The 235,923-nt window shown below is 33.3% G+C and overlaps 5 protein-coding genes across 5 annotated transcripts; 3 read left to right on the top strand and 2 right to left on the bottom strand.

Annotated features, from left to right (window-relative positions):
• The first annotated feature begins 19 nt into the window (after nt 1-19).
• Nucleotides 20-1,481, top strand: LOC129222366 (uroporphyrinogen decarboxylase-like). Its single transcript, XM_054856862.1, has one exon. It carries the CDS (start codon nt 162-164, stop codon nt 1,248-1,250), a length of 1,089 nt encoding a protein of 362 aa, XP_054712837.1. The 5' UTR covers nt 20-161; the 3' UTR covers nt 1,251-1,481.
• An 11,059-nt stretch (nt 1,482-12,540) lies between these two features.
• Nucleotides 12,541-44,604, bottom strand: LOC129222622 (ragulator complex protein LAMTOR4-like). The gene is made up of 4 exons (XM_054857147.1): nt 44,486-44,604; nt 19,485-19,563; nt 16,391-16,511; nt 12,541-12,735 (listed from the first exon to the last, which is right to left on the bottom strand). The coding sequence occupies exons 2-4, from the start codon at nt 19,560-19,562 to the stop codon at nt 12,638-12,640; spliced, it is 297 nt and encodes a 98-aa protein (XP_054713122.1). The 5' UTR covers nt 19,563; nt 44,486-44,604; the 3' UTR covers nt 12,541-12,637.
• Nucleotides 44,605-49,391: 4,787 nt separating this feature from the next.
• On the top strand, nt 49,392-129,640 carry LOC129221988 (calcium-activated chloride channel regulator 4A-like). Its single transcript, XM_054856397.1, has 14 exons — nt 49,392-49,674; nt 92,580-92,856; nt 93,165-93,309; nt 95,810-95,915; nt 98,079-98,209; nt 99,436-99,553; nt 101,019-101,273; nt 105,182-105,490; nt 107,516-107,719; nt 109,557-109,697; nt 114,143-114,281; nt 114,965-115,090; nt 116,766-116,951; nt 128,469-129,640. The coding sequence occupies exons 1-14, from the start codon at nt 49,525-49,527 to the stop codon at nt 129,404-129,406; spliced, it is 3,225 nt and encodes a 1,074-aa protein (XP_054712372.1). The 5' UTR covers nt 49,392-49,524; the 3' UTR covers nt 129,407-129,640.
• An 11,490-nt stretch (nt 129,641-141,130) lies between these two features.
• On the bottom strand, nt 141,131-184,447 carry LOC129221868 (transmembrane protein 256 homolog). Its single transcript, XM_054856226.1, is given in 5 exon segments — nt 141,131-142,701; nt 142,703-142,783; nt 175,987-176,108; nt 184,199-184,220; nt 184,222-184,447. Coding segments are annotated over 5 exon segments (360 nt in total). The 5' UTR covers nt 184,294-184,447; the 3' UTR covers nt 141,131-142,638.
• A 9,936-nt stretch (nt 184,448-194,383) lies between these two features.
• Nucleotides 194,384-227,967, top strand: LOC129221915 (angiomotin-like). The gene is given in 16 exon segments (XM_054856292.1): nt 194,384-194,603; nt 194,927-195,040; nt 199,330-200,215; nt 202,246-202,396; nt 206,838-206,982; nt 208,956-209,002; nt 209,656-209,734; nt 210,665-210,810; nt 212,758-212,817; nt 212,819-212,908; nt 213,021-213,137; nt 213,986-214,053; nt 214,810-214,944; nt 216,632-216,921; nt 222,559-222,696; nt 227,348-227,967. Coding segments are annotated over 15 exon segments (2,505 nt in total). The 5' UTR covers nt 194,384-194,603; nt 194,927-194,973; the 3' UTR covers nt 227,434-227,967.
• The last annotated feature ends 7,956 nt before the right edge of the window (nt 227,968-235,923 follow it).

Raw genomic sequence — 235,923 nt, 5'->3', positions numbered from 1 at the left:
CAAGATTAGGGTTGTTCACGTTTACCGATGGTACAAAGTTCAATGTTGTGTTGATTGATACAACCGTAAATTAATAGTCAGTTGCACTTCTAGTTGAAACTAATTAATTCTTTTTTTCGCCGATTTCGTGATTCTCCTTTTTTTTTTTGACTAAAGTGAGAATGTCGAAGCATAGTTTTCCCGTATTAAAAAACGATTGTTTACTACGTGCTGCTAGGGGTTTGCGAACCGAGAGAGTGCCGGTATGGATCATGCGTCAAGCTGGGCGGTATCTGCCAGAATTTCGAAAAGTACGCGAAGAACATTCATTTTTTGAAATATGCCGGACACCTGCTTTAGCATGTGAAATTACTTTGCAACCAATTCGACGTTATGCTCTTGATGCTGCAATTATATTTTCCGATATATTAGTAATTCCTCAGGCATTGGGTATGCAAGTGGAGATGAAACCTAGTATTGGCCCTCATTTTCCTGAACCACTTTCTGAGCCTAAAGATGTGGAGAAGCTAAAGAAGGGATGCATTGATGAAGAATTAAGCTATGTTTATGAAGCAATCACATTAACAAGACATGAGTTAGATGGTCTTGTGCCACTAATTGGATTCACAGGTGCACCATGGACTTTGATGTGTTACATGATCGAAGGGGGATCATCTAAGACTTTGAGCAAAGCAAAATCCTGGCTTTATAAATGGCCAGAAGAGAGTCATAATTTGTTGCATTTGCTGAAAGATGCAGTTATTTCGCATTTAGTTAACCAAATCAAAGCCGGGGCCCAGCTAGTGCAAATATTTGAATCAAATGCTGAATATCTTACTCCAGATTTGCTAAAGAAGTTTTCATTACCTTATTTAAAAGAAATTCAACGAAGCGTTTCTTCCACTATTACTAATCTTGGGCTTGAAATGGTGCCTATGATTTTGTATGCCAAAGGTTCTGCAATGGTATTGGATTTCATAGCAGATATGGGCTATGATGTTCTTGGTGTAGACTGGACTGTTGCTCCTTCTGTTGCCAGGAGTAAATTTTCTGAAGGCATTTGTCTACAGGGTAATTTAGATCCACCTGCTCTGAAAGCAGACCATGAAACAATAAAACGGTTGGTGATAGACATGTTGCAAGGTTTTGGCACTCAAAGCTATATTGCTAATTTAGGTCATGGTATCTATCCAGATATACCCCCTGATAATGTAGCCTTTTTTGTAAATACTATACATGAAGAATCGGAAAAAATGATTAAAGCTTTGTGATTTCCCTAAATTTAAAAAAGAAAAGAAATGATACAAGATCAAAGTGAACTTGAGGCATTGCTACATTTTGGTAACAATTTTAACATCAATCGGCAAAATGTTATTCTCTTTTGAAAGACTTTCGTAATATCATAGATCACATTAAAACTTTTTAATATCGACTTCAAATAACTAGTTATCGAGTCCCAACTTCATTTGGTTTCGTACAACATCCAGGGTTATAGAAATGAAAAAATGTTGAATTATGTATTGTTGATTATTAAATTTATCTATTTTCTTAATTACGTATGTGCAGCTTTTATTTAGGTACCCAGCAAAACATAAGCTGATTTGTGAGGAAAAAAGTTTTAGAGAGAATGTTGGCTTGGTACTCATTCACAAAGTATGTTATCTTGCTAACTGTATCTTACTTGTAATTTTATTTTCATTCAGTTCTTTTACTTAAGAAATCCTTCTCTTGTTTTGAAAGAAAGTTTTTTTCTAACAAAATTCTCTAAAAATGGATATTCGTCATTTTGTTTTCACATTTAAAAAGGACATCTTGTTTTTTTTTAATTAATTTTATTTTAAACAATTCCAAATTAAAATATTTGGTTTTTTAAGAGCACAACAGCTATAAATTTTTCTTTATAAATCTTTCTGAACTTGACAATAATTTTGAGGGCCCCCGTCAATGATATGGCAAGAATGTCCCATCTCCCATAATAATAAATAAATTCTATTTTTAATTTAAATGCATTGAATTAAGGTGATCAGATAAAAACCTTTCATTTTTAATTCACCAAGAAATGATACTATGTTTGTAATGCAGTATATAAGAGTTTTTTTACTGCACAACATATTTTTCTACTTTTGAGAAGTTGTGTACATTTTATGGATTGGTGGTCCCAAAACGATATATTTAGATGAGTAGTATTGATTCGAGTATATACGAATAGATGATTGTAGTAAAGACATCAGAGGAAAAAATGGTAACTTTGTACACATGTGCATTTCATACAGGGTGTCCGAAAAGTCCTTGACACATTTGAATTTATACTGACGGCTGTATCGCCACAGCAAGAAAAAGAAATGTAATGCAAGATAATTAGCCATTTTATTTGTAAAGCAATACCTTTCATTACCAGAACTCATTGTGTGTACCGTTTGTGACATAAGATGAGCTTGAGAATCGTTTAGATGTGGTTCGATCAAGATACGGGGCACACATTGAACTCTGAAAATGAAGGGCATTGCATTATGTTTAATAACATGATTAAAATCTTGCATGACGTCAGGGCCGGATTTAGGGGAGGGCAGGCGGAACTACTGCCCCAGGGCCTTCACAACAAAGGGGCCCCCACAATAAGATGTTTACAAAATATCCTAACTTTCACGGGTTGAAAATATCGGATATATACATATGTATCAAAATATTCGGATATATATCAAAGTATTGGATATTTTCGAAAATATGGCCTCCACACTTTTAAATCCGGCCCTGCATGAGGTTTCTTTTTCCTACTGTGAAGATACAGTCGTGAATGTTAATTACTTATTACTGTTTTCTTTTTTTACGATGCCATAAAAAGTCTTGAAACTGTGAAGTATCATGGCCCAAACCTCATATTCATACAACAATATGTTGCTTTTCTATAAATTTTTAAAATGTGTCAAGGACTTTTCGGACACCCTGTATATTCAACCAGTGAAGTAGCCAGACCGCCTCCCAATTACAGATCCAAAAAAGTGCATAATCCTACTTGATGAGACTGGTAAGAACCTGAAGTTGAATTTTTAGGCTTTTAACTTCAGAAAAATTCCAGGATCAAGCTCCCGATTCCCAAGCACTTTCCTAATGTCATGAAAGATATCGTTTTCGGCACTTCAATTTCAGGAAATTTTCAGTAGGAAACCTTCTTCTCTCTCCGTCATCTAATTAAACCAAGTGTTACTTTAAAATGTTTTTTGCAGGAAAAGCTCCCAGATATATTGTCATCCCTCAAACATCAAGTTGGCTTAAGACTGTATTTTTAGTGCCTCACTGTTGAAACATTTCTGAGACCCATGGAACAATTTCTGTTTCTTGAATAACATCTCTAAACATAGCCTATAACTATATTTTAGGCTTCACAATTTCAAATATTTCCTTCCTTTTCTACATATAACATGAAATTAAGTTTTTGAAAATTTAATATCAAAGAGTTTCCAGAGACATCCTCCTTTTATGGAGGAAGTCTCCATAAAAGGAGACTTCCAACTAATCCTCCTTAGTTGGAATGGGGGGCATGCTTTATGGAGCAGAATTCGAATAGGTACTAACATTTGGGATTTTGGTAGAAACGGAAATAGGGTGGCTAGTAAGAGAAAAGATTTTAACAGTTGGGATTCAAATAATCGCGCAGCATTAAATAAAGGTAAGATGGGCTTACTTAAGGTTTTTTATACAAATGCTCGTAGTATTAGGAACAAGATGGAAGAATTGAAAAGTATAACAATAGACGAGAGGTTGGATATTATTGGAGTTACCGAGAAATGGGCTACCAAAAGTGATGATGATTTATTATCTATTGCTGGGTATAATTTGTTTAGACAAGATAGAGTAGGTAAAAGAGATGGTGGGGTTTTATTTTATGTCAGAGACACTTTAACTTGCAATGAATTGCTAATTAATGATAAACCTAATGAGATTGATATGATTTGGCTGGAGTTGATGAGCAATAAGGGCAATAAACTACATTTAGGGAACATTTATAGGCCACCCAACTTAAGCCAAGGTCAAGATGAACAGATGTTTAGTATTATTAGTGACATTTCAAGCAGGGGGTCAGTCATTATAATGGGAAATTTTAATTTTCCAGGAATTGATTGGAATAATTTTTACCATAGTAATAGCAGAGAAGAGGAATTTTTGAGAGTAATTGGTGACTGTTTTTTAGATCAAATTGTAACTCAGGGTACTCGACAGGACGTGATTTTGGATCTAGTTTTCTGTGATATGGAAGGTTCTGTTCAGGGGTTATGTGCAGGGGAACACATTGGAGACAGTGACCACAACAGTATTAGGTTTGGGATTAAATTTGATACGCACAAAGTAGAGAATTTTAGGTTTGTGCCCAATTTCAGAAATACTGAATTTGTGGCACTTAGGCAGAGTTTGAAAGCAGTTTTTCTTCCGGATTGGACAATAGCGATGTGAATCTTCAGTGGGTAGAGTTTAAGGAAAAGCTAGCGAAAACGGTTGGGGATCATGTTTCTTTTAGGAGAAAGGGTGTCAACACTAAAACTTGGCCAATGTGGTTCTCCAGGGAAACTAAAGACGCTCGAAATTACAAGCAAGCTGCTTTTCATAGGTTTAGAGAAACTGGTCACAGTCAGTGGCGTAGCTAGTGTTTGCCGCCCGGGGCGGTTCCTCAATTTGCCGTCCTTTTGTTGTAAAATAGCTAATACTTTAAACTGTCAAGAGTGTTGAAATTAAAGCTAGAAATTTAGTAAAAGAAAAAAAAAGACGTAATTATTTTCTACATACTTACAAGAGAAAAAAAGAAGGAAGGGGGCCACTTGAAGGAAATTGCAAAATTTACAAAAAAAGTCCAAAATGTAGGCAGTTTTTGGTAAAGTGAACGGAAAGAGCGGGTTGGTTTGCTTCCAATTTTTTTCAAAACAGAAATCTCTTTTAGTGTTTCGTTGTTGACGTAGTGTTCGTTGCAAGGAAATGTTCAAAAATATTTTTGAGGGGGCTTGGGCCCCCTCAGGCCCCATGGAGTCGGCGCCACTGCTTTCTGTTTTCTAACTGCCAATCTTAGATGTCCAAGTTCAAGGCACTCAAAATTATCACAAATAATCCAATCATCATTAGGCAGTTAATTTTTAAAAGGGTGTGCTTTTAATAAATTACTAAATCAAAATATTTCCACTAACTGATGTTATTGATATAACTCAGGGCATACATGTAAGGGGGACATTTATAGGGTTTAAATCCGTTTTGAAAATTTTCGAAGCCATTTCAAAAATTCGCCTTAGTTACACTTGTTTTTTGCTGAAAAAATGATTATAATTTTTTTCGCTATTTCTTTTTAAAAATCAAATTAGTAGTATAGAAATAATGTACAAGCTTAGTTGCATTTCAAGTGTTTATTTTTATTGTTTGTAGTTTACGAACATAATTTTTTAATATAACATTGACAATTTCCTTTAGATCTGGAATATCTGTAGGTAAGTGGTACAATTTGTTGGATAATAGATTTTCTGTTTTCTATGGGTTCTTGAGAATAAGAGAGTTGTTTGGTAGTTTTTTTTCTTTACAATTTTATATTTCAAACATCACAAAACATCAAATTTCTTTAAATTTGAATGTACCATACTCTGTAGTTAACATATTTTTGTATGTGCAAAAGACATTTTCATTTAAGGATAATTACTTTTAATGAGCGTATTTGAGTGCTAGGACTGGGCAATATCAGAATTTTAGTACTGCACTATATCGCTCTCTAAATATAGATATATTCTTGGGGGGGGGGGTGCAAAGGTTATAGTTCAGAACATATTATGTAGAAAAACAACAACAACAAAAAAAACCGAATATAATAAATACAATTATTTCTCCAATTCAAAACTTTCCTGGAGGGGGGGGGGGGCATGTAAATGGTATAGCTCAATGCATAAAATAATGTGCTTTGCAACGAAAAAGTTTTAAATGTTCAATTCAATATTTTTTTTGAATCTTTCAATTTGAGCAGTCTCAATAATTTGAAGGTACTTAGAAACTATATTTCGTATTGACGTCTTAAATAGTTTATTTTTAATTATTCAATAGCTCTTGCTCTCAGACTTTTTACTTCTTAGTTGAGTAACATTAAGTAAAATACTATTAACAAATATCTTTACAGAATGCAGCTATAAATTTTGGAAACTATCACACCATACACCCAATAAGCACACAGAACTATGAAATATAACTTTAATTTATATATCACTAGCTCCATTACCTGACATTGTACGGTTTACCTGGAAAATAAAAGTTTCGTCTAATGACGCATGTTTAACAATTAGGTTAAAAAAAGGGAAAAAAATAGCACAAACATTTCCCGTCAATGTGTAATAAGCAATTTTATGGCTCAAAATTTATTTAGACATCATTGGAGTTTTTAGTCATCATTCTGGATTTCCTGGCGAAATCCCCCAAGGTGGTCCCTATACACCCCATTTTGATGAAAAAAAACTTTTGTGAATTCCTGAGTATCAAAGGACTGCTGCGCCATGTTTGGAAAAAAATTCGATGAAAACTGGATTTGCATAAGGAAAACCCCTTGTGAGGTGTATTCGCACCCTCCCCCCTTTCCTCATGAGTAAACGAAAACCCCTATGACAATTCCTGACCATCAAAAAATCGCTGTGCTAAATTTGGCAAAGATCCGACGAAAACTGGATTTGTATAAAGAAGTCCCATGTTGGAGGAAGGGTGGCCCCCATTGCGAACAAAAACTACCCTAAGTGAATTCTTGAGCATGAAAGGACCTGTCTGCAGCATTTTTGCAAAAATCTGACGTAAACTGAATTTGTATAAGGAAAACCTCCGTAGGGTGTTTTGGTCCCCCCTCCCTCCCTCACAGGTAGGCGAAAAACTCTAAAATTCCTAAGCATCAAAGAATCGCTGATCCAAATTTGGCAAAGATCCGTTGAAAACTGTAAATGCGTAAAAGAAACTCAGGGTGGGAGGGGGTTTTTGATTACGAACAAAAACTGCCAGCAACTGCCAGCATGAATTCTTGAGCATCAAAGAACCTCTCGACAATACTTGGCAAAAATCTGACGTAAACTGAATGTGCATTAATAAAATCCTTATTTGGTTAATTAAAATTTTAATACATTTAAAACTATTGTTTTTTAAAGATTAGAGATGTAAAATTTCCGGAAATTTTGAAGTGGTGGAAAAAAATTGGAAAAATTAATTTTTTTATGAATAAAAATGGGTTTCTTAATAGCTCTGTGTTTCTTGGAACATATAAAGGGTTTAGCATTAAGAAATGTATGCAATCCAAGTATCTTCTTTTTCTGCTTGACATACGAGGGCAATTCGGAAAGTAACCTCCGAATCGCTGTAAATAAGACAAACCAGCCACAGAGGAAAACATTTATTTACATATCAAAGGTACAACTCTCCTATTTTTCAACCTAGTCGCCGCAATTATTTAGGCACTTGCATTGTTTTACCAAATTATCAATTCCATCCACATAAAAAGCGGCCGCCTGCAATTTTAGCCAATGTGTCACTGCGCTTTTAAGTTCCTTGTCAGCAAAATGCTGTCCTCCAAGCCACTTCTTCATTGCAGTGAACAGATGGTAATCAGAAGGAGCCAAGTCTGGGCTACAGACGGCCTTCCACTCTGTGATTCGTGATGGACGTTTGTTATTCCGTCCTTGAAAAAGCGTACCCACTGACGCACTACACCTTCACTCATAATGTTTGGGCCGGAAACGGAACACAATTCACACACTGAAATTTTTTTGGCCAAAAGAAATCTTATCACTCCTTGCATCTCACATTTCGCGGGACTTTCTATCGCACCACTCATTTTGTCCCACTATAACTAGCAAACACTTGGTCCTACAACATTCTCCCTCTCCCACTGAAAGCTTAGTGAATCAGATTGCTTGTGCATTCGATTGAGGGCGCTCCGAACCGTACTTCCAGCGCCACGCCCACACGGCCGTTACTTTCCGGATTGCCCTCCTAAATACACATAAAGGTGAGTTTAATTAGAAAAAAAAAACTTTTTTGTTCTATAACTGAGAGTTTTCTTGGTCGAACAGCAGATATAAGTCAAGTCATCGTTCAACCAATAATATTAGATCAGATCTGTCTAATCATAACAATTACATTTTCTATTTTAGATTGCCTTTGAAACTTGAAATAACGTTCAAACATGATTATTATTAAAGTCAGACCAAACAACGTAAGTAGAAGCACAAATTTGTTTCTACTTACGTTGTTTGGTCTGACTTTACTATTCAGCACAAAGGTATTTATTTATCTTATGATTATTATTGTTTGAAAGAAAAATAAGTATGATTTCCCTTCCTTACAATGGAACTTTACTGTCTGAAAATGAAAGCTATTGAGTTTTAATTTTTTCCAATCCAGTTTTAGTTCAAATCAAAACTAAAGTAGTTTTTCTTTTTCTTTCCAACAGAAATGATGAACTAAAACTGCTCAATGGTTTCTAAAGCTGAACCAAAACATAAACTAGAGTTTCAGTTTATTCATACGGCCATGCTAAGCAGCACAGTAGTAAAAGTAGTCATACCTGCACTTTTGTACAAAACTGAGTTATTATAACCAGGTTTTTCTGTTTCGTATTTTACTTAATAAATAAAATGTTTCAGGGTCATTTGATCAGGAAATATTTTTTTAAAAAAAATTTGAATCAAATATATGAAAGAACGAAACTTTAAAACACAATATCGCAGCTTGAGTTCAACTGCAGATTCTACTTTTGTGCTTAGCACGGCAGTATACAGGGTGCGGCGAAAAAAAAGAGAAAAAACACTCAAAAATTGTATCATCGAATAGAAGTAAACTAATTTATTTTTAACTAGTGGTACCCGCACGACTTTGCCCGTAATAGAAAAATTAAAAGGTTTTTTTGGTACGCCTGTATATTTACAAATAATGTATGGTGAATTTTCTCGCCAATTGGCTTGTACCCATGTTACAGCTCCACGTTATGATAATTTCGTATCTCGCCAATTGGCTTGTGCCCATGTAACGGTTCCACGTTATGATAATTTCGTAATTTACTCGTCGATCTTATGATAATTTTGTTTTTAAAATTGGAATAGAAAAAGAACAAAATCGAATTTTCGAAAAATCGTTTCGAGGGGCACACCCCCATGCTACAAGCTAACTTTATGCCAAATTTCATGAAAATCGGCCGAACGGTCTAGGCGCGTCACAGACATCCTACAGACATCCAGAGATCCTCCGGACAGAGAGACTTTCAGCTTTATTATTAGTAAAGATTGATGTCATTTCTTTTTGTCTCTTACTTTATTAGAAAATAATATAGCACATATCTCCTAGTTTATGCATTGTTTTTTCGGTTTTCTTACAATTTTAAGCAAAAGACCTGCTATTTTTAAGTTGTTTAACCAAGTAGAACAACAGTTCGTTGGCTTATTGTGCCTCGGCAAACAGTATTTGATGCAGTATGTCGCTTCACGTGGCTTGGAAATGATAGTCGATGGCCAGAAAGTGTACAAAAACGAACAGTGAATATTTCAGTTAATTGTCAAGTCATCCAAAAGTGAGTTCAATGAAATCCTTGGGTTTCCACGAGAGAAGTCGTTCGTTAGATGGGAATTTGTGAGAGACAAGTGCGATTAAGGGCAGAAACAGCTCAAACAGAAGTTTTACGAGTTCCAAAATTTTCAGGCATTCATATAACTCTAAAGATGCCAGAAACGTTTGAGACGGGCCGCACGTTCACGCTGGAAAAGATACCTTTCACTGATTTACCATTCAACCAGCTCATAACCCCCAGAACAATAGGATTTGGTCTGTAGACACTCCAAGCACCTTAGAAAATGTTAAACATTGTCAAAATCCGAAATCAGGATTTGTCTGTGATAGAATCAGCACAAGTGACAAAAAATCTCTGGCTTTTGTGGTTGAGGCCCATTAAATGAATCAAAAAAGTGTATCAGAAGGACATTTTCGATGCTGTTGTACCTCTGTGGACTTAAGAGCACTTCAGCACAGCAATGTAGATTGGACATTTTGATTTCTCCACACTAGTTCATACGGCCAAAAAGACAAGAGTGGTGCGAGGCACATTGTTTTTGACATGTTATCTTTAGAGGGGACGTTCCACTCGCCAGACCTCAATCCCATTTATTACACTGTATGGCCTGTTTTAGAGTCAAAGGTCTACCCTAAACTAAAAATAAGTTTGGACTCTAAATCAATTGCTTTATAGGGAATAGGATTGATTAAGGTAAGACTTGCAGCCTTTGGCTTAAAATTTCAATAAGCCAGGGATGAGAGTGGTCAGAGAGCAAAACGGAGGAAATCCAAAAAAAATCCTAAAAGGGAGGATATCCAAAAACATTTTGTGAAAGGGTTGATATCCCAAAACCGCATCGAAATAGAACCTAGAAGCCATGATATTCAAAAATTCAACTAAAATGGCTTATTTACCAGTTTTAAAGGTAATACGTATTTAATTAAGTATAAGTAACAATTTTGTACAATTTGCTGCATTGTACCATTTCTCGCAAGAGTGTTTATTCCTAAATAAATCTAAATTTTGAAAAAGAGGCAACACTTTCTAACCCCCGAGTCCTTGAACAAAAGGTTGGGGGAGCCAGAGGTTAATCTTGGCTGCATTACTCAATAGTGTCAACTTTTCATATTTCTTAGAGAAAAATACATTTTTTTCATTAAAATCATTTAAGTTTATAGTGTTAAACGAATAAGAACATAAATTTTAAAATTAAGTCTGTTTGTAAAGTAAAAATTTACAACAGAGAAAAGTCAAAAATTTCTTTATGTGGTAAAACATACTTTTCACAGTGAGAATTGAAAATAAATAAATATATAAATGATTGGTTATCTTTTTCCTTGCATTAGAACCCAAAATTTGTTTTTTAAAACTTCCTAATATGATTTTGGAACCAAAAGAACAACTTGCAGCTGCCTCATTTAATCATGAAATCTCAAAACTTTTAACAGGCTGTAAAACCTAAACCATTTGAGATTCACCATAAATATTTTTTACACTTACTTAAATACACAAAAAAAGTAACCATGCCAAGTTTTAATAAATTCGAGACTGGGTGCTAAGCCACGTTTTTTGATTGACTTCTGATTTTTTTCTAAAATAAAATAAAGAAATAAAAATATTATTGATATGATGAATAAAATAAGCAGATATAAGGTAGCATACAGTAAAAAACCATCTAACATTAAAAATAATTGAAATACTTGCAGGATGCAAAAAGATTGAAATCTCAAACAAGGCATGCAACTTTCGGCGCAGCACGTGTTTGACGTCGTTGGCATGATTCCAAAACATACATTTTTGGCAGATATCGCAGAGGATGAAGGTTCGAGAAGAAAAAATTGAAAGAATAAGAAATCAAGTACCAAAAATTTTTAAAAATCGTATTTTTTTCCGATTTTTGAGAAAACCAAGGCCTGAAAGAGGCAAAAAAAGGAGGAAAGATTTTAAAAGCCAGCAGAAAAAGACGGCATTCCGGCAAAAGCTCATCCCTGATAAGCAGTTGCACCTCTGTATCACTGAAAAAGGCGGCCAGTTTGAAACCAATTAATTTATTGATTGCTAAAGGTCTTCTCATATTATTATTATTTTTTGTGATTTGTTAATTTATTTATTTTTAATAAAGTAACACAGCAAATTGCTTGCCGCACCCTGTACATTTGGTTCGCACCGTCAACAGAAAGATAGTTCTGTGATTAAAGTTGTTTGTTTATTTTATGAAGAAGGAATATAAATTCTTCTACTTCTTCTTATCATACCTGCACGTTTGAACATAACTGATTTATTATAATCAAGTTTTTCTCCATTGCATTTTCAAAGTTAGACAGTATTTTAACATACGAGGAGGGGGTGGGGGAGGAAATTGCATCAGATTTTAAGTTTGAGAAATTTCTAATCACTTTTTGCTGAAACTTTCAATTAAAACTTCCTGAAAAGTTGAAAAATTTGTCAATTTTTTCGTAGTGGAAATAAACTCTCCCGGAAAAAAAGTTTTTTTCCCCCGTTTTTTTTATCTGTAGTCTGGGTAAACTTTTATGGTTAAAAATGTTTTCCCATGCAGAACTTTTTTTTAAAGTTTCAAACGTGCTTTTTTTGACAATTTCTTACTAAAAATTGTTTTTTATTTCATTTATGTAGTTCCTTTATTATGAAAGAAAACATCTTGAATTATGTAATACAATAAAAAAATACTAAAATACACATCTTCTAAGTATTTTTTTAAAAATCATACAAAGCACCAAAAAACCCCAATCTGGAGGGAGATATGCGGTCGAAATAGCTCAGACCTGAAAGTGCTAATGAGAAAAGTTTCTCAAGTCATGCAGCTGGATAAAACTTAACCCACCCGGTTTTTCCGGCATGCCCACTTTGGTGAATCATGTCGTTTATAGAATTTGAAATTGTACATATGTCAAAACTTATTCAAATTTACAAGCATTTTAAGTTGTTTTCTCATGAATTCCAACTAACCCCCATTAATATACGTGACTTCCTTTTTTGAATTAAAGAATTCATATTTCATACGAAATATTCCCATAAAACTCATATAAAATTTTTGTTTATTTACATCACAAGTAAACAATTCATGAAATCTTATTTACAAACACATAAATTTCTTTAAATTTACTATGCCAAAGCTGGATCTTCCGGGTAGTACTTTCTTTTTACTACATGAATTTTCTTATTGGATACTGCTACAACATAAAAGTGGTCATCATAAGTAACTGTAAGAAAGAAAATGTACAATGTCAAAATTGTAAAATAGCTTGAAACATTCAGTCTTTCAAATATAATTTGTTAAAACATTGTTGACCAGTCGGCTCTTTCACATATGTTCATCACTTACAATTAGCCAAGGCTATGAATCTTTGTGAAAGGACCATGCTCACTCAATGCTAAATTCCATAGACTAGGCCATAGGTTCTCAAAATGAGTGTCGCGGCACCCTTGGGAGCCGCAAGAATTGTCGAGGGGTGCCACGAAGTGTCCAGGTTTTGTGGCAATTATCCCCAGAGTTTGGCAGACTTATGAAAGAGACACATTACAAATACAGCTACAATGTTGACTTGACTGGAGAAAGAAGCTACAAGTTTTGTTTTCAAATGTTCGATAGGTAAACCTTTCGTAATGAGGTACGTATTAAGTTTTAAGTACAACTTGCTGTTCTTGTTCCACTCGCTGCAACATGTCACAATCAATGTGGTCGTTTACTTTCCAACAAGATGGGACATTCCATTATCTGACAGACGTTCTACATTTCCTCAATACTGAGCTTCCTATTAGCTGGATTTGACGAGCTTCCAACGGAAATCACCTTCTTCCATAGCCACCGTACTCTCCCGACCTAATTCCAAGCGATTTTTTTTTTAAATGGCATACTTGCCAACCTTTGAAGAAAAAAAAACAGGAGATTCCATTAGAGGTATATAGGTGATTCACCAGCGACATATCTTCACAACATAATTATTAATTGTGCTTTTAAATAACATGAATACTAAATTTAAAGTGAAATGGGGATTTTTCGCAGATGTAAGCTAATTGGTAGCAGCAAGAAAAACATACTGCAAAGGAAAAACCTAACAATAAGTAGTGAACTTGCTTAAAGTTCTGTACATTCCTCAGTCTCTTCCAGAAAAGTAGCAACCAAAATTTAATTCCTAAAATCCGAAAAAAAAAAAAATCAATATACAATGAAAATAAAACATATAATAAGTTGGTATAGAGCAGCACATGCTAAAATAACTTCAAACTTTCAAAATAATTGAAATATTTTCAAGATGCAAAAAGATTGAAATCTGATGCCATTTTCGGCAGAGCACGTGCTTCGCTGAACATGCAATGTAGAAAGCTTCCAAAAAATTAATTTTTACTAACGGAGTTATTAGTAGGAAAAATTCTTATTTCCAGACATTGGTGGACTAGAAAGGGGCGCCATCTATTGAGAAGAAAGTGAAACTTTTTGATGATTGACTGAAAAAACGGGAGAAAATCGTAAAAAACGGGAAATCGGGAGATGGAAGCTAAAAACGGGAGTCTCCCGTTAAAAACAGTAGAGTTGGCAAGTATGAAATGGTGTTGCATTAAAGATGAGCTACATGATTTGCAAGATCTACACTAAAAGACCCCAACCATATTTTCTACGACTGATCGTGACATGTTACTGCAAGTGAAACAAGAATTAGACTTCAGACTTGAAATATGGCACAAAATGAACTGTCCATATATTGAACATTTCGGAAGCAAAACTTGTTTCATTCCCCAATAAGTTCAGCATTGTTGCTGTATTGGTAAACTTTTGTTTCAATAAGGCTTCCAAACCCCGGATGAAATTTCCATATGTATATAATAGAGATTGACTAGGGCAGTGTGAAGAAATTAATTCTTTAAAGGGTGCCGCAAGTCAGAAAAGTTAGAGAATCTCTGGACTAGCCCAAGTATACTTGATCTTGCTGCCAGGAGGGTTAGCATTGAAGGGAAGTACATGAGACCATGAACTGTGCGAGAACCAGTGATTCTTATGAACAGTCATTTTACAAAAATGAGGAAATCTTAAGGGTTCTGGTCACCCGTTCACAATGTGTTTAACAAAATATTTATCATTTATATTAATATTCAAAGAAAACAAAAGTCAAATTTTCCTTTTTAACCCTTAATGACAATTTGTGGACAGTCGTCTCACTCAAATCTACAATGTCTAAGATCTGTGTAAGTTTGGAGATGTAAAAATTGAAATGCACAGTTAAGTGTTAAGTAGAAATTTAAGATGAAAGTAACAGTACAAATGTTATTTCATTTTAAAACTTAATTTGGTTTTATTTGTAAAAAATAAATGTGGCATATATTCAGTGGCATATCTGGCATGGGTGACACCTGGGGCGTTAATTTGAGGTGTACAAACGAAAAAAAAAAGTTTTTATAATCTACAGTAAACTCCCGATTATCGCCGGTTGGATTATCTGCTGGTCATTTCTCTATTATTTTTTTAACATCATTAAATGTATTTTTTAAACTTATGATTGTGTTATTATTTGTTTTTCGCTTATATATATATATATATATATTTTTTTTTTTTCCCTTCAGTGTTAGTAAACGCAATGTTTTTAGCTATAATTTAAATGTATGTGCGAGTGTTATTCATATTTTTTAGCTGTTATACACAGTAGTATCGTTTTTTACCTATTATTCCCATTACCTGCGGTTTTCGCTTATCTGCAGTTACCCTGCCACCACATTTCAAGGATAATGGGGAGTTAACTGTATATAAACATGAAATTTATACAATTTTCAGAAACATTTGTGAGTAAAACGACACAACGTGTATAAAGTACAAATAAAGTATTAAAAATAGAGTTAAAAACTCAGCAAACAGCTGTTTCGGGGCTGTCAAATGTAAGCCCCTTCATCAGTGCATAGAAGAAGAATGAAAAGCCCACACAATGTAGACCGAACGACCAAGTAGACCGAGTGAGTCGTTTTTTTCTTTTCTTTTGTTCTAATATTTGCATATATTCTGCTGATTTTTTGCTGCCATTTTCTCTAAGTTTACCTGCCATTCTTGCTCTACTTCAACTCTTTTTTTTTTCTTTAGCTGCCATTTTTTCCATAAAATGCAACCCAAGAAAATTCCACAAATATGTGTTACAAGATACAGTGTTTGTTTCAAGCGATTACGTTCGTGACAATTAATTTGTTACATTCGTCACGCTGAAAGCTAATTTTTTAAGTAATTTAATAAAAATTCAATCGTTTAAATATATTCTACGTAACTCTCGGGAAGAGAAGAGAAAATTTTTTCTTTCTATAATCCTATAAAAAGAAAAAATTTTTTTATAGTCCCATAAAAAGTGTGGAAGGGAAAATACGACGTTTCGTGACGAACGCAACAGGCCATTCAACACAAAATTCAAAATAGGCTCAACAAGGAAAAAATTTAAGTTTAGTGAAAGAAATTACAGAAACTGAAATCTCAAAATATAAGCAATAACTGAAAAAAATATTTACATCAAATGTATGCTTAAAAAATTACAGGTCGCATTTCTTGAATGCCTTAGTTAAAATTTACATGTTGTTGTTAAAGATCTTCAAGCAGTAATTATTTTATGCACGGCATCCATAGAGAAAAAACTTTTACGAGATTCGAAAATTAAGAATGTTATCTCTGAAATTATGTATAACACATTAACATTGATTGAGTTTGAAATTTTGGCCTACAGGTTGACATTTTCGTGGAATGACCCACAGATAGTATTACTTTATGAACTACTTTCATATAAAATTGCTGAAAATAAATAAGTAGTTTAAAGAATAACATTTCTGCTTGTCTTAAAAGTTCATTCATCATTAGACTGTTATATAATAAAGCAATAAGGAAGAACATACTAGAAAGTTTCTTGAAACCATTTTCATTATCAGAAAGTGACAAAATTCCTTTGTCTGCTCCTTTTACCATTTGGTAAAAAATACTAGCCATTGCCTCATTGTATTCCAATTCACCACCAGACTGAAAACAGAAAAGAAGCATATTATTATTATTTCTAAAATAATTCAACAGAAAAAATTGAGATAAAGCACTTTCCCAGTATCTTTCCTAACTCACAGAAATAATTCTGATGTACTGGGCATAGAATTTAAAAAAAACAAAAACAAAACTTCTACAATTAATTCATATGAAATTTGAGTGCAGTGCGAGTGTATGCAGTCCTTTTATTTCGTTGAGTCGGATAGTCATCAGATAGGAATACTGATAGTGTTAGAAATCATAATAAAAATATCATTTCTCCCTGATGAACAATTCTGGTGGAATATAAATTAATTATCAAATATTGATGAACTAATTAGTTAATTAAAATAATTATTTGACACTAATTTTTTAATTACATTTTAATTTTAAGTCTTACAACCTAATAAACATTATTTTTAAGCGTTATTCCCCTTTAGATTACATGTCCGGAACCACCTTTGCGTCTAACCATGTCCCTCCCTGAAAAAATATCCTGGCTATGGCCTTGTCTCTATTCTAAGGAAGGTGAAATGTAGGGATGAAATTCAGATTTGACTTGAAAAGAATTTCCTTATTTTGCACCAAGGTTGTTGCACCCTCTCCTAATTTAAAAGTAGCGTATATACTCGCATAGAAATTGACCCCCCTCTCCCTACTTAATTACCTTTTCAAGCATTTAGAAAGTTAACAAAACTGAATTTTCACAGCTTTCATCAACCACAAGCAATGCTACACCTTTTATTGAAAATCAGATTACTTAATTAGGAAACTTCATGTCTACATTATTTAAATTGTTGATTCATTTAAATAAAATTTAAGTAGAGAAGTTTCATAAACAAATTAAATGAGAGAGAGAGAGAGAGATTTTGAAATCTCATAACTTTTTAACCCCCTAACACATAAAAGGAAATTGGTTTATAAATTTGACATGAGTATCTATATTTGTATCTGAGGCATTGTAGCTCCTAAACGGATAAACAAATTCTATTAATTTCTTTTCCTTTGTTTGAAATGTGGGTAAGTCACGAGAAGTCCCATGGTTGAAGGATATGAATTACTGAAGATATCAATTCAAAATAGAATTAATATCAATGAAACCAATTCACTACCAAAATTACATTCTTATGCAGTTTTGGCAGGGTAAACTTACTCACACATTTAAAACATAGGTACTAATTGAAAGAGCAAATTTTTCTTTGTATATATTGGAATTTGTTTGCAATTTTCATGTTCTATAGAATGGAAATTTCAAACCAGGCATAGAAAGCGTAACTTACCATACTAAATTTTAAATACAATTTAAAGCTTTTCCCTTAATTGGTAATGATTGCGTTGTTTGCACATGTAGAAAAATTGCTGATTTAAAATTTTTATCTACTATCATTTTCTATTTGCTAACAAATACAAAACTTGTATCTAATAAGTAAGCTAGGCTTTGAAAATAATTTTCAATTTTCACTCGATTCTGCTTTTGAAATCAGCTAAACTAAGTAGGTTTTGAATATTGTTCCTTTTCTGAGTTTTTCAGGTTGTCTAGATAAAATTTAAAATAAGTTTAAATTTCCTTTGTATTCTGACCAGCAAGATTCATTTTAATATGAAGTTGATTCTATCTTTGGGGTTTTTTTAATTTATTATTTTTTAATTTAATATTCTTGTACATGATTAATTACTTTATTCAAAAAAGAAATTATAAATAAAGCAAAAACAAAAGTTTAACTTTAAAATTAATTTAATGTATTTACACAAAGCCATTCCCAAACTTTCTTTCATAAGAATAAACTAGTATGTTGTGGCCATCACGAAACTTTCTTCTATATTTTTCCTTTTTCTGATCCCTTTCCATGCTTGAGGAGGAAGCAATATTCCTAACAGAAACAAAATTACACATGCAAAAACTTGACGACCATCCCAATGTCTGAATTATTGTAAAAACAAAACAAAGAGCGAAAATTGAAAGTCACTTTAAAAGCCTTACTTGAATCAATTACAAATATTTTATTTATTAACAAACATAAGATGGCAACAGTTAAAAATTTTAAATAATTGAGATAATATTTCCGATCATTTCCATACAATTAAAATCACGAGAAATACGCAGACGACAATCTATTACGATTTATTTTTCTTATTGTTGCATTAATAAAACTATTTTTATTCGCAAAAAAAAAAAAAAAAAAAAAAAAAAATCAACACCTCTTTGAGCGATTGGAGTCAAAATTGAACCAAAGCCTGTTTACGTATGGATTCACATATATTCCAAATTTCAACCAGAACCTAGCATTACTTCTTGAGATAGGGCACTCACAATGGAAAAAAAGAACGGGCGATTGCGCTACCCCCTTTTTAGCTGTTGACACCAAAATAAAATTAGCTCTTATACCCACTAAGGGCTACTTGTCAAAAATTTTTTGTTTGATTCCGTTCGTTATTTCTTGAGATACAGCAGTCACAATTGACGACAAAAAACGTTCTATAGCTCAACCCCCCTTTGAGTTATTGACACCAAAATTGAATCAGCACCTGCTCCTGTTAATGGCAACATATGGACCAAATTTTGTTTGATTCCGCCAGTTACTTCCTGAGGAATAGCAAGCACGCGTAACTCAAAAAATGTCCCATTGCTCCACCCCCCTTGGAGGAATTCGCGCCAAAAACCAATGGGCACAAGTTCACATAGGAGCACATATGTGTACCAAATTTCGTTCGATTTCATGCGGTAGTTTTTGCTGTAGAGCGGCCACAAAAAACTGGTCACACACAGACGTGATACACACACATACACACACACACACATACACACACACACACATACACACACACAGACAGACAGACATTTTCCAAAAATAGTCGAAATGAACTCAGCACACCTCAAAACGTTCGAATCAGTCAAAATTCGAAATTCGAAAATTTGCACGAATCCAATACTTTTTTCTATATATTAGATATAGAAGAAAGTAAAAAACAACTTACTGCAATAACTCCACCAGCTTCATTCATTATAAGGTACCCAACTTGATGATGTACTTTGTCTATTGAAAAAGAAGACATACTAAAAGAAAAACAGATTTTAAAGAGGCTTCAGAATAATAAGTACATTATAATATTTAAAAACAAAAATGTTTAGAAACGAAGTTGCATGCCAAATGTACATAAAAGTACAAAAAATGTTTATGCAAATTAATTCAGGATTTTAATGCATAAATTTTTAGAAACATGTTTCCAGGTCAAAAGGATTTTTCCAACGTAATCGTGTTTTGTTTGCATTAACTATAAAAATAGAAAGAAAGTTTGGTGAATAAGCTAAACATATGTCCCCCCCCCCCTGCCAAGCACATGCTCAAGGAAAATTATAGCAAAGAAAATAATATACAGTTGAACTCTGTTAATACGACCACTACCACTTAACACAAAATCACGGCTAAAACAAACATTTTGTTAATTCAGTTTGGTTTGCTATTGAACTACATCAAAAATTTCATGGATATTAAGTAGAACAAAAAGAAAGTTTTGGATAAGACAAACAAAACTTCTGACCTCTCCACGGAAAAATTTCCCCATTGAATACTTTTTTTGCTGATATTTTGTGCTATTGCAGAAAGCTCAACATGCATTCCTAATTCTTTGAGTAACTTCCTACCCATTTTTAGTTATCAAGTGGTGACAGCTATTCTACCTTTTTTACATGACACTGAAAATTTTAACTAACAATGACTGCGGTCAATGCAGTCCTCTACTGCACATTTCTTTCTGATTCTCTCAGAGTTGAAACTTGTTAGCTCTCATTCAATGGTCTAAGAGCTCTTACGGGGGTGGGAGGTGCTCTGGACAGCATTAGGCTGGGCTATTGTTAGAACCAAGGCCCCCCTATTGCTATTCTGAGAATGAAAGGGTTGAAATTCATACTGTTGCTGTTCACCTTTGAACAGGTAGGTCTACTTTGGAATAAAACAGTGTATCTTTTCATTTGGGTATTGTCATCTGTCCCTTTCACTCGCTCCAATATCACCTTTCTTTAAATAGGTACTCCAGTTATTGCTAATACAGATTAACACAATAAAAATGCCTGCCCCACATATTATATTCTCCCGTACAACATCAATAGGGCTGGTTATTTCATGTTCTAGCTTAGCTTATATTTTCTGGTTCATGAAAGAAAAGAATCCGTAGAATTAATCTTGACAGTCTATGTTTCTTATAATTTAATGCGCTTTTTCTGGTAATTCTTTACAAACTAATGGTGGGTGGCATAAAAAGAAAAGCCCTATATCAGCTCGTGAAACACTAGAAATGACAGGCAAAGGCAATGTATTACGCTATATAACAAATGCATAGTAAATTATACACATGCACTTTTCTTCCCCATTTTCCATATTCACGACTATTACGAATAATGGCTAATACAAATAAATTCGTGGATTTTTGACATTTTGTATTAATCAAGTTCAATTGTAGATGTATATGCAGTGGCATACCTAGCATACACAACATCCAAGGTGGTAATTTGTGGCGCCGCCCTCCTCCCCCTGTGCAAAAAAAGTTTTTGTTTTTTTTGTTTGCATAAAAACATGAAATACATACAATTTTCAGAAAGAACTACTTGTGTTATAACAAGGGTTGGCACGTTTCTGCCGAGGCAGTTAAAACCACTGGAAAAAAATGGTACTTGACAAAAACCACTTTCTGCCATATTTGCAGCAGAAACTGGCAAAAACACACACCAATGACAGAAAAATTAATTATTGGCACACAATAGAAAATGCATGGGAAAAAAAGTTAACCAAAGCACAATTTAAATGCAATATTATCACAATTCAAAATCAAATGTTACATTGTTTGGACCCTGCAGTTACTACTTAGAAAAGGTGGTTTCTAAAATCTAAATAATTTAATATGCACAAATGCAACACTTCAGAATATTCTTGAAACATAAAGCTAGGAGACAATGCATCAAGGAACAAGCAATGTTTGTGAAAAATTAGTTTCGAGAAATGGGGCCAATTTGTTTTGCAAAGCTGTGACATTAGGTACAAAACAGAGTTGGCAAGGTTTTGGTCACAACGATAAAAACCACTGTAAAAATCCTGGCTTTTACCGTCCTGTCCAAAATACTTGTGTCCAAAACTGTCCAAAAATGTTCAAAACTATATTTTTAGAGAACTTGTATTTTTTGAGAAATCAAAAACAGAATACAATGTATCAAAGTAATGTTGTGTATTGAACATTTATTCAATGTGAACATTCAAGTATAATCTTACTACTATTATATATGCGAAAGTTTGTCTGTATGGATGTATGGATGTTTGTTACTCTTTCACGCAAAAACTACTGAATGGATTTTGATGAAACTTTACAATAATATAGCTTATGCATCAGAATAACACATAGGGTAGTTTACGTCCCATTATGGGGTGCAAAACCCCCTTAGGGGGGCAATAAAACACAATTTTCGTATAAATTCTCTAATATGGGGATGAAAAAATACTTGCACATATTAACATTATATGTCCATCGAAAGCTCTGATTTTTCTGCTAAAGATGGCACCTGTTCGAAATTTCTAAGTAGAATAAAAAAACGAGTTATGAGCTTTTTAGTTCCATGTTCAAAGGCTTTCCTCAACTCAATACAATATTTAGTGTATCATCTCAACTCCCTGTCAGTAACGACTATTGTTGTATTGTTGATTTGCTTTTCGTGACTGTTCAAGGCTTTTCTCAAGGCAAATCTTGAAGTAAGATTTTTTGCACAAGATTGGCAAATAATACATGGATTTGGCAGATTATTTTCCATTTTAATGCAACTTTGAGGCAATTAATGGTTTTTTTTTTAATTTATTTATTTGTATTGACTGGGTATTTAATCGATCAGCTGGAATCTAGCCAAACTTTTTTTGTGGAATCATTTCAATAGTTAAGGCATTTGGCATTTTTTTCAACTGTCGCTGTTTTTGAAGCTAAAGACTACGCAATACTGTTTCCCGGTTTTCACTATGTAACCAAATATCGCCATTTCTTTAATATTTCTTTCTTTAAATTTGTTAACACGTAAAATAATTCGCCAACTAATTCGCAAATTCATAAACAGCGCAAAAACTTCCATTACTTTGTCTTAGCACACAATTTCAAACAATTGCCAAATTTTTACTGTTTATTGGAAACATTTCGGGTAGCATCCTTGTTGACCCTATTTTGGGACGATTTCTACGGTAAGAAGTTACACAGTATACAATAATTTAAATTGTCGGTGTAGCGCTGGATATTGTGTATTTGATGGAGATCGGGATTATAAGGAAACTGTTTCAGTTTATTTAAGAATAGTTGACCTCACTCGAATTGGATTTTTTGGAAATTACCCCAAACTGACTTCTTTACAACTCCTGAACGTTTTCGTGATTTATTTTTTGTGATTTTTGGGTTTCTTCTCAGTTTTGCCAACATTTCATTTACTCCCTTTCCCCCTAATTTTCAGTTTTAATCATACCTTTTGATACATTTAAGTGGGCAGGCAATTTGAAATGTCGGCGAAACTAGAGACAAACAATGTTTTGGTAACTATTTGACCTCTGCCGGTAATGACCATTAACTTGAATCAATAGAAAAAAAACTACATCAACGTGCGCGAAGCCGTGGGCAAAAGCTAGTTATATATGTAACTTATTTATACAACTGATTTTAATCTTGTTACGTAGAAGTTAAATACTTTATTATAAATTTCAATTTGTACCTATGAGTTTTTTTTTTTCCCATAATAGTAACAAAATTTTTCACCATTTATGCATGTGTGCAAAAGAAAGTGTTCAAAATATAGTGCAATAATCAACTTAAATGGGTCATTCTCCCGAAATTAACTTTTGAACACAAATATTTTTCAATTTCGAAACCATTTGCTTTTTTTTTCACTCTTATATGAAAGTGTTACCTACTAGAACTAACCATAAACAATGGCCCACCTAAGCTCCAATCATTTTACTCATAAATAAAAATAAAATAATGCCTTGTTCACGGGAGGGGGGGGGGGGGGGAGAGAAAAAAACTTTTAATGTCTAAAAATTGAGGTTAATTTAATATCAAAGTAGTTATTTTGTTAATTAAGCAAAAAATGAGCTATTTTAATGATTAGTGGGAATCTAATATTAAGCTTTCTTAATTAAAGTACGGCTAAATTTTTAGTTATCCTTTTAGTTCAAATGTGTGTTAAAAAATAGTATTTAGTAAATTTGCGAGTATACTGGCAATTTACAATTTTGGTAGAATTGCCTAATTTGATGTACTTCCCCTCCATCATTTATTTTCACCTCAGAAGTAATAACATTGATAAGATCTGTCATGGAGGTGAGATTCACAGAAGTGAGGAATTTTCCATTAATATAGGCCTAATGGATATATTTTTCATGGAAATATTTTTTTTCTTTGTTGCTACAATCTGCATATGTTAAACATATGAGAACATGTTCTTTTCTTTATTTACATCAATTTACATCCCTGAAATTCAAGTTCACAGAGATGAGAATGCCCAATAACCACACTTGGTTTTTAAAACAAAATCTATATCATCTTGTTTTTCAACAAAAATTTCACAACTTCTTTATGGCTGAAAATAAACAAGGGGGCACTCTTGTATCATGGAAAATAAAATGTGATGTCATTACTGCCACATGTTAATGAGAAATGGCGTTTTGTGTTTAGGTAATGGAGGTGAAAATTTATTGTGTGACATAACTTATCCTACTAAAATGAACTAAAATACAATAATCAAATATACTTAAACAATTAGTATTTGAGATACTTTTGAAAGGAATAATAAATAAGTATATCAGACCCTGAAGAGTTCCTATTTTTCCTACTTTTTAGAGCGCTCTCCTTATTTTCCTACTTTTTCCTTTCTTTTCCTACTTTAGTATAGCTTCTTTCTTTAGAAGAGCACTTCTAATTGTGCATTGATTTTTATTTTTACAATGCTGCACCGATAATTTTCTGCATGTTTTAATTTTGAAAAGCAAAAGAAACAAGCAAATCCTGCGCTTTTCATTGACTGACTACAGTAATTTATGGAAGGAACGCCGCTGCGTCTGCGTGTTTAAAAGTTAAATTTTCGTAAGTGACTTTTTTGTTGTTGTAGCGTTTATGATCGACATTTCTTTTTATCGGCCCGATCAGTCCTACTGTTTTAACGAAACAATAAAGACATAGATACTGGCACAATCTGATGCAATTATATATTATTTACCCGTCAATTAGAAGCTTTAATTAAAGTAAATGGCCGACTGTTCAAAAAGTGCGGGAAAAGCCCAATTTCTTATTCGCCAATTTTTCGTACATATGATTACAAGTGAAATGGAACTCTATTTAAACAGAAAGGCAATGTAAAACCTTAAAAGGAACATAAGGAAGCCAAAAAATGAAAATCCTGTACACTGTACATATTTTATTGATGTTAGTACAAAATGAAAGCGACAGATAAAAGAAATTTGCAAAAACGGACCACTTCAAAAACGATCACAGCAACTTTTTTTTCATACATAAATATGATTATTGTTCATTCTAAATAGGAAACATGATTATAAGTTTATAAAATTTCATTTTCTTTCCTTGCAAAGAGTGTATTTGTAAAAAAAAAAGGGCAAATCTAGATGGGCAAAACATTCCCGATTTTTGGAGAAAAATCGGAAATCAGTTTAAATGTGAGATTCCGTTTTTATTTCTTCACGTTTTTAAAAGTTGGGGAAAGGAGCCACAAGCAACTATGTAGTTTTTTTAATGGGTATTTTCTACTCTGATTAGCAATATCGAGGAGTTGATCATCATTTTTATGAGCTGCGTTTATGGTAATGCAGCATTCTGAACATTTTAAATTTTTTTGACAGACTCTTCCTCTTTTAGGGGTGCGGCAATTATACCGATGTGGCATATCTACTGTAAGTTATTGTATTCAGGGTGCCTGGGCAAAGGGAGGGGGGAGAACGATATATATACGGGCATTTGATGCCAGGTGCCCCCCCCCCCCCCCCCCCCGCACTTTCAACTTCGTGAACAATTTCCGAATGAATATTTTTGTTGTTTGGTGAGGATGGAGAGAAACTTCATGCCTTCCCTTTTATGCACAGAGAAACATTAGTAACTTTGTCTTTGATAAAAATGTTATGTTTATCAATACATGAATTTTTCCTTTTCTTCCATGACAAAAATTTTGGAACAAGAAGGAGGTAAAAAATCATCAAACTAATAAAACAATATTCCTTTTTATTGCTTGATTAAAATTAAAACTGGCCCGTCATTTTGATTTTTCCCTCGGGGGTGGCTAGCGAAGGATGTATACTGAATGCAAATTTTATCTGAAAACAACAAAAAAACCGCACAAACGTATAGTTAAGCACTAATTTGCCAAATCCAGGGAGGGGAGAAATTGACCCCACTGACCCCCATAAATGATGTGGCTGAAACAAAAATTTATGTTGAATGCTAAAGATATATAACAAACCCTTTAGTTTACTTACTTCGTTATTTATTTAGTTTAATTATTTTATTATAAACTAGTGGTACCCGCACGGCTTTGCCCGCAGTAGAAAATTAAAAGCTCTTCTAGTTCGCCTGTACATTTACAAAAAATGTATGGTGCATTTCTCGCCGATTGGCTTGCCGATGTTACGGTTCCACATTATAACTTGAAAATTTACTCGTTCATCGTATGATAATTTTGCTTGGGAAAATGTTCTTAAAATTGGAATAGAAGAACAAAATCGAATTTTCGAAAAATCACTTCGAGGTGCACATCCCCCATGCTACAAACTAATTTTGTGCCAAATTTCATAAAAATCGGCAGAATGGTCTGGCCGCTATGTGCGTCACAGAGATCCAGATATCCAGATAGAGATCCAGATATCCAGGACAGAGATACAGATATCCAAGCAGAGAGACTTTCAGCTTTCTTATTAGTAAAGATTTTATGGCCCATATTTAAGAACAAATTTATGTTAGTTCTGCATTTTCAGTCTTTTTTTTTCTTTTTTTCAAAATTTGAATGTCTGTCTCTGTTTATACATTTCGATCGCTATATTGCATTTTATTCTTCTACACTAAAAATTTTTATTACTGTATTGTTGAAAGGTGTTTCTTTGTTTGGATTTTATTTTCATATTTTTGTAGTTAATATATTTATTTCCACCAATTTAATTCCCATACTGATGATTTTCGGCTTGTTTCTTTCATTTTGTTTTTGTGACTCGGTCTTTCGTTAAATCCCTTTGCTACTTCAAAAATACTGTTAGTTTATTTTACATTAGAAATGAAATTTACGCTAAATTTGTTTCCTCTTGACGTGTGTGTAGTCCTACCTCTTCCTATTTTTCCTACTTTTTAAATTCTTGATTCCTTATTTCCTACTTTTTTCCACTAAAAAACAGGGTTGGCCGGATTGGACCCAATTGGGTTGGACCCAATGGCTTTTTTTGAAAAAACCCATTTAAGGCTGTTCTTCAGTGGGGAAGAAAAACGATCTCGCTTGAAAATGGGCCTTTTCTTTAAACGAAAGCAGTGTACATCAGTGAAATGATTGACACTTCAACAGCCAATAGAACGAACGGTGACCGATGAAAGTGTGGATCATGTGACCTGTCACATTTTGCAGGGGGACAGACCGGACGCTCCCCCTGCTGTGCAAGTCAAGGGAGGTATAGCTGTCGGCGAAATGAAACCGCAGCTTTTTACAGACCCTTCCAAGGAAAATTCTAGTTCTTTCCCTCTTGATTCTTGACTACATAAGTAAAAGAAAAATAACTCAATGTAAAAGGCGCGAAATTTTACATTGCCGCGCATTTTGCAATCCTACTTGTGATATTAATTTATTTGTATTCGCGCTAAAATTAATTTTGAAACAAAGATCTTTTCCCCCATTAATACGGTTTCAGATCTCATCTAGGAAAAATTAACGAATGAATGAATATTTGCAATAAATAAATTCATAAATTCGTTTTATTTTTAGAAAAATGTTCGTTATTGAAAATTGATGATTTCAAAAAAGGAAGGAAAAAAAAGATAGCCTGCATGACCACACTGAATTTTAACGAAATGAACTCCAAATTCTAACCAAAAAATATTCTTTAAAAATGGATGATCCTACTTAATATATTTGAAAAATCGAGTGCCGAATAAAACTGGGGACTAACTAGTTATCGGTTGGCGAAATTTTTTCGCTTCCTCTGCCTGTTTGCCACTCTCCCCAACCCCATCCGAGTTGCCAGAAAACATTCTTCTTAAAAATGAAACTAGATCCTCTTTTCATAGTTAATACTTGATTGTACAATAAACATTAATGCCACTAATTAGTTACATTAACCTTTATTTGAACTAATAATATTTATATTTTAGTGCTAAATTAAATACTACTTTGTTGGTTAGTTACCTGTTTTACAAATGCAGTGGCGAATAGAAAAAAATGTGGCTACTATAATTGCCTTTTCTCACCACTGGTGACCAGAAAATTCCCCTAATCTTTATCTTTGAATCCTTTTCTTTTTGAAAAAATATTTATTTATTTATCTAATTTTATATGTAGATGAGAAGGCTACAATAGCATTTCTCAAGGGGTTGTTATGGTGAAAGTTCTTTCAAATTGAGCATAACAACGGCAAAGTCGCGGACGGCTACGGATAAGGATTTCCTGAATTTGAAAAATTAAAGATTTTTCTGTGATCTTTGTTTGTATGCAGGGGTGCTCACCCTGCTCCAAGCTCAAAGGCAAAAATCACTCCTTCCCCCACTCTCAATGTTTGTAAACTATCTTGCGTTGAAATTTTGGAATAAAACTAAACCTCGCACTTTTAGAGTTTCAGATTCCCAGTTACTAAATTCGGCAAAATACATGAGGTATTACATACACTATATGACCAAAAGTATTGGGACACTTTCAAAAATTTGCAATTTTACGGATTTCTCGAGAAATAAAAGACCAATTGCTCTCTGCTCTGTAATTTTTTTTCTCATGAAAACGTTATTGGATTTCTCCAGACGTCAAGTCCAATAACAATTAAGTCTGCTATTCATTTAGGGGACCAGCAACAAATAATCCGTTCTTATCATGAATCACTCTGTAACGATGGCAGGAAAGTGTTGCCAGTTTGCTAACAATCCCTTACCATTCGTCGCCTATCCTAGAATTATAGAAATTCGGCTCATTAGATCGCTGATAACTTTTTTAAATTTAAAGAAATTGCGGTGGAATTTTTTTCATGGATTGTAGGATGTATCTGAGCTTTGAATTATGAACGTTATAAATTGCTATCTTTCGTGCAAGCGCAGTGAAAATTTAATAGCTTTAATTGTTCATATTTCATCAAATTTTCAATATTTTAACTTCAAATTTTATTATTATGTTTCTCTAAAATGCTGTCAAATATTCTAAAAGTTTAGTAACGTTTGACGAAATACTCTGCGTAATATGAGGCGAAAACCTTCAAAAATTTTTTGCATTTTCGGAAGAAATGCTTATATTTCCATGGGTATAAGAGATATTTTCACAAAAATATAAAAATAAGTTTTTGATAGATTTTTAACTCATTTCTGAAAATTACAGCTTATTCCCAGCAATCTGCAATGAAAAATGATCAAAAAACGTTTTTCCTCAATTTGTTGTCGGTCCCCTAAATGAATGGCAGACTTAATTTGTATTGGAAAATGACAACTAGAGTATACATTTTATGCGAAACAAATTATAGAGCAATTGGTCTATTATTTCTCGAGAAATCCCTAAAAATGTGAATTTTTGAAAGTGTCCCAATGCTTTTGGTCATATAGTGTATATAGTGCTTCTACTTCAACACATTGAGTTTTTATTAAAATTTCCTAATAAGTCTTGTGAGTGTCTGATCCTCGTTAGTTGTCATAATAAATATTAAGGGTTGTCCTTTTTCTCAGGAGGCACGAAAATATTACCTACATGTATATCTGCCTGAAAAAAAAAAAAAAAAAAAACCTCGAAATACTTAGGTGAAAAAAAATCTCAACGCCTCGCTCTGGCAGATTTTAAAGTTTTTATCGCTCTGCCTCGTTTTCATGCATCTTGCATTTAATGAATCAATAATAAAAAATAAAAAAAGGGCAAGAAACAGATTTGCAGGAAATACATAAAGTTAAAACAAAAATGAAAATGAACAGCTTACATTTAGGAAAGCAATTATAAGTACAAGTAATTATACAAGTAAGGGTTCACAATTTAAAAAGAAAAAAAAAAATCAAGACAAACTTTTTCTTTTTAAGTTCTGTGTTACGCACTTCTGTGCCGAAAAATTATCGTATCGTGTCTTCAGTCACAGAATAAAATGAATGTTCTAATCAAATGATTATCAAGTAATTTTCATTCGTATAGAACAAAAATCTTTTTTGAGATCCCACATTTTCTATTCTATTGACTCCTAATTCCTAATAATATGTAAATACAGCGAGAGAAAGGATTTAGCTTCTTGTTTAGGAGAGGGAACCATTTCTATATTTAATTAACATGATCTTTATCGTAAGCATACTATTTACTCAGAAATACTCCCTATTTTCCCAAGCACTCTGTTTGGGGGCTATGCCTTTCAATTTTCACGAAAATAAAACTTTCAAAATGCACTTTTAGACGAACTCTGGTAGTATTTGGAAGTAAGTAAGAGGTCCTGTGATCTTCCACCAGCAAATTTTTGAACTTGAAACGCCAAAAACACAATTTCAGGTTCTTCAATTATGTTTGGAAACGGGGAGTTCGGAAGCTTTCCCCGGAATTTTTCGAAATAGTCTAAAAACGCAGTCTTAGTGTGATGTTGGGGGGAGGCAAAATTTTCAAAGTGTTATAAACATGATTGTAGGCCATTTTTAGTAACGTTGGGGACATTCAGGTTTTTGAAATCAAAGTTCCAAAAATGCAATTTTAGACGACTTTTTTTTTTTTTATGGTCAAAGAAGGACTTTTCAGAAACTCCCTTCCCGAAATTTTTTGAAATTAAAGCCATAAAAACGAAATTTAAGACGATCTTTAATGATGTTTTTTGAAGGGAGGGGGTGGGGGGGGTGCTTATGTGACCTGAAAACCTTTATGCCTGTAATTAATTTTTTCTACATTGTATTAAAATGCTGATCTAGCTTCTGAGAATGAAAATAGAAAACTGAAAACTTGTAACCTTCATTCTATATTGTTCACATCTTAGTTAGCTTTGTCAGCAACATAAGGCTGAAAACATCATTAAAACTAATACATACAATGCTTAGTAATTCTACCACGGTGTGTTTTTTATATTAACCGAATCATATTAAATTGCTAATATGTTTTTCATGATTTTCTATGTATTTAATGAGTATGTTGGTGTACGGAATGTTTTCCGCAACTGAATAAATGTTTTTGAAAAGTATTTTTATTCTCCAAAAATACAGCTTCCAAATTCTTATAAAGATTAAAAAAAAAACTATTTCTATTGTGAAAACTTTCTGAAGATATCAGAAAGCCTTCTGTATTTTTGTTTTCTTGTCAGTCTTGAATGTCGGTATTAGTAATCTGGAAATTTTGTATTTGGATGAAATTTTGCTTTTTAATTTCATCCACATTGATGTTTTTTTCCTGAAATGTAATTTTACACCCCCCCTTTTAAAAGTAAAATCTACTTAAGTTAAACATTGAATGAACACAAACGATTAGTAACCATGGCGACGAAAATTTGACTTCTTAGTAAATATTAAAACAACGAGCTAGAGTTATTCTTGTCATCATGACAATCTGAAAAATCAGAGCAACATCAGCTTATAATAAGCATTCGCAATTGCTCAAAAAAAAAAAAAAAAAAAAAAACTTATTTTTTTCTGGAAGAATAAATATTGTCCTGAATTTTAGTAGTTTTCCAAAAATGATAGCACTGTTGGAGAAATAATATTTAAGCAACGTACTTCAAAAAATATAAAACATGTTTTTAAATTGTAAATACTATTTGTACAAGCTTGATTCGCTCTGAAAAGTATGGAATAACACAAGTACATGATTGCTTGATTAAAACATTCGAAACCTGCAGTTAATCACAATATCTATATATTTTAGCTATTTCCAAAACAGCTAATTAAAAATAAGTGTTTTAACTTTTTTTTTCATTGTTTCTGGCAATAAATAAAAACTTGGGGTAAAACGCAGGAATTATGACACAAAATGTAAGCTAGGAAATAGTCTTTAATAAAAATAAAATTAACCACGGTTCGCATTGATGCGCTGGAAAATAAAAATTATCCTATTTTGTTTCTCACGTAATGTTTTAAAAACGGTATAATATCGTACATGTCTTAAAAGAAGGAGTAATATTGCGACCCCATAAGAAACGTTTCACGATTCTATTTGGGGTCAAATTATGCATCAGTTTCCTCCTTAAGAATTTTCTAAAGAGAAATACAGTAAAATCCTATTGCAACGCATACTAATGCAAAGAAATACTTGTTTCAACCAAATAAATTTCCAATCCCGATTCCGAAATTCGATGGATTTTACTGTATATTATGAATTACATGTTCAATGTGTATCTACCTTCTAAAGAAATTTGACGAGTCTGGCTTTTAAAGACACAAATAATTTTCAAAAACGTTTGTTGAGCTGTGGAAAGCACTTTATGTGTGTACCATTTGTAGTAACATAAAACACATGTAAAAACGATGCAAAATACCTAGTATCTGGAATACGATTTAATCTATATATAAAAATATTTTTCTACTGGAAGGGAAAAATGTCAACTTTTCGCATTCGACAGCATTGTAACAATGTTCATTATATTGTAAATAAACAATTTGACTCAGAAATATTCCTTTCAAATCTATTTCTTTTCAAACCACAAATTTGAAAAAAAGCAAATGTTGCTAATTTAACAGCTAATAGCACGCATCTACATGGATTCACTTTCAAAAGCACTTGATTCTTCACGAAAGCCTTAGGAAAAGAGGAAAGAAGAAAGGACGTCCAGCGAAGGTCATTGAGGGGAACTAATGAGAGGGTAATAAATCTTACACCCCATTAGCGTTTACCCCTCAAAAAGGGGAGGTACTATTCTAGGGCGGGGCAAATGCAAAAAGTGAACGTATTTTGAAATTTTTTTCAATAGTTAGAACATGATATTTGTTTAAAAAATGGTCGCATTATTTCAAACAAGATCTCAAAAGAGAGCTGGAAATATTTTGCGTGTCAGGGCGTTCTTAAAATTTCGATAGCACGAGTTGCAGATGTTTTACAGAGCGAAATGTCCAACAGTACCTCATTTTCGAAGAAATTCATTTTTTCTCGAATTTTAAAAAATCGGAGAATGGACACATCAAAAAAGTAAAAACTAAAAGAAACAGACATGGTCTTGAAAAATACTCAGAAAAAAAAACGGATCCGAAAACTTTACAGGAATTTGTAAAACAAGCTCCAACTTTCCCCGTAGGTTAACATTAGATCCGAATCTTTCAGACTTTCAGTGAAGAGCACCCTTAAAAAAACCCCATTATTTAGCCCACTTTTGGGTTTTTTAAAATTTTCTGAGAAGTTTTTAAAAAAACTAAATAATTTAAACACTTTCACAATTTAAACTTCTTTTTTATTTGTTCTTACCACAGACAATGGACATAAAAAATGAATTTTGAACTTTAATAGTATTTCTTAACTCTTAACGGCATTAAAAAAATACTTCAAAGGTTTTAAATAAATATATTTAACTTTTTTCTTTAACTGGTCAATAAATAACTCAAATTATCTTGACTAAGTCCTGTCACGTCTGATTTCCTCAATATTTGTAGATTGTACAGATTAAACTACTCTAGCTAAAAGGCTTTCATGTGAATTATTTTCTGCAAACCAAAACGTCACAAATCTCGAATAAACAAGGTATTTTTTTAAGAAATTAACAGGTTTTACAAACGGTCGGACAGAAAACAGAATAGGATGTACAGTATTTTCATTATCTTACGAAAAAAAATTTAACATTTCTCACTCTATACACAGAAATAGAAAAACAGGCAACATAAAATTCAAAGAAATGTCTTGATTAAGCTGGAATTCAGTAAAAAAGGGATTTAAACTACTTGAGGTTCTACAATAGCTTTGCATGACAAAATAAAATCCAATAAAGTAAAATGCAAAAAAAAAAAATGTAATTTAAAACAAACAAACAAACAATAGATTTTCTCTCTCGAGAAGTAACTTTGCCCTAACTGTTGGTAATATGGAAACTAAAAAATCTGAAACTCCACCATTCTTGGGTTGGCAAAGTTGTCCTTTTTACTTTCCTTCAGAAAACGCTGAAGTTCCCAGCTTTTTTTACCTCAAGACGATTTTCGTGCTTTGTCCATATACATATGCTACAATATACTACAATCACCCCACGTTTTCCCTAAAAAAGGACAAAAAAAAACCCACATTTCTTTTAAAAACCCCAGCTTTAGTTGTTTTTTTTTGGGTTTTATTTAAAAAACCCAAAAAACCCTGGGTCCATGGGCTTTTAAAAAAAAACCTGGGTTTTTGCCAACCCTGCTAAAAAACCATTTCGGGGTCTGGTATATACTTTTAATTAAACAAGTTATTAAGCAACATAAACAGTCCGCCAGGAGTGCGACATGCCACGGAGGTGAGAATTCACATGTTGTAAAACAAAAAATATTAAAGTACAAATTATAATAAAAAAATTGTTAGCAGGTTTAAATAGATATATTTTTGATGAAATTAAAAAGCATTGTTAAATGAATTGTTCCTTAAAAGTTTTACAGTAGAAGGCGTGTGACAGAAAAGTTAGGGTCAGGTGGGGTAAAATGGGTATAAAATAGCCTACTTTTGGATTTTGACTCAAATATTTCTGTCAAAATATTTTTGTTTCTAATTTTTTTTGTTTTATGTATACATTACATATGTTGAGAGTAGAATTAAATGATTTTCACACATAATTGGATACAAATTTATTTTTGAAAGGAGTGTTTATGACTATATGTTTTCTATACCCATTTTACCCCATGCAAGTGAAAATGGGTAGCCTGTGGGGTAAAATGGGCATTGAAGTTTAAGAAGTGATAAAAAAGCATACTATTTGTTCAATGCAGTGTGATAATATAGACTTAAGAGTCAGTTAACAAAATTTAACTACTTAATTTTTAAAAAGTAGTGCATGCAGTAAATTTGACAAAATATTAATAAGGTTTTTTTCAATGCATGATATCCATACTTGTCATTGTTTAAAAAAATAATGGCCTCTATTGTTAAATTGTGGCTTATTACATTTTTTTATTATTTGATGTTTTTCAATGAAATCCATGCTGTCTATATCAGGAAAAATTAAAAAACATCCCTCATCTCGGATTTTTAAAAATATTTCCCTCAACAGCCACATATTTGCCAATAAATTCTTTCTTGCTTGTTTCCTCTAAGTATAATATTTATACCCAGGCACCTGTGGTTAAACTTTGCTTTATAAGCATATTTTTAGCAGTTTCTATTCCAGATACTTCCTCTGAATGGAAAATTTCTCTTTCAACTATTTTTTTTTCTTGTTTTTTAATTCATTACTTTTTTTACTTTCAACTCTTAGCCTTTCTAAAAAATTTTGTCAATACTTCCTGTATTCATCAGCATACATTTAATTTGTTTTAAATTACTCATGCAGGTAGTTGTCAAATCTGAAGCTCTTGTTGAAATTGCAGACAATATTGCACTTTTCAAATCTTTAAAAGGTGTGACGAAATCGTGTTTTGTGACGTATATTTTTCGGATTGAAATGAGGACCTGTTCCGAGAATTTAAAGGTACATTAATGAAATTGGTAGCATCTGATTGCAACCAAATACAAATGTGATGACCAGCAACAGGCTGGGCCCAGCAAATTCTGAGGAAATTGTTATTTTGTGCGCAAGTGCACACAAACTCTAGAATAAGTGTACTGTTGGCTTCTTATTATTTATTATAATGGAGTGAAGTTTATTTTATAAAGTCATGGCATTGCATACTTTTATGTTTCAATCCTTTTAAATTAACCACAAATGAATTAATATTCATTTAAAGGAAAACATGTTGTATCTTTTAAAACAACTTGCTGGAAAGATAAACCTAACCATATACCCATTTTCAAATTATGAAATTAAAAATAGAAAAAAATCTTTTTTTTCTTCCCTGTAAGTTGAAGCAGCAGCAAAAATGTCCAACTAAAGATATTATGACACAGTAATAAAAATTTCTCAAAAATCAGGAGCTGGAGATAGAAGTTTAAGCAGACAACGTGCGGCTTGAATTTATCTACTTCAATTTAAAGTATTACCTCTCACTAAAAAATAATCTATTGAAAAAGTATATTTTCTGAAATAGAATTCAGAATAGTCAAGTATAATGTCCCACTCAAAAAAAAATGCAAATTTAATGTTAAATAATTTGTTTTTAAAACCATATATTTTGACTACCCATTTTACCCCACTACCCATTTTTACCCCATCTGACCCTACACTTTTCGAAGAATGACTCACATATGATTTTTTAGGCAAAAATGTATTGTTCATTACGTTTTTAAACACCACAATTTAAAATATAGAGCTGTCACTTGCTGGATAAAATGTCTAAATTTCTAAATATTGTCCACACTTTTTTTTCCAAAAGTAACACTACAAATAATCAGTAAAAAATTACAACAAAAGGTTTGGAGGCCAAATAATCAGTAAAAAATTAAAACAAAAGGTTTGGAGGCTAGTTTGCTAGAAATAAGTCTAAAACTGATGCCCAAAAGTGTGGCTTGCATGACAGGCATACTTCATTTAAAAAACAACAATTAAAACATATAGAAAAAATAGTCAACAAATGAAGGACTCGGGGCAGAAATGTGACAAGCCACAAGGAATGACTTTTTGATCATATATATTTTTTTTTTTTTGCATAACTAAAACTGAAAGAAATATGACAATGGATTATGTCATTTGGAGAAAAACATATCTGGTTTTAGTACTGCAGATTATAGAATGTATAATACCTTTGAAAAATTCTACAAATATTTTTATAAGTTGAAAATTAACTTACTGAAAAATTCAAATCATGTGGCATATCACATTCTTGCCCTGAGCCCTTCAAATCAAATTTAAAAAATCTTTCACGGGGTCAGCAAAATTATAACTTTTAGCCTCCAAATGATTTTTAGAAACAGAAAAATGTGAAGAAAAAAATTAGCCCAATGTTATTCACATATGCCTCCAAACCCAGTGCTGTTGATGCAATCTTAGAGAAATATACCCAAAAGTTCCAGAGAGAAAGAAGGCACCACAGTACCTGATTACTAAATAGGCCAACTAAATGACTAAAATTGTTTCGGCCAATGACTAAATGTATACAGTTTAAGGTAATTCCACCGTTATGGACGTAACAATCAGACTTTAAACACGCATAATTTCAATTTGGTTTCATAAAAAGCTACAATTTTTTTTCCTGTTGTATAGTTTGGTATTATTAATGCTATCAAAAATTTGGGTGCAGATTGCTTTATTACAAAAAGTAACAAATTTAAAAACTGCCTGTTAGGGATGTAACTCAGAAAAGAGCAAAATGTATACATTGTAATACAATTGCCAATACTCCTGTGAATTATTCATAGATTTCTAAAATTTTCTTTGAAATACTTGTTCTAGAGATTTCAAGCTTTCTAAAAACACAAAGTTTTCATGGATATTGTTTGTAGAATTTATGATAAAAATTTATACATTTGTTACGGACGTAACAAAAAAATGTTACAGACGTAACATGTCTGATATGCTAATTGCACAAAGCAAGTAAAAGCTTATGTGTACTAATAATTTTTGTTAAGAGAGTGCAATGGTCTAGATTAAAACATTATTTTGACCCTTTAAGTTGCACTTTATTCAGTTACAAATAAATTTTGCAAAGTTCTAACATGAACATAGAGGGAGAGGGGGGAGGGGCTTCTACAAACAAGTACAAATACAAAAGTGACGACCAGCAACAGGCTCTGGGCCCAGCAAGACTGGTCCTAGTCAATTTACAATCCCCAGTGAAGATCAATGGCTCTCTTAAAACTATCTACTCCCTTGCTCATTACCACCTCTTCCGGTAAACTGTTCCAATGTTCCACTACCCTGCTAAAATAATAGTTTTTCCTAACATCCATGTTAGCCTGAGATTTAAATAGCTTAAAACAATGACCCCTTGTCCTGTTTTCAGTGCTAAACTTCAGCCCCATAACATCTTTCATTTTAATAAATTTAAACAACTGAATCATGTCCCCTCGGTCTCTTCTTTGCTCAAGACTGTACATTTTTAGCCTTCTAAGCCTGGAATCATAGTCTAAGTGAGAAAGTCCATTTATCAGCCTTGTAGCTCGCCTTTGAATCCTTTCCAATACATTAATGTCTTTCTTAAGATAAAGACAATACTGAACAGCATACTCCAAATGAGGTCTTACCAAACTTCTATACAAGGGCAGAAGAACTTCTTTAGATTTGTTTGAAATAGATCTATTGATAAACCCAAGCATCTTATGGGCCTTGTTACTAGCAATGCTGCACTGTTGGCTAAACTTTAAATCCTGACTTATTAAGAACCCCAGATCAGTAACTTTGTCTGCCTGACTAATGACTGAACCTTGCAAATAATAACTTGTACACTTATTTCCATGCCCTAAATGTAGCACTTGACATTTCCCAACATTAGCCATTTATCAGCCCACTCCGTAATATGATCTAGATCCCCTTGCAGCAGTTTTGCTTGTTCTTCATTTTCTACAGTCCCCATAACTTTGACATCATCAGCAAAACAATTCATGTTCCCAGAAATATTTTTGTGAATATCGTTCATAAAAACAATGAACAAAACAGGCCCTAACACTGATCCTTGAGGAACCCCGCTTAAAACCTCACTCCAATTAGAATAATTTCCCCTTACAACTACCCTTTGTTTCCTTCCGGTCAGCCAGTTTTTTACCCAAACGAAAGTTTTCCCTCCTATTCCTATATCAGCTAATTTGCTAAGTAGAGCAACATGCGGTACCTTATCGAAAGCTTTTTGAAAATCAATGTAAACAAGATCTACAGGCTTCTTATTGTCCAAAGCCATGGTAACTTTGTCATAGAATTGTAATAAATTAGTTGCACAAGATTTACCTTTTCGGAAACCGTACTGAAAACTAGTCAATAGATTATTAGTCTCTAGAAAATTCACTATCTTAATTTTTATCAATGTTTCAAAAATTTTGCAAACCACCGAAGTTAGACTCACAGGTCTATAATTTCCCGCACTCCCTTTAGACCCTTTCTTGAAGAGCGGTGTAATGTTAGCCAGCTTCCAGTCCTCTGGCACTGTCCCCAACTTATAAGAAGCATTGAAAATATTTACGATTACATCTGCTAATTCCTCCGCACATTCAACTAAAATTTTTGGATAAATATTTTCAGGTCCCGGAGCCTTAGTCTCTTTAATTTTTTTCAAATGCAGTAAAACGTCATCCCTGGAAAATACAAAGTCATCAAGCTGTACTATAGCTTGTGTCTTGTTGATGTCAACTGTTGAGATACAGTTATTGTTAAAAACACTCGAAAAAAAGTTATTAAGAACATTAGCAATATCACTATTGTCCTGAATTAAAATTTTGTGCTCATCAACCAGTGGCCCAATATGACTATTTCGAACTTTCCCTGAATTAGCGTATGCAAAAAACCTCTTGGGATTCCTGTTTATGTTATCTGCCAGTCTTTGCTCTAACTCTTTTTTCTGAATCCGTACCAAATACTTAAATTTACGCCTTGCCTTACAATATTGGAGCCTATCTGCACTGTGACCAGTTTCTTTAAACCTATGAAAAGCAGCTTGCTTGTAATTTAGAGCGTCTTTAGTTTCCCTGGAGAACCACATTGGCCAAATTTTGGTGTTGACTCCCTTTCTCCTAAAAGAAACATTATCCCCAACTGTTTTCGCTAGCTTTTCCTTAAACTCTGCCCACTGAAGATTCACATCGCTATTGTCCAATCCAGAAGAAAAAACTGCTTTCAAACTCTGCCTAAGTGCCACAAATTCAGTATTTCTGAAATTGGGCACAAACCTAAAATTCTCTACTTTGTGCGTATCAAATTTAATCCCAAACCTAATACTGTTGTGGTCACTGTCTCCAATGTGTTCCCCTACACATAACCCCTGAACAGAACCTTCCATATCACAGAAAACTAGATCCAAAATCACGTCCTGTCGAGTACCCTGAGTTACAATTTGATCTAAAAAACAGTCACCAATTACTTTCAAAAATTCCTCTTCTCTGCTATTACTATGGTAAAAATTATTTCAATCAATTCCTGGAAAATTGAAATCTCCCATTATAATGACTGACCCCTTGCTTGAAATGTCACTAATAATACTAAACATCTGTTCATCTTGACCCTGGCTTAAGTTGGGTGGCCTATAAATGTTCCCTAAACGTAGTTTATTGCCCTTATTGCTCATCAACTCCAGCCAAATCATATCAATCTCATTAGGTTTATCATTAATTAGCAATTCATTGCAAGTTAAAGTGTCTCTGACATAAAATAAAACCCCACCACCTATTTAACCTACTCTATCTTGTCTAAACGAATTATACCCAGCAATAGATAATAAATCATCATCACTTTCGGTATCCCATGTCTCAGTAACTATAATAATATCCGACCTCTCGTCTATTGTTATGCTTTTCAATTCTTCCATCTTGTTCCTAATACTACAAGCATTTGTATAAAAAACCTTAAGTAAGCCCATCTTACCTTTATTTAATGCTGCGCGATTATTTGAATCCCAACTGTTAAAATCTTTTCTCTTACTAGCCACCCTATTTCCGTTTCTACTAAAATCCCAATAGTTAGTACCCATTCGAATTCTGCTCCTTAAAGCATGCCCCCACAAGGCTCATAGCAAGTAGAAAAAAATATATAGGAGTTTAACAGGAAAAATATAGGAGTTAGATAGCAAAATATATAGGAATTTGGTAGCAAAATATATAGGATTTTAAAAGGAAAAATATAGGAGTTTGACAACAACAATAAAAAAAACAATAGGAATTTCAAAAACGTATAGCATCTAGTATGTTTGGAGCCCTAAAAAAATATAAAAAACAGAGAGCCAGTATCAATACAATTCCAGAATTCATGAAGTCATAGCAATGAAAAGAGTCACAGTGAGAGCAAATGAATGTTTGTACCCATGGTTACTTATATTAATCCTGTTCGTTTAAGACAACTTTGATTCAACTAAGCAAAATTGTGTGTGCGTGTTTTTTTCTTTTTTTTTAAAACGTGGAATTCACCATACAATTTCAGAGAACTTTATTAAATTTTCGGTCAAACGTGATATCATAAGAAGTATACTGCCAAATTATCCATTCTCTGATTATTTAACGAATTTTTAAACAGAATTTCTAAAACAGTATGAAAAAGCAATTAAAAAATTCAGATTTTAGCTTACGTACTTCGGAAAATACATCTTTTATTGATTGCTAAAACCAGGTAATAATTAATTTGGATATTCTTTTTTCAATGTCATAAATCTACCCATAGTTCTCAATATTGGTATGACATTGCTTCAATGCTAACACTAACGATGAAAAGTTAAAAAGTTCGTTCAATTCCATGTTTCTCTCGTTTCACTGGTTTTGTTGGACATATCATGAGAAAATCATTACAAAAAGTGTGCAACACTCTGCCTCCCCATCGTTTTACTATTTACAGAAAAAGAAACTAATTTTTCTAAACAAAGGTAAAGAAAAAAAAACTGTGCTAATGCATCATGTTTTTGAGAAATGGTCAGTCTCATAGGCCTGATTCATTTAAGCGGCAAGTTTGATTCAAATATTCTGCAATTTTTTAATGTTAAAACTGGATTTCATTTAACTTTTGAGGAATTGATTCATTAAAGTAACCGATTCAATTACCCTTTGCGCTCACTGTAACGGCATTATCCATAACATACAGTTAATGTGTGTATTTATATATGCACACATAAATAAAGGGTGAATTTTACCTAATCTGCCAAACGAAAGGGGGTGTTAGAGACGAGAGCCTAAGTGGAGCATAGATCCATCTATTATCCTCTCCAATTTAACTATAACGTAGTAGATAGAAAAAAATGAGCCAAAAAAAAAAAAAAAAAATTCTGATAAGAACAAATTCTGAAATCTTTGGAAAATCTAAGCAGAAAATTAGTACAAATTTGAAAAAAGCAGACAAAATCCTATAAAATGACACTTTTTTTCACTGAGATAGTTACATTTTTTAGCAAGCTACAAACTTCGAAACATTTGAAGCACCCAAATCTGAATTGGTACCAAAATCTGTATGTAGCATTTTTAAAAACAATCGTTTGAGCTACAGCCGGTCATTTCAACTACATGTAAGATTATATGTGACAAAATTAAAAGCTTTCAAAACCTTTACTGCAGTACACTTAAGTTAACATGTTATACTATTAAAATTACAAAGTAAACTCACTGAAAAAAAAAGGAATTAATTGAAAACAAGTTTAAAGTTGCCAAGTAAAATCATCTATTTTGTATATTTAATAAAAATAATCAAACAGAAGTTTAGTACAAATGCCAACATTAAAGATGTAAGAATGCACAGTGCAGGGGAGAAAGAAGAAAAAATGATCAAAAGTTTTTGCATTTTTGGGTAGAATTTAACATCTGATGAAGAAAATATAGGAGTTATTGAGAAAATATAGGAAATATAGGAGAATATCTGACAAATTGTGAAAATATAGGAAATATAGGAGATATAGGAGGACTATGAGCCCTGCCCCCATTCCAACTTAGTTTTTGGAATGGAAAGTACTTTTACAGTTTGAGAATTTTCGATGATTTTCTCTATCTCTCAACAAACATATTAACTGCCAAATTTCATTTAAAGTTTAACAGTTGCCTTTGATTTCGATCGCTTTTTAATAGAATTGGCACATTTATGCCAAAGGTGGAAAAACACGGTCGAAACTGACATTGGAAAAATGCATTTTGGCCAACATTTGCCTAAGTAATCTAAATCTTGCTTCAAAACTAAATGTGCTTTAAATAAATTAAATTAAAACTAGATGTAGCTAGTTTAATTTTTAATACTTTTAACTCTAACCTAATTATGCTTTTTAATTTAAGTTTTAAAATTATAAAATATTCAACGCATCAATGTAACAGTAATTTAAATATTTTTTGTAGAGAGTAAATAACAATAAAAAGTAACTTAGTAACTTTGGTTTAAACTATTAAGCAGGACAAATTTTTATCTCTCAGTTAGTTTTTAAATAAGAAGTAATATCAATTTGGCTATACTTTCAGGATGATAGAAGTTTGAAAAGAAAAACTATAATTAATATATGTAATATAATTTTTTTTGAAAAAAAAAAAAAACTTTATTAATGAAAATTATGCACAAAATGCTTTGGATTTCATCGTGTTAAATGATCAAGTAATTTTCACAAAAAACTACTTGGAGAACACTTTTTTTGTGTTATAGTGCATTTATGAAACAAAGTTTGAGAAATTAAGGAACCCTCTAGAATATTCTTATGCACGTTATTAAGCATTAATTGCTAATCTAGAATTATTAATTGAATTTATTACATGATTTGGAGGAAAAAAAATCTTACCTTGAGAAGTAAACCTCAGAGCAACAGTAGGATATCTTAGTGTTATTCCTAGGATTAGATGTCTTAATGTTGCTCTGAGGCGACGATGTGTATTTCAATAATTTTAAAAAATGAAAATTCACTAATATTTATAAAATTTTGAAAATCACAGTATCGGAAGTTTTGATATATCATATTACATGTCATACCCTATATTTTCTGCACATCCTGTATTTTTTTTTTCTTAAATTGGAAATATACATGTGTTACGGACGTAACGTGCTGCTTTTTGTTACGTCCGTAACGAAAAATGTTACGTCTGTAACGCCATTTTTTTAAAATCTAAAGAAATTCTAATGTTTTAAACTATGGTAAACAATTACTCTGACAAATTGCTAAAAGGACAAAAAAGGATTTCTTTTAATTTTGATTTTTTAGGAAGTAACGTCAACTTTTCCTAAATTTTTGTTACGGACATAACATTGAACTTCATTTTTTTACAATTTAAATTGCCTAATTTTATTTTGTAAAAAAATTAAAATAAATGCATGTTATTATAGTATCATGTTAATAGTTTCAGCTGTACTGCAATTAATTTTGCTTATTTTTATTTTGCTATTAGAAATAAGCGTTTGAAAATGGGGTATTTTTTTTCTGATTATTTTGTAGACCCGACTATCATACTTCCATCGAGGAAAAAAATTTATTATTTAATTTTTATTAAGAAAGCAATGCAATATTCTGAAAATACACATTTTAAGCTTTACAATGATGTATAATATAGCAAAATAACTGCAATATGAAATTTTGACCTACTGGTTTCACTTTTCATGGAATTGCCCTTTGAATAAAGGGGCCCTAAAAATAGAATTTGGTCTAGGGCCCTCGGCACTACAACAAGTTTTTTGAACATGTGTGAGCAAGCCATTCCTCTTTAATAGACCTAGCTGAGAAGGAGCTCTTGCCTCTTTTCAAAAATTATGGATTATTTCTCATAAGGTATATGAATTAAAACTATTTTTAGTGAGTAACCTTTCAAAAAAACACATAAATAATGAAATGGGCTTTTATAACTTGAGAGGTAAGTATGAAAGCGTTTTAAGAAATGAAACTATGGAACCTCGGTAACAACATAACGCCCGCCTAACTCAAAATGTTTGTGCTTTGTGGCCCCTTAGGGTGTCAGATAATATGAAAATGAATTTTATTTAAATCGTTCAGTTTAGTTTAACAAAAGTCGTCGTATTTAAAGAAATAATAAGTTTTTGAAGAGGTTTCGCTAATTTTTTTAATTTTTCTAAAATGACTATATTTTACGGAAACAGAAAATGATGAAGAACTAACTTCAGAAAACTAAAAGAACAGTAAGTTGATTGTAGGAAAACCTTCAAACTTACTTTTCGGTAAGTAAATTTTTTTTTATCTGACAGATTAAATGTTCAATTTCTTTCCTGACAATCAAGATTTTCCAACTTTTTTCATTGTTTTCATCATCATCATCACATGATCCCGCTACTTTCGGTCACAGCTATGCCTATGCATTCTTAATGCAACACAAGAAAAATCTGGAGTAGTAAACTCCTAAGCCGTCTGCGGGTAATTTGACCTAGAGTCCCTATTTGTAGAGTCCCTACCTATTTGCTCCAATGGTTTGCACTCCGGAGCGTTTTTTTTTCTTCTTTTTTTTTGTAAATTTCAATGCATCAAATAAAGCTTGTTTCAATTTTAACAGCTTACATAAGGCATAGGATAATGCTCAGGAACCTCTTAACACCTTCTGTGCAAGTTAGTAAAAGTTAATTTGAAACTCAGGAGGTGCTTTTCAAAGCGGTATTTAAAAAAAAATATCTCGGTCAGGGCCATTCGAAGAGACGAGCTAGCGGGGCAAACGCCCCGGGCGCTACGAAATGAGGGGGTTCCCCTCATTTCGTAGTGGCGTGACTACGTGCCGCAAGACCCCGCAACGCGGGGGGGGGGGGGGTGCGGAGTCGAAAGGGACTCCGAAGACTTTTGAGCTTTGATTTCATTAAATTTTTTCCGAAAGTCAAACTTAGTTTAAAAATCTTATAATGGTTCTGGGGACCCCTAAAACCCAAGACCTAGGGCCCCCGATTCAGATAATGGAGGCCCTTGGCCAAACTCTTTTTTCGGACCCTCATGTAACCTAACATTACAATTTTTGTCATTTGCTAAAACAGTTTCAGCCATTTGGGGTCCCCAAATAGCAGGGGCTCTAACGACCTAGTAGGCCTATTCAGTAAACAGGCCTTGAGTAGAGAGAAGGGACCCACGGCCCAACTTCCCTACGCGAAAACCAAACTTTGGCTCGGTGCAAAAAGTATCATCTTGCCCTCTTTGGGCCACCTGCCACAGAAAGAAGGGAAAATTCCTGAACGAAAAGAAAAAGAAGGAAAAAGTGCTGACCGTACCGGAGTCATGAAAATGACTGCCAAGAGAACTTTTTGGGTAAGATCTGGATTGGTAGGGCGAAGTGGGGAGGGGGGGGGGGCGAAAGGATCCCAAAAATTTTTGAGCTTTGTTTTTATTCAAATTTTGTTAAATTTTTCCGTTAATCAGACTTAGTTTTTAATGCTTATATTGTTTCTGGACTTACATTGTTCCTCTATAGGGCCCCAGAAACAATTGGCCTAGGTCCCGCGATTAAGATATCAGAGATCGTAGGTCAAGTACTTTTTCGGGGTCTTCTTGTAGCCAAACATGACAATTTTTGCCATTTGCTAAGACAGTTTTCGCAGTTTCGAGGCCCTCCAATACGAGGGGCTCTAGGCCACGACCAAGTTGGTCTATTCAATAAACAGGTCCTGACGTGGGGAATAGCCCCCAACTCCTGACCTCCCAAATGTAAAGAAAATAAATGCAAGCTACTTTGTTTTAAGATTTAAATTTTTTGGGCAGCAATTGTTAATATATTACCTGCTAAGTTTTCTTACATTTTTTTTTTCTTCAAAATAAATAAAAGGTAGAGACAACCAAGAAAGTGGGGAAAAGGGGGTCCCATAATCAAATAATTTCCTTTTACTTCCACCAAAGATTGCCTATTGCGTTTTTAAACATCAATTTCAGAAACATTCTGGGAGAGAGTCCAAAAAACCTCCTTCACCCTAATATGTCCAAAAATTGCTTAAAATTGCCGGTTTGAAACTTCGATTTTGAGAAATTCTGGGACAAAGTTCTGAACCCTATCTCTTCCCAAATTTGTTGTTTTAAAACTTTGATTTTCAAAAAAAAAAAAAAAAAGCCGGGAGAGCCCCGGAAACCCATCTCTTCTCTTCAGGTCATCAAAGGTGACCTACAATTGTGTTTCAGGAGTTCAATTTTGAAAATTTTCCGGGGGGAGGACCTCCGAACCCTCGTTCCTTTAAAATTACCGAAGATCGTCTAAAATTGCGTTTCGGGAAGCTCGAGAATACCATTTAAGAGACGAAACAATTTCTGTTGCTGAAAGCAATCTAAGACACATCGAATGCGTCAATAAATACTCATAACAAACTGCCTAATGTTTACCAACAGACAAACGTGGAACGCAATGTTTTACCTTTTTCTTTGATTTTGTAAATCACCGCAAGGTACGCGTATTCGAGCGCTGGAGTTGCAAATAAGAAAAAAAAAAAAAAAAAAAACTGAGCTTTTCTATAAGAATAAAGTTCGTCTGAGCAACAACAACAAAACAAAACGTAAAATAAAATAAATAGAATGGGGTTGTTTTCTTCAGTCAAAACTAGTACTTTTAGTCACTAAAATTGATAGAATAAGCAAAAAATTAAAAATTAATTTGAATTTTGACATCTTGAATTCAAATTATGTTTTTCGCAATCACGAGTGTGTGTATGTAGGCGTGTGTGTTTGTGTGTGTGGGGGGGGTATGTTTGTATTTGGGGGGTATGTGTATGTGTGTGTAGGCATGTGTGTTTGTGTGTGTGTGTGTGTGTGTGAGTAGTTATGTGCTTGTGTGCTTGTGTGAGGGGGGATGTTTATGTGGGCAGTTGTGTGTATGTGTAAAGGTAGGCAAGTAAGTGACGTAACCTGGGGACGGCTTTCGCTTGATGAGCAGCATCGTGGACGGCCGTCCGACGGTGGTGCTGGCGGGGGGGGGGAGGAATAAAATCATAGCACATCAAAACGGTCAAGTGAGAACAAAAAGCAATCGTGATTGCTCAAAAGAAAAAAAAAAAAACATGGACTCCGAAAATTCTTTAATTTTTCCAACAGATATTTTTTAATTAATTTTTTTAAATGTCTGATTTTGCAAAAAAAGGCGTGGTCTCGATGACGTCACAAATGATGCTCTATGGCGCATTTTGTACCGCGTTTCCACGTTATAATAATCAAGAACCGAATTAAAATTGCGCTCTACGCTTGCTATCAATCATATCGCTGCCAATACACGTGAGTAAAGATGCGAATTCAATATTTTGCTCTGTGAATGGCAGCACAGAATGGCGTTTCATCATTTTGTGATGTCACTGGCAAGGAATGTAAACAATGAAAGCGCACCGATTTAGGTATTTTTTTTAACATTAAACTTTAACAAATTATTTAAAAAAATTGTTAGATCCTATGTTTTTAAGCATGTTCTTTCAGGAAAAAATACTTTTAAAATTTTGGAAACGACCCCATTATTTTTATTTATTTTATTTCATATTTTGTTTCGACTAGATTTTTCATTTATCGTTTGCAAAATTTAGCTTATGTTTAATCCTGATTCGCATCTCCAGCAAACTATAGGGGTCGCTGCAGCCACTGTCTAATGGCGGATGTAAAAGGTAAAACAAACGCACGCCGTTACGTATAAATTGCTTTGATGCTTAGTGAATGACCGTAATTTTTCATCGTGTTTGTGAGAAGCTTTCTTTTCTATTCTTCTGAAATTACATTGCACCAAAAACTGCATGAAGCCTGTATTTTTCCCCAAAGAAAACGAGTGGAATGGAATGTTTTACCTTTTTCTTTAGTATTGTTAATCACCGCCATGCAGCGTATTCGAGCTCTGGAGTTGCGAATGTCATTTTCTTGCAATGCATTGGAAACAAAATAATATTCATCTTTTTGTTTTTAGAACACTGATAAGAAAAATAAAGTGTGTATTTAAAAGTTAAAAATTATTGATACGCGGAGAAACCGAACTTTTGAGCCGAAGAGAGACAATTTTTCGTAAAAGTTTAATAAAACAAAGTAAAAACTTATTCGCAACTCCAGAGCTCGAATACGCTGCCTTGCGGTGATTATAAAATACTAAAGAAAAAGGTAAAACATTCCATTCCACGTGTTTTCTTTGGATTAAATTACAGGCTTCAAACAGTTTGTGATGTAATGTAACTTCAAAGGAATAGAAAAGAAAGCTTTCCACAAACACGAAGAAAAATTACTGTCATTCACTAAGCGTCGAAGCAAGTTATAAGTTACGGCATTTGTTTGTTTTACCTTTTTCATCCACCATTAGACAGTGACTGCAGCGCCCCCTATTGTTTATTGGAGTTGCGAATTACAATTATTATCATACATTTTTTAACAATGTATTGAACGAAAAGGAAATTCCTTCTTTTAAAATTCGTCTTACATCAACACCATGTAGTGTTTAAAAACAAGTTGTGTTGTATAAGTACCGTGTTATACGAGGGACGCCTATATAATGTAATAGGCATTGCATTTTGTTTATCTTTGCAGTCTCCCCCCCCCCCACCATAAAATGGTGAATTTAACGACCTAAATATATCGATATATCGAAAATACCGATATTTGGAGAGCGATCTATTGTGGTACTAAAATTCTGATATCGTCCAACATTATGGTGAGCTGCGCGGGGAAGGGGGGGGGGGAGGCAAAAAAAAAAAAAGGTGGCCAGACTTGAGGGCGCATTGATCCGATGGGGCGGCTGGCCAGTCCGCCCCTGCCGAAGAATTATAATGACTCAAATATTATAGACTGGTGCCAAAATCAACTTTTCGTTCGAAGTACATAACCGCCCTACAAAAGAGCGTTTATTCAAGACATTCAAAACATAGAACTTCTTTTAAAAACAAAAAATTAAAAAAATCCAAGGAAACACTTGCAGTATTTACGACCTCAATTCATTTTAAACTCTCAAACACAGGAAATGACAGATAAGGATGAAAATATAAAACATTTGCTGAAAATTGGGGACTTGAATTCACAGAAAGTATAAACATGGTATTTTCACAGATATGGGAGCTTATCCATTGCCATGACAACAAATCCATGCTTATCTCTTTTACAACCTGTCTTTTATAGAAAGCGCTAATTGAGGCTTTTGGAAGGAGACATCACAATATCTCTGACTGTATACACTTATTTTTCTGTCGCAGTATGTTTTTTTTTTTTCGATTCAGGCGGTAATTTTCACTTTTAATGCAGTTTTAAATGCTCCTGTGTCATCAAGATGACTTAGCTCGTAATCATGAACCATTACTTACCATTTATCATCTTCACTGTTTCTGTGATAACGTGTGTGAAGTGTGCTTACATCCAAAACAATGCCTATAAAGGAATATCAATATCATTTTCCCCAAAGGTTCAGCTACCTCGTCTTGACTTTGAAAAGCTGAAGGTAAGTCAACAATCATTTATAAAGAAATTAATGTCAAAAAGCAGTTTTTAATGAAGCGTTTGAATATGGGTCATTTTCAAAAGAGTAGTACAAATCATGCCCAAACACACACGCACACATACACAAAAAAATAAATTAAAAAATCATAGTTTCTTGACTGTCGAATTCAATATAGCAAAGCACAATACCAGATTCAACGTTCATTTTCGAATATGGCTGAAAGAGAGTAGACACAATGAACCATAAAAAATGTTGAGACATAAAAAAAAGAAAGAAAAACAAGCTCTCTTGGCGCTTTTTTTTTTTTCAAAATGATTTATTTCTATAATTATTTTTAGGTGACAGATATAATTTAACTGATATTTTATATTGTTGTTGCACCTCAGCCCGATTTTAGGGGGGGGGGGAGAGGATTGCAGTTTTAAAATAGTTATTTTTTTTTCCTTTTTGTTTCCTCTTGTGGTAAGAAATTTCAAAAACATATTCCCAAAATTTCAAGTCGTTTCGAGCAAAACTCCCAAAGTTATGAAGTATTCAGTCTCCGCTCCTTCAAACTGTAGCTCCGACAGCTGCCGAAGAATGCAGCAGTTCTGACAGCTGCGGAAGCTTAGAATGTTAGTGTTGCTTGCTTGGGGTTAGTAAAATATAATATAAATAAATAATAATAAAAATAAGAGGCTTAGGAGATCGAAGCAGCTACAGGGACTGTCTTCTCTGGAGCTGGAATTGATGCTTTATGGCTTCTAAAACTTTAAATGCGTTCATTCATTTTAAATTTAGTACACACATTCTGCATTTAAAAAAACCTCCCCATTACGCTGAGTTTGAGTTTTTTTTATGGGTTTTTTACTAAAAAAATAGCGGAATTTTTCATGTAAAATAGCACCTTTAACTTCAAATGGCCGTCAACAATTTGAGAGTCAAAGAAAAAAAAATCTGAGAACGTAGAGAGGAGGATTAATTAATACTTTTACTAAATTCAAATGAAATTTGATTTCAGATAAATGTCAGCTGAGATACAGTGAACACGGCAAATCATCTTTCTCCAAGGGTGCTCTCGGAAAAGCTCTGTTACCGGCTTGTCTAAGGATATTTTTTTATCAAAAATTTGTAGAATATTCTTAAAAATGCACAAAATAGTGCACGAAAGGTTTTAATAAATTTAATAAAACCGTTAAAAAAATAAATAAATAAATAAAAAATAAAAAAAATCGTAAAATAAGAGAATTTTTTGACGTTAACCCCGCCCCCCTTAAGGCACATGTTGTCGCCTAATAATTGGAACACTAAATATTTGCCTTGTTTCAAATTAAAACAATTTAAAATCATTCTTAAATTCCGTATGTACAAACCACTGATACTTGATTATACACAATGTAATGAAGAATCAATTGAAGAAATGATTAATTGATGGTAATTTTTAAGACTGGTGAAAAAACATATTTCATAAGAATAACCTATAACAGCATCTTTCAAATGTGGTGCAAGTTTAATGAAAGTTTAAATAATAAATCAGTAATCTTTTTTTTTTCTATTACTAGAGGACTACGCCCCTGCTCCCTGACGCTCACGAACATCCGAAGATTGCTTCGCAATCTTATTTGATTTCGTAAAGATTTAAATCGTTAATTAAAAAGAAACAGATTAGAAACGCATTACGAGTAGTTTCCTTTGGAACAAAAAGCACCCCTTCTCTGGGTTTCAAAATAACTTGTAACAACTTGCAGAGCCGTAAGGGCTAAAGGGCTCCTCAGCATTGCAAAACTGCAGTTTTGTATATTCATGGTCTCGGTAATATATTATGCTCTTTAGCTCGGGGCTTGAATTGAGTTGAGCCTAAGATTTTCCGTTAAAATCGAATCCTTTAAAGTTTGAGAATAAAAAAGAAGAAACAAGCGAATCTAAAAGACGTAACAATATATGGCAAAGTTAAATAAAACATCAATAATTTGAATGGAGATGAGTTTTTTCGAACTTGATCGGCTTGTAACTTTTTTTCCTTTGGAGACAGAAGCTTAGTTTTTCGACCATGGGTCGAGTTTTATCTGGAGTAAAAAAAGCCACTCTTTCCAGTGGTGCAAAAAGAAAACTGTGGGACAATTCCTTCCCTTTTTACTGTTAGATTTAATGAAGAAAGTAGTGCCTAAATTTCAGCTAAGCCTAAAAAAATCCGAGTTAAAACCGCAAATAACTCCCGCCGTAATTAAGTTAGAGCAACGAAACAAAGTGCGTAGAACGCGGAAAATTCCACCCTTTACAATGATATATAATATAATTATGTGCAAGTAATTTTCACCTTCTTAACAGGCAATTTACGAGAAATTTGAGCTTGAAAAATTAATACAGAAAAAGAAAAAGAGAAAAAAAAAATCGAAAATTGAAAAACAAAACCCTAATTGGAAACCATCGGGGCTCGAAGTAATTTTGTTCAAAATTTCAAGGTTGTAGGTGCGATGAGGCAGTACGCAGGCCCGCCACAAACTTCCTTTCAGAATTGTCTATGACCTTACTTTTTTTAAATATCAAGAGATAAGAAATGTTAAATCGGTGGATGAAGAGCAGCAATTTTCTGACTTAGCAATCACACGGAATGTTTCGAATTATAAATTTTTTTTCAGGGAACATGTCTCACCTTAAAAAAATTACAATATGTTCTTGTGTATTCGGCCACCGTTTATCCGGATCAAATAGAGTTTAAAAAATGTATTCACTCAAATAGTAACTAAATTTCTATAGCAAGAACGGAACTATAAATAAGCTATAATAATATTCGCTTTTTATTTTGATTAAATGTACAATTCCTGCATAGGTAGTGCAATAAATTATAGTCATCTAACAAACAACGTGGCGCATTTGGTGCGTCAGTCCGACATCACTGCAGCTAAACTGTAATGATGAAGTGTTTGCAAGTGACAATTAAGGTTGGTTGGGGGAAGTGGGTTACCCCCCTAAGACTGAAATATGCATATGGTTTTTATACTTTTTTTTACATTAATCATGTCATAATTCATCACAGTGATTGGTTTTGCATATATTTGGGTTTCGTGGAAATTTTTTCTAGGTCATATAATTTAGTCAAAAAAAAAAAAAAAAAAGAAAAAGAAAAAAAAAAAAAATCTGAAAATTTTTTTTACGAGTTTAATCAACATTTTTCAAAAAAGTGTTCCCCGGTTAGTTTTTATTATTTTTTTTTTTATGATTATTAAGCCTTCATGCACAGTTTGACTTAAAGTGGATACTGTAAAAATAATTTTTGAATAAATATTATTAACCAGTGGTACCCGCAGGGCTTTGCCCGTAGTTGAAAATTAAAAGATCATTCTGTTCGCCTGTATATTTACAAATAATGGATGCCGAATTTCTCGCCAATTGGCTATGCATATTCGCTCTCCCATTCCACGTCATGATAATTTCGTAATTTACTCGTCCATCTTATGATAATTTTGCTCCGGAAAATGTTCTTAAAATTGAAATAGAAAAAGAATAAAATCGAATTTTCGAAAAATCGCTTCGAGGTGCACACCCCCATGCAACAAACTAACTTTGTGCCAAATTTCATGAAAATCGGCCGTACGGTCTATGCGCTATGCGTATGTCACAGACATCCTACAAACATCCTACACACATCCAGACATCCAGCCAGAGATACTTTCCGCTTTATTATTAGTAAAGATAACTGTTTTAGAGAAGGGCTCGCTATAAGGGGTAAGTGGGTCACCTCACTATGGGGTAAGTGGGTTCCCCCACTATAGTGAGGAATTGAAAATCAAAAGCAACTCTCTCTCTGATGAAATATTTGTATTAGTCAAATGCAAGATAACTATGATGACTTATTAGGAATTGATATTTCAGTTACAAAAACTGCTAAAGCTGGTGATTATGCATTGTACAGAAGATGTTGGAATAATTACTAAGGATGAAGTGATAATGGTTCTTCCTTTGCCAACTTTGCATGGACGCAGTCATTTTGTGTTTCAAATTTCTTTTCCAATTTAATAGTTTTGGTTAATTTGCCAAAATTGATCTTAATCAAATGTATTACGTTCATTCAACACACCTTTATACGTAAAAGTAAAATATATACCTATAGGCTTTCAATAAATTTCAAATGAAATAGTTTTGTTTTTTGTTTTAAAATTTTCCGTGATACGGATTTAAAAGACAGTAAATATCTCATTAATGAATGTATTTACAAGAAGATAATTCACACTAAAAATTTACATACTTTATCATGTAAGATCCCCTTACCCCTTTTTTAGATGTAGGCTTCATTTAAGTTTCAATAAAAGGGGGGTGACCCACTTACCTCTTAGTATGGGGTAAGTGGGACAAAAATCCGAATTTTTAAAAAATATAATCGTTAAGAATATGTAAAGCATTATTTCAGAAAATAATGATGAACTTTTGTTTCTAAATAATGTCCAAGATAAAATAAGACAATAAGTTTAAATTGTTTTGTTTCAAAACTTTTGTATAAGGTTTCAAAAACGAACTGTTCTGTTTTCCCACTTACCCCAACCAACCCTATATGTAGTTTTGTTACAAATCATCGTTTTTAGCCGTAATAAAAGAAGTGTGCTTATTTACGAATGTATTTTGTTTATTACCCTTGTTACACAGATTTTCCGAATTGTCGTTTATCTGGAATGCCTTTGGTCCCAGTTAGTGCGGATAAACGAGATTGTACTGTATATCTTAATTTCTTAATATAATGTTTGTATTTGAAGTACAGAGTGATAAAAATAACTTTGATACACGTAATATATTATAATTTTAATGCTGATGAAAATATTGCTACCAAATTTCAAAATAAATATGTATACATTATTCCGTCTAATATATGTATTTACAAATTTTCAAAATGGCTACCTTTAACCACAGCACAGAACACAGAGCTTTAAACGTGTCACAAAATTTTCGGCTATGGGCCGCAACTCACTTACTGATATTTCATTCCATTCCTTGCATAACAATTTCCTTAGGGATGCCAAAGTTTTATGAGGTTTAGCACACACCCTTGTCTCCAAGTTCTTCTTACATTGCTGAACGGCTTCGACGACCCCAATCTGTAATGGTTTGGGGCAGGGACTGATTTACGGCAGGGCATATTCGGGGCCCGGGCCCGGGGCACCTAAGGAAAGGGGTCACCAAATGTCTGTCATCAATTTTTTTTAGGGACCAGTGTTCGGGGCCTCTAACTAAAGGAAACAAAAAAATTTTGTCATTTGACAATTTTTTTTATTAAATGAAAGCATATTAGCTAATTGTTGTGGAGAACGATCATTTTCGCTATTGAAAAGAATTAAGTGTCATTTACGTACTCTCATTTCTGATGGTAAATTATCTTTATTAGCTCTGTTATCAATAGAAGGAAGTTTGACCTAAAACTTGATTATGAGGACATTATAGATGAATTTACAACAAGAAAACAAAGGAGAAAATATGTAAAGAATCATTGATGCGCAGAAAGCACGTCATGATTTACCTTTACAATTTGTATCACAGTTTTTCCATCTGCGACTGTAAAAAATTTTCTAACATGAAAACCATAAAATTATTTTAGATTTATCTTAAATGATTTCTTTGCAAAACATCTTAATTATTAACTTTTTTCGTATGAAATTGATATTTTAAAGTTTTCTTTCTATCAAAATAATATCCAACACTTACCTTCATATTTTTTGTGTGTGTGTGGGGGGGGAGGGCACCATATCTGTCAGTGCCCGGCACCCAGATGTGTAAATCGATCCCTGGTTTAGGGTGGAATATGTGATAGTGGGAAAACACCATTTGTTTTGTTGATCAGAGGATGAAATCAGGGACGTAACTAGGTCTTTTTCGAGCAGGGGCAAGACCTCGCTTCGGCGCCCCCCACCCCCCATAAAAAATAAATATCAAAAAAATTATTTTAAAAACATAAATTTAAATTGGGCAGTGATAAGGAGGCCGCATGTGTTGATAAGCCTATAAATGCTACTTTTACGTAATTATAAGTTTTTATGCAGGTTTATCACTGGATTGCCTTTTTTTTTAAAATTCCGATAGTGGGTAAAAATCATTAAATATTTTATTTATTATTTTACATACGAAGTTTTTCAAGGAAAACTTTTATGTATTTCCACAAAGGAGTAATTAACAACTTGTTGCATTATTTTTTTTATCAGGTGGCTCTGTCCTCTGCTCGCTGACGCATACCAACCCCCGAAGATTACTTCGCAACCTTATTTGATTCGCGAAGATTTAAATCGTCTGTCAGAAAGAATCAGATTGAAAAACACGTTACGAGTTCCGTTTCGAACAAAGTGAAAATTCTCCTTTCCTTCCCATAGAAAATAGAGTTTAAGTGAAGAGCTAATTTTTTGAACACAATCCCACTCCTACCCGAAAATATAAAAATAATTTGATAGAAATATGCATAAATGAGATGATATTTGAAGAAGAAAAAAAAATCGCTTAGAAGAGCATTTTCCCTCGTTCCAAACTAACTTGAACCAACTTGCACAGCTATAGGTGCTGGTGCTAGAGGGGCTCCTGAGCATTGCCAAACGGCAGTTTTGTACGTTTGAAAAACTGCTTTTAAGTTCGTGGTCTGTTGTAATACATTTTGCTGTTTAGCTCCGGACTGAGCATAGGTCTTTTTGCTTAAATAGAAACCCTTATATCTGCTGTTCTAATTTATTGACAAAATTGTTACAAGCTTTATTTGATGCAGAAAAAGTCTTTTTGGAACAACATGAAATATTAAGGTATGTGCAAATTACAAAAAAAAAAAAAAAAAAAACTAATTAGAAATTTCAAGTAAACAACCCCAAGTTTAAATCCTTGGGGCTCGAAGTAATTTTGTACAAAATTTTAATGCTGTAGGTGCTCTGAGGTCTTCTAGACGCAGGCCCGCCACAGGCATCTTTTCACAATTTCTTTGACGTTATTTTTTTTTAAAATGTATCGAGATGCGAATTTAAAATTACCGCTTCAAATGAAAACAATAAAACAGAAATTTTTTCAATTATTTATTTTTAAGTATTTATATTATACTACTATGAAGAAATTTGTAAGAAAAATAACAGTATTCAGCAATATGTCCGAATAACGTGTGAAATAATTTCAACTCCGATGAAAAATTTAGTGGGCTATTTGTTTTTGTTTCTCACGTGAAATTAATTGAATATTGCTAATACTTAGTATATAGACTTTAAACCGACAACTTCAATAGCTCGAATCGAACAGATTGTCTTATTTTAACATTATCCTGAAAATTTTATATTCAACACATTTTAAATTGTCGTAATCTGTATAGTTAAATATTAATTATTAAAAGAGCTATTTTTTTTATTAAGGACGCACGTTCCCCACCTCTGGCATGTAGTATACATCTGAAAAACATTTTTTAGAAAAACAGATACCTAATGTGCTTGATATCAGAACTCTTTCTACTAACCTTTTTTAAAAACACAAATCTTAAACATATTAGCATTACATGTTTTTAGTGAGTTTCTTCTCAGGTTATTTCCATTTACAGTACAACCTTATTTATCTATACTAACTTGAACCGAAGGCAATTTGAATAAACGAAAATCCGGATAGTACGGATAATAAACAGTAATTACTTCGCAAATAAGAAGAAATATCTTTTATTAGCAGCAAAAAACGATTTTTTGCAGCAAAATTACATAGGGTTGTTACTCGCAAATACTTGGTCATTAATAGTTCAGATGCAGTGGTGTCAGACTGACACTCCAAATACGTCACGTTGTTTATAAGATGACTATAATTTATTGCACGACTTATATATAGCAGTTGTGTATTTAATCAAAATAAGCGAATAGTTGGCACATTTTTAGTTTCGTTCTTACTTCAAATAATTTAGAATTATCTTTTCAGTGAATATATTTTTTAACTCTACAAATTTGATCCGGATAAGCCGGAGGTCTGGATAAACGGGGGCCAGATAAATGAGTTTCTACTGTAAATATAAATATGCATCAAAAGTACCAAAGCAAAATTAAGAGAGATGTAAAAAATAGTTGATTTCTAACACATTAATTGAAATAGATGATTTAAGCATATTTAAAATATTGTGTAGGTGGCAAAAATATGTCGAAACTAAGTCTAAAATTTCTCATTTTAGCTGAATTTATCTCTAAATACCGTAGTATTTTCTAAAGAAAAATGGGCAGCCTCTCGCACTTTAAATCGAATCTCTATTATTATAGTGCGAGATTTTTCACCAAGAATGAGAAAAATTGTAAACTAAACTAGACCAATGAACAGTGTAACGATTTTCCCTTAGGCCAGTGGGGTAGACAAGCTCTCGTCACTGTAAATGAGAGGAAGTCATCATGTTGGCAGCTTTATGACGTTTAATTGTAGAAAAATGACATATGAGCATTTCCGCTGTTTTGTACTTCCCATAGCTTTGTTTCTATATTCCTTCTCCGAGAGGCAGGTTATTTAAATAAGTTATAACAAGTACTAGTCATTCTAAGAAAATACTTTCATGCTGTTTACTGCGCCCTCCTCGCTCTCTTTCGGTCTATCTTTACCACTCTTTATCCACATTAAACCATGCAAGCTTTCTGCCTGCGCTCGCACTGAGTTTTTTTTTCTTTTGGACTTCTAATAATTTCTTTCTTTTTCTTTTTTTTTTTACAAAAATTAATTTGAGCATTTACTTTGTCAGTTTAGCGCCCCTAAAATCTGGCGCCCGGGGCACAAGCTCCGTTTGCCCCCCCTCTAGTTACGTCCCTGGATGAAATGACTCAAGAAACATATCTCAAACTCATTTTAGAAGATATTGTCTTACCTTGGTAACAAAAGTTCTTTGGAAACAAAAGGTAGACTTTTCAACAGGAGTCCGCACCTGCACACAGAGCTAAACACTTAAGATTGGTGCAAGACACATTTTCTTGACTTCATTGGAGCTCAAGAAAGACCACCGTACATTCCAGAGATTTGAATCCAATGGATTATTCCGTTTGATCCGTCTTGGAGACAAGGGTGTGTGCTAAACCTCATAAAACTTTGGCATCCCTAAAGAAATCCTAATGCAAGGGATGGGATAAAATATCAGTAAGTGAGTTGTGGCCCATACCCAAAAATTTTTCGACACGTTTAAAGCTCTGTATTAAGTCTAAAGGTAGCCACTTTGAAAATTTGTAAATACATTAGACGAAATAATATATTCATATTGATTTTGAACTTAGAAGTTATTTCTTGCCCCCCCCCCCCGTAAATGTATCTATATCATGATTCCTCTTTAAAGTAAAGTATTGTACTTTTTACAAAAACTTTTACCATACCATTAATGCAGGATCGTGCTTCTTATGCTCACTTACATTAATTTTGCAGTCCAGGTGCCATACATACATTACATATTTTCACTTTCATTTCCACAGAGGAAAGTTAGCCCCATACTCGATGCTCACAGCAAACAAAAAATGCTAATGAAGATTTATTGGTTCAACTTTCATTAAAGAATTTTGGATATCCACTCAGGATTATTTTGAAAGAAGAATAGGGTAAAGATCCCAGTAATTGGCACTTTAAGAGTTTGTCCTTAAACTTACCTCTGTTTTCAGTACTTAGAAAAAAAATACTCTCTTGCAAATATTTATGTCTCAAAGAGTGCACGTCTGTGCATCTCTTTTGTTCACTAAAATCAAAAATATTTGAATCGATGCTTTTATAAAAATATGTATATAAAAAGTTACCAAAATCCCCAGTAATTGGCACCTGATACCCCAGTGTATGACACCTTGTGATCTAGTAATTGGCACATGTTAATAGAACTGGAAAATCACTTTATTTTTTACTTATAAATTACATACAAATTTTATCATCATAAGAAACATGAGTAATGATAATGTAAAGTAGGTAATCTTCACTAATAATAAAGCAGAAAGTCTCTCTGTCTGGATGTCTGTCTGTCAGGATCTCTCTCTATCCGGATCTCTATCTGTCAGGATCACTGTGACGCGCATAGCGCCTAGACCGTTCAGCCGATTTTCATGAAATTTGGCACAAAGTTAGTTTGTAGCATGAGGGTGTGCACCTCGAAGCAATTTTTCAAAAATTCGATTTTGCTCTTTTTCTATTCCAATTTTAAGCCCATTTTTCATATAAATTTGATAATATGAGGAAGAATGTGTTTATCTTTCTTCTTCTTTATCTTTACTAATAATAAACCTGGAAGTTTCTCTGCCTGGATCTCCCTCTGTCCGGATCTCTCTCTGTCCGGATCTCTCTCTGTCCGGATTTCTGTCTGTCTGTCAGTATCTCTGTGACGCGCATAGCGCCTAGACCGTTCAACCGATTTTCATGAAATTTGGCACAAAATGAGTTTGTAGCATGGGGGTGTGCACCTCGAAGCGATTTTTCGAAAATTCGATGTAGTTCTTTTCCTATTCCAATTTTAAGAACAAAACTATCATAAGATGGACGAGTAAATTACGAAATTATTATAACGTGGAACCGTAACATGGGCACAAGCCAATTGGCGAGATACGAAATTATCATAACGTGGAACCGTAACATGGGTACAAGCCAACTGGAGAGAAAATTCGCCACACAGGCGAACCAAAAGACCTTTTAATTTTTCTATTACGGGCAAAGCCGTGCGGGTACCACTAGTTTTATATAAATTAATCCTAAATCACTCTTCTTCACGTTGGAAAAGTATTTTAGAGAAATAAAAACATAAATTTGGAATATTCCATGGAAAAGATATTGAAATTAATGCTGTTTCATCCTTCGGTTTACAGTTTTGATTTTACGAATGCTACCAAGTTAGGTTTGCCCCAAGTATAGTTAAAAACTCATATAGCATACATTTTGCATAAGTTTTCCTCTTTTTTATTTATCAAATGCAACAAGTCGGTTTTCTTTCTCTTGAAAAACCACCCGCTGCAGGCGGCATTGAGATACCGTGGGTGGCGAATGGGGGTTAGCGAGCGAATCGAGCAGAGGACGGAGCCCCCAGCATAAAACTAATTACTCACTAACTTTCATTTGGATTTTTTTCTGGTGAAAGTCACTCCAATTGACAAAAAGCTTCAAAAATTGATGATTTTGATGCTTTTTTTTTGACAATTACTGTACAAAAGCTATCGATTTCAATTTCCGCTTTATCATATTCGTAATCAACGCAAAAAACTGAAGATAATGACACTTCACACAGCTTTATCGCGGAAATGACGCTATTTCCCCAGTACTTGGCACACATGTCAATTACTGGGGACTAGCAAAATTGAAGCACCAGTAAATGGCACCCATCATTATTTTAAAATTGCAAATAGGGACGAAAATATACTTCTACACAATTAAAGTAACACCTTTTAACTAAACAAAACTTTTGACAACGAAAATTTAAAATATAATTTAAGTCAGATTTTAATGGATTTATGTGAATGCTTCCCTTAAGCCAGAGAAGAAGTTTTTGCAACAAAAATGGCTGATTTGACACAAGCCACAATTGTTTCTCTTTCCTATGAACTGCTGTCATTTAGTAATATGAATTGAAGTAATAATCTTTAAAATTAATGTACATTCAGTTGGTATATAGCCTTCTTTTTTAAAAAAATTGGATACGAGTCTTTTTTTAAGACATTTTTGTTGGAAGTGCCAATTACTGGTGCCGTGCCAATTACTGGGGATATTACCCTATGTCCTCCAAAAAATATTTGGCAGAGAAAGAGAAAATGATAGATGGAGATTTTTTTTTAGTTTGAAATCTATGGAAAGTACAAACACACCTAATACTGCCCGAATGATTCAGTCTTATTGTATCAGCTGTGACAGCTCAAACTCTGTTGAAAAGCTAACCTTTTCAAGTGTACAAGGTGCGGCATATCAACCTCCCGTATTTGGAGAAGACTCTGTGTTGACCATGGTGGGGATACGGTGGTGGAAGTGGTATCGATGGGTAGCAGTTACGTGCCATTTGCAGTAGTAGTATTGGCATGGTACGGAGCATTGTTATGTGTTGTGGTGGTGGTACTATACTCAGCAATAATTTCGTGTTTGATTCCAACATGGACAACATGAACCTGTTTGGGAAGAAAAATTATTCATGTAATAAATATCACTTTGTAGGGAACTTTGGGGACCACTGTTGTATCAGACAGATCTGAGGGTGTTAAAAGCTAATTGTTGGTGAACTGCAACGACTGACTGACAAAGATCCGTTGGAAAGTTATTTTCGAGACGGTCTTTGCTTGCTGTAAGCTGAGGAGCATTTAAAGAGAAAGATGATTCAGGATCAATTAGAGCGATTTTTTAAGCACATGTTATTGTTTTTTACTTACAGAGAAAACACAGCTCTTTGATTGTAACCCGAACGGCCGACCATCTTATGCACTTACCTTTTGTTATGCAAGCTGAGCATAAAGTATGGGTACAGCTGGGGAAACCTACAGCTTTATATTGTGATTTGGCTCATACACTGTTAAAAAAAAAACTGAAAATTCAGGTAGTTTTCTGACTGATTTTAACAGAATATTTCTGTAATGCTTCAAAATGTATTTTTTCCTTACAAAAACGTAAACATCCCGACGAAAACGGAATTTTTCCATTTCTAGGGTTGCCGCTGTGCTGTACTTTGCTCCGATTAGTCTTCAAGTCATGATAAACATCACTTATTGATAGTGCTTATTAATCACACTGTTACATTTTGCTAATTAAAAGCATATTTAGAATAACAACTCAGATGCTGTAGACAAAATAGATAGGTTGCTATTTCATGACTGGAGAGTAATATACTCGTATGTCGAAATTGTTTATACGCCTTTGAGCTTTGTAGGTTTGGAAAAAGTTCGCGCCATTTTTAGACTGGCAGATGTGTTTTGATCGCCCTGGTGATTTGATGTGGGTTTTACTGAGTCAGTATTAGAATATTTTTGTGGTTTTAATATTTTGCTCAATACTTTGAACAATTCTATTCGTTAGTCATATTGTGTGCTCGAGCAGTGAGAATAGTTTAAGGATCTCGTGTTATCAATTTAAAATAAAACCTATTGGATTAGCTGTATCCAGATGCATTTAGCACCGCTGGTCATATGTAAGTGTTGTTGAATATCTTTGTACATGTTAATATACAAATGTGTTTTCCTTGTTAATATGCATTTGATAGAATTCCGATGATAGTTTATTTAGAATTTATACAACTATTATAGAGTTATTTTTTATTGCTCTTACGCATTCTTGAAAGTCATTAATACGCTAAATGCCATTTCGTATCTATACCGGAGATTATCGTGGTGTGCGAGCAAGATAGGAAAAATCACTCAGTTTTTTTTTTTGGGGGGGGGGGGGTGATTCGCTTCACAGTTTGGAATACTGAAAGTAACTATTTAAATCTCTAAATAAAGGTGTATTGCTGAGTAACAAATGCAAATAAAAAAAAGTAATAATTTTAGAACAGTTAACTATATTTGTATTATACATCATTTTAAAGAACTAAATTTTTAATGAAACGAAAAGTCAATACTTGACATAACTTTTTAAATATTTTTTGAAAATAAAATCTTTTTACTTAAATACGGGAAAGTGAGAAATGGAAAAAATACCGCAATGAAAAAATAAGGAACGTAAATTCTGTTAAAACACAGAAAGATCGTAAATGAACGGAAAAATAAGAAATGGAATTTTCGTTCAGTCACGAGAAATTTATAAACGGAAAACTACAACTACGGAGAAATAAGAAATGGAACTTCTGTTAAATCACGGAAAGTCATTGAACGTAAACGTAATATTTACGGCAACTTTGCTGCCGGTACTTTCTCCGTTATTTTCAGGAAATTTTTTTAACAGTGAAGAGAAAGATGATTCAGGATCAATTAGAGCGATTTTTTAAGCACATGTTATTGTTTTTTACTTACGGAGAAAGCACAGCTCTTTGATTGTAACCCGAACGGCCGACCATCTTATGCACTTACCTTTTGTTATGCAAGCTGAGCACAAAGTATGGGTACAGCTGGGGAAACCTACAGCTTTAAATACACTGTTAAAAAAATTTCCTGAAAATAACGGAGAAAGTACCGGCAGCAAAGTTGCCGTAAATATTACGTTTAAGTTCAATGACTTTCCGTGATTTAACAGAAGTTCCATTTCTTATTTCTCCGTAGTTGTAGTTTTCCGTTTATAAATTTCCCGTGACTGAACGAAAATTCCGTTTCTTATTTTTCCGTTCATTTACGATCTTTCTGTGTTTTAACAGAATTTACGTTCCTTATTTTTTCATTGTGATATTTTTTCCATTTCTCACTTTCCCGTATTTAAGTAAAAAGATTTTATTTTCAAAAAAATATTTAAAAAGTTATGTCAAGTATTGACTTTTCATTTCATCAAAAATTTAGTTCTTTAAAATGATATATAATACAGATATAGTTAACTGTTCTAAAATTATTACTTTTTTTTATTTGCATTTGTTACTCAAAGATTTTTTAAATTAACAACTGGACAGAGAACTTACCTAACATAATTTCTATTCCGAGCATCCGTGATCAAAACTTTTTATATCAACTTCAGATGAATCAAATTAATCAAATAGTACTAGCAGAAAAATTGATGGATTTTAATATGACACCAATTATCCCTGCTGATACTGTTCGATATTCCCTTCATCGTACAGTGTCTGGGGTGGCATGGAAAAACATATATGAAAAATATGATATTTTTATTTGCAGAATATGTCAAATAAAATACTATTAAAAACAGGTTGACGTTATCATTTAATAATATACCTGATAGAGAGTACAGCATATCTATTGTATTTAAAAACAGAATCATTGACATGCACGTGAAGAATTTTTAATTCAGATGCTGCATGCCTCCCCCCCCCCCAACGATATCCCAATTTTTCACTCATTGGAATCGTAACTTAGATTTTTAGTACATAATCATCATACTTAAGCATATCAATATCAATCAGTTCCTTTTACCTGAACTGTTTTTCCAAGAAACTTGCAATAATCTCAAATAAGTTGTTGGATAAGAGCCTAACAAATTGAATTAAGTACTTATTGTTGCCAAAACTTTCATTGTATTTTCAAAGAACATTAATACACCTTTATTTAGAGATTTAAAATAGTGACTTTCAGTATTCCAAACTGTGAAGCGAAAAAAAAACCCCAGAAAAAAATAAGTAATTTTTCCTATCTTGCCCGCACACCTCTCCGGTAGATACGGCATTTAGCGTTAATGACTTCCAAGAATGCAATGCGTTAGAGCAATAAAAAAATAACTTTATAATAGTTCTATAAATTCTAAATAAGCTAACATCGGAATTCTATCAAATGCATATTAACAAGAAAAATACATTTGTATATTAACATGTACAAAGATATTCAACAATACTTACATGTGACCAGCGGTGCTAAATTTAAGTATCTCCATTGCATCTGGATACAAGTAATCCAATAAATAGCCTTTATTTGAAATGGATAATACGAGATCCTAAAACTATTCTCACCGCTCTAGAACACACAATATGACTAACGAATAGAATTGTTCAAAGTAGTGAGCAAAATATTAAAACCACAAGGATATTCTAATACTGACTCAGTAAAACCCACATCAAATCACCAGGACGATCAAAACACATCTGCCAGTCTAAAAATGGCGCCGACATTTTTCCAAACCTACAAAGCTCAAAGGCGTATAAACAATTTTGACATACGAGTACTATTACTCTCCAGACATGAAATAGCAAGCTATCTATTTTGCCTACAGCATCGGAGTTGTTATTCTAAATATGCTTTTAATTAGCAAAATGTAACAGTGCGAATTATAAGCACTATCAAAAGTGATGTTTATCATGACTTGAAGGCTAATCATAGCGAAGTACAGCACAGGGGCAACCCTAGAGATGGAAAAATTCCGTTTTCGTTACTTCTTTTCGTGATGTTTCTGTTATTGTAAGGAAAAAATACGTTTTGAAGCATTACAGAAATATTCTGTTAAAATCAGTCAGAAAACCACCTGAATTTTCAGTTTTTTTTAACAGTGTATTGTGGTTTGGCTCATACACTGTTAAAAAAAAACCCTGAAAATTCAGGTAGTTTTCTGACTGATTTTAACAGAATATTTCTGTAATGCTTCAAAATGTATTTTTTCCTTACAAAAACGTAAACATCCCGACGAAAACGGAATTTTTCCATTTCTAGGGTTGCCGTTGTGCTGTACTTCGCTCCGATTAGTCTTCAAGTCATGATAAACATCACTTATTGATAGTGCTTATTAATCGCACTGTTACATTTTGCTAATTAAAAGCATATTTAGAATACCAACCAACTCAGATGCTGTAGACAAAATAGAAAGCTTGCTATTTCATGTCTGGAGAGTAATATACTCGTTTGCCGAAATTGTTTATACGCCTTTGAGCTTTGTAGGTTTGGAAAAAGCTCGCGCCATTTTTAGACTGGCAGATGTGTTTTGATCGCCCTGGTGATTTGATGCGGGTTTTACTGAGTCAGTATTAGAAAATTTTTGTGGTTTTAATATTTTGCTCAATACTTTGAACAATTCTATTCGTTAGTCATATTGTGTGCTCTAGCAGTGACAATAGTTTAAGGATCTCGTGTTATCAATTTAAAATAAAACCTATTGGATTAGCTGTATCCAGATGCATTTAGCACAGCTGGTCATATGTAAGTGTTGTTGAATATCTTTGTACATGTTAATATACAAATGTATTTTCCTTTTTAATATGCATTTGATAGAATTCCGATGATAGTTTATTTAGAATTTATACAACTATTATAGAGTTATTTTTTATTGCTCTTACGCATTCTTGAAAGTCATTAATACGCTAAATGCCATTTCGTATCTATACCGGAGATTATCGTGGTGTGCGAGCAAGATAGAAAAAATAACTCAGTTTTTTTTTTGGGGGGGGGGAATTCACTTCACAGTTTTTAATACTGAAAGTAACTATTTTAAATCTCTAAATAAAGGTGTATTGTTGATCTTTGATATATACAATGAAAGTTTTGGCAACAATAAGTACTTATTTTAATTTATTAAGATCTTATCCAATAACTTATTTGAGATTATTGCAAGTTTCGTGGAAAAACAGTTCGGGTAAAACGAAATGATTGATATTGGTATATGCTTAAGTAATAATGATTATGTACTAAAAATCTATGTTGCGATTCCAATGAGTGAAAAATTTGGATATCATTGGGGGGGGGGGGGGATGTAGCATCTGAACCAAAAATTCTTCACGTGCATGTCACAATGATTCTGTTTTTAAACACAATAGATAAGCGGTACTCTCTATCAGGTATATTATTATATGATAACGTCAACCTGTTTTTAATAGCATTTTATTTGACACATTCTGCAAATAAAAATATCATATTTTTCATGTATGTTTTTCCATGCCACCCCAGACATGGTACGACGAAGGGAATATCGAACAGTATCAGCAGGGATAATTGGTGTCCTATTCAAATCCATCAATTTTTCTGCTAGTACTATTTGATTAATTTGACTCATCTGAAGTTGATATAAAAAGTTTTGGTCAGCAAATGGATGCTTGGGGTGTTAGGTAAGTTCTCTCTCCAGATGTTAATTTAAAAAATCTTTGAGTAACAAATGCAAATTAAAAAAAGTAATAATTTTAGAACAGTTAACTATATCTGTATTATATATCATTTTAAAGAACTAAATTTTTAATGAAACGAAAAGTCAATACTTGACATAACTTTTTAAATATTTTTTGAAAATAAAATCTTTTTACTTAAATACGGGAAAGTGAGAAATGGAAAAAATATCGCAATGAAAAAATAAGGAACGTAAATTCTGTTAAAACACAGAAAGATCGTAAATGAACGGAAAAATAAGAAATGGAATTTTCGTTCAGTCACGAGAAATTTATAAACGGAAAACTACAACTACGGAGAAATAAGAAATAGAACTTCTGTTAAATCACGGAAAGTCATTGAACGTAAACGTAATATTTACGGCAACTATAACGGATAAAGTACCGGCAGCAAAGTTGCCGTAAATATTACGTTTCCGTTAAATTATTTCCCGTCACTTAACAGAAGTTCCATTTCTCATTTCTCCGTTTAGTTCTGTTCATCCATTTATAAATTTTCCGTGATTTAACGAAAATTCCATTTCTCTTCTTTCCGTTGATCTATTTTTCCGTTTTTAAATTTTTCGTTCATCTATTTTTCCGTTTTTAAATTTTCTGTATCTTTACAGAACTTTCGGTTCTTGATTTTTCGTTGCGCTATTTTTTCGTTTCTCATTTTTACATATTTTACTGAAATTTCATTCTCGTTTTTCTTATCCTATGTTTAAAATAATATATATTATAAAAATAGTTAACCATTCAAAAACTATTATTTTTTTAATTTGTATTTATTACTTAAATATATTTTAAGTGAAAATTTTGCTTGATAACTTACCTACCATACACCTTCAGATGAATCAAATTAATCAAATAGTACAAGCAGAAAAATTGATGGATTTGATTATGACACCAATTGTCCCTGCTGATACTCTTCGATATTCTCTTCGTCGTACATTGTCTGGGGTGGCATTGAAAAACATATATGAAAAATAGAATATTTTTATTTGAAGAATGAGTCTAATAAAATACCACTAAAAACCTGTTGACTTTATCATGGAATAATATACATGATTGGAGAGTATACCAATTTACTGTGTTTAAAAGCAGAATCATTGACATACACGTGAAGAATTTTTGGCTCCCAGATGATGTATACCCCCCTCCCCCCGGTGATTTCCGCATTTTTCACTCATTGGAATAGCAACATAGATTTTTAGTGCGTAATCATTATACTTAGGCTAGACATATCAATCAGTTTGTTTTACCCGAAATGTTTTTACAAGAAACTTGCAATAATCTCAATTTGTTGGATGAGATCCTAATAAAATAAATTAAGTAATTTATATTTATTATTATTAGAAATGAAATCCCGAAAGGAGTAATGAATGTTTCCAGATTTCTAAGTAGTCAAGAAAACTTATTCTTGTAAAAATTTTAATCGTATTTTCAAAGATTAACAATCTACTATGCCTTTTCGCAAAAAATATAACAGCAAGAAACACTTTTATTTAGAGATTTAAAATGTTTACTTTCAATCAGCCAAAAAAAAAAAAAAAAAAAACTGAGTGATTTTTTCTGTCTTGCTCGCAATCACGATAATCTCCGGTTGATACGAAATGTTGGCATTTAATGTTTTAATGACTTTCAAAAGAATACAATGCGTTAGAGCAAAAACAATAACTTTATAATAGTTCTATAAATTCTAAATCAGCTACCATCGGAATTCTATCAAATGCATATTAACAAGAAAAATACATTTGTATATTAACATATACAAAGATATTCAACAATACTTACATGTGACCAGCGGTGCTAAATTTAAGTATCTCCATTGCATCTGGATACAAGTAATCCAATAAATAGACTTTATTTTATATGGATAACACGAGATCCTAAAACTATTCTCACCGCTAGAACACACAATATGACTAACGAATAGAATTGTTCGAAGTATTGAGCAAAATAATACACCGCAATAATATTCTGATACTAACTCAGTAAAATCCACAACAAATCACCGGGGGGATCAAAGCACATCTGCCTGTCTGAAAATGGCGCGATCATTTTTTCCAAACCTACAAAGCCTAAAGGAGTAAAAACAATTTAGACATACGAGTATTACTCTCCAGACATGAAATAGCAAGCTATCTATTTTGTCTACAACATCTGAGATGTTATCTAAATAAGCTTTTAATTAACAACATGTAACAGTGCGATTTAATAAGCACAATCAAAAAGTGACGTTTATCATAACTTGAAGGCTAATCAGAATACTAACAAAGTACAGCACAGCGGCAACCCTAAAAATGGAAAAATTCCGTTTTCGTTATTTTCTTTCGTGATATTTCTGTTTTTGTAAGGAAAAAATACGTTTTGAAGCTATTACAAAAATATTCTGTTAAAATCAGTCAGAAAACTACCAGAATTTTCAGGTTTTTTTTTAACAGTGTAGGCCCGGAAACCGACTATGCCTATACTTGGTTAGAGTTTCTTAGATTCGTGTAGTTTATATTTGAAAGCACAGGGTGTCCGAAAAGTCCTTGACACATTTTAAAAAAACCGCAGAAAACCAACAAATTGTCGTATGAATTTGCACCATAATACTTCACAGGTTCAAGAGTTTTTATAACATCGGGGGAAAAAAAATGAAAATGGGAAAAAAAGAAGAAGAAAAAAGGCATTTCGCAACCAGGGTGTCAGTATATGCTATGCTTGTAATTCTTCGTTAAGTAATTTTCATTCCTTTTTGCGTTTTCCCATGTCAACAAAAGCGATTTAAAAGTAACTAAGATTTACAAGCATAGCATATACTGACACCCTGGTTGCGAAATGCCTTTTTTCTTCTTCCCCCCCCCCTTTTCATTTTTTTTTTTGGAGCAATCACGATTGCTTATTGTTTTCATTTGAATGTTTTGAATTCCTATCATTTTATTTTCCCACCAGTACCCTCTGCGAGCACCACCGTCGCGTCGATCGTCTCACGATGCTGCTCCTCTTGCGAAAACCTTCTCCAGGTTGCGTCCATATCCTACACACGCATACACACACATACACACACTCATGCCTAACTTGCACTAAACAATTTTGTTTTTGTCAAAAATTTTACAAAAAAATTATTTTTGAAATTAAAAATAAATAAATAAAAGGTATGATTAATCTAGTTGGAATTAAAACGAATTACAGTAAAATCCCTCTAATGGGGACACTAACAGGACAATTTTATTTGTCCGCTATAGAGAGATGTTTGCGGGACGGGTTTAAGAATGTTATTTGCATTGGAACTGGGGAATTAAAAATTGTTCGCATAAGAGGGGTGTCCGCCTTTGAGGGGTGTCCGTTAGGAGGGTTTTCACTGTATACCAATCAATTAATTATAGTTCTAGTCAGCCAAATATAAATAATTTTTAAAAGCAGATAAAACAAAAGTGCAGGAACACTGCAGACACGTGCTTCTGCCCCCTCCCCCCCTATTACAAGGAACGTCTTTTTCAGTGCATAACATGTGAGCTAAAGAATGTAAAGACATTCGACAAACAAATTCGAGTTTTGTCTTTAAATCCACGAGTTCCCATTTTGTGCATTGAAAAAAGAATTCCTTGTAACGCCAAAACATGTATCTGCAGTATTTCTACACTGTATTTTTAACGTTGTTTTATTTCCTTTTATTTTTTAAGCAAAGATATTTTTATATTTTTTAGAACTAATTTTTGGTTGAAGCAAAAATCCATTTTTAATATAAAAATTCCATATTTTCTATACTTACTTTTTTGCATAATTTTTAATAATTAAGTTTTATTAACTTTGGAGACATTAAAATAAAGATTTATTCCATTGAAGCATTACAAACTTCAATATTCTCAAAATTTAAATTTGACTTATAAATTTTAATTGTAAATGATTGCAGAATATAATGCTTGCTCTTTCTTTATAAATTTTAGTATCTGTCTTGGACAATATTCGATTTTTTGCAACTACTCCGTATTGGCCGAGTATCTGATCACAATTTGGCCGAGTACCGAGTACTCGGCAAATTGGCCGAGTACCGAGTAGTTACCGAGTACTCGGTACGTCTCTAACAGAAAGGTTAAGCGTTTCGTCGCAAAATCAATGATAAATAAGCTCAAAACGTTTTGGAATTACATCTTACAGAGAAAAATGAATTCAACATTTTTGGTCAAATTGTTGTATAATTGTAAATGGAAGAAAAAATTAGGAACATAATCAGAAGAACTTAGTTGGACTAGTTAATCAGGACGGTGAAGGTGTTCTTGTGTGAGGGTGCATGGATGTGTGAGGGCAGCATCAGGACTTGGTAGTTTGGAATTTTTTGATGAAATAATGAATCATGCTGTTTATTTGAATATTTTAAAAACCAATTTTAAACTCTTAACCAAAAATTCGGTTATCGGAAACAACTTTGTTTTTTTTTATCAAGACAACGATAAGAATTACACGGTTTTCAGCGTTTGCGTCTAGTGTCTCAAAAATTGTCCTAAACTTTAGAAAATACCTCTTCAATCTCCAGATTTGAACTTAATGTAACATATTTAGAGATATCTGGAGGCTAGATTACGAAAATACAGCTTTGAAACGAAAATAGAGCTAGAAACAGTAAGACTCAAAGTGTGGTTGAACACTTACTCAGAAATTACGCAAAAAGAAGAAAGAAAAACGAATGTAATCTATTCCCAAACGTTTAAAAGGTGTCGTTGATACTTCATGATATTCTACTAAATAATAACTTAATAAAAAGTTAGATTATTCAATAATATATACACATTTTTTAAAGTGTGCGAAGACTTTTGTGAGATAAAATTTCTGGCACTTTTTGGTTTTTGATTTTAAAAAAATTAAGTTTTAATATGTTTTTAAAAATTTTTATGTAGTTTTGTTGAAAATGAATCATAAATCTTATAATTAAATACCTATTCCGAAACAATGGATAGGTCCCTATTTCATCGTAGGCCCTATTTCAAAGTCGTAGGTATACGAAGACTTTTGGGAGCCACTGTAAATACCAAAGATCAAAAATCTGTTTGTGCAAACAACTGCTTTTTCAACGATAATCAGCAACACTTTTGAATTACTCATAAGTACAAATAAATTTCTGAAACCATTTATTTGTTTATCTGATAACAAGCCGTGGAAGTGGTAGAATTTATCAGCTTTTGCGACAGTAACACAGATTTCATTTTCAAAAACTATTAATAAATGAACTATTTTATTTCATGTGTACGTGATATTATATAGTATTGGCTGTTGCTGCTGACAAATATCAGCAAATATATTAATTGATTTAGAACAGAAACATTCCAATTGAAGAACATGTTCTGCATTTTCAGATTCCTTCCGACATAAAATGTCCTCCATTAAATCAGTAAAAGTACTTTACAGGAATATTTTATATGATATTCTTTTTTGGATAAAAGCCAACCTTCATGATAGCCCGCATATAATATTTAATACTTTATTTCTAATAGAAGAGATATCAGTAATAATTAGTAGGGGAATGTGGGGCGAAGTGAAATAGCGGGGCAAAGTGAAATGGTGAAATATTTACTCCGTTTTTAGCGTCACCTTTTCGGTATTATTTTAACTATGTATTAACACATGCAGTCTATTCCAGTCAAGATAAAGTTACCTCTGAAAATCAAAGAATACGATAATAAAAAGCACTTTTCAAAAATCAATACTTATATTAAATATTAATTGAGATCTACTAATTATTCGGCGCAATATTTATTTGTCTAATATTAGGCTTATTTGTATTTTAAATGCTTTGTACAGTTAGTCAAGTGCTTGCGGGGCAAGGCAGGTGGGCATAGTGAAGTAGTTCGTTTGATTTATTAATACAATCCTTTATTAAATCACTTACGTATTCATTCATTAGTTATTTCGATTACTATTCTTCATTTAATATTTCCTTTATTTATTCATTCATTCACTTATTTTCTTATTCGTTCACTAATCTATTCATTTATTCTCGTACATTAACTAATAAATTTATTTTTTATTTGTTTATTTTTTCCTTTCCTTTTTATTTATTCATTAATTATTTTATTTACTCATCCATTCGATCAAAAACATCTGTCATAATTCAATAAGAAAAATTTCATACGAAAAAAATTTAATTTTTTACTTTGCCCCATGGAAAAAAGAAATGAAATTTTTTCAGCTTTTTTTTGGAGGTACAAAGTTACTGGCAAAAATAAAAAATAATGTTTCAGGACAAGTTTATTTATAAATCGAACTCAGTCCTAAATCCACCTGTGTTCAGGAGCTCTCTCTTTTAAGTCGAAATTTTGTCTCGTTTCGGACTCAGTTTATCGTAATCAGTAGCGGATTTTATGGGGGGAGGGGGTACCCCCAGAAGGACAAATTAATTTAACTATTCATTTTTTTTTTAATTGACTTCTCTATATAACATGAAGAAATGTTTTACAGTTATTTAAAAAGAACACAAAAGACACAAATCTTATTTGAATAAATGCATTTTTGTTTGCTAAAGAAGTAATACTAAAGTCAGAGATCACAGCGGCAATTTAACTTGCTGATTTCGAACTCAAAGAACGTAATACACTGCGATTTGTCAATAAATTCTTCTTTGACGGAATCAGTAATTAACATTTTTTAAAAAATTGTGTGAAGCCTCGTGTGCGTCTAGAAAAGTCCCTTTAATCCTGGAAGCTATTTGCGAGATAAAAGATTTTTTTTTTTTGCATGTAATAATACATGAAATACACCGCCAGCTCAGCCATTTCCAGCCGAGGACTGCAGTTTCGTGCTTATTAGCACTCATCAGCCCGGCATAGTGACTGAGCTGGAGATGGAAAACATCTTAAGGAAGCCAAGAGTGCCAAACAAACTAGTATAGCTAATATAAAATTAGCGCAGACTAGACGAGTGACCGAAACAATGGTTCGGTTCAACTCGAATATTGAAGGCAAGGCATGGTATATTTACTGAATACGGCATGTAGTGCTTAAATTTTGAAGAACAAATCAGCAACTGCTTTGAAGTTCTCAAAGAAGTAGCTTCTGAATTCTTCAATAAAACCTAAAGTTATAATTTTCTTATTTACATAATATTTTATGGTTCGATTCATTTAAAAAACTCAATTGATGTATGGATTTGTTTAATAACCCTGTGCATGTTTCATTAATCATTATGAAAATGTTCCTAATTAAAACCGCTCATTTTACAGCATCTCAGTGAAATTATGTATCGTTTAGTGTTTAATTGGCTTGAAATGTTAAGGATAATTTACTTCCACATTCTAAGTAGTAAGTCATAGTATTTATGTATTTAAAATTACATTAATTGGTCTTAAAGGTTCCTAAAGAAAAATTATGTTAAAAAAAAAAAAAAAAAAAATCAAACACTTTTGAGAATAAAGTCACGAAAACTTCACTGTTAGAAACTGTAATGGGGGGGGGGGTGACTTTTCAGTTTCTTTGGCCCCCTTAAAAAAGACTATTTGTGTATCCGCCTCTCAGGGCCGTGCATACACTGTAAAAAAATCCGGAAACGTTTCTGAGTATATCGTGCAGCTGTGGTTCTTGAAAGTTTCAAAAACGTTTCTGAGTATTTCGGAATCCTCTTTCTGTAATGTCCAGAAACGTGTCTGAGTATTTCGGAATCCTCTTTCTGTAATGTCCAGAAACGTGTCTGAGTATTTCGGAATTCTCTTTCCGTAATTTCCAGAAATGTTTCTGAGTATTCTGTGCAGCTGTGGTTCATGAAAGTTTCGAAAACGTTTCCGAGTATTTCGGAATTCTCCAAACAATTTTCAAAAACGTTTCCGGGAATTTCGGAATCCTTTTTCCCGTGATTTTTTCTAAAATATAATTCTTTATTATAGTATTGCATACCATATCAGTTTCAATTCTTTCATATCTAAGAGCAATAATACAAGAAATTTTAGAATCATTCGTGAATTTTTTTTTTTTTTTTTTTTGAATTTCTAATGACAAATAGCATGGTTAACAGCATAACATATGCACAGTTATAAATTTTTGAAAAATTATGAAATAATCTAGTAGTTTCATTCCTAATCACAAAATCGTCGGGGAATTGGAGGGGGAGGGGTACCTTCTGCACTGTAAAAAATCTCGGAAAACTCTCTGAATATATAAAAAAGTTTTCCGTAATACACAGATTCGTACGCCCTCCGCAGTTTTCTGCTATAATCAAAAACGTTTCCCGTATAGCAAGAAAGTATGAGTCGACGCATGCGCAGCTCACAATTTTATAGTCCAGCAGCAAATCTAAACTGAAACTTTCGAAAGCACGCAATGAAAACAAGTGCTGACTCATGTATGCGAAGTAACACTCAAGGGGATTAGTAGAAGTTTTGTTCCTCGCATGAATTCACTGAAGATAATTCTAAAGTCTTATATTTTCTTGCATATGTATCGTCATAAGATTGAATTTGAAGCTATGTCACTTATTTTTAAGTACGAAGTGCAAATTCTCGACGCATGCTCGCGGAAGGAATACAAACTGAAATTGAAAACCAAATAACTACCGAGAGGACGCCATGTAAATTCATTGCGTCGCATAACTTGTGTAGGTAATTTACTTTTTTCTTGGATACTTTTCTTCTTTCTACCAAATGGGTAATTTTTGTTGGCAGAATTTTATTCTGTCATAAAAATCACCTTTTTGGTGACCAAAGCCTGCAAAAGACCACCACCGACGAATAGGTAAGTCGCTTTGCAACTCTATTACTTTAAAGAGATTTAGTTCATATAAATCTCGTTAAAAAAAACTATTTTCTTCAGTATTATTTTTTTGTTGTGAACTATTGCAATTTGAAAATATTTTACATTACATAGAACACATATTTAAAGTGCAAGTGTGTCTAGTTTTATTCTGTAAAATTTATGAATTGAAGATTATAAAAAAATTTAAATATGTGTTATTGTGTACTTTGTTTTTATGTGTCAATCTCAGTTAATATTTGGCTATGTATCAAGCATTATGAATTAAATGTTATAATATGCAAATTGTCAGGTTTGATAGTTCGTCTTTAAGGTTGCATGTTTTCATTCTCTTGTAAACAGTGTAGCTAGATTGTATGAAGTAAAAAAAAAAAAAAAAAACTATCTCTTGTAATTAGGAACATAGTGCTTCAGTATTATTTAAATGACGATATCTCTTTAAATATTTGCATTAGCGAAACGCTTTAAATTAGTTAAATGTGTATTAATTTATTTAACAAATAGATACATATATGTATTTAAAAGTGTCTTCATTTTTTTCGTTTTACGAGCCTCAATTTTACCAAAAGCAAAAAAAAAAAAAAAAAAAAAAAAAAAAAAAAAAAAAAAAAAAAAAAAGACTTAATAAAATAATTTTGTATTTTTACACCATATTAAAGTATTTGACTTATAATTTATATGATACTTTGATTTATAATGTATGTGATACTTTGATTTATAATGTATATGATGTTGCTTTTTCAAGGGGGGGGGGGGCGCTTCATAGCATTTTATGGGTGCACCATCACTTTTATGGTGGGGGAATGGTTATTCTCGTATATGTGAAATGGAATAATCATGTAATAGAGTTCAATGTTTTAATAAATAAAATATATAATGCATTTTGCGCACACTGTAAAAATAAAATCAGTAACCTATTTTGAATAAGTATTTATATTTGTGATGAGCTGGAAAAGGGCAAGAACAGAAGAATCAACCCGAATGATTCCAGCAGGGGGACTTGGTGTCATATTTAAATTCATCAATTTCTCTGTTGGTACTTTTCGGTACACTTTGTTCGTCAGAGAAATTGACTTGAGGTGAACGAATTCCGGAACGCGAAGGGTAGGTAAGTCCTGTCAAATTTTATCCGAAGATAAAAGCTATCAAGTTTGATACAAGATATGTTTTTAAGTTCTGCATTAAAAATACAATATGTTGATAGTTTTGTCTTGAAAATATTGAGAGAAAAACTGAAGTTTAAGATTGTTTAACAAACAATCCCCACTTTTCAGAAGGTACCCCCCCACTCCAATTCCCCGACGATTTTGTGATTAGGAATGAAACTACTAGATTATTTCATAATTTTTCAAAAATTTATAACTGTGCATATGTTATGCTGTTAACCATGCTCTTTGTCATTAGAAATTCCAAAAAAAAAAAAAAAAAAAAAAATCCACGAATAATTCTAAAATTGCTTGTATTATTGCTCTTAGATATGAAAGAATTGAAACTGATATGGTATGCAATACTATAATAAAGAATTATGTTTTAGAAAAAATCACGGAAAAAGGATTCCGAAATTCTCGGAAACGTTTTTGAAAATTGTTTGGAGAATTCCGAAATACTCGGAAACGTTTTCGAAACTTTCATGAACCACAGCTGCACAGAATACTCAGAAACATTTCTGGAAATTACGGAAAGAGGATTCCGAAATACTCAGAAACGTTTTTGAAACTTTCATGAACCACAGCTGCACGATATACTCAGAAACGTTTCCGGATTTTTTTTACAGTGTGAAAAGTGGGGATTGTTCGTTAAACAATCTTAAACTTCAGTTTTTCTCTCAATATTTTCAAGACAAAACTATCAACATATTGTATTTTTAATGCAGAACTTAAAAACATATCTTGTATCAAACTTGATAGCTTTTATCTTCGGATAAAATTTGGCAGGACTTACCTACCCTTCGCGTTCCGGAATTCGTTCACCTCAAGTCAATTTCTCTGACGAACAAAGTGTACCGAAAAGTACCAACAGAGAAATTGATGAATTTAAATATGACACCAAGTCGCCTGCTGGAACCATTCGGGTTGATTCTTCTGTTCTTGCCCTTTTCCAGCTCATCACAAATATAAATACTTATTCAAAATAGGTTACTGATTTTATTTTTACAGTGTGCGCAAAATGCAATATATATTTTATTTATTAAAACATTGAACTCTATTACATGATTATTCCATTTCATATATACGAGAATCCCCCCCCCCCACCATAAGAGTGATGGTGCACCCATAAAATGCTATGAAGCGCCCCCCCCCCCCTTGAAAAAGCAACCCCCTGAAAATGTCAATGGCACAGTCTGCGTGGTGAACGCCCCTCGTCTTCTCCCCACATGTACATTGTATATTAATAACATAGTTTTTTAAAAATAATCACTTTTAAAACAATGACATGAAATAATATTACTTTTTATTTTGGCATGTAAATGCAGCTGTTCCATTTTTGCCACTGACTCATTCCTCCTGACTGTCCTACATTAAACTAGTATGCATGCAGTAGGTACTGTCCTGAGGAAGACAAATTATAGGGACTTGTTTCTTAATTTAGCCGAGGTAAAAAACCTCTACTTTTAATTTTAGGTTTAAGCTCTTGTTTATTGCATATAGTTTAGCATATGGTGCGTTTGGCCCAATGTAATGCATATATTAGAGCTTAAACACTCTCTATTTAGTAAATAGTTTAATATCTTTTGGTCTTTTGACCATATTTATCGAATCTTCCACGGCTGATGAGCTCCGAATTCAACCTTTCAACTTTATTCTAATAATTGCTACTTTTAATTTTCTTTTTCTCATTGCTATTCATTGCTTGTGTATTTCATATATACACTGTAAAAAAAATCCGGAAACGTTTCTGAGTATATCGTGCAGCTGTGGTTCATGAAAGTTTCAAAAACGTTTCTGAGTATTTCGGAATCCTCTTTCTGTAATGTCCAGAAACGTGTCTGAGTATTTCGGAATCCTCTTTCTGTAATTTTCAGAAACGTTTCTAAGTATTTCGGAATCCTCTTTCTGTAATGTCCAGAACGTGTCTGAGTATTTCGGAATCCTCTTTCTGTAATTTTCAGAAACGTTTCTGAGTATTTCGGAATCCTCTTTCCGTAATTTCCAGAAATGTTTCTGAGTATTCTGTGCAGCTGTGGCTCATGAAAGTTTCGAAAACGTTTCCGAGTATTTCGGAATTCTCCAAACAATTTTCAAAAACGTTTCCGAGAATTTCGGAATCCTTTTTCCGTTATTTTTTCTAAAATATAATTCTTTATTATAGTATTGCATACCATATCAGTTTCAATTCTTTCATATCTAAGAGCAATAATACAAGCAATTTTAGAATCATTCGTGGATTTTTTTTTTTTTGGAATTTCTAATGACAAATAGCATGGTTAACAGCATAACATATGCACAGTTATAAATTTTTGAAAAATTATGAAATAATCTAGTAGTTTCATTCCTAATCACAAAATCGTTGGGGAATTGTAGTGGGGGTACCTTCTGAAAAGTGGGGATTGTTTGTTAAACAATCTTAAACTTCAGTTTTTCTCTCAATATTTTCAAGACAACTATCAACATATTGTATTTTTAATGCAGAACTTAAAAACATATCTTGTATAAACTTGATAGCTTTTATCTTCGGATAAAATTTGACAGGACTTACCTACCCTTCGCGTTCCTAAATTCGTTCACCTCAAGTCAATTTCTCTGACGAACAAAGTGTACCGAAAAGTACCAACAGAGAAATTGATGAATTTAAATATGACACCAAGTCCCCCTGCTGGAACCATTCGGGTTGATTCTTCTGTTCTTGCCCTTTTCCATCTCATCACAAATATAAATACTTATTCAAAATAGGTTACTGATTTTATTTTTACAGTGTGCGCAAAATGCATTATATATTTTATTTATTAAAACATTGAACTCTATTACATGATTATTCCATTTCATATATACAAGAATACCCCCCCAACTACCATAAGAGTGATGGTGCACCCATAAAATGCTATGAAGCGCCCACCCCCCCTTGGAAAAGCAACATCATATACATTATAAATCAAAGTATCATATACATTATAAATCAAAGTATCATATACATTATAAATCAAAGTATCATGTACATTATAAATCAAAGTATCATATAAATTATAAGTCAAATACTTTAATATGGTGTAAAAATACAAAATTATTTTATTAAGTCTTTTTTTTTTTGCTTTTGGTAAAATTGAGGCTCGCAAAACGAAAAAAATGAAGACACTTTTAAATACATATATGTATCTATTTGTTAAATAAATTAATACACATTTAACTAATTTAAAGCGTTTCGCTAATGCAAATATTTAAAGAGATATCGTCATTTAGATAATACTGAAGCACTATGTTCCTAATTACAAGAGATAGTTTTTTTTTTACTTCATGGGGCATTCCAAGGTATTTTTGACATTTATATAGAGTCCGTAACGTGACCTTTTTTGCCATAACTTTTTAATTTACTGTTTGATTAGCATATTATTTTATTTTGATGTTTTCCTACCAACACACCAGCTCAAATTAAAATAATTTGCAAATCTAACGGTAAATTAAAAAGTTATGGCAAAAAAAGGTCACGTTACGGACTCTACATAATGTCCAAAATACCGTGGAATGCCCTTCATACAATCTAGCTACACTGTTTACAAGAGAATGAAAACATGCAACCTTAAAGACGAACTATCAAACCTGACAATTTGCATATTATAACATTTAATTCATAATGCTTGATACATAGCCAAATATTAACTGAGATTGACACATAAAAACAAAGTACACAATAACACATATTTAAATTTTTTTATAATCTTCAATTCATAAATTTTACAGAATAAAACTAGACACACTTGCACTTTAAATATGTGTTCTATGTAATGTAAAATATTTTCAAATTGCAATAGTTCACAACAAAAAAATAATACTGAAGAAAATAGTTTTTTTTAACGAGATTTATATGAACTAAATCTCTTTAAAGTAATAGAGTTGCAAAGCGACTTACCTATTCGTCGGTGGTGGTCTTTTGCAGGCTTTGGTCACCAAAAAGGTGATTTTTATGACAGAATAAAATTCTGCCAACAAAAATTACCCATTTGGTGTAGAAAGAAGAAAAGTATCCAAGAAAAAAGTGAATTACCTACACAAGTTATGCGACGCAATGAATTTACATGGCGTCCTCTCGGTAGTTATTTGGTTTTCAATTTCAGTTTGTATTCCTTCCGCGAGCATGCGTCGAGAATTTGCACTTCGTACTTAAAAATAAGTGACATAGCTTCAAATTCAATCTCATGACGATACATATGCAAGAAAATATAAGACTTTAAAATTATCTTCAGTGAATTCATGCGAGGAACAAAACTTCTACTAATCCCCTTGATGAGCGTTACTTCGCATACATGAGTCAGCACTTGTTTTCATTGCGTGCTTTCGAAAGTTTCAAATTAGTTTCGCTGCTGGACTATAAAATTGCCGTGAGAGCTGCGCATGCGTCGACTCTTACTTTCTTGCTAAACGGGAAACGTTTTTGATTATAGCAGAAAACTGCGGAGGGCGTACGAATCTGTGTATTACGGAAAACTTTTTTGTATATTCAGAGAGTTTTCCGAGATTTTTTACAGTGTACAGTGGTGGACAAAATTATAGACTCAATTTTTTTAAATTTTGTTTCAATTACAATATGACTCAGTTTAAATTATTTTCATTGAAGTAAAGATGAATAGTTGAAGAAATAGTTCTAAAATTAGTACATCTTATCAATTAAATTAAAAAATTCATAAAATTAGAAAATTTGCAAATTTAATATTTTATCATTACGTGAAACTTGGACATAAGTATAAACTCAAAGGTAAAAAATCCAGGATTACGAGAAAGTTTCGTTCGAAAATGTTAATTTAACGCCATAGAATGAATAAATATTGCCATCAGTGATTGCTAAAAGTTTTGTTTTTGAAAATTTATGAGAAACATATAAATGCATCGCTGGACAAAATTATAAACTCTTTTTTTTTCATTTTTTCAATCATAATTTAATTCAGTCAAAAAAAATTTTTGTTCCAGTAAAAATAAATAACTCTCTCAGCATGGTAAAGCAGGATTGGCATTTCTTAATGGAAGATAGAACGCTGAAGATTACCAATTAATACTGGAAGATCATCTCTTACCTTTTGCTCATCTGATTCCTGGAGGTAACTGGTTATTTTAGCAAGATAACGCGAGTGTACACACAGTGAAAGGTAGAAAAGAATGGTTCAAGCGCTGGGGTATCAAAGTTACCAAATGGCCAGCTCGTAGTCCGGATCTTAATCCGATTGAAAATCTTTGGGGGACCATGGTTCGCAAAGTTTATCATGATTGGCACCAGTACCAAACCATAGAGGAATTAAAAAGGGCAATATTTTTAGCATGGAACCATATGCCACTGCAGCTGTTGGAAATGCTTGTGAAATCTACATGCCCAATTGCATATTCGAGGTAATTCAGAAAACTGGGAGCCTAACTCGTTTTTAAAAGTTTGTAGTTTACACTAATGGCTAGATTTAATGCAGTGTTAATTTTTAAAACATTTCAAATATTGATCTTTTTTTTTTCAATTTATCCATGTTAATAGCAAAATTACATTTTCCTAAATCTATGCTTTTGTTTTACTGAAGTAATTGCAAATGTAACTTAATTAAACTCAAAAAAATTTAAATTTTGTTAGCTTATAATTGTTTTAATGCAGTATTGTAAGTTTGTAATTTTGTAATTCAGCATTGGTTCATTTTTGGACATAAAATGATTAAGTATTTGAATAAAATTCTACCAAACTTTAGAGTTTCTTACTTTTGTGAGTTGATAATTTTGTCCAGGTTTCATGTATTATAAAGATATTAAAGTTGAGGTTTTTTAATTAAATTATTTATTTCATAAAGTTTATGAGTTATACTGAATTTAGGACTATTTAGTCAGTTATTTATCTTTACTGGAACAAAAAGTTTTTTAACTGAGTTAAATTATGATTGAAAAAAAAGAAAAAGAAAGTGAGTTTATAATTTTGTCCAGCGGTGCATTTATATGTTTCTCCTTAATTTCCAAAAACAAAACTTTTAGCAATCACTGATGGCAATATTTATTCATTCTATGGCGTTAAATTAACATTTTCGAACGAAACTTTCTCGTAATCCTGGATTTTTTACCTTTGAGTTTATACTTATGTCCAGGTTTCACGTAATGATAAAATATTAAATTTGCAAATTTTCTAATTTTATGAATTTTTTAATTTAATTGATAAGATGTACAAATTTTAGAACTATTTCTTCAACTTCATCTTTACTTCAATGAAAGTAATTTAAATTGAGTCATGTTGTAATTGAAACAAAAGGAAAAAAAAATTGAGTCTATAATTTTGTCCACCACTGTATACAAAAATATATTATTGGGAAATAATTCTTGTTTGTTATATTTGCAGCTTCTTTCCCTTAAGGGCAGGTACATTGCAACTAAAATAAATCCTACTAATGAAGCTCTGCTGAGATAAATATTTCATGTATAATATAAATTATAAATCAAAGTATCATACACATTATAAATCAAAGTATCATACACATTATAAATCAAAGTATCATATAAATTATAAGTCAAATACTTTAATATGGTGTAAAAATACAAAATTATTTTATTAAGTCTTTTTTTTTTTTTTTTTTTTTGCTTTTGGTAAAATTGAGGCTCGTAGAACGAAAAAAATGAAGACACTTTTAAATACATATATGTATCTATTTGTTAAAGAAATTAATACACATTTAACTAATTTAAAGCGTTTCGTTAATGCAAATATTTAAAGAGATATCGTCATTTAGATAATACTGAAGCACTATGTTCCTAATTACAAGATATAGTTTTTTTTTTACTTCATACAATCTAGCTACACTGTTTACAAGAGAATGAAAACATGCAACCTTAAAGACGAACTATCAAACCTGACAATTTGCATATTATAACATTTAATTCATAATGCTTGATATATAAACGTTCAGCCAAATATTAAATGAGATTGACACATAAAAACAAAGTACACAATAACACTTATTTAAAGTTTTTTATAATCTTCAATTCATAAATTTTACAGAATAAAACTAGACACACTTGCACTTTAAATATGTGTTCTATGTAATGTAAAATATTTTCAAATTGCAATAGTTCACAACGAAAAAATGATACTGAGGAAAATAGTTTTTTTTAACGAGATTTATATGAACTAAATCTCTTTAAAGTAATAGAGTTGCAAAGCGACTTACCTATTCGTCGGTGGTGGTCTTTTGCAGGCTTTGGTCACCAAAAAGGTGATTTTTATGACAGAATAAAATTCTGCCAACAAAAATTACCCATTTGGTAGAAAGAAGAAAAGTATCCAAGAAAAAAGTAAATTACATACACAAGTTATGCGACGCAACGAATTTACATAGCGTCCTCTCGGCAGCTACTTGGTTTTTAATTTCAGTTTGTATTCCTTCCGCGAGCATGCGTCGAGAAGTTGCACTTCGTACTTAAAAATAAGTGACATAGCATCAAATTCAATCTCATGATGATACATAAGCAAGAAAATATAAGACTTTAAAATTATCTTCAGTGAATTCATGCGAGGAATAAAACTTCTACTAATCCCCTTGATGAATGTTACTTCGCATACATGAGTCAGCACTTGTTTTCATAGCGTGCTTTCGAAAGTTTCAGTTTGGATTTGGTGCTGGTCTATAAAATTGCCGTGTGAGCTGCGCATGCGTCGACTCTTACTTTCTTGCTAAACGGGAAAGGTTTCTGATAAGAGCAGAAAACTGCTGAGGGCGTACGAATCTGTGTATTACAGAAAGCTTTTTTGTATATTCAGAGAGTTTTCCGAGATTTTTTACAGTGTAGGGTGGGGGGGGGGGGTAGAAGGGACACCTGTTGGACCGGGCCCGCGCCTGAAGGGGGCCCAATATTTTTAAAACTAGCCGTGAAATATAAGGGTAAACAATATGTAGGGGGACCCGGAAAAGTCATTTGTGAGGGGCCCCAAAATTTCTGTGTACTCCCGTCACAAATGACTTTTACGGGCCCCCCTCCATCTTATTTACATCTACGTCCCTACATTTATTTCACCCCTCATTTAAAAAATCCCCAAGTTCCCTTCAGGCTCGGAACCGGGCCAACAAGCGTCCCTCCCCCCTGCCCTTGTGCATGCCCCTGCTTGTGTCGTCGCCTCAGTGCAAAAGTAAGATATCTAATCCCAGAAAAAACACTAAGATATCTTATGGTTGCTCTGAAGCGACGAAGTACGATCAACACCCCAAAGCATGACCCATGCATTTATGGAAGGGCCGGGTCGCTTTGACTAATGGTGCAGGCCCCTTCAATTTTCGTTAATAGATGTAAAACGTTTAATTTTTTAACCCTCTTTTTTTCGTCCTGCCCCTTTTTCAGGCCATGTCGGACCCCGTTTTCTCTGGCCTCCTTTCGTTTCTTCAATGTGGGAGTCATGGCCCCCAAAGCTCTAAAAACTAGTGAGAAAGTTGTTAAGAGAAAAAAGCGTTCGCACAAGTGAACTTCTGCTATTTACTTTGGTCCCTGCTTAGGATGGGGGGGGGGGGAGACCTGTGAGCCCCACTTCCCCAAATCAACTCTAATTTGAATTCTGAAACTTTGAAACTTTGAAATTATATTTTTCGCAATCACGAGTTACGACAAGACCCTACTCATTGGAGTTATTGTTTCTAGAAACGGCTCCCCCCCCCCCCCCCAGGCTTATCCCTTCTCCTGGTTGGTTACTGTGTAAATTTGAGTGTGTGTGTGTAGGCTTACGTGTGTGCACGTATGTATGTGTGTGTATGTGTGTAAAGGCCCGCGCGTGTGTGAGTGTGAATGTGTATGAGCATGCGTGTGTTTGACATGGACGCCACCGTCCAGCAGAAGTGGATTCTGGGGGACGGTGCTCAGGACCGGAGGAGCCGCGCCGGTGGGCGGTGGTGCTGCAGAGGCCCCTGGTTCAAGCTGAAAAAGGAACCACAACATCAAGGACGGTCAAGTGAGAACAATAAGCAATCGTGATTGCTCAAAAAAACCTGTTTCTCTCCAAACGCTTTTTTCACATAGAGTAAACAAATTACATGCTTTTTTAAAAATTTTATAACACTTTAAAGAATGTTAGGTGTGAATTTAGTTGTATTCAGTTCAATAAAAAAAATTGCTGGAAGTGGTCCACTCGGGAATCCCCGACTAGCCGACCTGGTCAGTCCGCCCCTGCACGATTGTATAGGGGTAGTGGAGGTACGTTGGTCCGCTTTTCTACTTTTAATTTTTATTCTCATCAAAAAATTTAATTAGCAGTTTCATTTTCTTCCATGAGTTCCCTCACCATCCCATATTTTCTTGAAAATGTTTCATTCATTATTTTTTTTTAATATTAATTTCTGAACAGTTGACAAACATTCCCCGACTCAAAAGTATGTGGTTCGCATTAAGAAAATATCTATTACAATTTTAATGATAAATATTATCCAATATTTTGTAACTTTGCGTTTAGAGTAAAAAAACGTAAAGTTTGAATATTAATATGAAGTATAATCAAGTACTTGGGACAATACCCTAACTTGAGATATTTTGCCGAATTTGGTTTTGTTCTCTCGTGCACCTGTCAGTATTCCATTAGTAAGAAATAAATTGGTATTACAGAATAAATGGATCGAAAATTTGAGGCTCTATGAGTTAAACTTTGATGCATGAGCTTTATGGGTGCGTTTAATTCTTTGGAAAATTTTGACAAAATATGCGGTTTTCAAGAGTGGAAATAACTTTGGTGTTTCGGTTACCTATGCAAACTGGGCAGCATTACTTTGAATTTTCGTCATATTTTTTCTCGGCGATGTACTTCTGCCTTATTTGTGCATAAATTTCAGAAATTGCAAATACGCTCCAAACTTGGCATACTGTTCGAAGTTGCGGTATAAAGGCATAATAAGTGTCAACGAGGAATATTGTGGAAATAAATTGCATAATTGCATTGATAAAGAAATATAGTCAAAAAAATTAAAAACGAAGACTATTATGGTAACAATAAATGCGTCACACACCGTTACAGGACAGAAAATTTGCCATTTGTAAGAAATCGGAATCTATTGATGAACAAAAGACGTTTTGCCAAAGTATTAGGGATGTTAGTTCGACTAATGAAAATTAATCTTAAAGTATAGATGAGACTAATTTATTTGTTTTGAATTTTATGTATTACGAAGGAATGAAAAGAGTTTGACAAGATGTGAAATGAGGAACATAGAAAGCTAAGAATCAGTTGCATGTGGAATTATTTTGGCTCACTAAATAGTATTTTAATGCTTCCAAATGTATAGGAAAAAGGTGGAAACATTGCATTAAAAAGAATTAAGAAGACTAGGGTCACAATCAATATTTCCAGGGCCAAGTATACATTCTGAAATCTGCGAAAGCTTGAAAGACTATATTATTTCTAATATTAATTATAACATTTTTTTTTCTTAAATAAACTTATTTACAATGATAATAGGTGTCCCAAACTATTGTCCATTGCTACATACATATAATGAAAATAAAAATTTTAAGTGTCTAAAGTTAGGGAGGAGGATCCCTAACTTGGGTCAGTGAAATTCTTTTGTTTTATTTTCAAACGGACAGAACAACACATTTATACCTTGTTCTAAATGTGAAGTATTGAGGCTCATCCTAAAAATAGAAACCCTTCGTTCAAATGGAAAACAAATGATTAATATGCTAATAACGGTACAGGCTCAAAACTGTCGCAAGCTTGGCGTGAATAGGGGGCGGGGGGAGAGCAGGGACATCTGTTGGCCCGGACCCAAGCCTGAGATTTTGAAAAAGAGGGGTGAAATCTGTGTAGGATGCAACGGTAAATGATATGGGGGGGGGGGGGATAAAAATCCTTTTGACCCTAAAACTTCCCTGGTCCCAAGTCTAGGCACTTGACTATATTAAATTAAACCAAATCCTAAATTAACCGCCTTCTTCTTTTGCGCTTTTATGGCAGAAGCATCTACAATTTTTCAAGAATAAGCACAACTTGGATCTTCATCGACGTTACTGTTGCCATTACTATAATTTCGCTCTTCTGATTCCCTCCTGAATGAGTACCCCCGTGCCCCACATTTTTGGTCTGAAGAAATGCTGACATAATTTTGTCCTTTATGAAAAAACTAAAGAAACTACAAATAAATGTGAACTAAAAGAACTTAACTTTCTTTAAGAGAGGAATTAAATTTATTGCTCTATTCTTCATGAAAACCATTAAAAAAATATAAAGTTTCAGATTTATGAAAGTTACTCAGCACTACCAAAATAACACTTTCTGAAATAAAGTTTGTTCAATACAACTGCATCAGAAGGGCGTAGTCAGCTCAACATGAAAAGGGGAGAGAGCAGGCCCAGGGGTCCCCTATTGGAGACCAAGAGAGGTAACTGCAACCTTCACGAGAGGTCACCGTGATTTTCCAAAACTTTCCTTATTCGACAAATTGACGATTCGGCAAAAATATCATAATTCGGCGAAAGTAGGAGTTCTATTCGGCAAAATTAGCTTCGTTCGGAGAACATTTTTAGTTCATTCTACAAATTGAGAGTTTCTGCTCTCCCAAAAATTTAAGTTCGAGCGCCCCTGGGCAAGCTCATCATTTGGGCAATTAGGGAACTGGTCTATTGCGCCTGCACCTCCCTTCAAGATTTTGGAAGCAAGTAATTGTAAAATGATAGCAGTATTAACCCAACTAAACACCAGTAACTTTACCTTTTCAATGGGTTCCCAAAGAAGATGTATACACTTTCAAACTCAGTGACAAAGTTATTACAGCCGAACTCACTGATAAATTCAGAAAATTGAAGCAATCGTCAATTTAAAGTTTTTTTTTTTTTTTTGGTTTTATTTAAAAACTTTTTTTTGGAAGAGGGGTGGGGGAGCAGCTGCCCCCCTTCCCTCTGGATACCCCCATGCTGTACCATGTGATTTCTTTCGAGAATATGTAGGACTGACTATATGTAGGGACCGTGCTAAGCCCAAAAGTCGTATCTGCACTTCTAATAAAAATTAAGTTACGCTCACCAAGTGGTTCTTGGTCACACATTTCACCTAAATGCAATATTTTACGGTCATTTATCAGTTAGAAATATTTTTAAAAAATCTGAAAAAACTGCACCTGAATGAAATGCATGGGGGCACAAAACTTTAAACGGGAATTTCTTATTTTGAACTCAGCTGCAAAAACGACTTTTGCGTTTAGCACAGCAGTATTTATGCGCTATTTGTTGGATATAAATTAAAAAATAAAAAATATTAACAGTATTAAAATTATCGAAACAGGTTTAACGTGCGTTGTGGTCCAACGATCCTCGACTACCTCTAAGGTACGGTAGTTCGAATTATATAAAAGTTGAACCAAGGGCGGAATCATTTAGCAAACCTGTGTGGGTTTTTATTTATAAACGCTTACACGCTACATTTTTACAGATATTTCTTGCTTATCAACGAGTTCTGGAAAAGGAACGAAATTTGTTTTCACACATGTTGAAAAGAATGTCTCACGTTCTATAGAAGGGCATGATGATTACAATTACGTTACTGTTGTATTACAGTCATACAGTCTGAGTAAAAACTTTAAGTCCAGTGCACTTTTTTGAGAAACTGGACGCGCCTTAATCTTAGGATCAAAAAGTCATATGAGTGATAATTATTAACCTTAAATACAAGAGACAAAAAAAAATGTAAGTGTTTCATTATTAGAAAATATTACAGATCAATATTTGAACTGAGTAAAATCTTTAAGGCCAACATAGAAAAAAGCATATGAGGACAAAAATTCAAGTATTTATAAGCTTGTGTGGGAGCCATTCCTTCAAATTACTTCAAATATTCTTGTTTTCATGAATGAAACTAGTTTTTGACGAAATTCGGGATGTATTTTTTACCAATTATCTTCGATGGTAGATTTCAGCTCTATTGATGAAGTAAAATGTCTCTCCTTTGCAGACACTCTTTTTGCTAAGTCAACCAATAAGTTCTCTATTGGGTTAAGATCTGGAGACTTAGTTGGTCATTTCAAAGTTTCCACATTGTTTACTTGAAGCCTATTTTTTGCACTGTTACTCGGATGGATAGATGCACTGTTTTGCTGATATTTTCAATTTTCTCCAGCAATAAATTCAGCATTTAGTAAAAGATGACTCAGGAGGACATTTTGATATGCTTGTGGGTTCATTTTACCTGAAACAAACGCAACTGAGCACACAACATTGTAAGCAAAACACTCTCAAGTTCTGACTGAGCCTCCATCTAATTGGCGCTTGCAGAACATTTCTTTTTCTTTTCGTAAACCATGCCAATAGTATTTCCGTCCGTTTGATCCATCCAAACTCTACTTCTTTTGTTAGAAAAATTATTTATATTCATTGGTTATCCCAGGTCATGATTTCCTAGCTAAAGCTGAAACTCTCCATATTGTGCATTTTCAAAAAATGAGGCTTAAGCATTTTTGCAGCATTAATAAATTTTCCACACCTTCTAATTGTGTTATATATCAATTTTGACAAACATTTAAACCTTTCGTCTGAATAAGTTTTCTGGTTGAGTACTTTTCAGATAATGTAATACTATCCAAACTCTTCTTCTATGACGTGAGGACAAAGCTTTAAGTTTTCCCGGGTTTTCTTTTTACCCTAACTGAGTTTAAATCAAACAAAAATGTTGACTTCAGTCTTCGATCTTCCTATTTTTTTCGCAATAGTACGCCTACTTATCCTTGTTGAAGAAAAAGCTTCAATCTGCCCTCTTTCTTGAACAGTTAACTTTTTACCTTACGATATCGTCACAAGTAGGACAGAAACTTTGAAGAAATTAATCACAAAACTGCAAGTTGAAGGGTTTCCACAATCTTGTTAACTGAGGTGACATTTATTACAGTATAAGTACTTGCAGTTTTTTAAAAATATTAGTGGCCTTAAAGTTTTTACTCAAGCTGAAATGCTAACTTTAAATAAACCACTTCTTTTCTAGTTATTACATGCTTTACAAATCCTGTCTGTTGCGTTATTTCTTACAAATGAACATAGATAATCAATAATACAATAATATTAAAATCGATTTAATTTCATTTTCCTTTTTTCAAAGAAAATTATACTGGCCTTAAAGTTTTTACACAGACTGTATTGAGGTTTGCTCTGATAACTACTCTGAAAAATAATACCTGAATTCGAAGGCGGTTACAGTTGCTGGTTTTGGAGGGGGTCATAATTGTATTTTTAGCGCTCAAATAGGGAGTTTCGTCGGAATTTTTCGAAATTAAATCCCAAAAACGCAATTTTAGGCAATCTTTGATCCCTTAAAGGAGAGGAGAGGAGGGGGGCTGATCCCTTTGAATCCGCACCTGCCTGAACTAAGTGTCTTACATAACGAATACATTTATAAATAGTTATATTTTTTAGGTTTTTCGTTAAGTTTCTTTATTAAACTATTTTTTTTTTCTCGATGGCTAACTAAACAAACAACGGAAGAAGAATGGTAGAATAACATGGTAATAAATTACAAAAAAAAAAAAAAAAAAAAAGAGAAGAAGAAGGAAAAAGAATATACCATTGCGATAAAATCTAAAGTAAAATAACAAAAAATGCAAGCAATAAAGGTAGGAAAAACATCACTGGGTGTCTTTTAGTAAAGGTACATCAATATGAACTAGCGAATCAATAAATTGTTCAATCCTTGACAGTTCCTGTGTCGGAGCTCCCTACCTCTTTAGTTTGTGATTGGATGGCCCTGGTGGCTTGATTAGTAAGGTAGACTCGTAACTGAAAGAGTCGTGGGTTCGATGATCGATGCCAACCGGTCGGAGATCCTGCGTGTGAGCCAATGGTGACTGGTTCCTGTTAAATCTATCGTGGGTACAAAGTTCTTCAAGTTCCCATTCCAAACTGATACCTCTCAAAGGACAGAGGATCAAAAAGAGAATGAGTTTATCGGTGCCCAATCTAAATTTTGTGGTAGCAAGGGGTGTGTAGTGTGTAGTCTGTGATTGATTAAGTGAAGAAAAAATATGGAATGAAGATCCGGCTTTCCACCAGACCAGAGATTTTTATGTCTGCTCTTCCCCCCTCCCCTTCGGCCCCATTTTAAGTCTGTAATGGATACTCTTTAAAATGAATTTCGAAGATCAGAATGGATTATTACATTGAGCGGACATGTAATCAATTGCAAGAAATAACGATTTGAATATTTAGAAATTGTTATACATAATGTAAAAAAGGGGAAAAAATCGCTGTTGTAGGTCATAAAATTTTTACCTTTCTAAAACGAACGTATTATGTATGTAATGCTTCGTAAATTGTTCATACTTAGCTTTGCATTGCTATTTAAATCGTTCAATTTCAACCTCACAAAGCAAGAAAACAAGCAAGAACGAACTTGAAAGAAAAAACGCAATCAATAGCAGATGTGTCAGAACATTAATGGACACTTTGAAGTTACATCATACTTTAAAGAATAAAAGCTTCTTTTTCTTCTAGCATGTTTTGAGGAATGCCTCACAAGTACTATACCATGCAACCAGAAGAAGATCCTACTTTGGAGAGTTTGTGTTCTCTGTGCCATCTTCGTGGACTTCAGATGATGTCAATGATATCTGCGAATCATTCACTCAAAAAGCGCCCCAGAGCATTGATATTTACGTGACAGACATTCCAAGCATTCCAGAACTGAAAACACAGCACAGCAAAACATGTGGTAAACCTGGAGACGTTATTTACATGCCTAAATTTTGGTACAGAAGCGGTGACATGAGAGGTAAGGACATTTATTCGTTCGTATTGCAATAAATGAACCATGTAATATTTTATTAAAAACGTTAAACAATGCTGAAGAAGAGAGATTTTTTTTTTGAACTGTGACTTGTTTTTGTTAAATTTATGTCTTCTGAACGCAAAAATGACCTTAGTTTTAATCTGCCATCCTCTACTCACAACGACTTCATATTTTCTGAAAAAGTGATAAAAATCATGTTAATAGTTCTCTCTAAGTAATGTCATTTTCTCAGCAACGCCATTAAAGTTTTTTAACTTTTTAAAATTTTATTGCAGTTTACTTCTTTTCAGATCTTGCTCGCCAATTTGTTCAACAGTGGTCAATTTTTCGGTATGGTGTTTTTGAAGAATATTCCGAAAGATCTGGGGCATGTTTTGCTTCGAGTCAAAGCGCGTGGTCACCAGTCGGATGCTACAATGCAAAATTCAACGCAGAGTAAGTAAATTTATATTCAAAAGTGAATCCTTGGAGAAAAACAAAAATGGCTTGAAAGCTTACATAATAGGGGATACTGGATGCAGTTGATTCCCTTTTTGTTGGAGATTTATAACTTTTATTTCAATCAATGGAACTAAACGATCTCACGTTAAATATTTAGAACAGTTTTATTTATTACGGTAAAATATTTTAAAGAGAAACCAAAATATGGTAAAAATGATGTCCTAAGCAAGTCCCCTTTATATAAGGAGACTTGAGTGTGGTCTGCAAGAGATTTGATCCCGGGGAGGAACTTGTTCTTATAAGTGTTTTAAATGAAAGTCAAACACTTATATATATTATTGTGACTGGGTTGCTATTCATTCATTAAAAAGCTAAAATTATTCATATCAAACTAAAAAATAAAACAAAACAAGATCAATCGTTTTCAAAACTAATGTATTTAACGACAAAACACGGTCAGTTGGTAAAAGAAAAAAGTACATGAGCGCAAAACAAAGCACCAAAAATACCATTAATGCAAATTTCTTAATTAATTAATTAATTAATTTTTATATTACGCTACAAAGTGAAAAGGTTTTAGTGAAAGTATTTATCGTATTTGGGAACGTATCAGAAGAAAGACATCTTAAAATGTAGCGTAATATTTTTTTTTGGAAAATACCAAAACCCTTTTAGCAAAAAGTTTTCATTTATATTACAGTTATTTGTTACTCTTACCTCACTGGACGTCAGTAGTAATTAGATTATGATATTATGAATAAACTGGAAATACGTCTGAATTTGTTTTAATTAAGAAACAATTTCAAGTTATAACATTATACAATCACAAGAATATTATAATAATGATAATAATGTCTATGAAATATGTTCTTTTTAATACAAAGAATACAATAGGTATACTATTAGTATGCAAAAAGTGTTAATAACAATAATATTAACTAAGGTCATGAAAAAGACAAAAGATAATGATTTTTCGGGTAAAAATTCTAAATTGAAGAACACAATTTAGCAATGAACAGACAATACAGGAAGTTTGTTTTTACCCCAACTATGGTACAGCAGTAGAAAAAACGAATTTACAGGCGCTAGTCCTGTATTAAGGATTGGCAAAACATTTGCGAGGAGTAGCCATATGTTTCACCGCGAATAGGTCTCTAGCGATTGGAATAAGATGGCTTTAGGGAAGTTTATTGGATGGGTTAAATAAACGCATTGAATAGTGGTTTTAGGAAATAAAATAAGTAAAATAATGACATTCTCGTAAAAAAAGGAAAAAATTAATAAACAAAAAGAAAAATTATAAAGAGTGAAACAAAAGCTAAACATACTACCGCGGTGTATTCTTGGAAAATGTTATGATTCTTGATTATTTTAACTCCAATTAAAGAAACAATAAGTGCAAAGATAGGTTTTTTTTTTGACTTTGCTTTGAAATGACGTACTATATTATTTTAGAACTTTTCTCTTTCTACTTATTGTGTAAGTAACCTAACCAGAGAATCACACGAATCGAGTAATAATGGGAAAAAAATGGAAATAGGTATGAATAGAAACTGCATTTTGACACATTATCTGCCCCTCTTGCTCCCGTTATCGGGATTTTACGTCTTAAAGGTTGACAAAGTTTAAGAAAAATCGCCGAATTTAAACACTTGATAAGAAATGGAAGATAGCACATAGCACAATACTTTACCGTCTGCATGAGCCAAGACATCCATCTGCAAAGCATATAAAAGATGTCTTCTATTTCTCGCAGAATCTTGCTAAATTTGGCGACTTTTTCTTAAAATTTTTGAAGACTTTAAAATTGCATATCTGTACCTCAAAGCCAGAAGGACGTAAACCACATTAAAATAATTTTACAGGAGAAGAAAACCTTTTTTTCTGGCACATGCAAAGGTTGGTACGTGTGCTCTTTTAACCCAAGCAAGAAATTGAAATGGATTTGTTTATTTTTTTTAAAGAAATACGTTCACATGGCTCGACGAGGAATAGGCTAATAAACGAAAAATCGCAATTTTTGGACAATTAGTTACAGGGAAATCGAATGAAAAAAATTTCAATTTAAAAATTATCCTTCAATGCCACTTAAAAAAATAAATTAATGACTTGAAATTGTGAGAAAGCTACTAAGAAATTGGTAAAATCATTTCCACTCAGTTCCATTTTTCATGAAACTTTCATGAACTGATTTATTAAAAAATATGTTAATTACATTTACGCATCTCCAAGCATTGCATGTTTTCAAGAAATTTTCAACGGTTTTATCCACAACTGAAATTAATTGAAAGTTCAGTTATTTGTACCCCGTGTGACTAAACATTAAATATTAAATGCTTTAACCACTGATCCATACAGAATTCCGAAAGGAAAGTGCAATTACTGTCAGAACATAGAAATACAGTTGAATTTGAAAGATTTATATACCATAGTAAATCTACCTATATATTTAGGTATAGCTTTTAATCTTTAAAAATATCGAATGTCTTAACAGGGTGACATTTGATGAAGGAGGAATTCCTCAGTGCTACTTCTCAGACGATTTCTTCCAACGTGAAGAGTTTAACTCATCAATTATGACATTTCACAATTTATCAGAGGTAAGAAATAATGTTATTAAGTGTAAAATTAGAAAACGACGTTACTGTTGGTTTAACTATCTTTTTCTGCCTAAATCGTTTTGACGAAATACGGTGGCTGTTAGCACTCATAAGCAGTACTTTCTACCGTCTCCGCCCACTTTCAGAGGGTCAGACGGTCAGAAAAGCAAAGTTAGATGTCCAAACTGAACGTTAAGGAAAAACAGGGGTTGGGGGACTAACTAAAGCATTTGATGCAAAATCCAGCATATTCAAACCAGGGAAAAATTATAATGTAAATGTTCAAAACGGCGGAAGTGTTGGAAGCTGCAGGCGGGGATCTAAGGGACGGAATTTCTTAGTTTTATGGACATCGTTGCTTATATGGGAGTCCAAGGGGCATGCGGCCCTTGTCAGGTCTCAACATTAGTTAGAGACTAAACATAGTCTCTAAGGATGACTTTGTATTAAAAAAAACTTTAGAGAACGACTTTAAACAATGGAAAAATAAATGAAAAATAAATAAATAAATGAATGAAATTTAAAAAAAAAGCTGAAAGCTTTCCGCTCCCTCTCCCTTTATCGTTAATTGCCGAAATTCTTTGGAAAATGTGACGATTTTTAAAGGAAGGTTTGAGGTAAATAATGTACCATAAATAGATGTGGAGCGAGACTTTTTTCCGTGGGAGCTGAGCCCGTCTGAAATATTCCAGGGGAGAAACAGTTCCCCTAACTCCCTGATTCCAACGCCCCAAAATGGCGCCCAAGGTCAACATTAAGGAATTCACATCGTCGAATAAAAGATTGACATTCTCAACACTCTTGACACATTCGAGATATTTCATTCTTTTCCTTTTTGAACAGAAAAATTGAGAGAATAAAGTCAGTCTTAAAAAGTCTAATAATTATGTTTTTGAATGGGGTCGTTTCCAAAATTTTAAAAGCATTTTTTTTTTGTGTGTGTGAAAGAACATGCTTAAAAACATAATATCTAACCATCTTTTAAATAATCTGTTTAAGTATAGTATTTTTAAAAAAATACTTAAATCGGTGCGCTTTTATTGTTTACATTTCTTGCAGATGACATCACAAATGATGAAATGCCATTCTGTGTTGCCATTCACAGAGCAAAATATTTAATTCGCATTTTTACTCACGTATATTGGCAACGATATGGTTGATAGCAAGCGTAGAGCGCAATTTTAATTCGCTTCTTGATTATCATAACGAGGAAACGCGGTAGAAAGATAAGCCAAAGTGCATCATTTGTGACGTCATCAAGACCACACCTTGTTTGCAAAATCGGACGTTTTAAAAAATTAATTAAAAAATAACTGTTGGGAAAATGAAAGAATTTTCTGGGTCCATGTTACTTTTTTTTTGCTTATTCTATCAATTTCAGTGACTAAAAGTACTACTTTTGACTGAAGGAAACAACCTCATCGCAGTAGTTTATTATCTACTAGTGATACCCGTACGGCTTTGGCCGTAATAGAAAATTCAAAGATCTTTTGGTTCGCCTGTATATTTACAAACAATGTATGGTGAATTTTCTCTCCAATTGGCTTGTACCCATGTTACGGTTCCACGTTATGATAATTTCGTAATTTACTCGTCCATCTTATGATATTTTTGTTCTTAAAATTGGATTGAAAAAAGAACCACATCGAATTTTCGAAAAATCGCTTCAAGGTGCACACCTCCATGGTACAAACTAACTTTGTGCCAAATTTCATGAAAATCAGCCGAACGGTCTAAGCGATATGCGTGTCACAGAGATCCTGACAGACAGAGATCCTGACAGACAGAGATCCGGACAGACAGAGATCCGGACAGACAGAGGGACATTCAGCTTTATTATTAGTAAAGAAGATAAAGAAGTAAGATTTTCGCAAACAAATTTCACATGAACAAGATTGAACGCTCACTTAATTTCATTGCATTGTAGTTAGATTGAAATAATATATAATTTTCAGTGTTCTACAATGTAAAAAAATAGATATATTTTACAATAAGTATATGAATCAACTATTGCATTAAATGTTGTGATCGTAAAATGAGACTTTTCTAGATATTCGTGTTCTAAGATTCAATTATTATTATTTTTTGTTTTGTCTGAACAATTTTTATGAAGCTAACTTTGTTTATAACATAGTATTTTTATTTTTCTTTGATGACTTTCAGGTTATTCATTTTTGTGACGGAACAAAAAAACATCCTCATAATCCTATCATGCCAACGTTGCATAATAATTTGTGCCAGGGAAGAAATACCTGGAGCATCATACAGAACTCTGAAGATTTTGTTTATGGAAGGCAAGTGACCGCAAAAATTGAAAAACTAAAATATTTATTTCATAAAATTAAACGTGATATTCATTATTTTGCTACAAACTCTTATGTGGATAGTGCAACAAATGGATTTTTTTTTTCCTCTGCGCAGTTTGAAGAGGTTTTGAAAATCACGAGTAGTTACTAAAACTTCCTATCTAAACATTTGTCATTATTTATTTAGGTGGTTTGAAAATAAACAAAAAAATTCAAACTGGGAATATAAGATCGCATAATTTGGCTCTGATAAGTTGGCTTTCTATCCGCTGAGGCTGTAACGAAATAGGGGTAAGGAATGCCGATTTGCGTTGTGATAACGATTATTGCCATACCAATCTAAGGATTTCTTCTCTTTGAACCCAAACGTATATGAGCTCGACCAAGGTCAAGCAACAAGTTACCGGATCCAGTACGAAGCAATAATTTTCTTCTCATTATTTTCCTATGAATCACCATTTAATAAGTGAAAGTATCCTTTTCCTTGAAATCGAAAGACGTAAATAGTTACCTATAAACTAGAAAGTCGCCCGTCAAGGTATGACGGGTGAAAATTCCTTCTACATTTGAACGAAGCCATTGCCTTTTTGGTGATATTTTGATTGTTAAAATTGTAACCCTAACTCCAGTGGATTAACCCTTTACTCCAAGGTAGTGTTCATTGCTGACCATTTTTTCGTTTCTTCATTCCCCTGAAATGACACAGTCTTACCAGTAAAATAGTTTAGTTACCGGATCGAGTACAGCTTTGTCACAATAAAGCCTTTCCCTGCATGTTAAGCATTAGCAAAACATATTATCAAATTATCATGCAGTAGCGCGAGTTTCATTGTTGAAACACGCGGGTTACTCGATCATCGGCTATTATTTATATGAGGATATTGAATGAAGACATTTTCCTAATGCTATACCAACGCAACATTAACTTTTGCACTTCTATATGATACTCCTTAATACTATCAATGGTGCCCACCTACAGGGGGGGGGGAGGGGCATGGTGCAGACTGCGCCATTGGAAATTTTAGCGGACGGTGTTTTGAAACGTACTTTTCTCTTTGGGGGGGGGGGGCTCTTCCTCTTGGGAGGAGTCTTCACAATTTTTAGAGGGTGCGCACTAGCTCTTAGAAAAGCACCCCTGTGATCAGAATGGAACAAAGATAATAGAAGATTTTTACTTTCTGAAATGTCTTTTTTTTTTCTTTTTCCCCCCACAGAAATGCATCTAGATCAGATGAAGAACTACAAGAAAAAACCATATTTCGGTGCTTCAGGGAGCCAGTTTTACACGTGACTTTCGCAATTCAGAACAGCACTTACAAAACCTCTAAAGATGTAAGTTTTTGAAACGTGATATTTTACATCAAGTCTTCGAACGGAACTATATTTGGGGCAAACGTAACTTGGCAGCATTGTGTTGGCTTCGCAGATCCTGATCACAGCATTACAACGCTTCCAGGTTAGATTTGCCCTAACTTTAGATTATTTCTTCAGTTTCGAGTCTCTGAGACGGGTAACTATTTTTTTTTTTTTTTTGAAATTTTCTCATAACTTCGGAATTTACTCTTTACTGTGCAATTGCTAAACTGGTGCAGCTTAAGAAAACAATTAACTGGAGTTGAAAGTTTATATTGGCAGCTGGATACAAACGAGCAAGTTATGTTTTGAATATGCACCTCTATATTCATAATAAACATGCAATAAATAAAACATTTATTAATAATTGTTAAAAAAGCACGCCAAAGTAGGAATTCATCCCCATGTTAAAAAGAAGTGGGGAGCAGGTGTCCTCTATTTACCTCTCCCAATTTACGGTGATGTTGAGACTACTGTGGTTTTATGTTTTTAGCGAATGATACAATGGATCTATAGTCTGACCACTAATGAGATGGAAAAGCAAACATCCGGTTTACAGGCGGAAATGACGCATCCATTAGTTTTCAGGGATGCCAGCTATTGCAGATGTGTGTTAATTTAAGTTAAGCAAATTCACTTTAAATTGACGCAGAACGCGAATCAAATTTTTATTTTCCCTCCTCATCTAAGTATGCTGCTATTAACCGGAAGTTTGCCAATTCCATATCATCCGTGGGCTGACCAAAGATGTAGTATAACTAGATGCACAACTCCGTTGCATAGCGAAAGCTAATGGTTACGATTGAATGCACGAAACTTGAAATAGAAGGGCAAAAGCGTAACCTACGCAGACACAATGCTGTTTGCATCACATCAGGCTACAACAAAAGTTATTGTGTACATGCGCTTTTCGGACATTTGCCAGTCTATACTAGAAGAGCTCGTTGCCCGTGGGACCGGTTTGTAGCTGTGTATTTAGTTAATACTACAAAGTTCAAAATTCAGGAAACTTTTATGGTAAACATTACTGAAAAATGGAGTGTTTACAGTACAGAAGAAAATACAGTAAATTGTACCGAAAAAAAAACCGATTGTTGTGCCAATTAATACACCACGTGACTTACAGTGCGATGCAAATAACACCGTATTTCTCTCCACTCGATGCGCCCCTACTCGTATGGTGGGCAGCAAAGCCGCCGGCCAATCTGAAGATACCGAGATCAAACCAACTGCTAGCATTTTGCCTTTTTTAACTCTCGTTCATTCTACCGTAAAATTTTACAGTAAAATAGGATTTTACGGTAAACGTTACTGGCAACATGGATGCCAGTAACTTTTACCGTAAAATTTCAGAATTTTTTTCAAACAGTGTGCATCTATGGGAAATACTGTACGCTTTTTATGATTGTGTACTTTGAATTCCTTCACTTTATTTTTTGCTCAGAATGAATACAAGGCATTCCTGGAAGCGATTGTTGAGCTAAGATACGCCTTGCTACATTTTTTGTCCAACATGGCGCCGAAGGAATCCATCGTCGATCTCTTGACTTTCTCAGATGCGCCAATTACTGAAGCTGGTAACGCAGTCCAATTAGATCTCTCCAAGAAAGACGAGCTGGAAGATATTTTAGACAACCGTATTGGAATGGAGAATATTACCAAGATTTGTCTCTTGTGTGGATTGCGAAAAGCATTGAACGTTAGTAAACTTTTCTGTGGTATTTAAACAATTATATTTCTTCAAAGCTTATCTTATTACATCTATCTATACCTGTTAGACCTATCTTAATAGGATGTGGTTACAACCGCTGTTGTCTTTTGGACCTTCTTCACCAAAGCGTTCACCAAGATTGGGATGAACAAACCTTTTTTACGCTAAAAGTCTCGTAAACGTAATAACAAGACAAAGGATCACTACGAAAATTCACAAAAGTACATCAAACATTTAACTTAATATCGTGTTAAAATTTTTAGTACACATTTATGAAGCTTATTTTCAAGCATTTTTAACTTCTTTGGGAGGAAATTTTCATCTTTACTGTTCTGTTCCACCAGATACATAAGCTCGTTGTGTTCTAAATTATAAAATTTGTTATTTATTTACACTTGATTTTTTGAGAATTCGCCCATAAGTTAAGAGAAAGTGAGACACATAGCATGCAAAGAACACTAGGTTACTCTCCACCCTCTCATCCCAAAATAAAAAACAAGACAAATTTAATAAAAGGATAAAAAATTGATAAGAAAAAGCACATCTTTATCAAGTTACAACGAAACTATTTCACTTCTATAAGTGTTTTAATTAAATGGAAATAGAAGATTAATCTCCTACTTTAGGAATACAATCCACTATTCGTCTCTAAATCCTATTTTTAAAATTAAAATGTTATTAGCCTCCAGCTGCTGAATTTAAGAACAAATTTCACTCGCTCTTAACTACCGAGTCTCAACCGCCCATTCTATACTATTTTTCTCCAAAGTGGTAAAGTTACAATAGTGTTAGGCCCGTAATTGTTTATTTTTTCCTTTTATCTTCAAAATGAATATTTTTATTAGTTATATTTGACCCTCTTAGCAAATTGTTCAATTATAAAAATGGATTGTGTCCAATTTTAAAACAGGACCTGCACGTACCTGTATTTCAAAAAGTTACTAATGATCATATTTTGCGCTATGAATTGAGGAGTGCTGTATCGAAAGTAAACTTAAACTTTTTTCAGAAAAACTCGTTTTTTGGGCCGTTTTTATATTTTTCAGACGGGCTTAATCGAACACACTAGTCGCCATAAAGTCAAACGGAGTAAATCATAGTTTATTAAAGGGTAAGGTTAAACGTTTTGATCAAAAGTAACATAACATGGTAATGTTCCCTAAAATTTTTATTTCAAACAAAAGGCAACATCCTGACTCAATAAAATGATCGATTTCTTTTCCAAAAGAAAGAGAACAGGTCCAAAATCTCCCATTTTTAATCCACTTGGTATAGGTTTAAGTACTTCAATATAAGGTATGAAATGGTGATATAGTATTAGGATTTTGGTGAAGCAAACGCAGCATTGAGGTTTTTGTTCAAAAGGGTACATTCCCAAAATTAAAATGGCGATATCTGCCTGATTTTTTATATTAAAATTTCTTGTTCTTCCTTCTGTACCCAGAAAATATGATAAAACTATTTTTCTGTTATTTTTCCCCTTTCCGAATATTTTTCAAAAATATTTGATGTTCCCTTTTGATAAATTAGTCTTCAATTATAACCTGCTTACTTTGAGTGGAGTGGAGTGGAGTCTTATCCATCTAGTCTCTAAGTTGTAGTTGAAGCAAATCAGTTTTAAAAGCGAGATTTAATTTAGCTTTAAATTTTCCCTAGAAGTTAAAGGTTAAAAATTTTAGTGAAAAACGCACGAGTATAGTTACAGAAGTAACCAACAGTACCGACAAGGTGATGATCTAGCTAACCATTTCAAAGAAGTCGTTTTGAGCTGACCTTCAAGACTTTAAAAAGCGAATTAAAGTAAAAAACGTTCTGTCTTATTTGTTTAATTAAAATGGCACCTCACCACAGCAAACCATTGAGAAGTAATACTAATGGAGGGAGCCATAGCAAATGTCTCAGTTAAAAGGCTTCCTTTCAGTGATTTAAGCTTGGGACCCTAGTGTTTCCCAGGTCAGGTGACTTGTTTGGCTGGGAAGATGTCGCGTTTTGGCACGCAATCGCTCTTTTGGCATTAAATATTTTTCAGATGACGCGACGGCGCTTATTATGAAGTCGGGGCTACAAATCAGAGCAACTCTGGCTCCAACTCCTTTACCGCATAATAATAAATAAATAACAGATACAAATACAGGCCTATCATTCAAATTCCTTCTCCCCACTTCTTTCCGGATTTTAAAATATAATGTAATTGCATTTTTCATGTATTTTGATGTTTATTCCCTAAAATGACGGGCATGTACAAATAGTTTAAAGTGTTCTGTTATTGACTGAAAATTTATGTATTCATATGTATTGTAATCAATGTTTTGAAATGATTTCATACGCAGGCATACTAGTATTTAAATTGAAGCATAAATATAACAAATCTTTATTCTTGCGCATCTGCTGTTCACAGCAGCTTGGCGAGAAGATACTCGCCAACAATGCAAATGTACACAAAATGCTTAAGAGCCGTTAAAATAATTACTAGTTAAGTAAAAAGTGGTTTTATGGAACTAAAATGTTATTTACACTCAAGATATACAATGTTTTATAACTTTTATAGGTAAAATAAGTACAAAAAATAAAAAATTAGAGTCAACTGCGAAATATGTTCTCGTTGAATGCATATAAATGTTATTTTTTCTTTATTTAGAAGTAAAAAACATTCGTACACGCTAGGGATAAGTTACTGGACCTCCTGGTGCGGCTTTTTCCTCACAGTTCACAATGCTAGAATACTGCACTATTACTATAAATCTAATTTTTCCCTTCTACAGTTAAAGGTTGTTATCATGCATGGCTTCAGCTAATGAAAACTTCTTCAGCGGTTACGGTCAACTCGAAATTGCTCCCCATGTCACATGGTACTGTTGCCGTATCGGGATAGTAGAGTTGCACTCTCTCCATCTATTCCTTCTCAATGCAGCAAACCCTGTGTGGTTCTAAAACACTTGAGATAAGTCTTTATCGGCATAATCAGTTCCCCCTCCCTCTCAAAAAGAAAATTAAAAAAAAAATCTTGTGTTGCATATATACGTAGAAAACGATCGGTTTCAAAAGAGAGTCAATAAATGTGAGTTTCTATTTAATTCAACCACGCAAACATAATTAAAAAAAGCAATAATGATGATAATATGTGTAACTACGTAGAAGTATTAAAAAAGTAAGGTAACAAGAGCTCTGACGGGTGTGCAAATTATCCGTATGAATAAAAATCCCCCTGAAGGTAACAGAAACAATCACAGCATTCAAACGGTGTTGGTAGATGGATCTGGTAGGCCAGTAACATGACGAAATTTGAGTTAAAAGATGGTCGTCTTGACGGAAACACGGCCCGCAATTGAAATAAGAAGTGTGATACGGTTTTTGCGTTTAAAGAAAAATTCTCCAGCTAAAAATCATCGCTAATTGGCGGAAGTGTACGGTACCAGTATTATGTCCGCAATGCCCGATCGCAAACGGACACAACTACGCGCGATTTGTTAGAGCGTTTTCGGTGGTAGATCTTGGACCACCCTCCTTACAGTCCCGACCTCGCACTTAGTGATTTCCATCTCTTCGGACCGTTAAAGAAACACTTGGGAGGTCTGCATTTCAGAACTGAGGCTGAGGTTCTGCAAGTCGTTTTGATGTGGTTGCACAACCTTGACGCTGATTTCTTCCGTGCCGGTTTCGATGGTTTGGTGTACCGATGGAACAAATGCTTCGATAAGCATGGTGCTATGTACAGAAGTAATATGTATCTGTGCCTTCTTACATTGTGTATATTTTTTTAATTCTTGAACGAACCTTTTCTCTGATTGGACTTGTTACTTTACTTTTTGATACCTCCTCGTATCATTATTCATTCAGCAATGTTCTGAACAATTCATTTTTTATTCTAATTGGTCATTTTATTTTTTTCATTTCAGGTATCTCAAACGAATGGTCATCCATTCCCTATTGTAGTGCTCATTGCCTGGGAGAGTGCTCTTGTAGGTGAAAAAATATCAGACTTAACAGAAGAGCTGAAGAAGTATCCTGATGTCGTGTTCCACCTGATTTTGGTGGAAGATACGAACTCTGATGTTCTCCCATCCACTTTCGTGGATGCAGTGAGAAGAACGAGAGGCCAAATCTTTAATTTAGCGAAGGAAATGGTCATAATGTCTACAGAACTAAACCAGGCCTTAGCCAGTGTTTTCAAAAGTCCGTTGCATATAGAAGATAACATCCTTGTGGTAAGATATTAAAGAAAATCCTAATTTCAAACCATTAACACTTTCAATTCATGAATTTCAATTTTTTAAATATTTTTTTACAGTTATTTGATTAAATTTGAGATATATATATATATATATATATATATATATATATATATATATATATATATATATATATATATAAAGTACTAAATTATTTTTAAAAAATTCTCACTTTTTATGATAAGTGATTTTATGATGATGCAGTTGAGTAGACTGTTCCAAAACAGTACAAAATTCCAAAATCAAGTTTCAATCTTTTTACAAAATAAGGATAAAGGTGATATAAAGATATATTTACAAAAACGGTTGTTGAAATTTGTTGATATTGCAACCTTTATCAGGCATCACAATCAAAGCAAGCAGATGTATTTCAAGAAAAAGGTATTAGATCCCATGTGGAACGAAAAACAACAAATAACCCTTACCGTCATTACAAATATTTCAAAGTAACATTACCTATTCCTATGTACTTCTACTGTAGATAACAAAAGTGCTTGCCATAGACAGAGAATAAAACAAAAAATGAAACAAAACTAATTATTGTTATTTATCAGGATTTATAAGTACTTACCTTTTACACGCAATGACATTTAACAGAAAATGATCACTTGCTGAAATACAAGCCATGTAAGGATCTGTTTTGAATTCTACGTCTGATAAGAGATGTTTCAAACGAAGTACATTTGTTGGTATAGTATTTGTAAACTTCAGGGTTTTGGTATCACAATACCATAAATCCTTTAATGTAGTTCAGGGGATAATTATTTCAGCAAATACCAAAACAGGTCGCATTTGATTTGTGATAGAGCACTGTCTATAGCATCTGCTTGGCGTCTAATACAAAAGCTCGCAGTTGCAATTCAGGAATGACGTAATAGGTCAACGTTGCTTCAAATCTCACCTACATTACTGTACACGTTTGTAGATCTACGAAAGATCTGCGTAGAAACCTTTGAAAACAAGCTAGAACCGAAGATGAGACGATGCTTTGTTATACACTACACTTTTACTTTTATTGTACGTCTTGTGTGGAATGGGATCTCATCCGTCGGCAGAACTCACTGAAGACGGTTCAACCATCAGTAGGCGAAATTCATTAGCAAAATAAAATTAACTGGTACCCTCTACTTGTGACATTTGGTCATTAATACGGAAACAAGCAATGGATAAAAAGTAGGGAGTAGAATCTTGAGGCTCATTAAATTCTGCTGAAAAAGCATGAGTGAAACATTACGTTTATTTACAGGGTGATTTTTCAAAAATCATCTGGTGCACTTTTTCAACAACTTCAGCAGAAATCCGCAATTTTAGGGTCTGAATTAGCCACCTCACAGTGATTTTAGAAATTAACCAAAGCGTTAAAACATTTAAATCTTGCGCTGACAAGACAGATGTCTTATCCTACGTAAGTCGGTCGGTCTTGGTTATACTTCTTTCAACTGCCATTAGACAGAGACTGCAGCTTCTCCTATATTCTATTTGAATTGAGAAAAGAAAGTTTTTCAAGCCAATATTGATTTATAATGCACAGTGTTCGCTTAAAACTTCGTATATAGTTCCAGCTTATTAATTTTCTGAAAGATCTTTAGAAAATGTTTTAGTTGTCAATATGTCAGTATATTTTGCTTTTTAAAATATCTCATTCTGCTTGACGAACATTCTAATTAAATCTTCTGTATTTTAAAAAATTATGATTTTTGATCATTAAAAGACAAGCAGCAAAAACAGAAAAAAAAAATTGGCAAAAGTTACAGCAGGAAAATAAATGAATAAACTGAGTATGAGGCTTAAAACTTTGTAATTAAAATGTTCTACTTCAAGTAGTCCCCTTCGCAGTTACCTTACCGGTCGCTATTGTTTATGCTTTATGCTAAAAGCACGTAAAAATTCCTCATGGTTCATCAATTGTGCCCAGTAAGCATTTTTGTTTGCATTGTGATGATAACAATTTTTTTTTCAATCCTAAACAATACATGCTGTTGAAAACCTAACTATTTATAGCTTCATCAGAAAACGTATGTCAACGTCAAGTCCAACATTGTTGATGCCTTCACGACACATAGTGGTGCCATGGGTGAGTTATTGTACATGATGCACTGCAATGACAATGATATGATCTCAAGCATGAATGTTAGCTGTGAAACTTGGGACCAAAAATCTAGTACTTTTAAATGCGGAGAAATTTCAAGCTTAACGGACAACAAGGTAAGTAGTTTTGAATATGCACCGTAGGCGTTTTTCTTTCTTTTTTTTAAAAATAATATTAGTAGTGGAATACGCATGGTGTCCGAAACTCCTTGACACTTTTTAAAAATTCATAGAAAAGCGACTAACTCTCGTTTCAATATACAGTATGCGCCATAATACTTCAAAGGTTCAAGAATTTTTTTATGACATCGTAAAACAAAAAGGAAAAAGGAGAAGTTATAGCTTTAAGTGATCACTGTATTGTCATAGCAAAGATTAGTTTTTTTTACTGTGATACAGCTGTCAGTGTTAGTTACTTAGAATTACTTTTTCTCCCCCACCCCCTTTTTACGAGTGTATAAAAGATGCTTGAACCTGTGGAGTATTATGGCGCAGATCTCATATTGATATTGATATTTTCTATGATTTTTTAAAATGCGTCAAGGACTTCGGGCATTACTGTCTAATAAGTACAAAACATTACGCTTGACCAGAGATATAGTTAGGATTTTTACAAAGTGTCAGGTCCTGATTATAGCACAGGCCAACTAGGCCTGGGCCCCCATCTTCCTAAGGGGCCTCAAATTTCCTAAAGAATTATGCATATTAATTAATAATAATAACAACTTATTAAACGCAAAAAACTTCCTTCAAGGAGATTTTTTATTCATCCTGCTATTAACGAATTTACCATGTCACAATGAGGGGCCCTGAAGGGATTCATAAATGCACATGGTTAATGATTTACGTAAAATTCAGGGATAGACAAAGAGGCCTCAAAAATGAATTCCGACGGGGACCAAACCTGTAACCACCGTATCCCACTATAAAATCTTCAAGGGGCCTCCAAATTATTGTGGGCCTAGGGCCTCACTTTTAGTTAGTCGGGTCTGCAAAGTGTGAAAATATTTATTAGCAGTTTTTAGAGGAGAGAAATTCATTTTGGAAGAGGAAAATATACGAAAACAGTGAAAACAATAATGTGATCAATTTCATTAAAAAAAATAAGTTGCTAAGGATAAAATTGAAGATGTCATGGAAAGAAGAGATGCATAATGTTTTGTATTTTGTTAAGAAAAGAAAAGTTTTGTTATGATTAGCCTTTTCATTATAGACGACTTTGTAATTAAAAAAAAAAAACGACGATCTAATTTTTAAAAAAAAATGATATTTTTGTTTAAAAAAACTAAGACTGTTATTGATAATGTAATTTATTACTCTTTTGCAAAAGATAAACTGTGAAAATACCCATTGACAGTTTTTTAGAGAAGAGAAATTCCTTTCGGAGGAGGAAAATATACGAAAACAGTAAAGACAATAATGTGATCAATTCCATTAAAAAAAAAGGTTGCTAGGGATGAAATTGACGATATCAAGGAAAGAAGAGATGCGTAATATTTGTATTTTGTTGAGAAATGAATAAGTTTTGTTATGATTAGCCCTTAAATTACAGACGACTGTTACTAATTGAAAAAAAATTTTTTTTTATTTAAAAAAAGTAGGACTGTTATTGATAACATAACTTTACTGTTTTGCAAAAGATAAACTGATATTAAGAATTTCCTGTGTAATTTTTTACGAATTAAGCTCTAATCAACGTATACACATTATTTATAAATATCTTTAAAAAAAATTTTTTTAAATCAATAAATGTCTTTCTCTTATTTTAAGTTATTTAGCTATCCTATTTTACCATTTATTGTTTTCTAGACTGCATTCCAGATAATAAAAATGTCTACTATGTGCATCTCTTTAAAATTTACTTGATATTACATGCACTTTTTTGAGACTGTCATAAATCATAAAAATCATAGTATTTAACCATCCACAACTTAGATTTTTTTCTCCTTTTCAGAGTTCACAAAAGGTCTGGGCATACTCCTTCAAATATTCAATACGACCAATTCCACTAATATGTTCATCAATTGCTATGTTGAAGGTTACATCTGCCTCTGACAATTCGTTCACTTTGAGAGGATGGCTAAATGAGGACAAAGTAAGTAGAGACGCCGAAAACTCCCACATATGGAAAGACGGAATGAAATCAGGGCATTTTAGAATAACCGGTACTTACGTATTAACGACAACTCACAAGGAGACCTTACGCTCTTGGAAATTCAAATCAGGATGAAATTCAACAGATCAGTAAGAACCCCTTGAGAGTATCCACACAGTAAAATAATAATACGCACTAGCCAGAACATTCCTAGAAAACAGCCTCTAAGGTTTTACGCTCAGCTTATATACTAGTAGAGATTTTTGCAAACAGCAGCTCGGTGGCTACACTGTTAAAACTACAGAATGCATTCGGCACCTTTCAAGGGAGAAACGCTTGTTCACCAGCGGCACCCAATACGGAGCCGAAATTGCACCTTTAAATAGGGTGAAAAACAGGCACCTTTTAAAAAACAGACAGCAGGAGTGAAAAAAAAGGAACCTTTGGAGAGAGAAATAGCACCCTTACTATAGATCCTAATCCCCCCACCCCCGTATTGTGTGCGTATTTTTAATACAGTTGTGTGTGTGTGTGTGTGTGTGTTTTTTTTTTTTTTTTTTGATTTATGATGTTCTACGTTTTAGACATTTTTCACGTTGAACTCGATACTGGAAATGATTAAAACATGTAATTACAGCATTGATCATATTTCAGAGTTTTCAACATAGTTAAGAAGTGCTCATTGCTCTAACTCAGTGTCTCTCAACCTCTTTTGACCCACGGGCGCGGTAAAAGCAAATGAAAAACTTTGCGGAGCAGTGAAATCTTTATTGTTTTCTTAAAAATTCTAAAATAAATAATATTAATAACTCTGGGTCCGTTAAAAACATGTGAAAAAATTCAGAGTTCTGATGAGTTTTTTTTTTTTTTTTTTACAAAAAGTAATATTGAGAATTAATAAAACAATAAATATCTACCCCTTTACTTGGTATCAAAGATCTGTCACAAATTGTTATAATTTAAAGACGAGTAATTAGTTAAATAATGTGAGAAATTATACATTTACTAAAACATACGCGTTCCGAAAATGAAGCATAGCTGTACTTATGGATTATTTACATGAAGAGCCAAAAATATTCAGGGATATTACAGTTACGGAAAAACAAAATCGTTTCATAAACGTTAATCAAGAGTAACAAAATAAAATGCACATGAAGTTTTTCGACAGTTAAAAAACCAAAAGAAATTTCTAACGCTATCGAGACATTAACCGCTAACAGGAAATGATTCTAACACTTGAATGAAAAAGCAAAAAAAAAAAAAAAGAGCTAGACTGAGAGAGATTTTTTTTTTTTTCGCTAGCTTTCTGTTATAATCTACGAAGCACAAGAATCATTTTTATTAAGATTCTCACTTGTTGATTATTGATAATCTTATAGTAGGTGTTTTTTTTTTTTTTTTTGGTGATTAATAAAAGCTGTTATCGAGTACTCAAGAAAATAATGACAGATATTTTTAGTAGCGCTTTGAATAATGGAAATTTCACTATAGTAACGGTTAACTAACTAAAAGACAGTAACGGTAACTGAAAAGCAATAAATGCACTTTTAAACACTTAATTATGCTTGAAAGCCCTAAAAGCCACAAAGTGATCAAAAGCTGTACTTACTTGTAATTTCGGATAATTAATCCTAGAAAAGTTGTGTTTTAATCCAATAGTGTACTTCATTCAATGTGAAAGACACACAAACGCAATCATCATTTGTCCGCCATATTGAGGTGGTTGAATGTATGTCTAAGGCAAAAGTGCATGCGCAATGAGTCTTTTTGCGATTGCATGCTGTTTCGGCTCCTCTGCTCTATTTTCTAGCCTGCATTGCACCTTCAGGCACTATGCTTTCACCTTAGAGGGAATATTTTCACTCGTCTGGAACCCCTGGTTATAACAGTGCATGTGGTCAGTGTACTGGATTCCCGTGCAATCCATCCCGCGTTCGATTACCTCTCCTCTTGATGAATTCCTTTTTTCCACCAAAATGTACCTCACTTGTTCAAACTTGCGACGTCTATTTTTATAGACAGGTAAATATGGGCACACATAATATGGGCTCATTTTTAAAATGACCGCGTTTGAGTTTGGCTGGAGAGTTCGACGAAGTGCTTCTTTTGTTTTCCCATGTCATGATTTTCGAAAGATCTGCTTCCCCCCCCCCCCAGTCACGATTATATGACAAAATTGAAAATCATGGAGTTCTTCATGCAATACTTCGCAAACCTCCATTCGCCGTTACTACTTAAGTCGGTTTCCTAGGAACTTCTCAACTACATCGCCTATATCCCGACCCGAATTGGATATTGGGTTTAGGTATAGATAAGATACAGGTTGGTAATTGGATTGGTGGTATTTTAGGTAACCACAACTTCTGAAGTCTGAAAAAAGTATAAGTTCTGAAGTTGGGCTCCAGCTCAATAATTTCTTTCAGAACTTCCTTATAGACAACACATGAAAGCCGCAAGCGTGATTTGTCTTCAAGAGTAGCATCCCTTTCCTTTACACAATTAAACTAGTTCTGGGAACTCTATTTACAGGGTTGTCCAAATTAAAGTTCCCCAACTCTGAGGCCTGTGCAGGATGTTCTATGGGTCATAATGTGATGAAATTTTGGAAACAGACAATTCAGATCATGCGCTCGTGATTTATTTAAAAAAAAAATAGTACCTGAAGTTGCTGATAGGTGGCGTTGCAGATCAACAAGACATTCTATAGATCTTCTATATGTCTGCCGTGGTTCTCCACAACTTTTTCCATCCGTAAAGCAGTGTGTTCCACAGCGGAACGCAATAAGTGCACATTAATACCACGCACATTCTGAATAATTGAGTCTTTCAGATCTGCCAAGGTTGCTGGATTTTCTCGGTAGACTTGATCTTTTAAAAATCCCCATAACCAATAGTCGCATGGGGTGAGATCAGGCGAGCGAGGAGGCCAAGCTGTTGAGAAACAGCGGCTGATCACACGTGCATCAGTGAAAGTTGCCCGTAACACCTGTTGAACGCCCAGAAGAATAAGGGGAGGTGCACCATTCTGCATAAATATCGTGTCCTGGAGGTGGCCATGTTGTTGCAGTTCAGGAATCACAAACGTTGTCAGCATGTCCTGATATCGTCTTCCTGTGACAGAGCAGGTTTTGAATCCTCTTGGAGTCACCTCTTCAAAAAAATAAGGCCCAAATGATGAATGTTGCAGTGAAACCGCACCATACCGTAACCTTTGCAGGGTGCAAGGGCACTTGATGAATTGCTCGCGGGTTTTCACTTGCCCAAATGCGGCAGTTGTGCGCATTCACTTGACCATTCAGGTGAAAATGGGCCTCATACGTCCAAAGAATATTCCACGGCCAAGAAGCATCGACTTCCATTCTGGCAAGGAACTGCAGCGCAAATGTTTCCCGAACCACAGGGTCCCCGTCCGACAGCTGATGAAGACTATGGACTTTGTAAGGAAAATAGCGTAGGATTCGACGGATCACACGCCAGACGGTCGTATAGGGCATATCCACAGCACGAGAAACACGTGGCACACTGACAACACCATGTGGCGATTGTCTAGTGGTATCCACGACCGCCAAAGCAACGTCTTCTACGAGTGCAGAATTCACAGCATGGTTCCTCTGCTTGGCAAAATTCCCAGTTGTCCAGATCTTTCGAACTTCCTCATCATCTCTCTTAAAGCGCGTGGTGACATCGGTCCTCGGCGCATGTTCTTCAGCCGATTGGAATGCTCTTAAAGCAGCACATGAGTTCTCGTCATTCTGGTAAAAAAGTTTAACCAATAGAGCTTTGTCTTTCAAAGTCACCATTGTGTACCAGCGAGATTGAAAATAACTGCCTGTGCAGCGCCTGTCTTCCACCTTCCACTTTTGTAGGGCTCATCTTTTGCATACGTTGCGCAGAAGCTTTATTTCTGCAAATCACGTTGTTGAAATATGCAAATTTCCCAATTACTTGTGTTACAGCGCCATCTATCGGCAACTTTTAGTACAATTTTTTTTAATAAATCACGAGCGCATGATCTGAAGTGTCTGTTTGCAAAATTTCATCACATTATGACCCATAGAACATCCTGCACAGGCCTCTGAGTTGGGGAACTTTAATTTGGACAACCCTGTATTTTAATAAGTTACAGGAACTATAAGCATGTGCGTATGTGCGGGAAATCCTTCATATATTCATAACGAGTAAAATTTGAACCTTTCTTTACCAAATTAGGGCTCACGCTTAGTACTGAATACTGATTAAGCAATGCACATGTGGTTCAAATCAAGAACAGCAAAAATATGAAACACTTTTGGCGCAACTTGGCAATTGAGTTTAAACTTCAGTACGTGTCACTTCCACGCTGACTTCAATATCAATCTGGCGGTAAATAGAAGGCCACGTTTGTTATAACCTAAGTGCTATTCAAGTAAAACGAATATTGTGATGCATGCATTTGTTATTTTTAGATTACACCTGGATACAACGTTCTCATCATTTATGCCGAGGTGATAAAACTAATGGATCAAGATTTTCGTGTAGAAGCAAGGATTTCAGGGCCGAAATTAGATTCCATTCCTATGGAGTTGAGAGATAATGGAAATGGTGGTATGCTCCCTTCATTAATAATTTTACACTTAAATTAAAAGTTGGTTTGTCAAACACTTTTTTAAAAAATTAGATTTTTTTTTTAACAAAAGCAATGACATTTTTTTTATTAATTAAAATTGAGACTAGATTCACCAGTACTGAGGCTGAGACCGTTGAGATATCTACGATCTTGGGTGATGGAGATACGATAATGAGCAAGAAGATAAAATTTAATTGCTTTAAACTTGAATCTATGGTGTAGAAAGTATGGAATGCAAGGCAGTGAAGCAGAGTATAATGTTTTGTATAATTTTTTATTAAAGTTAGCATTTTTTAAAAGAAAGATAATTAAAAATAGGCCATCAATGATAACTCAGAATATTGAGATCTAAAAGTCTAAGTGGATGTATTTGACACGAAATAGAATGTCTTTCTAAATCTAATCACACGCCTATTGAAGTCTAAGTGATTTTAAAGTTTTATTTGTTAATCAAAATTGTACCTCAAAATTGTACTGGGGAAAAAAATTTGTTCATCTATTCAATGTTGCCATTTCGTTCTACATAAATAATATGAATTTATATTTTTTTATTACACGCCTACACTAGCGATCAATTTCCAAAACAAAATTACGTTGTTATGTATTATTAGAATAAAGTGAATATTTACTATATTGTCTTGCTAATATTTTATCATTACAGATCCTGACATGAAAAAGGGAGACAATATATACAGTAGATACTTTACGTCTTTTGCTGAAAAAGGAACTTATACAGTTACAATTTATGTAGAGACGCTTCACGGAAAACAGAGTTGGATAGCTGAAGGTAACCGTACGCACTTAAGCATTATTGCTCATACATTTTTAAAATTTCTTATCCACAGATTTAAAGAAGTACACGAGGTTAATACGCCACTGGTAACTGGTAAATGGTACTTTTCCATATAGTCATCTTGCTCTATGTGCATTTCTTTCATCATTGGTAAACCAATTTATCAAAACCGCACAAAAGAAATCAGCATCGAGGTTGTGAAGCGAAGGTGTTGTGCCGGTGAATTTTATCAGTATGATATTAAATTTTTCGAGGGTCGATCAAAAGCATTCAATACGTTTCACAACATTTTTAATTTAAAAGCACAAACTCTTTAACACATGTGATTGATGCTTTTCATTTACTTAATTGTGTGACAGGGCCGGCTGGGACAGGCAACCCGGGCGACCACCCAGGGTCCCGTGGTCCGCATCGCTCATTCTTAGAGACATGCTGTATTGAGAAATAGTTCCCCAAAAAATAACTTTTCGTCATTTAATTTGTACGTCTAAAAGAGAGCAAGTCTAAGCTAGATCAAGATTCCATTGAGCACGGGGCCCTTTTAAAACGGAGGCAGGATTTTTTTTTTTTTTTTTTTTTTTTTCTGGAGAGATACAGTAACTCCCAAAAGTGTTCGTACACTTTGAAATTTTTTAGTAAAACCAAACTAACGCGAAACTGAATTCGAATATGAAGTCTAATATTTTTTCACACCATTCCTATGTCATTCTAAATAAAACCCTGTAGTTTTTTCAAAATATTGACGGATCTGTTTGAAATAGGTCAAAACACGAAGAGACAGAGAAATAACACGCCACAAAAGTCATCGTACCCTCAAATATTTTCGAATAAATTCATGATTAAAATTATCATATATCGTTTTTTTATTATTTTTGCAATGTGTTGATCTTTAAAAGTCGTTTGGCTTTAATTTTTTGTTTATTTATTCCTTAATATTGTGCTTATTACTTTAAAATGGCTGGTATTCGTAAAAAACCACAAACACCATTCGAAATTTGAATTTTTTCCTCACAGTAGCGGTAAATTGGTTTGAAATGTCTCTAAATTAGTTAATTTATTGCATTCTATAGTAAAGTGCTTGATAAAATGCTTTAAAGAAAAGAATCGGACCGAAAACAAGGTAAGAAAAGGTCAACCGGGAAAGTTGACAAAGCGTGATCGGAAAATTATAGTTAAAAATTTTATGAAAAATACACATTTGAGTGCTGTAAAAGTTTCTGCAGAGTTAAATGAAAATTTTTGCATTTAATTTCCACCTAAAATTGTTCGCCTTGACCTTAAACTTCGACCCCTACTCAAGGACAAACAAATCAGTTTTTTAGAAAAAGAAACTTCACTTTTTCTTATCATAGTACCACTAACACATCCTGAAATTTTTACGAAATTTGAAGACATCAACTATCAAAAGTGTCCAGCTTTAAAAAAAAATGACATTTAATCACAGAGCCTGATTAACACACGGTTCAGGGGGTCCGTGGGTCACGGCACCATAATTTTAGGGCCACCAAATATGGCAAATTTCATTCTTTTTTCCGTTTTTTGGAACTATCTCTGAACACAGAATTTCTGCAGAAACTGCAGTTTACCTGCCCATGGCAGAACTGTATTTACTATTGAATGAAACTTAATTTTAGTACTCTTCTACATAAACCTTTCTGTTTATTAATAGGAAATACGGATAAGTTCAGCCAGACAAAAGTTATCGGCTCTTTTACTGTGATGGAATCTGCACCAAACATTGACATTTATCCTCCTAATAAAATTGGTGACCTAAAGTTGCTATCGGTGAATCCTTTGAACAGAACAGTTACGCTTCAATGGACGGCTCCTGGAAATGACTACGATTCAGGGAAAGGTAAAATATTTTACTTCTTATAAGAATACATATTAACGTATAAATGATCAGTTAAATTTGGTAGACAAAATCATGAAAAATAAAACCATGAAAATTGTATGTAATTTATATTATTGGATGTGGTTGGAGTGATTACCTTTGTTATTAACTTCAGGATTGATGATATTTTAATTGAAAAATAAAATAATTTCTAAAACATTATTGAGAGAAGAGAAACTAATAGATTTCGTGACTTAACAGTTTTTAAAATTCATTTTTAAATTAAAAGTTTTTCGGAATTTACATCCCTATATTCATCTCACGTCTTCCATTCTCTTTCTACTATTGCATCTTTACGCAAGGTATTTCTTGTATAAATGTTTTCGGAAATGTATGAAATCCATCATTCTGCGTGATAAATATTATGAGAAGGCAAGGTTCTATAGCTTGTCTGTGAGATGCCGACATTCAATAGAAAGCGTAGTACGAGAAGCATCTGGCATTCTATAGAATGCCAGATTTCATACTATGCTGGCAATCACCCAATTTTATAACATTATTTAACCTACATGCAATATAACAGATAGCTTAGTTATCACATCCTGAGACTGGAGTTTTGTTCTTATTAGAACTCCTCAGTCAGGAATAGTGAATAAACGAGCTGGAGGCAAAATGTCATCTCATTGAAGCTGAGAGTGGTAGATAAAAGGGATTTATCTCACCAGCTAGTATCCACAGCAGGTTGCGGTTTGATTCGTGAATTGAAGGCAAAGCTTGGGTATTTAGCTAAATACTTATACATGTATATCGGCTATTCACTTTCCTGACTGAGGAGTTCTAATAAGAACGAAACTCCAGTCTCAGGATGTGATAACCGGGCTGTCTGGTGTATTGTATGTAGTTGAGGAGTTTACTTTGCAAAACGGATTATATCTACTTTTGAAAAAAAAAAAAACGTTTTTTTTCCGAATCTCTATTATAAGTCCTATTGACCCATGAATTTCTTTCTTCTCGAAGTGGCGTATATCTTCTGTTAAAAATTGCGTAAACATTGGTCTTACCACCTAAACGGTGTATATCCATCCCCTTATTTCTCGCCAGGTCTTCTACAGCGAAATGGAACTTATCCCTTATTTGCCAGTATCCTCTCATTCACTTTCATATCAAAAGGGCACATATCCAAATTTGAATTTCCCACTTTTAATTCAAAAGTAGTTCATAAATAAAATAGCGGAGTGAGGCACTGGCTGAGTATTTCCAATCAAGCATGATACCCGCCCGTATTAAGAGATCGCAGCAACTTGCGCAAGTCTTTTATCAGTTAAGCAAGCGCGACCTCAAATTGTGATTACTAAATTAATCTTAAATAATTTATATTACTATTAAATTGTTACTAATTAATAATTAAATTGTGATTAATTAAAAAATTGTATGATTAATTGTGATAAAAATTGTAGTTCCATTTAATAACTACAACATTGTTATTTGAATCGGCTGGGGTGGTTTCATTGTTCATACTTAATTGTGTTGAAAGTGCTTTTTTTTTTTAAATGTTCAATGAAAATAATAAAGTAAGTAAAAAGGAATAAAGTAGATTAAAAAATATTTTATATTAAAAACCTGAATACTTCGTTTCAATTTTAAAGTTTATATCTCAAGAAAATGATTTTTTTTTTTTTTTTTTTGCAAAAGGGATGATATTCACTGTTTTACACCAAAAAGGAATGTACCCAAAATAAAATTGGCAATTTAGATCTGATAAAATTGTGGAAAAGTTCCTAGACTTATGCCAACAGGCACTTGTTATTCTACCAGAATACTGTGAAAAATTCCAAATTCTAACAGTTAGTGTTAGTGCGTAAAACGATTTTTTCGTTTCGCCAATATATATATATATATATATATATATATATATATATATATATATATATATAACTGGATATAATCCGTTTCGAAAGTAAACAAGAAAATGCATGTTTTTTTGCAAAAGGGAATATATCCAAAATATTGGCAATTTAGTTCTGATAAAATTGAGGAAAAATTCCTAGACTTATGCCAATAGTCACTTTTTATTCTACCAAAACATTGTGAAAAATTCAAAATTCTAACAGTTAGTGTTCGTGCGTAAAACGTTTTTTTTCGTTTTGTCAAAAAAATATAAAACTGGATATAATCCGTTTTGAAAGTAAACTCTTCAGTTCTGCTTTAGCCCTGGCTTAGGGGCGGTAACTTACTGCTAATTATTTAACCTAGTCCATTTGTGATCTCATATACCTAGACTGCTAATCTAAGAAGTTCAAATTTCACGTTCTGAAAAATACAAAAGAAAAAATGTCATTAGCTTGCTTTGGAAAACAGTTATCATTAGGTTGAACAAATATTTTTACACTATAGTTGGGAGAAAGCTAACCTGGTAGCGTACTAATGTTGTGATTAGGATCTGCGTAGTCTTCACAGTACTGCCAGGTTAGGTTTGCCTCAACAGTAGAAATGAACAGTCGGGAAAAAACCGGAAAATTTCCGAATAAAACTGTTTTTTTTTCGAAGGAATAAATTTCCACTTCGGAAAAATTGAAAAAAAAAAGAAGAATCTTTCAACTTTTCAGTTTTTCAATTGAAATTTTCAGCAAAAAGTGATTAGAAATTTCTCACGCTTAAATTCTGATGGAATTTCCTCCCCCCTCCCGTTTTATGTTAAATACTGTCTAACGTTAATGCAAGTTGTTGTACGACAGTATAATTTGCATATTAGGGTGGTCCAAAAAAATGCCTATTTTTTTTTTTTTTTTTAAATCTGCGGATCTTAATCCTAAATACTTGTACACATGACAAAAGAAGCCCCCATATAAAATTTCAGCTCATTTGAAGTACATTTAGAGGTAGCTCAAAAGCTTTGAAGTTTGTGATTTTACATTTAATGTAAATAAATGACAAAAAATCATTGACGCTATGCCTTTATTTATATTCTTCATTGAAAAACTAGGAATTGTCTATAATTTATTCATATTTCTTATTTGTATCATAAAACACAAGGAAAAAAGCCAACACAAGGCTCTAGGTCTAAAGAGTAAGCATATCTGTAAATACTAATTAAAAAGTTATAAATTTCAAGCAAGTGTTGCCTTTTTAGTGTCCTTAAATTTTTTTTCTGTGTGATTCTACAACTTGAAGTAAAAACTGTTTTTGCTCTTCATCTTTAGTGATTAGTTGGTTGTACTCTGAAATGAGAGCCACGCCCCTTTCTGCACAATCATGTACTGTCTTTAAGCATTTCACTTTCTTTTCACCATCACAGTAAGAATCAAATTTCTTCCACTCCAAAGGTGACGAATGTAAAAAATCGTCTTGTATATGCAATGCTTTAAATATTAGCCAAGAGTTTTCGTTAACAAAATTATGCAGTGATTTTTCATGAACTTCTCCAATATCTTTTTCACTTAATCTTTTTGAAGCATCTGTTACATCTTCTATGTTATGTTTATCTATTTTAAACAACTCGTTAGCCATTAAAACCTTATCTTCCGTGCTTACATTACAGCTGAATAGGCTGAGCATTACTAAGTCACCGTTTAAGTACCACAAGTGCTTCTTCAACCCATTGCTTGCAGCTTTTGAGATTTCTTTGCATTCAGTTTTCACCAAATTTAAATGTTTCAAAAATTCTAAGTTGATAAAAGGTGCATCAGCTGCGTTAGAGCAGCAAAACCAGGCTTTCATGTATAAGTGTGTGCTAAAATCATTAAATCGTTTCAACCCATTAGCTTCTTTTGGTGTGAGTTTGAACTGATCACAAAACATGTATATTTTTAAACAGTAAATAACTTTGGCCGTCCACCGTGCATGATGGAATGCTCCTGGTGCTGCAAATTTTACTCCACGTGGAGGCACCTCTCCAAGATAAATCAAAGTCAGTTCTAAAAATTCCCTGTAGTCATTTCTTGCCAATGTTTTTGTTTCAAATGTAAGAAAATGTTTGGCAAATTTAATAGCATTTTCCTTTAGTACTTTCCAATTTTCTGAAGGTACTATTATTTCTTCTTCTGGACATTTGAAAGAAGATTTATCTATAAAATTCCAATGACTTTGGAATCTTTTAAACATGAGCACACAAGGTCCACTAGAATGTCCAAATACAACAGCAAACACATCAGCAATAATGATTTCATAAATATGGTGCCTGCAAGCCAAACTGAGGAGTTGTTTTCCAATCTTCTGTTCTAATAATTTACATGCTCCTGCATGAATACCAGTGATACAAGATGTAGTGTCAAAGCACATGCCTTGAATTTTATCTATGATCTCCCAATCATTAAGTGTATCAAATACTGCATTTGCTATTGCCTTGCCTGTACCAACTGGTAGTTTTGGCACACCAAGTAATTTCTCCACATCATTTCCTGTGACAAGAATAGAAAGGCGGTCGGCTTTCTCTTTTTCTCCAGAAATACTGGCCATAAGTTTCCCATCCCAGTGGACGACAAGCAGACCGTCAGGTTTGAAGTTATGCTTTAAATCCTTTGCTAACTGGGCTCGGAATTTTTCTCGGTGCTTGTGAAGAGTACTGCGTGAAAGCGTGCTTTCTCTAACATTTATGCCAACTGTTTGGGCTGTTGCTGCAATTACAAATGTAGCACTTCGATCTGAGATTTTTGACCGATCCAATGCAGACATCAAATTAGGTGAAAGAAGCTTAATTTTTTTCCTCTCTGCTGTATTTTCTGTAGTACTGGGATATTGAAAAGTGTCATCATCAGTTGTCACTTTCTACGGATGTGATAATTGAGCCACAGTCTTCTTCAATTCCAGCACTTGATGAAAGATAATATTCATTTTTGTTTTTATCTGTGTCCCCACTATTCGATTGTAGTGTCTCATATCTCCTTCTTTTACATGAGCGTTTCTCTTTGTTTTCAAGTTTTCTGTCGGCTGATAACATACAACCTTCAAGTCCTTCTCGCTGTTTAAGCAGAAACTTCTCATCTTCTTCAATTTTTATCATCTGTAAAGCATCTTCATGAGCGATATCCAACAACATCTTGCACTCTCTGATAAACTTCTGTTCATTAGCTTCTTGAATGTTTGTACGCCGATTTCTATTCTTTTTTAGTTTTTGGTACCGCTCGACTAATTTTTCCAACCTCTTTACGGCATTCTGCTTTTCTGTTGTGGGAATTCTAGCCTTATTCCAGAAGGTCAACACACTATCAACAGTTTGTCTTGCACTTTCATGTATTGTTTCTGTCTCATGGTGAAAGAAGAAGTTTCTTAGTACTGGATTGATGGAAGGTAATTTACAACCTTTTATTTCACTTATGGGAAAACCAAGTAACCAAATTTCAGAGTCTTTACGAATTATGATTCTGTTCGTAGACATTGTTTAGTTTTTACAAGTTTCTAAACTCTTTATTTATATTAAAGAAAAAACAATTTTAGCATGATTTCAAATGAAAACTCACCAGGACACACATGTAAACAAACAATGTGCTGTTTCCAAACGTAAATAAAGTAATTTGGTGTTGCCAAAATGAGAAGCAAAATGTTAACTGTATGATAATTATGTTTATAATTATTATATTTTATTATAATATAACCATTGTTTGTAAAAATAAGTAAATAAATAATAAATTCGGAACTCCAGCGCTCGAATACGCTACCTTGCGGTGATTTACAAAACTGCAAATGAAACTAAAACATTGCCACGTTGCGTTCCACGTGTGTCTGTTGACGTAAACACAGGCAGTTTGTTCTGAGTATTTATTAACGCAATCGATGTGTCTTAGTTTGCTTTCAGCTACAGAAATTAATTCGTCCCTTTGTAGTATTCTCGAGCTTCTCAAAATAATGTTAGTTTTCATTATTTCCTTAATAATTGGTGAAAGCGAAAATTCTGGATTAACAAATTTGGATAACGTTATACAAGGTAAAAAATTTTATTGTTTTGTATGAATTTGTAAGAATATGAGTTTTTTTTAATCTTAAATTAATTTAACTAACCATCTTTTACAGCAGCATTTAGTTGGAATGGACGGTATGCAAAATATTTTCTTGAATATATTATCGTAGAACAAAATGAAAAATGTTTCACCGAGAAAGAATTTACTTTATTCCTTTTATTCTCAGCTGAAAGGTTTCGCCAAATTTGTTTAGGGTTATAGTTTTAATATAGTGCGAGCAAAGTAGCCTTGGCGAGATTTCGCGTTTTTAGTTAAACCATTTTTAATTTTTATTGGAATAAAATGGTAGTAAGATTACAGAATTCGATAAGTGAAAAGAAATAATGGTCAATCAACTGAAAAGAAAACTACCACCATATATCCGTGAGAATTTTGTTGATGATTTGCATAACATGACACAATTAAATCGTAACTCAGAAATTAGAAAAATCGAAACAGAAAATTTTTAAATTAACCGATTCGGGAATTCGAGAGAAATAACTCAGCTACAAATGGAAAACAATAAGCGCTAGCCAAGTAAGGCAAAAAAGTATCATCTTCTTTCGATAACAATTTGTAATGTCATATTGAATTTTCTAGCATTAATTGTTATTCTTGTCAGGCCACAATTATTATTTAGTTTTATCAAGAATTGATAAATATCGAATTCAACATCGTGGAAATAGCTGCTTAGAACTACGAACTACGTAGTTTGCATTAATCTTTGACGTTTAGTAATGCTTCTTGAATTCTCATTTCTTTCTACGTGGGCCAGAATATCCACAAGACTTTGAAAATTAATTTAAAAAGAATAAAGCGAAAAAATCATACGTACGAACAAAAATCACAACACTTTTAGCATTTTCTTCGTTACCATGTGAGTTTGTTTTAGTTTTTAAGTCCGCCATTAGACAGTGACTTCAGTGCCCCCTATAGTTCGTTGGAGTTGCGAATAGTGACAATACGGAAATAATTTTTTTAAGATGTCAAAGAGAAAACTTCAAAGCCTTTGAGCTACCTTTAAATGTATTTCAAATGAGCTGAAATTTTTCATGGAGGCTTCTTTAGTTATGTGCACAAGTATTTAAGGTTAAGATCAGCAAATTTAAAAAGTTTTTTTTTTTTTGACCATCCTATTGCATATGGATCAAAAAATGTTGAATAATACTTTTTACAAAAAAGCTTAAACCAATAATCTTGGTAAAGAATTTATTTTTCTTCTTCATAAAACAAACAAGAATAACTTTAATCACAAAACTATGTTTCTGTTGACTGCGAACCAAATGTACAGGGTGCGGCAAAAAAAAAAAAAAAAAAAAAAAAAAAAAAAAAAAAAAAAATAATAATAATAATAATAATAATAATAATATGAGAAGACCTTTAGCAATCATTAAATTCAATTGGTTTAACGGCCTTTTGCAGTAATACAGAGATGCAATTGCTTATTGAAATTTTCATTCAAGGGCAACAAGTCCTTTTATCAATCCTATTCCCTATAAAGCAATTGGTTTAGAGAGTTCAATTTTATGTGTAGTTTAGGGTAGACCTTTGACTCTAAAATAGGTCATACAGTGTAATCAATGGGATTGAGGTCGAGCGAGTAGGGCGTCCACTCAAAAGATGAAACAATGCGCTTTGCACCACTCTTGTCTTTTGGGTCATATGAATCGGTGTAGAGTTAAAGGAAAATGTCCAGTCTACAATGCTGAAGTGCTCTTAGGCCCCACAGATGTACAATAACTTCTAAAATGTCTTTTTGGTTCACTTTTTGATTCATTTTACGGCCCTCATCCACAAAAAACTAGATTTTTTGTCGGTTGTCCTCATTCCATCTCAGACCAAGCCTGACTTCGGATTTTGGCGATATCTAACACTTTCTAAGGTGCTTGGAGTGTCTAGCAAAATTTTAAGGGAGGGGGGCTCTGATATTTTCCCCATGGTTTAGCAGGATATTTTCCCCATGGAAACCGACTTGAGTACAGATTAGAGCTTATAAAATTTAAAATTTTTGATAACTAATTCATTAATGGCTGGAGAAAAAATGTTTTTACATTTTTACAAAGAAAAAAGTATTAAAAGGAAGAGGAAGTTCTCATTTCCAAAAGGGGGGGGGGGGCTTGAGCTCCCACTTTCCCCCCATATGGGAGCCTATGGTGTCTACAGACCAAATCCTATGGTTCTGGGGTATATAAACCGGTTGAACGGTAAATCAGTGAAAGGTATCTCTTCCAGCGTAGACTTGCGGGCCCGTCTCAAACGTTTCTGGCACATTTAGAGTCATACGAATGCCTGAATTTTTGGAACTTGCAAAACTTCTGTTTGAGCTGTTTTTTCCCTTACACTTATTGGTCACAAATTCCCACAAACGACTGCTCTCGTGGAAACCCGAGGATTTCATTGAACTCATTTTTGGATGACCTGACGATCAACTGAAATGTTCACTGTTCGTTTTTGTACACTTTCCGGACATCGGCTATCATTTCCAAGCCACTAGAAACGGCATACCGTTTCAAATACTGTTTGTCGAGGCACAACAAGCAAACGAACTGTCGTTCTACTTGGTTAAACAACTTAAAATAAATAGCAGGAATTTCGCTTAAAATTGTAAGAAAACCGAAAAACAATACATAAACTAGGTAATATATTGTAAATTATTTCCTAATAAAGTGAGAGACAAAAATAAATTAGGTAAATGAAATTACCTTTCTTCCATTCGATGATAGAATTTTTTTCCGATATTTTTTTACCGCACCCTGGTATACTGCAGTGCTAAGCAAAAAAGGGGACTTTTGCAGTTGGGCTCAAGCTGAGATATTGTATTTTAAAGTGTGGATCTTCCATATATTTGATTCAGTCTTGATCAAATGACCCTAAAACATTTTATTTATTAAGTAAAATACGAAACAGAGAACAACTTGGTTATAATAACTCAAATTTGTCCAAAAGGGCTGGTATGACTACTTTTACTACTGTGCTTAACACGGCCGTATGAATAAACTTAAATTCCAGTTTAATTTTGGTTCAGCTTAAGAAAAACCAATTTAGTTTTGATTTGGACTTATAGACTGGATCGGAAAAAATCAAAATTCAATAGCTTTCATTTTCAGACAGTAACATTGTATTATTTTTCTTCCAAAAAAAAAAAAAAAAATATCAATAACGTTTAAAAGTCGAAAATTTCAGAAGTTTCAAAGGCAATCTAAAATAGAAAATGTAATTGTTATGATTAGACACACATTATCCAATATTATTGGTTGAGTGACGACTTGACTTATTTCTGGGTTTGACCATGACAGCTCTCTACTCAGTTATAAAACAAAAAAGGTTTTTTCTTCTAATTAATCTTACCTTTATGTGTATTTTTGTCAAGCAGAAAAAGATGTGTGGTTAGCATATATTTTTTAATACTTAACCCTTTATATGTTACAAGAAACACAGAGCTATAAAGAAACCCAAATTTTATTCATCAAGAAATCAAATTTTCCATTTTTTCTAATTTTTCCCGAAAAAAACCGGTAAAAAACTGGTTTTTTTCCACCACTTCAAAATTTCCGGAAATTTTACATCTCTACTCAACAGTGACATCTTATACTGCTATCAGGGTGCTATTTCTGTTCTTTCAGGTACATCCCGGATTTAAAAAAAAAAAAAAAAACGGAGAATCAAAGTTTTCTCTCCCTCTCTCTGTCACTTATGTACACATCTATGTATTAAACGAATTTGTATATCTCTAAAATTATAGATTTCAGAGAAAACTTTCTAGAAGTGGCCATAATCAGAAAAAAATATTTGCATCAAAATGTGTGTTCATTTTTTTTTTTTCGCAGATGGACGTTATAAACTTAAAATACAGTCGGCGCTCATTATAACGACCTCACATTATAAAGACCGTCCCATTATAACGACCAGTGGTAGAAGTCCCAACTTTGTCTCTATAAACTCTATGTTAATTTACTTTCGTTATAACGACCGTTCTGTATCGTCTAATCCAATACAGCGACCGAATCAGCGGACGCTATTTCTTGTGTTCTTTCCAATAAAACAAATTTGTAGCTTAAAATGACATTGATTATTGTTTACAGACATCTGCCTGAAGTTTTCAATGTCAAATCCAACTTTAAGATGGGTGGGGGGGGGGGGATTACCATTCACCACAGCTAGCACAGAAAAAATAATGGGAGGAAAAATCGAGAAAATTCCAGATTCCTAAGAAAAGGGAGTTGACAGATGTATTGGTAGTTTGGTGTTTGAATCTAGTGGTTTTAAAGATTTGGGGTTCTCGAGGGACTTTTAAATGTTTCTTTGGAAAGCAAGAGAAACACAATTAATCACCTATATCTGAAACAGAAAATAATGTTTTGAGAAAATCACGTCTGCTAAAAAGGCAGACCTCTGTTTCTGGTTTTATCTTCAGAAATTGTTGTGGTAGTAGTAGTAATAGTAGATCTGAAAGTGTGTAACATTTTCCTCCCTATATTTTCTACTTTAAAACTTGTTTAATATTCTGTCATAATATTTTGCACACTACTTTTCTAAAAATTCCAATGATAAAAAACATTTGAGCATTTACTTGGGCATGCATGATGACGGTGTACATTTTTTAAATTTATACCTCTTATAACGACCACTCGTTATAAAGACCTTTTTCTCTGGGACGGAGATGGTCGTTATATCGAGCGTCGACTGTATAAAGTTTATATCAGACTATCTTAAAATAAATCAGTCAGCTGAGTTCTTACGATAGCAAGTTACTTCTTGCGATAGGGGAAGCGTTTATTTACGATCATCAAACAAATTGGTTCGTCAGAGCGATATTATTTTGCGCCAAAACTAATCCATCCCCCATCATAAGGGGAAGGGGGATTCTATCTGATGTGAACACATCGAATTACTAAGGAAGTCGAAAATTCATCCCAGGATAAGCTTGTTCTTCGTTTTTCGGCGTGATAACTTAGTAGCAGTTTCTCAGTAAACAAAGAAATGAGGAAAATGAACCTCATATACAAACAGGACTGGCAAAAGACGTCATAGATCCTTGTACTGGTAAAAAAGGATACAATGTGGGAACGATATCTTTTAAGTTAACAAAGACTTGAAAATAGGGTTACAATTTCTACCATCCTTAAAGCGTGCACAGCATCATTTATGCAGTTTGGTACATAAAAGGTAGCATAAAAAAATTAAATTTTCACCCTTAATACTTGTCCATTCGGTGCTCAGATATTATTAGCCCCTTCTCATATTGAAATTAAAAAAGAAAAATAAGTTTAAAAAATCCACTATGAAGACTATCTATTAATCTCATAATGCCTTAAAAATTATTTTATTCGAAACATTTGAGATGATCTCATTCCTTTCATGACGAAAAACCTTATCATGTTCAAAAGACAAGAACAGACCCAGACAGGTCTAAATGCCAAAAAAAAAAAAAAAAAAAAAAAAAAAAAAAAAAAAAAAACAGGGATTAAAACTTTAGACCAAAAATGTACGATGTTCTCATTTTGAAACTAAAACAATTATTTTCAAGAGTTTTAAGAGTTATTAAGCACTAATTTTAAGGTGTGGAAAATTGGAATTACTCATAAGAGTTTATAAACTTTTTCAGCCATGAACTACGAACTTAAGTATTCAATCCATTGGACAAATTTGCTGGAAATTGCTTTTGAAGAAGAAGGTAAGCAGTTAGAGTCGATCAGCGAACGTGTTCCATTACCAGCAGGAGAAACAGAAACTTTTGCTACTACATTTCCAAACATAGCTGGAAATGTGTTCGTTGCGTTGAGAGCTAGAGATGAAAAGCAGAATGTTGCAATGGTGTCAAACATCGTTCAACTTCACATAAAGGAAGACACGATCACAACGAGCGCGATTTTCAAAACTGATATAAATACTTTTTCTACAGCCCCCACATCAGATTTTGAAAGTACTTTCAATACTACCGAAGAAATCACTGATGTCACCGAAAGCTCGACAGAAATTACAGATAGTCCAACAACTAATACCTCACTTAATATGGACGATTACGTCAAAAAATCATTCGTAATAATAGTTGTCGGATCAGTGGCTGGAGGTATACTATTGCTCATAATTGTGATAAATGTAATTGTGTATTATTGCTGTCTTAAAAAATATAAAAAATCCAAACCGCCGAGAAATTTGCCCCGAAAAGCTTCTCTAAGACCACCCTACAACTTAAATGTAGCATACCGAGATTCTAAGTCAAGTTTTGACACAGAACATGATCCAGATGAATCTATAAATTCTCTACCAGATCAAAACATGTATCCCGATCCACGAGCAAGATCTTCTCAGCGCCGATATTCTTACCACACTTCCAGAAGTTTGTTGGAGCAAAAGAGATCAGCGGAGAAAGATCTAGGCTTTAAGTTAGTCCAAACCATGCCAGCATATGCAACCACGTCCTTGTCACGAGTCCGCAATTACGACAATGGGAGTGATTTGGAAACAAAAGGTGCCATTCCTCAACCGCAGAGACCAAAAAGTGCTGTTGATCCACAAATATATCCGCTTGGAATAGTCTGATGACTGCATCAAATAAGAAATATTAACTTTCTGTTATCGTCGAAAACGAAAAGGAGCATCTTTGTAATGCACATTTTTTTTTTTTTCATATCAAACTTTCACAATGAATTCAAACTTGAAGAAACTATTTTATGAACTGAACGATGTGCGAATGTTTATATGAATCGTTTGGGTGCTCATGACATTTACATAATGTAAAAAAATTTAGCAATATTAAACTATTTTACTGTTTTAGCTTTCGTAGTTCTCATTTAATTTATTGCATAATTGAATTCTTTTCTAATCATTTGTGCTAGTCATTACATTTTTTTTTATCCAATCAGAATTTATGTAAGGTTATATAATTATAGTTAAGAGCGGGGGAAAAAAACTCGTTATTAAAAAATGTATCTCTTATGATAATTCTAATAGCGTGGAGCAAGGGCGCCCATACTGGGGGGCAAGTGGGGGCTCAATCCCCCTTTTGAAATTAGAACTTGCTTGCTTTTAGTACTTTTTTCTTTGCAAAAAAGTAAAAACATTTCTTTTCCGGCAATTAATGAACATGTTATTAAAATTATCAAATTTTAATAACTCTAATCTGTACTGAGATCGATTTCTATGGGGAAAATATCCAGCCCCCCCCCCCCCCCCCTAAAAATTTGCGTATGGGCGCCTTCGGCGCGGAAAAAACATTCCATAACCGAATATGTTTCGTCAAAATTTGTCAGCAAATAGGAAGTGAAACGTAACGGGATCAGTAAGCGTTTAATGATGAACAAGTAATATCCTAAAGTTCATATGAGAACATAAAATTCAAATAAGTAATGAAGAAATTTAAATAAATAATGATCTCAGCAATGTTCAAAATAAGGAACACAGCGAATGATTTCGGTCAGATCATGCTACGGCCAGGCCCGATGGGGGGGGGGGGAGGATCGAACCCCCCCCCCTGAAGCGACCAAATATTGCCATAAGTTACGTTTTGGGAACCTATATTTCAAAAAATTGCGCGAGGTCCTCTATTTGGAGCACGAAATTGCACTTTGATTCTTCCTTTCCGGTAATTTCCCCTCAAAAACCAGAAGCTGGATCCGTCCCTGGCAATGGCAAAGGGAATGTGAGAAGCAATAGGGATGTGAAGGCACTGAACTTTTTAAAGTTTTGAGTAAAACGCTTGCTTCATTCAAACCGAAATAGGTAGGCTTGCATCGATCTTTCTTAAAAAAAAAAAAAAAAAAAATCTATTGTATAGCAGCACTTACCATAACTATTATCATCTCTTGTCATAAAACTGGTGCCAAACTTTTTTCTATTCTTTTCACTTTTTACTCCAATGTCCCCCGTATCTACCACTATTTATAGTTTAATTAGTCGGACGGGACCCTGAAAACTGCTCTGATTTTGTGATCCAGAGCAGAAGCTAAGCAATTTCTCTGGTCCAGCACTCGCCAGAGGTATCATTTCACTTGGAGTCCTTTGTGACCAAGAGAATATTTAACATCCCCAAGGTCACCAAAAATGAAGACTGGATCTTCAACCGGCTAGGATGGAACCATGGAGGGACCCTAAGGGCACAAGTCCGATGCCTTACCGATCAGGCCACCATGGCCGTCCTTCTTTTACTCGCAGGCCGCACACCTTATGTTAAGATGAATCTCACGGACAGGAACATACATTAAATCAAAATATATTTAAATCTTTTTGGATAACAATAGGAAAAAATTCGAAAAAGGAACGAAAATTCTTAACCAAGAACTGTTGCTGTTACACTACATGCTTATTTTAATGATGCGAAGTTTCCAACGGTTTTTAGAAGCGAATTTCTTACTATTTGAAGTCTTTTTTGCAACGATCATTCATGACACCGAATGAAGATGGTCAGTTGTTTTATTGGAAGGCTCCAAAATATCTTTTTTGATTTGTAACATTGAACTACATATCGAAGGGCTTTGTAAGGTCACATATAGCCCGTGGGCTGTAGGTTGAGCGAATGAAGATGGTCAGTTGTTTTATTGGAAGGCTCCAAAATATCTTTTTTGATTTGTAACATTGAACTACATATCGAAGGACTTTGTAAGGTCACATATAGCCCGTGGGCTGTAGGTTGAGCACCAACATAAAAGATTAGAGTTTTTTCTACCCATATCCAGGTGCGTCGCTAGGTCAAAAATCTGAGAGGGTGTACGCATTTGGCGGCCCCTTAATTCTTTCAAACGCATGTTCCAATGTGCAGAGAGAGAGAGAGAAGATTCCGCTTCTGGTTTAACAGGGATAGTCATATTAAAGGAAATTCAGTCAGAAATAGGGTGTCGAAGGGTTACCTCCCGGAATTTTTTCAGAATTGAAAGATATAAAAACGCAGTTTTAGACTATTTTAAGTTGGGGAGGAAGGAGAGAGGAAGTCCAAGAAAGCCTCTGCCGATAATTTTTCCAAATTTAAGTTTCCAAAACAGAACTGTATGTAACGATTGATTATGTTCAGGAGAGAGAGGGGGTCCGGGGTTTCTCCCTCGAGAATTTTTCAAGATCGTTATTTGAAAAACGCAGTTTTAGACGATCTATATTGAGGGAGGAAGAGACTCGACGTTGTCTACGGATATTTTTCCAAAATTTCAAACTCCAAACACGCAATTGTGAATTACTTCTGATTGTGACACGTAAAGGGGGGGTATGGGGGCTCTCCTCTAGAAAATATTTGAAAATTATAGTTCGAAAAATGCAGTTTTAGACGAACTATGGTGATATTAAGGGAAAGAGAGATGCGGGGGCCATTCCCCTGAAATTTTTTGAATTGAAGCCATAAAAACGCGGTTGTAGGCTTTTTTTGTTAAAATGTACACCTCCAGTTTCTTGAAATTAAAGCTCCGAAAAGGTAATTTAAGCCAACCTTCGTTGAAAGAGGGGGGGGGGAGTTTTGAAGGGGCTCGCGCACAGAAATGTTTCGTAATTGAAGCACTAAAAGCGGGATTTAAGCCGTTTATCGATGGTGTTGGCTAGAGAGAGAAGAGCTTTCTTTCGAAAAATTTGCGATCTGTAGAAAACGCAGTTTTAGAAGATTTTGGGTAATGTTAATGGGTGGAGAGATTCGGAGTCCTCCCCTGGCAAATTTTTAAAATTGAAATTCAGTTAACGCAATCGTGGCAATTTTCAATACTGTTAGAGGAGTAGGGGGTTTAAGAGATCTCCCCCGAAAAATTTTCTGAATTAAAGCCTTAAAAATGAAATTTTTGAGGAACTTCGGTAATATTAGGAGGAGGACAGGTTTGGGAGACCTCAGGAAGTTTTTTTTTTAATTAAAAGTCCAAAAGACGAAATGTTTTTCATCTTGAATAATAATGAATGAGTAATTGAGAGGGCTTTTATCGGGGGTTACGTTGGGAGCACTCTCAAGGTTTTTCGATATTGCAGTCCTAAATACTTATGTGTAGTAAACCATCTTTAATGACGTTACGCCGGGGTGGTGTTTGAGAACGTTTTCGCGGAAATTTTTAAAAACCTAAGTTTTAAAAACTCACATCCTTTGGGATTTGGGGCCTTTTTTTTTGGCTTTGGAGACGTAAAAAGAAATGTTTGGAGTTCCCCACTCTTCCCTCAGTTTGGTTATATTCCTATCTTATTTTAAATTTTAATTATTGATAAAAATATTGTATCAAGACTTTCTTTCAATTTTTCCTTTGCCGAAAACGATTTTTTGCTTGAATTTTCCATAGTAAAATTTTCAACTTCCAGCCTTGAAGTACATGAGTCTGCGGCCCCAGAAAAAGAACTTTTAACATTTGGAACGGATGTGGTAATTTTCTGAGATACCTTAGGTCTTTATTCCACTTCATTTTATTTTTAATATGCTTTTTGCATCTCTTGATCAAGCTTGATTTGGTTACGATTTTTACATTCAATTTTAGAACTTCTAGTGTGAGTATTCGTTGCAGTACTATTAATCTCTCTCTGCATTAACTGGTGTTTTTTTTTTTTTTTTTAAATATATTTTGGCGACCCATGCATTTTTTTCCACTTAGCAACAATTTGCAGGGCATATGTTTCATCAAAAAAATTACACATGGGAATGTTTCGGCGGCCCCAATGAAGCTATCCTATTTATTGTTCTTTTTTTCAATAAAAATTGAAAAACCTTGTTTTTGTATAACCAGGGCCGCCGAGAGACAAAGCGTAAACCACGTTAGTTTCGTCACCGGTCCTCCCTCTCATTATGGTAATTTTATTCTATGCACTATACTTTAATTTGAGCCGGGCCCATAGTTTCCGACTAGTCAGACATACCCACTCTGCGGCCTAGTGAATAGTGCACTGAATACTTTTTTTTTTTTTTTTTGCGTTAAAAAATGTTCGAAGCGTACATTTCCGCGGCCCTTACTTAGATAATCTTAATAAAAGAGTTTCATGGACGTTCCTAAATTGTATTTTAAGATGACATTTTCTATTTAAATTTTCAGAAAAAATGCTTTTTGTCACTATTATTTTAATTGTTCAGTTATAATTATTATTATATTTTTTTAAACAACAAAGAATTTCCCTTTTTCTTCGTTTTTTGCATCGCAAAAATGAAATTGGCGGCCCCACTTCTGAAAAACTGGGAGGGTGTAGCACCCCCCCCCCTTGGCGTCAGCCCTACCCATATCGTACTAATTCTCTTCAAATTTTAATTTTGGAACTCATATTTTTTGTCTCATGCTTCTATATCCCCTTCAACTCAGCTAAAACGTTCTTCTACCTTCAGAAAAATTTATACCCTTAGTTTTTTCCCTTTAACCCAGAAAGTAACAATTAAAATGCTATTAAATAATGAAGTTCTAGTTGCCTAAATACTTTGACATTATTCTGAATCGGTAAATTAGAGTAAGTTAAAATGCTTTCTATGGAGTGCTACCCCTTTTTAAACTTTCTCATGCCTAACATTCTAAGAGCAAAACTTGATAGTTTTTTCTATCTTCAAAAATATAGGAACACTTTGATAATTCAAATATGATTGCCTTCCCAATAACGTTCGATTTTATGTGAGTATTTGAATCTCTTTTAAACATCAAAATACTAAATTAAGAAATTTTCTTTCACAATTGTTTCGTCATTTTTGCATTAAGAAAAAGAAATTTTAATGCATGGATTTTATAAGATAACGAAATCTGAAATTATAAAAAAAATCCGAAAACAAACTTCTAACATTAAGGGATGAAGGGAATCACAAAAAACCAGAAACGTCTAAATCCTGAACAAGGTAAATATCATTATAAGTTATAACACTGAAAAACAATAAACCAGAAAGATGAAAACACATTCTAAATTTAATGAACTAACTTGACTATCAAAATTTTATGCTGAAAAATACACAGCATGAAACATGAAACGTGAAAAATGAACTGGAAGAACCTAGACGTTTCAAAGACTACAAGAAAAAAAATAAAAGGGAAAAAAAAAAATCACAGAAAACTAACATTACTTGCTCAAAAAAAAAAAAAAAAAAAAAAAGAGAGATAGCAGCCAGATTCTTTTCAGTAAGATTTTTAGTTTAACAATGAGGAAAATATGGCATTGCTCTCCTCATCAAAAAATAAAACTATTTTTGCACATGCCACCTAAATTTATACTTCAACTCTTAAAACATTATCTTTTAATAAAAAATAATGTTAAACAGCTAACTTACTTTACAGTTTAACAGAATTTTTGAAATTTCGAGTCATGAAGTAAGAGAATGTTTTCCTTTTATCTTTCTCTACAGCTACAGAATACAAAGTATTCTTCTCACCAGATTGGAAAAATCTTCAAGAGACAATGCTAGAAAAGACCTTTCCTGATGTTATGGAAGCAACTGAACCTGTTGCTCCGAAATCTTCGGGTGAACAAGAACACCTGGAGTATTATTTCCCAAATGGATCTATTCCTGAAATCTATTTTATAGCAGTTGTCAGTGAAGATCAGAAAGGGAACAAAGGCCAACCATCAAATATTGCCCAAGTATTATTGGGAGACAATGAAAAGGAGGTAAATAGTAATAAAACAGGGAATGACACAGATCCCACATCAGGAGAAAGGTTACAACCAGATGAAGCGAGTCCTGTTTTGAATTGGCACATAGTGACTGCAGGAAGTGCTGGTCTTATTCTTTTAATCATTATAATTGTGAATATATTAGTATGGGCAGTTTGTTTTCGAAGATACAAAAAAAGGTTGATGCAAATGAATTCTTCTTTTGGAATTGAGAACAAGGTAGTCGCAAAAGATGAAGCGAGCAACTCACAAGAAACTATCTTCCGAAAAGAAGTGCCAGTGAGGCAGGAGAATAGAGTCGAGGGAAGCAGATTTGAAGAGGATGAAGAGTTGGAAAGGTTTGCACAGTCTCATGCAGCATTACACTATGCTAAAGTGTATAAAAAGCTGAAAAGAGAAGGAGAAACTGAGCCGAAAAGAATACAGAAAAATGAGAGCAGAAAAACTGAAAACGATCTGGGTTTTGTATGACATCCCCGTTAAGATGTCCTCAATGTTAACCCACCTAATATTAGTGATTTCAGAATTACACACACACACACACACACACACACAAAAAAAAAAAAATTCTCTTTTTTTTTGTGTGTATGTTGCAAACCAAAAAGATTTTGTCCAAAAATAAGCTGTCAGTAAATGATGTCAAACTTTTTTCAACTCCTTTGACACCTCTCCCCCTTTTGTACAAAAGTGTCACACTTCACCATACCACAGGGTTCGAAAATATCATGATATTTTCGAAAATATCGAAAGTATCCGATATTTTGATATATATATCGATATTTTCAATGAGTACAAACTAAAGTCTTCAAAATATGCATCCTGAAATCCCTCTTTACTTTCTTTTATATCCTTATTACAACATGTGAACATAAAAATTAAGGTTTCTGTCATTATTTATAACTAATATTTCACTTAACTTTTTTATTAACAGCTAAATTTAGCTGTTTTACTCATTTTTCTTCTGTTAGCTACTTTTGAAGTTATATGAGTTAGAAATAAAAAATATGCATTAGTCGGTGCACACTGCACAGTCATAAGGCATTTTTTTCTGACCAACGTTTAATGTTGAACTAGGCCCTTTAAATATGATTTAAAATTGTTACATTACTAATAATCTTTACTAATAATAAAGCTGAAAGTCTCTCTGTCTGTCTGTCAGGATCTCTGTGACGCGCATAGCGCCTAGACCGTTCGGCCGATTTTCACGAAATTTGGCACAGAATAAGTTTGTAGCATGGGGTGTGCACCTAAAAGCGATTTTTTGAAAATTCGATTTGGTTCTTTTTCTATTTCAATTTTAAGAACAAAAATATCATAAGATCGACGAGTAAATTACGAAATTATCATAACATGGAACCGTAATATGGGTACATGCTAATTGGCGAGATACAAAATTATCATAACATGGAACCATAACATGGGTACACGCCAATTGGCGAGAAAATTCACCATACATATTTTATAAATATACAGGCTAACCAAAAACCTTTTAATTTTTCTATAACGGCCAAAGCCCGTGCAGGTACCACTAGTTTTATAAAATAAAAAAGGAATATTATATTAATTTGTTATATTAATGATGTATACATCATAAAAATATAGTACATAACTTTTTGGTTTTTTTTAAATAATAAATGAACAATATTACTGTGATTAATATAATTTTTATATTGGAAATACCGTAGTAGTTGAAAAAATAAGTATCAAAATATCATGATATTTTCAAAATAAATATCAGATCCATGTCATAATAAATGTCATGATATATATCGGCGAACCCTGCAATACCCCCCAACCCCTTTGTCGCAGATCACGCTATTTTTTTATTAACCTATATCACACATCTTACACTTTCTCCCTCTTCCTTGTTACAAACTCACGATTTCACAACCCCTCCCCTCAAAGTGTGACATCATTTGCCGGCAGCACCTAATGTATTTAGAAGTTCATTTTTCATCAGAATGAAAATGTTGCATTTAAATTAACATTTTTAGAAGTGACACAATCTGAGGTTCACGTTTAAAATGTACTTTGTATTGCATCCTGTCAACAGACAGGGCACAATAATAATTATATTTAAACAATACAATTAACAGCATTGTGAGAAAATCAAGCTTAAACTCAATAATTCATCTGATTTATTCTCAAACACTACAATATGCACAAAAAAATTATATTACATTTACTGGTTAGTTTTTCTAATTTACTGGTAGTTAGTCTAAATTAATCCTATACACTTAAGATAAATAAATATCTTTGTGCTGAACAGTAATGTAAGACAAACAACGTTAGAAGAAGCACAAATTTGCAAATTACAGCAGACACATGTTTCGGCGTTACAGGGAACGCCTTTTTCAATGCAAAAAATAATGAGCTTATGGATGAAAAGACATCCGACAAAAGCCAAGAGCAGACAAGCATGCAGCTTAAAAGATAAAAACATGTCATTGGTGTTTGGCTAATCTGCTGTTTTTATCTTTTAAGTTGCATGCTTGTCTGCTCTTGGCTTTTGTCGGATGTCTTTTCATCCATAAGCTCATTATTTTTTGCATTGAAAAAGGCGTTCCCTGTAACGCCGAAACACGTGTCTGCTGTTTTTGCAAATTTGTGCTTCTTCTAACGTTGTTTGTCTTACATTAATCCTATACACTTGTTCGAAAAAATTTCTTCTAAATTCAACAATATGTCACTATTGATTATATCTTTTATTTGCCACCACATGCACCCGTTGGATTAAGTTTAGATTTTAAATCAATAATTAGTATGTTTTCTTCACATATTTGAGATGTGTCACCTCTGTTGCCGGAATTATGATATGGTAACACTATAACAATAAAACGTTATGTTCATGTGATTCATTCATAAAAACTGGACTTCTGTTTCCAACACTAACTCGTTCATCAGTTGCTTGAATTATTTCAGGTAGCAATGAGCCAAATTGTCACAACACATTATCAATTTAATTTTTCTAAGAGTACAGAAATTAAATTGTAACTAAAAATACCATACATAAAACTAAAAGTAATAACAGTAAAATTACTTAGCAAAATAAGTATAAAATCCTTGACATGAGTGCAATAGAGTTTATTTAGTCAAAATGTCAAAGAGACTGCAAAAGAAAAGAAAAATGCATTTGATTTCATCAATATGTTATAGTGCTAAATAATTTATAGTTACAGAAGCAGATTAACTGTGAAATGTATAGCCTGTTTTTATTGAGAATAAATCATATTTCCTAAACTTATATCAGCTATCAGCTACTCTATGAAACAATCAAACTTTTATTAAAAGAAATCCTTGTTTACATTTGTATCATGTTTGATTTAACACTTGTGTAAAACTTCCGGAAATTAACCAAAAAATAATTTTCAATATTAAATTAAGTTCCAATCAAGATACCATATTTTTCAAAACATGTCGTCAGCATGAATATAAAACTCATAGCTCTATAAGTGGTTACAACAAACAAAACATTTGCATTAGAAGCAATGTTGAATCATGGGGAGGGAGTAGGGAGCATTCACTACTCCCTCGTAGCCCTGGTAGGTGCTGCTCTAAAGCATGATTTGAAAAACCTTTCAATGAAAGTCTGTCTAGGACCGCAACTTTAAACACTTTTTACTCAAAACTTGAACATTTCCATTTATGTCCCTTTGCTTCTCCCTGTCTCATTTGTCAATGTTTAAGAAGAAACCCATATAAATAATGTTAGATTGTTTCGTTCGTCTAGAAACAAGACAGTCAGCCTGCTTCAATTTATTAAAACAAAGAACACTTATACCACTGATGAGAGGGGGGGGGGGGAGTAAAGAAAAAATCAGAAAACTTAAAATTTTTAAACGTGAAAAAAGTGTTAAAAACTTTCGACGTACTGAGGATTGTAGATTGAACAACTTAGGATTGCTTTTTACTAAGTAGCTTGTATATTTTTAATAACTAATCCTACTGATGACTACATTGCAACTCATCAGATTTGTTAGCAAATCAATTGACAGGAATCTGAAACTAATTCTTAAACTAGTGAAACACTTTAAATAGAGCTGCAGGCTCCATTTTGTTCCGAAGTTTACAAAAAATAGATTAAGGAACTAATATGTTTCTGTATAGAATTGCAGATTTTAATAAAACACTGATAAACGATATGGGAAATTTTAAGTGAAATGAATCAACGAGAAAAAAGTGTTGAAATTGCTGAATACTCACATTTTAATTAAATATCATCTGTATTTTAATAAAATGTTTCATGTTTGTATTTTTTAACAGTTGACAATGCTTATTTATGTCAAAGTCATATTTTCAGTCGGAGCATTCTGCATCATTTATGTCTGTATAAATCATATAAAGCATTTTTATCTTTTGACTTTTTTTTCATTAACAATTTTTTTTTCTCATTAGCATCTTTTCTCATTTATGTATATTTTTTATTGAAAGTTTTATATTTATGACAACATGAAGTTCAGCAGCCATCAAAACTAAGTTAACATATAAAAACAATCCTTTGACTTTATAAAAATACCTGAGCATAAAAAATAGAAAATAAATTAATAAAATAAACAATAATCTTGTATTTTCCCCGGTTTGTCCTCAGCTTCGCTAACATTTCAAATTTCTTCCCCCTTTTAATATGTCAAACGGTATGATTAAAACTGAAAAACAGGGGGGCAAAAAATTTTGTTTCGGGGAAACTGGGGAAACTTTTTCCCCAAAACAGGTAACAATCAATAATTTAACATCACTGTTCCACCCACATCAATAATTCAATCACCTCACTTCTTTGCAACTCAAAGCTTTGATTGCAACACTGGACTTAACAGCACAGAGTCTTGTGGTTTTGAGTCCAAATACGTTATCTTAATGTTGTAAGAGAATAACTAACTTTTTTAATACATCAACATGAATGATTTTGTACAAAAGTTTCTTGAAGGAAAACTTTCTGACCTTTAGTCAGGCAACAGCATAGTACTACTAATACCACTCAGGATATTGATACATTAAAATAATGATTTAGACCACAGGTTTCCAAACTTCAGACCACCACAAACCCCCTCTGGAAAAATTACGAACTTTGCGGACCCCCCCCCCCCCCCTCTTGGCATGCACAAAAGTAAAGAACATGACTTGACACAGTTAAATCTATTTTTTCTAATATATTTTTATGCTTTTTTCCCTTTAAATTTATTTATTCATTGTTATCTATATTTTTCAGAGCTCTTGTCTGGTTTTCATTTTTTACATTATTATTTTGAGTAACGGAAGTAAAATTCTATTTGAAATTTAACTAGGAATAAAAATGTTATCACCAAATTTCTGCAACAAGTTTACTAATAAAAATGAACTTCAATATGAGCTTCGTCATATACACAGAATTAATTATTATGTATTGGGTTTACTTCCAAGAGTTTTCCAAGGGAGGAGGGCTGCTGCATTTTGCATGTATTTAAGCAAGAAATTTTTTATTCCTCATAAATGTGCTTTCTTTTTGAATTAGAATATCATTACTCATCCTTCAATCTGAATTATATTTAACGTTTTAGCTGGATAGCACCCCGGACCCCCTGGCATGGACTCAGGGACCCCCAGGGGTCTGCAGACCACAGTTTGGGAAACTCTAATTTAGACATTAATTTCTGCTAATGAGGGTTTGAAAACCAAAATGTAGATTTCGGGGAAAAAAATCACGCGTTAGACATGATGAGAAAAAGAAAAAAATAATAACCCAAATAATCAGACTTATATTGTGTATGCAGGTTTTATTTTTCAGTTTACATGATATAAAAATAATTTCAGTGGCAAAACAGCAGCATCATTCCATGATGAACAATCAAATTTGTTTTAGAAGGAAGAAAAAAAGCTCAAAATAATTTATATACATTTCAATACATACTAAAAAATTGCAGAAAGTATAAAACTCTTTAAATTTTCATTAAATTATTACGCCAATCAAGTTTACCAAAAACTTTCATAAATACTTGAGAAATGAATGATCCAGGAAGTGTGAAACAAAATTGTTTCATAACCCAAACACAAAAAAGTGATTTTCATCAACATTTGCTTGAAAAATATTTCAACTATTTTGAACAGCTATGTAATGCAGTAAAAATAGCAGAAATAGAAACAATTTTTGAAAAAATATTCCAATCATTTTAAATAGGTATAAAATTCAATAATAATAATTAAAAAAAAAATAGATTTAAAAAAAAACTTTACATGCTAAATAAAATATTTTATTTCAATTTTTCTCTTTTAAAGTTAATGCATTCATAAGAATAATTTATCTTTTTAAATACTTTAATATGTAAGTACAATTTGTAAAAAAATTTCTTGAGAGAAAACTTTCTGACCTTTAGTCAAGCAACAGTTTAGTACTACTAAATATTCTCAAAAGAATATAAATCAGTAAGAATTTGAATGACCAACAAAGTAACCTGTCATTGCTAATCCAATTGTTAAGGATTTTTATCATTTTTTGCACTTCCAAAATTTACTTTTCCACAATAAATTTAAATAGTGTTTTACTCCAAGTGCACTCAATAAGTCGACCTCCCCCCCCCCTTTTTTTTGACTTTAATTACTTCAAATAGTGTTTACTAATTATGTTTCCAAGTGTGTTATGTGTTCAAGTTCATATGTTCAGTTAGCTGGAATCTCAAAAAAAAAAAAAAAAAAAAAAAAGCAAACAATAATACATTTTAAAAAAAAATAGTGGAAAACATTTATGATGTAAATTAACCTCAGTAAAAGAAATAAGACCTGTGGTGAAAATATGTGCAACAAAAACAATTTCTCAGAGCTATGATTCGAAAAAACTTTAATACAAGCTTAAATAAAACTGTTATTTATGACTAAAACATTTGCTAAAAACTAGCTTTCAAAATAAAGTTCTCAATAAAGGAGAAACATGTTTTTTTTTTTTTGTAAAAAGAAGATCATTCTGTATACTGCTGTGCTAAGCACAAAAGAGGTATCTGCACTTTTTATCAAAATTGAGTTATTGTCACGAGGTGGCTCTTTGTAACATATTTTACCCATATGCAATGTTTTATGGTCTTTTGTGAACAGGAAATATTTTTAAAACTATAGATCTAAAATAGAGAAATCTGAATCAAATACATGGAGGCGTAAAACTTTAAAGAGGTGTTTCTCATTCTGAGCCCAACTACAGATACGACTTTTGTGCTTAACATGGCAGTATAGTATCCTGTAATATTTTAAATGTTAGTGGCATTTTTGATATATATTTATAAATGCAGCTACAATATCATTGACAACCAAGCAATAATGAGTAAAGTTCCACCATATGGAGTAATCCTGACTAATTGACTTGTTACCAGTAAGTGCATAAGCATAACATGTGCCACAAAATATACTCATTCCAGTCGTAAGTAAAGTTCCAACCTAAGAGAAAACAAAATGCAAATGAATTGTTGTTGAAAATTTTCATTGGATGAAAATTTTTTTAAGAATAAAAGGTATACAGTCCTCTCCAAACGAAATCCATCACTATAACGAGAGGTCCATTATAACATATTGCATATTATTTAGTTTTTTTTTCAAATGCAGGAATAGTTTTTCAAAGTTATGCTTCCTCTTAAAAGATAACTGACAAACTAACAAAATAATAAAATAGTCACATTAAAAAAAATATTTTGCTAGTTTCTTTCTTGTTTCAAATTTTCTCTGAAATACTATCCATAAATTACACATATAACTTTATACTTCTCCCACAGATGCAATGTTAAAGATCCCCACTGAATCAAATACTTTCCCTGGATAATCGAATAATAATGATCAGCTTTCGCTAATATTTTTGCTGAGAAATTTTTTAAATAAATTAAAAATAAATTAAGAACAATAAATAACGTAAAAATATAAAGTAATATTTTTTGCCAACAATGGGAGAGAAAAACAATATTCATATTCCATCAAAACAATTCCACTATACTATTATATTTCTTTTGTCTTTGCCATAACTTTAAAAAAAAATATATACAGATAACGCAGTCTATAACTGAATTAAATAACACAAAGAAATAAACACATTTTAGAGGATAATAAGTTGATAAATATTAAATGCAAATAATCCTCGTAGACGAGGAGGGAAAAAGGGAGTCAGAAAAGTTTTACTGCAATAATCGACTTAAATGCAATTTTTTTTTCTTTTTTTTTTCATCTAATATTGCACATTTAATAACATTCCTTTGAGTTACAAATGGAACTGAAACTAGTTTTCTTGGTAGTGTTATGAATTTCCTTTCATAACTCTACCAACTGTTACATAAGGAAGTTTTTATGTAATAGTTATTGGCAATTTTTTTTAAGTAAAATATTTTTAAAATGAACATTTTGGACAAAAGTACTATCAAATACTCATTATTTTAACCTCAGTAATATTTATATTTTTGCATTACAAATATTGCAGTAAATACGAATTAACGAATTAAAACTCCCCCGGGAAAAATTCGGAAAAATAGATGTAAAATCCTGCGTTTTGAGGCCCTATTCATCATTATTCGAACAAAAAATATATCAACAAACGAGATGATATGTGCATCACATGACTTCCTTTTACTCCAATTTAATGTCATTTCCCCATTATTGGCATTTTTAATGTGATTCAATAGTTTACTCTTTAAATATCACCAACAATGGCAAAAGTGAAACCAGATTTAAAAAAAAAAAATCGCCAAATTTGTGGCCAAATTGGCAACAAAACTTGGCGACTAAAATACTGGCGATCTATCGTGAAGTGTCCTCCAAATTATAACACCACTTGAGTTTACATCAAAATTAACAATGATTCCCCCCACCAAAGGGGCAAAAGACCCCTTTAGAAACACCCGAATGCGACCAAAAGGGGAGGTGCACAATTAGACCCCACTAGGAGTCTACGTACCAAATTTCAAATTTCTAGGACATATCGTTCTTGAGTTGTGCAACTATTACATATGCACATACGCACATACAGACGTAACGAGAAAACTCGTTGTAATTAACTTGGGAATCGTCAAAATGGATATTTCGAGTGTCTATACGTTCTTAGACATTTATCCACGTGTAATCGAGTCGAAAAAAAAAGAAAAAAACTCAACATTCATTCAGGGGTGAGTTAAATTGAAATTAAGATCGATTTTTGAGTGAAAATTTTTCGCGAATACAATACTTCCTTTTTTGTAAAAGGAAGTAAAAAATAGGCAAAACTAAAACTTTTTACAAGTTTCACACTTTTTCGCAAATTAAGAAAATGCAAATTTTTTTTTTTTTTGGTTTTTTTTGGTCTCGTCTCTCTCGATCGTTGACACTGATCGAGAGAGACGAGAATGGACAACGTATCGTCAGTTGCTCACATCGGCCTTTGGTAGAGTTAATTTTTGATCATCCCCCAATTCAAACGTATCCATTAATTACCAACTGAATACAACTTATTTTAATGCACAACAAACTTCTGCCAGAACAGTCACTAGTTAACAGCCAAAATGTCTACCAGGGACAGTCATTGTGTCATAAGTGATCGAATTCTAATGGATAGGGCAGCTGTTTTTCACCGAGACGAACTGAGCTCGAACTCGGGCATGGATCATGGCAATAGTTTACTACTTTTCTTGTGATATATGACAATTCTAAGAATTCGTCCTGAAAGGTAGGTACAGTAGGGAGTTGTTGGAGAAAAAGTACTAACTCGTGAAATCGTCTCTACACAATTGTCTCTACTTTTATTTGAAAATTTAAATCGTAAAAGTTAAATTTTCCACCAGAAAAGTTTAAAAAAAGAGCTAAGCGCTTCATTATGCCCCCCCTCTCCCCGGATATACTGTTGCACGACGATTTTTTAGTTTTTAAACAGTACAGAAATTGCGCTAGGAAATATCTGGAGAGGTGACAAGGGCTTGCCTGCAAGAGGGACATAGGTTAAAAAGTCAGACCTTCCAGCCTTAAATACAGGACCACTGAAAGCCAACGGCTCCTTGCCAGCTCCCCCTCCGTTTAAAACCCTTAGGATTTATACTACTGTGACTCCGATCCTCCCCCCCCCCCCTCCAAGGGCCAGCACCTTAGTTTTCGATTAGGCTGGCATGGCTTCTCGTCGGCCATGCTTAAATATCTATATTTTTAAACGCATTTAAAGCAATGATTCTTACAAACCGCTAAGTAAAATATTAATAAAATAATAGTTTAAAAAACTAATAAACATGCTCTTGTACAAGAATGAACTAAAGAGTAAAAAATAATCTTTTAATGTAAAGTACATTCAATAATGAGAGGATATCATGTCCCACAGCGCCACAGCAAAATATAAATTAGCTTAAAACAATGAGAATAAAATAATTGACCAAACAATTAACTTTAATGTAAAAAAGCATGGGGTGCTCTCCATTTACATTTTTGTGTAAGGATTCGAAAAAATGATAACGTCTAAGATTGCAATGAGAAATCTAAGACATCTGATAACAAGCACCTCAAACAATTTATATGATACGATACATTAAGAGTTTGGGTTTTAAAGGGGTTTTTTAAATAGTTTATTAATAGTTTTGCTAAATATATTTTCATCAAGGTTTCATTGTTCGAAATAAATTGAGCTCTTTACTTAAATTCGATTTTTTCAGGGGAGGGGAGAACAAAATTTTCATTTTTTTTAATCGTAGCAATTATTTTAATCTGATTCTTCCTTAAAAGACCTAAATTTTCGCGATCCAAATAAAATTGCGCAAGAATCTTTGGAAGTTGCTGAGCGTCAACGAGCAGGGGGTGGAGCTAGTAGTAATTTAAAATTAAATTGAAATCTCTTCAATGGAATAACTTTTCCCTTGTAAAACAGGGGTGCCCATCTCCCCCAAGAGCAAGAGCACATCCTCCCCTCCCCCAATATCACAAAGAACCCCCCAACTCGGGTGGTCCTTAAAAAGAGAAACATACCCCTTAAAACACCCCTCTAAAAACTTCAATGGCGCAGTGTGCGCCACGATAACCCCTAGGTAAGCATCACTCACTATGTAAAACAAATCTTACCTATAAAGGCATTGCAATGGTCTCATACACAAGATCTTCATTTAGTGGTTGCAAAATTAATTAAGGCAATTACAAATTATAGTAGTAGAAGTTTTTTTTTCTTCCCTAACTGAAAAAAATAAAAGAAAAAGTAAGTAAAAAGTGCACCTCTACACGAAAAGGTAGGGAGGGTCCGAGGGATTATAAGAGTGCTTTTATGAGGCGCAAATATCTATACTAATAATAAAGCTGAAAGTATCTCTGTCTGTCAGGATCTCTGTCTATCAGAATCTCTGTGACGCGCATAGCGTCTAGACCGTTCGGCCGATTTTCATGAAATTTGGCACAGAATTAGTTTATAGCATGGGAGTGTGCACCTCAAAGCGATTTTTCAAAAATTCGATTATGTTCTTTTCATATTCCAATTTTAAGAACATTTTCCCGAGGAAATTATCACAATGTGGACGAATACATTACGGAATTATCATAACGTGGAAAAGCAACATGGGCAAGCAAATAAATATAACCAATTGGCGAGAAATTCATCATCATTATTTGTTAATATACAGGCGAACCAAATGACCTTTTCATTTTCTACTACGGGCAAAGCCGTGCGGGTACCACTAGTAAATAATAAATGTTAAAAACATGAAATGGAAAAAGCGGAGCGCCGCTTTCAACTACATTATGGACTAAATCAGTTCGTTCAAAAAAACTTATAACTACTTACTTAATGTTGCAGCTTTTCTATGCAGCTCCTCCAGTAGTCTTTGGCTTTGAGCATGAGCTCTAATTAATAATAGGAAAAATTTCCGTCAACACTTAACTGAGAGCGGAAGAGTAATAATAAGAAAATAAAATCAGACGTTTTCTCGGAAACGTATCAGCAACTCCCTCTGCCTCTTTCAGCATCCTCGGGCTCTCAATGTCACACTCAGAACAAAAACCCCTCTTGTAGACTGGACACACCAGACAGAATTCTACTAAAACACGTGATGAGAACAAAGTGCTTGTACCACACAGGGACACAGGGCTACAAACACTGCTTGAACCGTCCAATGTTGTACTATCAAATGACAACCGAACGTGGCAAGGACTACAGATCCGCTGGCTATAAAGCAATTAGTCCCTTCGATTTTCGACACAAAAAGTACACAGACAGTTGTATCCAGTTGTATTGCTTGTTTCTGTTTTCCATCAAAAAAAATAGGGAAAAGCCTTCTTCATTGGTGACTTTTATTCCGTGCGGTAGTGCAGTGGTGTAGCCAAGGGGTAGAATCGGGAGTTCATCCCCCCCTCAAATGTAGCAACAAAATGATTTGTATGAACACACTGCAAGTGCCTAAAATTGCACTATCCGACCTTTAATTTCGAAACATTTTATATGACCCCCCCCTTCCCTTCTCTCCCAAGGAAAGTTTCTTGAAGCACCACTGTGGCATTGCACTGAAAATGTTTCACTTATTTATGCAGTACTTCTTTCTTCAAGCACGGAATGACCGATTTGTAATATCCCATTCACGCAGCCCCCACTTAGCGATTAATATTCGTATTTTCCGCATCGAATACCGCCCGAAAAGAATCTTAGATGTTTTTCGCGGCCCGGTTTATAGTTTTTTTGATAGCTAAAAAGTATCGGATGTTTTAGATTTCAGGTTTACTGATATTGCTAGTTATATGGTTTAGTTATTTTATTTTTCTTCTAAATTTCAAATAACCCTGCAGCAGTTTGAAACAGATTAATATAATACTTCTACATATAGAATTGATTCATGCCTTCTCCACTTAACAGATTTTACTGAAAATGTTGGCGTAGCTTAAAGTTCTCGCACGTGTTTACACTGTACTTTTTTTTTCTTATAAGGGATGACTGATACGTAATCGTTCATGCGGCCCCACTTGGCGATTAATATGCGTATTTTTCTCAACGATTTTTAGCTGTTTTTTGCGGCCCCATTTATTGTTTTTTTTTTTTGGTGATTAGGGCCGCGATAGCTGAAAAGTACCAGATGTTTTAGATTTTAGGTTTACTGATGTTGCTAGTATTATTTTGTAGTTTATATAGTAGTTAATTATTTTGTTTTTCTTCTAAGTTGCATTTAAGAACCCTCCACATTTTTTCCTATGTGCGGTTTTATTCCTTATATTTCAAATTAATAATAACGTAAAATCGGCGGCCCCTTTCTCCAAAAAAGTGGAGGGGTGTCACACACACCCCCTTACCGACGGCCCTGATTTTCCCTTCATAATCATCCTAACATGGCGGCTGCGTATGGAACATAGTCGCCATGTTTGGTCATACTCTTAGTTCAAATAATTCAAAAAGAATGTTTTTTTTTTTGGGGGGGGGGATATTTTCTTGGTAAATGCCAAATTGTATGTTACTGTAGGGGCTCTTGTGAGAGGTTTATAGTTAATTACTTTTATGCCTCCCCATCAAAAAAATAAACAATTAAAATAAATAAATAAATAATCTTAGGTTAATTATTGAAGAAATTCAAATTATATGTTTATCTAATATTTTTTTTATTCCTTTCATGTTAATTTTCTATAAATTAATTCTTTTCATTAAACTAGTTACCTGAGTGTGAAGTGCATGTTGATTTTTACTGCCATGGTGTTTGCAATGATTTACAAAAATATTTTAAAGGAATTTGTTGTGTTTTTAGGAGGGGATTTCTTTTATTTTTTATTTTCACTGTGGGACCATGGCATTGTGTACAATACTTTATTTTTGGTTTAAGGATTTTTTTTATTATGAAACTTTAAAATGGGTGGAATGAACCATTTGCTTCAGGAGCTCCCAACCTTCGCCCAATGCTTCTTATATTTTCATGATTAATCTAATTTATATTTCTTGCTAGCATTCCTTTAGCATCACTTTCATAATATTTGTTAGTTTCCATAATAAAAATACAAATTTAAATCCCCCCTCCCCAGAGTTGGCAATGTTTTGGACACAACGGTAAAAACCACGGTAAAAACCCTGGTTTTTACCGTCCTGTCCAAAACCCTAGAGTCCAAAACTGTCCGAAAGTGTCCAAAACTAAATTTTTAGAAAAATTGTATTGTGTGAGAAAACATCAAAAACAGAACAAAATGTATCAAAGTAATGTTTTATATTGAACATTTATTCAATGAGAACATTCAACTTATTTATGCAGCTGATTTTAGTCTAGTTACATAGAAATTGAATCCTTGATTAAAATTTCAATTTGTATGAATGAGTTGATTTATTTCTTGATAATAGTAACCAAATTTCCCTATGTTTATGCATGTGTGCAAATGAAAGCAATGTTGGCAAGGTTTTTATCATCTTGTTCAAAACCTCCGTGTCCGAAAGTGTCCAAACTTTAAGAAAATACATTTTATGAGAAAATATCAAAAACAGAACAAAATGTGTCAAAATTATTTTTTGACTAGTTAATATGTTTATTCAAGGGGAACATTCAAGAATGGTAACTTATTTATGCAACTGATTTTAATAATCTAGTTAAGTAGAAATTGAATTCTTCATCAAAAATGTCAATTTGTATGCAGGAGTTTTTTTCCATTTACCAAATTTTTCGACATTTATGTATGTGTGCAAAAGAAAGTGTTCAAAATATACTGCAATAATCGACTTAAATGCAATTTTTTTTCTTTTTTTTTTTCATCTAATATTGCACATTTAATAACATTCCTTTGAGTTACAAATGGAACTGAAACTAGTTTTCTTGGTAGTGTTATGAATTTCCTTTCATAACTCTACCAACTGTTACATAAGGAAGTTTTTATGTAATAGTTATTGGCAATTTTTTTTAAGTAAAATATTTTTAAAATGAACATTTTGGACAAAAGTACTATCAAATACTCATTATTTTAACCTCAGTAATATTTATATTTTTGCATTACAAATATTGCAGTAAATACGAATTAATTAGATTACACCCCTTTAGCATCAGCTTAGTTTTGGACAGTTTAAGACAGTTTCGGACACTTTTGGACAGTTTTAGACAGTTTTGGACGGTAAAAACCACCTGTCCTGTCCTAAACTAGTTTTGCACAGTCCAAAACCCAACCCTGCCCCTCCCATTTCATTCTCGTACTAAAGCGCTGTTTTTGAAACTCGGCGAAACTGGTGGCCACCAAGTTTTTAGAGTCTAGTGGCCATTGGCCACTTGAAAATTTTCTGAATCTTAAGGTCTGCAAGAATGCGAATTTTGAAATGATTAATTTCAAATTTGGTTTACAGCAGTTTTAATTGGCTTTGTTCTGTAGCTCTCCCAGGACAGTTCTTTAAAGATATTAGTTTAGCACAGGTGAGCTCTGATAAGGAGGTCATGGTGAACTCCTTATCAAGGACCAAAAATTTGCTTACCTGGCAAATTTCATATAGAGATTCAGCAAATCCAGAGAAAGTATTGCAATCTTTTTTAAAATAAAGCTTACTGTATCTTCTTATAAGATTAAGGAATGTGTGACTTTTGGTATACAATAATTATTTACTAAATTTCTGAGTTTCATTCGGTATGTTAAGTATAGTTGGCTCTCTATTTAACGACTTTTAAGGGACCACAAAAAATCGCCCTAAAGTAGAATGCGTCCTCAAATAGAATGCTTCTAAAAATAGTAAGCATCCGGGACTGTGAAAAGTCGTCTTTAAGTAGAGAAAGTCGTTAAATAGAGCATCGTTAAACAGAGAGCCAACTGTATTTTCCTCTCCCAAAATTTTAAGTTCATGGCTCAGCATTGTCTCAGTCATTAGTCGCTCCAACCATACCAAATTTTTCAAATGAGTTAAAGGTTTCAAAATTTTCAATCTTTTCGTTACTTCAAAAAATTTCTTCAAAAATTAATTTTAGTTGAAAGAAAACTTTTATGTAAAAAAGCATTAAAATTTAATAAACTTTCTTAAAAAATTAACTTTAGCTAACCAAGAACTTTGAATAAGCAAGGTTTATTAGACTAAAGGTTACATTAATTCAGCAGCAATGGCAACACAAACAGTCTGGATGCCCACTGCCAAAGTGAGTTTTTGAAAGAGATCTCATAAATAAATAAAGCATAATTTTTTGTCTTTCTGTTGGAGACTCTTCAAGTGCCATGGTCCTTCTGTACAGCTCAACAGAGGGTCCTAGATTGCCACAAGAAAACTCCAATTTCCAGGCACAAGACAATGCCTCATTTCTCACAAACATTTAAAACAGAGAGAGAGAGAGAGAGAAAAGGTTAAAATTTTGCGCCCCTAATGATTAAGGCCTATGTTTCCTACTTTAAGTACTAAAAATTATGCACATTTGGCTTTTCCAGGGCTCCCAACACATTTTAGCCATAGAAAAGGGTAAAAGAGGACCATTTTGAATCAAAAAGGGGACCAAAGAGGACCAGTTAGGATTAAAAAGAGGACCTTGAGAGGACCATTCATAGTTAAACCCAGGGAAGCAACAAATGGCAAATTAGCTGTCTGGTACTAAATAAATGAAGATAATTTGTTAATTAACCATAATAATAATTTTTAATGATAAATCCTTATCACCTTCTGCACAACTGAATTTTTTATCCATTGAATTATATTATTTACACAAATATTTGAATGGGGGGGGGGGGTGACAAGCAAGCATGTAACTGACCATCTTACAGAGTAACTTTAATTGTAAAATAAATTTTCTACTAATTAACAGGTAAAAACTGGCTAATTAAAAATAATCACTTAAGTGAGCGATGAATTAGTGCATACCTAATAAAGACTTTTTAGATATAGTTATTACAGTAAACACCTTAGCACATAGTAGTTTACAAAATTTTTCACATAACCAGTTTAAAGAGAATTTTTTTTGATATAAGGTATCGCAAGACAAGAAGCTATAGTTTAGAATCCAGGAGGTCCCTTCCCCCTCCACAGCCCTTGGCTTTTACACATATTTCCAGCCTACATATGGTACGTTTATATACATATGAGAGTTTATGATCAAACACCAAAGCAGGAGGTAATTTCTGGCTACGCTACTGATTGACTAACTACCAAACGGCACGAACTTGAGGGTCACGGATTCGGACAAAATTCTAGATATATGTCCATTCCCACTAGGTATGAGCCCAGGTAACACGGTTTGACTGCATAGGTTCTAGTTCGGCTGCAACGGGGGTCCAAAAATGCTAGTTTGGGCCCGGAAATGCAATGGAGTTTCCTTCAGAATTACAATCTTTACAACTTTTTTCCGCTATTGTACTGCAGTATGAGCCATTTGTATGCACTTACCTTTGAATTAATTGCTTTGAATACTAGTTTTTAAAAGGTGTTTCTCAAATTTAAATTGGACACTACTTTTAATTTCAATATTTTGAATGCCGAAATAATGTAGTTACAGGATAGTTATCGTTTGCAAAAAAACTAATTATTTCTTTTATCTTAATCGTCTGCTAGTAAAAAGTATTTATCATTTGCTGGATATTTATCGTCGGCTATCATACATTTTCCACAATGATAAGCAAAAAATGGGAGAGGGGGGGGGGAGCTCTAATTTATTGCACATGACACATTAAAAAACAAAAATACAAGATCATTTCGATTTTTCAAGTAACTTAAATAACGCACATAACTAACTAGGTGTTTTCCCTTCCACTCATTTTACTAAAAAAAGATGCCAAACATGTTGGAAGATCGAACATAGTGTCGAAGTGATCCAATGTGTGGTAGTTCCAATGGAAACACCACTGCATTTGTATGGCCAAACTAGAAACTTTGGACCCTCATTGCAGCCAAACCAGGGCCTATGCAGTCAAACCGCTTTACCTTGGCTTATATCTAGTGGGAATGGACCTATATCTAGAATTTTGTCCCAATCCGTGACCCTCAAGGGCGTGCCGTTTGGTCATAAGTTCAAAAATATTAGAGGATTGCAAATCATTTATTGGTACACTAAGTATCCAAATCATTTCTTCATATGTATGTATTAGTTGTTCGGGCACCAAAAAATATTGTAACTGTTTTCATGTATATATAAAAATTAGTGAGAAAGAAATTTTTTTATTAAAGCTCCCACACCCAAAAATATACAAATGCGCTCAAGCGATAAATACACTGAATGTAAATTTGAGGCAGCTTTTACTGGATAACTTAATGTAATAAATAAATGTGTAATTTCAGATTCATAAAGCTATATTTTCAAATTGAAAATACTCATTTTGAGTATTTAAAAAAAAATAAGGATACAAAGTTTTAGTTTTTAAAAACAAAATAAAATAATATAATTTGAGGTAGCACATGTCAAAACAGTTTCTAATTTTCAAAAATATTAAAATAATTACAAGATGCAAAAGCATTGAAATCTTGAACACGAGAATCAAATTTTCGCGAAGTATGTTCACTGTTGGCATAATTTCCAAAAAAAAAAAAAAAAATCTCTAAAACTAAACATGACTAAAATTGAACATAAAATATTCTAGTCTAGGATAGCATATGTGAAAATAACATTCGATTGCGCAAAATATCAAAATATTTACAAGATGCAAAAAGATTGAAATCTCAAACATATGAAACAATTCTTCGCAAAGTTCGAATCTTGAACAGGAGAATCAAATTTTCGCGAAGTATGTTCACTGTTGGCATAATTTCCAAAAAAAAAAGAAAAAAATCTTTAAAACTAAACATGACTAAAATTGAACATTAAATATTCTAGTCTAGGATAGCATATGTGAAAATAACATTCGATTGAGCAAAATATCAAAATATTTACAAGATGCAAAAAGATTGAAATCTCAAACAATATGAAACAATTCTTCACGAAGTTCGAGTAAGTGCAATGCTGCTATGGTTCCAACAATAAGAAAGTTTATTATCTATTGAAATTAAACAAAAGATAAGCTAATTTATGGTGGCGTATGTCAAAATAACTTCCGATTGCCAAAAATATCAAAACATTAACAAGATGCAAAAAGATTGAAATCTCAAACACAAGCAATTTTCCGTGAAGAGCGAGTAAGTTCAATGTTGCCATGGTTTCGAAAAAAAAAAGTAGTTTATTATCTATTAAAATTAAACAAAAAATACGCTAATCTACGATGGCGTATGTCAAAATAACTTCCAATTGCCAAAAATATCAAAATATTAACAAGATGCAAAAAGATTGAACTCTCAAACACGACAAGCAATTTTCCGCGAAGTGAAAGTAAGTACAATGTTGCCATGGTTTCGAAAAAAAAACGTAGTTTATTATCTATTAAAATTAAACAAAAAATAAGTTAATCTATGGTGGAGTGTGTCAAAATAACTTCTGATTGACAAAAATATCAAATTATTTACAAGATGCAAAAAGATTGAAATCTCAAACATGACAATCACTTTCCGCGAAGTGTGAGAAAGTTCAATGTTGCTATGGTTCCAAAAATAAAAAAGTTAATTGTCTATTAAAATTAACCAAAAAATAAGCTAATCTAAGAAGGTGTTATGTCAAAATAACTTCCGATTGCCAAAAATATCAAAACATTAACAAGATGCAAAAAGATTGAAATCTCAAACACAAGCAATTTTCCGTGAAGTGCGAGTAAATTCAATGTTGCCATGGTTCCAAAAAAAAAAAGTATTTCATTATCTATCGGAATTAAACATAAAATAAGCTAATCTAAGTTAATAAATGTTAAAATAACTTTCGATTGTCAAAAATATCAAAATTTTAACAAGATGCAAAAAGATTGAACTCGCAAACGCAGGAAGTAATTTTTCGCGATGCTACACATCGAACACAAGTTCAGAAAATTGCACTAATGAAACATTCTTGATTTTTTTTCAAGGGCGTACGAACGTGTGAGAAATTTCGGTAGCAAAATGCTTTGATTTGAAGTCATAACTCCTCCCCCAAACCTCTCCATTTGCTAGATTTCCATGTTACAGCGGTTGAAGGAGGAGTAATAACGTCAATCTGAAGCGAAAGAGCGAAAAAATACCAGAAAGTTAGGTTCAAAAGAAAAATGGCGCCGCGGCCGCGTGTAACAAACGTCAGCACACAGTATCTTTTAATGTAATGAAAATTTTTTAAATCTGATTTTTGAGTAAAAACAATATAAAAGCGGACTAAATGGACCAAAATGTTAAAAAGCGGTTTAAAGCGGACTTTACCCTAAAAACGGACTTTGGCGGGAAAAGCGGACCATTTGGGAGCCCTGCTTTTCTAGTGCACACTTTGCATTTTTGGCACATTTTTGTGTGTTTCTTCGATGCCACACATCAAGACTAATACAGTGAATTCCGGTTAATAAGGACCTCACTGGGACAGGACGCCAGGAGGATTTTGGTCCCAATAACTGGATGGTCCAATTGAGGAAACAGGACCTATATAGCTTGACCGAACATGCTATACACAAAGCATTTAACTGTCATTATGATGATGAGCATACAAAGAAGAAAAGTTGCTGTTTACAAAAAAATTTCACATAAAAAAAAATTGAAATACATCGAGGAATCTTTTTGCACGGGTACAACAATGTGTTCAAACCAATAAGGTAATAGTTACATTTGTAATTTGATGGTGAGCATGCAAAGAAAAAAAAAGCTGTTTACAAAATTTTTTTAGTAAAAAAATTAATTAAAATAAGGCGAAGAATATTTTCAGACTCGTTTAATTCAACAACCAGAACTAAAAATGTGACAATGAAAAAATAAGTGCTAAAAAATTCTAACCATTCATTAAAAATGTCAATGAAATAAAAACTACAACAAAAAACTTTTTTTGAAAAAATTTACAAATTTTTGAATGTTCCCAACTAAGCTGAAGAAATTTGGAATTTCACCGATTTTTTTTTAGTCTGCTGGAATTAGAACTTTTTCATGGCACCCTAGTCTACCACCTCCGGGGTTTGGAAGCCTTATTAAAACAAATATATTACCAATAGCGCAACAATGCTGACTAGAGACTGCAATACTGGACCGAAAATTCAATACCGGTATTCGGTATTTTTAAAACGTGATACTGGAATACCGGCATTTGAAATTTCTCAAAAATTGCTTGAAAACATATAGTTTTCCTGCCACATTTCGTAATTTTTTACAAAAGTTGTATTATTATCAAAATGTATTGTAAACAAATATAAAATGAAGGAACAAATGAGGAAGTGAGAAGCAAAAGGGATATAAGTGGACATTTTCAATTTTTGAGTAAAACGACTCTAAAGATAACGTTCTATGTAGGTTTTCAAATTTTTTTTTCTAAATCATGCTGTACAGCAGCACCTACCAGGGTTACTAGTACAATCTCTTGCCCAAGACAAAGGAGAAGTTCACCTACCATTTGTACCGGTTATCTCCAAATTTTTAATTTTGCCACTTATGTTACGAAAGGAAGTAAATTATTTTCCAAAAGTGTTGGCAACCTTAATTTGCATTAGGTTTTTTTTTTCATTCGTTCATTCCTTCTTGCAACAAGATCGCGTCAGCAGAATATGCAAATTACCGGTAGCATTTAAGCTCCCGGCACTTTGCTTCATTCTCTTCTCTTTCAATTTCAACCCAAGTCAGACTTGGTTGTTTCTTTTGGCAGCTCAGTCGAGTCTGTCCGTTTTTGCCGATAGTTTCGGCTTACTGCTCTTGATATGAATATCATAGCTCAGTATGTTTAACGTTTCATACTTTGACTTAGAATGTTAGATCCAGAAGTCATTTAAAGTATTATGAGCAACTTAATAATGTAAAGAGCGTATTCTCAATATTTCCTTTAACATGTCATTGTATATATCATAGCCATAATAAACAAGTTACTTTTTAACTTTGGCTCTTCATGAAGTTGCACAAGATAAATATGCTTTTTCAAGAAGTATCATACGTCCTGGTTGAGCTTCCACTTAAAGTTAATAAGCTGAGCACTTTTAAAAGCTCACAGTTTAACAAATCGGTTATGGGCCGTTTGCCCAACCTGACGAGATGGTATGCGTAAATTCTTAAATTTTTTTTCAACATCGAACGTGATACAGAAGTCTATCAGACGGCGGGCCAGATAAATTTTTTGCTCAACATGGAAATCTCGAAATTAAATAGGGAAAATTATTCCACATGGCTAAACGATATGAAAGCCTTGTTAATAAGCAAAAATTGCTGGAGATTAGTTACCGAAGTTGAAAAAGAGCCAGGTAAAGATTCACCGCAAACTTCAGACTTTTGTAAACGCAGAGACAAAGCATATAGTTTAATCTATTTGCACATATCTGATGAATACAAGAACTTGATAAATCAGATTGATGATCCTTCTCAAGCATGGAAGAAATTAGAACTGCATTTCCGACCAGACTCTCGTGCACGAATTATTGATTTGACAGACCAGTTTTTCAATTGTCACATTGAGTTAGGTGAAGAGGTTGATATCTATGCAAGTCGACTAAAAACTCTTATCAAACAGTTAGAGGATTTGGGAAAACCTATCCCGTCATATTATCAGTCTTTCCAGTTGATTCGTTACTTGCCTGCTGAATTTGGGCAGATTGTACAGTCAATTTACAGATGGAAAGAAGATGAATTTACGTTTGATAAAATTTTGACTGAATTACTTGCTGAAGAATCTCGTTTAAAATTAGTGCAAAAGGACTCGGAATCATCGGCTATAGCTTTTCAAACTTCCATTAAAGCGGGACAGAAAAATAAAATAAAATGTAGTTTTTGCGGGAAATGCGGCCATACGAAAGCGAAATGCTTCAAAAGAAAGAAGCAAGAATCGAATTTTGTTTGCAGTGTCAACTCCACAGAAGAAGTATCCAATGACTGGTACGTGGACTGTGCGTCGACCCATCATTGTTGCAATGACCTAAGACTCTTTGTGCATTATATTCCAAATAATGCATCCAGCCTTACAACAGCAATTAAAGGGCCAAGCTGTCCGGTTGAAGGAACTGGTAGAATTGTGCTACTTTTGGACTCTAAAGGTAATAAAGACAAATTAGTTTTAAATAATGTTCTTTATTCTCCAAACTTACGGAGAAATCTTTTGTCTGGTTCACAATTAGATAAAAATGGTTATTCATTTGAATGTAAAAATGGAGTTTTAAATGTAAAATCTAAAGATCAAAGTAGAATTATAATATCTGCAAAATGTAAAGACGGGCTTTATTCTTTCTTGACCAAATACCCTAGAAGCGTAAATGCAAAAACTAAAAATAATAAAATCTATAAATGTAAAAATGTAAAGGAACTTAACAGTTTTAAAGAACGCGAAACTGATGATTTATCGGTGAAGCCGAAAAATCAGATTCTTTTTTCTGAAAATGATGTAAAAGTAGAGTCTAAGTCCGGAAATTCTAATTCTAGTCAGAACTCCAACTCCGGCGATTTAAAATCTAAATCTAATAGTGTTTTTTCTAGTAGAAAATTTGACAACAATTTAAATGTATGGCATCAACGTTTTTGTCACATTAATTTTAAATATATTGTTAATACTAGTAAAAATAATGCTGTAAATGGTTTAGGTGATTTTAAGAAAACTGAATTAAATTGTGAATCCTGTAAAATAGCTAAATCTAGACGTGTCTCTTACAAGCCGTTGAATAAGATCAGATCAGAAAAACCCCTACAACTAGTACATATGGATCTTTGTGGAAAACTTCCACATATCGCAATTGGGGGATTTAAATATTTTCTGTCTATAACTGATGATTATTCTCGTAAAGTCACTGTTTTTCCGCTAAAGGAAAAGAGTCAGGCACTAGAATGTTTTAAAAAGTATCAAAAAAGGGCTGAAAGGTTTTTGAATACGAAAATTGTAAATGTCCGAACTGATAATGGACTAGAATTCTGCAGTGCCGAATTTGAGACCTATTTAGATGAACAGGGTATAAGACCAGAACGTACAAATACGTATACTCCAATGCAAAACGGGGTAAGCGAGAGATTCAATTACACAGCTCTAGATGCTGTAAAGGCAATTTTACATTCCAGTAAATTAGGAAATCAGTTCTGGGCTGAGGCGTTACTATGTTTCACGTATGTGTGGAATCGTGTTTGCCATGAAGGTCAAACTTTAACACCTTTTGAACTTTATTCTGGGCGAAAACCTTCGGTCAGGCATTTGAAAATTTTCGGTAATCCTGTTTTTCTTGGAACCCCCAAAAATTTAAGAAGGAAACTAGATATGCGGGCCAAAAAGGGTATTTTCGTCGGGTATGCTTTAAAAACAAGGGGATATAGAATTTGGCTTCCTACAGAAAGGAAAATTGTGGAATCGATTAATGTTAGATTTGAAGCAGAATCTAAGTGCAGTGGAGCCTCACTGGACCCAGCTAAGTTTCTGGATTCGTCAGATTCAGACAATGATTCTGATCGGGAAAGTTTAAGTGAGGGGGACAATGATGTTGTACCAGTGTCCGTACTGGAACACGATGAACAAAGTACTAGTCAAACCCTAATTCCAGATAAAATTGTTTGGATTCGGAAAGCTGTTCCCCGTCCCGACAAATCACGAACTGATATCTATTATTCAATTGAAGGTGCAAACGCAAGACTGCGGTCTTATAATGATGTTGAAGCGTTTTGCAGATCTCACAAAATAGAATATTTAAAAGAAAATTTTGATTTCTGTGGGAAAAATAAATTTTCAGGGAAAGTAAATTTTACAGACATTAGTAATTCAGAAACATGACTAGATGTTCGAATACCAAAATCTTTCAATGATGCTTTAAAAACACCAGAGGCAGACCAATGGTACAATTCAATGTCAGACGAAATTCATACTATGCAAACCCGGAACGTTTGGAGTCTTGTGCCTAAACCGGCTGATTCCAAAGTAATTGGCAATCGTTGGGTTTTTACTGTGAAAAGAAACGATAAAAATGAAATTGTTCGTTTCAGAAGTCGCCTGGTAATTCAAGGTCATAGACAATTAAAAGGTATTCACTATGACCAGGTATTTAGTCCAGTCATTGAATTCTCATTGGTACGATTATTTTTTTCTATCTTTGTGTGTAAACTGAATTGGATTCATCATCAATTTGATATAAAATGTGCTTATTTATATGCTCCGCTAAAGGAAAACATATACATGTCACAACCCCAGGGATTTCAAGATCCTGAGAAAATTGGTTATGTTTGTAAATTAAATCGTGCAATTTATGGACTTCATCAATCGGGTCGTGAATGGTTTTTGGAAATACATAATGTTCTTATTGGTTTAAATTTTAAGAAATTATCATGGGCAAATTGTGTTTATATTTTTGAATCAAGTGTAATTTTAATACTTTATGTTGATGATATAGTAGTATTTTGTAAAAATAACAAATGTCTGAATGATATTATTATTAGTCTGAAATCTAAATTTGACATCAAAGTACTCGGAAAAACGCAAAAACTTTTAGGCGTTGAATTTGAGGAAATAGACAATGCATTATTTATTCATCAACAAAGCTATATCAATAAAGTATGCAAAACATATCAAAAATACAATTTTCCAATTGTTTCTTTGCCGATTGGTGTAGGAACTGTACTTTCCAAAGATCAATGTCCGAATTCTAAGGAAGAAATTGAAATGATGTCTAAATTGCCTTACCGTAACATTTTAGGTTGCATTTCCTTCATTGCAAGTAGAACGCGACCAGATTTAAGTTACGCTGTAAACATATTATCTCAATTTCAATCTAACCCAGGTTTGAATCACTGGAATATTCTACTGAAACTTCTTGGCTATTTAAGTTACACAAAATCTCTGAAATTATGTTTGTCCAACGTTTCAAATTTAAAAGTCGAATGTTATAGTGATGCAAGTTTTGCAGCAAGTCGCGATGATAGAATTTCGATTGGCGGAATGATTTTATTCATTGATCAATCTCCTATCATTTGGAAAACTTTTAAACAGAAATGTGTTAGCTTATCAACAATGGAATCAGAATATGTGTCACTTACTGAAGCTGCAAAGGAATTAGTTTGGATTGTTCGCATAATAAATGAACTTGTAAAGTTTGAATTTATTCAGATCAAACCGCAGTTTAACTTACTTTGCGACAATCAAGCAGCAATTAATTTTTCAAATTCGCCAATAGAAAACAGTAGAACAAAACATATAGACATTAGACTTCATTTTTTAAGAAATTTAATATTAGAAAATTTGTTTGATTTAAATTATGTGAATACAAAACAAAATTTCGCGGATATTTTTACAAAACCTTTGAACAAAATTAAATTAAACTTTTTCATAAGAAATTTTTTAAAATGAAAAAAAAAAAATTTCGAAGTCCAATTACATTTTCATGTGTACTTTGGCAAATTTTTTTTGTAAAAGTGTTCATATTATTTATTGACTGTTGTCATTTGTTTTCATGTATCTGGAAATACTGGAACGTTTAAACGCAACAGCACGAGTAGGACTTTTGATGTTGTCATTCCCGATATAATATTGATGTCCTCTGGATCCTTCAAAGTTCGCTGGAGCCGATGCGGGTCAACAGATCAATTCATCAGCTTGTTTGATTTTTGAAAAAAAAAAAAAAGTGCTGTTCTAAGGACTTTAATTTTTGCAGTGCCAGAATTTCAAGTCAAGATGCTGAAATGAAATATTTCAATTTAAATTGTTATTTTTATTGCATAATGTTCTGATGCGATCTTGATTGCAAGAGGCGGGCCATTGTTACGAAAGGAAGTAAATTATTTTCCAAAAGTGTTGGCAACCTTAATTTGCATTAGGTTTTTTTTTCATTCGTTCATTCCTTCTTGCAACAAGATCGCGTCAGCAGAATATGCAAATTACCGGTAGCATTTAAGCTCCCGGCACTTTGCTTCATTCTCTTCTCTTTCAATTTCAACCCAAGTCAGACTTGGTTGTTTCTTTCGGCAGCTCAGTCGAGTCTGTCCGTTTTTGCCGATAGTTTCGGCTTACTGCTCTTGATATGAATATCATAGCTCAGTATGTTTAACGTTTCATACTTTGACTTAGAATGTTAGATCCAGAAGTCATTTAAAGTATTATGAGCAACTTAATAATGTAAAGAGCGTATTCTCAATATTTCCTTTAACATGTCATTGTATATATCATAGCCATAATAAACAAGTTACTTTTTAACTTTGGCTCTTCATGAAGTTGCACAAGATAAATATGCTTTTTCAAGAAGTATCATACGTCCTGGTTGAGCTTCCACTTAAAGTTAATAAGCTGAGCACTTTTAAAAGCTCACAGTTTAACAACTTACATCCATTTGCTTCTCACTGCCTTAAATGTCATAGTAAAAAATCAATACTAGTAAAAAACCTAATGCATCTATCGAATTGTCTCTAAGCCTGGAACTCATTTTAGTGCTCAACTTTCCTACAGTTGAAACTACTCTTTCTGAATTCACCGAAGTCGGTGGTACTGTTAACAATGTGTGATACACCTCCTCTAGTTTAATTGCCTAAAAGTATTTTATTTTTAAAAAAAAATCGGTCTGTTGCAAACATTTTTGGATAAACCCTTTTGTGCGTGTGTTTCTTTCGTATTGTGTGTATTTCTATTTTTTTTTTTTTTTTTTTTTGAGCAATTACGATTGCTATTGTTTTCACTTGACTGTTTTTAATGTTACGCTGATTTTATTTTCCCACCAGCACCCTCTGCCAGCACCACCGTCGCGTCGGCCGGCCTCACGATGCAGCTCCTCTTTCGAAAACCGTCTCCAGGTTGCGCGCATATCTTACACACGCACACACGCATACACACACCTACACACTCATGCCTGCACACAGACACAAACACATATACCTACGTACACACACGTGAACGCCTACATACACGCGCGCGTACATACAGCACTTACACACATGCATACATACACACATAAACATGCACCCACATACATGCGCCTACACAAACACACACACACATGCTCGTGATTGTGAAAAACATAATTTGAATTCAAGATGCCAAAAATTCAAATTAATATAATTTTTTTAAATTTAAAGTTAGTTGAAATTTCTTTCCTGAGAAACGACATCATTTTTCCATTAACATCATTTTCTCTTGAACAGGAGGGGTTTTTGTTCACTTTTTATTAGCCCTTTGGTTTGAAATTTATGATAAACTTGACAAAATTTGATCTTGTTGGTTTCTCTTATTCGTTTTAGCTTTCTTTTCAAAATTTTTTTGCAATAATGTAAATATGTGAAAATATCTTTGAATTCGTGGAACATATTTATGCTTTTCCTCAATGCAAATTTTCAAGGCAATATATAATTTCTAAATATTATTTTGCCAAGTATGAAGCCAAATAGCGAGACAGCACAGCAAACCAATACTGATGCCAACAAATTGCCATTTGTAATGCTAACAAGAAACAGTTTTTGTCAAAATTTATTACAGATGAGACAAATATTTAAGAAAAAAAATCATAAAGCATTCTTGCAAATTGATGGTTTGAATAAATTGTTGATCGGACAAAGGAGGGGGGGGGGCATTCAAAATTACACTCAAAATTAACTTTTCCAAAAGGGAAAATGAGCAAATCAGGGAAATGGAAAAAATAAATGCGTGGTGCACAAAATACTTTTGTTTAATGATATTCTATTACTTCCCCATGCTTTTTAAGCTAAATTTTTACATCAATAAGTTGATTTCAGTTCTGTATCATGGGAAAATAAATGTAGAGTTAAAATATAAGTACATCTTAATATATAAAAATCTTCTGTGCGGACTTTTGTCACCATAAGGCTTTTAAACGGCTGGACCGATTTTGATCAAATTTTTTGTATGTAATTAAGTTGTAGCAAGCATGGTTTCAAAGCGCGATGGATCGAATCGGAAAGGTTTTTGTTAATTAATTAATTTAAACATTGGATGGTTATACAGGGTGGCGACAGGAATTGTGAAAAAAAGTTCCCTGACTTTTCCCTGATTTCCCTGATTAAGTTCACTAAATTTCCCTGATTTACGTTACCAATGATAATGGTTTTTTCCTTGCTCTACTTGAAATCCATTGTATGTTTGTATAAAATGCAGTATTTTAAACGTTTTAAGTTGTTGAATTAAAGATATATTTTTAAAAGATGCTACTTTTTTAATAAAATTGTTAAAAAAACATATCAAGTCAAATTTTTTGGGGGGAAAAACCTACAAAATAGTATATTAAATTTTTCTATCTATATGGTAAGAATATAGAAAATTAAAATTTAAAAAAAAACTTTCCTTCCAGAACCCATTTAGCATAAGAATTTTAAGAATAGAAGTAATGTAGTTATTCTTATGTAACTAACTGACATATTTATGCAAAAAAGATGAAACCATTTGACATCCATTCATAGGGAGCTTTTCTCTAATCAAGAACATAGGTTTTAATGAATGAAAACAGCATTTAAACAATAAAAAATAAAGATATTTACTTAAGGCTCTTCTAAACCTCTCCGTAAAATCAGATTCGACGAAAACACGAAATCTGTGGCAACACAAGGGGTGTATCTGGGAGGGTCTAACTCGATTTTTTTTGCACTGCTAATTGGTCAGATTTCATGATGGACAACGTCAATCATTGAGTTGTTGAAAGGACAGTCGTAAATTTAAGCTGTCCCCATCGGTACTCCTTTTGCGGTCGGACGAGGGCAGAGAGCTAGTTTCAAAACATGTCCCCCCCCCCTCCGGCCTGTTTCCCACCACGACAACAGATCGGCGTAGCAGAAAGAACTGACGGAAAGACTGAATCCAATTCTCCTATTCTATTCTACCACCCTTCTCACTTTTACTTGAAAACTTTGGAATCGCGGGACAATTCTTTACATTTACTCTTCGAATCGAATTCTGTATTTGTTTTGCAATTCATGGGCGGCATAATCTTCATTTTTTTTTATTTGTTTTATATTTATTCGTTCAGTTCATTCATTTATGTATTTTTCAATATATAATTGAGGGGGAGGGGGCGAACGGAACACTGATGATCTTTATAACTTTATAGATAAAAGATTGCTTTGCTTTTTACAGAAATTTCTGAAACTATTCTTGAAAAGAAAAGCAAAACAATCATAGAAAAATGTCGAAGAATTTCTGCGGATGTCGGTGTGAGCATTAAATAAAAACATTTGGTAGTTGTGTAGTTAGGTTTGCTGATTGCTAGTTTGATGAATGTTACAATTAATAAAAAAAGCATAAAGAGTAAATCTTTCGAAAACACTCACGCCCTGTACAAGAATTTTCTGTGCAGTTTTTAATTAGAAAATTATGCTTTTGTTTTGTCTATGAATTTTCTGCGCATCAAAAGAGGAAAGAAAGAAACTGACGAATCTGCATGTTGGCACGATAGAAAACAGGAAGAGAAAAAAAATGCTGTTGTCTTTTTAGTGATCAGAAGGATACCATATTACCAGTGGCGCACGGGAATTTTTTAAAGGGAGGGTCCAAGGTCGAAAGTCTCATTCCATTATTACGCCGTCAAACATATTGACTTGATTTTATCGATTCCCGAGAACAAAAAACAGTAAAAAATAAGCTAATGAATAAATATTAGCATTAAGTAAAGAAATAACCAGAAGTTAAATAATTTACGCTTTTATTTTTCTCATAATTAAAAAATGAATTCAAGTTCAAAGGATCTCATTTCAATTTGTAATCACAAAACTAAAAACATAGTTATTACTGTGTATTCATTTATAATCCCCATCCTTCTTCTCATAGGCTAAGTGCACATTATTTTAAAAAATCTCTTAACATGAGGGTTTTATTTTTTCACTTATTAAAACAGAAGTTATTGTTACCTTTGTTTGAAATTATTTCACGCACAAAATATAGAATCGTAATCAATCGGGGGAAAAAGCAAGACCTATGGGAGGGGTCCTGACCCCCTGGACCCTTGTGTGCGCCACTGATAAATACCCACTAAGGTTTTCATTTTTTATACACGTGTACTAAATAATTAGAATGAAATGACACCTCTCAGTAATGCTAAAAGCAGATTATTGCAGAGCTTAGTACTTTTTGACAGTTGCATGCAGAATCAACGCTTGATTTAAATCTGAGAAAAACCATGTTACTGCGTACAAAAGCCCTTTATCACGCTCTGAATGCAAATTGGGAATTTTACTGTTGTTTTTCTTGGATAAAAGCCTACTTCAATTCAAACTTTCGCCGATGTGCCTATTCATCAACATTTTAAGATAATTTCAATTCATTGAGCGTATTGTTAAAAGAATAAAAATTATATGTTCACAAATTTTACCAATGCATATAATAAAACGTAAGTAATTGAACTCTAATGGTTTAAATATACTTCGAAAGAATGAATAAAGTGTAAGAAAACGTACAGTGGTTTAAAATAGTCAGCAAGTGGTATTTAGGAATTTCCGTATCGTAAAAATTTGATTTCTTGATCTTGAGGGAAAGAATGTTTTTTTCTTTCAGTTTGACACTCTCTGTTATTTTCTAAACAATATGAGTAGCACAGTATACAAATGAAAAACGTTATCTATCATGAAAGCGTCTCGAAAAATATTTACGTGTACCAACAACTACGCTATTGTAAAAAGATTGCCATCAATCATGAAACGAGAAAAAAGATTTTCCTAAAAAAAAGGGAAGGAACATGGTTTTGTTAATATTTTCGAAAAAGATTTTCGTTTAGAGTTCAAAACTGTCATATGAGAAAAAAAAATGCATCGATTCAATGAATCAAATGTATGATCATGTTCAATCTCGAGAATTATAGGAAAAAATAGATTGCAAAAGACACAAAATTAAATAAGCATTATTCGAAAGGGGAGACAGTGAGGCACTCAATTTATGTGCCGAAGTAATTATCACTATGAGGAACTTTCTTGTTCCCAGTCTGATTTGCTGTACGCAAACGAGAAGACTTGTTTATCCAAAGTGGGGAAACAAAGTGCAAAAGGTGAGAAAAAATTATACATGAAATCAAATGAATTGATATTGTTCCATCTTGAGTATTGGAGGCAAACAAAATAATATGAAAATTCAAAAAAAAAAAAAAAAGATCAAGGAAAAAGAGTACTGTGGCCCTAAATTACTGTGACAGTATCACCATACTGAACCTTCTTGTTCGCAGTCTCATTTCTTTTCATGCAGTCACGATGATTGACAAATTCGGATTGCAAAAATAAACTTTATGTAACATGAAAAGATTTCGGAAAATGCATTGTAAATTGTGAATAGAGTTCTTTGACTGTGAGCATGCGCAAATGATCAAGACGAAGGTTCAACTAATGATACTTCTTGAAATATCGAGAATGTTTTTGATATGAAGTGCTGCTGGGCTGGCGTCATTGCTTTCTGGATTCTTTGAAAAAATACTTTCAATTAGTGTTTTAAAGAGCCATTTGGGTGAAAAAAAGCATCACTTTATACTAGGGCTCGACCGATGGCAATTTTTGGCCGATGGGCCGATGCCGATTGTTGGTCGATTGTTCAAAGATGGCCGATGGCCAATTGTTTTTCTCAAAATGACCGATGGCCGATGGCAAAAAAAAAAAAAATCGAAAAATTAAAAATTACCGTCGGTTTAACGGGAATCTATAACAAAATCACAAAAATCGGTTTCGCCATCTCATATTTGTTTCCAAGTAGGTCTCCAATTCGGGAATGTATCCCCAAATGATCAGTCTCAGATGCAATAAAGTTTTGCATTGAAATAAGTAATTGATAGCCACAAAAAATGAGTAAATATGCCTTTTAGAACACCCGATTGAAAATAAAAAGGGAATAGCACAACTGGAACGTACGCAGACCCCACATACGAAATTTTAACCTTCTACAGGTTACCATTTTTGAGTTATAACTTATGAGAGATACTTACGCACATCCTGCCGCAAAAAACAACGCAATAATTAACTTGTATGTACCTGAATGCAGTACTAAAAATTCTTTCAGGGGTGACTAAAATAGAAATTCATGCTGAAATTCAAGTAAGGGTCAAAGGGTCAGCTCACCCCCTGTGAGAAGAATGTCATTATGATTATTATTAAACTTCAATTTTTTACATCCGAAAAAATAGTACATGGAATCAATGTCAACATTTTTTTTTTTTTTATGCTCGGTTCTGTAAGGAAGTTCTTTTTGGCGCGTCATAATTCAAAGAATTGACTGGATTTGTTTACTGAGGTATTGCTATTTTGATTTCTTTGTTCATTTTCAAAAGCGCAAATTTCTCTAATGAGCTTAACTTTTTCCCAGTTCTCCTCCCCCTCAAACCACATGTTGTGCGTGTCATGTGTGCCTTTTCCTACTATTTATAGATGTTATCTCATATAATCAAAGCTTATGGTGACATGACCAGCATATCTGCCGAAAGAAATGTGACTTTTGATGAACGTTTGAGGGAATATGATCCATGGCTCAGGCTGTGGCATTGAAAATTTAGGGGGAGGGGAGGTAATTTGAATGGGCTTTGACTTGGGGGGGGGGGGGAGTACTCCGTAGCATATGAGGCGGTACGCTCTCCTGCATGGAATGATGGGCAACCCTGATTAACTGCTACTTTTTTACGTAGGAATAATAACGATATCCATTGAAACTTGACCCCCCTTACAAAAATTTCTGGATCCGCCCCTGTTGATGTACTAAATCATACTTGCTGATGACAGTATCACCGTACTGAGCTTTCATGTTCGCAGTCTCATTTCTTTTTCATGCAGTCACGATGATTGACAAATTCGCATTGCAAAAATAAACTTTATGTAACATCAAAAGAGTTCGGAAAATGCATTGTAAATTGTGAATAAAGTTCTTCGATTGTGAGCATGCGCAAATGATCAAGACGAAAGTTTAACTAATGATACTTCTTGTACTATCGAGAATTATTTTGATATGAAGTGCTGCAGGCGTCATTGCTTTGTTGATTCTTTGAAAAAATACTTCCACTTGGGGTTTTAAATAGCTATCTGGCGGAAAAGCATCACTTTATACATGAAATTGAATGAATCAAATATGATCCTGTTCCACCTTGAGTATTGGAGGAAAACAAAATAATATGAAAATTCCAAAAACAATGATCGGAGAAAAAAGGTTGTGAGATACTAAATTAATTGCTGATGGCTGTATTACCACACTCAACTTTCCGTGTTCACAGTCTCATTTCTTTTTCACGCAGTTGCGAAGATAGACAAGTTCGCTTTGCAAAAATCGACTTTATGTAACATCAAAAGAGTTCGGAAAATGCATTGTAAATTGTGAATAGAGTTCTTCGATTGTGAGCATGCGCAAATGATCAAGACGAAAGTTCAACTAATGATCTTGTACTATCGAGAATTATTTTGATATGAAGTGCTGCAGGCGTCATTGCTTTGTTGATTCTTTGAAAAAATACTTCCACTTGGGGTTTTAAATAGCTATCTGGCGGAAAAGCATCACTTTATACATGAAATTGAATGAATCAAATATGATCCTGTTCCACCTTGAGTATTGGAGAAAAACAAAATAATATGAAAATTCCAAAAACAATGATCGGAGAAAAAAGGTTGTGAGGTACTAAATTACTTGCTGATGGCTGTATCACCACACTCAACTTTCCTTGTTCGCAGTCTCAATCCTTTTTCACGCAGTTGCGAAGATAGACAAATTCGCTTTGCAAAAATCGACTTTATGTAACATCAAAAGAGTTCGGAAAATGCATTGTAAATTGTGAATAGAGTTCTTTGATTGTGAGCATGCGCAAATGATCAAGACGAAAATAAAAGTAATGATAATTCTTGAAATATGTACAATCTTCAAAGGAGAAGATAATAGTATTAATTCTATTAAAAAAAAGTTTATATTATTAACTATTTAATTTTTACCTAAACAAAACGGAACTTCAAATTTAATTACATATTTAGAATTCTAGATAATGTCAAAGTCTTAAAAATTAAAGATCTGAAAGTAAATGCACAACACACAAAGCCTCCATATCAAAAAGCAAACTAAGCCAATATTCTAAAGAAAAACATTTTCTTGTAAGATAACCTATTCAGACTCATGCTGCTATGACTTTCAGAGAATTATTACCAACTGTTTCACTAAACTTCATTTTCAAAGGCATCGTTGTGTGTGATAAATCTGATCCTTCCAGAAAGAGATGATTATTTTTAATTAATATTGCTAGTTCTGGAACATTGTCAAGCAAAATATTTTTTCTTTACAAATTGACTTGATTTTTAGTAAAGCTATGGACTTTTATTATATTCACCACTACGAGTCAAGGAATATAGTTGATAAATATTAAATACTAGTAGTACCCACACGGCTTTGCCCGTAGTAGAAAATTAAAAGGTCTTATGGTTCGCCTGTATAATTACAAAAAATGCATGGTGAATTTTTCACCAATTGGCTTACACCATGTTACTGTTCCACGTTATGATAACTTGGTAATTTACTCGTTCATTGTATGATAATTTTGCTCGTGAAAATGTTCTTAAAATTGGAATATAAAAAGAAAAAAATCGAATTTTCGAAAAATTGCTTCGAGGTGCACACCCCACGCTACAAACTAACTTTGTGCCAAATTTCCTGAAAATCGGCAGAACGGTCTAGGCGCTATGCACGTCACAGAGATCCAGACAACCAGCATCCCCCAGACATCCAGACAGACTTTCAGCTTTATTATTAGTAAAGACTATTTCCCCTGCTTTGACGCTTAGTAAATGACAGTAATTTTTTATCGTGTTTGTGGGAAGCTTTCTTTTCTATTCTTCTGAAATTACATTACACCACAAACTGTCTGAAGCCTGTAATTTACCCCAAAGAAAACACGTGGAATGGAATGTTTTACCTTTTTCTTTAGTATTGTTTAATCACCGCAAGATAGCGTATTCGAGCTCTGGAGTTGGCAATACGATCTGACCGTTTTTTAAATAATTTGACTAATTTTAATAATTTTAAAAATTTATTTTAATCGGTGCGCTTTTATTATTTACGGCTTCTGCCGATGACATCACAAATGATGAAATGCCATTCACTGTTGCCATTCGTAGAGCTTAATATTTAATTCGCATTTTTACTCAAGTGTTATGGCAACGATATGGTTGATAACAAGCGTAGAGCGCAATATTTAATTCGCTTCTTGATTACAATAACGTGAAAACGCAGTACACAGATGCGCCTAAGTACATCATTTGTGACGTCATAAAGACCACGTCTTATTTTCAAAATCGGACATGTTAAAAAATTCATTAAAAAATAAGCGTCTGGAAAATGAAAGTTTTTTTCTCGCTTTATGTTATTTTTTATTTTTTTTTGCTTATTCTATCAATTTCAATGACTAAAAATTAGTACTTTTGACTGAAGGAAACAACTCCATTTTGAATAATCTCTGCGGAATATGTATAATCGCCAGATTAATCTCGTTCTACTTGCACATACATTCAGGAGAGGGAAATTTCATGATTTACTCGCCACTTCCCCTAATGTGGCTAGTGTATTTTATGTGAATTGGTTTATATTTTTGCAAATTTCACATCGAGATATAAATCGCAATCACTGTACTTGGCGGTATTTTTTTTAAATTATTAATTTAATAAAGAAATACATAAATAAAAATGGCATTTCGAATTTTTTTCCCATTATAAAATGCGGTAATTTTCACTGATTTTTCAAACAAAATAACTTCTACATTTAAACGGGGTACTTATATTAAAACAGCATTGAAAAATATATCACCTAAATAATTTCAAAAACTTATCACATAGAACTCGAAAGAAGAAAAAAACTGTTCTTTTTAGAACGAATTTCGTCGATGTCACACAGATACAAGACCAACACACAAAACGACAAGGAATGAATGGTCATTCGTCAGTAATTTATTGCCTGTCATTGAGGTAGAGCAGAGGAACGGAGAAGCAGCAGACAAGACCCTGAAGACCCTGGGGGGAGAAGAGGAAGTGGTCCCTCAAAGCTCAAAGGGGGAGGAAATGGGTGTGGTCAGGTAAAAGGCGTGTTTTTCGCAGTTTTTCACAATTTTTCGAAAACAAGGCTTTACTCCGTGGAGAATATCAATAGAACAAATTGTCTCAGAAACAAACTCAAAATATGTTTTTAAAGAGAAAAGTTCAATCTCTTGCACTCCTTTTTCAGTTTTTCCATATCATTTTTCAAACGTGTTAAAATAGTCGTTTAAAGTTTTAAAATGCTATTAAAAAAATTTCAAAATAATTACAGAAAAAATAAAAAAGCGCATATCTAGTTCTGTGTCATAGCCATCGGTTAAAACAAACCGCATGAAAATATTCCAGTAATTTCTCGTGTTATGCTTTGCATAGGTAGCAGATTTTCCCGTAGAGAAAGCATTAGCGTCGAAATCCAAGATGGACGGTATAGAAGAGCCTTAAGTACACAAGTTAACTCTATTTCAAATGATTTCAGTATGTAACGAAAAAAATCTTAGATTGCTTTTGTAACAAACAACTTTGAAATGAAAGGAAAAAAAAGAAAAAAAAGCAATTAGGTAATTTCAAAGTATATAAAAGAAGAATACAACTTGGTTATAAAATAAAAGTATCATTTAAGACTGAAGAAAAGAAAACCTTTATGATCTGTGGTGACTGCAAATAGTATAGCGGCAAAAAAAAAAAAAGTTTTTTTGATTGAAAGTTCAATTTTAGCAATTAAATTGAAAACACGAAGCAATAACTTTTAAGCTTTTGTAGTATTAATTCAAAAACCAAAGATTTCTTCTTGAAATTGCGATTACAGTATGCTAATTATTTCGAGACAATGGAATAAAGGCAAAGGAGCTAAGGCATTAATGAAGGCTTCCTCTTTTCATGTAGGGTTGTTTATTTTACGTAGCATTGAAAGGGTGAAAGGAAATTTCAAGCTAGGTAAAATAAACAACCTAACAGACACAGAAGCGATCTTAGGAAGTTCATCCTGTGATTAATAAGTAAGATTCAATATTTTGACGTTGAGGAAAAAAGGTGCACAAATATGCGGCAGTGTATAATTGCACCTCATTAATTTTACTTTTTTTTTTAACAGATAATTGGTGGAAAATGCATAGGGAATTAGAGAACTTAATTTTGTAAAGCAAAAAAAAAAACATTTTTTTCTTGATAAAATCAATTTTCCCTGATTTTTTGTTATTTTTTCAAAATTCCCTGATATTTCCCTGACTTTTCCCTGATTAATAAAGTTCCCTGATTTTTCCCTGATCTCCCTGATCTGTCGCTAGCCTGTTATATCTCCCAAATGATTCATATTTATTTTAACCTATTGTTGAGCAAGAACTGAAATAAATATTCAACAAGTTGCCAAATTACAATAAGAAAGCCAGCTCTGCTTTTTGTAATGAAATTTCCTACTGCAACGTGTCAATTGAGAACAGATAAAACGTACAGAGAGAGAGTGAAGCTTTCATTTCTTGAAAGCAATGATTTTAGGTCCAGTGATATATTTTAAAGTACTGGAAGAAATCAGATTTCTTTCACTAGGTTCACGCAAAAGGCGTATTTTTCGTCATAGTTAAACCATGTGACCGGGTCGTTGCTTTAGGTTTTCCTAACCAAATGATCGGATAGTACCGTACATAACAACATTTGTTTCTCGGTTCAAATCCATCTGAGTTTTGGCACCAATGGCAAGAATACTTTAAGGATTTTCAAACTAATCAGTACATTATTAAAGGAAAAGAAGATGGTGGAATTTTAAGATGAAACGAGTTTAATACCCGTCCAGATAAATTACGACAGGGTAGTTCTGTACACCCAAGATCAGTGCAGTGGAAGATTTTTTATCTTTGGTGGAAAGAACAAATTAGGCAAATATATGAAGTTTTCGTTCAAAAGATGGGACCGCTAATCGGTTGGAGTTCACTTCGCTCACTGATCAGCTGGACTACAGGAACTTGGCGACTTGGCAATAACAATACAGTTGCGAGATTATTTGTTTACAACTGTTAGTGCAATTTATTGTATTTTTTGTTTATTTGGCGAAATATTTCAAATTGCAAAGAATTGTTTTTCTTTTTAAAAGAGTTTTTAGTCATTTTAGCAGAAGAATGTGTTTATTTTACATCTTTAGGGATAAGTGATTTTCGCTTATACAAAGAATTGCTTTTACCTTTATCATTTTTTTGAAACAATATCCTTTCGATTGTTTTATTCTTTTTCATATGGGGGACGTTGCAGCAGGATTTCCCTTTTCTACTAGATGGAAAAGTTATTTTTTTATTCTTAATATCTGAGGATGATTTTTATCGTTTGAGTATGGCTAAAGGAACAAAAACCATACAATCTCTGAAGATTTTTGAAGTACGCGAGAAAAAATAATTAATAAAACAACTGCTCAGTGGGCACTAAATAAATCAAGTTGTAATAAATATAAGCATTCTGACACCAAGCAGCTTAAAACATTTTCTATTTACTTAATTTTTTCAATGAAACTGTTGAAACACTTGATAGTTTATTGACATGTTTCAACTTTTCAATTTACAAAGTTTGAACAGAACAACGTCTGTCGGGTCCTCTAGTACTTAATAAGTTAAACTGAAAATTCTTGAATTAAAACTATTTATTATTTTTAGCTAATACCAAAAATACTGGTATTCTCCTCAAAAAATACCGGTATTACAAAATTGCAAAACTGCTCGAAATACTGGTATTAGATATAAAGGTATTGCAATCCCTAATGCTGACTTTACTAGGGAATGAAACTACAAGTTTTGTTTCTGAAATGTTTGATAGATGGACCTTTTGTATTGCGGCAGATATAGGGTCTCAAGTCTAATTCTTGTTTCACTTGCTGTAACATGCCATGATCAATCTTAGAAAATGTGGCTGTGATCTTTTTGTGTAAATCTTGCAAATCATGTGGTTCGTGGGGCACGGGACGCTCGTTATTGTAGAAATGGGAAACGTCTGTCAGATAATGAGGGGGGGGGGGGGGGAGTGCCCCATCTTGTTGGAAAATAAATCACCATTGACAGTGACATGTTACAGGGAGTGACAGAACAATTAGTTTTTTGACCTGATATCTACAGGACTATGAAAAGTTCCCAAATTGAAAATTTGGGAAACAAAACTTGTCGAGTTTCTTCCTCCTGTAAAGTCAATGTTGTTGCTGTTTGCGGGGCGTGCACAGAAATTTCGGGGCCCGTCACAAATGACTTTTCCAAGTCCAGCTCCATATTATTTACAACTATATTTCACCCCTAGTTTAAAAAATATTGGGTCCCCCCTTCAGGCTCGGGCCAATAGGTGTCCCTTCTCCCCCCTGTGCACGCCCCTAGCTGTTAAGGGTAATATGTTTCTTTAATAAGACTTCCAGGTCCTGGAGGGAAACTCCAAAAAACCCGAGCACTTTGCGGCACCATTCCCCAATTCTTGCGGCACCCAATTTGAGAACCCCTGATATATGCATACAAAACCCATGTATATTTCAAAAGTCATGATATTTTTAAATAATTAATGTTTGATTTCAAAATTTATGTTAAAAACAGTCAGATTTATTTTTAAATCAGATTCTACTAGATAAGTTAAAAAAGCATTTCAAGGCCAGGCTTGTATGAATTTTTACCTTTCGAAAATAAAAAATTTGCTTTTGTGATGAAGTTTTGTTAAAACTTCAAACAGGCATGGAGGGTGCATCAAATGTTTGCTTAAAAGGGAAGAACTCAGCACCCTTCTATAAAAGCTTAGAAGAAACACTAATAATTCAATATTAAACATAAAACATAACAAAAATATTATTCATAAGATCAGATTAATTGAATTTTTTAAATTATATTTTATAGCTTACTAAAAGTGGGCGCCTAGTGAGCGGAACTGCAAGTAAAGCTAATGTATGAAGGAAATGATAATAATTAGCTGTTCGGTAAACGTCTTTCAATTCAGATGGAACGTCGGTTCGTGGATAAAAACCTGTGGGGAAAAACAAAAACACTTTAGTTTTCCTTTAAGATTAGAAATATATTGATATTGGGAACATGTTTTGCAATGCATAAAATAAATAGTGTGTGAAAGCTCATGTAATCTTTCTTCAATGGAGAAAAAAGTTTAAAGCTGTTAGTACTCAGTACATAATACATATTGCAGTTGGCTCAATTTTACAAATACCTAATTTATAAACATTTGTGATTTTATTCCCAGCTTACTAGGACCAAAAAGCCTTTTATTGAAACCTATTTAGGGAAGAGTGTTAATGAATGGGCCAGTTTTTGGTTTTTAATTTTTGTAATTTTCTCTAATACTTATTTTTAGCTCATAATTGGTTTTTTAGTTACTTTACTTACTTGGTTGTATTAAAAAATCATAAAAGTTGGATTAAAAAATGTCTATAGCGAATGATAATAGAAAATAAAAATATAGAAATTTGGCCCACTCATCCCCATCCATGGGGCTGAACGGGCCATTGAAGGTAATGAATGGGCCACTAAATGCATTCAATGAAAATATGTGGAATTAATCTTTTCTTTACTAAATATGACAAAATGAATGGCACTTGACATATGACACAAAAGCATACTGGATAAGTAATACACATTAAAATGATTAAATAATGGGATTGTAAGAAAGAAAGTAGTGCATCACATTATTCAAAACTTAGGAGTAAAGAAAGAAAGACTTAATTTTGGATTTCATTTTTTTATTTCTTTTAAAAAATTCTCATGAATAAATGAAATTGTAAGAGAAAATGTTTATCAATTTCATTACAATTGCTTTTAAATATTATATTTTTTCATAATTAAAATTTTAATTGTTTTCAGAACATATAATATTATCAACGAAAAAGTGTTAATGGAATCACTCATGTTAAATCCAAATGGTAAAATACTGGGAGGTGTGGTCAATAACTGGACAGTTCATCCTAATCATCATTAATAGAACTTCACTTACGTTTCTAATAAATAGCTCATACTTCTTAAGATTAAAATGTGCAAATTATATTTTAGAAATTACTATAAACAGGGGCCAATCCAAGATATTTTTCTCGCTAACTATTTTTGTGAAAATATTGCATCATTCTATTTTTTTGAAAGTTTTTTTTTTTTTTTATCAGCATTGTTTTTGTGAACTTTTAGAGGCATCCTAGTTTTGTAAAAGAGAAGTAGAACAAGTGAAATTTCAGTTCGAAAAGTGTAAATGTCATCTAGTATTATTTTTAACAGGTTTCAGTTTTTTTTGGGGGGGGGGGCATGGGCGGATTTATGGGGGGGGCGAAGGGGGGCAATGCCCCCCCCCAGTCTTGATCTTAAAAGAAAAAAATCATGATTTGTTTTTTTTTTGAATAGTTCAGAAGCGAAAATGAAGAGAGTAGCGACTGCCCTTTTTTTTTGGGGGGGGGGGGTGCCGAAATCCGTACAATATATTACAAGTAGTAAAGCGGCCCCTGGGATGCTGAAATGTGTTGAAAACGACTACTTTGAACTGAAAGCTATTAGGGCAAGTATATAAGTGAAAATATCGACTGAACGAGCTATGTATTCAGCTGCAATATTACTTAAAATAATCAAGGATTATTTCAACACATTAGAAACTAAAACAAAGATTTTAAAAAAGCGGATTTTCCTATAAACTAAACAAGCTATATAGCTTAGGACACCCGCTTTGTTGAAGGCCTCCAACTTCAGAAAATTTCATGATTTGTTCCTTATTAAAAAAAAATGGGAAGGTCTTGAAAAAATAAATTTCATTTTAAAGTGCTTGAAAAGAGTACGGATACAAACCATAAATTTAAACATTTATAACAAATGGGAGGGGATAGACAGTAGAGGAATAAATGCCGAAATATGTTAAATTCAGTTCCTTGCCTCATCCTGCATCAAAAATGTAAAAATCATGGTTCTCACGTTTTTTTAACATAGTACTTGAGATAAATTTTTGTGACTCACATGTTTCACATCTTGCTGTTTATTTAATCCCAAATGCAGTGCAGTATTTTGGAAATTCTTTTGTATTGCTTGTATATCTTACTTCTACTGCATATCGTTAATCTGTTCAGTACGGGGGAAAAAACACCACCTCTATTCCTTTTCGTTTTCTGCACTGCTTGTAATTAAATAATTTCAATTGTTCTCAAGTCCTTGAAATGGATTACATGAGTCTTTAGAATTCCTAGGTAAAGGGTGCTTCAATTTAATTTCTTATCAAGAGCATAAATTACAAATTGTGCAAATGGGCAGCATGGTACTCTCTCTCCTGTTATCTATTTTCTAAATCTGTACACCATTTTTTTAAAAGCATTTTTTACTATTGACAATTTTGTATTTAATTCATTGTTGTATTTTTGGGTGGGTTAAAGGCTTGAACAAAAACTAATTGAATTTAAAACGTCCGATGTAAGCAAATAACACAACATATTATCTTCTCCCTCGCTTTTTCTCTCTGAGGACTGCTACCACTGATTTGTATTGTGTATTATCGTAATTGGCAAAAGAGTATTTTGCTTTTTTTTTCAGAGATCTTTGTGGTTCGAATCACAGAAGGTTTCAAAATACAGAAATTTATATCTATTTTACAAAAATTCCTACAGGGGAGAAAACACCCGGGCACCCTAAAATTGGGTATATTCTATTGGTATATTGTACTTGGTATATCTAATTGGGTATATTCCCTACTTAAAAAGGACACCATTTCCCATCCTGAACCATATGTATAAAATATAGTGGGGAGGGGGGGGCACTTTGGCCTTTTTTGCCCCCGACAGAAAAGCTGTCCAGATTTTAAAATATACCAAAAAGCTGAAACAGCTTAGGGCCATATTAAGTCTATATTATAAATCCAGTCTTGATTACAACTAATACTGCTCAAGAAAAAAAAAATCCTGCCCCCCCCCCCAGGAACTCAGTCCTAAATCCGCCTATGTGGGGGGGGGGAGGGAGCTAAAAACCTAAGAAGTACCAAAAATATAATCGTCATTTCAGCTTAATGGGCTATGTACTGTGTACAATTTTGGAAATGATGAGAAAAACGGTTCCCCAAAACATGTTAAAAGATTACGATAATATTGCATAAATACACTTTGGCGAGAAACAGCTATAAATTAGTTAAAATACTACAAAAAGGTTGCTATTCAAGCGATTGTTCATATAAACCTGCTTAGAATTTTACGTTATAAGTAAATTTTGTTTTAAACAGAGAAACAAATTTTATATTTTAAAATGCGAATTTTTGTGCAATTTTCGATGTTTTTGTGAAGCTACCTGATTTTATTACTTGATTTTAGTGAAAGTACCTATTTCAAAACAACATTTTTGTGAAGGTACCGAAAAATGGTAGCAAAATCAGCCTATATTGGGCCCTGATAAATCTATTCTAACAAGGCAGTAATCCAAATCTGACAGCAAGCTATGTTTCATATTAAAAAGAAAATCAGAAAAAAAAGAAGAAAAAACATATCTTCAAACAAAACAAACATATCTTCAACAAAAAAAAACATATCGCTCTTTATGAACGATATTCACAAAAATATTTCTGGGAACATGAATTGTTTTGCTGATGATGTCAAAGTTATGGGGACAGTAGAAAATGAAAAACAAGCAAATCAGCTGCAAGAGGATCTAGATCATATTACGGAGTGGGCTGATAAATGGGGTATGGCTGTTAATGTTGGGAAATGTCAAGTGCTACATTTAGGGCATGGAAATAAGTGTACAAGTTATTATTTGCAAGGTTCAGTCATTAGTCAGGCAGACAAAGTTACTGATCTGGGGGTCTTAATAAGTCAGGATTTAAAGTTTAGCCAACAGTGCAGCATTGCTAGTAACCAAAGCCAATAGGATGCTAGGGTTTATCAATCTATTTCAAAGATCTATTTCAAACAAATCTAAAGAAGTTCTTCTGCCCTTATATAGAAGTTTGGTGAGACCCCATTTGGAGTATGCTGTTCAGTTTTGGTCTCCTTATCTTAAGAAAGATATTAATGTATTGGAAAGGGTTCAAAGGCGGGCTACAAGGCTAATAAATGGACTTTCCCACTTAGATTATGATTCCAGGCTTAGAAGGTTAAAAATGCACAGTCTTGAGCAAAGAAGAGACCGAGGGGACATGATTCAGTTGTTTAAATTTATTAAAATGAAAGATGTTATTGGGCTGAAGTTTAGCACTGAAAACAGGACAAGGGGTCATTGTTTTAAGCTATTTAAATCTCAGGCTAACATGGATATTAGGAAAAATTACTATTTTAGCAGGGTAGTGGAACCTTGGAACAGCTTACCGGAAGAGGTGGTAATGAGCAAGGGAGTAGATAGTTTTAAGAAGGCCACTGATCTTCACTGGGGATTGTAAATTGACTAGGACCAGTCTAGCTGGGCCCAGAGCCTGTTGCTGGTCATCACTTTTGTATTTGTATATTTTGGTGGCCCATCCATAACCATGATATAGTGGCCCCTTCAGCTCCACCTATACTTCTGGAATTTATTCAGGCTTTTTTAATACAATAAATTTAAATACCATCAAAATACATCTTAAAATTAGTTTTCAGATATGGAAAGACTTGCTAATATACATATATCCAGTGAAAAAATAGATATTTTTTAGCTACTGCTTATTTTACTGAAAAGGGAAAAAATTACTTTTCAATCAGATTATTGAATATCCTATTCTATTAGAAAAATGGCTTCTCTCAAACAATTGAAAATTAGATGAGTTTAATGGAACAAATACCTCCATTTATTGGTGGCATCTAAAAAAAATATGCAATTATTTTTCCATATTTTGTTAATGGCCCATTCATTACCACTCTCCCCTACTTGGTTTTGTTGAAAGTTTTATTTTATAAAACATCTTTGGTGGTCCCCAAGAGCTTTTAAATTCAGGAGTCTATTATTTTTGTTCTAACTACTGAGATATATTATGTACATAGTGTCTAAACAGAGTTATGACTGTCTGACTTAAATCAATTGAAAAGAGGAACATTTGACCCATTTTTCATTTGTCTCATTTTTGTAAATTTAGCCAATTAGAAGCAAATGTTCCAAAATGCTTTATGCATACTCTCCTTTTTTTTTCATACAGCAATAAATCTGTCTCTTCCCCACTTCAATTTTTTTAATAGTCGAATTCCATCAATGCTACCCAGGTATTACGTGTCATTTAATGCCATTTAAAAAAAACCATACAAACATTTCATACAAATATGACAACCAGCAACTCATGTTTGAGAAATTTTTCATGAATATCAATTCATAAAAATAATAAACAAAAGAGGCTCAGAAACTGTTCCCTAAGAAACACTCCATTTAGAATGACCCCCCCCCCCCTTTTAGAACTACTCTCTGTCTCCTTCCTGTCAGCCAATTCCTTAACCAAAGTAAAAATTTCCCTCTTATTCCTATACCAGTTAGTTTGTTTGAGAAGAGCAACATACGGTACATTATTGAAAGCTTTTTAAAAATCAATTAACATCTACACACTTTTTTGTTATCTAAAGACATTGCATCCTTGTCATAGAAATGTAATAACTTTTTAGCACACAATTTACATTTCCTGAAACCATAATGCAAACTAGTCAACAGACTATTAATCTCTAAGAAATTCATAATCTTGATTTTTATCAAAGTTTAAAATTTTTTACGAAACCACTGAAGTGCAACTTACAGGTCTATAATTCTCTACATTACTTTTAGACCCTTTCCTGAAAAGCAGGGTTATGTTAGCCAGTTTCATAGCCATCAGCCAGGGCTAAAGCCCTCTTATTCTGCCAACAAAGTAAAATATATGACTGGTTTAATTTGAAAGTAATAATTTTCAGATCCAAAAACACTGATTGCAGAACAAAATTATTCCATCCAAGTCTTTCCATACCATGCATGACAGATCACAATTTAATATAATTTTGACCAAATAGGAGAAGAAGCTACAGTCCCTCCTTCCTTCCATTACACTATATATGGTGTATATATTTATTTAAATATACAGTCGGAGCCTGATTTAATGTGACCCCTATTTAATGAATTTCACGATTTAGTGAATTATTCTTTTTTCCCCAATTAAAATGAAGGCAAAAACCATGATTTACCAAATAATACACCCTAAAATAACAAATTATTTTAACAGGCAATAAAGTTTTTTTTTTTTTTTTTTTTTTTTTGTTGATTTGAGTTAGGAAATATTGGATTGTTTTCCAACTATTGCATCTATATTGTAAGAAGCTTGGGTTCAGCAATTTTTGACAGGAGGAATTTTTTGGTCGCAATGATTTTCTGAAATTGACATTCTTTTTGTCTTCACTTACTATTTTACGCTGAGCAATTACCATGATTGAAAAACATTTGATTTTTATAAGATGTGTGAAAGTAATCATTGTTAAATGACAAGAAAAAATTGTATCTGAAAAATGAAAGAATGCTAATATTTTACTTTCAAGACTAAAAAATTGATTTAAAAAATGTGTGGTCAAGGCAAAATTTGCCATCCCTGAAAATTTTGCTGCCCTAGTCAGCTGCCTACTCAGCCTATTGGGAAATTGGTCGATTGGGGAGGAGGATACGAGGGAGAGAGTGATTGCCCCTCCCTTGAGATACTCTGTACTCAAATGTTTCGGAATTGAAGTGCTAAAAACGCAAGTGCAAGTTATCTGTGATGACATTAGGAACAAATGGGGTTCGAAACTTTCTAATGGAAACTTTTCGAAATTAAAGTTTCAAAAAGGTAGTTTTAGAAGATCTTCGGTGGTCTTGAAGAGGAGAGGTTTGATGAAATTTCCCCAAATGTTTTGCAAAATTTAAGTCATAAAATAGCAATTGCAGATCATTTCACATAGTGTTAGGAGAAGGGATGAGGTTCAGGAAATTTGTCGTAACTGACGTTGAAAAAAAAAAGTAACATTAGACAACTTTCATGATGTTAAAGAAAGGGGGTTCCAAAATTTTCTCCTGCAATTATTACGATATTTAAGTTATTAAAACGGGCAATTTTGGAACAACTTTGTCAACACAAAAGGAAAAAGAATAGATCCGGGAACCTCTTACTACCTAGTTTAGGTTAAATCTCTAAATTTTGTTTGTTTCAGATAAGAATAATGTTGCAACTCCCCTCCCATGTATGTGTAAATTAGATACATATATATTAAGAGGCAAGTAAACAAATCGATTGCCCCTTCCTCAGGAAATTTCTGGATCTGTCCTTGGTTTTAAATGAACGAAGTTTTTCAAATGAACAAGTTCAGTGAACGGATCAAAAGAATGAATGATCCTCTGATGAACAAATCATTAAAAAAGAACGACATTGCCCATCTCTAGTTAGAATCCTAACTTTTAAGTCTGAGAGTTCAGCGCATCAAATCTTAAAAACTACTGTTTTTCCCCATCTTCCTTCAAGTTTTTATATTTAGTTTCAAGGAAAAAACAGAAATAGGGTGAATTTTGCAGCTTCTTAGATGTTGCCTTGTCTACCTTCCAACAAATGGCTTACTCCCCTTGAAATACAGCGAAGTGCTTACATAATTCATTGAACACATGTTCACATCATTTGTTGTACATCTTTTGGGAATATTTCGATAATTGGGAATCTGGCATGGTCGTCACGTTTTTGGAGCAAATAATTTTATTTTGGTAACCCTACTGATTTATAGTAACCTTATGTGAATAGATGTTTCTGTTCTCTTTGTTTAGATTTGCAACGAAAAAATACCTTTCGCACAGGCACTGGAGCCAAAAACTGACGCCAATGAAGAAAGTTCGCCAGATTTCCAATTAATCAAAATCTTCCCCATCTTTCCCTTTTAAAAAGTACTTTCGCATCTAGAGGATCATGATTTGTTAATTGCAGAAAAGAAGTTGTATGAAACTGATAAATATTGGCTCCTAGTGTGATATCCACCAGATTACCACAAACATATTTTGAATCCGTCACAGTCGGTATGAAATTAGTTTTTTTTTTTTTTTTAGTATGAACCCATTAAAGATGCATTCGTTAGAACAGAATTACTTTGAGTAAAGTACCTTTCATGCACACTGAACGATAAAAAGTCATAAAAATTTAAAAATCCCATCATGTTAAAAAATAAATACCATGAGATCCGTAAGCCCCCATGGGTTACCGCAGCAGTTCCAGATAATCCTGCTAGACGAATAAATAATGAACCAGATAATTTAGAAACTGCCATCACACACTTCTCAACTGGCACACTGGTTTTGACTTTAATAGGTGTTTTCTCTTTTGGAATTAAAGAATCTTGAACCCAAACCCCATAATTTCCAAGGATTAATATAATCTAAATTCGTAGGGTAAGTCATTAGTCTCAAGAAACAAAAACAAATTAAAGTGTGGTTTTGATGTTGCCATACCTATAGATCGAAAAAAGAGATACATTGTTTTCTTCGCTTTTGAAAATGGACGTTGCTACTACTCCTCGAAAATAAGCAGCTATGATTGGCTAACGTAGTCTACTCCAGTAGGGCCTACTTATTGGCAAAATAATCGCTCATTTTGGCGAAAACCTTCTAATTCTACAGGAAATGAATTACATGACGAATTATACAGTTGAGTAATATTGTCGGTTGCCATTTTTTTCTTGCGTGCAGAGAAATAAGCTCGGAATCAATGTTACAAAAGCTTTGAGGCTTTGTCGTAAGCGAAAGCAATTTAAATGTTTCCTTTTTGATTATTCTTTAAGAAATGCTGATGTGTATGAGAATTTTTTGGGATCCTTATTGCGATGAGGATTTCCCTTGAATTTGCTTTTTTCCTTTTTTTTGTGTGTGTGGGGGGGGGGGGAGAATGCACTAGTACTAGAGTTCTCGTGGGTTTTCGAACTAGTATTATAGAGTCCCTACGGAGATTTTTAGAGGGCGGAAATGGTTAAGAGGAATGTATTGGAAAGGAGATCTCTTAATACTCTAATGGAGACTTTTGGGGAATGTTTTTCTTTTTATAATATAGCTTGAGTTCTTGAGTATTAAATGTCCTCCTTCACAGGGGTACCCACCTAGGGGGAGGATTATGGCGTTTTTAGGGGGATTCTTTTAGGGGTATTTTTTTCATTCGGGGAGACTCTCGCTTGGGTGTTTTTTGCGATATTGAGAGGAGATGCGCCCTTGCCCATCGGGGATGAGCACCCCTGTCATTCAAATGAAGCTTTTCAGGGACTATTGTCCTTAATTTGATGCGTCGCTTGAACAGGACCGTTGACGTTATTTATTAGGAAAAAATATACGCGGAGAGAGAGAGTTCATGGTGCACAGACTGATTTTATTAGGTTTTTAAGGGGGTAGTTTTAAGTGATATGTTTATCCTCATTTTAGAGGGACTCTCTTTATGGGGGGGGGGGGGGTACTCCGGTCATAGACGCTCATATGGGTGGCAAGTGAGGGCTCAAGCCCTCCCCCCTTAGAAATCACAGAGGCGTCACCCTAAGGGCAAGGGCGCACCCGTCTCAATATTGAGCTCCATCCCCCAAATGAGAAAAATACCCCTCCCTATAAATATTTTAATGGCGCAGTATGCGCCATGACCCCCCCCCCCCCCATCCCAGGTGGGCACCCTCGGAAATCAGAACTTCCTTGATTTTAATATTTTTTCTTCGCAAAAATGTATTAACATTTCTCAGCTACTAATGAATAAGTTATTAAAAATGTCAAATTTTAATAACTCTAATCTGTACAGAAATCGGTTTCCACGGGGAAAATATATCCTGCTACACCATGGGGAAAATATCTGGTCCCCCTCTTCTCAAAATGTTGCATATGGGCGCCCATTTTCCGGGATCAATATGATATATCAACATGGGCGGATTTATGGGGGGTCAGAGGGGGCAATGCCCCCCCCAGTTTTGGGAGGACTTTATGTAGTACCAACACATCTTCCAAAAATTTAAAAAAAAAATCATTATTTTTTCATTTTTGAATAGTTCAGAAGAGCATGGGTGGATTAATGGGGAGGGGGGGCAAAGGGGACAATGCTCCTCAGTTTTGGGCGGAGTTTATATAGTAACAACTTATCTTCCAAAATCTTATAACAAAAAAAAATCATTTTTTTCTTTTTTGAATAGGAAATTAAAGTTTATTTTTTCTTTTAAACTTAAAATAGCCGTTTCTTACAAAGTTTGAACAATACTGCACAAGTGTATAATCTACTACTCAATTTCAGAGGCTGGAAAGTGCAAATTATTAATAGGTTCTAAAATCCCTGAAAAGAATTGGTGCAGTATAGCCTACAAGGGCTCTTGAACCAAAAACCCTATCTAACCAACCAAACCTTGAAAATAATTAGACAAGTCTTTGAAACTCCTAAGCAAAGTGTGCTTCAATTTTATTTCTTATCAAGTGTATAAATTAAGAATTGTTCAAATGGGTAGTATGTTACTCTCTTGATACCTATTTTCTAAATCTGTGCACCATTTCTTGTAAAGTATTAACTTGCATCACAAAATACTTTTAAAGCGTAAAACTTAAAAAAAAATTATTTGCCTATTATTTCCAATTAACCCTCATAAGACTTCAAAATGCAGAATTTTATATCCATTTTAGATAATTTCCTCCGGGGGAGTAACCCCCGGGCCCCCTAAAACTGGAGATATCCTATATCCCACTTAAAAGGGAGCACTGCGTTACTCTCTTAATACCAGCCCCCTCTCTTTTAAGGTCAATTTAAAAAGGACAGCATGATTACACACAGTAATGAAAACGACACATAAAAATGTAAAGAATGGCCTTACGCATCACAGAAAACAGACAAAAACATGGGAGGGGGAGGGGGGTGGAAGGCAATTAAAAATGTTGCTCCAAAAAAAAAAAAATCCTGCCCCCCCAGGAACTCAGTCCTAAATCCGCCTATGTATATCAAGGGGTTAAATGGAGTTAGGACATCGCTCATGAGAAAGATTTAGGTACTCTTTTGATACTATTAAATTGTTTCTTCATTCCAAGATAGTCACTTTTGGAGATCGGGAGGGGTCGATGCCCCCCCCCCCGTTATAAAAAACTTTTGGACTAATGTCAACTATACTTTATCTTAATGAACACTTTGGCAAGGTCGATGCTATTCCGAAACTGTTGACTTTTTTTGTTCAGCATCATTTTTAGTATTTCTTCAGGAGAGAAATCCGACACTGCCTCTGTTTCGGTTTCTGACTTTGTATGCATATCGCGCGTCAGCATTACGTTAACGTCATATGTTCTTAAGCATGAATCTTGCTTTGTAACCGTGTTTCTGATCTACACACAGTCAGCACAGCTTATTTTTGGACGATAGTTATGAATCCCCTACTGTATATATGCACAATGGGAGAGGGGAGCATGAGTGTCCTCGGTTCCAGGGCTGGATCTGCGTACCTGCAGAACCCGCGTTGCGGGGGGCCCAATGTCCCAAGAAATTGGGGGAAAAATTAAAAAAAAATAAATAAATAAAAAACTACCCAAAGACTTAATTACGTCACAAACATACTACTAGGGTGAATGGCCCTACAGATTTTGGGGCACAAAATTTATAGATCCGGTCCTGCTCAGTTTAAAGTAAAATAAAAAACAGAGCCCCTTCAAGAAAAAAATTGGGCCTACCAATACAGGGCCGCCAGAGCTTGAGTTTTCCTTCTTATAGTTTTTTCAATCGGAGACTACCTTTTTTTAAGACCAAACTATCCAAATAACGAGCCTGAACCTCCCTCCCCACGACCATATGGCCTATTGTGGAATTGTCCCTGATAAAAAAAAAAAGTACTTTGTGCTGATTAACTAATACGAATACGACGACCAGCCAACAGGGGCGGATACAGAAAAATCATTTAAAGGGGGTACGGAAAATTGAATAGCCCCCCCCCCCCGCGTCACCTTTGATGTTTCATAACAAAGCTTTAATGACTTTATTTTTAAAAGTGCATGTTTTTTATTTCTCTTTTAGATCGAGGAATCTACTTCGAAGTACATGAATATTATGCACTAATATACTTTTAATGTAGACCGAAAACATGTGAAATACATGAACCGAAAACATCTTTAATGTTTCAAGCCATTTAAATACTAAACCCAATATAATGTCACCGAGATGCTAGACAATGAGCAGTTTTACTCAGGAACATTGCCGTTAAGGTTATAACAAAAGGGCAAAGCTATTAAATAAACCCATACCTTACTTGAAGTTTTTTAAATTAATTTATAAAGAAAATCATAACATATAAGTTTTACTGAAGAATTCAGAAACTATTTTTGTGTGAATTTCAAAACAATTGCTGATTTGTCCTTGAAACCATGATACAGTTGAGATAACATATTGATACTACATGCCGTTTCCATTGAAAATCATGGTTTTTCCAAGAAACTACGAATGATTTCTTTCATTTTGCATTTTTTATAAGCTGAAAAAGAATCGCAAATTGGTTCCTGGATCAAAATGACTCTTTTAGGTGCGCCTACAAATTAAAAAAATAAATAAATAAAATTAAAAAAAAATCAAAATAATTATTGATTCCATCAAAGAAGAATTAGTGGACGAATCGCGATAATACGGTCCCTTGAATTCGAAACTAGTGAGTTAAATGTATTCTGCAACTCTGAGCCTCTGACTCCAGTAATACTTCCTTAGCAAGTAAATATGCTGTGTGTGTTTTGTGTTCTTTTTAATTAACTACGTAAAAAATGAAAAAGAAAAGTCAATTAAAAAGTAATAACTAAAATAGTGAAATTAATTCATCCTTTGGGGGGGGGGGGGGCGAAACTCCCAGCCAGTCTAGCATAGATTAGGGTTGGTGACAAAACCTCTCCTGAAACGTTGTCCAAAAAAAAAAAAAAAAAAAAAAAACTCAAAACCACTTATTCCTAGAAAGAAAAAAAAGTGCGATTTCTCCGTTCATGTCATAGTTAGGAACAACTGCCTTAGCGCATTACAGAAGTGGGAAAAGCAGATTCTGCAGGTCGAATTTGGAGTTTAGGTTAGGGTAGGGGGGGGGGGGAGCGCCAAGAATAATCTTTTCAAGGATTAATCGGTAAAATAAATTTAAGTGATCGATATGCTAATTAATGGACGTATCTCAACTCCACATCAAGGAAAATTGATATTCCGTTGAGATTCTTGAGTCATTAAATACAAAATTAATCAAAAAATTTATTTTCCTTTTTTCTTCCCATAATAGGAGGAAACAAACATTAAATATGTATACTCGAACCCCAAATAATGAGGCAATTAACAAAATATTTATAGACGAATAAAAATTTTATGTTTTAAATATTTATTTAGCGAGACTTATTTTCGTCGTCATGGTTACAAATCGTCTGCATTCAAGGCTTATCTCAAATAGTTTTTGCACAAAGGGTTTTTTTTTTGTGTAAAATCAAATATTTTTAGGAAAAACATCTAAAAATACTTAATTCTGGTAAGGATAAAAGTATAACATTATACGTTGTAAGTTTAATCTTTATGAAAAGTGCACGAGTGCATTTGGTCATATCTTTATTACCTCATCCTAATCACTAGTTTTTTTTAAGAATATGCCTCCTTTTACCTAACCTAGAAAATCACTAGTCATGATATGATGAGTGTGAATTTGTCCTCTACTTCCATTCTATACATAGAAACAAGAAACTCAACGAGTAGGGTCCTATCGCGATTTATGATTTCGAAAAACAAATTGAAATCAAGACGTCAAAATTCAAATGAATGCCAGGGCCTTTTTTTTTTCAAAGTTACAACAATTTATACGTTTTGAAGTAAAATTGTGAAATCAAAGTTTGTGTGTGGTCTTTGTATTAATGTGGGGTCTCTTGACTAGAATGTGCTACGCTGCAAATGCTTGAAAAAAAAAATGACAGAATCTTGAAAAAGAGAGGAAAGAAACAAAATTTTGAAATCTAAGAAATCATGGCTAAAACTAAAACAAGTGAAAATGTGTGAGGGCTATCAGCTAAAAAAAGATAAATAATTATAAATCATGTATTAATTTGAAAAAGAAAGGCATATCCTCTCTAATATGCACATTTGAAGGATCCGTGAGCAGTGCATGTCTGAGACAATTTCTTTTACTCATCATTTGTCCTAACATAACTGAACCAACACTTATTTGCAATATTAGCAACCAAACTTCAAATGATTAAAATGTTTTTTTTTCCACCACACTTCTAAGATTTAAATGAAATGGTTAGATGTAGCTGTTAAAAAATATCGTAGCTAATTTGAGAGGTTGCAGAAAATTTATAACAATCTGGTAGAAAACATTAAATATAGACACAGAGATTTGATACAAGAACTTTATTTATAGCTTCCAAAAATATACACATAGTAGGTACCAATTCAAATGATCAAATCTTTATTTCTTTATGAATGAAACAGAAATATATCTGTTTAACAAATTGGATTTGATCAAGGGAAATGGAGCAAGCCTCCAAACAATATGGTAAAAACCTTTTAAAAATTAACCAATTCCTCTTAAATGAATTGTTATGAGGCATGTTATGTCTTCAGATACTTCCACCCTTTTTTGATGACAAGCAGACAAATTACACAGAATAATTTCAATATTTTGCCCCAATGTCTCGTTAGTTCTACCATTATCCTGTTTCACACTGTTCCTTTAATGTTCTACGTAGGATGTCTTTAAAGATGTCTTAACAAGCTTCTAGGCAAATATCTAGAAAAAGGAGGATCCAAGATTTAAATCTTCAAGAATATGCTCCTACTTAGTCTTCCATTGAGCTTAAAAATTTACTTTCTGAATTTTCATTTAAACTATTTTACAAAAATTATGGGTGCTATTAACAAAGATGGGGTAAGAGATATTAAGACATGAAAGAAACAGGTAATCTAAAGAAGCTCCAAACATCTCTATATGGAGTAAAATTGCGTAACACTTTTTCATCAGGGGTGTGTAGAGAGGTGTCAGAAGGTATAAAAATTACTTAACAAATACACATTAAAAATTAATTTAGGTTAGCTATGCCAATCACTGTAAATTCAAGAGATCAATGAGCCTGAGCTGTTATCTTTCGCTAACAGCTCAGTTAGCAAAAGCTAACACAGTTAGCTTTTGCTCCTCAGATGTGTAGACAAAATACTACACAGTACAATTAACTCTCAATCACTGTACTCAAAGTCCTGAAAAAAACCGGCTGTAACCTTTTGAGTTACGGGAAGCAACCACAGCCTTCTCAAGAGTTAGGGACCCAATGAAATCTATGAGATAAAAAAATATTAGAATTAGAGTCAACTGCATAACACAAATCAATGAATAATAAAAAGTTAGAACATAAGAAAAAAATTCATGTACACTTGTTATTTGATGATTTTAAAGTTGAATAATTTCCTCCTTGATTACTTATTACAGATTAAAACTCATGAAATATCACACACATTCATACTTCTGTTGAATCAGTTATTACTCTTCAGGCTCCGACTAAATTGAAAAGCATAAGCAGAGGAAATGACAGCAAATGAAGCCAAATCTCTCTACTATGTGCCATTTAGTCAGGAATTTTCAGTTTTTGCATCTGCACATGCGAAATACTTCTTGGACTGAGGGGGAAAAAACAACTTAATTTAAAACTTAAATGCACAAATATTGCCATGCATCATAATCATACTGGAATAATACACAATGCATTGTTTTTTCTCCTTTTTCAAATATCAAATTGCAGTTGGTTCTGTTTAACGACATTCTATTGAATGACTTTTCATAGTCCTAGATACTCCACTGCAGTTTTAGAAGCATTCTATTTAAGTACGATTTTTTTGTGGTCCCCTGAAAGTCGTTAGATAGAGTCAACTGTATTATATTTCTCATCTATTTCTAATTAAATCATTTATTTAATAGTTTTAATAGGTTAACATGCTGTTTTTAATAGCTTACTCTGCTTGACTTTTTTCGAACACAAATCAATAAACAATCACAAGTTAGAATACATGGGAAAAAGTTCATGTAGGCTTGTGTCATTTATCAACTTTTAAAAATACTACCAAGATAATAAGTAAAAATACTACTTTATCTACTTTAAAAATACTACATACAACTAAAGTTGTATGATTTTCTACTTGATTACCTCTTACAGATGAAAACCCTTGAAACATCATACAGATCCATACTTCTGTTGATTCAGTTGTTACTCTTCAGGTTCAGGCTAAACTGAAAAGTACAAGCAGAGGAAATGACTGACAGTAAATGAAGCCAAATCTCTCTACCATGTACCATTCAGTAAGGAATTCAGTTTCTGAAGCTGCACGCCCAAAATACTTCTTTAACTATGGGGGGAAAAACAACTTAATTTAAATCTTAAATGCAACAATTTTACAATGCATCACAATGAAATAGTACACAATGCATGAGTTTTCACGGTTTTCATAAACAAATTATTATATTTCTGTTGTCTATTACACCACGTTTCTACTTACTCAAATGAACAATATAGAATAGCATCCAAAAGGAGAACAATTATAATAAATTAATATGAATTTCTGTCTTCTGTGCATAGAAAAAAAATCAAGAATACCAAATATCAAGCGGGGAAATGCTTTGCACACAATGCATTTTAATCTGGAGTGCTCACAGACATATAAGATAAACACACCAGTTGTGATCAGTGCTTCAGCAGTAGCCACTTCAAGGTTAATACTTGAGAAAATAGGATTCCAGGTCTCCCAATGGATTCAAAAGTGCTTCAAACATCATTTACACCTCAATAGCGAAATATTAAATACATTGTAACATTTTACCCGCATCAAATCATATTATCGACATGCAAGGTCGAGCGAAACAATTTTGTAATAGATTAACTAGGTGCATCAATTTTTAAATAAATATTTTGATTCTTTAAGAATTGAAGTTTTCAATACTGTTTTTTTGGGCACTTATCTAGTTATTTTGTGAAACATAAATTAAACTTAATTATTAAAATTTGCCTTACCAAATTATCCTTGGGTACTTTTTGTTCGTTCATGCGCGTCAAACCATTGCAGTCGCCTAACGTCATAGTTGCCATAAACTCCAGGTCAAAATCACTAACGATTTAGCTGTTATTTACATCTACTCGACAAGATGCTGTCCATATTTAGATAAAAGTAGCCTCACAAAAACTGGCCCAGTAATGCATTGCCATAAAAAGAAAAAAGAAGCCAGGAATATAATACAAACATTACAGTGCAACAAGAATAACACACAGTAAAAGAGCTGTAAAACACTATTGAAAAGATATTACATGAAGCAATTTGGCATTAAGTATAAAATAATTACCTATTGCTATTTTAATTGCCTGTTGAGCTGTAGGAGCTCTTAGTATAAAAAATGTCAGTCAATGCAATAAATGTATTATCAAACAGAAAGCTACATTAATGTTGATTGAAAATACAACAAATCGAGGTCTCAAAAACAATAGATATCTTCTTTGGTGACTAAATACGGTTCATAAAACTAATCATCGGCAAACTTAGTCATTAATGAATTGCGACACATTTTGAGCAGTGTATTTATTTATAACCTTATAAAACAGCTTATACATGCAACGTAGTATTATTTTTTTTAAAGAGGAAGCAACTTGTAAGAAAATTAGATTATATTTCTTATATGTCAGTTCGGTGTACTGGTCAACACACAAAACTTATACTCACTTATAGATTTCCTTTCATTTTTGTTTTCTTTCCTTTTTTTGGCACTCTCGTCAGCCAAAAACATTTGTGTATTTTAATTTGTAATACACCAATTCGACATTTCCATGTTTTTAACGTGTCGAATATGAACATCACTCGTCAATTTAGCAGAATCTTGCACATCAAAATGCACAAAATTCTCTTTTTCCGTAATTTGTCTTGTAAGCTTTCAAATGAGGAAAACTTCGCCCCTACTTCAATAGTCATTCCTCTATAATTACAATAATTAGATCTTTAAAATACTATCCATATAGGAAAGTATGCCGAAAAAGCACGAGGCGCAGTTGTTTCTCACTGGAATAAACAACGCGAACGTGATCGCCAAATATCGAGGACGTCTGAAACCACGCCAAGTTACTACAAAGGTTGCTAGAAAAATCGAGGAGTAGCAGACACTTCCTTTTTTTATTTTTTACACATCTGCGTATCGATGATATCGATATTTGTAAAATATTTTTTTTATACTGATATTTAAGGAATGTCAGTGGTCTGTTTATTTACAGTTGAAATTCCTTATTAATCAAAGCTTTTCCGCATTTCATCTACTAATGGCTTAGGAATGGTGATTGTCATTGTTCACAATTTAGCACTACTATGTTAAAATCTAATAAGAATGTTTTGAAATTACGGATGCTCTCCTACGACTATTTGCAGAAAAGCAAGCCCGCCGGGAAATATTTGTGACGTCAGGCGTTTACTGAATTCCTGAAATATTTTAGCGATCTGTGATGCACTGCGCGAGTTGGAGGAGCTATTAGTTTTATAATATTCTTGCCTTTGTTATAAATATAATAGCTTCCCCCTGAACGAAAAACAACGATCATAAGATCTCTTATGTTCTTTTTTAACATTTAAGTAAGTTAATAAACCTTTTCATCTGCTACTTTGATCGTTTAACTGAATTAAGTCATTGTTCCTGTTTCTGATCGGAAGGACATTCCTTTCATTTCTTTGTTGTATGCTTTTATTATATCTTCTTGGAATGTTCAATTTTTGAATTCTCTGCTTTAGCATGTCTATGTATCATTTATGTAGGCCTTTTTATTTTAGCTGTAGCTGTTCTTTTATTAATTAAGTATATAGCTTTTATGGGAACTCAGATAAAAGTTTGTGTGATGAATATTTTGTGTGTTTATTAAGTTTTACTAAAACTTGAACCGGATTTTTTTTTATTTTAGGAGAGAAGGTTTGCTGTTGATCGCATTGTGAATATACACTTGAAAAGATGCAATCAGCACATAGTCCTGTGACATCATGCTCTAGGAGCCCTCAGCGATCCTACATTCAACCTGGTAAGATTTTTTTTTTTAGAATATCAATATTGTGACATGTAAATGAAATTGGTTAACAAGGGGGACTCAATATAAGGTCATCTATGTACCCCATATATATGTGGGAATAACAGACGAATAGACAAAAGCAAAATTAACTTCAGCTGCTAAGAAATGGAACAGACTGAATAATGTGATGCACCTTAGTGTTTTCCCAGTTCAAAAAAAGGCCAAGTGTTTCCAGATAAAAGGGCTTTTTTTCAATAATTTTGGAGCAATCGTTCCACATTTTAGTGGACAAGGAAAACCTGCGGGCTAAGTTTCGAGGCCAGCAGGGTGGCGACAGATCAGGGAAAAGTCATTCAGTTCAAAATTATTTCCAAATAAGCTTTTTATAGTTTTATCATGATTAGATATGTCTTTAAGAGTGGTTTTAATAACGTCTTAGAATTCTTATGTTAACTGGTTACTGGAAGTAAAGTACTTTTTTTAGGTTTCCTATAATATTTCTGTGTATATAAATAATTTAATGTACTATTTTACTAAAAAAGGGAGTCTTTTTCTCAAAATACATTTTTAGTTAATAACTTAAAACGTTTTAAACACTACATTTTATTTAATATGCAAAGGTTTTCAAGTAATGTAAAGAAAGGAAACCATTATCATTGGTAATGTAAATCAGGGAAATTCAGTGAACTTAATCAGGGAAAAGTGAGGGAACATTTTTTTGCAGTTCCTGTCGCCACCCTGGCCGGGTTTGCTTGAGTTTTCACCATTTGAGAAAGAAGATTTACTTCCGTGATCAAGTGTCAACTTCAAAGGAGCAAGGAGAGAAGATGGGAAAAAAGGGGGAGGGGGTGGGGGGTTGCTTGAAAGGTTGCCTTAAAAGGGACAGGTAACTGAACCCTCCTAAAAATGATTGAGCAAATATTGTGTTATTTCTCTGCTAAGATGGCTTTATATTGTTAAATTTTTTCAAAAAGCCAGTTTTCAAAACTCCAGAAATTAGTAAGTTTAAATCTCCCTATGCAACAATTATTAAAAGTGCATTTTCATCAACTCTAAATCCTTCTTGTCACTAGGGCATGCGGGGGAGGGGGGGGGGGGAGAAAGGACATCTGTGTTGGCTGGAGCCTGAAGGGGGCCCAATATTTTAAAAACTAGGCGTGAAATTTAGGGGGAATACAAAATAGAGGGGGGTGGGGCAGAAAAGTTATATTTGTGATGGGCCCCAAAATTTCTGTGCATACCACTGGCGTGTCACACCCATGAGGTTGTTAATAAGTTTAAAAAAATAATTTTGTAATATCTTAACCAAGAAACAATGATCGACTTTCATACCCAATTATGTAAAAAGGGTTTTATGTGCCTAAAAAATGCTTACATTTGAATACCATATGATTTTAAAATTATAAAATTTGATTAAATTTAATCGCCCCTCTCCCAATTACATAAGTAACTATTTCAATTCTGAATTTTCATGGGATTCTTAAAATTCATCAACCATGTTTTTCACTTGGGGCACAGGGATTCGGACCCCTCCATAGGTCTTGCTTTTTTTTCCTGATTGATTACGATTCTATGTATTTTGTATGTAAAGTAATTTCAAACAATAGTTTTAGTTCTAATGAGTGAAAAAAAATCCTTATGTTAAAGATTTAAAAAAATATTATGCATTTTTTCTATAACAAATTGCCTATAATGAGCAGAATGGTGATTATAAATGAATATGCTACAAAACCATGTTTTAGTTTTGCAATTACAGATTACATCAAATGAGATTATATGAACTTCTAAATATGGTACTTCTGCAATAATGAATTTGCTTTGTTGAATCCATATTTTAATTATGAGAAAAGTTAATGCATATATTATTTTGCTTTCTGGTTATTTATTTAAGTATATTTCATTAAATAATTCAAATTTTTATTCAGTAGTTTATTTTTTACTGTTTTTCGTTCTCGAGAACCTATAAAATCAAGTCAATATTTTTGACGGCGTATTGAAGGTATGATATGAGAATGAGGCTTTCGATCTTGGACTTCCCCTTGCAAAATTCCTGTGTGTGCCACTGAGGGAGGGTTCCTCTCAGGCTGTTTTTTGGTTGCCAACCTTGTGAATAACTCTGATGATTTTACCATTCGATTTCACTTCAACAATATGAAAAATAGTCATGTAACCCATGATTTAAATGATTGCTTTTCATACATTTTGTATTATTTATGTACAATGCTAGCACTGAACTAAGAGTGCTTATTCGCAGAATTGGTAAAGACAATGAGAAGCTGCAGCACTTCTGAGACAGCCTGTTAATTGTGTAGGCATATGTTAAATTTAAGAACTTTTAAGAAGATTCACTGCTTGTAAAGTCAAAAAATGATTATCTTATGAATAGTTAAGTAATTATAAATTAAAAGAGACAATCTAGAGATTAATGTTCAAACGTTTCAAGGATCAACAAATTCTTTAAAAATCTTAAAAACTAGGAGAAAAAAAATTTTTTTTTCAAAATATCAACTCTTTTATATTCATAACCTCTACACAAAATGGCATTTTTTAGCATCATTTTCTAAATTCCATTGCAATTTTTAAAATGAACTTTTTAAATTTACCGTTGTAAGCAACAAAGAAATTGAAAGTATTTTTTCACCTAGTGGTAAAATGGAAATGTTCCTAAAATATCTCATAGTTCTGTAACTCAGAGCCAGAAGGATGTAAGTCACATTATGCCAGGGTTGGCTTTCTGCCGGCAAAAACTAGTTTTTGCCGTGCCAGTGGCAAAAACTGGTTATAACCGGTAAAAACCGGCTGAAACTGGCAAAAACTTAAAAGCATCTGTAATAACTCAAGTAATTACTAAATGATATTATTTTAAGTTAACTAAAAATTTAATTTCATTCAATCATTTTAAAAAGAAAAACCTATGCTACCTTCCTTGATTTAGATCAGAAAGGGAACTTCACAATTACAGATGCTCGTAATATTTAGATTAGTCTAACGAAAGATGAAAAATCATATGGGTGCTTAAGAAAGAGGAGTGACATACAGAATTAAACAGGCAATACTAATTGTAATTTGCTCGCTTATATGCTTCATCTAAATTGCTTGTGATTGAAATTATCATGTGCTTAAAGAAGAAAGTGCCAGAACTTAACTTGCCATTATTGACATAGATTTTGTACCTAATGTCACAGCTTTGCAAAACAAATTGGCCCCATTTCTCGAAACTTATTTTTCCAGTCAAATTTTTACCACAATTCCAGTTACTACATGATGGACTAGTTAAAAAAAATATACAACAAATGAAAGTTTCATGAGCTTTGCTTGTTCCTTGATGCATTGCCTATAGCTCTTCTGTTGCAAGAATATTCTAATTTGTGCATATTAAATTGAGAAACTGTTTAGATTTTAGGAACCACCTTTTCTAAGAGGCAACTGCAGGGTGCAAACAATGTAATATTTTATTTTGAATTGTGATAATATTGCAATTAAATTGTGCTTTGGTTAACAATTATTTTTTCCGTACATTTTCTATGTCAATAATTAATTTTCTGCCATTTTGTGAGCTTTTGCAAGTTTCTGCCATGCCGGTTTTAACCGGTTTCTACCAGTGGTTTTAACCACCTCGGCAGAAACTTTCCAACCCTGCATTATGCTGATTTTACAGGAGAGAAGGAAAAACTTTTTTCTGGCACATGCAAAGGATGTGACATGCTCTCTTTTAACCCTGATAAAAAATTGAAAAGGATTTTCTTTTTTAAAGAATTATGATTCACATGGCTCAATGTAGAATAGGCTTCTACATACAATGCAAATTGAAAAGGATTTTCTTTTTTAAAGAATTATGATTCACATGGCTCAATGTAGAATAGGCTTCTACATACAATGCAAATTGAAAAGGATTTTCTTCTTTAAAGAATTACGATTCACATGGCTCGATGCAGAATAATCTTCTACATACAGTGCACTTATATATGGAAAACTGCAATTTTTGAACTAATGTCAGTCTGGCTCTGAGGTACAGAATTGTTGAAAGAGATGATGCCAATAAAAGAAATTGCAACATTCTAATGAAAATTAGGTAGTCAAAAAATGAAATGTTTAATTCATGAAGTTTTCTTACCAACTAGAGGTGTAAAGGAGTCCTGGTGCCTGATACTTGTTTAACCCTAAAATGATCTATAAATAACTGAGTTTAAAACTTATTTATTTTTTAATTTGAAATTGTTTGTGAAATATATTTTAAATTTAGTAATGAGCTTGCAAAAATTGTTTATATTGATCTAAGATTTACTTTTCTCTTCTTGCAGGTTATCATCAAAACTTATCAGGAAGTGATACTGATGTATCCACTTCAACTGAGAATTTAACTGCTGAAGAAAGGAAAGTTTTACAAAATGGAGTGCGTCAAGAACCACAAGGAGAAGAAACCATTAGTGATGATGTGGACACTATTTCATCTAATACACTTATTATTCATGACACTAAAAGTTTTGGTGAACACGATTCTCCATTTTATAGCCAAATGTTTAATGTTCAAGGAAAAAGTACTGATGCCTCCCTCATTCAAGCTCTAGAGCGTGATAATAAAGAAAAGTACAATAGATTATATTCTGAATTTTCAGAAAATACACACTTGCATCCTTTTTCTTGTAGAAACACTTCCTCTGGTTTGCAATCGTCTCCAAAAAATTCAATAAGTAATACATTTTATAATGGAATACAAAAGTCTCCTATGAACACTTGGGATCAGCATCCCAATGAATATTCTATGAATGCTAATCAAAATATTTCTTCATTTCATTCTCCCCCTGGATCATATCATCTCATGTCCAACATGAATTCATATCCTGAATCACATCCTGCTCAAGGAATAACCGAAATTCCGAAAGATTATCTTGATCAATCAGAAGTCTTGAAATATTTGGCCAAGGAACTGAATCATCAGAATTATTTAACTGATATAAGTAATTATTCTCCCGTTCCAGATTATTCCAAAATACAAAGTGACTACGTCAAAGATCATACTCAGATGTTTCTTGGAAATTCTCCCCGAAGGCGAGGTTTAGGCATGACAAACATGAAATCAAAATCTGCTGAAAGACTCTCAGTTTCTCGTTCTCATCCTGATTTGAGCCATGTGAAGCATTATCATTCTGAAGATAATAGTGCCAATGCATCGCATCTAATCCAAAGGTTTGTATTTGAAGTATGAATTTCTTGAAACTCAAATTTGAATACATACATATGGTGGAGAACAAATTTCTACTTTGCGAATGTACCTGACCACTTTTGAGCAATTATTCTCTCCTCCTTTTTAAATTTAGTAATTAATAATTCTATTCTTTAAAGGCTATAAAATTTGTCTCGCAATAGAAAAGGTAAAATTGATGATTGAAAAAAGTTTTTTTTATCCATGGAGCGGGAGCCATATTTATGCTATTTCAAGTTGAGAGATTGTTTATATATTTATTCATTCCTTGATTAGCGCTCTCTTAAATCAATCCTGTTTACAATAGTTTCACAAATTAACCTTGTAAATGCTATGGTTCTCCAATGTTATTGTAACTAAGACTGAATCTATATAATTAATAAAGTTTCTTATTGGCATGTTCCTGTGAAATGCATCTAAAAATTGGTTATGCAAAATTATTTGATATTTTTGTGTTATTGTTAGAGTTAAATCAACTTCTTTTAAGGTATAAATCCTTCAATTGTGTTTTTGAGTGTGAACATGAAAGGTAACTTTAGAAGCAGTGAGCATTATGATTTTTTTTTCAAGAAAAGATAATTTTAAAGTCATTGCTTTATTTATGATTAAGGTGTGATGTATTTCTATTGTGAGCAAAAAGAAGTCTTTTACTGAAACTATGCTAATTATTTCAAGATAATCAATTTTAATTATTACTTATTCAAGTGTTAGGCCAAATATTGAATTAATACATGCAATATACCAGACAGCCCAGTTATCACATCCAAAGACTACAGTTTCATTCTTATTAGAACTCATCAGTCTGGATTAATGAATAACCGAGCTGCAGGCAGATGCCATCTCATTGATGCTGAGAGTGCCAACAAACTGGTACATAAACTAAATTTATCTCACCAGAGTGTGTCCAAAGCATGGTGTGGTTGACTCGTGAATTTTGCTTTCTATTCACTAGTTGAACCGCTGTGGACACTCGCTGGTGAGATAAATGGTACTCTCAGCTTCAATGAGATGACATCTGCCTCCAGCTTGGTTATTCACTAATACATACTGATGTGTTCTAATATGAGCAAAACTTGCTTCTCTGGATGTGATAACTGGGCTGTCTGGTATATTGTATGTAGTTCTGCCTTAACCCTGACTTAGGGGTGGTAACTTACTTTTGAATTAATATTTGAGACCATGGCAAAAGCCTCCATACCAAATAATGGTCAGATAACTTTAATACCTTTGTGCATAAAGGTTAAAATAAAAAATAACAATGTCAAATAGCACAAATTGCAGATTACTGCAGGCGCATGTTTCGACGTCACAAAGGAATGCCTTTTTCAATGCAAAAGAAATGAGCTTGTGGGATGAAAAGACATATCCATAAGCTCTTTTCTTTTGCATTGAAAAAGGCATTACTTTTAACACCAAAACAGGTGTCTTCAGTAATTTTCAAATGGTGCTGTTTGACGTCGTTCTTATTTTAATGGTCGAACATTTGTTGCATCTGTAGCTGAACCTTGCCCTCTCCTTGTATTTCAAAGGTCATGAATATAAGAGCATTAAGAATTTTTATTCAAGCAGCTCAAAATACAAAATGTTCTGAAAAAATTGCATTTGAATGTTATTGTCCTTGTTATCTTTGTTCAACCTAAGAATAAAAATTCTAGTACTATGATCAAATTTTATATCCTAGATCTAAATATATTAAAGATACATTAAAAATACACTTTTTTATTAAGTTTTTTATCCAAGTAGATTCAGTCTAATTTTAAAACTCGATAATTTTTGTTTAAAATAGCTGCAATAGTTTGTTGAAGCTAGCTGTTTTAAATAAGAACTATCAAGTTTTAAAATTATGACATTCGACAAAGTGCCATTTTGATCATTTAAAAAGCATTTGGAACACACCTTCAGATAAAACTCCTAGTCATTGAATGTTTAGGATTGTTTAATACTTGTTGTCTAAATGTTATGAATATTTAAGCGTTAAAAGAAATAATAATAATTAAAATCTTTACTTCTGTAGACCTGATATTCATGGAAGACTGTCTGTTGGAAATGATTCTGAAGTGAGTACTGTGCAAGCCAATCAAATGGTTGAGCTTCTCTCTGCCGAAAATACTGCTTTGAAAACTGAATTAGATTTGTATTATAAGAAGGTCTCCAAATTACAAAAGGTTTGTTTTCTTTATACTACTATAATTCACTATCTCCCCCCCCCTTAATATGATTTGATAAAGTTTATCAGGTTTGCTTAATTATGAGCCTCCCAGCACAAATAGGACCCCTGCATGTCAAAGCATCTAGTGCTTGTGTAGGCCTGTGCTTAAGTTTGGAATAAAATTTAACATAGTAATTATTGTTTCCCCAAATCTAAAGGTCAGGGTACTTCCTGATTAAAGGGCACTTTCTCACAAGAACTTTGAAATCGAAACAATATTTTAATTTATTTCATTAGTGAATATAGTCCTGGCCCCACAATATAGTCCCGTAAAAATTTTTAGGTCCAGAGAATTTCTCTTTAGAATCTTGATCTATAGGTGTTCTAATGCGAGAATATCTTGGGTAGACATGTTGAATCCTGCGCGAAATAATTTTACAGGCCATCAAAGAAAGCGGCCATTTTGGTTCACTTGCTCATTACGTTTTTCGCAACGGGCGTACCTACAACTTTACTTTTAATTTTGAATTGCAGCTTTTGGAGTCTAGGAAATCAATTAATGTATTAATTATGTCATAAAAGCCGCCCTAGCAGTTTCCACAATTTTAAGTGGAGATATCTCTGACATTTATCATTGGATATTCTAGATACTAAAAAGTGTACAAAATTTTATGAATAATCCAAAATGCTCATTTTAAACTCGTGTTTATCACATACATGTTTCTTCAACAACACAATAAACGAAAAATACAAGATTAGTACTTTTAAAAAAGGTTACGATCTATTTTTGCATTTCATGTTATTGCACTATGAAGGACGTCTGTATCATTTGATGCCGTACCACTCTTTTTGAACCATTTTTATCAGCCCAGTCTATGTGTCGAAACATTCGTAGATCTGCATCTTATAATGAGTTATTCTAATTAAGCTCTTCAATGATCTGTCTCAAATCTCCTATGAAAAGTATTGCAGATTGCTTCTTCATTAACTGTTAAACCACTTGCAATTGATGAAAATGTAGCATTTTTGGACATTTCTTCTATTTCCTTGAGTGCTGTTAACTGTAAATGTTCCTTATTTGATACTGAAGACCAGAAATTTTCTACCTGCATAGGTACTAGTGTTTTTCTGACAATTACAGCAAGGTTTGTTGTGCCCTTAGTTGGTTCTCTTCTCATCCTTTCTGATTATTTCACAAAATGCTGCAAATAACTATCGAACAAGACGTGAAGTTCATGAAAAAAGCATACAGAAATGAATCTGTGCAGAACATTGCTGATAACTTCGCCAAAAGTTTTCTTTATTTAGCAGACTTGTGACATGAAATGTATAACGAGTGCAATTTTTATTGGGGATACTTTGCTAAATTAAAAATGTTCTGGCAACAGATATTTCTGTAATCTAGCTTGGTAGGTGAATCACCATCACCAGGGGCATGAAAAGGGGGGGGGGGAGAAGAGAAACCTGTTGCCCCACGCCTGAGCCTGAAGTGGGCCCAATATTTTTAAAACTAGGGGTGAAATATATGGGTAAACACTATGGAAGGGGGCCCGGAAAAGTCATTTGTGACGGGCCCCAAAATTTCTGTGCACGCCCCTGACCATCACATAATCTGTTCGTTGGAAAAAAGTCGTAATCCAAAATATTTTTAATGCATTCTCCCCTTTCTTTCGCTATTTCCATGTCTCTGCACCCTTTTTAAAATTGATTCTTTCCCATTGGCTTAGAAGTGATATTTCATGAAGAACTGTGTGCATCAAAGCATGGTAGGTTGATTTTTGAAAGTAAATCAGACAATATTTGAAACAAAATGTATCCAGTCTAAACGGGCGGTACTGTTCTAATCAATGATTCATCATATTCATGATGCTGAGACGGCGAATCTTGACACTACCATTCTCAAGTCGTTTACTGAGAAAGCAGTTAAGTTGCCCTGTTTCAGAAATCTCGTAGGATTTATATGTTGATAGATAAAATCAACAAGTCTTTTGACATTTATCAAAATACTGGCTATGAATACCTATAAAAATAATGATGCGGGACATTCTCACAGTGATCCATTAAGTGAGAACTAGTAAGACCGCGAAACACATTGCATATCTTTAAAATTTCATGATACTTCTAAATGCCACTCGGCAACATACTTTTTCTCGTCTGCCCTGCAATTTCTTCGGAACTTTTCTGTGACCGTTGAATTGTTTCTTCCAACTTCATCTCGGGCTTCATAGCATTGAATTTACCATTCTATTTTTTAACAACAAATTTACCTTGAATGAATTTTTCCTACAGGTAGGGACACTAATTTTCTAGCGCCCTTATCCTCTCTAAGTACCATGTTGCATATAGTAGATAAATATTGCAATCAAATACACGAAAGACTGGAAACAGTAATTCAACAGTCCGAACGTATAATTTGTAATTTTCTTCGCGATCAGCAATAACCAAGTGTTTTACAAGTGAAACCAATGAACGAAACACTTCCCAATACCTGCACATGCACAGTTCCGATTTGTCACTACATCCCTTAACAAAAACTCAATCTCTGTTTTCAAACTTTCAATTTTTTTTCGTAGCGATTGAATCATTATTTGACTTTTTTCCTCATCCTTTGACCCAAGAGCATCCTGAACCATCTTTACTCGCTCAGCAGAACTTCTCTTGTAGTCTAAAATCAACATTTTATAATAATTTTCTCAAGATTCTCAATGATTTTCTGCAGTCTTCACGGCTTCTTGTGAGCTAAAAGCAGCAGCAAGTACTTTTGGAGATAAATGTCTAGAAAAAACCAACAAAAGTTCATTATTTCTTTCGGAAGCACAGAAAAGAATGCTTTCCTTATACGTTGTTACGATAAATAGTTTTATTTCATTAATGAAAACCAATGCATTTTCATCTACATTCCGCATTGAGCATTAATTCTTTTATTTAATTTTTTTTAATTTTCCCAGAATTTAAAAGAGGCTTTAATATTTAGTTTGCCTTTTTAAACAATCCAAATTTGAGGATAGATGTTGCGCACACTGTATTGGTTTCTCGCTCATACTTTCGAATATAAGAACTTAACAGTTTGGATGTGCATATAAACTCGCAGCAGTCTGTGCATTTTTTTAACCATTTTTTTAGCGTTTCTCCTCGCGTGTATTTCTTGTAGCACTAGTAGCTGCAATGACACACATATTTTCTTGCAGCGTTTTTGAATATTGCGTCTTTGCGTATTACAGCAGCTTCACGAACACGTTTTTGTCGGAGAATATAATTTTTCTCTTGATTCCTCCTGACAAACTACATATTCGTTTGTCAAAACTGTCTTCAAGATGTCTTCAATTGCCCACTAAAATTTTTTGAACTCAGATAAGAAATATCAGACATTGCTTAAGTAGTTATTGTCAGAAAAACATGAAACAAAAAATGTTTGGAACCGTGGAATAGTTTTACTCGAAAATAATTACTTTGATAGCAGACGATAATAGCCTTGAACAGTGGCGGAGTGAAGGGGGGGGGGGGGAGAAAAACCCTTATAGCCACTGGTTTTAACATGAATGCACATATTAATACAGTAGCTTGTGCAAATGAAAGGGCTGTTTTGATCAACAAACCCTTTCATAAGGCATTTTTGATCAAAAATCCCCTTCAAAAGGTATTTTTTGATTGAAAAAACCCATTCAAAAGGTTTTTTCGTCAAAAACCCCCCTCGAGAAGGTATTTTTGATCAAAAAACCCCCTCCAGAAGGTATTGATGGCTGCACTGGTGACCTTGAAAAATATTGATTTACACAAAAGATTTTACACGTTAAAATCGTTTGGTTTCATTAAGAGTTATTAATTTTTGTACACTTTTTAGTAACTAGAATGGTAAACAAAAAACGTCGGAGATATCTCACTCAAAAATTGTGGTAATAGCCATAGCGGCTTTCATGACGTAATTATTACATTAATTGACTTTCTAAGCCCCAAAAATCTCAGTTCAAAACTAAAATTAAATTTATAGGTACGCACGTTGAGAAAAACGTAATGAGCAAGTGAACCAAAATGGCCGCTATCTTTGATGGCCTGTAAAATTATTTCGCGCAGGATTCAACATGTCTACCCAAGATATTCTCACATTAGAACACCTGCAGATCAAGATTGTAAAGAGAAAATCTCTGGACCTAAAAATTTTTAGGGACATACATTGTGGGGCCTGGAATAATATGTTCTATCATGATTAAATACTTTTCGATGATAAGATAAGTAAATTATGCTAAAAAATTAGTAAATTCAAAATCATGTCCAAATCAAATTCGAACGTATCATTGGGAAAATCCATGTCTCGCAGTGAAAAAATTTCAATTAAAAATTTTGTCCTTCTTTGTTTATCTTAATGTTTTGCTAAAGCAACTTGAATGAATTAAGGTCAAATAAACTTTCAGTTATCTTACTTTTGTTTTGTATCATCATATGTTTTTTTGTACTTTTAGTTTGAATTGGAGATTCAAAAAGTTCACAAAGCTCATGAGGATTTAGTCCGCTCTACAGAAAAAAGAGAAAATTTGGAAAGGGCTATTCGAGCAAAGTTAGAAATGGAAATTAGAAGACTGCAAGATCATAACAAAGAATTAAGAGGTATAGAAATAATGTATACGATTTTCCATTAAGCAATTGCAAATTCAAGAATAAGTCTAAGGTTTATTTATTTTTATTTATTTATTTATTTATTTTTGAGTGAAGATCTGATATTTGAAAAAAATATGTATGTTAAAATTTCGAATTACGTTGTTTCAAATTTTGGTGTGTAAAGAAGAGAAAAGTGAATATCTGTAATTCACTTTTGAAGCACATACAGAATATTACATTGGTTGTTTTACTCAGTCTCTCATTGACAAATTCTATAAACAAATAAAACATTTATTATTATTATTATTTATTATTTGCTTTAACTTCTGCTAAACTTTAGCTTCTGTTTTTTCAAAATTCGATTGACAGACTGTTCACCTAGCATGTTTTATTTCTTGATTTTAGTTGTTTCTGTAAAATAAATTCATTTAGGGGAAGCACGTCTTTCAATTTTTAAGAATGAAGGTATGGATTTAAATGTGACAAATCTTGTAAATTATTTTTAACAGAAACACTGAAATTAATCGCAAAATTAATTAGTAGAAATGTGTTGGAAGCAACTGCTGAACAGCTAGTTATAACATCCAAAGTCTGCAATGTCATCCTTGTCGTCACACATGGCAGTCTAGAATAGCCATCATAGAACTGAAAATGAATAACCTCATAAAAAAACGTAACAAATTTCACTTTGGCATTGTTAAAAATATTTTGGCACACTGTCTTACCTCTGACTATGGGCTGGTAATTTGCAGGAATATGTTGAGTCGAGCTTTGTGTCGACTGATTGTGCTCTTTATCTTTTATCTTTCTTTTTTTTTTTTGGGGGGGGGGGGGGGGGTGAGGATAGAAGAAGATATTAGTGATCTGAAAGTAAAAAATGTCCATAACCTTGTATGAGTTCAGGTTTGGAATTTATCTTTCCAGACACACACATGAAATTGAACAAGTTTAAAATGCTATAAATGGAAACAGAGTAAATCTATTTTTTTTCTTCCAGTGGTTTTTCATATGAATTTTGATAATACATTTAGAAGGCTTTAGAAAACGAAAGAATCTGAGTCATAAGGAGAAGTGAAATAGTAGATATAGATTCAAGTAGTTTAAACAGTAAATAGAAACTTAGTCTTAAAGGTATTCGGCAGTTAAAGAGTTAGTGACTAAGAATATTGCTTTTGCCAATGAGTAAAATAAACAACTGCAAATCTATTACAAACCATTAGGAAAAGTAATTAAAAATCCTTTGCATTGCCAGTGAACCTTGAATTAGTGCAATAAACAACTGTATTTCCTATTCCAGTTTACTGTAAAAGTTACGTAAAAGGTGACTTGAAATTATAGTTACAAAAGAAACCAAATTCTAATTTTCGCGAAAATATTTTGGGATTCACATCCCCACATGCTCTGAAAATTTGATGAAACTTGATCAAAAGTGATTGCCACCTGCTAAATACAAAAAATATACTTTGATTTCTTTATTTTAAAAAAATCTCATGCAGCTAAAACTAGTTTTTTTTTTTTTAATGAAAATATTAATTTACTACAATGTGCAATGATGTAATTTTACTGAATCAACTTGCCAGATATTTGAACTGCAGTCACAATAAACATTTTAAACAAACAAATTTTATTACAAAAGAATTGACAGTGTGGATAGTTTAATGCTTTTCCAAATTTTCTTATGAAAAATTAAATTCTGAAGTTAAAAAAAACAACTTTCTATAAAAAAAAAATCTATTGCAATTTAAAAGAAACAAGTTAAATGAAAGTTGAACATGTAAAGAAAAGAAATTATCGCAAACTGTGAAAGTATTGGTTTTCATGTCTTATCAGAAGTTTTTGAATTCAAAATCTTTTTGAACAAGTGAGATAATTTTCAGATAATAGATTTTTATGTTACTATCAAATCGTGACAAACTTGTTGACAAATTCTTAACATATTTGTTTTTTATTTATGTGTTGATTTTGTTTTCATTTGTTTTTAGATCAACTTGAATCTGCCACGTCTCATTTCACAAAACAGTCAAAACCTGTAAGTTTTTATTAGTAATGTTGAGACTTAATTTTATATTTAATTCAATATTTTTAAAAAATAAATGATTACTGTGTTTTTAACATCTATTTCTCTCTAATGTATAAATATGGAAGTTGTCTGACTTATAAAATTTTTAGTTGTTGTCTGTCTTATAATGTGTATTGTAAAATTATGCAATAACTTATGTTTGCCAATTACTGGATTATTAGTGATATCTGAAATTGCATATTTCTAGCATTCATTTGGGAAAAATTAGGTATGTTTGTAGATAAAGATACAGAATTGTTTGTTAGAATGACTTTTGTAAAATATGAATGGCAAATAAATGTTGCTCATTATGTTTGAAATGTGTTATAATCATGCTTAATATTGGCATAAATAATGTATTCCTGTGTTGCATGTAATTTTTTTAATTGTTTAAAATATTGAATAACAACTTTTTTCATACTCCTGTCTTTTTTTTTTTTTTTTGAAAACATTTGTAATTGGTGCATTTAGATTTTAGTGGAATGTTTGGGTGCTTTGTATAGCAGTTCTAAAAAATTGTTTTAAATTATAGGACTTACTAACTTGTTATTATTGCTATATTTATATGTTTATTTATTTTTATGAATTGAAACTTGAACACTTCATCCATATTTCCTCTTTAGGTTTCAGATGTTAATGATTCAGAAGTTAGGAAGGAACTTAGCAAGAGGGAAGTGTTAATTGCACAGTTATTAACGCAAAGTATGTTTCTAATGATTATTTATCAATTTCAAAACAATGAGATCTTTTTATTTCTAATATAGCTTTCCTCATGTGGAAAAAATATTTTGAATTTATTTTAATTCATAAAGGTGTTGGATCATTCTGTTTCCTTCTTATTAGTGTAATTATTGAAGAGTAACTGATTATTAATTAATAAACCTTTTTGTTTTTAGAGTTAAGCTTTTTTTTTTACTACTTTTAAATTGAAGGTTTTTCCTCGCCCCCAACAAAGTTATATGCTTTAAAATGCATAGCAGATTTAAAAGTACTTTTAACAATATTAATGCTTATGTAAATCAGAAAATTGGTGTCCCCCAACCAATAGGACCAATTTCATATTGACGTGATATTGATTAATAAAGGATTGATATTAGTGATCCTAAATCTAGTAAGCTATAAAAAATAAATCAAATTATATGTGAAAGGGAGTGTTGGTTTCTGTGTACATATCTGCATGTGTGTACGGTCCTTTTACAAATCTAGTTCACGTTGGATCTTGGCCAAACTTGTTACTGACGTTCTTTGATGACCAGTAAGTCCCATAGAAGCATTTGTAAAAAGAAAAAAAAGTTAGTTTCTCAATAGTTTGTTCAGGACTCCATAGTTTTTACCTTACAAATCCAGTTTGGCCCCTGTTGGAGCACCAGTTTGGCACCATGGCAGCTGAATTGTAATTGATTAACTGTTGGTGTGCAAAACAATCCTTTATAATTTTGTAACAAAGCATTATTTTTTGCTGTAATAAAAGGTACGTTTTTCCAGCTTGTTACCTATATTATCTGAAGTGCCATTGGCCCCAGAAAAAGAAATTGCTCTTTATATGCAAGTTAAAAATGAAGTGATGAGAAATGTTTTTTATATTGTTATCTGTTTTATTTCACCAAACTTACTTCCTGTCTTTACTTATAGCTAAAGAATTACTAGCTGAAAAAGAACGTCAAGAAATTGAATTGCAGGCACAAAGGGCAACATTGCAAGAGCAAAGAAACCATATTGATATTCTTGATAACGCTCTGACCAATGCTCAAGCAAATGTTGTGAGATTAGAAGAAGAGGTATTACTTTTCATTTCAATGTGTATTTTCTGCAGTTTTAGGTTTTTTGTTTTAATTGATTATTTTTTTTACTAAATTCATTTTTATTTATGCTAACAAAAATCGTTAAACAAATTAAAAAAACATCTGATAAATAAGTTCCACCGCTCTCTCTCGACTTCCAGCATAGAATCTCTTATCATTTTCCCACGGATAGCCGGTTCCTTGGCATTTCTGGCCTGGCCAAATCAGTTCCATGTGTAGGACGCCTGTCTTATCTGGCATTCATTACCGCACGTGCTACCTTGAAGAGCCAAAGGGCTGACAGTCACAACGTAGGAAGAAAAAAAATCATTGAAATTATTTGAAATTCCAATTTTATTTTAAAAAGTAATGAATCTTCTTTTATGCTCCCATGTTTAATTCTGCCAACCCTCTCTTGACTTTGCAGTTTGCAACAAACTTACTCTAAGTTAGCTTCTTTTCTCACTCTTTGCCAATTTTTACATTAATTAAAATTTGTGCATTTTAAATAGCAAAAATCAGTAGATTGAAGAACTTTGTTCTTAAAAATTATAATACATGTTGATTTTCTTTTTGCCTTTATTTTTTTTTGTAACATTCAGAGATAGAATAAATGCAAAAAAGAGGTGTTGTTTTTTATAAATCTGGTTGAATATGTGTTTCTCCTCAAATTACTCTTTAATTAATATTTTCATTTCGAAAATTGGCCTAATTTTTTGTACGTTAATGAAATATTTATTATTTTGAATGTTTTTTCACAATTTTCCCTCCTTCCTCCCTTCCTCCTCTGGAAACATACCAAAATCAAACATGTACCACACCAAAAATTGCATGCTTTAAGTTTTCAACCCTTCGTAGTACCAAATGAAGATGAGCGGTTACTTTCGGAGATTCTAGAACATATTTTTCAATTCGTAACCTTAAGTATAACAATGAACCATATGGATCAGCTATACTGACCCCTAGAGCTGTAAATTAAGCACCACTGATTTAATTAAATATATAAGCGTTAGCTGCTGATTTCCTAATTGCTTATTCCATACCTGCCAACTCTACTGGATTTTCCGGGAGACTCCCAGATTTTTGACATTTCTCCCGGTCGCCCGATTTTTATTGAAAATCTCCCGGTTTTTATTAATCTCTAAAAAAAAATTCCTCCATTTAGGGATTTTCTCGAAAATGAAAAAAATAAACCCCTTTAAAATACATTTTTACATCGTTTTAGCACTTTTACTCCATGGTTTGAAAGTTTCCTACTCAATTTCAAATTCAGCACATTGGAATCTGGCAACATCAGTTCTTGTTCAGGTTTGCAATCTCACTTCGCACACTCATCGCTAAGCCTATGTTGCTTAATTACAACATTTCTTCTTGTACACAAAACGACCACTATTATCGGGCACTTTGTGGCCAAAAAAAGTAGATTAAATCTTGTTGAAGACCTGAAAAAACTTGTCTATGATTGAATTTTTACAGATAATTGAAATTCTTTTTTTCCCTAAATAACTTTTCATTGAAAAAGTATTACTTTAACTTTTATTCTTCCATTTAATATTTTCATTAATTTAACTCTGTGTATATGACTCAAGGAACTTGCATATGATTGTAACTTTAAGACATAATAAAAAAATCCCTATTTTCCCCTCAATAACATGGAAAAAAGCGATATTGCGCTACATTGAAAATCTACTGGATTTTTTTCTTTGAATGTTGGCAGGTATGTTATTCATTTTTATTCCATCAGTAAAAATTACCTTTACCCTGCACTAATTTCATTGCACTGTGATCTCGTTTTGATCAAATAGTTTCTATTGTGACGTATGTATTTTGTTGCTGTTGCAATAGGGGTGAATGAACCGTTAGATAATCTGAACCTACAATGATGTTTTAATTGGTATTTTTAAGCTTTTATCAAACTTTGTTTCTTTTCCCAAATGCTTGCAGTCTCGTAAGAAACAAGTATATGTGGATAGAGTGGCTCAATTACAGAAAGCTCTGACCAGTTTTGCAACAATCAAGTGAAAAACGTTTGCTCGTGGAGAAGAAACTGAGAGCACAGCTAGAAAAAGAAGTTCAGGCATTAAAATTACAAAAAGTAAGTGATTTCAAATCAACAGTAAATTAAAAAAAAACCACCTAGAAGCAATTGTTGAATAAAATATTATTACATTTTGTCTTCAGATTTTAATAAGTGGTTTGTTTTATAGCAAGGTAGATCATCTTCACTGACAAAAGTTGAAAACTCAGATAGCACAGAAAGTTTAAAGAAAACTGTAATGGAATATGAGGAAAAAATTATTGGTTTAGAGGCAGAAGTTTCAAAGGTATTTAATGTCTTTATCTATTTTAATTGTTATGACTTGAACTTTTTTTGCAATTGTTAACTAAACCATACTTTTCTTACACAAGTAAAAATAATATCTATCTCAAATTTATTCATCATTAATGATCAGTATTATTTCATTGCATTCTGTATTTTGCTGTTTTCAGAAATACATATTTCCCTCTTTGGTTTCTAATAATGTGTATCAATACAGAAATATGCCTCTGTCTAAGCCTTACGCACATTTTAGGGCATGGATGTTAGCCTTGCTTACATAGAATAAACATTCCATCTTCATTTTCAAAAAATAAATATCCTCAATTTTACAAGTTCAAACAATAACTGAAATGAAAATGAAATGAATATTTCAAAAAAATATAAAATAATTCATCACCAAAGTTAAGGGAATCAAGCCAACTAGTAACTAGATCATCAAATCGATTACTTTACATAATAGTCTTGTGTGTCTTCTTTTTCTTTCTTTCTAAAGAGATAACATGCAATGAAATGGAAAACCCAAAGTTTAGTCCTGGTCTTTTTCGTTTTGGTCATGTATTTATTTATTTTGTTTTTGAACTAAAAGTAATCTGCAGAAATTCCGAGTTCAGAACAATGCATAAAGGTTTTGTTGAATGATAATTGTAGCATCCTTAGTCTTAAATTCTTAAGTTATGGTTTGTTTAAACTTTCAGAAAGAAAATATTGTAACATGTTAATTATAGCACATAACTTTGATTAGGCTCGTGAAATTGATTTCAAATCCCTTTGAACAAAATTTGAATGTTGTTCTATATGAATGCTGATCATTTATTTTTTAATGTTACTACAAAGCAAACTATTTTTTTTTAGTGGGAGCAGCGATATATTGAGGAAAGTACCATGCGTCAAATAGCTGTTGATGCTGCTTCAGTTCCCAAGTAAGTGGCTTCTTTAAACTGGAAGTATTTATCTGCGTGCGTATATGTACACTATAATGAACTCGCTACAGGAGTCCCTTTTACTGTTACTTGAGTACATGTATAGTTAGAAATGATCAAGTGACAAAGGTAAATTTGGTTTTTCATGATCTATAAACTTGATTTTAGTGTAAATGATATGCGATGCAAAGAAAATTTTCATGCACCTCTCACTAAGTTACACGTAACCAATGAACTTGTGAGGTAAAGTAAGCTTTTTTTTGTCATAGCCTGTTTACTTACACCAAAGAAATCCTTCATAAATCTTGTATATGTAAATGGAATTTTCTTTGCAGTTGTTTCCTTATCTGCATTAGACAAACACAAATCAAACAAAGTTCATGAAAAAATCAAAACATTAAACAAAAGTCACGTAACTGTGGTAATCAAAGTTAAACTTAGCGTAAATTAAGATAATTTTTTTGCTGCAATTTATAAATTGTCTGCCTGATATTATAAAGGCAAAAGTTTAAAGCTAGATCACAAAAGAAATAATAGTAGGTTAGATATTCAATGGATTTGAGTGCTAACTTATTTTATATTTTGACAAAGATGACTGAAATTTTATTTCATTCTGTGAATATTAGGTATCAAATTTCTGATCCCTCAAGCCCCCCTTTTTAGTTATAAATGTTGAAGCTCTTTGCAAATAATAATTAAAGAAAAGAAATTATATTTATTTTACCTTTTATATTTATTTTTCTTGCTTTCTTTCAGGGATGCCAAAATCGCTGCTCTGGAAAGAACATCTCAGGAAAGTGAAAAATTAATTGCCCAAGCTAGAACAGAAAAGCTTAAACAGATGGATGAACTGTATGCTGCTAATAGAAAATGTGCAGAATTGGAAAGCAGGTATTGTTTCGTATTTTGTGGCTTGTAATTTCTATTGTGCTGGCAAACTCTAGTGTTTGAAATGTGATTTATGAAATGTTATAGCATTATTTCAAAAATTTGAAGTACTCATTTAAAATTGTTGTGTAAAAATATTATGTCAGTTGTAAACTAATTTGGTTTTAAAGAAAATTAAGTTTAGTTAATTTTTGGCACAGTATGGCAATAAAATAGAAATAAAATGTAGAGCTATAATTGATTAGCCTGGACATGCTGAAACAGTACACATAAGAACACAAGTTGCTTTTTACTTTCTTCTATATTTAATATATAGAATAAAAGTAATGGATTCATGCAAATTTTCGAATTTTGAAGGATTTGAACGTTTTAAAAGTGTGCTGAGTCCATTTCGACCATTTTTGGAAAATGTGTGTGTGTGTCTCTTTGTGTGTCACGTATGTGTGTGACCAGTTTTTTGTGGCCACTCTACAGCAAAAACTACTGCATGAAATCAAACGAATTTTGAGTGCCATATCTCAAGAAGTAATGCTATGTTCTGGATGAAATTTGGAATAAATGTGAATCCATATATAGACAGGCCTTGGCTCAAATTTGGCGCCAATCACTCCCTGGGGGGCTGGTTTTTTTTTTTTTTTTTTTGTGAATAAAAATAGCTTTATAATTGCGACAATAAGGAAGATAAATCGTAATAGACTGTCGTCTGCGTATTTCGCGTGATTTTAATTGTTGAAAAATGACAAGAAAATCGCTATGATTAAAATTTTTTAACTGTTGCCATCTTGTGTTTGTTAACAAATAAATGTTTGTAATTGATTTAAGCAAGGCTTTTAAAATATCTTTCAATTTTCGCTCTTTGCTTTGCTTTTGTGATAATTTGGAAATTGGGACGCCAAGTTTTGGCGTATGTAATTTTGTTTTCGTTGGTAATATTGCTTCATCGTCAAGCATGGGGAGGCATCAGAATTGTAAGAAAGATATAGAAGAAAGTTCATGGTGGCCACAACATACTAGTTTTCTTTATTGCATTGGTACACATGTTATTTTGCTAGCTATTTTTGTTGTAAAAAACCCCTGATTGGAGAGCCATCGTTTATATTTGATTTCATCAACATTGCTACCATCCTCAGCCATTTTCTACTTGTTTAAATATTGATGGTGTGAAGTTTTCTACATGCATTCAGGGTGCATACTAAATTAAAAATCATTACAGGCGAAAGTGTACCTCAGGCACATCTGTTCTCCTAAGTTACTTTTTGTTTCCAATTTTCTATACAAATGATCCCTATTAGAAGGTTACTGTAAGTCAGTTTCCTAAATGCTCTTTATTCTGAGAGAATATGGAAAGAAAATAGTGCCTCTTATGTCGGCTTTGGTAATGTGTGCGAAAATGATCAGACAGATTGTCCAGGTTGTGATGTTAGTGTTTTTATTTAAAATTCTTGTTGTTTATTCACTTTTAAGTAAAAAGATCATTTTACTGTCAAATCTTTGGTTTATTACTGTAGTGAAAATGATTCAAACATAAATTTATATGTTAATGCATTTTTTAAAGTATATATACTGTATTTTAAAAATATCAATATAAAGTAAATCACATCTAGAAAACGTTTTGATTATGCATAATGTATGAAGTGAGTGAGTTATGAGCAACAATAAATAATCAATATCATTTATATTGTACTTTTAGGATAAAAGACTTTGAATCAAAACTTGCTGAAAAAGATGCAATGATTAAGGTTTTACAGCAACATTCTCAAGAAAAAGATGCAGTTTTACAGCATGCAGTCTTAGGACGTCCACCAAGACATACAAGATCTGCCAGTACTGCAGGTTTGACAACAAGCAGTTGTCATACTACAACTACAACTGGCGTTTCTTCGCTTGGACGAATTTCACCATCTCCCACTTCGCTTGGGCGAATTTCCCCTTCCCCAACAAATAGCTTGCATCGTAAAACAGGAAGCAAAGTAGAATGTGGTAAGATTTATTTTTATTATTTTCTTAGCTGTGTCTAGGATTAAAACCAATTAAGGTTGAAGAAGTAAAAGGCTTTCCTTTCTATTTTTCATGAACTCTTTTTAGTTGACGTGGCTATTATTGCAACATCTCCACATAGAATTTTCAATCTTATGCCTGTGATTGTCTGGTTTTACATGAATCAGAAGCTTCTCTTTATGCTGTGTGTGTGTATTTATATATTATCCACATACACATGCTCAGCTCATATATTTTTCTTTATTTTTTAAATTTTTTATTATCACCAAGAAGGAGAGATATTGTGTAGGACCTTCTAGTCTTTCAACATTCTTCAGAAATAAAATTGAAAACACTCATTGGATAACGTTTAAAAAAAGTAAATCCTGATTTTCAAGGTAGTTATGGCTTTTTTCACTTGGTTTCAGAATATTCCTTTCTGTGAGCTCGGACCACTCATATCAGCAGAGGACATTGAGCATTTGTTCAAGCTTAAAGCATTTAGGTACAAAAGCTTTCAAGCAAGTGTTGACTGGTTTTCTTGATCCAAAGAAAGTTATGGTTTAGTTGTCAGATTTGTAGAGAAGCAAATTCAAGTGATTTTGGAAAACTGAATAAGCATATGAAAGAATGAAGTCACATATGCACAGTAGGGTGTTATGACTCTTGTAGTGGATGTATTCAATGTCAGATAAAAAGGATCCCCCCCCCCCCTTCCCCAACTGTCACTTTACAAAACTTAAGCTCTTAAAGAAAACAAGTACTTTGATGAAAAAAATTCAAAATGTATTTTCATGCAATGCAGTGTGTTATCTAAATTTCAAAGCATTTTTTTATTAAAATATGGGGGTTTTTTTGGCAGTTCTGCTATGTTTTAAAATGTTATAGTAATGATTTTGTACGTACAGCATGTGACTGTTAAACCTGCAAGACCTTTATTTTTGGCAACCGTTAGTCCTAGATTCATACCTTCAATTGCAAATATGGTCAGAATAAGATGCAGAGTTAAGAAATAAATATTTTGAAGTGTGGAAAAAAGTAATAAAATCCAAAATCTAACTTTTCAAATGGTTTCCCATGTGCATTTTGGGAAATAATCCCCCCAAAATAAAAATTCTGATACAAAAAACAGGAACATTTGAGACCAAAATTCAAGGAGATATTTAAGTTCAAAATTATTAATGACTGCAAATGATGAGGAACAGATTGCCCTTTCAGAATAATGATGTGTCGACGTAAAAAACAAAATATTTAAATTTCGCATTGCTAATTGAAAAGTAAATGCAAGCATTATGCTATAATACCTAAAAACGAACTAAAAAGCTGGTACAATTTGAAAAAACACTCTATGTACGTATATAATTTTAAACTCTTGTTACTCGCTGTATTCCCCCCCCCCCCCCCCGCCCAAAGGTGTAATTGAATGCCAGGGTAAAGTGGTGTAAGTCGCAAAACACTGGGTTGGTGAATATTGGTCGTACTAGTGTCATACATTTTGTGTTCAAATAGTTTTTTCATGCTTGTGATTTCCCTAAATGCAATCCAGGGGGAGATCATGGTAAAAGTAAAATTTACAATTTTTCTTTTTTGCTTCTAAATTTTCATCTTCTTTTTTCTCTTCAACTCTGTATCATATTTTGGCCGTTTTTGCAATGTATGCGTTCAGGACGAACGATTGTGAAAATAGAGGCTTTGCAATTTTAACAGGGACATGTGTGTATATAATTTCCAATTCATGCAATTTGTTACTCAATTGTTTTTGTTATTAAGCTTCAAGCTGCAAATTCTGCATGATTATTTCTGTATGATTATTGCCATTTTGCTGGCAGAAAATAAAGGAATTCTCACTTGATGCAAAATTGAACGGGGGAAAGGGAAATAAAAATAGTTGCAATTTCAAAATGTCTTCCAGGTGTTATTTAGATCAGTGCTTGTCAACCTTTTTTACTTTACTGCACACTTGATAGTTTGTTCAATCTTAGCGGCACAGGGGAGGGGGAGAGAAGGGATACCTGTTAGCCCAAGCCTAACGGGGGTTCAATATTTTTAAAACTAGGGGTGAATTATAGTAGTAATTAATATGGAGGGGGGGCATTTAAGTCATTTATGACGGGCCTCAAAATTTTCTCGCACACCCCTGCGGCACACTAGACCAAATTTCAATATGGGCAATGTTTTCATCAATCACTAGTCAAAGCAAGGAAGAGAAAAAACAGCGTTTCCATAATGATATAACAATTAATATTTTAAATTGAGGATCTAGATCTGATATTTTGTTGTACTTAAAAAGTGTCATTGCTAAGAATCCCACGTTACAAATAAATGTTCTTTAAAAGGGTAACAGTAACAGCTCATTAATAGCTTGATCAGAGGTTTTAGATTTTCTTTTTACTAACAGCCAGTATGTGTGCAAGAGCACATTGCTGAACCCCAGTTTTTAGAAGCTGCTGCTCCTGAGGTCTAAAAGTTTTTCTCGTGCCTTCAAAGAAAGTTTTTTGCTCATGTGTTGATGGATCACGAACCTATTCATGTTGTTCAATGCCAGTCAACTTGAAGTAATCTTCAAGCTTTGTTCTGAATCATGGCCAGATGTTCCGCCATCACATTAAGCTTTACTTTCAGAATGTGTGGAGCTGGTGTGTTTGACCATGTTCAGTGAGCCATGATCTAATTTCTCTCATCAGAACTGAATTCTTTAATTGAACCCTGTTACCTTGTCCATAAATATAAACACAATCACACCGCGTCCTTAAATTTTTCGATTCAGTTCATTAAGATTCTCAAAAACACCAGCCATGTTTTCTCAGAAAATATTTCAACAAACTGGTATGTTTTGTTTCATTGTAAAAACATCAGAAATGTGTGTCCCTTGTCTCCTAACTCAAAAATTCTTGGCTGGACCTTACATCTCAAATGCCAGTGAACCTCCGCTTGAAGAGGCAGGGAATGGTGATCTGCCCGCACGAGTTTCAAACTCAGAAATTTCTTTGCAAAAAATATAATGATCTTGATCTGTGCTGATTAGAAGAGTAATGCACCTTTTATGTCTGTTGATTCATCAACATGAAATGAAAATTTTCCAGCTATTTCTAGTTTAGCAATCAATGTTTTTTTAAATATCACCCTTCATGTCAGTCATTCGTCACCAGATAACATCGTCTAGAATTTTCACTCCAACCACCTCATTCACTGCATTGGAACCTACCGTTTCAACCTTCCCCGTACACTTTCTTTACAGGCTGGTAAAATAAAAAAAAATAAAAAAGCTTTCCCTTTGGCATGCAGTTTTCAATGTAATTTGGCCATTAATTAAACTGCCTTCATTACATCTCATCTCTTGCGCAGGTAAGATACATCACTTTTCTTCCTTTTTCTACAACTCTAAAAACACTGTGGCACACCAGTGTGCTGAGGCACACCGGTTGAGAAGCACTGATTTAGATCATCTCACTTAAACTGAAAGAAGGATGCCAAATTACAGGTGTGTTCCTCTGGAATTCAATGCAAACAGTATAGTTAATAGTCTATGAGCTGCATTTAGAGCAAGTGGATTGTGCAGCAGGCACATAGATGTTTGTCATAACAGTGTGATGGCTCTAGGAAATTGGTATATCATTTTAGCAATAAGAAATTGATGTGGCATAGTTGGTCAACTGGTAAATCAACTGTGCTAAGACAGGAACTTGGAAGATATATGGTATGCCTTTGGATGCTTTACCAATGGAATTCAAGGTTGTGAGACATATTGCTGCTTGACAAATCCCTTAAAGAGATAGAGAGAGAGACCCTCATTGATGCAGGAGTGAAGGCCTGCAGGATATGAAAGGAGTGAGACAACCCTTGTCTCAACAGCTCTTGGATCATGTGCTCTCACATCATGTTAAAAGTTTATTTGCACTGAAGCATTCATGTCCCTTATTGACATGTTTGTTGTAAGTATTGTGCTTTCTTAGAAGCCATTTATTCAGACAATTTGCTATTAGAACCAGAAGTAACAAATATTACCCCATTTAAACGAGAGGGGGGACAATGACATAAATCCAGTTAAACATGCTGTTGCTACCATTCATTTTTATTCTAATTTCTCCTTCATCCATAAATTTTGTTTATTAGTATCTTAATATATAAAAACCTTTTGTGCGGACGTTTGTCACCATAAGGCTTTTAAACGGCTGGACCGATTTTGATCAAATTTTTTGTGTGTAATTAAGTTGTGGCAAGCACGGTTTCGAAGCGTGATGGATCGAATCGGAAACGTTTTTGTTAATTAATTAATTAATTTAATCATTGGATGGTTATATCTCTCAAATGATATTTATTTTAACCTATTGTTGAGCGAGAACTTAAATAAATATTTAACCCGTTGCCAAAGGACAATAAGAAAGCCAGCTCTGCTTTTTGTAATGAAATTTCCTACTGTTATATGTCAATTGAGAATAGATAAAACATATAGAGTGAGAGTGTGAAGCCTTTATCTCTTGAAAGCTATGATTTTAGATCCCGAAATATGTTTTAAAGTAAAGTACCGGAAGGTTCATGCAAAACGTGTGTTCCGTCGTCGTAGTTGAATCATATGACCGGATCAGTGCTTTAGATTTTCCTAACCAAATGATCAGAAAGTACAGTACCTGGAAACATTTGTTTCTCGGCTCAAATCCATCTGAATTGTGGCACCAATGTCAAGAATACTTTAAGGATTATCAAACTAATCAGTACATTATTAAAGGAAAAGATGATGGAATTTAAAGACGAAACAAATTCTATTTTCGTCCAGATAAATTATAACAATGTAGTTCTGTACACAAAACATCAGTGCAGTGGAAGATCTTTATCTTTGGCGGAAAGAATAAATTAGGCAAGATATGAAGTTTTAAAAGTTTTCGTTCAAATGTCGGACTGCTAATCGGTTGGAGTTGGCTTCACTCACTGATCGGCTGGATTACAGTAACGTAGTGACTTGGCGACTTTGGCTACAAACAATAGAGTTGCGAGATCATTTGTTTGCATTTTAAAGCTACCGTTAAAGTAATGTATTTTATTTTTTGTTTATTTGGTGAAATATTTCAATCTGCAAATAATTGCTTTTTTGTTTTTAAAGAGTTTTTAGTCATTTTTGTTGAAGAATGTTTCTTTTACGTTGGGAGGGGGGGGGGTTGATTTTTGCTTATTCAGAGAACTGTTTTTACCTTTATCACTTTTTTAAACGATATCCCTTCCATAGTTTTATTCTTTTTCATATGGGAGATGTTGCAGCGGATTTCCCGTTTGTTCAAGGTGGGTAGTTAGTTTTTTACACTTAATATCTGAGGACGCTTTTTATGCTTTGAGTATGGCTGAAAGAACAAGCCATCACGTACGGGAGAAAAAATAGTTAATAAAACAACTGCTCAGTGGGCATTAAATAAATCAAGTTGCAATAAATATATGCATTCTGACACCAAGCAGCTTGAATCATTTTCTGTTTACTTATTTTTTTCAACAAAACAGTTCAAACACTTGATAGTTTATTAAATTTTTTTAACTTTTCAATTTACAAAGTTTAAACAGAACGTCTGTCGGGTCCTCTAGTATATATATATATATATATGTGTGTGTGTGTGTGTCTTGAGTTTTCATAATTTTGAGTTTATTTGCATATAGGAAACTCTGGTCTGAGCATATCAAGTGAATCCTCCAGTTCTGCTTTGCCATCTCAATCTTCTCCTGTAACAGAATCGGTTACAGCTTCGAAGAAGAGTCTTGATGAGCAATTGAAAGAGTTGGATTCTCGTCTCTCTAGTAAGGTAATCTTTATTTAGCATGTCTTCCTAACAACCAAAAGTTAACCTTATTCTAATTGTGATTCCTTTTAAAAGTTAATAACAAAAGTTATCTGACTGGGATGATTTTGCTTGAGATGCATCCTAAGATTATCTTTGCCATTTGACCCACGTTTTTAAAAAATTCATGTTTTTGTTTGCCTCAGAAGCTCTAAATTTATTCTGTTACTGCTTATATTTTTTTTTGTGAGGGGGGGGGGGGATATAATGAGTTAAATAAGATTACTTCAATAAAAATAATTTATTGGTTGGTGAAGGAAAATATCAAAGTGGTATCTTTTAGTTTGGAAAAAAATTTCCTGCTTTTTATCTCCTTGAAGGAAGCAGGAAAAAAAAAGCCCTAAGGTAAAAATTCTGGTTACTTGGTTTCTGAATTGATGAGTTTTTAGTTTAATTGATTTTGTTACTCTTATTCGTATTCAGCAACTGTGAAGATAATGCTTAGTGATTATTTTTGTTCCTTTTTTATTCAGAAAGTTTGCTCAACATTTTCATGTTTTCTGTCTGAACGAAACTGAAAGATTTATTTAGAACTTAAAAATAACACATCATGTGACACGTTACTGTTCGAACAATATTGTTTCTGACAAATAAATGGCACCACTGTTGACAAACCCATGCTTTCTAGATGGTATTAACATTTAAACAACACATGGCAAAATGTCATGACTGTCTTAAGGGTTAATCAGAAGTTAACAGTGGCTTGAGCAAACAACTTTGGCTGTTTTCAAATTATAGGACAAAGCAAAATATTGTATGTTGATCAATCTTTTTTCTTTTCTTTTTTTGATGGGTAAAATACTATCACTACTAAGCCACACAATGAATTAATAAGCATTATTTGAACTCTGCATCAAGAAAATCAACTGTTATTGACTGACCAGCTGAATTCAAACTAGAAATGTAACATATATTCAACCTATTCATCTGCTTTTAGTTTAGACTAACAACAGTCCCTTTTATAGAATTAAAAGTCCGAGGAAGAATTATATAAAATTGTTTTTATACAATTTATTTTCCTTACTAACACTAATTGTTTAAGGTAAAATTTTCATCATATAGTTTTTTCTATAATAAAATATTTTAAGTTTCTGAAGTGATTTACTGAACAATAGTATTTATCTTGATTTAAAAAAAATATTTATATATATATTGTCGCTTCAGAGCAACAGTAGGATCCTTGGATTAGATGTCTTAGTGTTGATCTGAGGTGGCAATATGAAGTTAGTTTTATGAGGTTAAAATCCCTTGTAAACAGGATTCATCATTTTTATACTAGTTGTTAATGTATGTATGTCTCACATATACTGTTTAATCAATATTTTTTATTTAATGTGCAATAATGGAAAGTGTGACTTGAGAAACTTACTTTGGGATAGATTTAGTTGTATTAAAAAATACTAAAGTGCTGTATATACAGTAGACCCTCGTTTTACGCAGTGGTTATGTTCCACAGAAATGCCGCGTAAATTGAAACCATGTTAATTGAGACCTAATACTAGTGTTAAAATAGGGGTTTCGTTCCGCAGGTAACAAAATACTTCATTCTAGTGATGACTATTTATATAATAAGTTTAATGTGTACTTATATCGACTTATATGCATAACATCTATAAAGAAAACATAAATTAATTCTGTGTTCTGTTTATAAAGAAGAACTGTCTATGATAGTCTTTTGGCAGTCATTAAGAATTTTTCTCTGTAATTATCTTTACAGAGCATTAACGCATCCATAATCACTTGCGTCATTTCCATGATAGAATCTTCCTTCACTAACAAATCAGAAAGATCATTTCTATTGTCTAGGAATGGCTCAAAATTTTCAACATGAATGTTTTTGGTTGTGTGTCACCGATGTCAGTATCATCATTGGTTTTGACCTCTTATGTCACTCCTAGCTCTTCTTCCAGTGGGTTCTGAACTGTGTGAGTCTAAAAAATTTACTTCTGGAAAGAGTTCTGGAACCAATTGCATAAAATGTGTCCAGTGGCCCAAGCTTGATTATTAGTTTGCCAAAATGTAGTTGATTAAGCGTAATCTGCAATCTTTAGGAGTTCGGACTTGGAAAGAGGGAAAAATTTTATCTGTTTGCTTTGCAGCATCCGCGTAAAACCGAAACTCATCCGCGTAAAATAAAATAAAGCTGTCAAATCTCAAACTGCGTAAAACGAGGGTCTACTGTATTTAGTGCTTAGGTTTCACCAGTCTTTTCAATGACTTACCAGTGCAAATGGTAGGGAGTTTCCAAAATAGCAGATAGTTTGGGTTCAGTCTGAAGGATAATCCCCTTCTGTGTTTTGAATCAAATTATTAAAAAATTAATTAATCAACTAAAACATTTTGAACACTTCAAAATACTATATTTTTTACTATAATTATTTCATATTAAGACACAGCATAAAAATCTAAATAATTGCCCATCCATTATCTTTTACATGTTTTCATTAAATTAACAATGAGTGGATACATATTCTTTATGAATTTCCCCGTTTTATAAAAATTTTATTTGAATGATTAGTTTGAAAAAATAATCTGAATGTAGGACTGAACCATGGCTGTCTGGACAGCTGGAAAGTTTACAGTTAAGTGGTTGAAAATGCTAAATTACCAGGGGTCTGGCCAAAGGAAATTTTGGTCCGTTAACGGACCCTTCACAAAAATCCATTCAACCAAAACGGACATTTCACAAAATCCCGATCAACCGAAACAGACCCTTCAAAAAATTCTGATAAACAAAAACAACTTTCACAAATTGTTTATTGAAAGAGCAAATCTGAAATCAAAATAATGCATATTTCCCGTGTATAAAAACAATAATTTTTTAAACCTTTTTAAAAGTTAAATTAGAGGGATGAGCTTATACAAAATCTGCTAATTTTGCAAAAAAAAAAAAAAAATCGGCACCCTTGTGCAGTCCTGCAAGCGATAAATAACTACTACTGCCAAATAAATATAATGCTTGTTTGTTTCTTTGAAAGAAATTAACTGCTGAAAGTCAGTTTGGTTTTAAATAATTTTGCTTGTTTGTTTTATCATAGCTATTTTGCAGCGGGTGTTGTTGCAAACTTCTCTGCTGTGAAAAGGCAGCATCCTAAGCACTTTTCTCCCTGCTCATTATTTAATAAACAATAATAATATATATCAGCAAAATGAACTTAGAACTGCAAAGGAATAGTACTGGTGGGGAAAAAATGTGATCGCTTCAGAATTATCGCTGCTTAGTGTCTGGTTTTAAACTTTTATAGTGGCTTGATTAGCAAATATTCTCACCTGCTTTGCAATATTTGCTTATCTGCGGTGCTGTACCTGTTATTTTGGTAGAAAATTAAATGGGTTTGATTTTTCGATGCTAACAAGGATAATTAACTTTAAATTAATTCCTTTATTTACGGTTTTTTTCTTTAGATGCCTACATTTTGAAAAGTGCTATCTTTTTACATCCGATATGAGAATTATATTTTATTCTTTTTTCAAGCTAACTTCGCATTATTAAGGTACAAATAAATGAAATGTATCTTTATTTTCGTTACAATGCTTATTTCAAGTTTTTATAGCGAAATTTTATTTTCTAGTATGAGTCAAAAAGTAAAATGTTGAATCGATGGTTTAATTTTATTATTGCTTCAATGTGCCGATAGATATTAATGATATGCTTATCATAGGCCTCTTAAATGCAGTTCTAAACTAATTTTAACAAAAAAATTTCTTTTACAAATTACTTTTGATGTCATCACTTTGAGGATTGTGATCTCTTTGCATCTGCTATGGGGATGGGATTTTTTGACTTTTTGATGTTTAGTTCGCTTTGTTAAGAGGTAAACAAACAAAATATATCTTTATTTTTTATTAAATTCACGGAATTTAAAAGTTTTAAACGAAATTCTGTCCTCTTTTAGAGTGTCTTGGGCTAAAAAGTTAAATGCTGAATCCTTGCCTGATTTTTTTTTTTTTTTTTGTTACAATTATTTTGAGTACTATACATACAACATTTCTAGTGTTCCTTACACAATGTAGGATGGTATATAAATACTGATTCTTGAGGGGTGCCCATCTCCCAGAGAGCGATGCCCCCCCCCCCCCCAATACTAGCAAAACAACCAATAATGATTTTCTCAACAGAAAAGAGTAAAACACTCAAGTTTAAGTTTTAATGATGCAGGATTTGCGCCAGCAAAATTATAAAATTTCGTTTTTACATTTTTTTTATTTTGGTAAAGCTATTTGATTTTTCACAAAAAAACGTACCTTGTGAAAAATCCTGGGCAGACCCCTGATTGCAAAGCTAGTTAGCTAAACTTAAAATCTTGAGAGCACTTTTTCCCCAGAACTGACTGGTTTAACTACAACCTAGAACCTGACTATCTGCTATGGCCCTGTAAATACAATTGCACTCAATTCTAGAAGAAAGTAATTTTCTTAAACTGCGCCCATTCTGTTTGAAGTTGAATTTACTGTTAATACTTGTTTTCTTCAGTTTTGACGTTAGAAACAAAAATATTTCAAGAAGTATATGGCATTTACTTAAATGAATTATAACAATTGCTTATTAGTTGCATTATTATATACATAATTTAAATTTCCTAACCATTGCATTATTTCTTTTCAATCAGGACTCCATCATAAGCGCTCTACGAGCAGAGAAAGAAAGGTATCCAAGTCACTTCTGGAGAGTATGAAAGAAATGATTTGCAACTGAAAGATAAAATTGCTAGTCAATATGTTGAATGTGTGGCAAAACTGAGCTTCAGCTTAAGGATTGTCTCTAATCTTTTAGCATGAGCAAATTTTCTTAAAGCTGCTGGTACAGCCTGATCAAAATAATTTGTTTTGCTTTGTTATTTCATAATTCTTATGAAAATTTCCTCTATTTTGTTATTTCTGTTTATTGCTTGGTTATAATTGCGCCCAAAACTGGATTGTTTTTATCCTCTCTACCTCTCAGAGTATGATGTTTTTATGTATGGTTGAAAATTCTGCCTATCAGTAAAGGAAATTTCCTATCAAGCTGGCCTTGATTTGCAATTTGAAGGCATTGTATGAATCTTTTTAAGTTAAAAATCCATTGAAAAAAAAAATCCTCTTTTATTATTTTCACATACGGACTCTCTTAATGTTCTTTAAAAGTCCCTTTGTTATATTGTTTACAAAATCGCTTTTTTAACATTGTTTTAACAGATGTATATACTGAAACGTGCCACATTTCAAGAATAAAAATATTTGTTTTTGAAAACATGTCTCTCTCTTTAATTTATAATCAAAGGAGTGCACCCTATTTTTGTGTTTAGGTTTGTTGATCTTTGTAATGAAATTCTAATTTATTAATGTTTAATTTTAACAAAATATATTAATTTCTAGTTTGGCATTTAAAGGGCCTGTAATTCTAAAACGCCTAAGGTTTACTTTACTACAGCTAATCAGTGACAGATCTGTGATTTTTCCCGAGCCAGGGTTGCTGTTACACGTCTTCCTCTAACTTTGTAAGTAGAGTTTCAAGGGGGAGAAAAAACAAAACAAATAGGGTGAATCTAATACTAAATAGCCACTTTGAAATCAGTTAAACTGAATTTACAGGTGAATTAAATGTTTGGTTGGTGCTGAGGACAACATATGGAAAAATATGAATAATTTCTAATGGTGGGATAAATGATGATAAAAAAGATTTGCCATCAGGCTGTAAAAAAAAAAAAAAATTGTGTATTTTTTATTTTTTTTTTATTTTTACTTTTAGATAATTTATCGATTGAATCTTACACAAATTCAGTAAAATTTCAGAATTGTTTTTTTTTTTTTTTCAGAAATATATCCTCAAGCATATAGGATGTTTGTGAACTTACATTAGAAATTAATTATTAGGCTACTATCGCAAAGCCAAAAAGGAAGGGTTATTATTTTAGCAGCCTATGTATGTATGTTCGTATTTACATATGTTCCTCCATAGCACCAAAACTATTCATCTGATTTTGATGAATAAGGTGTCGATTGATTCGTTATTGTGCAGGGGCGCCGACTTGGAAAAATTATTGGGGAGGCCGGATGTCACCGGGGTCTAGGGAGCATGTTAAAGCACAGACCCCCCCCCCAAAAAAAAAATCAGATTTTTGTGCCTTGAAAATGCCAACTTACATATTTTCTGGTGTGTATAATTTATACAAACAATATGTGACATGGCGTTTTCAAAGTAAAACAATCTAAAAATTGGTACACAAATTTTCTGCTTCAATTAGATTATGTCACTTGCCTTAAAGTGAGGGACAATTTTACAGTTCCATTTTGTAGGGAGCCGTGCAGTGCCATAGCTAGGCTACAGCACTATACAAGGTAGTGCACTTGATTTGCATAGAAAGGCACTCCCATCAGTGGCACCGATTTATAACAACTATTGGGGGGAGGGTGCCATAACGGGGGCCTCGCCAGGGGAAATTTTCTAAATTTGAGATTAAAAAAAATAGTGAGTTTTAAAGTTTTTTAAGCATTTTAGAGTCATATGATCAACATTAGAACCCCAAAAACTCGACTCTCAGTAAATTGACACTCTGAGAAACTTGACAAGAGGACAATTTTTTTGGCTTTGAAAAAAAAAAAAACAGGCATGGTATTTTCGTTGAAAGCTAATTTAATTTACAGTAATAATTATGCTTTTAATCTATTACAAAGCAGTGAATATATAGCTCTGAAAAGATTGAAATATTTAAATAAATCTAAACTATCATTAAAAGAATAAAGCATAAAAGATTGCTGTCACACTTTGATTACTATAAGTGAAATAACTAATTTAAGCTTGCTTTGAATAAGGCTCAGAGTTCATTAAATAAAAATAATGTCTCAAAATTAATGCGTTAATAGAGTTAAAAAGTTAATGCAGATTACTTTATTAACTCTAATAATTGAAGAAAACCATTTAATGTACAAATCAAACCCTGATATATTTTCCAGATCAGCAACAATTAGATGAGAGCGACGCCGGCGACAGATTTCACTCGAAGGTTCACGCACTAGGACAAATTCTTTGAGTGCTCTCAGCACCGTAACACTATTATTATTCACACCACTCGTTTTCAATTAACCTGCTTACTACCGCAATAGTTATTTGTTTTAACTCATTACTGAATAAATATACTATGTAACTATCTTCATACAAAGAAAGTAAAAAATACTAACATAATTTTGTGATTTTAGAAAACCATAATATGACAAATAATGTTCTTAAATTATTGAGGGGGCTTTGCCCCCCAAAACAAACTATTGAGGGGGCTCGGGCCCCCTGAAGCCCTATGGAGTCGGCGCCACTGTTATTGTGGCCTGGGTAACATAGGTTATATTTTAACAAACTTCAACCATCGCAGGAGTCACTTCTACCTTGTAAAATCCTGATTTTAACAGTTTTGATTCTTTTTTGGGCACGGGTTTTAACTAAATGTCTTTGATGATTTAACTATCATTTGTTTCGGTGCAAAATGCTTATTTCTCATTAGTTTTTTTTCCTCCTAAGCTTATCAGTCAATTTATTGGTTTCAATATTATTTTAAAAAATTGGTGTTTTAAGATTAAACAACCAATGCTCAAAATATTCGATGCAAATAATGGAATCAGTCAGTAGGACATCAATTAAAATTGTTATAAAATTATAGTGATTATGAAAAATAGGTATGTAATGTAAATACACATTTTTAAATTTCATTAACTTAATCAGAACCAAATCTACAGGGAGGAGGGGAGGGCAAGCCGGGGTTCTTGCCCCAAGCGGCAACTTCAGGGGGAGGGGGGGGGCAGCAAATTTGAGTGGTGCTTCCAGCAGGAAAAAATGTTTATTCTAAGAAATTCTGGAAAGTACTCTCAGTATTAAATATTGAAAACATGAAACTAGAAAAGAAAAAGTAATGCAAAAGTAAACTAAGAAAATTTAACTTAACAGATACAATAAAAATTGTGTTGGTGAGATTTCGTGTTTTCTCGTTTATTTAGCTGACAATTGAAATTGACTTATAAAGTCATTTATTTTCCAAAACAGATGCATATTTTACAAAAGAAGTCGGTATAATGGAGCGGTGAGCAGCAAGGGACTCTCGACTAGGCGTTTTTATGTGTTACGGAGGGGGATAAGTACTTTTGGTGGGATTGAACTGGAGCACAGGTTTACTAGCCACTTAGTAAAATTAAATAAAAATCTACAAAACATTGATTGTCTCCTCGTTGAGCAACTAGCTTCTATTGTAGGCACCGTGCCACCACCTATGGTGGAATATTTTAGTGGGGTGACACATTTTACGATGTCAAGGTAAAGGAAATCTTTATACATATGTATATTTATATAGTTTTGTAGATCATTAGCATGACACCTTGATTAACCAGTTCCTTAAAAAAAACAAGTTAGCTAATTACTTTGTGATAAAAAGATGCCCCCGCCCCCTTCTAGCCGCAGCCTCGCATAGAAAGTAAAAATGATTTTTCCATGCGAAATCTTCCCTGGAAAATGACGGGCTGGCTTTCATGACTTACGAAGTATAAGTTTGAAAAGTGTAGATTTAGATTGACCAAATTAGAACTGCTTTATTTAATTAGCTTTACATATTAAAACTAGGGGGCTGCACCCCTTTCTCGCCAACCTCCGATAATTATAGGCAAATGGAAGGGCTGGGTGATATGTTCACCAGTATCGGAATTGAAGTAGTGAGCCCAGAATAAAATTAGCATAACAGGAGGAATGACCACTTGCAAAACTCAAGGTATCAATAATTCCTGTCTGGCACCATGAACTCAGTAAAGAATACATTCAATCACTCATCTGTTTAATGCCCCGTGATGTCAAGCTGTTATTAAAGCTAGAGGCCGACCATAAAAATATTAGGTTATATTTTATGATGGTTAAACATTTCCATGTTACTTTTGTTTATTTTTGAACAGAGTGTTACAATTAAAACCTCTACTTACTTTTTTGTCTTCCACTTGGCAATGTGGATGCACTTCACATTGTACTTGTTACAGTTTTGGCCATGTATTTCCATGAATAAAGTAAACAATTATCGGATTCCTGCTCTTAAATGTTTAATTCATAAGTTTTGCAGAATTTCACATACATTCATCGTTAATCAGTCTACCAAAACTTCTCACATATCCAGTGGCGTACTGGGCCGCCGGGATACCGGGAAAATTCCCGGTGCGCCGGTGCCTAAGTCTTTTTTTTTTAGGATTTTGTACTGGATATTACGGCACCATTTACCATAAGATTTATTGTGTGAAATGAACAAGTAAGGCGACTGTACTACTTCATAGGATTTTTTTAATAGTACTATTTACGAATCGTAAAAACAACAATAAGTAGCACCGACTTGCACTCAACTGAAACTAATAAATCTTTCCATTTAAATTTTTGTCTATTACCGTGGTTAGAAGATTTTCTAACCTTCCTACGGCGCCCTTCACTCTATAACTCAGTGGTAAGGCAAAGGTTTTAGTCCAGGAGGGGGGGGGGGGGGTGAGGTCGAATTCTTTTTATATCGTCTTGATGTCGGTTCCAACGAAGTAAAAGAAAAGCAAAAACTTTGGTTTCATCAAATTTGCGGGCGGGGAGTGCGGCTGCAGGCTGCAGCCACACACACAAAAAACACGTAGCTCCTTCCCTGGATTCGCCACTGATATAACTAAGCATAACTAACAGCGAAAGATTAATAAAACTGAAATAACAGCATTGCACAGCCCTTTAGTGTTATTCATGATTCAGGAGCACCGCGGAATATTTCAATAGTTTCATAAGTTTCATAATTCTCTTATAGTGAAGTAATTGCAAATTTCGTGGCGCTGGCGTGACGCCCCCATGAAGACTTCACGTTGCTCTGATTCCCCCCTCCACTTTTTTTGTCGCTTAAAAAATATTTTTTTCCCTTTGACGATTTTTCTACTCTCTTATCCTGACACCTGAAAATTCTGAAGTGCATAAGATTTACGGCAATCCTTTAATCGCTAATTTTTAAAAAACGAGTAATTGTTGTTTGTTTTTGAAAGCTTCAATATTTCTACCATAATTATGAGCTCATTTGTTTAAATGTTAAATTTATTTTTATTTAATATTTGTTTAAGGTTTTGAGCAGTTATGAGGGGCTTATATCCTGATTTTTATAATAATGTTGAAAATATTTTCACCTTTTTAAATTTGAACACACATCTTTTATTTATTTTAACAAAGATTCTTTGGTCTCTCGGGCCGTGGGTCCCTCTGCGGTGTGCCCCGCTCCCCGTACTGCGGCGTCTGCGGTTACGTAGATCCGGGCTGCCCCCCTTCCCCCATTTTCTCAGGTCTTTAAGGACATTTTTTATGCTCTGTTGTAGGCGAATAGTTTCTTGAAGGGTCCGTTTTTGCCAGCTTGAATTTTGAAAAGACAGGATATAACAGAAACTTTTTGCAATTTACGATGAAAAAGTTATTGATGAACTCTGTGAAGTCAAGAAATGAGACGACTTTTATCATTGTGAAGATATTTATTAAATTATTCCTTTAAACTTTATGATAACCTTTTACTTATTTTTTAGGAAAATGTCCGCTTTTCCTTTTAAAGAAGCATCCTTATGTACATATATTGATAATTCATAATTTCTCTTATCTGATTCCACAATTGCCATTATTGACTTCATCTCATTTACTTATTTCGTAAAATTCGTTCACAATTATTTATAGATTTTCCGTTATTTTCAGATAACATTATATTACGTTTTTATGTTTATGTACACTATGATACGGTAATCATATTTTTTAAACATAATTTTAGATCCAAAAGAATCATATTTTCCTTTTATTATAATGAAATATTTAATGTTATAAATTGTGTATCGGTAATCAGTATTATTTTAATTCGTTCAAAAGAAGCAGGAAAATCAATGACATCAGTCATGTAATCAGTTAAAAGTAGAAATGTTATAAAATCTTTACAGGTTCCTTTTGCAAAATTTCTATGCAATTATTAAAGATTGTTTGGTTGGAGGGCAGTGTCTCAGTCAGTGTAAACAGAAGGGGGGCTCACAGTCCTCCCCAGAATGCTGAGTTGAATGTTTTTTAAAACTGTTCTTCATTATTGAATAACACGTATTGGGGAAAACAAAGTGATTTCAATTAAAAAAGAAAAATAATAATACTGTCGGGGGAAAATCTTAATTTATTTTTAAAAAATCTTTGAATGAAAAATATTCAATAGTTACTTCTTATTGATCAGTTAATTACCCCCCCCCCCCTCCCCCATTCCTTTCCTTTTTTTCTAGTTCGACTGTAAATAAGAAAGTCTTCAAAATGCTACTCCTCCGAAGCTCCCCCCCCCCCCCCACACACACGCACACCGAAAGCATTATGTATCATCTTAAATTTCGTTTCCAAATCTTCAATTCCGCAAAATTTTATGGGGACACCCCCAAATGCCCAGCAAGTTCGAAAATTGCGTTTTTGGAGCTTTAATTTCGAAAGCTTACCGGCTCTTGGGTTACAAAATATGGTACTACAATAGCGTTTTTAAGAGGTGAATTAAAGAGAATATACGGGCTAGGGTCCCCGAACCACCTTCCTCTAATTATATAAAATTAGGTTCTTTAGAACACACTTGCAAAAAAAAAAACGGAATAGCCCCTGAATACAAAATATTTCTTCTGTTTAAGGACCATAATTTCGAAAAAAATTTCAGGGAAGAGCTCCAGAACCTCCTTTTCGTAAAATCTTCAAAATATGTCGACAATGGCGTCTTTGAAACTTCAATTTCGAAAATTTGGAGGGGGAGGAATAATTGATTTCGACCTATTGAAAAAAAAAAAAGATCGGGGTCACTCCCTGAAGCTCCATTTCTTACCCAAAAGTCAATAAATACGGCGTATAATCACGTTTTTAAAGCTTTGTTTTCTAGAATTTTTAATGTGCTCCAAAAAAAAAAAAAAAAAAAAAGCGCCACTGTTGGAGGGTTGTTCTAAGACTAATAACACCGAAAGCCGATGTAACAGAGGTAACAAAGTATTATCTTTTCTCCTCCGTGGCTCTATCTCTCTGTCGACTGCAGCCATTGATTTGTCGACCCAAAAACAATTTTTACTGTGTGTTATCTTAATTTTCAGTTGAAGTATATACCTTAAAAAACTTATTTGATCCATTTTATTTTTTAATATTTTTGTAGTGACGATTTCCCCCTTATAAGGCTTCAAAATGCATAATTTTACATCGTTTTTTGAAAATTTCCTCCGGGGGGAGCTCCAGACACCCTAAATTTTAAAGCATTACATATCTCACTAAAAGAGAAACCCTGCACTTCTCTTTTAATAAAATTCCCTCTCTTAAGGTCAATTAAAAAAAAAAGATAGCTTCTAACAAGATTATAATCCTAAGAAAGACACCCCCCCCCCAAAAAAAATACCCCAAAACTCCCAAATAGAAATTTTAATGCCCCTCCTTTGAGGGGTCCAGTCCTGCCCTGCTTTTTACTGTCCATTGCCCCTGAAAAAACTGTCTTTGTATCCATCCCTGTACACCCTCTACTTTTTTGACTTCGCGGCAGTCCAGGGGAACACTCCCGACTGTAGCACACATTTATAAACGTCTAAAACAGCGTTTCCAAGTTATCAGTTTAAAAACTTTGTGGGAGAGCCTCCTTTTTGTGGGAGAGCTTTCCGCCAACGTGAATCCTGTCACAAATTTATAAGACCTCGTCTAAAATTCAATTTTTAGAAGTTCGAACATCAATTTCGAAACATTGCCGAGGATGATTACCTGATCTGCATTTCTTCCTTTCAGGTTATCAAAGATAGCTTAAGTCTGAAATTACGTTTTTGTGATTTCAATTTCAAAAAATTTTCGGGGAGAACCCCTCAAACGCAATGTTCACTCTCATTAAAGATCGTCTAAAATTTCCGATTTAAGACCTCAATTTTGAAAAATTTTCCAGGGAAAGTCCCTGAAATCCATGTTTTCAACTGATGTCATCAAAGTATGACAGACGAAGGCGTATTTAGGATTTCAATTTTGAATAATTTCCGCGAGTGTGCCCCATACTCTATCTCTGCCCATTAGTCTCTTTTTTATCTTTTAGGACTTGAATTTGTAAACATTATCGGAGAGAATTACCAATCTTCATCCCTGAAATCATCAAAGATGGTCTACATTACGGTTTCAGGATTTTAATTTCAAAAAAAATTCCGGAGAAAAAGTTCTGAACAACTCACCTCC

Source organism: Uloborus diversus, chromosome 5 (genome assembly GCF_026930045.1).
Source record: "Uloborus diversus isolate 005 chromosome 5, Udiv.v.3.1, whole genome shotgun sequence".
In the NCBI taxonomy this organism is placed as follows: Eukaryota; Metazoa; Arthropoda; class Arachnida; order Araneae; family Uloboridae; genus Uloborus; species Uloborus diversus.
Note: the sequence above shows the minus strand (reverse complement) of the source record. Positions and strands in the feature narration are given on the sequence as shown.

What these genes read in the sequence shown, in the direction of transcription:
- LOC129222366 (XM_054856862.1), top strand. Translation starts at nt 162, where the DNA reads ATGTCGAAGCATAGTTTTCCCGTATTAAAAAACGATTGTTTACTACGT.
- LOC129222622 (XM_054857147.1), bottom strand. Translation starts at nt 19,562, where the DNA reads ATGTCTTCTTTTTCAATAGACAAAGTACATCATCAAGTTGGGTACCTT. An exon ending in AAGCTGGTGGAGTTATTGCA is followed by an intron (nt 16,512 to 19,484) that starts GTAAGTTGTTTT and finishes TTCTGTTTTCAG; the next exon opens with TCTGGTGGTGAATTGGAATA. An exon ending in TGGTTTCAAGAAACTTTCTA is followed by an intron (nt 12,736 to 16,390) that starts GTATGTTCTTCC and finishes TCTTTCTTACAG; the next exon opens with TTACTTATGATGACCACTTT.
- LOC129221988 (XM_054856397.1), top strand. Translation starts at nt 49,525, where the DNA reads ATGAACCATTACTTACCATTTATCATCTTCACTGTTTCTGTGATAACG. An exon ending in TTGACTTTGAAAAGCTGAAG is followed by an intron (nt 49,675 to 92,579) that starts GTAAGTCAACAA and finishes TTTTTCTTCTAG; the next exon opens with CATGTTTTGAGGAATGCCTC. An exon ending in GAAGATTTTGTTTATGGAAG is followed by an intron (nt 98,210 to 99,435) that starts GCAAGTGACCGC and finishes TTCCCCCCACAG; the next exon opens with AAATGCATCTAGATCAGATG.